The sequence below is a fragment of the Callithrix jacchus genome, chromosome 6, assembly GCF_049354715.1.
Source record: "Callithrix jacchus isolate 240 chromosome 6, calJac240_pri, whole genome shotgun sequence".
Lineage (NCBI taxonomy): Eukaryota > Metazoa > Chordata > Mammalia > Primates > Cebidae > Callithrix > Callithrix jacchus.
Window position 1 is genome coordinate 152,161,149 of NC_133507.1, and position 265,880 is coordinate 152,427,028.

General features: G+C 45.3%; 3 protein-coding genes, 1 long non-coding RNA gene and 2 other non-coding genes across 15 annotated transcripts; 4 read left to right on the forward strand and 2 right to left on the reverse strand.

Moving 5' to 3' along the window:
* Nucleotides 1-22,442: 22,442 nt before the first annotated feature.
* CAB39 (calcium binding protein 39) lies at nt 22,443-125,599 on the forward strand. Of its 7 annotated transcripts, XM_078328801.1 has the most exons (12): nt 22,443-22,828; nt 34,072-34,215; nt 34,651-35,052; nt 35,282-35,403; nt 69,000-69,156; nt 100,291-100,455; nt 102,513-102,631; nt 108,095-108,263; nt 115,035-115,094; nt 118,685-118,750; nt 122,239-122,382; nt 122,984-125,599. In XM_078328801.1, exons 5-12 carry the CDS (start codon nt 69,043-69,045, stop codon nt 123,170-123,172), a joined length of 1,026 nt encoding a protein of 341 aa, XP_078184927.1. In that variant the 5' UTR covers nt 22,443-22,828; nt 34,072-34,215; nt 34,651-35,052; nt 35,282-35,403; nt 69,000-69,042; the 3' UTR covers nt 123,173-125,599. The 7 variants fall into 7 exon arrangements, with proteins under 7 accessions (XP_078184927.1, XP_078184926.1, XP_078184923.1 ...); XM_078328800.1 differs by lacking the exon at nt 34,651-35,052; XM_078328797.1 differs by lacking the exons at nt 34,651-35,052; nt 35,282-35,403 and adding an exon at nt 46,936-47,051.
* LOC118154915 (U6 spliceosomal RNA) lies at nt 60,941-61,048 on the forward strand. The gene has a single exon (XR_004745169.1). It is a non-coding gene; the product is annotated as a U6 spliceosomal RNA (small nuclear RNA).
* A 15,062-nt stretch (nt 125,600-140,661) lies between the features above and the next one.
* Nucleotides 140,662-140,768, forward strand: LOC118154908 (U6 spliceosomal RNA). Its single transcript, XR_004745161.1, has one exon. It is a non-coding gene; the product is annotated as a U6 spliceosomal RNA (small nuclear RNA).
* Nucleotides 140,769-169,604: 28,836 nt separating this feature from the next.
* ITM2C (integral membrane protein 2C) lies at nt 169,605-184,532 on the forward strand. 3 transcript variants are annotated; one of them, XM_078328803.1, is made up of 6 exons: nt 169,605-169,670; nt 178,990-179,130; nt 181,177-181,365; nt 182,150-182,260; nt 182,687-182,837; nt 183,297-184,532. In XM_078328803.1, the coding sequence occupies exons 1-6, from the start codon at nt 169,611-169,613 to the stop codon at nt 183,386-183,388; spliced, it is 744 nt and encodes a 247-aa protein (XP_078184929.1). In that variant the 5' UTR covers nt 169,605-169,610; the 3' UTR covers nt 183,389-184,532. The 3 variants fall into 3 exon arrangements, with proteins under 3 accessions (XP_078184929.1, XP_017829278.1, XP_002749925.1); XM_017973789.4 differs by lacking the exon at nt 169,605-169,670 and adding an exon at nt 169,834-170,031; XM_002749879.6 differs by lacking the exons at nt 169,605-169,670; nt 178,990-179,130 and adding an exon at nt 169,834-170,031.
* Nucleotides 184,533-208,819: 24,287 nt separating this feature from the next.
* On the reverse strand, nt 208,820-255,076 carry GPR55 (G protein-coupled receptor 55). 2 transcript variants are annotated; one of them, XM_054258026.2, is made up of 3 exons: nt 254,812-255,076; nt 229,344-229,435; nt 208,820-211,998 (listed from the first exon to the last, which is right to left on the reverse strand). In XM_054258026.2, exon 3 carries the CDS (start codon nt 211,860-211,862, stop codon nt 210,912-210,914), a length of 951 nt encoding a protein of 316 aa, XP_054114001.1. In that variant the 5' UTR covers nt 211,863-211,998; nt 229,344-229,435; nt 254,812-255,076; the 3' UTR covers nt 208,820-210,911. The 2 variants fall into 2 exon arrangements, with proteins under 2 accessions (XP_054114001.1, XP_035161917.1); XM_035306026.3 differs by having other exon boundaries at nt 229,344-229,438; nt 254,812-255,027.
* Nucleotides 255,077-255,740: 664 nt separating this feature from the next.
* On the reverse strand, nt 255,741-261,477 carry LOC144576724 (uncharacterized). The gene is made up of 2 exons (XR_013519144.1): nt 261,309-261,477; nt 255,741-256,040 (listed from the first exon to the last, which is right to left on the reverse strand). It is a non-coding gene; the product is annotated as an uncharacterized LOC144576724 (long non-coding RNA).
* Nucleotides 261,478-265,880: the final 4,403 nt, after the last annotated feature.

A 265,880-nucleotide genomic window follows, 5' to 3' on the forward strand; every position in this document is an offset into this window, starting at 1 on the left:
GCATAACCAGATACCAGCTATAAGCCAATGCCTACTGTCAGCCACCTTTAAACAAGGTCCCACACCCATTCTTCAGGGATCCTCAAAGTGCAGAGAATGGGGGAGGCTAGCTCTGCCATTTTGCCCCCTCCAGCATGTTCCCTGGGGGAAAAGCCAGAACATGGGTGTGTATTCTGCCATGACATCAAGGTAGAGGGACCCAGGTGTCAGGTCTTCTAGCAAGACATGCTCAGCTCAAGGTCAGGCCTAGGAAGACCATGAAAGCTCCTTTACTCATTTCTGGTGCTGGAGCCTCTGAAAAACCGGACTCAGTAATACTCTTGGCCCTTGAAATGCTGGTGTTATGGATGACAGCAACAAGACAATGCACACCGTCTCCTGTACCAGAGCCCCACTTCCAGCCATCACAGCCCTGTTCATGAAGGTTGAATCCTAAATCCACGAACTACGCAGTGGCCATAGATTGCATCCCAATTCCAGAGACATAGTACGAAGCCTAATGTAGGTCAATCCATCTCTCGAGCCCCCGTCTTTGTTAAAAGAATAAGTGTGGCCAGATACAGTGACTCACGCCTATAATCCCAGTGCTTTGGTAGGCTGAAGCAGACAGATCACTTGCAGTCAGGAGTGTGAGACCAGTCTGGCCAATAGGGTAAAGCCCTGCCCCTACAAAAACACAAAAATTAGCCCCATGTGGTGGCAGGCACCTACAGTCCCAGCTACTTGGGAGGCTGAGACAGGAGAATCGCTTGAACCCGGGAGGAAGTGAACTGAGATTGCACCACTGCACTCCAGCCTGGGCAACAGAGCAAGAATCGTCTCAAAAAAAAGAAAGTAAGTGGGCCAGTCCTCAGAGGCATCCTACCGTTGCTAGACACAAGACTGATTTTCAGCTGGAATCCATTGTATTTAGTTGGTGCCTGTAGAGTTTGTTTTTTGTTGTTTGTTTTTGAGATGGAGTCTTGCTCTGTCTCCAGGCTGGAGTGCAGTGGTGCAATCTTGGCTCACTGCAACCTCTGCCTCCCAGGTTCTAGTGATTCTGTGATTCTCCTGCCCTAGCCTCCCGAGTACCTGGGACTATAGGCGCATGCCACCACACCCGGCTAATTTTTTTATGTTTTTCGTAGAGATGGAGTTTCACCATGTTGGCAAGGATGGTCTTGATCTCTTGACCTCGTGATCCACCCGCCTCAGCCTCCCAAAGTGCTGGGATTACAGGCATGAGCCACTGCACCCAGCCACTAGTTATACTTACTGAGTAATTTTAATATCACCCCTGGCTACACGCCACACAGTCAGCATAACTCATTCTCCTATCTTGCTTCTGATGAGTTTTTCTACTTTGTCATTTTTTTTTTTTTTTTTTTTTTTGAGACAAAGTCTCACTCTGTCACCCAGGCTGGAATGCCATGGCATGGTCTTGGCTCACTGCAACCTCCACTTCCCAAGTTCAAGCAATTTTCATGCCTCAGCCTCTGAGTAGTTGAGATTACAGGTGTGCACCACCTCAACCAGCTAATTTTTGTATATTTAGTAAAGAGGGCGTTTGGCCATGTTGCCCAGGCTGGTCTTGAACTTCTGGCCTCAAGTGATCCTCTCTCCTAGGCCTCCCAAAGTGCTGGTATTACAGGCATGAGCCACCATGTCTGGCCTACTTTGTTATTCTTTATATGACCCAGGACAGACTTTCTGCAGTAAGTACAGCTTCTCAAGCACCATGAAATGCCTCCTCAGTACAGGCAGAGAATACCCAAAGTCCCTAAGATTTCTCAGGGGCTCCCTGGTTATCACTAGCCCCAGAACCTCGCCAGCAATATACCTGCTTTATCAGACTGAAAGAGATATCTGCCACAACAGAGGAAAATCAACTATGGCTGTCTGGAGTCTCAGGCAGCGAGAGAGATGATTCCGGAATGGAGACATCATGTGGGTCTCCTCACCCTTCTTGTCACATGCCCTTGCTGAAATCAGGAAAGCCACCTTTGGATTCCTGTGAAGTTGCAGAAATGGCAAGCCCTGTCTCTTGCTGCCTTCAAACACCGCTGACTACATACCAACTGGTGGAGACACCGCTGCCTGCCCCCACTACCCCACCAAGAAGGGCAATGAGATGAGGTCAGATTGTGATCCACCCATCTCAGTCCCCCAAAATGCTGGGATCACAGGCACGAGCCCCCGCACCCAGCCTCCCCTTGGCACTTTTAACTTCCAAGCTTACTCTCGGCCTTCATGCTGGTCACTAAGCCAGCTCCAAGACCTGAGTGGCACCTGCTCTGGCCCAGCTCTGCCTTGGCCTGCCTTCTGTCCAATTCCTGTCCAGGGTGGGACTTAAGCTGCCTGGATATTATTTCCTCCTTCTGACAAAGGCATACCTGGGTGTGTTTACCACTGTCTCAGCTCAGAAACATCTCAGACCAATTCCTTTCTATTTCACTCAAGACAGAATGTGGGAGTTTCCCCTCCACAACTGCACCTGAGGTATCTAGGGTCAAACTTCCTTCTCTGAACTTGCTCATGGCCTGAGATGTTGAAAGGGTGGCTGTCCACAGGGGTAAGCCCCAGGAGGACTGCAAAGAGCCTCAACATGGATGGTTGTCACTCCAGCAGGACAGTCAGGGGTGATGTGCTGGCTGCCCTCGGGAGTTCGTCGCTGGCACTGTGACAGACGAAATTCACTTGATGATTAAGGAGATGGTTTTATTCAAGCTAGTGCCACAAGGAGAAAGCTCATTAATGAGGAACATCTCAAAGAAAAGGAGGGGGGCCTGGGGTTTTACAGAGGAAGGTAGATGAGGGAGGCATCCCAGAGTCTATCAGAGTCATGAGGCAGGATGAAGACCAGTCTTCTGGAAGAAATTGTGAGGGCAGTGTGGCCTTGTGGTCATCTGATTCACTGTTTCTGAAACACACAAAAGTAGAGACATTTCTTTCTTTCTTTTTGAGACAGAGTTTAGCACTGTCACCTGGGCTGGAGTGCAGTGGCTTGACCTCAGCTCACTGCAACCCCCACCTCCCGGGTTCAAGCTTTATCTGAGTCCTGTGCAACCTCAGCAGTGACACGGTGAGGCTGGGCACGGTGGCTCATGCCTGTAATCCCAGCACTTTGAGAGGCCTAGGCAGGTGCATTACTTAAAGCACATCAAGCATTCAAGACCAGCCTGGCCAACATGGTGAAATCCCATCTCTACTAAAAAAAAAAAAAAAAAAAAAAAAAACCAAAAATTAGCCAGGTATGGTGATGCACGCCTGTAGTCCCAGCTACTCAGAAGGCTGAGGCAGGAGAATCATTTGAACCCAGGAGGCAGAGGTTGCAGTGAGCTGAGATTGTGAGATCAAGCCGTTGCACTCCAGTCTGGGCAACAGAGTGAGATTCTGTCTCAAAAAAAAAAAAGTTCAATATTGTCAGTCCCAGTTCTGGTTCAAGATGAATATCCCTCATCACTGAGGAATTCAGAGTAGGCAGGCACCGCCGGTGTGGTGAAGCAGGGCCTAATGAGCAGCCTCTCTTGCATTCTTGTTGGTGGTGTTCCTGTGAAACCAGTTCAACCATCTGTTAAGAGGTGAGTTGTTTTAGGGTCCCAGAGATTAGGCATCTTAAAAGAGGGATGTCTAGCCAGGTGCAGTGGCTCATGCCTGTAATCCCAGCACTTTGAGAAGCCGAGGTAGGTGGATCACAAGGTCAGAAGTTCGAGATCAGCTGGGCGCAGTGTCACATGCCTGTAGTCCCAGCTACTCGGGAGGCTGAGGTGGGAAAATTGCTTGAGCCCAGGAGTTCTGGGCTGTAGTACACTATGCTGATCAGGTGTCTGTATTAAGTTCGGCCTTAATATGGTGACCTCCCGGGATCAGGGGACCACCAGGTTGCCTAAGGAGGGGTGAACCGGCCCAGGTCAGAAACGGAGCAGGTCAAAACTTTCATGCTGATCAGTAGTGGAATTGCGCCTGTGAATAGCCACAACACTTCAGCCTGGGCAACATAGCGAGACCCCGTCTCTTAAAAAAAAAAAAGAAGTTCAAGACCAGCCTGGCCAATATGGTAAAACCCCATCTCTACCAAAAATACAAAAATTAGCTGGGTGTGGTGGTGGGCGCCTGTAGTCTCAGTTACTCTGGAGGCTGAGGCAGGAGAATCACTTGAACCCGGGAGGTGGAGGTTGCAGTGAGCTGAGATCAAGCCACTGCACTCCAGCCTGGGCGACAAAGTAAGACTCTATCTCTAAAAAAAAAAAAGAGGGATGTCTAAGCAGTGAAACCCTGTCTCTACTAAAAATACAAAAATTAGCTGGGCATGGTGGGGAGGGTACCTGTAGTCCCAGCTACTAGGAGGCTGAGAGGCTGAGGCAGAATTGTTTAAGTCCAGGAGGCAGAGGCTACAGTGAGCCAAGATCACGCCACTGCACTCCAGCCTGTGTGACAGAGCAAGACACCATCTCGCTGGGTGCGGTGGCTCATACCTGTAATCCTAGCACTTTGGGAGGCCGAGGTGGGTGGATCACCTGAGGTCAGGAGTTCAAGACCAGCCTGGCCATCATGGTGAAATCCCATCTTTAAAAAAAAAAAAAAGACTCCATCTCAAAAAAATAAATAAAAGAGGGATGTCTAAAATAATTAAGTAATAATATAAAAGTTATATTAAAGTAAAAGCCAGTAGTTGAATCTGAGAATTAGCTGGTTCAGTGAATTCCAAGACATCAGCAGAAGAAAATCTTCCAGCACCACTGTTTGAGTTTCCTAAAGCTGTCAATGTTCTTGTGATATTATCCACAATCTTGGCACCTGTCATACAATGGCATACATGGCCTGAGCATTTTGCTGGGCTTCCTTAGTGGTCCAGACAGCAGCTTCTCCAGGGAGAATTTTTGCCTGTGCATGGCATGTTGAGGGCTGAGTCTTTCAAGGTTTATGTCAAATCACTAAGCCTCAGCTTGTAGAACTCCATCAGATTCTGGAAGACAAGACCAGCTGCAAGGCAACCTAAAGTCCTCATAGGGATTTGGGCAATCAGGTGTTAATTCTTGGTGATGCCAATTCAGGCTTGAGGAAGAAAAAATGTGAAAGTTAGTTTGGAGGCCGGACGCAGTGGCTCATGCCTATAATCCCAGCACTTCAGCAAGCCAAGGCAGGCAGATCATTTGAGGTCAGGAGTTCAAGACCAGCCTGGCCAACCTGGTGAAGCTCCATCTCTATTAAAAATAAAAAAAAAAAAAATTAGCCAAGCATAGCGGCAGGCGCCTGTAATCCCAGCTACTCGGAAGGGCGAGACAGAAGAATCACTAGAACCTGGGAGGCAGAGGTTGCAGTGAGCCAAGATTGCGCCATTGTACTCCAGCCTGGCAGACAAGAGCGAGACCGAGTCTTAAAAAAAAAAAAAAAAAAGAAAAGAAAGTTAGTTTGGGGGACTGTAGTAACATATTGAAGAAAACTGGAGAAATTGAAAACTTGGTAAGGATTGGCAATTTGGGCAAGGCAATGGGAGCTAGTCAAATTTAAAGGAAGGTCCCCAAACTGGTTTTTCTATGCGATATAGGAAAAGGCAGCCAATTAAATCTCATCAGACAAGACATCAGCTTGCAAAGTCATCAGCTACCTGCAGTGTATAAACAGGTGCAAGAAAACTCAAAGGCAATTAACCAGAATGGTGTGCTATATATTGAAACATAACATTTCTCATTTTAGACACCTGTCTTTTGACAAAGATAATCTCAAAGAAAAATTTTCTTCATCACAAAATAAGGCTGGCCTTATTAGATATAGTCTCACTATTTATATAGGAGCAGCAAGAATGGATTTTTTTTTTTAATTTTTAAGACAGAGTCTCTCACTGTTGCCCAGGCTGGAGTAGAGTCACATGATCTCAGCTCATTGCAACCTCTGCCTCCTGGGTTGAAGCAATTCTCGTTCCTCAGCCTCCCGAGTAGCTGGGATTGCAAGTGCCTGCCACCACACCAAGTTAATTTTTTGTATTTTTAGTAGAGACAGGGTTTCACTATGTTGGCCAGGCTGGTCTCAAACTTCTAACTTCACGATCCGTCTGTCTCAGCCTCCCAAAGTACTGGGATTACAGGCGTGAGCCACCACGCCAGGCCAAGAATGGTAATTTAACAGATAGGGCTCCTTACTTGCTTTGCTGGAAGCTTTATAATAAGGTATCTCAGATTAGACGTTTGAAAGGCTCTTAATTAAAGCTAGGAAGCTACACCAAGAACTTGACATCAAAATTACTTCTGATGCCTATACATCTGAGCAAATTCCTCTCTTCTCAAGGACCCCTCCATATCCTACAGTTCATGGGCTTGCCAGGAAGTGACCCTCCTAACTCACCTGTAAGGCTGACAGCTCTGTAAGCCAGAGGGCTGGTAAGGACTGGCTCCATGAAGTCAACCCTAGCTACTTTAACGTGTCAGGCAATTTCTGATTTAATGAGCATCATCCTCAAACATGGTATTTCAGGCAAAGTTTTGGGTGCATAATCAATGTTTCCAATTATGTCCTGTTAACAAGGAAGGCAGATTCTCATTGAACCTATGCAAATAATCATAGTTTGCATTCTCATTGAACCTATGCAAATAATCTGCCATGAAATGTAGAATAGTCCATGAGAGTTTCTGAATTTTGGAGAGATCAGGGAGACAGAATAAGATATTTAAAAATGGTTTGTTTCTGGTTACCGAAGTCTACCAAACTGAGTCATAAACAGCTTAAAAGAAAAGAAAGCCAGGCGCAGTGGCTCACACCTGTAATCCCAGAGCTTTGGGAGGCTGAGGCAGGTGGATCACAAGGTCAGGAGTTCGAGACCAGCCTGGCTAACATAGTGAAATCCCCTCTCTACTAAAAATACAAAAATTAGCCTGGTATGGTGTCACATGCCTGTAGTCCCAGCTATTCTGGAGGCTGAGTCAGGAGAATTGCTTGAACCTGCAAGGCAGAGGTTGCAGTGAGCTGAGACCATGCCATTGCCCTCCAGCCTGGGTAACAGAGTGAGACTCCTCAAAACAAAAAAAAAAGAGAGAAAAGAGAAAAAGGTTCCTTATATATATAGAAAAATAGAACATTAAAACCACATCTAAAACATTGCAAACAAAACCCACCATCATTTCTTATCGGTTCATTTAGTCTTAGGTAATAAATTCTTGTTCCACTGGATTCTGGGTTAGTCATCTCATCAGCCGCTTAACTGGAGTTCTAGAAATCCTGACTCAGTCCACTGGTGTGGTCTCCAAGTTGTTTATATGATGCTGCCAGAAGCTTGCACTTAAAGTACCTCGCATAGACCTTTACCACGTGTCTCTGAGACAGTCCTTTGCTGAAGATGAAGCACTGTGGTCTGTAGCTGATTACAAGAGCTTTCAGAGAAGCACCAGAGTGGCTGTGCCTGTCGTCCCAGCTACTTGGGAGACTGAGGTGGGAGGAACGCTTGAGCCCAGGAGTTCTGGACTGTAGCGTGCTATGTTGATCGGGTGTCCACACTAAATTCGGCATCAATATGGTGACCTCCCAGGAGTGGGGAACCACCAGTTTGCCTAAGGAGGGGTGAACCGGCCCAGGTCAGAAACAGAGGAGGTCGACACTCTAGTGCTGATCACTAGTGGAATCACACCTCTGAACAGCCACTGCACTCCAGCCTGGGCAACATAGCGAGACCCCATCTCTAAAAAGAAAATAAAAATTTTTAAATTAAAAAAAAAAAACAGAAAAGCACCAGAGTAAAAACAAACAAACAAGCAAAAACGCTATCCATAGATGACAAAATAAAAATGTCTGTGCTTAACTTACTATTGACAATTTTCAGAAGTAAAAGATCTGTTGGGAGTTTAGAACAATAGTGAAACTGACAGGGACATTGATTGTTTCACTGGTATGCAAACCAAAATAATAAAGTTAATTTAAAAACTGTTTTGGATGAAATATTTACAAACATAATGAGTAACCCTATTTGCCAAGAAGAGTGAATGCTATCTCCAAGTTATAAAAACAGAGGAACATAATCTTTACAGAGAAAAAATCTTTAGGTGTAAGATATAATAATACCAACATAATATACCACTAATATACTAAACATATTGTTAGAATATACTAAGAATATTATATAAAGATCATAAAGTGAAGAGATTCTGTAAATACGGAATACATCCTAAACATCTGCATACTAATAAACCTTCACAGGTAGGTGATGTGAGTCCCTAGGTGAAAACCCTTGGCAGGGCCAGGCACAGTGGCTCATGCTTATAATCCCAGCACTTTGGGAGGCTGAGGTGGGCAAGATCTCTTGAGGAGTTTGAGACCAGCCTGGCCAACATGGTGAAACCCTGTCTCTATTAAAAATATGAAAATTAGCCAGGCATGGTAGCAGATGCCTATAATCCCAGCTACTCGGAAGGCTTAGGCATAAGAATCACTTGAACCCAGGAGGTAGAGGTTGCAGTGAGCTAAGGGCACGCCACTGTACTTCCAGCCTGGGTGACAGAGTGAGACAAGAATGAGGGGAGGGAGAAAGGGAGGGAAGGAGGGAAAGAGGGAGATGAGAGGAAGGGAGGGAAAACTGCTGGTCTAGGAGATGCAAGATTCAAATTAAAGAAGTTTTGGCTGGGTGCAGTGGCTCATGCCTGTAATACCAGCATTTTGGGAGTCTGAGGTGGGAGGATTGCTTTAGTCCAAGAGTTTAGGACCAGATTGGGCAACATAGCAAATCCCTGTCGCTACAAAAAATACAAAAATTACCCAGGTGTGGTGGTGCACACCTGTAGTTCCAGCTACTTGGGAGGCTGAGGTAGGAGGACCGCTTGAACCCAGGAAGCAGAGGTAGCAGTGAGCTGAGATCGAGCAACTGCACTCCAGGCTGGGTAAGAGAGCAAGACCCTGTCTCAAAAATATAAAAATAAATAAAAAATTTTTTTAAATTACAGAAGTTACGATTGAGTTACCACCTTAAGAGACAGTTGAAGTTGTGACTGATAACAACGTTGTGCGGTTGTTTAACACCAGGTAAAGCAGCACCAAGAAACATATCACGGACAATAAGGACATTGATGCATCTCTAGGAATTTTCCGCACAGCACACAATTCCTGAAATATCTGCATTTAATAACACTTTGCAATACAAAGTTAACCTGGACAAGACTAAGTATGTCTTCTGATTTGAAAACTCTTTCCACGAAACTCATCAACAATATATCAAATAAACCTAATTATTTCTAGCACTTCTTTTCTTAAAAGGTGAAAAAAACAAATCATTTAGAGTCTTTTTCTCCGAAAAACCTCAAAGATAGTTTTGGGTGCAGAAGATATTATTTACGATTAATTTAGGGAAGGCAAAATAGTAAAAGTTACCAGGAGATTTGAACACCTCATTAAGGTAGGATGAGCTACTGTGAAACAAATCTTGACTGCTTCAGTGACAATAAAATATTTTTTAAAATAAACATGGGAGGTAACATGATTATAAAGAATCTTACGTTTTCTTTCTCTTAAATAATCAAGAACACGAGCCTGACTAACATGGCAAAACCCTGTCTCTACTAAAAATACAAAATTATCCAGGTGTGCAGTGAGCTGAAACCACACCATGGCACGCCAGCCTGGGTGACAGAGCAAGACTCAGTCTCAAAAAAATAAAAAATATAAATAAATAGAAATCGAGGACATCTTTCATTTATTTATTTATTTTATTTTATTTTATTTTAATTTTTTATTGGATTTTAGGTTTTGGGTACATGAGCAGAGCATGCAAGACAGTTGCATAGGTACACACATGGCAGTGTGCTTTGCTTTTCTTCTCCCCTTCACCCACATTTGGCATTTCTCTATTTATTTATTTATTTTGAGACAGAGTCTCACTCCGTCACCAGGTGCCCGGCTAGAATGCAATGGCGCAAACTCGGCTCACCGCAACCTCTGCTTCTTGGGTTCAAGCAATTCTCCTGCCTCAGCCTCCCAAGTAGCTGGAATTACAGGCACACACCCCCACACCCAGCTATTTTTTTTTTTGTATTTTTAGTAGAGATGGGGTTTCACCATGTTGGCCAGGATGGTCTTGATCTCTTGACCTTATGATCCACCTGCCTCTGCCTCCCAAAGTGCTGGGATTACAGGGGTGAGCCACCACGCCCAGTCTTTTTTTTTTTTTTTTTTTTTTTTAAGACAGAGTCTTGCTCTGTCGCCAGGCCAGAGGACAGTGATTAGATCTTGGCTCACTGCAACCTCCGCCTCCCGTGTTCAAACTGTTCTCCTGTCTCAGCCTCCCGAGTAGCTGGGACTACAGGCACGCGCCATCATGGCCAGCTAATTTTTGTATTTTTAGTAGAGACAGTGTTTCACCATGTTGGCCAAGATGGTCTCAATCTCTTGACCTCATGATCCACCTGCCTCGGCCTCCCAAAGTGCTGGGATTACAGGCATCAGCCACTGCTCCAGGCCCCTCAAGAATATCTTACAGTCAACATAAACCAGAGACGTTTCTTCTGGTAAAACACAGAACCTTTATTCCCTAGGCAAACTACACAGAAAGTGAAGAATACTCTTTCACAATCTTGTATTCATTTCTTTTTGCTGTGCCAATACATTACCATACACTTAAGGGGTTAAATAACACACATTTATTGTCTTACAGTTCTGGAGGTCAGAAGTCCCAAATCAGTCTTACTGGTCTAAAAGTTAGGGTGTCAGCAAAACTGGCTCCTTCTGGAGACTTTAGGAAGAGAACCCATTTCCCTGCCATTTTTAGCTTTTAGGGCGCCTTTCATTCCTGGCTCATGGCCCCTCTTCTATCTCAAAGCCAGCAGCACAGGATCTTCCAATCTCTTTCCCACCACATCCCTTCCCACATCACCTGTTCCTCATTCTGACTCTCCTGCCTCCTCCTTATAAGCACTGTTCTGATTACACTGAGCCCACCAGAGGATCCTGGGTAATTTCCCCACCTCAAGGATCTTAATTTTATCTACAAAGTTCCCTTTACCATGTAAGGTCACATATTCACAGGTTCCAGAGATTAGGATGTGGACCTCTTGGGGGTGGATGAGGGATATTGTTCAGTCCACCACACACTACTTAATAAGGACAGACCAATACTTTTCTCATTTTAACAGAGAGAAAAATTCTAGTTTTGTATCAGTATATTTAATAGTCAAGCTCTTCTAAAAAATCTTATAACTGGGCACGGTGGCTCATGCCTGTAATCCCAGCACTTTGGGACGCTAAGGTGGGCGGATCACCTGAGGTTAGGAGTTCGAGACCAGTCTGGCCAACATGGTGAAACCCTGTCTTCCAAAAAAAATTTTTGTTTAATCTTATAAATAAATCTATCAAATCTTAGTAAACGTTGACCATGACAAAACTCTCTTTTCTAGAACCTTCTGTAGCTTTCTGATGTAGGTGTTTATAGCTATAAACTTGCCTCTTAGTATTGTCTTTGCTATATCCCTTAAGTTTTTTACGTTGTGTTTCCATTTTCATTTGTTTCAAGAAATTTTTCACTTTCCTTCTGAATTTCTTCATTCACTCACTGGTCACTCAGTAGTATACTGTTTAATTTCCATGTATTTATATAGTTTCCAAAATTCCTGTTATGTTGATTTCTAGTTTTATTCCATATGGTTAGAGAGGATACTTAACATTATTTCAATGCTTTTAAGTTTTATTTTTTTGAGACAAAAGTTTCGCTCTGTCACTCAGGCTGGAGTGCAGTGGCATGATCTTGGCTCACTGCGCCCTCTGCCTCCCAGGTTCAAGCGATTCTCCTGCCTCAGTCTCCCAAGTAACTGGGACTGCAGGCGTGTGCCACCATGCCCAGCTAATTATTGTATTTTTAGTAGAGACAGGGTTTCACCATGTTGGCCAGGCTGGTCTCGAACTCCTGACCTCGTGATCCACCTGCCTAGGCCTCCCAAAGTGCTGGAATTACAGGTGTGAGCCACCGGGCTTGGCAGGAGTTTTATTATTAAATGTCTTGAGGTAGTTTTATTTGGGTTAAATCTACTTGGTGTTCTATAACCAACTTGTACTGAAACGTTATATCTTTCTCTACATCTGAGAGGTTCGCTGTTATTGTCCCTCTCAATAAACTTTCTATGTTTAGCTCTCTCTCTCTCTCTCCCTCTTCTTTAAGGCTAATAACTTTTAGATTTGTCCTTTTGTGGCTATTTTCTAGATCTTGTAGGCATGCTTCATTCTTTTTTATTCTTTTTTGTCTATTTTCGAATAGCTTATCTTCAAGCTCACTAATTCTTTCTTCTGCTTGATGAATTCTGCTGGTAGGCAACTCTGATATATTCTTCAGCACATCAATTGTGTTTTTTAACTCCAGAATTTCTGCTTGATCTTTTTAATGATTTCGATCTCTTTGTTAAATGTATCTGATAGTATTCTGAATTCCTTCTCTATGTTATCTTGAATTTTACTGCGTTTCCTCAAAATTGCTACTTTGAATTGTCTGTCTGAAAGTTCCCGTATCTCTGTCTCTCCAGGACTGGTTCCTGGTGCCTTATTTAGTTTGTTTGGTAAGATGTTTTCCTGAATGGTCCTGATGCTTCTGAGTGTTTTCTGGTTTCTGGGCATTGAAGAATTCGATATGTATTGTAGTCTTTGCAGTCTGGGTTTGTTTATACCCATTCTTTTTGGGAAAAGTTCCAGATATTCAAAGGGACTTGGGTGTTGTCATCTAAGTTTTCCGTCACTGCTACTATGTCTGTATTAGGGGGCACGCCAAACCCAGTAATGCTGCAACTTGTGTAGATTCATAGATGTACCACCTTGGTGGTCTTGGATAAGATCTGGAAGAATTCTCTGAATTACCAGGCAGAAAATCTTCTCTTCTTCTCTTTTCTTTGTTTTCTTTTCTTTTCTTTTTTTGGAATTTCACTCTGTCACTCAGGCCGGAGTGCAGTGGCATGATCTCGGCTCACTGCGACCTCCACCTCCCGGGTTCAAGCAATTCTCATGCCTCAGCCTCTCGAGCAGGTGGGATTACAAGCATGTGCCACCACACCAGGCTAATTTTTGTGTTTTGTAGAGATGGGGTTTTGCTATGGTGCCTAGGCTAGTCTTGAACTCCTGGACTCAAGCAATCCTCTCTCCTCAGACTCCCAAAGTTCTGTGATTACAGGCATGAGCCACTGTGCCCAGCCCCTTTACTTTCTTTCAAACAGAGTCTCTCTCTCTGTGCTGAGCTGCTTGGAACTGGGGGAGGGGTGACACAAAGCGCCACTGTAGCCACCACCACTGGGACCATGCTGGGTCAGACTTAGAGCCTGCACAGCACTGGGGCATGCCCAAGACCCACAGTTACCACTGACTGGCTACCACCTGTGTTCCCTCAAGGCTCTAGGGTTCTACAATCATCAGGTGGTAAAGCCAGCCAGGCATCTATTCTTCCCTTGAGGGCAACGAGATCCCCCTGGTCCCAGAGAGGTCAGAGAGGCCATCCAGGAGGCAGGGCCTGGAATAGGAAACCTCAGGCATCTATCTGGTGCTCTATTTTACCGTGGCCCACAGTAAGTACTGGCTGGCCACTGCCACTGTTCATTCATGGCCCAAGGGCTCTTCGGTCAGCTTATGGTGACTGCCGCCAGGTTTAGGACTCACCCTTCAGGGCAGTAGACTCCCCTCTGGTCCAGGACAAGTCCAAAAATGCCATCTAAGAGCCATGGCCTGGAATCAGGGACTCTAAGAGTCTGTTTGCTGCTCTGCTCCCCTGAGGCTGAGCTGATACCTAAGCTGCAAGACAAAGGCTCCTTTACTCTTCTCTCTCCTTTCCTCAAGCAGACGCATTCTCTCCCCACAGCCATCACAGCTGAAGATGCAAGATCCCGCAGTAACTGTGCTCTCCCTCCCCCAAAACAGATTCTCTTTGCGCCCCATGGTTACTCCCGGGGGATGGGGCATGGGGGACATCAGCAATTCAGGAATGCCTTTCCTACCCTCTTCAGTGTCTCTTTCAGGGATATGAAGTTAAAACCAGGTGCTATGATCACTCACCTGATTTTTGGTTCTTAGGAACGTGCTTTTTGTGTGATAGTTGTTCAATTTGGTATTTCTGCATGGAGGACGATCACGGGATGCTTCTTCTACTTTTTTTTTTTTTTTTTTTTGAGGAGTCTCACTCTGTCACCAGGCTGGAGTGCAGTGGCGCGATCTCGGCTCACTACAACCTCCGCCTCCTAGGTTCAGGCGATCCTCCCACCTCAGCCTTCGAAGTAGCTGGGATCACAGGCACCTGCCACCACATCCAGCTAATTTTTGTATTTTTAGTAGAGATGGGGTTTCACCATGTTGGTTGGCCAGGCTGGTTTCAAACTCCTGACCTCACATCCCAGACTTCTACATCCATCAGAACACCAAGTACTACCTCCTAAATATTGTTTTTTCTAATGGATTCACTTTTACCTATGCCCATTGCTGCAATCCTAGCTCAGGCCCTCATTATCCCTTCCCAGAATGAGAACAACCCCCTACTGGTCTCAGGGCCTTTAATCTGGCTTCCTCTCAACCACAGCACTCACCAGGATCAGAGTACCAAATCTACAGTACACATTTGAGTGTGTCACTCAGTGGCTTAAAGTTTCAACACCCACCTACCCAACCCACCCCCCCATCTTCATGTTGAAACCCAATCTTAATATGGATGGCATGGCTCTTCAAGACTGGCCCTTTGCTTATCTCTCCAACTGTATCTGGTGCTAATTCCCTTCCTCAAACTCTAAGCTCTATATAATTAACTACTCATATGAAGTTCCCTAAATTCACCATGCTTTTGGTGCTGTTTGCATGATTTTCCTTGAACATTTTCCCCCATCCTCACTTAACTAAGTCTTTTTTTTAAAGATGGGGCTTCACCATGTTGGTCAGGGTGGTCTTGAACTCCCTACCTCAGGCGATCCGCCCGCCTTGGCCTCCAAAGTGCTTGGATTACAGGCATAAGCCACCACGCCCGGCCTTCACTTGACTAAGTCTTATTCATGTTTCACGTCTCACTCTTCCGTAGTTGTCTTGTTTTTTTGTGTGTCTTTCCAGGACTGTAAACTCACTGACAGCAAGGACTACAGATTATTCAATGTCTCATTCCCACTGTTTGTGCTCAGTAATCATTTACTCTCGATAAGTATTTATTGAATAAATAAAGTTTCCTTGAGATTTAGAGCAGGTTGGGTGAGTCTGAGGGTGTGGGCTGGGTGGGCGGATAGGAGGGAGAAACAGATAACTAGAGTTCAAGCTTCAAAGGTGGAGTCCTCCAGTTGCAGTATCCAGGGTGGGGCTAAACAAGTGGCTTTGGAAGAGGAATAGAAGTGAAGGTCACTGGGGCAGAGAATACAAGGGAACTATGACCCCATAGATGGGATAAGTGGCAGTTGTGTTGCCCAGGAGAAGTCAGGTCAGGCACCAGGTGGGGTGGGGAGGGAAGCTGTGAGTCAGATTCCAAAGTCCTTTCAGAGATAGTCTGATTAAGGCAGGGAGGTTCCTCCATCCTACCTCCAAGCTTCACAGGGGATAGGAAGGGAAGTGAAAGTGATGGAAGAGTCACAGGGAGCCAGGGCCGACTCAAGAATGAAGACACTGCCTTATAACCCTGAGATCTGCGGGCCCTCATTGGAGAATGAAGCGCCTCTGTTCAAAAGCATTTCTTGATGAACAGGTGGGAGAATTTGCTAGAAAATGGTTGTGGCTACAGACATGTTTTTTTTGTTGTTGTTTTTTGTTTTTTGTTGTTTTTTTTTGAGAAGTTTCACTATTCTTGCCCAAGCTGGAGCGCAACGGCACCATCTTGGCTCACTGCAACCTCTGCCTCCCGGGTTCAAGCAATTCTCCTGCCTCAGCCTCCCACATAGCTGGGACTACAGGCACACGATGCCCAGCTAATTTTTGTATTTTTAGTAGAGACCAGGTTTCACCACGTCAGTCAGGCTGGTTTCGAACTCCTGACTTCAGGTGATCCGCCCATCTCTGCCTCCCAAAGTGCTGGGATTACAGGCATGAGCCACCCCGCCCAGCCTACAGAAAAGTATTTTAATAGATGAACAGGTGGAAGAATTTTCTAGAAAGTGGTTGTGCCTACAGAGAAGTATTTTAATAGAAAGTTATTCCCAAAGAGCCCAATGGAAGGGTTTAGAAGATATCTCCAAGTGTAAATTCAAGTGATGAAATGACATGCTTTCTTCCAGTTTGGTTTTGGAATTTGTTACAAACCCCTGTATCAGAAATTTCTACTGTCTTGCTGCTATAATTCTCACCTGTTTCTCCCAGTTAAGACACTGATCTAGACTCTTCCTCTCACCCTTAAACAAAGCAATCAAAGCCCTACATATGGGATTACCCACCCCTAGGGATTCTTTTATTCCATGGGAAACTGAGTCCACATTTGTTTTTGTGGAATGTCAGCACAATAAAAGCCTCTCTTTGGGACTACGGTTACAAAGAATTCTCATCTTAAAAAAAAAAAAAAAAAAGAAGGCCAGGAACAATGGCTCACACCTGTAATCCCAGCACTTTTTGAGGCCGAGGTGGGCGGATCACCTGAGGTGGGGAGTTCATGATCAGCCTGACCAACATGGAGAAACCCCAACTCTACTACAAATACAAAATTAGCTGGGTGTGGTGGCACACACCTGTAATCCCAGCTACTCAGGAGGCTGAGGCAGGAGAATCGCTTGAACCCAAGAGGTGGCGGTTGCGGTGAGCTGAGACAGTGCCATTGCACTCCAGCCTGGGCAACAAGAGCAAAACTCCAACTCAGAAAAGAAAAGGTGGGGGGAAGCTGTGTTGGGAAAGTCCTAATGGACAAAGTTCCAAAATGTGGCATCACTTGCGGTCTCACCTGTGAGGGCTGGTCACCTTCCTGCCGCCCTTCCTCGGTTAGCAAAGAGGAACTGATGGATGATGGCAAGCTTGCTCCTCCTCATTTCCAGGGCTGCGGGATGTTTCCTTGGCTGGTTTCTCTCTGAGTCCAGCCCCACAAGGCCCGTGAGCCTCCTTCTCAGTGAGTACAGCTGGTTTTCTAACAGCATCCAATATGCTTGAGATAGACTGCACTTGGTTGGGGTGGACTTTACTTTTAACGTGCTGGCATTTTACTTATATTTTATATTTTGTAGTGAGGTTTTCCATCTATCTGCCTATCTAGGTTAGTGAGCAAGGTTAGTCTAGTTTTCTTTTTTTGTGTTGCATTTGTTGAGGTTGTGGTATCATGCCAATAATCAGAATAACATCAGTATCTGGCTGGGCAAGGTGTAATCCCAGCACTTTGGGAGGCCGGGGTGGGTGTTTCACCTGAGGTCAAGAGTTCGAGACCAGCCTGGCCAACATGGTGAAACTCCATTTCTACTAAAAATACAAAACTTAGCCGGATGTGGTGGTGGGCACCTGTAATCCCAGCTACTTGGGAGACTGAGGCAGGAGAATTACTTCTACCTGGGAGGCAGAGGTTGCAGTGAGCCTAGTTGGTGCCATTGCACTCCAGCCTGGGTGACAGATTGAGACGCCATCTCAAAACAAACAAACAAAAATCAGTATCTTCCTCCATACCTCCCTATCTCAGCTTGTTAGAAATGCAGAATTAGGGGTCCACTCCAGACCACTAAAACCATTATCTACATTTCCACAAGATCCCCTGGAAAATCGCATTACAAATTCACATAGTTCGAGAAGCTGCCCCAGGCCTTATTCCTGAAAAACACTCCTTCCATCATCTCAGGAGCAAGCGACCTGGCTCTCCAGCCGGCCGGTTCTTCTTTCCAGCTCACTCCCTTACCGTGCTGATCCCAACTGTACCTTGATCCTGCCACCTCACATGGACCGCTCTCCTCCCACCGCCCACAACCCCTCCTCCTGGACAGGTGTGGATTCAATATTCCACCGTAATTATTACTACCTTATTGTACCCTTACCTTCCTGTCCTCTGCCTCCCTCCATGGAGCTATCTAGCAAAAACAACCCTGGTGGAGTCGAATTCATCACCTTCCCAGCAAAATGTGGCTGCTGAAAAACATGGAATAAGCCAGCTGACTGGTCCTTTACACCTGCTCCTCCCAACTCGAACTTCCAACACCTCCTCCCTCTCTGTACTGAGCAAATAAATGAATGACTGTTCTTCCTGTTTCCCTGAGAAAATGGAAGCCCTCAGAAGGGACTGTCTGCAAGTTCCAGGAATCTCATCTGCCTGGCTCCCTGCCTCATGCCCACATTCTCTGCCTGGCCTCCTGGTACCGTGACCTCACCTGCCTTGCTCCTATCCAAGGTCACACCTTCCAGTGCACCCTGTCTTTCCCTTCTCACTCTTCTCACTCACTCAGGGACAGCTCTCCAGAAAACACCCCACGACCCGCATCATCACATTTTCCCTCTCTACTGAATCATTCCCACCACATTTAAGCACACTGGAAGAGCTTCCAATCCAAAACCAAAACAAAATGAAATAAAACCAAACATTTGCTTGGACCCCACATTCCCTCCAGCCACCACGCCATTTCTCTGCTCCTCATTAGAAACAAAACTTTATGAAAATGCTGTCTACACCAACGGTCTCTCTTTCTAGAGCCCCATTCTTTCTAGCGACTTTCTAGGTCTTGTCTGTCCATCTTTCTTTCCTTCTTTCCTTCCTTCCTTTCTCTCCTCTCGCTCTCCTCCTCTTTCTTTTTTTGAGACAGAGCTGTGCTCTGTAGCTCAGGCTGGAGTATAATGGCACAATCTCAGCTCACTGCAACCTCTGCCTCCCGGGTTCAAGTGATTCTCCTGCCTCAGCTTCCCAAGTAGCTGGGATAAGAGGTGCATACTACCATGGCTGGCTACTTTTTTGTATTTGGTAGAGACAGGGTTTCGCAATGTTGGTCAGTCGGTCTCGAACGCCTGACCTCAGGTGATCCACCTGCCTCCGCCTCCCAAAGTGCTGGGAGTAGAGACATGAGCGACCATGTCCAGCCAGTCTTATTCTTTCTAAAGACCACTCCAATCAGGTCTTGCCACTTACCTCTCCACCAAAACAGCTCTTACCAAGGAGTGGCCTCGCTGGAGCTGAGACCAATGACCAATAGTAACCTTACTTAACTATAAGCCGCATTTGGCAGCAGAGATCCATCCTCCCCACTGAAAGGTGTCCCCAGTCTTCCAGCAGATGGCTTCCTTCCTGCCTGCCTGCCTTCCTTCCTTATTTTTTTTATTTTTTGAGACATAGTCTCAATCTGTCACCCAGGCTGGAGGGCAGTGGTGTGATCTTGGCTCACTGCAATTCCACCTCCCTCGTTCAAGTGATTCTCTGCCTCAGCCTCCTGAGTAGCTGGGATTACAGGTGTGCACAACCATGCCCCACTAATTTTTGCATTTTTAGTGTTGATGAGGTTTCACCACATTGGACAGGCTGGTCTCAACCTCCTGGCCTCAAGTGATCCACCTGCCTCTGCCTCTCAAGGTGCTGGGATTTTAGGCATGAGCCACCACTCCTGGCCGGATTTTCCTGGATATCTTCCTACCACACTGACTCCTCCTTCTCAGGGTTCTTTGCTGGTTCCTAATCATTCCCTGACCTGTCACTGTTGGGGAACTGGACTTAGCACGAACACTCACTTCCTAAAGAATCTCACTGTCCAGAGGTTTTACCTACTCTGAGAACTGCCAAAATTCTGTCTCTGGCCCAGACTTCTCCTCTGAACTTTCTTTCTTTCTTTCTTTCTTTCTTTTTTTTTTTTTTTTTGAGACAGTGTCTTGCTCTGTCGCCCAGGCCTGAGGGCAATGGCAAGCTCTCCACTCAACGCAACCTCCACCTGCCGGGTTCAAGCAATTCTCCTGCCTCAGCCTCCCAAGTAGCTGGGATTACAGTGCACACCACCATGGCTGGTTAATTTTTGTATTTTTAAGTAGAGACGGGGTGTCACCATGTTGGTCAAGCTGGTCTCGAACCCCTGACCTCATGATCTGCCCGCCTCAGCCTCCCAAAGTGCTGGGATTACAGGCGTGAGCCACTGCACCCAGCTTCCTCTGAACTTGGGTGTCCAACAGGCAGCTCAAACTTTATATGTCTCTAAATAAATTCCTAAATTCCTTCCTTCACATCTGTTTCTGCTTAAATTTTCCCCATATCACCAAATTGTATCTTCCAGTTGCTTGAGGAAAAAAAAAAAAATTAGAAATCAGGAAAATCCTTTTAGCTTTTTTTGTTGTTGTTCCTTGAGTCAGGGTCTTACTCTGTGGCCCAGGCTGGAGTGACAGTGGCACAGTCACAGCTCACTGGAGCCTTGACTCTCCAGACTTAAGTGATCCTCCCACCTCGGACTCTTAAGTAGTTGGGACTACAGGCACATGCCACCATGCCTGGCTAATTTTTATTTTTTCCAAAGATAGGGGTCTCACTATGTTGCCCAGACTAGTCTCCAACTCCTGGCCTCAAGTGATCCTCCCGCCTTGGCCTCCCAAAGTGTTGGTGAGCCACTTTTATTATTATTATTAATTATTATTGAGACTGAGTCTCGCTCTATTGCCCAGCTTGGAGTGCAGTGGTGCAATCTCAGCTCACTGCAATCTCTGCCTCCGAAGTTCAAGCAATTCTCATGACTCAGTCTCCTGAGTAGCTGGGATTACAGGTGCCCTCCACCATGCCCGGCTAGGTTTTGTATTTTTAGTAGAGACAGTGTTTCACTATGTTGGCCGGGTTGATGGGGAACTCCTGACCTCAAATGATCCTCCCACCTCTGCCTCCCAAAGTGTTGGGATTACAGACATAAGCCACCTTTTAAATGTGTCTAGAGGTGACCCATTTTACTCTTCTACTGCCACCACCCAGAACCGAGCGTTATCTTCTGGCTGGCTGATTTCAGTAGCCTTCTCGCTGGTCCCCCTGCTGAAACCCCCAGGCCTTTCCGACTGGTCCTCATACCACAGCCACAGGGATCCTTCTGAAATGTCAGTCGATGTCCATTCTCTGCTCAAAACCCTTCAAATTGCTTCCCAACTCCTTGAGAGTAAAAACAGGAAGGCCTAACTTTGGTCTCTAGGGCCCCACTCCTTCCTTATCTCCTGCCCTCTCTGGGTCCTCAAGACAGCACATTCTGGCTTCAGGGCCTTGGTCCTTCGGGTCCCTCTGCCGTTCCATACAGAAAGCTCCCAGGCCCTCTCTCTCCAGGAAGCCGATCCCTGGAGGAGCACTGCAAATAACAACAGGCTGCCTTCTCTCTTCACTTCATCCAGTGGTGTTTTTCTCCAGGGCACTTAAAACTGTCCAGTATTGGGCCAGGCACAGTGGCTCACGCCCGTAATCCCAGCACATTGGGAGGTCGAGACAGGCGGATCGCCTGAGGTCAGGAGTTCGAGACCAGCCTGACCAACACGAAGAAACCCCGTCTCTACTAAAAATACAAAAAATTAGCTGGGCACGGTGGCGTGTGCCTGTAATCCCAGCTACTCGGGAGGCTGAGGCAGGAGAATTGCCTGAACCCAGGAGGTGGAGGTTGCAGTGAGCCGAGATCGCGCCATTGCACTCCAGCCTGGGTAACAAGAGCGAAACTCCGTCTCAAAAAAAAAAAAAAAAATACAAAAATTAGCAGAGCGTAGTGACAGGTGCCTGTAATACCAGCTACCGGGGAGGCGGAGGCAGGAGAATCGCTTCAACTCGGCAGGCGGAGGTTGCAGTGAGCACTCCAGCATGGGCAACAGAGCGAGCCTCTGTCTCAAAAAACAAAACAAAACAAAACCCACAAAAAAACCTGTCCAGTATTATAGATATTAAGGTTTATTAGTCAATTATTTGTCAACTGTTTGTGCCAGGAGCAGAGACTGTTTCGATCACTGCCCCACCCCCTAGCATACAGGAGGTGCTTAAAAAAATAGCTCAATTACACATTAATAACAAAGAAACAAAAGTACACACATAAGGCATTTGTATGTGCCAGTTTTCACTGTCAGAGCTTTGTAATGCACTGTCCCGTTCATTCTCAGGTGCCCGTGGGAGGAACCACTATATTATTACACTTTTTTTTTAATGTGTGAGGAAATCCAGGCATAGGGACGTGAAACAGCCCACAGATAGCAAATGGTGGAGAATAATTTAAATCCAGGTTGCTGATTTAAATAGGAACGTTCCCATTAATCTGGAACGTTCCGGCACTTTCTATGCTGTGTCCCCCTAGATGCTAAAATGATCTGATCGCAAATAAGACAGAATCGGTCTACACAAAGTGGGCTGCGGGCCTTTCGCAGAAATAAGCTTGAAGAGTTGAGGAAGCGGTCGTTGAAAGTGAGCGTGCGATTCCCGTAGGAAGCGCGCTCAGGCGGAGAAGGGGCTGAGCCCCGCCTTGGAAGCCGCAGCTGAGGAAGAGGAACTGCGGACTCGGCTTCTGCTTTTCTCTGCGGCCCCTCCCGCTGGGGCCTGGTGTCAACTCTCAGCGCACTGAGTCCGCCGGCCGCTCGGGGGCGCCCGAGGCGGAAGGGGGCGTTGCGGCGCCGCCCGACGTCGCGTCCTCGGCGGCTGCGCAGTGCGCACGTCAAAGCCGGGCTCGGGCCGCGAGTGGGGCGCGGGGATCGGGGAGCGGCGCGGCCTGGGAGACACAGAACCTTCAGGCGCCGGGGCGGGGGCATAGGCGAAGACTAAGGCGGCGTCGAGTCCCGCAGCAGCAGCCGCAGCCCGAGTGAGAGCAGCACCGCGGCAGCCGCCGCGGGAGCCCCTGGGCCGCCGTCCGCCCGTGCAGCCGCCGCCGCGGGAGCCCGTCGCCTGAAGCAGGAGCGGGCGGAAGACAACGGAGGGGCCCAGCGTCCGAGCCACGCCGCGGGGACTGAACGAGCAGCCCGAGGCGGCGGCAGCCGAGGACGGGGACGGCGACGACGCGGAGGCAGAGAAGGGAACGCCCAGCCCAGCCCCGTGAGTGACCCCCGGCCCGGCCCTGCTCGTGGCGCGGACGCCCGCCCAGCTTCCGCCTGCCCCGCCGGGCCCTCACCGGCTCCGGGGCTGCCTCCATTTTCTCTGGTGGCGGCGGCCTCAGCCCGGCTTGGCCCCGGAGCCCGCGGGAGCAGCCGGGCTCGGCCTGCCCTCCCCGCCCGCCTCAGCCCGGGTCCCTCGCTGAGACGCTCCCCTTGCTTTCGCCGGCGCGGGGCGCCCGGGGGCCTGCGGTCCAGGCGCTCCTGCCGCCCCCTCTGTGGTTCTCAGGCCGGGTTGGCGGCGCGGGGCGGCCCGGGCCGGAGTCGGGAGGGCGGGGAAGTGCGGGCCGGGCCAACTGTCACCGGCAGCACCCAGGCTCCAGCGTCTCGCTCCCGCCCCTGGTAAACTTCCTGTTGTCGGGAGGCGGATACCAGCTTTGTGATCAGTTCAGGGAAATGCCTAACTGATTTCTCGTTAGGATTTGTGCGGTCGGAGCGTTCTCGAGTGCAATGGAACCATCCCGAGCGCGGACTGCGTGCAGACGCAGTAGTCGGCCCGCGCCGGAGGGATTCAAAGGTGAAGCCAGCCCCTGTCCCCTCCCCCGAGGAGCTGAGGCTCTGGTGTGGGAGATAAGACGCGTACACAAATAACTGCGATACCGGGAAGGAGGTGATAAGTCCTGTGAAAGAAGGACAGAGAGCTAGAAGGGCACCCGGCGGAACCGAACCGATCACTTCTGCCTAGCAGAAACCTGGAAGGCTTCCTAGGCGGGGGGTGCCGAGTAGGGTCTTGAAGGCCTGATGAGATTTAGGAAAGGAGGGTTGCAGAAGAGTGTGGAAGGGCAGCAAAAACGAGAAGACAAAGCCTAGAAATCATGGATCATTCCGTTTGTTTGCATAGTGCAGGGGCGGGGGGTATTGGGCTAAAGAGGTATTTTGGGGCCAGATCCTTGAATGCTGTAGAGGAGCTATTTGAGCAGCATTCTAAGAGAAACTTAGAGCTCATTTCTCAGTGACTCATAAGCCCGGAAATGTAGGCTAGGGGATATTAAAGGCGCTCTTGTGAAAGAAGAGAGAAGGAAGCCCAGTCAGGAGTTGACATTCTGTGCCTTGAATGTAATGCAGTTGAGATCGATTTTGACAGCTTCCCAGATATTCCCATGCCCAGGCTAAGCAAAGTACTTTTGCAGAAAGCCTCATTAGATGTCAGGCTCTGAAGAGATAATGGAAAGGTGTATATAAAATAAGCTCATTTCATACAGAAGGTTTTTTTGTGCGTTCGCTAACGCTAAAATGCATAAAAACTTCTTGCACTTTGTATTAAGTGTCTGCTCTTTGGAATTACCAAACTAAACCTACATTCTTTGAGGTGGCTTTTGTGTAAAATAACATAAATTGATGATTTTTTAAAAAATCAAATGGTTATTAATATTCTGATACAGAAAGCGGGACAAAGACCTTTTTGTAGAAAGGGTAAGGCTTTCTTTATTCGTTTTTATTTTTTATTAATTATGAACTCTTTATAGTAGAGGCAGAAGTGAAAGTATTTAGACCTATTTTGTGCTTTCTTCAAATTGCTAGCAAGTAATTAGCAGTTGTATTTGAAATCTAGACTCTGTGATCTGTGAAAGCAGCTTAGGGCCTGTGTTTTGTAAGCATGCGTTTGTTGTTTGCCTGTATGACAAGTGAATGCCACCTTTTTTGCAGTTTAAAAATTTTCCGCTTTTCGAAATAATACCTGATCTTTGTCAAAGCTTGCAAAATTCAGGGAGTACTAGAAAATCTTTAAAACATTGTCTTTAATCTTACCACTCAGATTTGGTTACTGTGAACATTTTTGCATGTTTCCTTTCCAGTCTTTTTCTGTGTATTTTTTCTCTGCATAATGAAATACATTGTATGCATATAATACACATCTCTTATTAAGCTTTTCTTGTCATTAAATACCTTTATATAAAAATATTTTTACTCAACAATGGAAGTCTTCTAAGTGTGTTATGTTTTTCTGACAAAGTTGTATTTTTTTTTTTTTTTACCTCAGATGAAGTGCAGTAGTTACACTTAATAACTACTGCTGTGGACAGAACTTTTTTCTAAAGGCTACTTATTTGATATTTATTTAGAGACCGTCTTGCTCTGTCACCCAGGCTGGAGGGCAGTGGCACAATCTCAGCTCACTACACCCTCCGCCTCCTGGATTCAGGCAGTTCTCCTGCCTCAGCCTCCTGAGTAGCTGGGATTACAGGCATGCGCCACCACACGCGAGCAATTTTTGTATTTTTAGTAGAGATGGGGTTTCTCCATGTTGGCCATTCTGATCTCAAACTCCTGACCTTGCGATCTGCCCACCCTGGCCTCCCAAAGTGCTGGGATTACAGACATGAGCCACTGTGCCCGGCCCTTGAAGTATGTTTATTACTTTCTCTGTAAGATTTGGTTCCTCTTGCTTGTTGAATAAAGTTTTTATTACTTGGCAGGATGTGTGTTATCATACTGTCTCCCACAGACGGTGATGAGCGCCTCCTCCCACCCCCCACTTCACTCCTGAAAAATAGTCTCTATACTAGGCCCATTCGCATAGGTTAACTATTTTTTGAACGTAACATCACAAAGATTCAGGCTGGATAGAAGTATAGAATATTTCATGAAATGATTTGCTACTGTAACAAATGGGTAGTATTTGCTTTTTTGGTTTGTTTTCTTTTTCTTTTTTATTTTTTTAGAGATGGGGTTTCTCCATGTTGGTCAGGCTGATCTCAAATTGCCTACCTCAGGTGATCCACCTCCTCAATCTCCCAAAGTGTGTTTTGTATTTTGAGACAGGTTCTTGCTCTCTCACTCAGGCTGGAGTGCAGTGGTGTGAACATGGCTCACTGCAACCTCAACCTCCTGGGATCAAGCCGTCCTCCCACCTCAGCCTCCCCTGTAGATGGGACCACAGGCTCCCACCACTACATCTGGCTCAGCTAATTTTTATATTTTTTGTAGAGACAGGGTCTTGCCATGTTGCCCAAGCTGGGCTTAAGTAATCCTACTGTCTTGGCGTCCCAAAGTGCAGGGATTACAGGTGGGAGCCACCACACCTGCCTGGCTGTTTGTTTTTTAATTTCAAGGCAGCTTACTTTCCTTCATTAACATTTTAGACTTCAGGTTCTTGCATTAAGTCAGTTTTTTCCCATGTATTTTACGTTCTAAGGTGTATTAAGAAGATTTCTGTTTCATCATATATAAAGTGAGATGCTGAGTAAGGCTGTGTACATTTCCTAAAGTTAATATCAAAGAATTGCTGAGAAAGTCCAGTGTAAGTATGGGGTTGGGTAACTTGATTTTATTTGAATATTTGTATATTGCAAATGTGTATGTCACACAGGGTCTTTATTACTTTGGAATATTTACTAAAGTTTTCTGTTTTGATCAACTTTTGTAGGATTGTAGGTTTCTTTAATTAACTGCCGTACTTTCCCAAGAGGCTTTTTCCCAGATTGATGACTAATCTCTCACAGTTTAGCCATTTGCCAGGAAAATACACAAATCCAACCTCCCCAACCCCACCCTCCAAAAATAAAATTCAGCAGTAGGACAGAATTTTATTTCAGGTATTGTCTTTTGGTTATCTTTCTGGTGTTTCTATTCCAGCTGTATTTTATTTTTTAATTAAAAAAAATTTTAAATTAGATGGCGTCTTGCTCTGTTGCCCATGCTGGTCTTGAACTCCTGGGCTTATGCCATCCTCCTGTCCCAGCCTTCTAAAGCAACTGAGATTATAGACGTGAGCCACTACACCAGACTCCAACTCTATTTTAAAAGTTCAGGGCAAGCAGGGTAGCCCATTCCTATAATCCCAGTGCTTTGGGAGGCCAAGGTGGGAGGTTTGCTTGAGACCAAGAGTTGGAGGCCAACCTGAGCAACATTGCAAGACCCCATATCTACAAAAATAAATTAACTGGGCATGGTGGAGTGTGCCTGTAGTCCTAGCTACTCAAGAGGCTGAGGAGGGATTGCCTAAGCCTAGGAATTTGCAGCTGCAGTGAGCTATGATCCCTGCATTCCAGCCTGAGTGACAGAGCGATTCTGTGTCTCAGAAAATGTCTGTATAAAATAAAAATAATAAAAATAAAAATTTTCCTCTTTTTCATTGTTCCTTTTAATTGGGCATTTGATGTTATGAGTGTCTTCATGTGTTACAGAAATAGGACTATGGAAGATGGATTAATATGGATAACAGAAAAACTTTGGTAAACTTTTTTTTTTTTTTTGGCAAACTTTGTTGTGTGATAGAATTGTGGGAAAAACAGATCAAATCTCTGAATCTCTAGGTTAAATTACTTGGAACTTGTTATTTAATTATTGAGGTGTAAAGATCTGGCACTATGAGAGCAAGTAACTAAAATTGCATCGAGATTTAGTCACCAGTCTATCTTTTGGCCATACTGTGAGAAGACTTGTATTAGAGCCACCTTTAATTAAAGAAGGGATTGAGCTGTGTGAGAGTTCTTACATTGTGTGCTCTTAATAACTATCCGACCAGACCCTAACCACCACTATTTAAAAAATTCTCCTGCAAGGGGGTCTTGCAGTGAAAGAGATTGGGCTCGACACCACTAATCTCTGCTTTTATCAGTCCAGAGTATGGGGATGGAGCATAGAGAAGCAATTATTTCTGCCATCACCATTTGTAGAGTGGACCAGTCTGTGAATAAAAAATGATGAGTGTTCTGCTTGTTTCTCCGGCCCTCCAAGGATTATGCGAAGAGTTACTGCGGGCCTAGGTGGCAGATCATAGACTGGTGGCAATGAAGTCAGGTTAACAGCTTGTCGCCATCTGTATTTTTCGGGGTGTGTGTTGTAGTCCTTAGTTGTGCCATTTCTGTCTCACTGAGCTTCCCAGTCCCACTGTGCTTTTAACTTTTAAAACAGAAGGGGTGAGGGGACAGCAGAATTGTGGTTTATAGCAGCTGTGATGTTAAGCCTGCAGAGGAAGGAAGAATGGCATGCAGAGAATTGCAAGCGGTCATTCGGGTGTGAAGTGGCTCCAAAGAAGGGAGGTAAATCCTGCCTTGGCCATTTATGTTGACCATATCCAGTGCATACCTATGTGTATGATCTTTAATAGCTTTTGCCTTGGTACTTAGTATATAGTGTTATAAGTTATAGATTGTGTTTGCTTGTTTATGTGTGTGTTTGTATGCATATTTTTAAAGGCTGAGAAAATCTAGTTAGCCATTATTTGGTGGTAGTTTGGTTTTATATAGTAATTGTTCTTTGGGAGCATTATCCAGCAAAAATTGTTGAGGACCAAGGAAGTATGATACTGTTAAAAACATCACACACTTTATTTTGATAATATGTTTGTCTGAGAAACAAAATACACCTTGTGTAGTTTGATCTTAAGTTCCTACTTTGTGACCTTGTCTAATGAACTGTAGCTTGCTCTTTACAGGGGCCATGGGCTCTATAACCTTAAATAAGCAAGTTCCTTCTGTCTGGCTTGGATTCCTTGGATGATAATAATAATAGACCATATCTGAGACGGTTGTCAGATGATTAAATGAGTCGCTACATCTGACATGCTGCCGTGTATCAAATGCCTAGACATAATAAGTTTTGTGATGCTGGTGATAGGTTTTTCCAAGTGGAAGAAACTTTAGAATTTCAGAAACAATCTAAGCAGAATGGTTCTTTCTGCAGGTGGGAACACAGGCAGAGTTTAGTTCACTTTGAGCTGTAACAGGTGGAGCTTTCTGCAAAGTGAATTCTCTTTCCTAGGGCTATACGGCTTATTAGCCACAGGACTAAAGCTGCTTCTGTTCATTCTTTGTCCAGTTTACTTGGATTAAGTTTCATACTTTATGCAGTAATGTCTTCTTCAGACCTTTTCACTAACATTTACAAATGTTGTATTTAAAATATATTAAATGTTCTTAGGCATATATTTCTTTTTTTAAGGTTTAATATACTAATATAATATTTGTGATGTAGCTGGCAAGTTTTTTGGGAGGAGTGTATGAAATAGAAATAGACAAACGAGAGATGAACCAAATTAGTTAGGTTGGGGGAACAAATTACCATTTAGGTCTAAATGTTGGGGAAACCTCTTAGTATTGTCCCCAGCATCATTATTGATGGGAAATCAAAGGAGGGGTTTGTCCAGGATCACACAAACATTGCATAGTTGAGCCAGGATTTGAACCCAGATCTGCCTCACTTCAAAATATGTGCTCCCTGAAACAGAATATGAATCCCTCATATTAAGTAATTTTATTTTCCTTGCTGAGCCTTTTTATATTCGTATTTTGGAATGAAAGTTTATAAATAGATCCTAATTCAGATTTTAATAGATTTTCAAACAGTAATCACATGTTATAATCTAAAAGAGATGGTTTATTATAAATGCTTTAGTTGTATAGTCATAATTTGATAGGTGGCTTATAGTTTAGTTAGGCAGGTAGATAGTATTTAATTTCCACATTATTTTTGTAGGGAAGATGGGAGGCCTGTGTTACAGTGGGAAACACAAAAGCCTGGCAATCAAAAGATCTGGGCTGGGTCCTGACTCCAGGACTAATTATGACTAATTATGTTGTCACTCTGGACAAATAACTCCATCTCTCTGGGCTTCAGTCATCCCATTATTGTATCAAGGGACCCAGGTTGAAAACCCCTGCAGATCTCTTGCACTTATTTTTGGTGATTTGTATGTGGGCTTCTGACTTGCCTTTTTCTCCTGCACTAGTTCCCTCCCCTTTTGCTGGTGGTCTTGGAGTCTGTCTGAGCACTTGATAGCATGTGACTGTGCTTTAACCTTTTTCTCCCAGTTGGTCAGATGCCTAGTGTTCTTTCACAGTACCAAAGTTCTCTGCTTAGGATAATGAGAATAACATCAAAATGTGTATTTTCAAATTTTCTACCTTTGTGCTTATGAATAAATAACTAAATGTTTTATGGTCGTAAAAGTACGAGCTTAGTAAGTCAGGCTATTGATTAACAAATTCTCAAACCTGACATCATTTTCATTGTCACAACTGTTGTAAAGTTCTGTGAGCTATGTGTTTTAGGGGAAGGAACAACATTAACCAAAGGCAATGAGTGGGAAAGAAAGGACCAAAAATGTAGAATTAAATTTGGGTATGTAAAGAACATGCTTTGGCTGTAGTTGGCGTTAATCCCCTACCTATGTAAATGTGGCTTGCTGGCTTGGTTCACAGGGTTCTTTGCAGCTTAGGATTCTATCACTAGTAAGAGATGAGGGTGATATTCAGCACCCATTAGCATTCATATGGCCTCAAATGTCTATTTCTAATTTGGTCCACAAGCAGGTTTTTTTTTTTTTTCTTTTCTTTTCAAAGTGGAGTCTTGCTGTCTTGCCTGGACTGGAGTGCAGTGGTGCGATCTCAGCTCACTTCAACCTCCACCTCCCAGGTTCAAGCAATTCTCCCACCTCAGCCTCCCAAGTAGCTAGGATTACAGGCACACACCACCACACGCAGCTAATTTTTTGTATTTTTAGTAGGGACAGGGTTTCACCATGTTGGCCAGGCTGGTCTCAAACTCCTGACCTCGTGATCCACCTGCCTAGGCCTCCCAGTGTGCTGGGATTACAGGCATGAGTCACCACGTCCGGCTTAAGCAGTTTTTAATGCCCATTCTTCTGGGTACTATTCTAAAGGCTGGGCCTCAAGGAATTCAGTAAACAGGTTTTTTCCTGCTTTGATGGCATGTTATTAGCCAGTGGGTTCATTTACTTTTGGATTCTATAGCAGAGAGACAGAAACTCAGGCCATTAACATGATCCATTTAGATGCGTTTTGGCTCCCCCTCTCTAGTTTTCAGTGTGGTTTCATTGCTGTTTAATATTGGTGGGTTATAAGTTTTTTTTATATGTATGTAAGTTTTCTCTCTCTAAATTGTAATTTATTTGAATAGGTAATTTTTGTTTTTTGCCTTTTAAAATTTATCTTTTCTCCTCTCTTCCCCACCTCATGTTTTCAGAGTATAGTAATAAATTCTTTCTATAAATATTAAATGATACAGCTATATGGTAGTGTGAGAAAACTTTTGCAGCTGGCATGGTGGCTCATGCCTGTAACCCCAGCACTTTGGGAGGCCAAGGTAGGCAGATCACCTAAGGTCAGGATTTCAAGACCAGGCTGGCCAATGTGGCGAAATCCCATCTCTACTAAAAATACAAAATTTAGCTGGGCATAGTGGCAGATACCTGTAATCCCAGCTACTTAGAAGGCTTCAGCAGGAGAATTGCTAGCACCGGGATAGCAGAGGTTACAGTGAGCCAAGATTGTGCCACTGCACTCCAGCCTGGGAAACAGAGGGAAACTCCATCTCAAAAAGAAAAGAAAAAGAAAATTTACTTAACAGAGATGAAATGCTTAACCAAAATATAATTTTTTTCTATTTATTTTTTAATCTCAGCTGTATTTGTGCTTATTTGAAGGTGATTAAGTATGATCATTGAAGGTTATGAGGATCCCCTTTTCCCAGATGAGTTCCACATTAAGTGATGTTTCCCAAATTGCGTTTTGTAGAATGCCGGTCTTAGAGAGATTAGTTGTTGGTAGGAGAGGTTCCAGAGCGAGATTATAACTTGGGGAAACTGGGTTAACATAGTCAAACAGATTTTTATTTTTGTTGGTGATTGTGTTACTGTTTTTCTGCAGAGCTCCTCAGAGTTTTAGTAGTGTGTGTTGGCAAATTGAGAAATGCTGCACATTATATTTCCTTCCTTCAAGTTTATTTGGTCAAAAGAATTCTCCTCCCCCCCCAGGGAGGTACCCACACACATCTTGAAGAAAGGTTCTAGTGGAACACAGTTTGAGAAACCCTTGTATTTGCATACTTATTAGTATGGCATTCAAAGCATTTAGTTACTGATTGGGATGATGCTTTTTTTTATCAGAGTTGGAATTCAGCTAAGATTGTAGTGGCTTTTGAGCCTTTTTTGTTTTTTTTTTTATACTGCAGCCTGCAGTGAGAAATTATATTTTTGATCAGTGACCCAACGTATACACTCTCAAAACTGAAAAAGAAATTTCATGTAACAGTACTTAGGTCATATTTCTTATGACGCATTCTAGTACTCTCTATTTTATCTCTTAATGCTTTTTATGAACTACTAAAATAATTCATGCAATATGAGAGACACTACAAGGTTACATGAATTTATAAACTTATGTTAGAATGAGAATATACCATACAAACTGTTTCACTTTTCTATTTAAAAAAATATTTTTTGTAGAGATGGGGTCTCACTATGTTGCCCAGGCTGATCTCAGACTCCTGGGCTCAAGTGATCCTCCTTCCTCAGCCTCCCAGAATGCTGGAATTACAGGCGTAAGCCACCTTGCCCAGCCCCAAACTGCTTTATAGGTGAGAAAACTAAAGCTCAGTATAGAGATGAGATGGAAGGGGCTCTGGCCATAAATTCTGGATTTAAATCCTGGTTGTGTGTTGTTGAGCAGGGTGTTTAATGCCCATTTTTCCTCAGCTTTCTCATTTGTAACGTAGCAGTAGAACCTATGCATAAAGTAGTCGTGAGGATGCAGTAAGAATGCCATGCATAGTGTGCTCTAAGTGCCCAATACATTTTAGCTTTTATGATGGCTGAAGTCTCAAATTCTTTCTGCTGTACTATACGTACTTTCAAAAATATTTTAAGACTTTAGAAGTTTTTAAGCAACCTCCAAGTAAAGCTAGACTCTTGATCTGTAGTTGGATGTATCATTTGTTGTGATATCAGCCTTCTGAAATAGTAAGTTTTAAAAATAGCGAAAAGGAGCCACTTAAAGTTGTTTTGTGTCAGTTGCAAATTGACTCTCAGATTGCTGAGCTTTATGCTATATTATTCTTTAACTTTCTTAAATTTCAGTTTTGTTAAAGAAAAGAATGAATAGTTGGCTTTTCAAGCCTTTTTTTTTTAGTAGTCTTTATAAGCATGTAATTAAATACAAATATGTTGATACTTGTAGCCTATTAATTCAGCTTTTTTGTAGTTTCAATTCATTAAAAGACAAAGACCAAAGTTACCATTTCCTGTTTTGTCCACGTTTCTGCAGGTTTGGTGAGTTTGCCCATCCTCAATATTTTATATTACCATTAGGGGGTTTAATTTTGTGTCCTGACCTAAGAAAAGGGACATTTACAGAAGATTTACGGTAGTGGGAGCCTGATTTCCCATTATCTTTTTCTTTCTTTCATTCTGGTTTAGACACTTTATTTTCGTTTCTCCACTTTGGGCTTCCTGAACCCACCCCACTTAAATTTTAAGGTTGAACCTTTGCCAAACACAGGAAGACAAGTCTCTGATTTAACATTCTTGGAGGAGTAAGTTCTACTCTTCAAAGCCACGTCAGAGAAATCTTGCTGCCCCTTCACCAGCAGGTGTGTCCTCATCTGTACGTTCCTGAAATGTGTTGTCTTTGAGCTGATCCTCCAGTTGTCTGACCTCCCAGACCTTTCTCCTCCTTTTAGTGCCGCACGGTCTTTGGAGGACTACGCTATCACCATGGCACCCAGAACCCCCTGCCTGCTGGTTGGGCTTTGGTTGGGTTTAGCCAGTGGAAGCCCTGGGCGGGAGATTAGAGGGTAGGAGGAGAAAGAACTTGGTCTGGTTGCAGTGGCTCATGCCTGCAAACCCAGCACTTTGGGAGGCCAATGTAAGTGGATCACCTGAGGTCAAGAGTTCAAGACCAGCCTGGCTAATATGGCAAAACACTGTCTCTACTAAAAATACAAAAAATTAGCCAGACACAGTGGTGGGTGCCTGTATTCCCAGGTACTCGGGAGACTGAGGCAGTAGTATCGCTTGAACCCAGGAGGCGGAGGTTGTGGTGAGCCGAGATAATGTCGAACCAGGATTGCGCCATTGCACTCCAGCCTGGCAAAACTCCATCTCAAAAAAAAAAAAAAAAAAAATTAGCCTGACATGGTGCTGTGTGCCTGTAATCCCAGCTACTAGGGAGGCTGAGGAACTGGGGAGGTGAAGATTGCAGTAAGCCGAGATCATGCCATTGCACTCCAGCTTGGGCAACAAGAATGACACTCCATCTCACAAAAAAAAAAAGTAACTCAGCGTATGTCTTGCCCTGCCCTCTCCATGCCCTGGTGACATTGTTTGGCCAAGGGTTCCCATTATCTTAAACATAGCTGGCTACTTTATATTTTGTCACTACTGAGGCATTTGAGTTTTCTAGCCATGGATTAAGTGTTTCTCAATTTGTTTCTTTTATCCCCCAGAGTGTCTTCATTGTGAGCTGAAGTTGCTGAAATAAGAGGTTCCAATCAGCGTCACTGCCACATACCAATTCATTATGAAAATAGCATAAAGAGAGCCTGGTGTGGTGGCTCACTCCTGTAATACCAGCACTTTGGGAGGCTGAGGTGGGTGGATCCCTTGAGGCTTTTAGGAATTTGAGACCAGCGTGGGCAACATGGCAAAACCTGTCTCTGCTAAAAATACAAAAATTAGCCAAGTGTGGTGACACACACCTGTAATCCCAGCTACTTGGGAGGCTGAGGCACAAGAATCGCTTGAACTGAGGAGGTGGAGGTTGCAGTGAGCTGAGATCATGCTACTGCACTCCAGCCTGGGAGACAGAGCGAGACTGTCTCAAAAAGAAAAAAGAAAGAAAATAGCATAAAGGCATAAAGATTCTCTACTTGTGTGAGCAGGAGGAATGTGGTAAAAACAGTAAATAATTGCTGACATAGCATATGTATTTATCTGCTGATATGTTAAGACCTCTATAAATAGTTTACCTCATGTAATATTGTAACAACCCTATTTAATATCAAATTTTGTCCTCATATTTTTAGGTGAGTAATGGAGAAAAACAAGCAAATTATGTAATTGGCCTGAACCTAGAAAGGGGTCCTAGATTTGAAACCCAGGTCACAGAGCTTGAACTTGCAACCTGCCAAGCTGCCTCTACCACAAGATACTGGAATGTAGAATCGTCTTGGAACATAGGACATTTCTGATATGGAAACAGATGAGGTCAAGTCTCCCGGTCAGGATGTTTGATATCTCAGGACACAGAGAACTTTCATTTCATATAACCGAGTCGCTGTCAATGATCTTTGAGGAGTTGTGATGGAATGGAGCCATGCAAGAAAATTAGAAAAGTTAAAAGTACTGCTTTTCCATAAAAGGAAGAGGTGAAATCTACAAATCATGAGACTACTACACTTGATGTTGATTGCCAGACAGAGTCCTTAGTTAAGTGTTGACTTCTAGAAGCTACCATCCATTTATTAACTATGTCCTTTTTTAGTAGGATTCTATTAAATGTCTTGGATAAGGATGGGGCAGGATTCATAGTTCTGTCCATATTTGAGATTATCTGAAAAATGTTAAATCACACAATTTAAAATGGAATATTTTCTGGGACTTGAAAGTCATTTTGGTGTTTTTGCTTTTTGATTTAATTAATTTTTTTTTTTTTAGGTGGAGTCTCACTTTGTTACCCAGGCTGGAGTGCAGTGGCGTGATCTCAGCTCCCTGTAACCTCTGCCTCCTGGATTCAAGCGATTCTCTTGCCTCAGCCTCTGGAGTAGCTGGGATTACAGGTGCATGCTACCATGCCTTTTTTTTTTTTTTTTTTTTTTTTAAAGTAGCTATGAGGTTTCACTGTGTTGGCCCGGCTGCTCTCGAACTCCTGGCCTCAAGTGATCTGCCCACCCCTGACTACCAAAGTACTGGAATTACAGGTGTGAGTCACTGTGCCCGGCCTTATTTTGATGTTTTTGTAAGATCCTTTTACTTGTGTTCTTTATACCTATCTAATAATACTTTTCCCAAGCAGCTTATGGACACAATAGTCACAGATAAGGTGGCCTGCATCCCTATGCCTCAACCTTTTCATGTAGGCAAAAAGGAACTAGGAACTGTTAGCATCTTCCTGTACATACACACAGCAAAGTAAATATTTACACTCTTAAAATCATCCATTTCTGTTCTTGAAGATTGTTACTAACCTATTTGTTTACTCAAAAGCTAGTCGTGGACTTGTTCACATAGTGACTGGAAACTGAATTGATGGAAAGAGGGCAGCCCTTCCCCACAGAAGCTAAAAGGGAGGGGAAGGGAATGTTTTTTAATTTTTTAATCTTATGGAAGCTTCCCCACTTCTTAAATATAATGAAAGGAAGACAGAAGGAATCAGTCTGTATGTTGATGCCCCTTGGTGTTTGAAAAGGTCAAAAACTGTCTTTTATGGAGGTTTTTGTTATTATCATTGAGAAGAGGAAGGAATAATAAATACAGAGAGGAAAGAGGAACAAGACATAGGAGTATATCCAGAAGAAAGTAAGCAAGTAACACTAGGTCTAAATTTGTGTGTCATGCATGACTTTGAAAGAGCCAATAATGAAGGTGGAACTGATTGCTTTTCAGAATTGTCTTAAGTAGAGCACTTGAATAGATTGTCAACCATATTTAATAATATATTTAAATATATATAAATGGGAAGAGGGCAGTCCTTCCTCATGGAAGCTGAAAGAGAGAGGTGGGGAATATTTTAAATATATGTACATATTTAAATATGTATTTAAGAAGTAGAGCACTTGAATAGATTGTTAACTGTGTGTGTGTGTGTGTGTGTGTGTGTGTGTGTGTGTGTGTGTGTATTTTTGAAACAGGGTCACACTCTGTCACCCAGGCTGGAGTGCAGTGGTGTAGACTTGGCTCACTGTAGCCACAGCTTCCTGGGCTCAAGTGATCCTCCCATCTCAGCCTCCTGAATGACTGGGACCATTGGTGCATACCACCATGCCCAGCTAATCTTTTTATATTTTTTGTAGAGATGGGGTTTTGCTGTGTTGCCCAGGCTTGTCTAGAACTGGGCTCCAGTGATTCATTTGCCTTGGCCTCCCCAAAGTGCTGGTATTACAAGCGTAAGGCACTTTGCCTGGCCTTAACTCATGGAATATATTAAGTATATATTAAAAGCGTGGCCTTCTAACCAGATAGGGGAAGGAGTGTTCTTCACCCAGTTAGTATAGAAACTATATACTCTTATATAATGATACACCTAATATATATACCCATATAGAAATTAAATGTTCTCTTTAAAATTTGATAAAACATAAACTCTATTTATTCTAGGCCCTAGAATACCAAAAGGTACCAGATCATATTACAAAACTAGCCTAGGCCAGGTGCGGTGGCTCACACCTGTAACCTAAGCAGTTTGGGAGGCCAAAGCAGGAGGAACACCTGAGATTAGGAGTTCGAGACCATTCTGGCCAACATGGTAAAACCTCGTCTATGATAAAGATACAAAAATTAGCTGGGCATGGTGGCATGCGTGTCTGTAGTCCCAGCTCCTCAGGAGGCTGAGGCAGGAGAATTGCTTGAACCCGGGAGCTGGAGGTTGCAGTGAGCCAAGATCACACCACTGTACTCCAGCCTGGGCAACAAAGCGAGACTCCATCTCAGAAAATAAATAAATAAATAAATAAAAACTAGCCTAAATTCTTAAAAACCTAATAAAATATAAGAACAGCAACCTGATAAGACATTAAAAAGGATGAAAGCTACATTCCAGTTTATCTTTTGTTTGTTTTGTTTTTTGAGACAAGGTCTCCAGTCTGTCTCCCACACTGGAGTCCAGTGGCATGATCTCTGCTCACTGCAACCTCTGCCACCCAATCTCAAGTGATTCTCCAGCCTCAGCCTCCAGAGTAGCTGGGATTATAGGGGTGAGCCACCATGACCAGCTAATTTTTGTAGAAATGGTGTTTCGCCATGTTGCCCAGGCTGGTCTTGAACTCCTGAGCTCAGAGCAGTCCACCTGCCTCTACTTTCCAAAGTGCTGGGATTACAGGTGTGAGCCACCTCACACTGCCCCAATTTATCTTTTATATGTTTTTTTAAGACAGGGTCTTGCTTTATCACCCAGTCTGGAGTATAGTGGCACAGTTGTAGTTTACCATAGACCCAAACCCCTAGGCATAACCAATCCTCCTGCGTCAGCCTCCTGAGTAGCTAGGACTGCAGGCATGTATCACCACACCCAGCTAATTTTTGGTGGAGATGGGATCTCACTTTGTTTTCTAGGTTGGTCTTGAACTCCTGGGTTCAAGCAATCCTCCTGCCTTGGCCTCCCAAAGTGCTAGAGCTACAGGCATGAACCATTGCACCTGGCCGCAGTTTCACACACAGAAGCCACGAGCATTCTAAGTAAAACACCGGCAAAACTAATTAAACATGAAATTAACAAAGAAGGCAAAACTTGGTATTTACTGGGTGCCAAGTGTTTTAAGCACTTACATTATCTCAGTTAATTCCCACAGCCCAAAGAAAGAGGTTATTATTATTATCCTTATTTTACACATTATGAAATATAGGCCAGGAGGTTAAATCGTCTGCCCAAAGATTAATTGCAAATAAGCCACAGTGTCAGATTTTGAACCCTTGGGAGGTTTGCATTAGCTAATATTTAACCTCAGACTTTATCATCCCAATATGTGCCAGGATAGCAGTGTTAAACAGTTCTTCTTGTTTTGTGAACTCTTGAAATTAGAAAACAAAACAAGGATGCCCAGTAACACTGATGATGTGTGATCATATCTTGGCTGGTGAAAGAATATATCAAATAAAAGGCTTAACTATTGCAAAAAAAAATGGTGGAATATAGCAGTATTTGCAGGTGGTCACAAATAAAATAAATATCAAGGATTTTTTTTTTTTTTTGGAGACAGAATCTCGCTGCGTCACCCAGGCTGGAGTGCAGTGGTGCAATCTCGGCTGACTGCAACCTCTCCCCGGGTTCAAACGATTCTCCTGCCTCAGCCTCCTGAGTAGTTGGGATTACAGGCACCTGCCACTATGCCTGGCTGATTTTTTTAGTAGAGATAGGGTTTCACCATGTTGACTAGGCTGTTCTCAAACTCCTGGCCTCAGGTGATCCTCCTGCTTCAGCCTTCCGAAGTGCTGGGATTACAGGTGTGAACCACCACGCCTGGCACAGATGGTCACAATTTTAAACCTGGGAAAACCAAGAGAATCAAATCAAGAGTTAAAAATAAGAGTTTAGTAAGGTGTTTTGTTTTTGTTTTTGTTTTTTTTCTTTTTGCGGCAGAGTCTCGCTCTGTCACCCAGGCTGGAGTGCAGTGGCACAGTCTCAGCTCATTTCAACCTCCGCCTCCTGGGTTCAGGTGATTCTCGTGCCTCAGCCTCCCCAGTAGCTGGTATTACAGGTATGCTCCACCACAGCTGGATAATTTGTATTTTTAGTAGAGATTGGATTTCACCATGTTGGTCAGGTTGGTCTCGAACTCCTGACCTTGTGATCTGCCCACCTCAGCCCCAAAAAGTGCTGGGATTACAGGAGTGAGCCACTGCGCCTGGCTAGTAAGATGGTTTTATACCACAATAAGATACTTAATAATTGGTATCATTTATTTATGAAAAATCTTGAGTGAAAACCTCATTCATTATAGCAATTAAAAAAAAATGAAATGCCCAAGGTGAGGGAATCTATTAATGTTTGAGATTTTTACAAAGGAAACTATAAATTTAATTAAGTGAAAAAACAAATAAGAGAGAAAATTTTTCCAAGTTAAATCACTGTAGTATTGGCCAGAGAATACTGTTAGTTTTTTTTTTTTTTTTTTTTTTTAAGTTGACTTACGGAACTCAGTAAAAGATATAAGAGCCTACTACATAAGCAACTGGAACTCAGTAAAAGATATAAGAGCCTACTACATAAGCAACATCACATATTAGTGGAGAAAAATAATTATTTAGAAAAAAAAATTATTTCTTAGAATTTTTGAGACAGGATCTTGCTGTGTCACCCAGGCTAGAGTGCGGTGGTATGATCACTGTACAATGCAGCTTTGACCTGGTTTCGAGTGATCACCCACCTCAGCCTCCTGAGTAGCTGGGACTACAGGTGCACACCACCACGCTCAGTTAGTTTTTGTAGTTTTTGCAGTGTTTCACCATGTTGCCCAGGCTAGAGCAAAATACTTTTCAATGATTGGTTATTCTTTGGGAAAATCAGTTGTGATAATTAAGCTACCCTTTATATGAAAATGTATCAGATGAGAGAATGAATAAAAACCATACATTAGGAGAAAACTTATATGGATATCAGGCCATTGGATGAAAAAGCAGGCTATTTTCATTGCTGTCGAGTGATAGAAGAAAAGAATGAAGAAAAATGTGAAAAAAATTTGCACGATGCTGGCCAGAGTGTTGACATTTACCTCAGTAGAGTAAAAGCTAATAGAAATTGGTAACTGCTGTTTATTAGTAAGCTCCTTTTATGTTTTAAATGCTGCCCTAGGCATTTTATTTATCTTACAATTTTAACAGTTATTTTATAACTGAGACACAGAAGGTCAATGTTTTACCCCCAGGTTTTGGGTCATACCTCTACTGAACGAAAGAGCTGGGATTTAAACTGGGGTTTGACAAGAGATGCTCGTAACCTTAAAGCATGCTGCCTTTCAAGCAAGTTAAAGGCTAAAACACTGGACAAATGAGCAGCCACATCAGGTGGTGGCTAAATAAGATAAATGAAACTAAAACAATGGGGGTGCTATTAGAGATTTTAACAAGTGGTAATCTTTAATGCAAGTACAGTTACATTGAGGTACATAAGACGACTATCTCATATACTGCTGGTAGGGCCTTTCTGGGAGTTTGGTCCAGTATGTAGCCAGATTGTAAAGATATTCATTTTATGTAAACCAGGAAAAAATAAAATTTCTTTTTCATCCTTACTACAGGTGGTCTTTGGTGTTTTTAAAAAAATCTAGCTGTTTTACTGATTATGGCGGTGGTTGCTTAACTCTGAATATACTGAAAACTATTGGATTTTATGCTTGAAAATTCTTTTTTTAAGACAAAGTCTCACTCTGTCATTGAGGCTGAGTGCAATAGTGTGGTCATACCTTACTCTAGCCTCAAGCTTCAGGGTTCAAGTAATCTTCCCTCCTCAGCCTCTCAAGTAGCTAGGACTACAGACCAGAACCGCCACACCTGACTAATTTTTAAATTTCTTGTAGAGATAAGGTCTTGCTATGGTGCCTAGCCTAGTCTTAAACTGGCCTCCCTCCTAGGCCTCCCAAAGTGCTGGGATTATAGATGTGGGCCACCATGCCCAGCTGAATTGTATGCTTTAAGTAGGTAAATTGTATGGCGTGTGAATCGTTATCTCAGTAAAGTTAATATTTAAAATATCTAGCCATGTTAGCTATTTAGTGGAAGAAGAAAATAATTTGCTTCTTCGAATTTTGCATTGTTAAAAATGTTCCAACATGTTGTCTTCCAGTTTATCCTGCACTGTTATTGGTATACCCCATTAAACGCAGTATCATCAATCTATAGACAGTAGAATTAGTGCTGAGACTGTCTTAATGAATGCGTAAAGGAAAGGGCTGAGAGTGTGGTGAAGTTATCTCTTCACAGGAGAACTCAGTTTCAGGTTTATCAAAGTCAGTTTTAAGACAGCATACTTGGGTTTAAGGAGACATCTTCCACCTCATCTTTATTTAAAACTAACGTGTGCATACAAACACAATCTCTGTTGATTTTCAGTTGTATCCCACCTTGTGAGGAGTACATGAAGATGGCCCTTGCTGTCTAGGGGCATGCATGTAAATGTATTTATTGTTAATTTTCAAATTCAGGGGTGCATAAACCAGGGAAAATTTCCTCAAAGATTGAGTGGGGAGAAAAAAAACTCATGTTGAGATGCTGGCTGTTGGGTGAATGAGATCAGTTAGATCAGCCTGTTCTGATTCTGGGAGCAGGATGGTATGAATGATGCTGATAATGAAGTGTTTGCCTGTAGGAGAAATGCCAACTAGTTGCCCATCTGGCCTGGGTGGTTAGTGGGAGGTTGAGGAGTTATTTCATGACATAGACATATTACCCAATAAATCTAGTGAATTGTAGATATTTACTGATTTGAAGTATTGAATAGTGCCAAGAGAGACTTGTTTGCATCATCACTGACAATTTTTAAAAAATATATTTTTAAATGTGGAATTTTTTTCAACCAGGACTAACAAATATGTATGTGCAGGTTACCATGCTGCACCTTACTGTAAGTGGAGGGTGCCCTGTCTTTGCTAGATTGAGAAATGGGTATAAACAGAAAAGTTGGCTAGTCATAGGGGAATCCAAATAGTCACAGATTAGTAGGGGTGACCAAATGTCCTGACTTCCCAGGGACAGCACACGTTTATGCCTGTTGTCTTCATGTAATTATTCATTGTGCCCTGCTCCATTCTCCACCTTGCCCTGGTTTGGATGATGAATTGTCATCTTACCATTCACCAGTTGCAAGACTAGCTGTTTCTTGACCCCTCCTCTCATTTTTTTGCTGTTAAGGATGTAAGGCTGTCTTAATCAGGTCCTCGGGTGACCCCCCACACACATCCCCAGTGTAGTTTGATTTTGGGTGTTCCTTCTGGAGTTGTAGCATTCCTTCCTTGAAACCAAAAGGGTTTTCAGTAGATTGCCTTGACTTTCTTCTGAATGAGAGAGCTATATGCTGTTAGCACTTCTGCCTCTAAAGTATTCGACTTTGCTTGAAAGGAGATTCTAAATGTAAACACTTTGTTTTTGCCCAAATTCCCTCTTCCTTTATTCTCCCATAAGTAGCTTCTCAGGAACTACTGAAAGAGAAGTTGGGGAGTTGTGGATTTTAAATGGTTGTTACTGGATGCCTTATAACTCTTAAAAAGGACTGTTAAGGAGACAGAGTACCAGTATTCCTATACTTACATATTTATATATTTGATTCTTGATTTTAGAGCAGATGTTTCCAAGGGAAATGCCAAGAGTTTCACAAGATCATTTTGGGAGTTGAGTTTAGGATGGCCAGGGGAAAAAAATTGCATTTAATTTTCATTTGCTTATATAATCTTGAACTTTATTCTCAATTTGTGAAAATAAACAGACATACTGTTTTTACACTTTAGTTTTTTCTTTATTTCTTCCCATTTCTTTATGACACATTTCAGATCTCCATCCCCCAAAGTAGATTACATGTAGAGTATGTGGAAGAATAAAAGACAGTGCCGCTCTCAGGCTGCACTAGGCCAGTTTGGCCCTCTAAAAGGTGAAGAGGAGAAAGACCTGACCCCTGCCCTTTGAGGTAGCCCTTTGTATTACTGGAACTCTCTCATTTCTTCTAACAAAACAGGGGTTTAGTAAAATTTTATTTTGGAGAAAAGGAAGAGGTACGTCTGGGTCTCAGAAACAGCTGGAACCAGGAATACAGGCACCTTTAAGACTGTCCATTTCCTACTGCATTTCCCTGCTTATTTGCCCTGTGATCTCTATGCAGACCAGTTTTTTCCACCTGTTAGAAAACCTGGCCACCTGCATTTCATAAGTATGTATCATGGAACTTCAGCCCCTGGATAGACTGACTTCCTGTTCAGTGTCTAGCTTACCCTCCTCTAGGTTAGGTCAGGCCGGCAGGGGTGTGTCATGTAAGACCATAGCACCACCCGCTCCAGCTATGTGAGTGGTAGGGGAGTAAGGGAGTTGCCAGAAGGAAATGGTACTGGGGATGATGAAGAATGACCCTGTGACCTTTCTGAGGATTGGTGAAGTGGATCATCTTCCCCTCCCATTTGTTTAGGTGTCCAAGATAAAAGTTCCATAGATTTCTTGGTTATTTGACCCAGACCACATCTTCATTCCTGTTATTTTGTCCTTTATCTCTCATGTTAAACGTAGGCCCAGTTTTAGGACTTTTGGCCACAGATATCCTGAAGGCACAAGGGAGTCTAAAGGGCTGGCCCCGAGGATCCCAGAGGCATTCCATCTCCGACTAAAAAGCCACTTGAACCTATATTCGCTCAGCTGCGGAGGGAGGAACTGGAATGTGTGCCCCACCCCCCCGGGTGGAACGCTGTTCTGCATTCTTCGTCTTCTGGTCTAAACCACCAATATTTTTTTGGTTGTGTTTTTTGTTTAATCATAGGAAGACATCAAATGACCAATGGTCACTTGTTGATTGGGTAGCATTTTGGTTTATCTCGTCTGCCTGTCTTCCATTTACATTGTGCTCTTTGCTGGTCACCTCCCCTGATACCCCTCGAATTCTTGTTGTTTTCCTTAGTTTCCTTGGAGAGGTTGGAGTAGAATGTGGAATTGCTGTTTGCAAGTACAGCTCAGCCATTATTTTATTTATATTTTATTTTTTTTTATTTTTGAGGGAGAGTCTTGATCTGACACCCAGGCTGGAATGCAGTGGTATGATCTCAGCTCACTGCAACCTCTGCCTCCCGGGTTCAGGCAGTTCTCCTGCTTCAGCCTCCTGAGCAGCTGGAATTACAGGCAACTGCCACCACGCCCAGCTAATTTTTGTATTTTTAGTAGAGATGGGGTTTCACCATGTTGGCCAGGCTGGTCTCGAACTCCTGGCCTCAACTGATCCACCCACCTCAGCCTCTCAAAGTGGTGGGATTACAGGCATGAGCCACTACCCCCAGCTCAGTCATTGTTTTAATTTATGAATGGTTTATATACCTGGTTAAAAATAATTTTGAGGGGAGTGAGAGTGGGGAGACAGCCTGTCATTCAGGCTGGAGTACAGTGGCGCAGTCATGGCTCACTGCAGCCCCTACCTCCCAGCTCAAGCAGTCCTCCTACCTCAACCTCTCAAGTAGCTGGAACCCTAGGTGTGTACTACCACACTCAGCTAAGTTTTAAAATTTTTGTATAGAGCCCAGGTCTCACTATGGTGCCCAGACCACTCTTGAACTCCTGTGCTCAACCCATCCACCTGCCTCAGCCTCCCAAAGTGCTGGGATTTCAGGCATAAGCTACCATGTTCAACAACAAAATAAATTTTTTTTTTTTTTTTTTAGATGGAGTCTTGTTCTGTCACCCAGGCTAGAGTGCAGTGGCACGATCTCTGCTCACTGCAACCTTTGCCTCCCAGGTTCAAGCAGTTCTCCTGCCTCAGCCTCTCAAATAGCTGGGATTACAGGCACCTACCACTGCACCTGGCTAATATTTATATTTTTAGTAGAGACAAGGTTTCCCCATATTGGCCAGACTGGTCTCAAACTTCTGACCTCAGGTGATCCACCCACCTCAGCCTCCCAGAGTGCTGGGATTACAGGCATGAGCCACCATGCCTGGCCCCCCAAAATTTTTTTCTATAAACACCATTTAGACTTTAATATCTATAATGGCTTGCATTTAACAGGGGCTTGAAAAACTTGGAAGTTGTTCCCTGTTGAATAACTTGGAAGTATTTTTCTTCATCTTTATTTACCAGAAAGGAGAACAATAGGAACTAAACATTTGTTGCACACTGCATAGCGGCTCTTCGAGAGGTGGAGGAGTTATGCGACCATCTCTCATGTTCAAGGGGCTGGCATGCTGTTGGTCATGGATAGAAAGTATTTGACTCTCAAGAAGAATGATGGAAGTCCCTGCTTTTGCTGCACATTGTGCATGTTGATTGCTTTGACACATTTTCCCTGTTTTACTTAATGTAGTACTCTTCCCAGACAGGATGTCCCCCATACCATTGTTACCTATTTCTACCACAGTGAGAATATTGTGATCTTACAGTATTTAACACATTTATCATGGTGGTAAAGTTAAAAGCTACATCATCATACTAAAATTAGATTTTTTCATGTTCTTTGCCTGCCATTTTAGGGAAATGGAGAAAATTAGGGGTATGTTTCCTTCCCTTTTTTCTCCCCTTCTGTCCCATCTTCTACTTCACCCCAAAGAATAGATAAGAAGCAATGGAAAAATAAGGAGAGACAAAATTACTCTCAGGGCAAGGTTAGTATCAAATGCATGTGTTTTACACTAGCTGGATGAAGCCTACACATTTGGCTCTGAGTTTGAGTAGCCAGAACAAAGAAAGAGCAAATCCAAGATAGTTTATGAGATTAAAAAAAGAAAGCCAGTCACTTAGGAGAAGCAAAATTTTCTGTATTTGAGACCCTGTGGATCCTTTATTAATGTGAGCTCTGAGTCTTAATATATTTCTCAAATCTCAGTCAGGAGGAGGGGAAGGAGGGGAGTCAAAAAATCTCAAAAATTTGATACTTCTCAATCTCAACAGTGTCTGTAAAAATGAAGTACCTGAGTTCAAGTTTAAGGTACCCTAGTACAAGACATAAAAGACATAGTATTAGGCTGGAGTGCAGTTAAATCATTTTTCTGATCCTCTTCCACTCTGGAGCTGTGGAAGCAGCCCTCTATAATAATTTATGCTGCTGACCTTTTAATTAAAATTGAGTACCATAGAGGTCCAAGTTTATAGTGTCTGGTAGCTGCTCTGGCTTTAACAATTGGCTGAAATGGCAACCAACACCAGTACCTGCCTTAGAAAACTTAACCAGGACTTGATTTCTAATGTAGTTAGTTAAGTTGACTTGGAAGCCAGGTTAGTGTTTTCCTCAGAAACTAGTTCTGTGCCCAACATGCAGACATTTTTAATGGACATTGTTTTATGTCATAAAATTTTTAGAAAAAAATTCTTTAATCGATGACACTGTTAAGAGTGAGGTTTTGGGGCTGGAGAGGAGATAGACCCTCACCTGCTTCAGATCTTAGAACAAGGTTTAAAAGTCACTTCAGAAGAATGGCTACTACAGTCATTTTAGTCTGAAAAACTTCAATGCCTTGATTGCTGTTCTCCCACTGTTATGGAATAAGCTCACCCTATCTCCCCTCTACCCTCTTAGGATATCTGCCAAAAATCTAATTTTAAACACTATAACTTCCTTTTCAAGCCAGTCTGGGAGATTGGCGAGAGGGTTAACAGTAACCCCAGCATTTGGGAAGACAGAAAAATCAAGAGGATGGATTTTTGAGGCCTGCATGGAAATGATCATCTTAGTTTGTTAGAGATTGCAGAGCGCTGTCACAAATATTTTGTCTAGTCCTCGTATTCACTTGAGTTAGTAGTATTCTTTTGCTGAAATAGTAAAGGAAAAGTGAAATCCCATGTTGAGAATTTTTGTAGAGGAAAATAAGGTTTTAATGTAAGTAAATGTATCCCTTGTAGCTCTTCCTGAATGGTTTTAGATCTCTCACTAAAACTTAAATTTTTATGTCCCTTGGATATAAGATGCTTTTGTTGTACATTTTAGATACTGCTTTGAGATTAAAAAGCAAGTTTCCCAGATTGACTGTATTCTGATGTCAACACTTACCTGGAAAGCACCACTCCATAAAGTGTGGAATGTTCTTTGAGCAATAAAAGAAGGTATGTGGTTATTGTGTAAACAGCACTTGGGTTTTTCACCTTCTGCCTGCCTTTTCACCCGTTACTTCATTACCCACCAGAGCTCGACGAAATTACAAAGTAATTTTTCTTTCCTTATCGTAGTTCAGACCGTTGCATAAAGTCTTCCAGTCAAACATTTTCTGACCCTTATCCAATTTTTCATTCTACAAAATGCGGTTCAAGAAACATCTCCCCTGAAGTCTGGGACCTTCAGCACACAGTGCCCTGTCTGTGTGTATCAGTCTTCCACAGATTTAAGTCTTCTGTATTTTGTGCCTTTCCCCAGCTGGGTTCTAAGTCCTGGAACAGCTAATCAATATGTGCCACTTACTATACATGTCATTTAGTTCTCATCTTTTGGTTCATGAGCTGAATTTAGGCTGTATGATTGGGAACTTTTTTCCTCAAAAACACAAGCAAGAGCTTTTATATTTGATCATGCCAGTCAGTTGACAAATGAGGTTTGGTTACTTCCTCTGAAGCTCAGTGTTGTTTAGCCTCATTATTTCATCAGGATCAAGCCTTCATATGCCAGTTTGTGTGTTGATGTGGAGGAGTGGAGTGGAAAGAGTATGTTGATTGGTTAGGAAATTCTCATCAGAAATTATCCTTGGGTAGAATGTTCTGTGTGATCATCTATAGGGGCTGTGCACTTGTGCATTCTGTGACTCTAAATGCTGCTGCTGGAAAAAGCCTGTTCACACTAAATACCACCAGACAGCAGCCTTTGAGCAGTTAAAAAGAAGCCTTCCAGTCTCCTGCCATGGTGGTTCAGCTCAGGCTGGTTTTGTGGCATGTTTGTGCTTTTGTGGGCATTTGGCCAGAACAGAAATAGCCCTGCTTAGACCTTGAAGGGGAGTGATTTTCCAGGTTTATATCTGATGCTGTAGAAATAAGTTTAAGGTTAGAAATTTTGCAAAGAAAACTTTTTTTTTGAAAATTCAGTTTTTCATTGGAATGACTAAAAGGAAAAAATTAAAATCTTCAATGATTCTCATTCTCAGGTGTGACTTTCTAATCTACCTTAATTCTTTGACACAAAAATAATTTTCTGGAAGGTCTTTTCCCCATACTTGAACTTTTAACTTTTCTCTTTTGTTTAGGTATTCTTTTAAAGGAATTATCTTTATAAAAGAGCAGGATTGGCTGTTTGCTTTTCTTATTTACCAAAACGTGGGTGAGGCTCTGATGTTTGCTCCTGATCATATGGACTATGTTTACACAGCCTTGTAGCCAGAGAGAGTAAATTTAACCAGAAGGAAAATAGATACTTTAAATATCTGGTTTAAAAAAAAAAGTAGACACTGATTAACCTTTTTTATCTTAAAATACAGTGCTAATTTGTCTGGAAAGAGCTGAAGTTCACATATTCTGAAACTAGTTCTACAAATATGATAACTCTTAATTTCTTAGGTGTCTGAATAAATCATCGTAGATAAAACTAAAGATGGCAGATCTATATTAATAAAAGACCTTTAATATATTCATAGAAGTCAGTCATGTATTACAGATGTTTCTAAATAATGCTTTGTAATATGAAACTATAAATTTGAAGTCTTTTTTTGAGACGGAGTTTCGCGTTTGTTGCCCAGGCTAGAAGGCAATGGGGCAATCTCAGCTCACCACAACCTCTGCCTCCCGGGTTCAAGTGATTCTCCTGCCTCAGCCTCCTGAGTAGCTAGGATTATAGGCATGTGCCACCAAGCCCAGCTAATTTTGTATTTTTAGTAGAGACGGGGTCTCGAACTCCTGACCTCAGTTTATCCTCCTGCTTCCCAAAGTGCTGGGATTACAGGCGTGAACCACCAAGCCTGGCCTTTTTTTTTTTTTTTGGACACAGTCTTATTCTGTTGCCCAAGCTAGACTTCAGTGGCATGATCTCAGCTCTCAGCTCAATGCAACCTCCACTTCCCACATTCAAGTGATTCTCCTGCTTCAGCCTCCCTAGTAGCTTGGATTACAGGTGCCTGCCACCACACCTGGCTAATTTTTGTATTTTTAGTAGGGATGGGATTTCACCATGTTGGCCAGGCTGGTCTCAAACTCCTGGCTTCAAGTGGTCTGTCCACCTCGGGCTCCCAAAGTGCTGGGATTACAGGCATGAGTCACCATGCCCACCCTCTAATTTGAAGTCTCAAATCATGATAAAGTCTTTGTGCTTTGCCATAACTTGGAAAGTTCAGCATTGTGAATACGATTGCTATCATTAGTATAAAAGGGCTATTCATATTGATCTTAAATCTAACTGCAGGTTCTGTCTTATCAGTTTGTTATAAAATCAACTTAGTGGGTTATGACTGATATTTATTAGGAAGGGAAGGAGTAGAGGGTTAGAACAAAATAGAATAAAGAATGTTAGTATCATTTTACATAGTATAAGTGCTATTTGGTGACAGTTGTTTTCTTTGTACGAATATATGTGCATCATGAGTCATGAGGTCAAAGAAGTCTATATGCCACCAGCAATGCTATAATGCAGTTAGGTGGCCTGGTGGCCTCATGGTTAATGACTGTACACAAAATACGCATTGATGATAGGCTTTATTGGAAGACTCCGGTACTGTCTTCCCTGACCTATTCATACTTGTACTGGGAAGTAAAGGAAAACCTGTGTGACTTGCTAATCAGATTTGTAGTTGACTCGAATCTGGTAGGGGAAGCTAATGCATACTGGATAACAGCATTAAGGTCCAAGAAAAAAATTTAAATGCCATCCTGTGTACTGAGTCTAAATCATAAGGCACTGAATAGGTATAGTGGTTCAGTCCCGCTGGCATGTCACAAAATGCAGTAATACAGCAGTCCTCAACCTTTTTGGCATGAGAGACCAGTTTCATGGAAGACAAGTTTTCCATGGACTAGTGCTGGTTGGGTGTGCAGCGCAGCATGGTTTCAGGATGAATCTGTGCCACCTCGGATCATCAGGCATTAGATTCTCATAAGGAGCGTACAACCTAGATCCCTTGAATGTGCAGTTCACAGTAGGGTTCACACTCCTATGAGATCTGATGCTGTTACTGATCTGACAGGAGGCAGAGCTCAGGCGGTAATGCTCTCTTGCCCACTGCTCCCCTCCTGCCGTTACTAGCAGGCCCCTGGGCGCGTACCAGTCTGCACCCCAGGGGTTGGGGACCCCTGCAGTAGTAGACAATGTATGAAGATGGGGCTTCCTATGCAACATTACAAAAGACTTGGGTCAGTTAAATTGCTCAGTAGAAAACGTTTTAGCTGTGTTGTGCCATTATTAAAACTGTTAATGTAAGTGAAGATCACATTTATGAAATATATGGAAAGATGGTCTTGCCTGGTCAGCTGACATATGGGGAATATGGGATCCCATTTGGAGCACCACAATCTGAGAGGAGCAGTGACAAACAGGAATGCATGGAGAGTGATTCTGGCTGCCCCCTGATCAAGTTAATTCCCCCAAGGTTCATCTCCCTCTGTAGCAAAACCACAGATGGATAAATTTTATAGGAATTTGGTTGCTGACTATGCTAATTGTGGTGCAGATTCAAGGTGAATATATGGCTCTCTTTCCCAGACGGCTCACAGGCTAGTGCAGAGGTGGTTATTTGTATATTAAACATTTCTGATTAGACAGTTCAAAATGCTTTCAGCTCTTTTTTTAAAGCATCTCTTCCTTTCATTTTATCCCAATCCTGGATGCTGTCTCCATGCTTAAGACACAGAGGATACTGGTCAGCTTCAGAATATTCCTTCCTGACACCCATGAAAATGATTGCTCAGATTTGGTAGTATATTTTGTCAGACTTCTAGTATTTACCCCTGGCTTGGCTAGGACTGGGATAAGGTCCCAGTCTGGTCTCTAATTCCTGACCTCAAGCAGTCCTCCTGCCTCAGCCTCCTGAGTAGCCAGGATTACAGGCATCCATGCCCAACTCTAGGAATGGGAATTTGATCACATCATAAATAAGCTGGAATCTAATTTTAAAGGCATGTTTATAAATTCAGTTTTTAAAAAATCCTTAAATCATAGAGCTGTAATTTTGAACAATGTATCAAATTTAATTAAGTTTATTTAATGTTATATTTATTGAACATGTATTTAGATATGGCTACCATATAAAGAATATATTATGCCTCCCCCAAAATAACTATTTGCTGGTTAACTGGAGAAAAGTCACAGATACTTACAATAGATTTCTTCATTGAGTTTTTTTGTCTGCAACTAAGCAGGGCCATAATGAAAGCAGTCATTCTTTCTCAAACTGGATAGAATAGTGAGATTCATTAAATGAAATTCTACTAGAATGGCTTATTTCAGAAAGATACCATTGTTTAACTATAAATGTTTGATGTCTATGAATGTGAAATTTTGGATTCACATTCAGCATGCAGTTGCAAGCCTAGTAGAAAATCCAAAATTTGTAAATAAAAACATTTACAGATGAAGCTTATAAGAAAATGAAAACTTTTCATATTAAGTGACAAACTTTAGAAATGCAAGTGGCAAACTAGAACATATTTACAAAACAAATAGCCAAAGGGATAATATTCATAATTATTCAATATTCTACAAGTCAATAAGAAAAGGACTCTAAATCCAGTTGACTAATGGGCAGTAGAGATGTCACTACTGCCCATTAGTCAGTAGTGACAGTTTCACTAAGATGGCATTTTCACTAAGAAAATACAAATGGAAGTATGTTCATTGTCATTAATGATTAGCAATTCAAAGAATGGATCAGAGGGATGGAAAGAGGAAGTCAAGAAGACAGCATTTTTAATCTGGCAAATCAAAAAGATTAATAAGGTTCTAGTGTTGATTAGCTGGCAAAGAAATGGCTACCCTTATGGACTTTTGATGACTGTGTAAATTGGCATAAGGTTTTGGTATGAGTTAAGAATCTTTGTGTTTTGACTCTCAGACTGCTGCCTTACCTGAGTCACTCAGAATCTTCCGTGGCCGTATTTTACTCTCATATCTGGTATACATAACTGCACAGACCATTGTGTGGTCTCTTTGTGGCCAGGTCAGCCCTTTGTTTATTCCTTATCCAAGGTGGGCAGGACAGGTATAATTACTTCAAGTTTTATAAAGACGAGGAAACTGGCCTTTACGTCCAGTGACTGTCCTAAGTCTGGGTTAGTAGAGAGGAGGACAAGGAGTTGCAGTTTCTTTTCCTTTGCTCCCTCTATGGCTTCCACAGACAACTAGGCTGGGACTGTAATACAAAGTAAGGCTGGCTACATCTGCACAGAAAGGAAGGGACAGATATAGTAACTCATTAAAAATAAGACCCCCCCAAAGACTTGAGTCTTTTTACTGAAATGTTACAGAGCAATCTGTCTTTTGGAAAAATGCTGTGATGACACCCTGCTGACTTCAGAAAGAGTTGTGTTTGTCCAACAGTTTGAAGAAAATCTGTATTTGCTTTTATAATTAATCTAAAGGACATTATTAAAGATAGTTTTTTGTGGAGTTGTTAGTAAAAATATTGAAAGTTTTGCCAAGCTATGTTAATATAGAAAATTTAAATACAAGGGTATTGACCTTTTAAACTTGACTTTATTTATGATGTTATTAAGGTAATTCAGAACTTGATATTCATTTAGTCAAAACTAGAAGAAACTCATTTAGAAGAGTATTCACTGTGATGGCAGCTTGTTTCAGTACTAAGCAAACCACCTTTCTTGTAAACAACAAAAGACATTTGAAAACTGCTAATTGGGGCCAATATTTAATTACGGCAAACCCCAACTATTAATGTATAAAAAGAAACCTTTTGTCTGCAGAAATCAGGTAGCTATATGTATGTGTGTATAGTATGTATGGTCATTAGAACTTAGAAGAATAAAGTTACAGAGCTCTGATACGTGATATTTGGTGGTGGTGGTGGTGGTGGTGGTGGTGGTGGTGGTGGTGTTGGTGTTGGTGTTGGTGTTGGTGTTGCCGTTGCCCAGGCTGGAATGGAATGCCTCAATCTCAGCTCACTGCAAACTTCTCCTCTCGGGTTCAAGCAATTCTCCTGCCTTTAGCCTCCCTAGCTAGTAGCTGGAATTGCAGGCATCTGCCACCATGCCCAGCTAATGTTTTTATTTTCAGTAGAGACAGGATTCACCATGTTGGCCAGGCTGGTCTAGAACTCCTAACCGCAAGTGATCTGCCCACCTTAGCATCCCAAAGTGCTGGGATTGCAGGCGTGAGCCACCACACTCAGCCCCATGATATATTCTTAACTCTGAAGAGTTAATTAGTTGTGGTCAGTTTGGCTAAAAGACTTCCAACCATATGTATAAATACATACACACACACACACACACACACACACATATTTTTTTTGGGGGGGGGGTGGAGACAGAGTCTCACTTTTTTGCCCAGGCTAGAGTGCAGTGGCGTGATCTCAGCTCACTGCAACCTCTGCCTCCCAGGTTCAAGCGATCCTCCTGTCGCAGCCTCCTGAGTACCTGAGACTACAAGCACGTGTCACCCTGCCAGGCTAATTTTTGTATTTTTAGTAGAGACAGGGTTTCACCATGTTGGCCAGGCTGGTCTTGAACTCTTGACCTCGTGATCCACCCACCCCAGCCTCCCAAAGTGCTGGGATTACAGGTGTGAGCCACCGCACCCGGCTTCCAACCATATTTTTAAGTATATTCTATAACTGCGTTTAGATGTTGTAGTGAATGTTTATACATGTCCTGCCTTGTTCCAGAAAAAATTTAAGGGAGCATGATCCTAAAGCTAGATATACCAATTATATATGTTAAATAGACCATTAATTCCAAAATTTATATATGTATATAATAATAGGTATTTCTGGCTTTAGGATCGTGGAGAACGTTCCACTAACAATGATCTAACTTTACCCTTGCTTCTATATTCTGCAAAGGTTAAAAAAATTTGAAATCTGCCAGGCACGTTGGCTCACACCTGTAATCCCAGCACTTTGGGGGGCCGAAGTGGGTGGATCACAAGGTCAGGAGTTCGAGACCAGCCTGTCCAATATGGTGAAACTGCATCTCCACTAAAAATACAAAAATTAGCTGGGCATGGTGGCATATGCCTGTAGCCCCGGGAGGCTGAGGCAGGAGAGTTGCTTGAACCTAGGAGGCGGAGGTTGCAGTGAGGCAAGATCGTACCACTGCACTCTAGCCTGGGTGACAGTGAGACTCAGTCTCAAAAAAAAAAAAAAAAATTGAAGTCTTTGAAAAATCTATTTTTTTTAAGTGTTCTGAGAAAAATGTAGGCATGTGCCTAAAAGAACTTTGTTTTAGTTAAGATGTTGTTTTTCCAAAGGTTGATGAGTATGTAGAGAAGCTCATGGTCTTCAGACCTGTGCTTGCACTCTGGAGACTTGGTTGTACTAGAAGGTCATATATAGTACTCATAACCTAGCTTTCTATGCAGCATGTGTCAGAAATTTAATAGAAGAGGAACTTTATCAATGATGAGCAATAATCTTGAAAGCAGATGAAGCTGCGGTATAGGCCAAGCTTTTTAAAAATCTTTTAAAAAATTTTAAAGGATAGGGGCATTCAGGGTTATCCTTTTCATATTTATTTGACTCATAATCTTAGGAATTACCCTTTGTCTATTCGGTCAGGATTTAACAAAATCACTCAGCAAACATTTATTTGTGATTACTGTGTTTAAAATTATATTTTTATGTATTACTTTTTTTTGTAATACTTGATTTGTGTGTAAGATGACAGAACAAGTAAGTACAAAAAGTAGAATTTGGAATCAGGAGACTTGCCTTGAATCCTGACACCTACAGTTATTGTGTAATACCATGGCCAGCCTTTTATGAGACTTTGAAGATATACAGGAATTACTTACCATGGGAGCTAGAGAAAGGTACAGGGTGGATTCATGGAGGGAAAGTGTTCATAGACCTTGTGGTCAGGAATACGCATCACAGTATATAGCATGCCTTAATCAGTTATTTATTCCAGTTTAACACTGTTAAGAACAGCCAATTCAGAAAAGCTGTGAAGCTCCACAATAGGATGGCTCTATAAATAGTGTTACACTCTTAGGAACCCAGATCAGCCCTTTCAGTATTCTGTCTTGGGTATTAATTAAGTGGTCACAGTTTAGTCACAGTATTGCCAGGTTTATATTCATGGCATAAACAATATTCAGACAGACAAATTAGACTTGCTCAGCAAAGGTGTGTGAGTCCAGCTTTGTGTTTAGCAATAGGGAAATTATAGGCACTTTGCTTGAGTTCCTGCTCACTTACCCTCCAAGAGCATCTTGGTTCTGGCCTCTAGCTCCTTTCTGCATGTTTTTCAGGTGAAAATTTTCTAGTTAACTCTTGATTATGTATCATCTCTGTGAGTTTTTTTTATTGGTGTGATTTTTGTTTTGAGAAATGTTCTTCAGTTCTACTCAGGAAATGTATCTGGGGTGTTATGCAAAGCAGTATGCCAAATGTTATAAGAATATAAAATGACTGTTAATAGACAGCTTTGCTATCAAGAGGCTTCCAGATTAGTTGGAAGTGATACATAGGTACATAATAACACATTATAATTAAGATTTTTAAAATCTTAGGAGTGTAAGGAGGGCCTTACACTTTTACTGTGGAGATCTTTATGGAGAAGCTGGTGTTTGAAAGTGGTCTAGAGGCCAGGCGTGGTGGCTCATGCCTGTACTCCCAGCACTGTGGGGAGGCCAAGGTAGGTGCAGGAGAATCACTTAAACCTGGGAGGCAGAGGTTGCAGTGAGCTGAGATCACGCCACTGCCCTGGGCCTGGTGACAGAGTGTCTCAAGAAAAAGAAAAACGTGGCCTAGAGATGGGCAGCATTTTGGACAAGTAGAGTGAGAAGGGGTTACCCACATTGGCATTGCTGTAGTTTCCAAAAATTATTTCACAGAGAGAAGGGGAGGGACACTATGAACCAGTTGTTGAAGGCATTGCATTGCCCATGGAACTATTTCGTCTGTAGTTATTCTTCCTCTTACCTGCCATCAATAAAGTGAGTTTAATTGAATTGCTGCGGGCAAAATGAAAACACATGTAGATTGGAACAGTTAAGTAAGAGAGCTCTGAGACCCTGTAGAAGGAAAGGATAGTGTTTATATCTGAAACATGAATTACAGTGGTCATTTTGCAGTTTTACATAAATCTAACTTTGAACTTCTTGGCAAATAAGGGGAGAATTAAAGCAAAATTCAATGGATTATATAGTTTACCTTTCAGTGATTTATTTAAGGAGACATACCAGTTCTTCAAATAGAAACTTTTCTCTATTACTACTTTTTAAATTATGAAATATGTAAGTTTATACAAATAGGCCATAATACAATGAATTTCCAGCTTCAACAGTTAATACTTTGCTAGCCGTTTCATCTGTCCCCCACCTTGTTCTCTGAGAGAGGTGGAACTAAAGTATTTTAAAGAAAATCCCAAATCACTCATACTTCCATATATATGTCCAACTGATAAGGATATTTATTATATACATACGAAATTAACAGTCATTCCTTAATTGTCATACCCAGTATATAATTTTCCTGATTGCCAACATATGTTTTTTTTGGTTGGTTTATTTAATCAGGATCCAGAGAGGGCCCATGGATTGCATTTGACTATATCGTGAGTCTTCTATTATTTCAGTCTCTGCTGTCTCCCCCTTCTGCCACAACCTTCTTCTCATGTTTGGTTTTTTGGAGAAACCCAACATCTGTCCTGTGAAGTGTCCCATTTTCTGGGTTTGACTTACTGCTTCCCTGTGGTGTTGTTAAACTTGTTCCTCTCTCCTGATGCCTGTATGTAGACTGACCACTAGATCTAGAAGCTTGATTTGATTCAGAATTGTCATGGAAGTGGGGGGGGAGGGGGAGGGGGTGTTGGAGAGTCAAATTTTGATAGATGATGCTTTGTACTTCCTATTGTGTTGTATCATGAGTCACACTGGTGTGTGGTTGTCTTAATAGATTAGTGTTGTCCATGTAGTTAGCCTGCGTATCCTCTATGAAATTCCCCATCAGCCTTTCACCTAATAGTTAAAGCCACTGGTGATTGTTGCCTAGTTCCATTACTTCATCAAGAATTACAAAATGGGCCAGGCATGGTGGCTCACACCTGTAATCCCAGCAGTTTGGGAGGCCAAGGCAGGTCAATCACTTGAGGCCAGGATATCAAGACCAGCCTGGCCAACGTGGCCAAACCTCGTCTCTACTAAAAATACAAAAATTAGCTGGGCACAAGCCTGTAGTCCCAGCTACATAGGGAGGCTGAGGCACAAGAGTCGTTTGAACCTGGGAGGCAGAGTTTGCAGTGAGCTGAGATCATACCACTGCACTCCAGCCTGGGTAATAGAGTAAGACTCTGTTTCAAAAAAAAAAAAAAAAAAGGATTACAATATGGTCATTTTTTTCTTTCCACATTTATTAGCTGTGAATATTCTATAAAGAACTTTCCCTTGTCACTTATTTGATTATCCTGAAATATAGTCTGTTAAGAAAAAGGCAGGATAAATGTTCATTTCCTTTTTATTTCTTTTTTTTACCAATTTTTGGTGTATTGCATTGTTGTCTTCACAACCTCCAAGGTAAACCAATGAAAATTTGTTTTGCTAGTATTATAATTTGAATGGTCCCTATTGTGTTACATATATTATTATATATACATGTTACTATTAAATATACAGTAATTTAATGTATGCAGATGTTTGATTTCCATGTTAATGCATTGTCGTCATTTTTTGTGCTCAAACTCTGCCATCTTAGGTTTGTGCAGCACTTTTCAGCTTAGCTCCTGTGTCTTTTTTAGCATGCATGACCTCGTAAGTGCAATATTTGCTTTCTGGAGTAACATGTCCCTGGTTCATCTTGGGTATTTCCTACTCTTTCATGAAGTCTTGGTTTCTTTTTGTAGGAAATGATCATGTATTGATTTTTTTTTTTTTTTTTTTTTTTGAGATGGTGTCTTGCTTTGTCTCCAGGCTGGAGTGCAGTGTCGGCATCTCAGCTCACTACAGCCTCCGCCTCCCGGGTTCAAGTGATTCTCCTGCCTCAACATCTTGAGTAGCTGGGACTACAGGAGCACCCCACCATGCCCAGCTAATTTTTGTATTTTTAGTAGAGACAGGGTTTCATTATGTTGGCCAGGATGGTCTTGATCTCTGGACCTTGTGATCCACCTGCCTTGGCCTCCCAAAGTGCTGGGATTACAGGAGTGAGCCATCATGCCCAGCCTCACATTTTGAATTTTTAAAAGTACACTTTTTATATTTAGAAGAAAAGTATTGCATGCACATGGTAAATATTTAACCTTATGAAAAATGTAAATGTCAAGTCGTGTTCTCACTACCCATTATTAACCTTTACTATTTTTTCTCAGCATATCCTTCTGCATATATAGATCATAGACGGGATTATATGAATGCAAGTTTGTATTCAAGGTGTTTTCACTTAAGAGGAGTTGTAGACATTTTTTGATGTCAGTAAAAATCTTCAGAAGCATTGATTTTTAAATCACTTCTCAGTGTTCATTTCTACATGCTGAGGATTCTGGTTGATTTTCCTTTTCCTGCTGTATTAAATAACTATTCAGTGGCCATATTTGTATATAAATCTTAGCAAAGCAATAGATGATGAGGATACATTTATAGAATTGGAATTGCGGGCTTAAAGAGAAACATTTTTAAGGTTACTGATACATACGAATGTATTGACTGTAGTATGAAAGATGCTGGATAACCTGACAGACACTGTATAAGAGTTGGTCAAAACCTGCTTTGAAGTTCCAGGTTTTTCACTTTACTAACTAGCTTCATGATATTTGAACAAATTAGCCATTAATTTTGAGCCTTAATTTACTCATCTATAGAACAGAAATAATAAACTTCTTGTAGGAATGAACGGAGAATCCCACTGTTTCTTTGAGGATAAAAATAAATATTTAATAGGTCATTCTACAAATATTCTACCAATATGTGCCTACTGTGGTTTGAATGTTGTTTGCTTCCATCAAAACTTACTTTGAGGCTTGGTCCCTAATGTGGCAGTGTTGGGAGGAGATATCTTTAAGAGGTGATTAAGTCATTAAGAGGGATTAATGCCTTTCTCCTGGGATTGAGTTCTCACTGTTTTGGGGGACTAGATTAGTTAACGCCAAAGCAGGTTTTTATAAAATGAGGCCCTCTGCTGTTTGGTCTCTTCACACGTGTCCATTTCCCCTTCTGCTTCTCCACCATGTTTTGATACAGCACAAAACCCTCACTAGAAGCTTACCAGATGCTACCACCTGACCTTGTACCTCTCAGCCTCCAGTATCGTGAGCTAAATCAACCTCTACTTTATAAATTACCCAGTTTCATCTGCTTTTTAAAGCTGCTCTTGATTTATTTTAATGGAACCTAAGTTACCACATCTTTTATTTTTTTACTTCTCCATATGTAGTTTTCAATTTTATTTTTAATTTTTAGTTATCACAATTTATTTGCAGCTAAGAAAGGCTTGTGTCCCATCAGAAGCTAAATCAAGACTTTTAGATGTAGGCTTATAGAACAATAACTTCATTCATTTTATTCCATTTTATGTTGCTATCCAGTTGATATAATAGATACCATATATCGATACAATGCTAAGCACTTTTTAATTTGTATATCATATTGTGAAGTAGCTCTTGCTTTTCCCATTTTAGAGATAAGGAAAAGGGGGCTTAGAAATGCCTAAGTTAGTTAAGACATAACGAAGTCAGGATTTGAACCCAGGCTATCTTTAAAGGCCGTATAATTAACTACTGTGCTTTAAATAATTGTTCTGCACTACCGAATACAGTCTAGCACCTAATACAGTATCTGTAAATAGTTATTGTTTGAATTAAGTAACAATAATGCTGGAAGCAAGGGATTAAGTCTTAGATCCAGCTATCTAAAAAGAATACACATTGATGCATGTACTACACTTCACAATCTATGATGGTTTAGGAAGCTTTATAATTCTTGTAAGCAACTATCTTATGGTGTGTGGGTTTTTTTCTTTCTTTGTGCTTTTTGTATTTGACCACGAAGTTCGTGGTCTAACACATATGTTAGTGTAGTCTTATGAGCTCAGCTGTCTAGGAATGTGTTGTCATTCAGCAGCTTTTCATTATTGTCTCGCAACACATACACCCACATCCATACACACCAGAATGTGTCTTGAGAGGAGGCACTCTTGTTGCCTTAAGTTTGAGGCATATAGTAAATACACAGTTAGTATTGGAGTTAATGAATGTTCTGCTGACTGGCTTGTGGACCTTTTGAGTTCTTTTCAGTATTTGTCAATACATGGATGAATAGGAGTGTGTCGCATAAGCCAAAAGCAGTCAGATTGCCAAAGATGGGCAGTACCTAACAGGCCTAACTTTAATGGTGTGGGCTTTTATTTTCCCAATGGGTATTCTGTATATTCTCCAGCACTTTCCTGGGATGTTTCTTTGTACTCTTGAAAATATTCTTGAGAATATTAATGTGGTAGAGCAGTAATTTGATGTCTTCGTGCTTTGTAAGATAGAAGTGGCCATTTCTAGTGTTGTCTGGTTTGGAGAAGAGAGTAGACTTCCAGTACCAAAAACCCCACAAATAAAAAGCAAGTAATAAAAAGGAGAATATATTCCAAACTATTAATAATGACCATCTTACAGGCTTTGCAGGTGACTTTCACTTTCTACCTTATGTAATTCTTTAATGTTTGAATTTTGCATAATTAGTATAATCATTTTTTAAAAGCTAGAGGTTTAGCTCTCAGTGATGGACTTAGATGCAGGAATAGATGGAAAGATTTTGTATTCTGATCCCCCCACGCACCGTCAACCTCAGAGGATATGGAAACTAGCAGAAAGATATGCTTATGTGAACAACAGCATGGAGAAGCAGTGTCTTTTTAAAAATGATGATTTCGATGCTCACTTTGGCAGCACATACCCTAAAAATTGGAATGATACCAAGAAGATTAGCATGGCCCCTGCACAGGGATGACACACAAATTTGTGAAACATTCCATATTAACAACAAAAAAAATTATTTAGATGGTCAGTAAATGTCCCAATCATTGACAGCCAGATTTCCCACAGCATCTCTGTCTTATTCCATTTGTACTGCTGTACAAATGGAATCTGAGTCTGGGTAATTTATAAGAACAGAGAGATACTTCTCACAGTTCTGAGGACTAAGTCCAAGATCAAGGTGCTGGCATTCAGAGTCTGGGGAGGGCTGCAATCTCACATAGTGAAAGCTGGAAGGTCAAAATAGGGACAAATGCTGTGTCTTCACAATGGCAGAAGAGAGCAGTCCACTCCTGTAAGCCTTTGTTACAGTGACTGGAGGGAAGAGTCCTCATGACCTAAACACCTCCCATTGGGAATTAAATTTCCAACCCATAGATTTTGAGGTATATTCAGACCATTGTAATCCCCTAGAGGTGATATTGACCTCACTGACAACTCCTGGCTTTTGTGGAGAATGGTGAGGGTCTAGCCTTGATGTCTGTAGAGACAGACTTAGAAAACAGAATTGACTAAATTCATGAGCTGAATATATGTGGAAGAGTTGAGTAGAGTTTGCTGTGACAATCAAGTTTAGTGATGGGGTGAACAGTGGATCCATTCACTGGGAAGGGGAACACTAAAAAAGAAGCAGGACTTAGAGGAGATTTGGATTGCCTGGAAGACATCTATAGGAAGCAGAGTTGGAAAGGTGGGTCATTGGTCAGGCTCGAAATGGGTTTCAGATTGTTGAAAACATAGATGAGATCACCCAGAGGGAATATAGGGAGACAGCCAAGAGTGGAACCTTGAAAGGACATCAACATTGGAGTAGAGATGAGTCATTGAATTAAATTCAGAAAGGAAAATAAAGAAATAAATAGATGCAGGAAAGGAAAGGGCATTGGGAGAGAGCGGAAAACAACTAGTGGAGAGCAGTGCATGAAAGCGAAAGGGGAAAACTAAATGTCCATGCAGATTCAGCTTGTCGTAAGTGTTCATTTCATATGAAAGTAATCTGTTAACACCCCTCAACACCACCACTTTGGGATTCAAACATACACCAAAAATTATCATCAGAAGCAAGTCTATCCGTAGTAGGTATGGATTGCCACAGCCCATTAGAATCCTGTCAGCATCTGGCTTTGTCCCAGTGGACCTTGTGGACCTTTTGAGTTCTTTTCAGTATTTGTCAATACATAGATGAATAGGAGTGTGTCACATAAGCCAAAAGCAATCAGATTGCCAAAGATGGACAGTACCTAACAGGCCTAACTTTAATGGTGTGGGCTTTTATTTTCCCAATGGGTATTCTGTATATTCTCCAGCACTTTCTTGGGATGTTGCTGAGGTTTATTATAAACTATTTTTGGCCAAGCGCAGTGGCTCACGCCTGTAATACCACCACTTTGGGAGGCTGAGGTGGGCGGATCATGAGGTCAGGAGTTTGAGACCAGCCTGGCCAACCTGGTGAAACCCCATCTCTACTAAAAACATAAACGTTAGCTGGGCATGTTGGCAGGCACCTGTAGTCCCAGCTGCTCAGGAGGCTGAGGCAGGAGAATTGCTTGAACGTGAGAGGCAGAGGTTACAGTGAGCCGAGATTGTGCCACTGCACTCCAGTCTGGGCGACTGAGCATGACTCCATCTCAGAAAAAAAAAAAAAAAAAAGAAACCCATTTTTTAAGAGACAAGGGAATTGTATTTGGAAGCCAAATGAGTTTTTTAATTGAAATATCTATTTCTGTTCATTATCTTTGTGAACTTCAGTTATGTCTAAAACATAGTTAAGGCTGTTTTAAAACAATGTTAAGAAAAAGTTAGGACATAACAGAAAAATTCAGTAACAAAACCCATACGCCCATATCTAAATTTTAAAATTATTATTTTACCATATATGTAAATGTGATATTCTAGCTTAGAATTAGTTTGGGGAGCAGAAAGGACACCAGTGTCTCTGAACATCTAGGATCAAGGCCAGTGGCTGGGCTGTGAGTTGGGGATAGGTAAAACCTAGAGGGCCATGGTAAGGAATTAGGATTTTATTTATTTATTTTTAATTTTTTCCCCATAGGTTATTGGGGTACAGGTGGTATTTGGTGACAGGTTCTTTAGTGGTGACTTGTGAGGTTTCAGCACACCCATCACCCAAGCAGTTTAGATTGCACCATATTTGTAGTCTTTTTTTTTTCCCCCTTGAGACAGTCTCGCTCTGTTGCCCAGGCTGGAGTACAGTGGCGTAATCTTAGCTTACTAAAACCTCCACCTCCCAGGTTCAAGCCATCCTCCTGCCTCAGCCCCCCCGGTAGCTGGGATTATAGGCACGCGCCACCATGCCCAGCTAATTTTTGTATTTTTAGTAGAGACAGGTTTCCTCATGTTGGCCAGGCAGGACTCAAACTCCTGACCTCAGGTGATCCATCTGCCTCGGCTTCCCAAAGTGTTGGGATTACAGGCGTAAGCCACTGCACCTGGCCTGTTTGTACTCTTCTATCCCTCACCCCCTTCCCCCAGTTCTCCCCACGTCCCCAAAATCCGTTTTACCATTCTTAGGCCTTTGCGTCCTCAAAGCTTAGCTCCCACATATCAGTGAGAACATATGATGTTTGGTTTTCTATTTTTGAGTTACCTAACTTAGAATAATAGTCACCAGTCTCATCCAGTTTCTGCAAATGCTGTTAATTCATTCCTTTTTATGGCTGAGTAGTAGTCCAACACACACACACACACACACACACACACACACACACACACACCCCTACACACCACCGTTTCTTTATTCACTTGTTGATTGATGGGCATTTGGATTGGTTCCATGATTTTCCTCTAGGTAGATACCCAGCAGTGGGATTGCTGGATCAAATGGTAGTTCTACTTTTAGTTCTTTAAGGAATCTCCACACTGTTTTCCATAGTGGCTGTACTAGTTTACATTCCCACCAGCAGTGTAGAAGTGTTCCCTGATCACCACATCCACACCAACATCTATTTTTTGATTTCTTGATTATGGCCATTCTTGCAGCAAGAAGGTGGTATCACATTGTGGCTTTGGTGTGCATTTCCCTGATCATTAGTGATGTTGAGCATTTTTTCTTACATTCGTTGGCCATTTGTATATCTTCTTTTGAGAATTGTCTATTCATGTCATTAGCTCACTTTTGGATGGGATTGTTTGTTTTTTTCTTACTGATTTGTGTGAGTTTGTTGTAGATTCTGAATATTAGTCCTTTGTCAGATGTATAGATTGTGAAGATTTTCTTCCACTCTGTGTGTTCTCTGTTTACTCTGCTGACTGTTTCCTTTTGCTATGCAAAAGCACTTTAGTTTAATTAAGCTCCACGTATTTATCTTTGCTTTTATTGCATTTGTTTTTGGGGTTTTGGTCAAGGAATTTGGATTTTATTCTAAGGGAAGTGAAAAGCTATTGAAGATCTTAACCAGTGGATTCTTGTTACATTCCCTTAAATTCTTCTAAATATGTATAAAAGGAAATACTGCTGATGATCAAGGGGAGATGAGAAAGGCAGGTGGATTGTTACGGTGAAATATATCTTTATACCACTGTAACCCTTCTAGAACCATTGCTGCTTCCAACTTGGACATCTCCATACTCTAGGGATTGTCAGTTTCAAAACTCAGATATGTGCCCATGTGCTTCACATCCTTCAAGGTAACAGAGTATTCGGAATGGCTTGATGGTGGACCAGGCCCTTTGGAAGGCAATGTTCCCACCCTGGGAGAAATCAGTACCAGCTGAAGAGTTCACTCTTAAAGGTGCCTTTGGTATCATTTGAGCATTGACTGAAGGTCACGCATTATCCTGTGAAGGAATTAACTCCTGTGTTGCTTAACAGCTGGGATACATTCTGAGAAATGCACCAGGCAATTTTGTCATTGTGCAAACATCATGGAGTGTACAGTACTAACACAAACCTAGATAGTGTAGGCAACTACATAGTAATCTATGTGATATAGCTTGTCTAGGCTGTAAACCTGTATAGCATGTTACTGTGTTGAATACTGTAGGTATTTGTAACACAAAGCACTAAATGATAGGAATTTTTCAGCTCCACTATAATCTTATGGGACCACTGTCATATAATGCAGTCAATCATTGACTGAAACCATATCAGGCAGCTGCATGACTGTGTAAGACATTTAAGCTTAATACTTAGCAAACCTGAACATAAGAAACAAATGTTGTCATGCAGAAAATCATGCAGAAGTATCACCAATCTGCATGACACCAATCATGTCATGCAGAAATAAACACTTTTGGGGAGTGATATTTCCTTGTTTGTGCCTACCAAAAATCTTGGGTAACTGTTTTAAGAGTTGATGAGCCTGAGGACATAAATGATTGTTGAGAATTATTACACTCATACTTTAAAAATAAATAAGTTTTTTTTTTTTTTTTGAGACAGAGTCTCACTCTGTCACCCATGCTAGAGTGCTGTGGTGGGATCTCAGCTCACTATAACCTCCGCCTCCTGAGTTCAAGCAATTCTCCTGCCTCAGCCTCCTGAGTAGCTGGGATTACAGGCACATGCCACCTTGCCCAGCTAATTTTTGTATTTTTAGTAGAGACGGGGGTTTCACCATGTTGGTCAGGCCGGTCTCAGACTCCCGACCTTGTGATCCTCCCACTTCAGCCTCCCAAAGTGCTGGGATCCTCCCACCTTGGCCTCCCAAAATGCTGAGATTACTGGTATGAGCCACCGCGCCCAGCCTTTAACTGTATTTTTAAAACTAAGTCATGAAAAATGATTTATTAACTTTACCAGTGTGATTGGATTCTGCTGAGGAATGTCACTTCTTGTTTTGGGTAGTTTACTGTGTTTCTTTTCCTTCTTATTTAAATTTTTTAAGGCAGGGTCTCACTCTGTCACTCAGGCTGGATTGCAGTGGCACATTCACCACCTCTTGAGCTCAAGTGATTCTCCAGCCAGCCTCCCGAGTAGCTAGCTGGGATCACAGGCATGCACCACCAGGTCCAGTTAATTTTTAAATTTTTTGTAGAGACAGGGTCTCACTGTGTTGCTGAGGCTGATCTCAAACTCCTGACCTCAAGCAATCCCCCAATCTCAGACTCCCAAAATGCTGAGATTACAGATGTAAGCCACATCGCCTGGCCTGTATTTCTTCCAAATACGTTCTTACTAGTTCATATATTCTGTAAAATCTTAGCTGCCTGGTATATTAACAGAAATGATTATGTCATGCCTCCCCTTGCCCACTATTTATGTGTTCTCTTTGGTGGCTGTACTCTTTCTGCTATAACCGGCATTTGGTGTGTGATAGGACTTTTAACACCTCTGTTACCCTGGAAAGTCACATCCCTTTCACCATTGAGCCAGAGCCGAAAATATCTCTGTTGCATAGCACCATAACACTTCCTGCAAAATACTGCTAAACATTCCCACCCTCCACATCACTGCTATTATTTGCAGAGTTACAGATAGGAAAGATAATATTTTCAGAAGACATACTGAGAGTGTGATCCACTGTTTTTGGAGAAGCAACATTCATGCCCCCCTGCCCAAAGGAAAAAGTAATGGAAAAGAATGATCCAGGCTTTGTGTCCCATCTAGGTTGTAGAGCAATCATATGATAGCTAGTTGAGAGTGACTCCCCTAATGTCAGTTCAAACTTCTAGGAATAGAAAAGTTATTTAGAAGTGGACTTAAACATCCTTGGATTTTATGGCTGGGCATGGTGGCTCACACCTGTAATCCCAGCACTTTGAGAGGCTGAGGTGGGTGGATCCTTTGAGGCCAAGAATTGAGACCAGCCTAGCTAACATGGTGAAAACCTATCTCTACTAAAAATATAAAAAATTAGCTGGGTGTGGTGGCACACACCTATAGTCCCAGCTACTTGGGAGGCTAATGCTGAGGCATGAGAATCACGTGAACCTGGGAGGTGGAGGTTACAGTGAGCCAAGATCACACTACTGCACCCAAACATGGCTGACACAGCAAGACTGTCTTCAAAACAAAACCAAAAATCCTTGGATATTTAAGAACCTAAGACAAAGGACATGCATTAGACTGTTTTTCTTTGGTTAATTAAAATGTAGTTTTAATTTTATCTAAAAAGGATTTACAAGGTGACAAGGTGAGGTAGGCAATATTTGGGGGTTAGAGATTGGTCAGAACAGTTCACATCAGAACATGTTGAGAAATAACATACTTGTTTATGATTTAGTTGTAGGCTTAACATTGCATTCATTTGCATGTTTTAAACATTTATTCTTTATAAACAAATATGTAAGTCACTATTTCAAACTTAAGGGAAAAGAACACTCCAGTTTTTTCATCAAATGAAATCTTAAGCAAAGCTTATAAGCAGTGTTACGATACTATGCCATGGAGGTATTTTTGTGTTTCTGTAGAAGGAAAACAGTAGGGTTGGTGTCTGAGAGCCACCTCTTCTTACTTGGGTGTTTGTGGGGAGCACCTGGGCAGTTAAGTAAAGCGTGTTGAAACAGTCTGAAAACCAGCGATCTAAGTGATGCATAAGGTTTTTCTGAGAAGTATCATCTTTTGGTGTCTGATATGAGACTGTTTAGTGCCTGTGAGTTTAACTTCTCATAGTTTTTCTACTGAAAAATGGTAACTTCCAGCATGTTCCCAAGTCACTTCCATTGTTTGTCTTGTTAACTTTGTTTCTTCATAGTGCCTTTTTGGAACAGTTGCATGTCCTCCTTTTAGATGATGTCATACTGTGGTTTATGTGGTTGAAATGTTGTTTTCTACTGCCCTCAAAAAATTAAGAACTTCCAGAAGTTCATCATCCAGAGTTTTATTCAGTGAGTTCTTTCTTCTTGTTTTTTTGTTTTTTTGGGGTTTTTTTTTGAGACGGAGTTTTGCTCTTGTTACCCAGGCTGGAGTGCAATGGTGCGATCTCGGCTACCACAACCTCCGCCTCCTGGGTTCAGGCAATTCTCCTCCCTCAGCCTCCTGAGTAGCTGGGATTACAGGCACATGCCACCATGCCCAGCTAATTTTTTTGTATTTTTAGTAGAGACGGGGTTTCACCATGTTGACCAGGATGGTCTCAATCTCTTGACCTCGTGATCCACCCGCCTCGGCCTCCCAAAGTGCTGGGATTACAGGTGTTAGCCACCACACCCGGCCCAGTGAGTTCTTTCATAGGAGGTGGTCAAATCCAGGCAAAGAGAGTACGTGTTGACAACTGTCACATAGGAAATTAGAGAATCTAACAAGAGGTTTTTGCCACCATCCAGGCTTCTCTCTAGCTCTGAGACCCTATGACTGCCTGAATAAGAGGATGGGTGTGCTGAGGAAGTATGTGCCATATTCGGGGCACCCCCCTGGGGTGCTTAGGAGGAGCAGCGTGAACACCAGGAAAAGAGCATCTGGAGAGATGTAGATAGTAGGCTGTTGCCAGTGGTGTTTGGCTAAACACCTTACCTAACTTTTTGCCTCAGTTGCCTCAGCTATATAATAGATACCTGTCAATTCGAGGTAAAGTGTGGTGATGGAGACAGACCTAAGCTTGTTTGACCACTTAGTACCTTAAGCCTGACTCTCAACCTTGCTAGACTTCACCGGTAGTGAGGAGCAGGAGAGTGTTAGAAAGGGTTCCATGAGATGATGAATTCTAGTAGTCAGCATCAGGCCTGGCAGTAGCAGTTGCCCTGTGAGTGGGAGCCACTGCTCCCTACCTCAGCAGCGGCAGTCAGCATGTTTGTCCTCATTTTGGTGGTTAGGAGAGGAGTTGATTCGAATGAAAGGAAAAATAAAATTGTTTTGAAAAATACAGTGTTCTATAATTCTGAGCGATCTGTATTATCATTTCTTGCATATATTCGTGGATTTCCCTATTCCTACTTATTTTGAAAATTATGTAAAATGACTTTCCCAAACAGGTTTTCTTCCCAGATGAGGATTTACAAAGTCTATCTTCTCTTGATTCCAGTGTTTGCTCACATGAGTCTTGTGCTGTGTTCCAGGTAGCACAGGCGGAGTGCAGCGGAGGCCCCTGCCCCTGCCGTCATGCCGTTCCCGTTCGGGAAGTCTCACAAATCTCCAGCAGACATTGTGAAGAATCTGAAGGAAAGCATGGCCATTCTGGAAAAGCAAGACATTTCTGACAAAAAAGCAGAAAAGGTATGGATTTGGCTTTATTTATATTTGAAATCTCTTAATTAGCAAGTGTAAGACAGTTTATATGAGAAATCAGTAAGTCCCAATTTGGGTTTATTTTGAGTTTTAAAAATAACATCTAAAAAAGTGGCATATGCTGCTGTCGCAACACGTTTTTTCTTCTGTACTTTCATCTAACAAGTAGATTTGTAACTTTTCTCAGGTTTTGAGTTTATTTAAATTGAGTTTATTTCTTCTTGAAGTGCTTTACCTGATTCTTATTTATTATTAATTATTTTTGTAGAGACAAGTTTGTGCTATGTTACCCAGGCTGGTCTCAAATGCCTAACCTCAAGCGATCTTCCTGCCTCAGCCTCCCAGAGTGCTAGGATTATAGTTACCAGTTATCTGTTTGGTTGGTTGGTTGGCTGAGAGCAGGACTGAAAGTTTATTAAAATGTTTCAGAGCAAGAACAAAAGGAAGTAAAGTATACTTGAAAGAAGGCCAGGCAGGCAGCTTGAGAGATAGATACAAGTGTCACAGTTACCTGATTCTTGAAATCAGTGCTTCCCCCACAATCTTGCAGGCAGGATACCCCTCCTGGTTTTCTTTCTGTGTTCTCTGTATTCATGCCAAGTATCTCCATCTACCCAGTCACCACAGTCCAAAACCTGACTTTCATCCCACTGTGTCTTGCCCTCTCTTCCCTAAACCATCATTTTCCACTAAATCTTGTTCAACTCCTTAAATTGTTTATGAATCAGTTCTGATTTCCATTCTTTCTTGAAGAAGTTGGTCATAGTCTTTGTGATTTTTAGTCTTCGTAATTTTAGCAGTAGCCTTACTGTACTTTTTAAACATCATCTCTACTTTACATCTTCAGTGTAGTCTCTTCTTGTAACACATAGGACATTCGTGATCTGGTCTTTGTTTCTCTAAGTAAATTGTAGAGGTTTAGAATCATTACCCAAAATGTTTGGAATATGAAGTGTTTCAGAGTTTGGATTTTTTTTTTTTAATTTTGGAATATTCACATGTACATAATGAGATATCTTGGGGATGGGACTCATGTCTAAATATGAAATTAATTTATGTTTTATATACACCATATATATGTGGATATATAGACTGAAGGTAATTTTATACAATATTTTAAATTTGTGCATTGAATGAAATTTGTGTACATTGAACTGTCAGAAGGCAAAGATGTTGCTGTCTTAGCCACCAATGGCACAGTCTGTGGTTCTTTGGCATCATCATCATTCCTGACTCTGAATTTATATGCTAACAGTAAGCAGCCATTTTTTTACACTTACACACATGTAAGGACTTAACAGTAAAACGTATGACATACCGGGCCGGGCGTGGTGGCTCACACGTGTAATCCCGGCACTTTGGGAGGCCGAGGCGGGTAGATCACAAGGTCAGGAGTTTGAGATCAGCCTGCCCAACATGGTGAAATGCTGTCTCTACTAAAAAATACAAAAATAAGCTGGGCGGGTGGCAGGCACCTATAATCCCAGCTACTCGGGTGGCTGAGGCAGGAGAATTGCTTTGAACCCAGGAGGCAGAGGTTGCAGTGAGCTGAGACCATGCCATTGCACTCCAGCCTGGGCAACAGAGTGAGACTCCATCTCAAAAAAATATGTACATATGACATACCATTAATAATACCAAAACAGAGATACAGACCAATGGAACAGAACAGAGGCCTCGGAGGCAACACCACATGTCTACAACCATCTGATCTTCGACAAACCTGACAAAAACAAGCAATGAGGGGAGTCCCTCGTTAATAAATGGTGTTGGGAAAACTGGCTAGCCATGTGCAGAAAGCAAAAACTGGACCCCTTCCTGACACCTTACACTAAAATTAACTCCAGATGGATTAAAGACTTAAACATAAGACCTAACACCATAAAAACCCTAGAAGAAAACCTAGGCAAAACCATTCAGGACACAGGCGTAGGCAAGGACTTCATGACCAAAACACCAAAAGCACTGGCAACAAAAGCCAAAATAGACAAATGGGAACTAATCAAACTCCACAGCTTCTGCACAGCAAAAGAAACAGTCATTAGAGTGAATCGGCAACCAACAGAATGGGAAAAGATTTTTGCAATCTACCCATCTGACAAAGGGCTGATAAGAACTAAAACAGATTTACAAGAAAAAAAAAAGCCCATTCAAACATGGGTGAAGGGTATGAACAGACATTTTACAAAAGACATATATGAGGATGTGGAGAAATAGGAACACTTTACACTATTGGTGGAAGTGTAAATTATTTCAACCATTGTGGAAAACAGTGTGGCGATTCCTCAAGGACCTAGAAATAGAAATTCCATTTGACCTATCAATCCCATTACTGGGTATATATCCAAAGGATTATAAATCGTTCTACTATAAGGACACATGCACATGAATGTTCATTGCAGCACTGTTTACAATAGCAAAGACTCGGAACCAACCCAAATGCCCATCGATGATAGACTGGACAGGGAAAATGTGGCACATATACACCATGGAATGCTATGCAGCCATAAAAAACAATGAGTTTGTGTCCTTTGTAGGGACATGGATGAACCTGGAAACCATCATTCTCAGCAAACTGACACAAGAACAGAAAATCAAACACCGCATGTTCTCACTCATAGGCGGGTGTTGAACAATGAGAACACATGGACACAGGGAGGGGAGCATCACACACGGGTCTGTGGGGGGTGAAGTAGGGGAGGGACAGTGGGGGGATGGGGAATTGGGGAGTTATAATATGGGGAGAAATGCCAGATACATGTGATGGGGAGGAAGGCAGCAAACCACACTGCCATGTGTATACCTATGCAGCAATCTTACATGTTCTTCACATGTTCCCCAAAACCTAAAATGCAATTTAAAATAATGGATAATAATACCAGGCTGGAACTAAGGTGGTACCTCAGTTCAGGGTAACTAAGCAGCATAGTTATTGTTATCATCTGTATCTGTTGTTACCTCTTAGATAGAATATAATATCATAATCATTTGATTTTGGATTTCTATTTTTATTATTATTTTTTTTGAGATGGAGTTTTGTTCTGTCACCCTGACTAGAGTGCAGTGGCGCACTGTCAGCTCACTGCAACCTCCCCCTCCCAGGTTTAAGCAGTTCTCTGCCTCAGCCTCCTGAATAGCTGGGATTACAGGCACCTGTCACCACGCCCAGCTTATTTTTAGTAGAGATGGGGTTTCCCCATCTTGGCCAGGCTGATCTTGAACTCCTGACCTAGTGATCCACCCGCCTTGGTGTCCCAAACTGTTGGGATTACAGGCGTGAGCCAGTGCACCCAGCCAGGATTTCTCTTATAAGTATTATCATACTGCAGTGTAGTATGGATGCTTTCAGGTGAGTTGGAGGAGTATATAACTAACTATTCCTACTCTAAATGGTCCTAGCTTCGGTGCCTATGAGCTATCATTTCTGCTCTGTCTGTATTTTCTTTTATTGCTTGTTGTAATCTTTTGATATGTGCTGTTAACTGATGTTAAGCTTAACCCAGCTTCCTTTCGTTTTCTCATTCTTTTCAATGTTTCTAATGCCCTTTGGACTGGGAAACTAGATTAATTGAAACAATTTTAATAAGAGAATATAGATTCTAAGAGAATTTCCTTAGGTAAGGTAAGTGGTACTGTAAACACAGGATTCAAGTACATTTTTCATTTTATTGGTCAATGGGATATAAAAATATGAAAAGTTTAGCTCCAGAAACTAGAAACAAAGTGACCTCAAGAAGTTTGACTGAACCACATTAACATCTACTAATTCAGAGGGTAATAGCACTTAAGTTGGCCTCCCTGTCACTGCTGGACATCTTCAACTTTAGGAAACATGCAGAAGTCCTGATAGCCTACGGGGCTTCCATGAGGTGGAGGTGGCTACAGCCCGCTAGAGGCCGTCGGGAGAGAGCAGACCCCACAGAGTAGACGTGATACTTGCCTGCTGGAACTTCCCTCAGTGGTATTATTTTATTCTTATCCTAAAACTGCAAATTGATGAAAGGATAATATGTATGTCCCATAAATTAAAACTGGTTCACCTGGGCACGGTGGCTCACACCTGTAATTCCAGCACTTTGGGAGGCTGAGATGGGCGGATCATGAGGTAGGGAGTTCGAGACCAGCCTGACCAACATGGTGAAACTATCTCTATTAAAAATATAAAAATTAGCCAGGTGTAGTGGCTCATACCTGTAATCCCAGCTACTCAGGAGTCTGAGGCCACTTGAACTTGGGAGGCAGAGGTTGCAGTGAGCCAAGACTGTGCCACTGTACTCCAGCCTGGGTGACAGGGCAAGACTCTGTCTCAAAAAAAAAAAAAAAAAAAAATTGGCTGGGCATGGTAGCTCACGCCTGTAATCCAAGCACTTTGGAGGCCAAGGCAGGCGCATCACCTGAGGCCAGGAGTTCCGGACTAGCCTGACCAACATGGTGAAACCCCGTCTTGAAAAAAAAATGTTAAATGGTTCATCTTTTGTCTGTGGCTAAATATGTTGTGTACTCATTACATTCATTCTATTCATCAGAATCATACTGAACACCTACTAAATGCTCAGTCAGATTTTAGGCACTGGGGACGTAATAGTAAGATGGACAAGGTTGCTGTTCTTTCTGAGCTTCTGTTCTAATTAAGCTGGACAGTAAATAAGTAAACATAACTGAGTAAGAATTTCTGATGGCAGCAAGTGCCACAAAAGCAATAGAATGTACTGATGTGATGATAGAGCACATTTCTTAAGCTTTTAGGTCTCAAAATCTGATTTATTATTGAGGACCCAAAAGAGATTCGTCTAAGTATAGATGCTTCATCTATTGATGCTACCTTATTAAAAATTAAAACAAAATTTTGAAAATATGTGTTAATACATTTAAAAGTAATAAGCTCATTACAAGTTACAAATAATGTGGTTTTTATGAAAAATAACCATATTGTCCAAAACAAAAAATTTAGTGAGAAGTGTAGCATTGTTTTAAGTTTTGAAAATCTCAGTGTCTAGCTTACAGAAAACAGTTGGATTCTCATATCTATGTTTATATTCAAACTGCTCAAACATTATTTTGCTTTAAGTATATAAAGAAAATGTATACTTAAAGTTGGGCACAGTGGCTCATACCTGTAATTCTAACACCTTGGGAAGCTGAGGTGGGTAAATCACTTGAAGCCAGGAGTTCAAGACCAGCCTGGACAACATGGCAAAACCCTGTCTCTACTAGAAATACAAAAATTAGCCAGGCATGGTGGTGCACGCCTGTAGTCCCAGCTACTTGAAAGGCTAAGCCATGAGAATGTCTTAAATCTGGGAGGCAGAGGTTGCAGTGAGCTGGATCACACCACTGCATTCCAGCCTGGGTGACAAGCAAGATTCTCTCTCAAAAAAAAAACAAATTAAAAAAAAAAAACAAAAATAATCTGGCCTCATATATGTGTAGTTAGAACAGAGACCAGTATTTTAATAGCCTTTCAGATAATTTAAAATATTTAATACCACACAGTTGGTGATTTCTTTGTTGCATTACAGAGCATGAAACTCTATGAATGTACTTTTTATATTCTGTACTTTGAAAGGAACTTTTACCAGTACACGATTTTATAACATGTTTTGGTCATTTAGAAAGTACAGATGGTGGCTGGGCATGGTGGCTCATGCCTGTAATCCCAGCACTTTGGGAGCCCGAGTCAGATGGATCATTTGAGCTCAGGATTAGAGATTAGCATGACCAACATAGTGAAACCCCATCTCTACTAAAAATACAAAAATTAGCCTGGCGTTGTGGCACGCACCTGTAGTTCCTGCTACTCAGGAGGCTGAGGCAGGAGAATTGCTTGAATGGGGGAGGCAGAGGTTGCAGTGAGCCAAGATTGTGCCACTGCACTCCAGCCTGGGTGACAGAGTAAAACTTTGTCTCAAAAATAAGAGTACAAATGGTCCCTGACAAGAATTTTCAACTTTACAATGTTGCAAAATAAATATACATTCAATGGAAACCACGCTTTGAGTACCCATATGGCCATTCTGTTTTTCACTTTCATTACAATATTCAGCAAATTACGGGAGATATTCCACACTTTATTATAAAATAGGCTTTGTGTAAGAGGATTTTGCCCAATGGTAGGTTATTGTGTTCCAAGCACATTTTAGCTAAGCCATGCTAAGCTCTGATGTTTTGTGGGGTAGGTGTATATATAGTAAATGCACTTCTGACTTACAATATTTTCAACTCTTGATGGTTATATCTGCAGGTAGCTCCGTCATCAGTTGATGAGGAGCGTCTGTACTGGATCACTGACACACTGATTTCCCAAATGTTGACACATACAGATTATGAAGATAAACTTTTTAAAATAACACCACTGATCTCATTAGAGGAGTCTTAAGTATTGGGATGTGGTCAACCTTATCCATGAGGTATTTAAATTTCAGAATTCAGCTTTGGCCACAAATACAGTTTGTCGTTTTCCTTCAAGTGACAGGTTCATTTCAGTCATTTTGGAGAAAACATCTGCCAAATAATTCAAGTCTGAATAATTTATCAATCTTCCAATAACAAAAGCAGTTAGTTCAACTTATAGCTGAAATAATGATCCAAGTACTTTCCTTTAAGATAACCAGTCATTCTATAAGGAGCCAAAGGCACTTTATATGTACATCCCATTTGTTTTCTAAAGAGCAGTCCATGCAAATTACTTATGCTGAAATAGTTTAAGACTAGTAGAGAAAAACCCTGGAATTTCCTATTCACTTTCTTATCAGGGTTCAGAAGGAAGTAGCAACTAATACAAATGGTGAAGAGGGTACTGAGACCTGAAAACAATGGAAAGATGAAAATTGAATCACTAAATTAGAAACAGTGAAAAACAATTGATGTCATACTGAAAATCTAATGACATTAAACCCAGGTGCTTGCAACCTATTTAGCATTGTTCTAGAAATTCTAATCAATACATAAAGAAGTGGTTTTGAAATAAAAAATATACCTATTGCAAATAAAGAGGGAAAATTAATGTAGAGATACATATAAACATTTACAAAATACAAGATAATTAATGGGAAAATAAGAGTTTATTAAGGTGGTTATATGAATAGAATATTCATAGCTTTCCTAAACACTGTGTTATACTGTTTTTGCATTGCTCTAAAGGAATACCTGAGACTGGGTAATTTATAAAGAAAAGAGGTTTAATTGGCTTACAGTTCTGTAGGCTTTACAGAAAGCATGGTGCTGGCATCTGCCTCTGATGAGGCCTCAGGAAGCTTACAGTCACGGTGGAAGACCATAGAGAACCAGCATGTCATATGGCAACAGCAGGGGAGAGATGGGGGTAGTGAGAGAGAGGAGAATGACTAGGAAGTGCGATGCTCTTTAAAACAACCAGATTTCACATGAGCTGGAGAGAGAGAGAGAGAGTGACTAGGAAGTGCTACACTCAAAAACAGCCAGATCTCACATGAGCTGGAGAAAGAGAGTGACTAGGAAGTGCTACACTCTTTAAAACAGCCAGATCTCACACGAGCTGGAGAGAGAGAGTGACTGGGAAGTGCTACACTCTTTAAAGTGCTACACTCTTTAAAAGAGCCAGATCTCGCAGGACCCCACAGTGAGAAGGCTGTCATTACCATGGGGAGGGCACCAAGCCATTCATGAGGGATCCACCTCCATGATCCAAACACCTCCCATCAGGCCCCACCTCCAGCACTGGGGTTATGTGGTGTTTTTTTGGGGGACAGGGTTTCACTCTGTCACTTAGGCTGGAGTGCAGTGGCACGGTCATAGCTTGCTGCAGCCTCTACCTTCCGGCTTAATCGATCTTCAGTCTCCCAGGTAGCTGGGACTAAGAGCAGATGCCACCATGCTTGGCAGTTGTTTCTATTTTTTTGTAGAGACCGAGTCTCACAGTGTTACTTACCCAGGCTGTTCTCAAACTCCTGGGCTTAAGCAGTCCACCCAAATTGGCCTTCCAAATTGCTGGGATTATAGGTATGAGCTGCCGTGCCTGGCCTGGGGATTACATTTCAGCATGAGATTTAGAGGGGACAGATATCCCAATCATCTGACCAACCATATCTAGAAAATGTAATTTTACAAAGAAGTAACAAATTCACTATAGCAACAAAAAAAACAGTATGAGATGTCCGAGAACACTTTCATCGGGAAGCACACTGAACCTCTATGAAGAAATCTTTAGGACTTCTTTCAGAGGTATAAGAATTACCTGGTCTGTATTATCAGATGTAAATATGGAATATAGTTAAAATGCCATTTCTTCCCACATCATGCTTGCTGTTCACAGCAAGATCATTTTGAAACTTTACAGATAGAAGTTCTACTCCTCGTTTTGAAGCAAAATGCATACTTCAAAACCTGTTCCACCCACATTCTTCACTCTCATCATTAGCAGAACTCTGTCCTTCCAGTTTTTCAGGTCAAAAGTCTTAAAGGTCACCCATGACTACTTTCTCACTCCCCAAATCTATCCACTTTATCTGGAAAAAGAAAAGAGTCCAGAATCTAATCACTTCTCCCCATTTTTTTGTTCCCACTGAGCTGTCATTTTCTCTGCCCTGGATTACTGCAATGGCCTGCTCACTGGTCTCCCTTGGTTTTTCTACAACCATAGTGATTGTTTCAAAACATGAGTCAAATAATATATTCCTTAGAGTAAAAGTCAAAGTCCTAACAGGGGCCTAAAATAAGTTCTGCAGGCAAATCTTGTACGGTCTATTTTTATCAATCTCGTGAGCTAAGAATGGTTTTTACATTTACAGAGTTGGTTAAAAAAGCAAAGAAGTATATGAGGCAGAGACCTTATTTGGCCTGCAAAGCCTAAAATATTTGCTGTCTGCTCTTTTACATAAATGCCAACTCCTGCCCTGAACAATGAGGCCCATGACCTTAGTGGTCTTGTCTCCTAGTATTCTTCATCACGTGGGTCTCCTTTCCTCACGCACTCCAGTCATACTCCTGCCTGCAGACCTTTGCATTTGGCTTTTTCCTTAGCCTGAAAGATTCTTTGCCTCGTGCTCTATTTGGCTTACTGCCTGTCTTTTTCAAGTCTTTGCTCAAATGGTTTATGTTCATCATCTTTTATTAAGGATGATCGGGGATATTTTTCCTGATTAGATAAATAATCATACCTAATGGGTGTGGTGATTGAATCACTGTGAGCTTGTTGACAGGGTTTTAGTGATTTATAGGATAACAGTTCTCAAGTCTAAGCTGACGTTCATTGTGATTGACTTATATGAAGAGACTTAAAGGATTTAATTAGCCAACTTTGTGAATGACAAAAATTGGAGGAGAATAGGAAATTCTGTGAGTGCCTGAATTAGGCACCAAAAAAGGGTTAATTAGCTGGAGGTGGTGGGTCAGTGGTTAGAGGGAGTGTATAATATTAATTGATAAAACACAGTGCAAATAAAAGTAGGGCTCTTTTCTCTATCTAAAAAACAGACCATATGTTAACAAAGAAAATAAAATCATTAAAAACGCTTGATTAATTTAAAAGAAGGCAGAAAATGGAGGAAGGGATTTAAATAACAGATGGGATATAGAAAACAAATAGTAAGATTATGATGGATTCAGATGTACTGTTTCAATCACATTAAATATCAATGGTCTGAATAACCCATTTAAAAAGCAGAGATTGTCAGATTGGATGAAAAAATCCCTACTGTATGGTGCCTATTAAAAAATGGACTTTACAGGTAGCAACACAAATAGGTTAAAAGTAAAAATAATGGAAAAAGATAAACAAACATTGTTAACACTCATCAGAAGAAAACTGGAGTGGCTCTACTAATAGCAGGCAAAATAGACTTTGGAGCAATGACTATTACCAGGGATAAAGAAAGTCATTTTGTAGGGTTCAAATGTTCCAACAGATACAGTAATTCTAAACATTTATGCACTTAATAACAGAGCTTCAAAATAAAGCAAAATAAAATCTGATAGAACTGCAAGAAGTAGTCAAAGTCACAATTAATAGTTGGAGGTTTCAGTACCCACTCTCAAGAATTGATAGCACAAGCAGGCAGAAAATCAGCAAGGATTTTCTAGGTGGACCAGAATGATACTGTCAACCAACTTGACCTGATTGACATATATAGAACACTCAACAACTGTGAAACACACCTACACATTCTTTTGAAGTTCACATGGAAGATCTACCAAGGTAGATTATATTCTGGGTCAAAGAAAAAGGTCTCAGTACATTTTAAAGGATAAAGTCATACAGTGGATGTTCCATGACTGCAGTAGTATTCAATTAGAAATGAATTAACAGAAAAATCCTTGGAAAAGTCCCCAAATATTTAGGAACTAAATATCATACTTCTAGATAATTCATGGATCAAAGAAGATACTAGAAAGTAGTTTGAGGCCAGACACAGTGGCTCATGCCTGGAATCCCAGCACTTTGGGAGACTGAGGTGGGCAAATCAGTTAAGCTCAGAAGTTCGACACCAGCCTGGCCAACATGGCGAAACCCCTTCTCTACTAAAAATACAAAAAAATTGGATGGGGTAGCATGTGCCTGTAGTCCCAACTACTCTGGAGGCTGAGGTGGGAGGATTGCTTGAGCCCAGGGATGGAGGCTGCAGTGAGCTGAGAGGTCGTACCACTGCACTCTAGCCTGACAGACAGAGTGAGACCCTGTCTCAAGAAAAAAGAAAGTAGTTTGAGTGAAATAAAAGCAAAAACACATTTCAGAATTAGTGGGATGCTGCTAGGCTTTACTCAGGGAAATTTCTAGCACTCAATATCTATGTTAAAATATTTAACAAGAAGAAAGTTCTGAATTTCTACCTGAAAAACTAGAGAAAGAAGCACAAATTAAATACAAAGGAAGCAGGAGAAAGGAAATAGCTATCAAAACAGAAATGAGTTAACTTAAAAGAATAGTAAAATTGATCAACTCTAGCTAAGATTGACTAGGAGAAAGAAAACACAAATTCCCATTATCCGGACTGAGAGATTTCTGTAGTGATATTACCAGATTCCACAAGTTAATAGGGAATATATGAACAACTTCATGCCATTAAACTTGACAGCTTAGATGAAATGGACAAACTTCAAAGACACAAATTGCCAAAGCTAACTCAAGAAAAAAATAGATAACCTGATAGCCCTACATAGTTAGTTCCCTTACCACTGTGAAAACTCTAGGCCCAGATGGCTTGGTTAGAGATTCCTACCAAATGTTTAAGGAAGAAATAATACAATTTCTATGTAAACCTTTCCAAAAAATTTAAGAGAAAGAAATCATTCTTAACTCATTCCATGAGGTCAGCATTATAATTAACAGACAAAGATATTACAATAAAATAAAACCTACAGACTAGTATGCCTCACAAACATAAATGCAGAATTTCTCTATTTTAGCAAATTGACTCTACCTATAGGATAATAGAGCAAGTGAGGTTTATTCTTAGAATGCAGAACTAGTATAATATTACAAAGCTAATCAATATAATTCACTGTATTGAAAAAGTACATGTCAGTTGATGAAAAGGAGAAGAAAAACCCAGCATCTATTCCTGATTAAAAAAAAAAAAAGAATCTCAGCAAACTAGGAATAAAGGAAGGAAACTTTCTCAAGCTGAGAAAGGGCATCTGCAAAAATACTGCAGCTGGCATTATTTCTATTGGTGAAAGGCTAAATCATGTTACCTCTGAGATGGAGAAGATGACAGGGATATCAGCTTTCACCACAGCTATTCAGCTCTGTACTTGGAGATTCTAGCCTATAGCAGTCAGGCATTAAAAAGAAATTAAAGTCATTCAGATTGGAAAGAAAGCAGTGAAACTTTTAATTTGTAAATTACATGATAATCTACATAGAAAAACTGAAGGAATCTACAAAATTAATAGACTAGTAAATGAGTTTAGCAAGTCACAGGTTACGAGGTTGATGTACAAAAATCAATTATATTTCTGAATAGCAGCAATGAACAGTCCAAAATTGAAATTTAAAAATACCCTGTATTCAAGAATGTTAGGTATAATTGGGAAAAAACAATGGAAGAAAAAAGGGAAAAATAACATTTAGAATAGCATTACAAAAATATGAAATGCTAGAAATATAATTTAGAATAGCATTAAAAACATGAAATACTTAGGGATAAATCTGACAAAGGAAGTGAAAGAGTTGTACACTGAAACCTGCAAAATACTGCTAAGAGAAATTGACCTAAATAAGCAGGAGATACATGTTGTTCATGGGCTGGAAAACTCAATATTGTTAAAGTATCACTTCTCTCCAGGTGTATCTAGAGATTCTGTGCAATTCCAGCAGGATTTTTAAATCAGAGTTTATTCTAAAATTTGAATGGAAGTACAAAAGACCTGGAGTAATCAAAGTAACTCACTAAAACAAAGTTGGAGGGCTCGCACTGTCTTATTTCAAGACTAAAAAAGCTACAGTTGTTAAAACAGTGTGGTGTTAGTGTAAAGATAGACAGATATACTAACGGAACAGATTGCAGAGTACAGAAATAGACCTACACATGTGTGGAACATTGATTTTTGACAAAGGCATAAATGCATTTGTGCAGAAAGAAGGTAGTTGTTTTCAACAATTGGTGCTGAAACTATTTAATAGGCAGAAAGTTAGGACTCAGACCTCATACATACCATATGTAAAAATTAACTCAAAATGGATCCATAGCCAAATGTAAGACCTAAAATTATAAAGTTGCCAAAAAAAAATCTTTGTGACCTTGGGTTAGGCAAATAATTTTTGGATGTTCTGCCAAAAACACACTTCATTAAAAGCAAAAATTGAAAAATTGAAATTCATCAAAATTAAAACCTCTTCAGAAGACACTGTTAGAAGAATGAAAACGACAAACCACAAACTGGGAGAAAGTCTGCAAAGCATATATCTGATAAAAGACTGCATCTAGAATATATAAAGAATGCTTAAAATTTAACAGTAAGAAACTAGTAAAGAGTGGGCAAGGTATTTGTAGATGCATTTCACTAAAGGAGATAGGCAGATGTCAAATAAGCACTTGCAAAGATGTTAATCATTAGAAAATTGTAAAGTAAAACCATAAGGAGATTCCATCACACAGCTGTTAGAGTGGCTAAAATTGAAAATTTTGACTATACCAAATGTTGACAAGGATACATAGCAGTTGAAACTGTTGTTGGGAATATAAGATGGTACAACCACTTTGGAAAACAGTTTGCCAGCTTCTTAAACTAAACTCGAACCAGCCATTTGATCTAGCCATCCCACTCCTAAGTATTTACCCAAGAGAACAAAAAATACATGTTCATGAAAAGACTTTTGCCTAAATGTTCATAGCAGCTTTATTTGTAAATAGCCCAGATGCATGGATAAACCAATTGTAGTACATCCATGTAACAGAATACTACTCAGCAATTAAAAAAAAAAAACTGCTATACACACAGCACGGATGAACCTCAAAGTGATTATGTTGAGCAAAAGAAGCCAGACTCAAAAGAGCACACAGTATATAATTCTATTTGCACAAAACTCTAGAAAACAAAGCTAATCCATAATTACAGAAAGCAGATCAGTGGTTGCTTTAGAGTTGGTAAAGATGCATAGGTGGAAGCGGGGGGTGAGGTAGGGGAAGGGTAGCGGGGTAAAGGGAGCAGACCACAAAGGGGCATAAAGAAGCTTTTGGTGGTTACAGATACGTTCAATATTGTAATGGTTTCATGAGTGTGTGAATATGTGTCACATTACCTACTTTAAATATGTGGACTTCATTGTATATCATTTGTAACTCAATAGTGAATAAGAAAAGAATCTTCATGTACCAACTGGGGCAAATGTGGCTTAGAAACTATAGAGCACCCAGAAAGGCCATTGGAAGGCTAGATTGCAATACTTCAAATACACAATTGAAATTCAGTGATTATTCTACTCTGTGTGGGCAAGTCCGCACTTGAGGATGTAGAGAAACTGCAGTGTGCTGAGAGAGGAGTGACCAGGCTGACATAGAAACTCAAAACTCTACTGTGAGGAACAGTTGAATGACCTGAAAATGTGAGATGCAGCCTAGGGAGAAGAGTTGAGCAGAGTAAGGTTGTAGGGCGGAGGGAGTCACTGTAGCTCTTAGTAATATGTATTTGGGAGACCATATCATATGACAGAAGGATTAGAACTGACGGTGGCAGGAGGTAGAATTCAGACCCATGAGTGGAAATAAAGCAGGAAGCCCAGTTTTGTCTTGATATTAGGAAAAACAGTAAGTGGAAGTTGGCTTTTTCAGAAGATAGCAAGTTTTTTGTTTCTTCAACAAAACAAAAACCTTGGAGAGGTATTGGCATGGGCTAGTGACCACTTAGTTACGTGTACTAGAAGGAATTCAAGCTTTGCATCTTTGACACATCCTTATGTTGATATTCCACCATACTTTGCAAGGTGCCTTTTTATAGAGTCCCCCAGCTTATTTTGAGATAAAATTGGTTCCCGTTTCTTGTGATCCAGATGAAGAAAGCTGTTATTTACTAGGTAACCTGTTATATTAGAGTCAAAGAGAATTCACACCTAACTCTGCCAAACCCATGGTAAAATTATGCCTTTTTCCACTTCATTCATTATATCTCTGGGCTTTTTCTATTCATTTCTTGTGATCTTATAGACAGAATGATAAATATGACATTTAAGCATTTATTCCTTTATTTGTAATGTGTTTGTATTTGTTTTCTATGAACCACATTAAGAATCATGTGTGATACAAATAGATTAGTCTTTTAGGAACTATGCCACAGCTTTTAAAAATTCACACAAAACTAATTTTCTTACATTTTAAAAAAGCAGTTAATCTTACCATCCTTATTTTTAGGTGACTAGGGGACAGCGGTAGGGTGGGACGTAGTCTTTCACTGCCAACAACCTAACAGATGTGGTATATGTGATGACTATTTACACACTTCTTGCCCACCACATGCTATATAAAGGAGGTATGGCTGCTTCGCTCAGCTTATAGGTGGTTCCCTTCCTCACGATGAATGCTTGTGTTCACAGGGTTGAATAGCTATATTCACTCATTTCATGAGAGGATTAAGTTTGCTGACATATTTAAGGGGGGAAAGGGAGTAACCTTTTCATAGCGTGGCCATTTAGCAGTGACTCATGGTTACTAAACTTGTTTAGAGTAATCTTGGACACCAGAAGGTTATTAATAGACTTTTCTTGGTCCATAATCGTTCAGCTTAGAATACTCACACATTTCCTTTAGTGAAGAGGTGGGAGTAGGGGAGGTAAAAAGCATTTATCCCTGGAATTAATGTGATAATAAAAATTGTGCTTATTATCAAATACTTGGCACCAACAGTATCTGTCAGTTCACTTTTAGATTCCATTTCACATCTGCATCTTCATTGACTTTGATATAGAACTTTTCTTTTTTCAACAAGGTCATTTAATCTCTTCTTTTAGAATGAATTGATATTTCAGGCAGTAAATATAAATTGGTAAATATTTAGGGGCTCTTGTTTAAAATGATTATTTTGCTAAAGATTGGGTTTAAAGAAACTCAAAAAAAAAAAAAAAAATTTAAGCCTCCCTATTCCTCCCAAATCTGAGCTCTTTGAGTCATTTCTTTTTCTTTCTTGTTTTTTTTTTTTGGGAGGGGGGACAGAGTCTATTTCTGTCTCCAGGCTGTAGTGCGTGGTGTGATCTTGGCTCACTGTAACCTCCACCTCCCAGGTTCAAGTGATTCTCCTGCCTCAGCCTCCCAAGTAGCTGGGATTACAGGCATACACTGCCACACCTGGCTAATTTTTTTTTTTTTTAGTAGAGACAAAGTTTCAACATGTTGGCTAGGATGGTCTCAATCTCTGACCTTGTGATCCACGCACCTTGGCCTCCCAAAGTGCTGGGATTACAGGGGTAAGACACAGTGCCTGGCCTCTTTGAGGCCCCTGGCTGGCCTGCCTGCCTGCCCGCCTGCCTTCCTCCCTTCCTCTCCTCTTCCCCTCCCTCCTTCCCTCCCTCTTGTTGCCCAGGCTGGAGTGCAATGGTGTGACCCCGGCTCATTGCAACTTCTGCTCCCCCGGGTTGAAGCTGTTCTCCTGCCTCAGCCTCCTGAGTGGCAGGAATTACAGGCGCCTGCCACCACACTTGGCTAATTTTTATATTTTTAGTAGAGATGGGTTTTCAACATGTTGGCCAAGCTGGTCTCGAATTCCTGACCTCAGATGATCTACCCACCTCGCCCTCCCAAAGTGCTGGGATTACAGGCATCAGCCACCACATCCAGCCTCTTTGAGGCCTTTCTTAACAATAACTAGTTACGTGTAAGTTAGAATCAATTCAGTTACGTAAACTAAGGAACACAGGCATAGAAAATTTTGCTACATAGATCCCTTCAAAATTTTTCTAAAAAGATGACTTTATCAACATTGGTGCACATTGGAGTTAACGTGTTTTTCATGCATAAGTGCCTGTTGTCTTAGTCTACTATACTTACTTGCATCAGCATCTCTTGCAAGAGATCCCCAGTTTGATTGAATCCACAGACATTTTAGTGCCTCTCTGTGTGGGCAGATAGGCAGAGGAGTCAAACCTTGTCTCTGTTTTTAAAGAGTTTATAATCTAGTAGAAGAAGTACACATGTGAATAATGTAATATAGAGGGACTTGGATACATGGGTAAAATTCTGTGGGAATCAGGAGGATGAAGCAGTTACGTCCGTCAGAGACAGGTATAGAGATGAGATTAGGTTTGAAGTGACATTTAAGCTGGTTTTTAAGGTTTTGGGCAGCAAAGAGTGAAAGGGAACAGAATTTGAAACACCCCAAACTATGGCATGTTCAGAAAACAGTGACAAGTTCAGTGTGACTTAAGGGGTGGAGATAAAAAGGAATGATTAAGAAGTAAGGCTAGAGATACAAGCTTTGGTAGAATGAATAGACAACCTCGGGGTATACTGGGAGGGAGCACAAGAGGTCTTACTCTATAGAAGTTTTCTTATGTTGCTTTGCTTTGTTTATTTTGAAATTAATTAATTCACAGGAAGTCACGGAAATGAGTACAGGAGAACCCATGTACCCTTCACCCATGTCCCCATGGTAACCTCTCACATAACTATATACAATATCAAATCCAGAGCATTGGCACTGGTACAGTACACAGACCTTGTTCAGGTTTCACCAGTTTTACAATTTGTGTGGGTGTGTGTATAGCTCTATGCAATTGTATCACACTTCTGTAGCCACTGTTACACTCATAATATAGAACTGTTTTATCACCATCTCTCTTGCTACCCCTTTATAGCCAGACCCGTCTCCCCTATCCCTAACCCCTGCTGGCAACCACTAATCTGTTCTCCAAGCCTATATATTTTATTACTTCAAGAATGTTATATAAATAGAATCATATAGTGTGTAAACTTTTAAGATGGGCTTTCTTCCACTCAGCATCATTCCCATGAGATCCATGCAAGTGATTGTGAGTGTCAATAGTTCATTGCTCTGGAGAAACAAGTAGGTTGTGGTTCCATGTGCTCTTTCTCCCTTCATCCAATTTTTTTTGTTTTTAAGATAGCATTTTGCTATTGTTGCCTAGACTGGAGTGCAATGGCGTGGTCTCGGCTTACTATAACCTCTGCCTCCCTGTTTCAAGCAATTCTCCTGCTTCAGTTTCCCAAGTAGCAGGGATTACAGGCATGTGCCACCACCCGCTGGCTAATTTTGTATTTTTAATAGAGATAGGGTTTCTCTATGTTGGTCGGTTTGGTCTCGACTTCCTGACCTCAGGTGATCTGCCCATCTGGGCCTCCCAAAGTGCTGGGATTACAAGTGTGAGCCACCGCGCCTGGCCCCTTCATCCACTTTTTTAGTTTTACTTTATACTAACTAGTATATTGGAATTCTGCATTGGGTAGTGGGGAAGTGTGTGTGTGTGAGAAATATCTTTGTTTCCTTCATAGATGCTAATTTATTTCTACATCTATACAAAGTCATGTTCTAATATATATGTTTATTCCCAAAAAAAGCAGAAAATACAAGACTATAAAGAAAAAAGCTCATCCTTAATTCAGAACCATATGAAATGACTCCTGTTAACATGGTGGGAATTCTCATTCCTATTCTGTCTTGCGCTCTCTCTCTCTCTCTCTCTCTCTCTCTCTCTCTCTCTGGGGGAAAGAAGTAAATGAGTATGGGGTCATGCTGTCCTGTAACCTGTTTTTTTCTTTTTAAAGATTTTGGATTTATTAATCTTTGATGGTGTCTTTTATCAATTTCAGAATCAACTTTCTACAAATAGTGGTAAAATTTAACTTGAAAGTCATTGTAACCTGTTTGAGTTATTGTTTTTTAACGTCTTTTCATGTTTATATAGATCTCAACTTTTGTTTTGAGATGGAATCCCACTCTGTCACCTAGGCTGGAGTGCAGTGGCATAATCTCAGTTCACTGCAACCTCTACCTCCCAGGTTTAAGTAATTCTTGTGCCTCAGCTTCTCAAGTAGCTGGGATTACAGGTGGTCAGCTGATTTTTGTATTCTTAGTAGAGATGGAATTTCACCATGTTGGCCAGGCTGGTCTCAAACTCCTGACCTCAAGTGATCTGCCATCTTGACCTCCCAAAGTGCTGGGATTACAGGTATGAGCCACCACAGGCCGCCCTCAATTATTTTTAAAGCCTACCATGGTTTTTCCATTTTATGGGTATATCATGATTAAACTAGTTCAGTGGATAACTTTTACTTATAATTCTTTGCTATTGTAAATAATACTGCATGTACTTACCTTTATGTACTTGTCTGTTTCCATAGAGTAAATTCCTAAAAGTATAATTCACAGGAAGTTGCAGAAATGAGTCAGAGGGCTTATAGCTTTTAAAGCTCTTCGGTAACATTTTGCCAGATTACCCTCCAGTAAAATTGTACCAATTTATTTTCCTACCAACAGTGTATCTAAAGGCCTTTGCCTCTGATAAGAGGGAAGAATATTTTATCCTTTTAAGATTATTACTATTACTATGAAATAGAATCTTGTGTAAGGTTTTAATGTCTGACTTAGCCATTTCTATACTTAACCATGTTACTACATTTGTCTTTAAGTGTGCTTTCTATATTGAGGTTAGTCTTCCTACTAACTACTAAAAATTGGGGACAATGAAGCAGGCAGCCCAGCCTTGTATCTCACCAAGTATAGTCCTGTCCCTCCATCTGGGAGTAGCCTTCTTGTCACCTTAAGTTTCCTAATGTAAGGCCAGTTTAGATCTACTGAGTGCTTGGGTCCAGGGGAGGAATGTTGGGACAGGCTGTGAGTACTTCAGGGACATGATATAGAAGCACTAATGGATATGTGAGCTGCCTTCTTGAGTCTTCTGAAACTGTACTTTTGTATCACTATTTTTTATCAACAGTTGCGTCTAGTGACAATAAAATAGTGCACTGATAGGTACTGTGGAAATACTGGATTTAAGTCAAGAGAGTTTAAACGAAACATCCAGAGCTTTTGGTGATCTCTAAAAAGGCCATTCTTACTAATGTTTGGCTTGCTAATTGCTTGTTTCCCCACCCTCTTTTATTTTTTAATGGGAAAGCAGGTAGTGGAAAGTCTCATAGTCTTAGTGCTACTTGAAGAGGTTATTATGGACTCTAACCTTAGAAACTTGAAGTCCTGTTACATATTACTTAACAACAGGGATACATTCCGAAAAATGCATCATTAGGCGATTTCCTCCAGCCTGTCGCTCCTGGGCTACCAATCTATATAACATGTTACCTACAGTGAATGCTGTAGGCAGTTGGAACACAATGGCAAGTATTTGTTTATTTAAACATAGAAAAGGTACAGCAAAAATATGGTATTATATCTGTGGGCCCACTGTTGTCTCTGTGGTCTGCTATTGACGAGGTATTAGGTGGCATGTGACTCTAGTTACCTGTGTCCTCATCCTGGGAGGGAAAGCAGTTTAGTTCTGATATTGTTGCTAGTGAGGTGAGCATTAGGTGTGAACTTTGGGGTATTGGTTTCTATATAAGTTGATCCTATAACTTAAATATTTTATGTTTTAAAATGTATTAAGTGTAATTAAAAATGAAGTTGTTATCATTTGATTATATGTGAAAGTCAAGCTCCATAGTTTAAAATGAATATGCCTGGCCCCATGGGACATAGGGACTTCACCTCTCAACTCAGAGCCTTGATCTGAGAGGCTCTGCCGCGCCCAGACGCTTTCCTCTGTGTGCTGTGCTCTTTTGGGCCTCCACACTCCCACCACATATGGCTGCTATGGCTGCTCTGTGCAGCCACACAGGGTGAAGCACTTCTCAGAAGCCTACTAATGTCCTTCCTTTATCTGAACCAAAATCGAATTCAGGATCACACATTACTGAAGAAACAACTAGGAACTGAAACAAAACTTTATACCTCTCTCCCAGACAAGTCAGCAGTAAGGGATGAATCGTATCACTTTCCAGGCATGTGAGTGGGTTTGTTGTAAGGGGGCCTGTTCTGTCATGTCTTTCTTTTTCACTATGTGTTTATAAAACAATTGCCTGCTGTTGATAAAGCAGTCTGCCTGTGAAACGCAATGTGAGGCTCACTGATCCATAGAAATGTGGCATCTCTCGGAACACCATATTCAACTGAGGAAACTTCCCAGACAATTCAGTCAGTTAACAAAATCATCAAGTCATTCCATGTGTAAATCTCCATCTTAAGTGCTTTCCAAAGCCCTTGAATATGTGAGGGAGATGAGAGGTACATGTGAGAGGTTATAGCACTACCAGGTCAGTGACTGAAATAAGGTCACAGCTGCTGGAGGCATCAGAGGAGGAGAGAGTCGTGGGAGAGAGAAGAGTCTGGATGCAGGAGCTGTAAAAGTAGAGAGAAGGAGGTGGGTGGAGCGCTCAAGCTTTTAGGTTAGCTTGAGTAGAAACAGAAATGCCCAGGGTGAGGATAGGAATGTAGATGACCGGGCAAAAGAGAATTGAAGACTTTTATTTGGAATTTAAGATCTTAACAAAATGGAATGGGTCTCAGGGGTCATCTGGTCCAGCTCTCTTAATTATCAGATGGTCCAGTAAGACCCGACAGGTTTACATGAGGCCACACAACTGGTACAATTGCAAAGGGGGTGCTGAGTCAAAGCCAACCTCCATTTTGCCCTTTCTCTACTGCATAGAGAGAGAGCCATCAGCCTTGGAACTAAGTAGAATGCCCCTTACCTGTGAAGAAAAGGCAAAAAGAGGACTGATGAACTTCTCAGACTTACAAAATGGTTTCGAAGAAGAGCTTTCACCCAGCCTCCCTAAATGTTAACATCTTTTATAACCACTGGAGAATGATAAAAATACAGAAAATAACATTGGTATAATACTGTTAACTAATGCACAGGTCTTCCTCAAGTTTCATCAGTTGTCCTACTAATGTCATTTTTCTGAACCAAAATCCAATTCAGGATCACACATTACATTTAAGGAGTCATAACATCTCCCTAGGGCTCCTTAGATCTGGAACAGTTCCTCGGTTTCTCTTATGACTTTTATGACCCTGGTACTTCTGAGAAATACTAGCCAGCTATTTTATAGTGTCCCTTGATTTAGGTTTGGCTGATGTTTCTTCATGATTCAGTGTCAATTATGCATTTGTAAGAATACCACAGAAGTGAAGTACCCTTTTCAGTGCATCATTTTAGGAGGCAGAGATGTCAATACTCTCATTACTGATGATGTTCAGTCACATCAACTTGGTTAAGGTGGTGTCTACTGGAAAATTACTCTTTTTCCTTTTGTCATTAATTAGTATCTTGGGGCCAGGCTCAGTGGCTCATACCTGTAATCCCAACACTTTGAGAGGCTGAGGTGGGTGGATAACTTGAACTCAGGCATTTGAGACTAGCCTGGCCAACATGGCGAGGCTCTGTTGCTACAGAAAATTTCAAACTTGGCCAGACGTGGTGGTGCATACCTGTAGTCCTAGCTACTCAGGAGTCTGAGGTGAGAGGATCACTTGAGCCTGGGAGGTCAAGGCTGCAGTGAGACATGATTGCACCACTGCATTCCACCTGAGTAAAAGAGCAGAACCCAGTCTCAAGAAAAGTAAGTGGGGATCTTGTGGGAATGGGTCATCTCCTCTAAAAGTTTCTCAAGTGATTGTGAGTGTGTTGCCAGGTTTGAGAGAGGATGCAGAAATACATCAAGATGGAGTAAGGAAGTCTAAAATGATTTGGTTAGAAAGTCTTATGTTGATATAGAAGGAGTGAAGCTAGATGTTCAAATAAAGGAGTAAAGAGAGACTGACGGCTCTTGAGAAAAGTGGAGCAGTTTTGAAATATGTGCTCCTGGGAGTTACTGGTTGGAAATCAACCCAGTTTAAAGGAATGCTTCTGAGCTACTTTGAAGTTGAATGCCATGGTGTATTGTTGAACCAAATGTGCACAAGTTCTGTCACTTTTTCTACAATGCTCAGAAATTTGGGAGCTCAAGTAGAGAAGGTTTTGAATAAAGCACATTCAAGATTGTATAGGGGAACCAGGAGACATGAGCTGCTAGCATGAGTGGCCCTGAAATGTGCAGTCTTGGCAGGACAGAGAACGTGGTCGTAAGGGGTCAGTGGATTAGGTGATGTGATGATTCAGCAGCTTGGAAAGGATACAGTGTTTGGAGGAGCTGTAAGTGTGAATACCTTACTCAGTAGGGGTGAGGGCACAGATGGAGGTGGGAGATGAGGAGGATGTGGTTAGAAGGCAGGTAACATTGACATCATGCCTGCAAGCCAGAGTTGGGGCCCCAGGCCTAGTCACTAATGCAAGCTCCCATGGAGGGAACCAAGTCAAAACTAAACAAGGACAACCAAGGTTTTGTTTTTGTTTTTTTGAGACAGAGTCTCGCTCTGTCACCCAGGCTGGAGTGCAGTGGCACAAACTTGTCTTGCTGCAACCTCTCCTTCCCAGGTTCAAGAGATTATTGTCACTCAGCCTCCCGAGAAGCTGGGACTATAGGCGCGTGCCACTGCACCTGGCTAATTTTTGCATTTTTTAGTAGAGATGGAGTTTTGCCATGTTGGCCAGGTTGGTCTCAAACTCCTGACCTCAGGTGATCTGCCTGCCTCGGCCTCCGAAAGTGCTAGGATTACAGTCATGAGCCACCACACCCGGCCACAACCAAGTTTATTTGTTCTGTGTGTGGCATCTTCAGTTAGTAAATACTTGCTAAATTGCCTTCTCTTGCAAAACACTTATTAAAATTTTCTGATCATTTTTTGCTAATATTTGGGTATTTTTTAAAGCTTTTTGTTTAATCAACTTATAATTTTCCGTGGTTATTTGTCAGAAATAAATCTTTAAAATGTGGGAGGGGGGATGTCTTGTGGGGAGGGATGAAAAAGGAGAAATGGAGGAAGAAATCAATGAGTACAAACATAACGATCATTTTGATCTATATAATTTACCTCATCTTTTTCTTCTTTACATAAAAATAGAATGTGAATTGTAAGAAAAAATATTCAAACAAGTCTGAAATGGAGCAAGAGAAAATATTCTTAACTCTGCCTCACTGGTAGACAACCATACTGAGTTTGGTATGTATTCTCCCAGAGTATTTTCTCTGTGAGACCACAAGGAGTTAGTTAAATTGAGCACAAGGCAAATCACAACGAAACTTACCTTTGAAAACCCCTTAATTGTCCATACAGAGCAGTAAACAGTGTGGGCGTACTATGACTCAAGATTTCCAACACCGCGAGTGTTTCCTCCAGCATTGAAACAGACTGCTCTTCTTCAGTGGAGCACCAGATGCAGCTGTTGGCTTTCACTGAGCTCATCTTGAGGACATGTCCACACTATGAGCTGTGGGTGCACACCGAGACCCAAGCTCGGGGCATATGCTCATTAAGTAAAATGGCTAGCATTGAATCACTCAGCCAGTCTCTTTCCTTGCTCACCGCTGTCACTCTTTTTAGGAAGACATTTGCTTGTAATTATTTAGCTGGCTCCCTTCCTTTAAACTGCAGTTATGTTTTCACATCTCTGGTGATTTATTTCTTTGCCCATTCTTAGAGGAAAGTCTGTTCTTGTCTAGTATTTTTTTTTTTTTTTTGAGACAGGGTCTCGCTGTCACTCTGCCACCCAATGGCACCATCTTGGCTCACTGCAGAATCCGCACTGCCCCATACCCCTGCCCCTCAGGCTCAAGCAGTCCTCCTACCTCAGCCTCCCAAGTAGCTGGGACCGTAGGTGTGCACCACCATCCTGGCTAATTTTTTGTATTTTTAGTAGAGATGAGGTCTCACCATGTTTTCCAGGCTGGTCTTGAACTCCCAAGTTCAAGCCATCCACCCACCTTGGCCTCCCAATGTGCTGGGATTACAGGTGTGAGCCAGTATACCCACTGTTGTCCAGTATTGAACAGAGATTCTGATTTTCAGTTCTAATATTTTTCCTTTTCTGTCAATGGCTGAAAGATTTGCTCAGTTATGATCTTGCCTTGCCTGTTCAATGATCCAGCAGCAGCCTGGAGGAAGTTAAGAGGTGGGAGTCCAAGTCGAGTCCCTTCCTTCCCGCATATTTCCAGGCATAAACCAGGTAGGCTGTGCCCTGCTCTTTTTCTGGCCAGAGTTAAGTGTATTGCACAGTCTCTGCTTGGTGTAGCAATGTTTCTTTCCGGGTTCTGCTGAGGAGATCTCTTCCCTTAGCTTTCTTAGTGAGATGTTAAAGGTTGTGCTTCCTTTAGGTCTGTGTATCAACTCAATATTCTACTTTATTTCTTGAGACAGGGCCTGGCTCTGTCACCCAGGCTGGAGTGCAGTGTGCAATCTTGGCTCACTGCAGCCTCCACCACCCTGGCTCAAGCGATCCTCCTACCTCAGCCTCCGGAGTAGCTAGGATTACAGGCACATGCCACAGTGGCTGGCTAATTTTTGTAATTTTTCTAGAGACAGGGTTTCACCATGTTGGCCAGGCTGGTCTCTTAACTTCTGGACTCAAGCCGTCTTCCGCCTCGGCCTCCCAAAGTGCTGGGATTGCAGGTGTTGAGCCACCATGGCCTGCCTTTAATTAAACATAGGAAGCCTTTGACTTTATGGTATGATAACATCACATTTCCCTACATCCAGTTGTATTCTGGATTTTATATCCCTGTGATCAAGAATGCTGATGTTTAGTCATTCATCAATAATTTATGAAGCATTTTAAGCAACAGCAATGTCTTAATCATATTTATGTTATGAAAAGATAATTCTGGGTGTGATGTGGAGAATGCATCCCCTTTAGGCCCCCTACAATCCAAAGAAACCAATTAGTACACTATGTATTAATCTAGGCAAGAGTCATGGGAACTTTGATTTGGGTGGTGATGGTAGAGAGGAGGATAAATGGTTGGATTTGGGAGTCAATGAAGAATTAGATATTGGGGCAAGGTGAAGAAGAGGGGAGAGTTGAATATGACTCCTAAGTTTCTGACGTGTAATAACATCAATAGTGGTATCATTACTTGAAACAGGGAACAAGGAGGGATACCAGGCACTCGGGCAAGATCTTGGGTTCTATTTTAGATGTATTCGATTTGAGGTACTCTGAGACATTACAAGTGGAGACATTTGAGAGATTTTGAGAAGGCTGCACAAAGGTACTGATAAGTCCTGGAAGAAAAGAACTGGATTAAAGATAGGAATCTATGAGCCATCTGCATTTAACTGTTAATTAAAGCAGTGGGTGTGGATGAGATCACCAAAGAAGAGTCTAGAGAATGAGAAGGAGGCCTAGTACCCTGCCTCGAGGGATTCCCTTTGTTTAAATGGCCTGGGGTGAATGAGGCAAAAAGGAGACAGAGAAGGAGCACAGTCAGGAGGGAACATAAGGATGGTGGTGAGTCACAGAGGACTGGAAGAATGGCTTCTAGAAGAGGGTGTAATCAGCAATTTCGAATCCTGTGGAAAGTTCAGGTGTAATAAAGACAAAAATTGTATTTAATGGCATGCATGTCATTGACTAAAGCCAAAAGAATTGGGCTGAAGAGTGAATGAGGAAAAAACAGGCACCATCATAAATACAGGCAAATGTTTTGAGAGATTTAATTATGAGGTGTGGGTGGTAGCTGGGAAAGGGTGGTAGAATCTAGGGAGGGCTTATGTGATTTTTGTCAAGTGGAATCTTGATCCAGTTTAAAACTGATAGGAAGAAATTAGGTGGGGTAAGATTGACTCTATGAGGAGATGAGGTAACAGGCAGGGTGAGTTCCTAAGAAAGCATGGGGATGGGGAGATCCAAAAGTAGGTGAGGATTAATGTAGTTGGTGGGTACTGTGTCAGCTCGTGAGGGAATTCCAGTCCATGACAGCATTCAACTCAGAAGTACAATAAAAATCTTTTTTTTTTTTTTTTTTTTTTTGAGACAGGGTCTCTCTGTCTCCCAGGCTGGAGTGCAGTGGTGCAATCATAGCTTACTGCAGCCTCAACCTCCTGGCCTCAGCCTCAGCCTTAGCCTCCTGAGTAGCTGAGACTATAGGCTTGTGCCACCACACTCAGCTAACTAACTTTTGTGGTTTTTTTAGAGATGGAGTCTCGCCATGTTGCCCAGGCTGGTCTCGAACTACTGGGCTCAGGTGATCCATATGCTGCAGCCTCCCAGAGGGCTAGGCTCCCAGGCATGAGCCACCACACCCAGCCATAAATAGCTTTCTAATTATATTCCTGCCTCTCTCTTTCCTTCCCTTTTTTTCTTGAAAAGTAAAAAGGTCAGAAAACAGCTTTATTGAGATATAATTCATATGCCGTCTAGTTTTCCCATTTGAAGGGTACAATTCAGTGGTTTTTAGTTTATTCACAAATATCCATAACCACATGGTTATTTGGAATAACCATTTTAGGACATTTTGTTACCTCACAAAGAAATCCAAATATACTCTTTAGCTATTCACCCACCTTCTTTCTTACTCATCTTTTGCTGCCAGAATAGAATATGGTCTGAATTCACACTTAAAATCATATAATGATTTCAAAGAAAAGTATAAACTTAGGTATGTGAAGAGTCATTAACAGCTTTGATCTAACTAGATCTAACTAGAGAAGTGAAGGAAGCCCAGGCCTGCTGCTTAGGGTCACTGGCACAGAATCAGTAGATAATACATTCACAAAACCTATTAGGTATCAGATTCTTCCTGTCAAAGAGAATCATCTGAAGAATAGAGATAGTAAAATGGAGTGGAAAACGCAACACACTCATGCAAACAGGTTCTAAGAGAACACCTACTATTGCTAAATGGTTTTTCTTTTGGCCCAGAAAAATTACATTCTGGGTTACTGAATTTGCATATGGGATGATGAGCTGCCTTCAGAGATCTCTAAGACATTACCAAGAGTAAAGTAGTAACAGCAGACTGGAAAAGGTAGACTCGGCTTAGCATTGATACCAAGTATGGTTTCATAATGGGATTCTTAGGAGGAGGATTTATAAGCATTTAGAAAAGAATGTTGTAGTCAGTAGATATTAGGGTAGGCAATAGTAAAAAGTCAGACCAAATAACTTCGTTTTATTTTCTCATGGTCAGGAAATAGGAAATAAATAGTATAATTTTATCAAAGTATTTGACAAAAGACCTTTTGAACATAACTTGGAAATAGTTGCATATATACATGACTGAGCAGCCTGCCCCAAGATTTGTAGGAGATCATTACTGAAAGGAGCATGATGATTCAAAGGCATGATGATGGGCTCTATTTATGCATCATTTCTTTCCAGGATTTTGGTCATTCATTGAGGCAGGTCATGGGAGGCACACATATGAGATTCTCATATGATACAAATGTGAGAGCAGTAGATAATACATTGGATGGCCATCGGAATCTAGAGTTACCTCCATAATCTTGATTGATGGGCTGATAATGAGATTAAATTAAAGAGAAGAGTTACAGTCTTCATTGCAGTGTCATTCACCCCAGTTTAAGAATAACATTTGGAAAGACCTGTCTTTACTAATCAGTACCTGTGAAAGCCAAAGACTTTTTGTTCACTGTAAGCTCTCCCTGAGTCAGTTATATAGTATAATTGCAAACATTCTTAAAAGGTAGCCTTGGGCTACACTAACATTTGTAATGGAGGAGTGGTGGTCTGGTGTCTTCTGCATTGTACCATTCTGGATAGGGCTGAAATGTTAGCTCTGCCTTTCTTAGGAGGTTAATCAAAGAACCTGTGGGGAGGTTTTCTGAAGAAGATGACAATTTAGGGAATTTAGGCAAGCTGCTTTCAAATACAAGATTTATGTGGAAGAAAAGTTAAAATATTGGCTGATCTGCAGTATAAACCCGGGGACAGTCGACAGTGCAGTGAAGCAATGGTTGTCTGATTATAAATTTGTCAAACACTCTCTTATTCTGAATTCTGCTAATCCTGCATTACTGGAAATATTTAAGGTAAAGCAGTGTGATTTGGTGGAAGGTTAGAAGGTTACATAATTGAGTACCATGAAACTATATGATCTAAGTACTATTAAATGCTGAGGTTTTGTGAATCTGTGCAAAGTAATCTCTCTGACGTATATTTCTGATCATGAATGCTTCAGTTTATATAAGTTTTTATAGCCTTTATGTTACATCTCTTTAATACTCTACTTGGGTCTCCTTCGTTGGTTTATTAGCTATAAATCTTTTGGTTTTTTTTTTTTTTTTTTAAGTGGTTGCTTTTAGGGCTTATAGTATATACCTTTAACTTACTATAGTCCATCTTCAGGAAATATACTACTTCAGTTACTGTAAGGTATACTGACAACAGTATACCTGTATACCTCTGTTACCCGTCTTTGAGCTATTGTTACCATAGTTTTTGTTCTACTTTAACGCCAGAATACATTGTTATTTTTGCTTTAAAGAGCCATTTGTCTTTTAAATAATAGGGAAATTTTTGTTTAATATTTACTCACGTTACTATCTCCATTGCTTTTCATTCCTTTGTGTATTTACAGATTTTTATCTTGAATCATTTTTCTTCAGCCAGTAGGACTCCCTTAAATATTTCATGAAGTATGAGTCTTCTGGTGATCTGTGTCTCAAAAACTTTTTATTCTGCCCTTGTTTTTGAAAGATATTTTTGCTAGGTATAAAAATTCTAAGATGACAATTTGGTTGTGTTTTTCAGTATTTTAACAATGTTCCTCCACTATCTTTTGACTTGCATCATTTCTGTCAAGAAGTCTGTTGTTCTTTGATTCTTTGTCCATAATATTTTTTTCCTCTGGCTACTTTTAAGAATCCTTATCACTGAATTTAAGCAATTTGATTATTTTATACCTTGGTATTGTCTTCCTGTTTCTCATGGTTGGGATTTTTTAATGTTTTGGCTCTATGCAATTACAGTTTTTATTAAATTTGGAAAACATTCATCCATTATGTCTTCAGATATTTTGTCTGCCCTTCCATTTCCTTTGGGGACCGCAGTTACACATCTATGAGATTGCTTTGTGTTTACTAAGAGAGAGCCTACAAACTAAACTTTGTGTTACTATTCTTCTGTACTATCTAATCTGCTATTAATCCTATCTGGTGTAATTTTTATCTTAGACCTTGTAGTTTTGTTTCTAAGTGTTTCATTCAGGTGTTTTTTATGCCTTTTGTTTCTTACTTAACACGTTACATTTTTCTTGAATATATTGAATACAGTAGTAGTAAATACTTTAATGTCCTTGTTGAGTAATTCTGCCTCTCTGCCATTTCTACAGCTGTTTCTGTTGATTAGTTCTCCTCATTATTATTAGTCATGTTTTCCAGTTTTGATCCTTTCCAGGATTGCTGTTAAGCTTTGTTGGGCAGGACCAGAACAGGGTTTGACCTAGGATTAATTTTGTGTAACTACTGAGGCAAAACCCCCTGAGTACTTGCTTGATGACTGATGAATGTGAGGTTTTTCATTAAGCTGGTAGGAAACAAGAGCTATTTCCAGCCCTGTGTGAGCACCAAGGTCCTGATCCCTAGCCTTGGCTACTTTCCTTACACACGTGGTTATCAGTACTCAGTTGAAGACATGAGTGGGCTCTGAAGTCTCTGCCGTGCTCATTCTGTGCAGCTCTCACCTCTCTACCACTCTGCCCTGTAAACTCTAGTCTTCTTGGCCTCCCTGGGTTGCCAGCTCTGCCTCTTCAACTCACGGAGACCACCTCTTCTGGCTGGCTTCCCCCTCCCTGTGCTGTGGCCTAGCAAGAAACTGGGGTAATTATGAAGTTCCCCTCATTTGTTTCCTTCTCTCAGGGATCGCTGTCTTGTGCTGCCTGAAGTCCAGTATTTAAAAGTCATTGTTTTGGCTAGGGACGGTGGCTCACACCTGTAATCCCAGCACAAATTGGGCAGAGTGCTTGGGTCCAGGAGTTTGAGACCAGCCTGAGCAAGATGGCAAAACCCTATCTGTACTGAAAATACAAAAATTGGTCTGACATGGTGGCACACAGCTCTGGTCCCAGGTATCCAGGAGGCTAAGGCAGGAGGATGGCTTAAATCCAGTAAGTGGAGGCTGCAGTAAACTGTGATCACACCACTGCACTCCAGGCCTGAGCGACAGTGCAAAACCCTGTCTCAAAAAAAAAAAAAAAAAAGTCGTTTCATATATCTTACCCTACTTATTAGTCTTTTCCATGGGGAATGGTAAATCTGGCCCTTATTCCTCTGTCTTGAGCAGAAGTAGAAGCTCTTTAATGACTTTTTATCTATCACTAACACCTTAGCTTTGCACTCAAAGCCATTTTCTGCTCACTCTCCCTTATTCCCACCACATCTTTTCTGTGATAGGCTGTGTACTTTCCCTTCTCCCTCATCCCTAGCTCATGCCATCTTCAAGTATTGTCAGAATCTCTTCATTCTTGGGGATTAGCACACTTGCCTCTTTGGTGATGTTTATCTCCCACTTGAGGAACTGAAGCTTTCTCCCTGTTTTGTTTCTGCCGTACATAAATACGGTTTTCAGTGTTTGGCTGTCTGTTGTGCACATGCTGGCCTTCCTGTGGAGTATGCATACCTGGTCCCCATGTGCACGCATGTGTAGCACTGAGCCCCTGAGGGCAAGGATGGAGTTTGCCCACTTTGCTTCTTGTTCATAGGGGTCTATAATATAGAGGGGTGATTTGACAAATGTTGATGTGTTACATGTTTGTTAAAATAAATTGTTTTTTCTTCCTCTTCCCCAATCCCTCTCTCTAAAATTAGGCTACAGAAGAAGTTTCCAAAAATCTGGTTGCCATGAAAGAAATTCTGTATGGCACAAATGAAAAAGAGCCTCAGACAGAAGCAGTGGCCCAGCTTGCTCAAGAACTCTATAATAGTGGGCTTCTTAGCACCCTGGTAGCTGATTTACAGCTCATTGACTTTGAGGTAAGAAATCAGTTTTCTTATTTTTTAAAAACAGTACACTATTTATAATCCTTTTCCATACGTTCTCTATTTTGGAACATCTTAAAATTCCTGTTGGGCTCTTGGCTCAAGGTTACTGACCTCGAATGTCAGAATGCCTGGGCTGCCTGCCTAATTAGCAGAGCAAAGCCAGGAACCCAAGGATGTTTCAGGCTTGGGACAGGGTTCCTCCTCTGTTTCATCACACTGGATGTGGAGTTTCTTAGATAGTCATTATGCCCTTTCATTTAGGTTGTGTTTAATAAACAGCTGCTCTTTAGATCACTGTAGTGTTCTGATAATTCACTGGCCCTTGGCATTCAAGGAATAAACAATCTAAAGACAACTATAGAATATTAGAATTTCAGAGGTAGATACAGTCTTAGAGAACATCCAGTTATGTCTTTTCTTTACCTGCTAATTCATTGTAACCAGAGATCATGTGCATTTCGTTTACTTAGCACTGCTTTTAAATTTTAAATTAATATAATACTTAAGTGGCAGGAGATTTTATACACGGGTCTGCATTTCTGGCTTCTCTTGAAAAATTTGACTCCAGCAATAATGGGTCTGTAGTCCTACTTGGCTCTTCACCTAGACCAGAGTAGCAACACAGGGCATCCGCACTTGTGTTTGCTGTAGATGGCACAGCTTACTTCTGTCTCAGGGCCCATTTGCATCTCCTGCCCAGCCCTGGTAGGCATTTGAGATTGTTGCCCAAGTTAATACAGTTGGATCACGCCATGTTAGATATTTAGTGAATTTGACAGTGAGAATAATGATCCTGGATACCATCTGAGTAGTCAAGACGCATATATGGTCATGAAGCACTGTGGCATGGCCATCCCTCTTTAACTCTTTGTTATCCATGTGCTTTGTTTTAAGCCCCAGTGTTTGTCAGCCTGAGTGAATGGATGTCTGTACAGGTGCTTGAAAGACAGGCACATGTTCCAGGGGAGAAAGTGACAGATGTCAGATTAAATTTTGGAAAAAGATGAGAGGGTATGGTTCATAAGTTGAGTTTAATACTGATAATAAAAGAAAATAAAATTTTATTTCTGTCCTACTGTAGAGCAGATAGAACTGCAATATTTCCATTTATATAGCTGATTTCACGTATTTTTAATAATGTATCAAATTCCAAAAGCAATTTTTATTTCCTCTGCAAAGTTGGGGATGTAGTGGAACATCTAGGTTCCTTCTCCTTTGTCTGCTTCCACCTGACCTGGACACTGAATTTAATATATGTCAACTTAAAAGACAAGTATGCCCTTAAGGCTGGGTCTTAGAGATTTAGAGATTGCCATTACTGCTCCTGAGCTAGTGCGGGATGATCTCTGTGCTTTAGGTATATGCTGGCAAGCTAGCATTTCACTCACTCTCCTAAGGGCTTGTTGGCCTTGTAACAAGTGGCGGTTCAGAAACGCCACTTGAAGTCCAGTTCTCTCCATTTGTTAATTTCTTGTGCAGCTTTCTGATTGTAAGATTCAGTGGATACGTAGTGCCTTCATTATTAATCTATATAAAGTCTTCCCTAAATAGGCCTAGTTTAATTGGGAAATAGATCTACTTGCCATTAGAGCTCAGATTTCTACAGAATTAATATAGAAGCAGAGTATATTTTCCTTTCCTTCCATCACTATAAAAGGAAAGCACATATCGTGTTCCCAATGTAAGCATCTTATTTGAAGCTGCTTGTTCCATTTGGCTGGAATTCAGATCCCTTAGACTGTTAGCATTGCAGGGTTTTGTTTCTCATATCAGAGTCAGCATGATCCTGAGAGTTAGAAATGGTTGAAATTATATGTGGAATATAGTCAACACATTTGTTAACACATTGTTCATGTTACAAGTAGTACGCTAGTAAACTTAGAATTTGGAATTACAAATGAAGGGATGAAATAATGTCTATGAATGTGTTAAAGTCATATTCAGTCATAACAATAAATACAATCGCTTTATTCGAGTTCATTTGGGAGGGTGAATGGGCATTTTGATGTTTAGTCAGGAAAATTTGTTAATGATTGTATTCCTAATAGGGCAAAAAAGACGTGGCTCAAATTTTCAACAATATTCTCAGAAGACAAATTGGTACAAGAACTCCTACTGTTGAATACATCTGCACCCAACAGAATATTTTGTTCATGTTATTGAAAGGGTATGTACAATGTAATAAAATTTGTATTCTTAGTTGAACATAAAGGAAAGGTTGCCTTGAGAAAAAAGCAGGATGCTGAATGTGGGAAGCATTTTCTCTGTAATTGAGTCAGATAATTTTTCCGCAGATTTTGAACACATTTTCCTTGTTGAAATTCAATATGTGAGCTAAATTGAATTTGAAAATACCCTATAGATGGGAGCTTAGAATTAGGTGATTTCTAAGCTTTTAAATTCACAAATCCAGCATGCCTGAAGGGAAAAAAATAATCCTCTGTGGTCTTACTTCTGTTCTCTAGGACTTTAAAAAGTAGGAATTCATTGCAGTATCAGTTAAGTTCTATATTGAAAGACCTCTCCTTTGGACATAATATGCACACCATAAGGCAGTAAAAGCTGCCTCTTAAGTGAAGCATGATTTCTCTATAGCTTTACTTTGTTGAGTCAGCAAAGTACATGTTTATGAATTAGTAGTGCCCTTTGATTTTTACCTCTGTGTGTCCTCTTACTAATCCATATAATTTGGCAATTCACAATGCATCTTCCTGGAATTACTACTGGTCTAAGCAGGCATTAATGTTTGGGTGGTCTTGTCAATTTAAAAGCAGAGAAAAACAGAAAAGCCTAAAGACTGAACCATAGAAACAAATGCCCTTCTCCCTCATCCCTGAGCCTTCTTGACTGGCAAGGTAACCTCTTGTTCTTTCCCACCAGAGTCGTGTGCCAGCCCGAGTATGGTGTGCATCTGTTTGTCCCAGCATTGGTGGGGCCTGTTCTATTAAGATGGTGGGCAGGCATGTTCCTGACATGACCACTGGCATGAATCAGCTTGCTGTCCTCCTCCTCGCTTTATAGCTTGCCTCAGTCTGATTCACATCTCTGCGGTTTAACACTTCCCCCAAGTTCAAACTTGTTTAGACAAAGCATGAGTCAGTGCCTGTGTTGCACGCCAGCATTCTGCTTCCCTCTTTCTCTTTCTAACCATCTGTGTTACTTCTTCAGATGTTGGGCTACAGAACTTTTGGCATCTAACTTTTGTTGTATCAATTCAGAGTTGTATGAGTAAACATGTAGTGGGTAGTGTGAACCTTTAGTGTTCTTAGAGCAGCTTTCAGGTGCCTTCATGTATTTTTAAAGCCCATATTTCCTTTTCCATAGAAACCAGTGATTATTCAAATCAGTATTTTAGTTAGCTGCCGACATTTTCACCTGAGAGTAATCAGAGGCATATGAGTGTTGTTAAATGGCATGTAAAGAAAGACTTTTGAGATACAATTTACAGTTTGGAGCTCTCACCTACGCTCTCCAGGGCAGACACTTCCAGCTAGGAAGTAGGGTGGAGCATGCAACTGGTCAATCAACCAGAAGCCCCACCCACCACCTTTGTTGTGAAAAATGTACATACAACTAGAGGGAATAATGTGACATACCAGTTCCTACCCTCAACCCACTTCAACAGTTACGAATGTTCTGTCGTTCTTGTTCCTTGCCTCCTTTTTCCTCTGACACATGATCACCTCAGTATGTCCCTAGTACACAGTACAAAACACAGTATAACACAGTTAACGATACCATTTGCAAACCTGATGTCTATTGCCCAATTTTCAGATTTCCTCAATTTTCACAAAAAGAGCATTTCACAGTTAGTTTATTTAATATTAGTTCCAGACTGAGCGTGGTGGCTCACACCTGTAATCCCAGCATTTGGGAGGCCAAGGCAGGTGGATAACTTGAGCCCAGGAGTTTGAGACCAGCCTGGGCAACATGGTGAAATGCTGTCTCTACTAAAAATACAAAAATTAGCTGGGCGTGGCGGCGCACACTTGTTATTCCAGCTATTTGAGAGGCTGAGGCACAGGAATCACTTGAACCCACAAGGCAGAGTTGCAGTGAGCCAAGATTGCGCCATTGCAGTCCAGCCTAGGTGACAGAGCAAGACTTGGTCTCAAAAAAAAAAAGGTTCCAAGCAAGGTCCACAAACTGAATTTGGTTAATAGAACTCTGAGCTCTCTTTTCATCTATAATAGTTAATATTATGCCATTTCTTTGTTGAAGCCTGGATTGCTTGTTTTGTAGAAAAATCATACATTTTCTGTTTTAGACTTGCATTTCTGTTGTTTCTTGAACATGTTCCACTATCCGCTATCGATTTAAGTGGTGGATAGTAGATCTGGCTTTTTTATTAGATTCAGATTCACTTTGGTGGGGGGGAAGTTCATGGATGGTGCTGTGTGCTTCATATCAGGTGACACTGGTTATCCCATTTCTGGTGATGTTCGATTGACCAGTGGATGTAGATATTGTCAGTCTGTCATCTGCCCTTTCACTAGTGGTTTTAGTTTCCATTGAGAATCAATCATTGCCTAGATTCAGAATGGCCGTTTCCCAATTGTGTTATTTCTTCTTCATATAATTGTTTATATAAAGAAGAACCCTTCCTTTTTTTGATGACTTAGTTATCTCAAAATATTATCTCATTTTTTAGTATAATCAGTTGGCGACATGGCCACTTCCTTAGATAAGCATTGAGTTGTTTTAAGGGTCATTATAAACTCAAGGTTTTTTGTTTTTTTTTTTTTAAAGACGAGGTTTCACCATGTTGCTCAGGCTGGTCTTGAACTCCCAACCTCAGGTGTCAGCCACCACGCCCAGCCTTAAACTCAAGTTTGTTTTTTTTTTTTTTAATATATTTGATATGTCTCAATCCCTTCCAGTCATTACTTTCTTGTATCCAGATTACCTCATCTTTGGCTATTGGGAGCTCCTTGAAGTTGGCTTCTGTGATGCTTTGGCAAGACCCCATCAGTTTGTGATGGCTTCCTTGCTTTCTGGCATAGGATAACCATCTTGCTCGTTTTGTACGAGTCCTGCCAGACCTGGAAACAGCTGTTCCTTCAGGGAGCCCTGTGAACAGCATTTTAAGATTTTTGTACTTTCGTTGATTGATTTAGACTGCTTCCATATTATGTGATTATCTTCTTAATCTGTAAGTACTTCTGTGCTAGATACTTATTTGGGGGGCTATGCTGCTAATATTAGCATGCATTTGAAGTCTACATTTGGAGGCGATAGGATTTTTTTTACTGGCATTTTACATGTTAATGTGCTGTTCACTCTCATGCTCACAGGTTATACAGCATAACTGTTTGCCTTGGACTTATTGGTTTATGGTTTTATCATTTAGACAAGGTTGACAAGCCTCCATCAAAACCTGCTCAACTTGTTGTACCAAACTATCTCACCCTTGTCCTTCCTGCCTACTAAAGATCAGCAGAGATGACTTGTATGATCAGCCATTTTGTAAGCAGGTATTTCTGTCAAGTAAGAGCCCCGTCAGCACCCTAGCTTCATCCCTCTACTGATGCCAAGGAGTATGTGGTTTATCTTGTTGAGGATCTATGATGAGCATATGTGTAAGAGGATACTACTACTAGATAACAAGTTAGTACCACCAGACTTCTGAGAATAAAATGTGGTTTGGGTTAATAAGGCAAGGGTTGATAAAAGGAATAAGACTTGAGATTGGAGCTCCTAGTAGTTTAGAATTTACATAGGCAGAAAAGAGCGAGAAGGCACCCTAATGGTATAGGACTGGGAACAAAGGTACAGGCGCAGTAATGAATGTAACATGATTGACAGCAATAAGGAGAGAATCGGAAAGTTGTATGGCAGGGTGGGAGGTGGCATTGTGCTAGAACAGGAGATCTGATGAGGGGAAGACTGGACAGTAAGTCCAGAAGTTATTTGATTAGCTAGAAGAAATCATTTTAAGCTTCTGAGCTAGAAATGCTGTTGATACACTTGTGTGTTGGGTAGATTTATTACCACAGAGCTTGAACAAGGATGCTGACTAGGAAGCATTTGTAGTTGTCCAGGTATGAATTAGTGTAACAGTGGGAATGGATAAAAGGAAATGAAACTAAGATAATCAGAGAAATATTTTTAAGAGCCTTTAAAGGCTTTTAAAACCTGACATTGAAGGTGAGAAGATTTGGAGTAAAGAAAAACTGGGCTGTGCAATATAGTAGCTACTAACCAGATTAATTAATTTAAATTAAATAATAGTTAAGATTCAGCCCCACAGTCACACTAGACAAACTTCAGGTGCTTAGTAGCTGTATGTGGCCAGTATTACCACAGTGAACAGCACAGATACGGAAATTTCTGTAGACCTGGTTTAGAACTGTAGAACTGAAACAAAATAATGACACCAAATTATAGAAATGAGGAAGCAGGGGGGTTGAGGGGGTGATTTTTTGGAGGGGGATGAGATTTTATTTGAGACACGTTGAGTTTATAGTAGCCCTTTAACTGAAATTGTCCAGAGGCAACAGAAAATGCCTAACTGTATTTCACGGGTAGACACGGACATGGGGTTAGTAGTCGTCGTGGGAGCCATGAGAGTGTATGGGCTTTCGTTAGCAGGTTGTCAGCTACAGGTAAAGACCTCAGCCAGGCAAGAAATAGGAACAGTCAGAGAGATAAAAAGAAGAACCATGAAAGGTTTTGGTTTGGTTTGGTTTGGTTTGGTTTTTACAGCACTGTCAGGACACTTAAGTAGAAGAATCTGTTTAGCCAAGAGGGAATCTTTGCTGGGTGGTTGGTTATTTCACTAGCATGTTGGGAAATGGAATGTGACTACAAGAAACTAGAGGAGAATGTGAGGTGGAAAGAGCCAATGTGTGCAGCTGGAGAGGAAGTAGAAGAGAGTGACGTGTTTGAGGGGGCGGCAGAGTCCAGTCAGAGGGCTTGTGCATGTCTGAAGGGGAAAGGGCTCTCTTGCTTGGCTGAGAGGTATTCTCACTAATGGCAGGGGAATAAGAAGCAAGAGACGCAGGGATGAGCACAGAGAAGGCTGTGTGCAGAGAGCTGACAAGGGGGCCGCCTGCTCCATGGCCCCTAGGCTCTCTGATGGGGACACTTTGTGAAGTCCTCAGGAGGAGGCTTATCAGCTTGGTAGTGTTCACATGTGGCAGAGAGTCTCTAAGTACTATCTTGAGTATTGAATTGAAACAACAAGGTATAAATTCTATACATTTATAGACCTATTTAGTTACTCTTGAATTTGGGGAAATATTTTATTTTCTGTTTTTTGATTTAGCTTTTGGTTTTTCTGAGTGTGAGGAGTATGGTACTCCTGTAATAGCTAACCCCCCTGTATGGAGTGGTATGACCCGAAATACTTCTCCTGAAATCTTTTTGCTTAAATAATGAACATGTGGTCACACAGTCACTCGTATGGCTATTTTTCTTTGATTTAAGGCAGTCACCACCAAGCAGTGTGTGTGCGTGCTCTGGAGTCAGTTTACCTGAGTACATGTGCTGCTCTGAGAGAAATACCTTCTGTAATCTGCGATGGTCGTTTAGTTAAGACACTTGTCTGAAAGCTTCCTGTCCTAAAAGTTTGAACGGTTCAGTGTTGGAGTTTTGAAAGAGCAATCATGTGGGTTTTTTGTTTTTGCAGGTATGAATCTCCAGAAATAGCTTTAAATTGTGGAATAATGTTAAGAGAATGCATCAGACATGAACCACTTGCAAAAATCATTTTGTGGTCAGAACAGTTTTATGATTTCTTCAGATATGTCGAAATGTCAACATTTGACATAGCTTCAGATGCATTTGCCACATTCAAGGTAACGTAAAAACTAGAATTCTAAATATGCTTGAAAGATTAACAGGTGTGCTGGTTTTCTAAACCTTCATTACCCTTCTAAATCTACACGTGACTGCCCTCTAGTGGGAAGAGAAAGATACATTTTATATGTGTTTGTGTGATGCAGGTATGTGCAGTAAAGTCACAGCTTTAAAAGGGTGGAAAAGTTAGATTCTAAAGTCTGTCTAAAAGACAGAAGTCCTGTATACTCAAAATTTTACTTTGCTGTTAAATTATGATTAAGTATGGCATACTGTACAACGTGTGTAACAACCAACTTTTCTCCTGTGTTGAAACATTGTGTAGCAGTTTTTTTTTTTTGGTTAAGCACCAGATGAAGTAGTTGGCTTCTGTTCAGGGTTATGTTAATTTGGAATATACATGTCATGAAATATTAGGACCACATTCAGGAGAGAAATACTCATATTGTGGACAGGCCCGAGGAAACAGTGGATTCACCTCTCCCATCTCCTGCCCACACTGGATCGTGTCTATTGCATGTAGTGCGTGGACAGAATCACCTGCACTATTCAAACCATAATGGATCCTCCCCGCTCCCCCGTCTCCCTTCCCTCCATTGGTGGGTATCTGTATAAATTACATACATACATGATGTGACAGCATGGTATAGGATGCAGATTCTTGTTTTGAGTTGCAAGGCTCTGTGCTGTGTACAGTATATGAATGAAGGAGGAGTCTGTTTTTTACAGTGAGAGCAAGCCTTTATAGATTACTTTCCCTTACGTAAGTTGCCTAACCTTATCAGTAAATATGTAGAACTATTTTAATGTAAACCCGTGTTTAGCATACTGATATGCAGACAACCATGCTCAGAAACCATGAACACTGTCACAATGAGAAGTGGCCACCTTTCTTGGGAGGGTCCAGTTTTATGATTATGAAGAGCCCACGAGATAATGAGCACACACTTTGGTGCCTGGGTGAAATAAGTCCCACTTCAGGGTGAATAAATGCCCTAAAGATAGGATGACACCTGGGGACCTGATCATTAGGGTTTTACATTGAATGAGAATCAGGTCACAGTGTGAGAGGCCCCCAGGGATTTATTGCCCAAACATCTTAAAGAGGGAATCGGAAGCCTCGGGTGAGGGCCCAGATATTTGTATGTCAGTGTACAAAGCAAAACAAAATGAATTTGAGATTATAACATAGAGTGGTCAGTATAATGTCTTAGTTGTCACTGCAGGTGGTGGGCTAGGACTCATGCTTATAATGCATCGGTGGAAGAGTGTGCCCCATTCAGAAGCAGCAGACGAACCATGAAGGGAGGTGTAGCAGCACCTGTGTCAAGGAGAGATTCCCCTGTGTTGAAGGACAGCCAGGAGCCCCAGGGTGGCAGCACTCTGGGCACATGAGGGTGAGGGAAGAGGACTGAGCAGCCGCAGTGGTGTGGGAGAATGCAGCAAGACCCCTGACCCTGTGGAGGATGTGGATGACATGCTTCTGGCACAGATGGTAAAGGTGGCCCAGAGGTGAGAGAGATTATGCTGACTACATGCTGAAAATGGCCTTTGCAGTGAGTCCTGTCTGGCCTTGCTGATAGTTTTCATTTCCGTTAGGGTTGCTTCTTTGGATAATTCTCACCAAGGAAAAAATGGCAGTGATGGATCGCTATGGGTAAAGCGGCCCTATCAAGTCATGGCCAGAGAGGGGGACTGAGCAGCCAGGCAGGTCACCCCTAATTGATAAAGGGGAAGCTTCATAAAACAAGGTAGTGTCCTAAGGGTGAACTCTGGAGGAGAGAGCACTGGGGAGCTGGCCTGGACTGTGCATCTCAGGTGCTCATGATTGCATGCAAAGGAAGGAGCTAGTAAAGAGGAGAGGCCCCCAGACAGAGGGTTCTCCCAGAAACAAAAGTCACCAGAGTCTACGCCGAGACAGTACATGAAAGAGAGGACAGACCTCCCATCAGAATCTCAGGGTGGCTAAACTACCAGACAGGTGGAAGTCACCCTCTTACTCCTCCCTGAAGGAAACTCCAGTCAGGGGAGGAAGGAAGACCAGCAGGAACAGTCTCCCAGCTGCACACCAGAGGTGCCGACAAGGAGGGACACAGAGCTACTCCTCTCCTGCCTTGCTGCTAGTCTCCTCTTTGCAGAGAATAATTTTATAATGGAAAGGGAGAATAGATCTGTGGTTCATGCTCTACACACAGAAGTTTTCAAACACATGGTGGCTCATCCATAGCCTTGGAACAGGTGTTAAGTCTTAAAAGGAAATTAAAACTGCTCTAGGCCAGGTGCCATGGCTCAAACCTGTAATCCTGGCATTTTGGGAGGCCGAGGTGGGTGGATTACCTGAGGTCAGGAGTTCGAGACCAGCCTGCCCAACCCTGTCTCTACTAAAAAATACAAAAGCCAGTCAAGGTGGCATATGCCCATCCATAGTCCTAACTACTCAGGAGGCTGAGGCACAAGAATCCCTTGAACCTGGGAGGCAGAGATTGCAGTGAGCCGAGATCATGCCATTGCGCTCCAGCCTGGCGACAGAGTGAGACTCTGTTTAAAAAAAAAAAAAAAAAAAAAAAAACAACTGCTCTAAATATGTCCAAAATTCAGATGGCCATATATTCGTTAATTTTTTTCCTTTTTTCTGAGGAATTAAGGAGATGGGAGGGGCATTAGAAGGCCAAAAACATGTTTCCAGTGTTCTAGATTGAAAGAAGGTAGATTCCCCAGAAGGCTGATGGAATTTGCAGCTTGATACTATACCTGCATAAGCTTCTAGAAAGTATTTCTAAAGAGATGGTTTCTGAGCATTTTGAAAAGGAGACTGTGCCACACCCATTATGCATTCACTAAGAGGAAGTTCAGTCATACTGATCTCATGGTGCTGGTGGATTGGGGGTTTAAAGGGTGTGACTGCCTGGGTTCATACCAGCTCTGCTGCTGATGTCACCTCAGTCTTTTCATGTGTTCCGATGCAGGTAATACGAGCATATCAGTTATTATGGCTTCACACAGTATCTGTGCAGTAAACATTAGCCGTTAGAATTATTCCTTCATTATAAGGATATGTAAATGTATACTTCTACAAATCTGTTTTCATGGAAACTGTGAAATAGCTGTGCTGGATGGAGTTTCAGTATAGTGATTCACAACGAGTTGTATGTCATATCCGTATGCTATTGGCAAGTAAATTGCCGTCACCCTACAGAGGACCTTCCAGTGAATCTCCATGGGGCTTTGCCCACCCAGCACAGCTGAATGTTTTTATTAATGACTGAAATAAAGGGTGACGAGGCACCCTAAATGTATAGATGTTAGCCATGAAGGGAAGGACAGCAGATAACAGAGGATCCTAAAACTTAGAAAGATTCAGAGACCAGCAGGATGACATGTGACCATGTAGTATGTAGCCTAAGGAGCTTGATAGTTTCAGTCCACTATGAGCTTATTAGGTAACAACACATGAATGTGTTCCATTCAAGGTGCTATACTTTAAGAGGCACACAGACAAATAGATGACTTTCACAAGACAGTAGATGGTGAGAGGGACTCAGAACCCTGTCACTGGAGGAGTGGTTAAAGGAACTGGACTTATTTAGCCTGGAGAAGAGAAGACTCGGTAGGGGCCTGCCATGCAATTACTACTTGTATTTGAAACAAGACCCATAGAAACTGGACTAGCATGTGTCTGTCGGCTCCATGGTTCCTGGAAAGAACTTGGGGGTAGGTTTGACCCTAGCACAGGAAGAACTTTCTCACTATAAAAGCTCCAGAGGTGAACCACAGCTGGAAGAATTTCTTGTCCTTAGACACAATCAAACATCAAGTAGGAAATAGGGCCAAATGGTTTGTCAAAGTGTGAAAATAAGCCCCCAGGTTAGCAGGATTTCTTCAGGGATTCAGGGCTGTCTTAGTTACGTGATGTTTTGGCCTAAACTCAAGCTTTTAGAAAGCTTTTAAATTCAGCCCACCCTAAAAGTTGGCTGCTTAGTCTTCTGGACTTGGGAAATGATTCGTAGTCTTTCTTCTGTTATATGAGGTCCTGGAATAGACTGGAATTCAGAGAGATGGAAGATCAGGAATCCTCTTCCTCCATCTGCTGACTGACTGAGCAACTCTGCTGGTCTGGGTCACATGCACCCTAAACTTTGCAGGTCCACATGCTCTTTGCCCTTTATATTCTATTCTGTTGGTTTCCACACACACTCCACGCTCACCAGTTTGAGCTGTCCAGAGTTTTTGGCTGCAGTCACTAGGCTAAGGTTCCACTGCCAACGTCCTCATCTCCTCCTTTTCCCGGCTTAGTATTCACCTTTTTCTCTGTGCTTGCTCTTAGCAGTTGCTCTTTTTCTACTGGTGTTTTACCCCCCAGCCCCTCTCCAGGCTTTTGAATGACCCTTCTTAACAAAGGGTTTTCATCCTGTTATGCCCTGGGTCCAGCTCTTCCTTAAGCAGACTCTGAGGGCCCCATTCAATCTCTCCCACCCAAAGGCCATTGAGAGTTGATTTCTGGTTGGCAGCAGTTTCTTGAGTTTCCAGATGATAACGCATAGAATCTCCCCTACATGGGAAGATCCTCAGTGCCTGCTCTGTGCCAGGCACTTTTTTTTTTTTTTTTTTTTTGATGCGGAGTTTTGCTCTTGTTGCCCAGGCTAGAGTACAGTGGTGTTCAGTTCACTGCAGCCTCCATCTCCCGGGTTCAAGGGTTCTCCTGCCTCAGCCTCTGGAGTAGCTGGGATTATAGGCATGCGCTTACCACGCCCAGCTAATTTTTTGTATTCAGTAGAGACAGGATTTCACCATGTTAGTCAGGCTGGTCTTGAACTCCTGACCTCAGGTGATCCACTTCAGCAAGGCACTATTCTTTAGGTGTGGAGGATTTAGCAGTGAACCTTAAGACAAACCTTGCCATTGTGGCACCTCCACAGCAAGACACCAGCCATAAACACACCACAATAGCATGTTAAATGGTTCTGTCCGTATGTGATACATTCCCCTTCAGGTCCTCATGTTCCTAGCTCCTTTGCATCTGTGACCCCATGGACCAAGGTACGACTATAATAGAAATTCTCTTACCACTTTCCTCTTCTCCTTCCCCTGAGGGGAAACGTTGTAGCACTTCTTGCCAACCTCTTGAGGGTACTCAAAATAAACTCTAGGTTTTCTAATTTTGTCTGTTCAATCCTCCATGAGGATTTGGGAAAAATTGGGTAGGTCATTCCTGGGCATCCCTGCTACAATCAGGAAATAACAGCACATTCCCTATCCAGCAGTTTGAACAACTATCTTTGGGGTGGGGTTAGAAACCTTCACAAAAGCACACTTTGGAGATTGCCGAATGTGGTGTTTTCCCAAACATGTTCCCTGATTGTATTGGTTCATTCACTGATTTATTAAATATTAAGCTCTTACTATGCACTTGGCACTACATAGGTGCTGGGGATTCAAAGGTTAATAAAAAGAGACATGATCCTTGTATTTATGGAACTTACAGTGTAGTATAAGAGAGGCTTGAATCAAGTAATCCCACTAACCAGTGTAAAGTCACAGCTGTGTCCAATGCTTTCGTGAGGTGCCCAGAAAGGAGGAGTGGTGGTCCGAAGGGTGAGCAGTAGATAACCAGGCAGCAGGGAAAGCCTGTACAGAGGCCTTTTCAGGAAGGATGTTAACAGAAAGTAGTTGACAAAAGAGCTCCCTGGTAGAGTCTGGGACCCGACATCGAGTGAGCTGTGGCACTTGCCTCGTTTGTTTTACCATGGGACATTTCTTAAAGCATTTCTCAGAACCAGTATTTCATGTCGGCCTACTTCAGGAAACACCAGTTCTTGGTAACCTGGGCAATCTTCAAACATAAACAGGAAAGAAGACTAGGAAAGTTGGTTGGGAGAAAGGCGGTGATTGGCACTATCCTCTTTAGCAGTGGTGCAAAGGACGTTGATCCATTAGTTTAGCAGTTGCTGGCCAGGCACTCCTGCTGTCACCTGTTCCCTTTCTCTTCCCACCCAGTGAGACCAAGTCTAGTCCATTGCTAACTTCCAGGGATCCCATCTTTTTGTCTTTGAAGCCCTAGCACCTAGAACTTTACCTGTCACATAGTAAATATTTCTGAATGATTGATCCTTGGGAAAGTTATGGGGTGAGGCATAGGTTCTGTTTCATGATAATAGAAAATCAGACCGGAGGTCACACTCATTGTTAATTCTACGTTATCACACCAGCATTCTGCTTAAGCTAATGTTCATAATATGATGGGGCTTTTGAAACACGTTCTACCTTTAAAAAAAAATTCTCATTCACTATGAAACTGAATGTGATTGAATTTAGGAGGAAAAAAACAGAGCCTCTAATACTTATTCTAATAAAATTTCCTCTTTCTCCACAGGAGTGCTAAGTGGGTGTAGAATTCTGTTTGACAATTTAGCACTACTATTAGCTTTGGTGGTGGTTTTGTTTTTAAATAACCAGCTCACTTGGGGAGTGTTAACTTTAATTTCACTACAATTCCTTATTCTTTTCTTTTAGTTTATATTTCCATTGCCTTTATAATTTTTCCTTCGAAGAGCTGTAGATCCATGACTCATCATAATCATTAAAATTGCAGTTTCAAATAATGATTGTATTTTGCTTTTATGGAATCAAAATTTTTAATACAATTCATGAACAAATGTTAAGTATGTTGATTTTTAACAACAGTTTTTATCAGGTAAAATGGTGTGAAATGTTTTAAGATTCTTTGAAAACTTGGAGAACAACTGTAAAAAAATTGTTTTTTCTTTTTCTAGGATTTACTTACAAGACATAAATTGCTCAGTGCAGAATTTTTGGAACAGCATTATGATAGAGTAAGTATATGAAATATTTTTAAATAATAAATTATAACTTCTGTTACCAGAAATGAAAACCTTAAATTAGGTTTTATACTAGAATATTTATTTTGTATATGTAATATTAATAAATGGTGCTGTAGCTTGTAGAATATTACTTGGTCAGAAGTAGATCTTTCTGATTGACATACTGCCCTTTGAAGCTTTTATTGCTTTAAAAGAGGAAAATAGAGCATTTTGCTGCTAAAATGATAGTAGGAAAATTATCTGACTTTTTAACTTTTCCTTCCTTTTCCATCAGTTGCCCCACATTTCTGCTGCATACAAATAGAGAGAAAGGGAGGCAGCAGCTGATAGGATGAGAGCAGCACTGGCCAGAGGGGATGGGAGCCCGGCTCTGCTCCTGCTCTACTGCTAACTCCTTTGTGGCCATGGCCAAGGCAGTTAACCGCTTGGGGACTTAGAAGTCCGTCCTTATTGTAAAATGAGGACATTGGACTAGCCTGTCGGTAAGGTCCCTTCCAGCACTGAGTCAATGTCAGATGTTCCTGGTAATAGTGTCCCCCAGAGATTTGTAAATGATTCCCAGAGTGCTTGATAACTTGATTTCCCTAGACCCACACAGCCGCCTCTAGGGCTGCAGATCTCTTCCACCACTGCCAGTTCTGCAGCCTCAGGAGGATCTTCCAGGATACCCACAAACACACTATTGTGATGCACTGTTTAACTACACGTCCTGGAAGATTCTGATAGGTACCCTTAGAGAAGTTAGAAGAATGACAATCCACTTAAAATTCCTATCTATCCTGCAAGATTTGGTTTAGATTTTAATTTTCCTACTACTTGTTTAAATTTTTGAAATCCTAAGTATTATGAATACTTCATTATTCACTTTGCTGTTCAAATACATTATGAGATTCTTAGAGGCAAAAATCAATGTTTCCTCGTTCTTTTGTGTTCTTTTTTTTTCCTGTCTTTTCCCCCTGCCCTCCACTCCCAGTAAGATCATAACACAACACTGAGCACCTAAGTCCCTCAGAAGTAGCCTCAAAAATGGCTTACAAATTGCTGGTGTTTTATTTGAGCTCATGTATGTTTGGATATGGGTGTGTTTCTTCTTACATGTTCGTTGCTTTAAAATGGTAGCCTTGTCATCATCAGGGCCTTTTTACAGTAGATAGAAGCATGGACTTGAGCCTTCGATTGCTGGAGTCTGGCTGCAAGTCCCATCCCTGCCTTGGGCTGGGAAGACTTCAGCCACTGCCTTCACGTACCCTCTGTGCCTTCAGGGTCTTCCACCCTGAACAAGGCTGTTTATAATACCTGCCTATTAGGGTCATCGTGAGGATTAGAATGTTTATGTGATGAACATGGCACAGTGCCAGAACACAGAAAGCATTTAATAAATGTTAGCTCATTTATCATCATGATATTTTAACATACCAGTAATTTAAGGCCTACCAGAGTCACAGACTAGCTAATTTCCAGGACATTTGCTACAGTGAAATCTGTTTACTCTTTAGTAAAGTAGCTTCCTGCATGTTATTAATAGATGACATCAGTTAACAGGATTTTAGAAAAATGTATGTGAGGCAACTAATAAATATATGGAGAGTAGCCAGGTCTTATGGAGGGAGAAGCAGTGGGGGAATGTGGGTAATTTACAGCCACAGGTGAGGTTATTACACCAAAATGCACGCTCTAAATTCTGGTACACTTTGGCTCTGAGCTTTCTAATAACCAAAGCATAGAAAGAAAAGCAGTTAAAAGGTGACAGTATTTGTCGAGTAAAATATATGCTGGCTGCCCAAAAGAAAAGTAGCCTTTCCTACCACTGGGACCTGAGACAAATTTCTCCCCCTGGCATTCCTAAAGGAGAGTCAAGTTACAGTGTCATGTAGTGGACAGTCATTGCCGTGGCGCTGCGGTGGTGCAGTTCCCTGGAAGCAGTCTTTGAGGAACCCAGAAGTGGGCGGGAGGGCAGGGCCTAGGTTTGTTACTTATCCTTTGTCCTAACTCAGAGGAAAAATCTAATGTAACCGGAAGGAAACAGGGACTACATACGTACTCTCCAGGCAGTTCTCCATGAAAAACTTCTTGCAGCCAAGCTTGTTCAAAGAATTATGCAGCAGGAAATCTTAACTTGCATTTTCTGTCAAGAACTTGAGGTGTATGTATTTCGTTCCTGATTAAAAGCAGGTCCCATGGTTGTGATCATCAGTTTGATGATCATTTGAGAAGGTGGACTTCACAGCTCTTTCTGAAAAGAGAGAAGTCTAACTGAAATACTTACTAAATAGATGGCCAACTATTACAGACTGCCAAGAAGCAGGCAAAAGAAATAATGTATAATTCTGTGTTAGCTCTAAACCAATAAAGCAAATATTCGAGGCTTTGTGGTCTCTGTTAACTCTCCTGTCTGTTGTTCTGTGAAAGCAGTGGTGAATAATACATAAACATATCAGTGAACTCATGTTCAATAAACAAATGAGCATGGATGTGTTCCAGAAAAACTTTCTACAAACAGGCAGAAGGTCATAGTTTGCCATCCCCTGCTCTAGACCACAGATGAATGGCTAATGAGGACCCATCATAAATCCTGGGCACCAATAGTTTTCCCACAGACAGATGACAAAGCAGGCATTCCCTGGCACTCACTCGCTATGACCAAAGGAAAGTCTCAGGAAAGCACCAAGATCCAGCAGCCATCCTAGTGCTGCAGACTTTTAGAATGTCTTAAACCTATCTGTGGTTTACACAGACAGACAAAAAATAAAATCTTAAGGCCAACTGGCCTTATCTTCTAGGTTTTTGGAGGAGAGCCTTGGCCCCGAGTGCCCATCATTTCAGTATTCTAACTCTGCTTTACTGGGCCTCTAGCTTTCACCATTACAGCAGTGCCACTCTTGCCAGGGACCACTGTTTTGAAGATTCAGTAGACCTGTCAGTTCTTCAGTCTGTGGCATTTGTTCTCTCCAGGGCTTCATTCGTGCTCTGCCCTTCCTTTTTTATCCCCCAGGAATCTCCTTTCTCTCCTCCATTTCTGAGCGAAATTCTTCCCATCCATCAGATCTGAGCGTAAGCCCCACCTTCTGTGGGCCCTCTGCCTAGTTAACATAGTGCTGAATTTCTCCTCTCTAAATTTCTATTCTAAATTATTTTCTCTGTTTGCCTGATACATTGAAAGAGCAGGTAACTTTTCTCTTTGTGGTTGTGCTTTGAGCAAATTGAGTTCTTATTTATAAAAAATACGAATTTTTCAATCTAACACCAAGATATGAGAGCAGACTCAACAAGCAGAAGTGTGGGGTCAGGGAGTTAGGCTTTGTGCATATGGAGTTTGGGGTGACAGGCCTGGATTTAAGCTCTCTCTATGGGCCTGGCTAGAACTGGGAGGAGCCCTCTTTATGGAGGGGATTGGTGGGATCACCTGAGGGTCTCAGAGCAATCACATCAGAGGAAGACATGAAACAGAATGGCAGGGGAGCTAGGGAAGCCATCGGCCTTCATGGTATGAGAAGTGTGTCCTTAAGCTGATTTACAATATTACCTACCAGTCTTTTTTTTTTCCTTGCAATAATCCTGATATATTTTTTCTTATCTCTTAGTTTTTCAGTGAATATGAGAAGTTACTTCATTCAGAAAATTACGTGACAAAAAGACAGTCACTCAAGGTATGACCATTTCATATAGCTTATTTTTCTGCACTCTGTGTTTGAAATTTGGATCTGGGGAAAGGGAGATGTCCTGGATGGGTCGTAGACCTTTGGGAGAAATAAATACCCTTGCCCACAGTTAGGATTTTTCAGAAACAAATGGAGTTGGACAGTGATCCATGCAGGCACTTTCCTGCCTCCTTGTAAGGTGGAGATACGCAAAGGGAATGAACAGGAGTTTGAAGAAGACTTCTGTCTCGTAGCGATGCATTATTTGAGATTCTGAGCCGTAGTCCTGTCAGCTACATGGAGGCACTGCAGGTGCTGTGCTCCTGGGTGGCAGGCAGGTGTGTGAGGGTGGGGAGAGGCGATGTGCGAGTGAGGCTATGGACCGTAGACAGGCTTGGCCGCTTTGTATCAAATGTCAAATTTAAGATGTAAACTCTAGAACAAGGCAAACTACAACCCATGGGCTAACTTCAGCCAACTACCTATTTTGTAAGCGAAATTTTACTGGAGTAAAGACGTGCTCATTTATTTACATATTGTCTGTGGCTATTTTGAGCTCCAGCAGCAGTATTAAAGAGATGCCCGAGACCCTATGGCCTGCAAATCTAAAATATTTACCATTTGGCCCTTGATAGTTTGCTGACCCCGCTGTAGAAAATTCTAAAGCAGTTGAGAAATGGTACCCTCCATTCTGTCAGTAAGCAGTCCTGACAGCCACTATAGATAAAATCACAGAGGATTTGAGGGGAAGTCATCATTTCATTCCGTTTTTGGCCAGGTCTGTTTAAAATTTGACTCTGCCCACAGTTCTTCCCCTTATAGGTGTCTGGACCGATAGACCAAGACTCCATCCCCTCATCCCCTTCCTACCGTGGGGAAATCTCCCTTGAAGACCTTGTCTTTCTGTGGAAAAACTAAAGGACACCAGGAGCATCTGGAACACTGTGTCCTTTGATAGGAGCGCTCTACCATCCACATTTTCAGTCAATCCTTTCTTTCAGATAAGGCTGTAATTCCTGCAGCAGGGGATCGTGACAGCCACAGGTGGGGCACGGGCACAGTCCAGCCAGGCCCCGTGCTCTCCATTCATTGCTCTTGCTTGGGCCCAGCCTCCTAGCCATCCTCTTCGTCTAGTGTTGGGGATCCCTAAAGATTTTTTTCCCTGCCTCCCTGGCTAGAGGATCATCTGCTGTCCTTTCATCTTTGGGGGTTGGATAGAACTTCTGGCAGCTGTGGGCGGAGTTTCTCCCCCCTGCACATCTGTGTGATAGAGCGGAAGTTCCTGGGATCTCTCCTGCTCTGTGATCCTCAAAGAGCTGAGGTGCACTACTCTTGCCAGTGGTTACACGAATGCACACAGTTCACTGGAGTCAGTATCTTCTAAGGCCACAAAGGCAGGATAGTCTTAGGCAGTATAGTCTAGGATAGTAGCTTCTAGGGCCATTATAGAAGGAAGTGAGGAGGGGGTTACTGGCAACTTTGACCAAATGTTGGATTCTTGGGCTGTTTGGATAAGGAGAAAGGCCTTCAAGACCCTTCTGCCATTCAGAGTTACCAACATGAAAAGAAAGGCTGAGACCACCATTTGCAAGCCCTTAGGAGTGGATATAAAGCAAGTCGCTGGCTCCTGCAGTTCATGTTAGTGGTGGGCCTGTGAGTGCCTCATGAGCACACAGAGTGGCTTCCGCACCACTCTTACTTTAAAGATGGATTTTAATTTGCACTCTCTTTTTTGTAGCCACATTGGCATTTATTTATTCCCATATTTATTTTGCCAGAAAATTCATATTTCCTATGCAGGACTTCAAGTTTTTTAGTAAAGGATTACATGTTTGGGCTGAGCACAGTGGCTCACACCTGTAATCCTAGCACTTTGGGAGGCCGAGGCAGGTGGGATCACCTGAGGTCAGGAGTTCAAGACCAACCTGGCCAACATGGTGAAACCCTGTCTCTACTAAAAATATCCCCAAAAATTAATTAGCCAGGTGTGGTGGCACAAGCCTGTAGTCCCAACTACTTGGGAGGCTGAGGCATGAGAATTGCTTGAGCCTGGGAGGTGGAGGTTGCAGTGAGCCAGGATTGTGCTACTGCACTACAGCCTGGGTGACAGAGTGAGACTGTCTCAAACAATTAAAAATTATGTGTTTAAAGCCATCTTCCTTCAGATAACTGAAATGATCCATTTTCAGATTTTTTTTGGTTTCTGTGATAGAAAAAGAATACCATGAAAGCTATAAGTCACATAATACTAACTTCTGAGTCTTCCTAAGAGTAGATACTGGTTGCTTCTCACCGTAAGAATAGATTTTGTAATTCACGTTGATATGAAGCCTGTCTAAGCTTTTGAGTTCTTCCTATGAAGAAGTTATAAAGTTCCTTATAAAACTTTCTTATAACTTTTCCTTCCTATAAAGTTCCTTATAAAGCCTAAGCAAAATCGATCTGTTTTCTTGCACATCAGCTTATTTTTTATTTATTATGATGACCAGTTACTTACCCAGAGATCGGTTGTCTGGAGACTTCAGCTATCTGGAACATAGCCAGAAACCCAGATAGGAAGCAACAGTGCAGTAAAGCAACGACACAGCGGTGCTATTCGCACCTTTTCTTCCCTTAGCCCTCACAAGAAGTAGGGAGCCAGGACTGGAACCCAGGCATTCTGGCACCAGGGACCAAGCTCTCCACTGCTCTGCCTCTGCCCACAAGGACCGCAGCTTGGCACCTGCCCCACTGCCTGCAACCTGAAGAAGTGACTGCTGGTTTTAGGAAAAGGAAAATCTAGAGTGTGCAGTGACACTTTAAAAGCTAGGAGTTTATATGGTATAACCAGCTCTCCAGAAATTAGTAAACCCTGAAGTAAACAGATGTTTTTTAGCATAATTGGTATCATTAGTGATGATGAAGGGTCAGTAAGAAAACACTGGATTATCTTCAGGATACTTGAGGAGGAGCAGAAAAATACTCAGGTGTAAATCTTTCTGAATTAGCGGTAATAAAAATGGAACCTGTGGCATGTGCAGTGTACACATACGGAAAACTTCAGACAGAAAACACTTTATCCTGGGAAGTCCTGCTAAATAAAATTTAAAAATTGTTTTAAATTAAGCTAAGGTTTGTGGTTAGTTAACAGGAATAATCGATAACTTTGCTTTTGACCATTTTCTTGAATAGTTTCTTTTTAGTGAGCCAACATAGATGCACGCGTAAGTGATAGGCTGTGACGGTCTCCCACCCTGGGCCGAAGGGGCATCTTGAACATCCCCTGCAGAGAGCAGTGCCAGGCCTGCCCTAGATGTCATCTCCTCGAGGAAAGGTGGCAGAGAGTAGGCCCTTGATAGCTTTTGGGTCATAATTCAGTTCAGTTCTTCAAGCTTTTGAGTACTTGCTAATATTCTATACTTAATGATGATTATAAAATAACACTGGTTTTTTTGAACTTTGATTTTTCTTTAAATCTTAATGACAGTGTAAGAGTAATTGTTTAAATGTCTTTTCAGCTTCTCGGTGAACTACTACTAGACAGACACAACTTCACAATTATGACAAAATACATCAGTAAACCTGAGAACCTCAAGTTAATGATGAACCTGCTGCGAGACAAAAGTCGCAACATCCAGTTTGAGGCCTTTCACGTTTTTAAGGTAAGAGTCATAAAGTCATCAGTGACGCTTTCCACCCAAACTGTTCGTCTTCCATTCACAAGTAACTGAAATTATTAGCCTCGTTTTTGGTAATCCAGGCGGCATAATTAAGTTCAGTCACCTTTCATATTTGTGTGCTGACTTTTAAACAGAAAGGTAGACCTGGAAACAGGGGTTACTATTTGGATTTAGGAACACCAAAGTTCACACCTTTGGCGTAGAAGATTATTAACTGCAAACAAAAGCAATTCTGCATGCTTTCTGTAGAGGCTTCATTCTTAAAATCCAGTCTGACCTCTTGTGCTGAGAAATAATTTCTGCCCATTTTATTCTAAAATCAAAGTTTGTATTTAATACTAGACACTGTGTTTCAGGGCCGGCAGAGTGAATTTATCAGCTGTATTTGTGTTAAAACATGTCATTATTAGGATTTTTTTCTCCAAATTGTAAAATAAGGCTTAAAGCAAAACCCGACTACCTCGACTTCACCACCAGCCCCGGAGAGCATAGACGCGTGCTTTTCTGTCCTGTGGCTGCAGCTCACGTGTGTCTCTGCATTTTGTTCTCTCTTTGTGCCTGATGTGCATTTCTCTCCATGCAGGTGTTTGTAGCCAATCCTAACAAGACACAGCCCATCCTAGACATCCTCCTCAAGAACCAGACCAAACTCATAGAGTTCCTCAGCAAGTTTCAGAATGACAGGACGGAGGATGAGCAGTTTAATGACGAGAAGACCTATTTAGTTAAACAGATCAGGGATTTGAAGAGACCAGCTCAGCAAGAAGCTTAATCTCCAGTAAACATCTATATTAAATCCAAATTCAGCGTTTGCTGTTAGCTATTCAGCATCAGGCACTCTTATTGATTCATGAGGAACATTACTGCTAATCTACTGTTAAGTGAACGGTTTTTCATTTTACCCTTTTGTTTTTCAGTCCAGGTTGGAGATCGTAGCTGCTGCTGCTTGCACACTAGGGCACATGTGGGCTTTCTCTTGATCTTTGTGTCATTTCAGAATTCAAAGACTCCGTGTGCTGCGGGAGTTCTGAACATGGCTGGGTTCATGAAGGCAAATGTATGGATGAGAGTGTGGTTTAGGGAAGAGGGCATTGATACGATCAGATTAGACCTATGTGTTTGCACCCATCTTTGCTGGCGATCTGAGTGCAGTGTGGCATGCGCACACCTGGCATCCCTGCGTCAGATCGCGCGCCTTCACTGAAGGATGATCACGCAGAGCTTTATCTGAAATCAGAGGGGAACTGTATCCAAAAATGGGAGTTTCGGGGCAGATAAAGTTGACATGCGAATAAATTGATACTGAAACTTAGCAACTTCTTAAAAGTGTGAAGAAGCCTCATAAGGTCATAAGGAAAATGTATATATGCTTTTCACAGCTTTCTAGAATTTTTGACATTTGATTTTCTTGAGACTTGTAAACCTGGATATGTTGAAGAGTATTTGTTAATTTTACTTTTTGAAGATATTTTAAAACAGTAGAGCTAGCAATGACACCTTGCATTTCATTTCAACACTGCTTACAGGTTTCTTTTGTATATAATTCTTAGAATGCTCTTTTCTTTTCAATGGTTTAATTTGTACAGCAGAGGAATGTTACTGTAGTAGTATGTAACTATACCTAATACTGAGTTTTTGCAAAAAACAATGAATGCTCATATGTAATTGAAATACTTCAGATCACATGAAAATGCTGATTTAACATTTAAGTATCACAGCATTAAAAGGAAAAAAAAGTAAACCAATCCTTTGTATTCAGTTACCTAATGGGGTGCCATCAATAAGCCTAGATCCAGCCCTGGAGCTCAGTCAGCCACACTTTCCTGCATCCTATTGGCCTTATTCATTTAAAGTGAGTTAACGAATCCGCCAGATCTGTGAATGATAGAGATTATGCTAAATTAATGCTGATTCTGTGTGTGTGTGTGTGTGTGTGTGTGTGTGTGTGTGTGTGTGTGTGTGAAACCTCTGTAGAGCACCTTTCCTTTCTTAGACTAAGTAACCCAGTACAGTAGTTGTGAAACTGAATAATGAAAACTTCTGCTTCTCTTAGAAAAAGAAGAGCTCCTAGTCATAGGTGTCCTCTGGGGAAATTTATTTTTTTTAATGTCCTGTTCCTTAATGCTGCAAATTATCAGTATTTATAAAGTAACTGATTTTGCACCACTTTTTTGTTACTGTGACCATGGCAGAACAATGTCTTCTAGACTCTATCTATGTAAAGTTATTAGAATGGTCTCTGTTCATTTTAGTAATACAAAGATCACAACTAACAACTTACAAATCAGAGTTTGCCAGTTCAAATTCAGCATGGCTGCAGCTGATTAAGAAATTGATACGATTATTCTTTGCTAGCCTCTCTAACTAATGGAATTATATATTGGCCAGTAAAATGGGCCTCCCAATTGCTGTTTCAGCAGGCTTTTAAACCTTCAAGGAACACCAGCGAGGAAGATGGTTCCAGAGCATAGAGATAGATTTTATTTTTATTAAAACGGCAGTCTGTATCCTAATTGGCTCTTCCTGAGACTGTCTGTACCAGAATCTGTGTGAGTTAATTCATGTTTTTCTAGGGAAAGTAGGAAAGGCAATCTGGCCTCCTTGAAAAGAAACTCTTGGATGTTTAGGAAGGCAGACTTGGCGGTGATGTGGTGTCCTGGCTATTGTGGTGTCGTGCTGTGTGTATGGAGTTAGTGTAAAAACATGGATTACACCAACTGGGAAAAATGTCTCCCTGCCAGGCTCATTCTTAGAACCTAAACAGTAGAAAGCTTCCGCTTTGGCAGTGGTGTCGTAGCCTCGGTGGAAGACAGTAGGGGAGGGGTGCAGCGTGGCAGATGCATTCGTGTGTTACTCTCGCATTGGAATCTGAAGGTAGTAAAGACTTCCTGGGTTTTGTTTTTAAGCAAAACAATGTGAAAACATTTAAAGATGAAATGTTGCATTTGAAGTTATGATCGTTTAATATATTCATATTACCAAGACTATGATACTGAATGGTTTCTTTTTGTGTTATAAAGGTTTAATTTTACCTAAGGCAGTGACTTAATGTGATTTTTAACCCTTAAAAAAGTGGAGATGTATACATTTGTTACCAATGCCGTGAAAGCATTTTCTTTCTCCTGAGGAAAAGTGAATTTCCTATCAGAATATCTGGCTGGCCCTGTAATTTAAATTAAAATAAAACTTTGGAGAAACAGCACCGTCTGTCTTTATGATGTATTATAGACGGCTATGTTTGTGTTGTGAACAGCTGCATCAGGAGACACACAAGCACGAATTCGTCACCAGCTGAAAGCAGAGAGACAGTTAACACCCGTTGCTGTCCACCTGTCCTATTCAGGGCTCCACTTGACTCTCCCCCACCCATGTTTTCCTTACCTTTCCTAAGTTAAACTAAATGGCACCATTTCTTAGACCTAACATTGGAGGAGTAGCTCCTCGGTCTTTGGTTCTATGCTTCTTTGTTGTCAACACTGCAAGGCTGAACGAGAGCTCTCAGCCTGGAGTATATGCAGGTTACTAGAGTGAAATGATCGTGAAGGCGAGAGGACCATGGAAGCAGAAACAAGAACTCTGCCAGCATAAAGAATGTCCCTCAACTGTCTTCCAGGGTGCCTTGTAATCCTTAATTACAGATTTAACCCATCAGTAAATGAAGTCTTTATTCTCGGGAATGAAGGCACGGGATGCGCTCTTGCCAAAAACACTTCATCCGGGTAACAAGGTCCTATTTGTTATTTCTGCCAAGTAGTTCAATCTCCTTGTATGCTGTAGTTCCCCGAAGACGACAAAGGCCCATTAAGTCATAACTTGTGACTTTGCCACTCACTAGGATTTCCAGGCTGAGGACTGGATTCACGCTTCAGCTCAAATTCCGCTTCCTACACAATTACCAATCAAATGCCCTCCTCCCCTTGCCAAGAAAGCCCCAGAACATTGCACTTCAGGCAGCTCAGGAGTAGCGCAGTTCTCACCCCGCCTTCCCAGTCAGGGTCCAACAAGGTCCCCCAACCCCCACAGTCGGGAAAGTGCTCCAAGGCTGCAGTCAGTTCCCAATACCATGTTCATTCTGGAGGCTAGAGCCACTCGAGGTCATGAGAAAGCCAACCTGCGGATATGCCAAAGTCCTTTAGAGGGCAGCCAGGACTCGCCAACCTTCAGGTGCTCCCAGGCCATTGTTGTGTCCTCACCACATTTTTCAGGGCCGAATGCTCACTGACCATCTGATTTCCAGAAGACGTGAAGGACAGGGTAAGATCCTCCTCGCTCAGCAGTCTCAGTCCTGCTGGCTGCCAAAAACCAAGTCTGCAGAAAGCCTCAGGAACGGTCTGAACATACGCCACTGGAGCTTTTCGTTACGAAACCATCAGCTTCTACCTGCTAGCATTCTGCTCACTGTCAGCCAGCACACCCGCTACCAAGCACTTAAGACCAAGAAGTGCCTAATAAGGACCATAAGCTTTCGAGCCTCCAGGACCTCTGCCACTGGCATTCACGCTGACTGAAGAGGATGGTGGTGGTTGCACAAGGCTGGCTCTCGCTGTCACGCTGTGTGTGCCCTTAGTGTCCTCTAAAGCCTTACTCATGTCTGCGAGAACTGGCAGCCAAGTGCCTGTCCCCACCCTGGCTGGAAGGTGGGGCATGTTCCACCTGAGGGGACGTTCCCCAGGAGCTAAGTCTCCAAGGATGGTGACCCCCTGGTTTCTATGCAGGAGACTTCATCCTCTGCAGTTTTTTAACTTTTTTCTAGGTAGCACTTCAGTGGTAAGACCCCAGGGATTTCAGGAAAAGATTGACATTTTTTTCAACATTCTGCACAAGATTGACAGGTTTTACAGATGAGCTTTAGCTCCTAAAAGCCCCTTTCCTTTGGTAACAATTTATTATCACCTAAATCTTGGTATTCCGTGGCATCAGCATGGTCTGGCTCTAAGTTTTGGTAGCTGAGTCTTGTTTCGTTGAGATGCAACTGGTGTGCAAAGGCAGGAAGAGCCACAAGTCATCTGGGAAGGCTTCTGCCCAGAGGAAGTTTCTAGGCAAGATTGCACCCCAGTGGCTCCCTCTTTCTTTTCCATGGGCTTCGGCTTGAAGACCTGAAGTCCCGTTCAGCCCAAACCAGTCCCAGGGAGCAAAGATCCTGCTCCAGAAACTGCTCACACACATTCATGGGGACCTTTGCATATATCCCTGTCATGTTAAAGTCCTCGCCTGTGTGGAGAAAAAGGAAGTGAGAGGCCCACTGCACCAAGCCCCCTCCTAATCTCAGGGGCACCTTCTCACACTTAGCTGAATCTCCCCCCCCCCCCCGAAACGGAGTTTCACTCTTGTTGCCCAGGCTGGAAGGCAATGGCGCAATCTCGCTCATTACATTCTCTGCCTCCCGGGTTCAAGTGATTTCCCGTCTCAGCCTCCCAAGTAGCTGGGATTACAGGCACGCGCCACCATGCACAGCTAATTTTGTATTTTGTAGTAGAGACGGGTTTCTCCATGTTGGTCAGGCAGCTGGTCTCAAACTCCTGACCTCAGGTGATCTGCCTACCTCACCCTCTCAAAGTGCTGGGATTACAGGCATGAGCCACTGTGTCCAGCCCTCCCTTAGCTGAATCTATGTGGTCCTGGGCTCTCCCTAAAGCTTTTGGGATCTCGCTCCTTTGAAGATTCAGGGCATGAGGTAGGGTTGGGTGCCAACCTGTGTCATCTGAACCCTGTCAGTTCCCACACCCTGTCCTTGACACCCACTTCTGCTAATTGAACACCTGTGACTCTGCCTCAGCGCTCCCCTCTGGCCCCAAATGCAGGAATGACTGTCTCCAGAAGCAGCCCTCAGCTGATGAAGATGATGATGGCTGGTGGGCAAATACCCCAGTGTGCTTGGCCCTCAGCTGGGACAGCTGCACTCCCACCTTCCAGAGCCCACAGCAGGGCTGAGCTCCAATGCCCACTGCATTAACCAGCTTGCTAGAAACCTTTTGTGAGATTCTTTCCATCCCTGGCTCACATCCCCCTCTGTCCTGTCACCTGGGATCAAGTCCCAAATAACCCAACATTGGGACCCTTACCTGAGGGTGTGCTTCTGGGGTAACCCAAACTAAGACATGCTCATTTTGTTTCTTCTAACTCACAGCCATGCCCGTGGTCAGCCAGGTGAGAGTCCTCTCTCCTTAAAAAGGAGGCCAGTGGGGCAGCTAATAGTGCTGCCTGCCCTTCTGGAAGCATCCTTTCTGTCTCTTGCCTCAGTGTTTAAGAGAGGCTGGCCCCCAAGTATACATCAAAGCCTGACACCAGGTACAGAGAAGCCCAGCTCAGCAGAGCCGCTGTTGACCACAGCTTCTGCTGCCCAAATCTCATCTTAAATTGTAGCTCCCACAATTCCCTGTGTTCTGAGACCCCAGACACAGGCTCTCTGTCCCCGAGTCAGCCAATGCCTCCTGACTCTTACCTTTCAAAAGCAGCTGGATAGGACACACTATCTGCAACCAAACAGTTCTTCATGGCCATCAAACATGCTAACAAAACTGGAAAACTCCAGATTTTCTCATGTTCTGCCCCCTTTTAAAAAGACTTGAGAGGTATACTCCAGCCCAACAAAATGATTGCGCAATTGGGAATTGGAGCCAGAATTCAGGAAACGTCCAGGTTGAGGTAAGAATTGGGTTGGGGACAGTGGAGAGAGGGCTAGGGTCCATGTGGAGGCAGAGCCAACCCAATGGTGCTGGGGCAGCTCAAAGATGCCTGAAGGGGCTCCTCTGCCTTTCCGGTCCCCATGAGCTTTCCCTGCAGTCAACTTGCTTTCATTTTTTAAAAATGTCCACTGGGTGGCAGTAGAGCTCCTTGTTTTTAGCAGGCGCTGAGCTGGAGGAAATGGAGCATTCTTAGGGCAAACCCGAGCAACAACAGAGACCCTGGGATGTCATGACCCAACTGCCCTGAGCTTCCTGGACACCATTTTGAGCAAAAAGTCAGGGACAGTCTAAGGGGGCTGTGAAAAGAATGACAGAGGGCGAGACAGATGCATGAGAGTAACATGTGAAAGGTAGAATTTAGGTGGTAGGTACCTGGTTGCTTTGTTTGCTAATGAACCTTATTTTTTGGAACAGTTTCAGATTCACAGAAAACACTGCAAAGATGATACAGAGAGATCCCATATACTATGCACCCCATCCTGCCTGTTATTAGCATCTCACATGACTGTGGTATGTTTGCTAAAATTAAGAAACCAATATGGATGCACTATTATTAAGTGAAGTCCATACTTTATTCCGAGTTCCTTATGTTTTCCCCAATGTTCTTTTCTGTTCCCAGATTCCATCCAGGACCCTATGTTCTATTTGGTGGAGAGTTTCTCAGACTTTGGTTATTGCTGACAGTTTTGAAAAGTACTAGTCAGTTATTTGTGGAATCTCCCTCAACTGGGATTTGTCTGCTGCTTTTCTTTTGAGGAGATGAGAGCATGGGGTTCTGGAGGAAACTGACATACAGATAAGTGCTTTTTTTTTTTTTTTTTTCTGAGATGGGACCTCACTGTCACAAAGGCTGGAGTGCAGTGGTTCTATCTCAGCTCACTGCAGCCTTGAAAGGGGCTCAAGCAATCCTCCCACCTCAGTCTCTCGAGTAGCTGGGACCACAGGCATGTGTCACCACACCAGGCTATGTTTTGTACTTTTGGTAGAGACAGAGTTTCGCCATGTTGCCTAGGCTGGTCTCAAACTCCTGAGCTCAAGCGATCTGCCCGCCTCTGTTTCCCAAAGTGCTGGGATTACAGGCATGAGCCACGGCGCCCAGTGTAAAATGCTGTTTTCATCATGTCATATCAAGGGTGCACACTATGGACCTGACTTCTCCCTGTTGATGTTGACCTTGATCACCTGGCTGAGGTTGTGTTTGTCAGGTTTCTCCACAATCCCTTTTTATTTTCCCTCTTTCAGTTCTGTACTCTGAGGAAGGAAGTCACTATGTGAAGCCCACACCTACCAAGTGGGGAATTATGCTTCACCTTCTTGAGAACAGAGTATCTACATAAATTACTTAAAATTTTTCTGCATGAAGATTTGTATCTTTTCCGTTATATGTTTTTTTTCCTGTAAAATTATTTCAATTTTCTGTATGCTTCAAATGTTTCATAATGAAAAGGTGGGAGAAAAAAATAAACGATTTTTAAAAATGGCTGGGGTGGGGGTGATGATATACACCCGGCACGTGCTACCAAATTCAAGGGCATGGGGGCTTCAGGGTCATCTGGGGATACAGCAGCACACGCAGCACCTTCTCCAGAATTCACTTCCCAACTGTTATGGTTTGGCTGTGTCCTCATCCAAATCTCATCTTGAATTATAGCTCCCATAATTCCCACATGTTGTGGGAGGGAACTTATGGGAGGTAATTGAATCATGGGGGTGGGTCTTTCCCATGCTGTTCTCCTGATAGTGACTAAGTCTCACGAGATATGATGGTTTTATCCATAAAAAGGAGTTCCCCTACACAAGTTCTCTCTCTTGTCTGCCACCATGTAAGATGTGCCTTTCACCTTTGGCCATGTGAGGCCTCCCCAGCCATGTGGAACCGTGAGTCCATTAAACCTCTTTCCTTTGTAAATTACCCAGTCTCGGGTATGTCTTTATTAGCAGCATGAGAACTGACTGATACACCAACTGCCCACCTGCCGCAGCACACAGATGTCAACAACAGTCTCAACTGCACTGTGTCCAAAACAGAACTAGACAGAGACGCACCCATCAGGACCCTCAAACTCAGGGCACCAATGTCCCCTGGGTTCTTAAGCCACCAATGTGGGAATCACAGTTCATTCCTCCCCCATTCAACCGAAAGCAAATTACATTCTACCTTAAAACGCTTTAGTTTCAAGGCTGCAAGTCAAACATCCTTGAAATTATTAGAGCAAGCCTTCTAAAGTTACAAGAAAGCTTGTTTCCCTTCTTAGGAAACAGAAATGCAGTTTTATGAGGAAGCCATGCAGAATACATGTACATTTCATTTAAGTGTTTTGGTAACTGATAGGTAAATCTTTGCTAACCTTGTCTTGATTCATCTGAGAAATCCAAGTACATCTTCCTAAAGCACCATGACAGGAGATTCCCCATTCATTAAGTTCTTCCTTCACAGCCAACAATCCTCCTTAATGTTTGCTGAGTGATTGCCAAGGGCTTCGCAAGGGCTACTTCACTCAAGCCTCAGGACACTCAGAAGCATGGCTACTCTATTCTGATTTTAAGAGGAGGAAACAGCACAGAGAGGTTGAGCCAAGACCACACAGCAGCAAGTGGCAGGCAGGTGGGTGCGACATCTTTTCTTCAGTTCGGCAGTCTGCGCCCTCTTACAAATGCCTGGCTTCCTCCAGAACCTCCAGTGCACGTTGCTGGGGCCTGAGGAGCAGTGTCAAGGGTCCTGGAATCCCATCTGCTCTGATCCACAGTCACAGGACCGCGCGGCCAGGAAAGGCGATTTGCCACAGTCCCCTGACAGGCTAGAACGCGAATGTCCCGCCCCCCTGAGCCACTGCCAGGGCCAGGCTCGCAGCAGGCTTCAAAAACTATAGGGTCCACGCCACCCGCCGGGGGTCCAGCGGTCTGGGGTGGGGACAGAGACTCCAGACACTGCTGCCGCGAGGACCACACGGGGTGGGGGAGGGGCGTCGTGGGGGGGTGGGCAACCCCAGCCGCGGGGGTGGAGAAGGCCCCCCCGCGTGCACTCCAGTGGGTGGTGGGGCAGGGGCACACAGCCCAGCCCGGACTAGTGCCCGTGCCGAGGGGGGCATCTCCGGGGCGCACCTGGGCGGACGGCGGCGTCGCTGGGATATCGGATCTCCCGGAGCTCAGCGAGGCCGCGCCGATGGCCACCCGCACAGAGCCTGGGCTGTGGGCTTCGCCACGCGTCCCCGTACCCCGAGCCAGAGCGTGGCCAGGTCGGAAGCCGGCGTCCCGCGCCTTTCACCCCGACCCCACCCAGGGCTCAGCGCAGCGCCGTGGCGAGCCCTGGTCTGAGGCTTTCGTGTGGCCGCGTCCCGGCAGAAGGTCCCGATAGCTGGGGAGGAGGCCGCCCTCTCCTTCCACCTGGGTTGGCCCTACCCAGGGAGACCTCCAGTGTCTCAGATCCTCAGACTCCCCGGAGCCAGGTGGCAGCGCCCCGGGGCTGGGGCCTTGGAGCCTGGGAAAGCAACCGGCCGGTCCCTGGGGAGTCCTGAATGCAGGCGCCTGCCCAGGCCAGGATCGTGGCCAAGCCTGCCTCAGACCTGCCAAGGGAGTCTGTCCCTGCGCCCGAGAGCCTGTCCTTGAGGCTCAGAGAACCTGCCCCTGCTGTGTCGAAGGCCTGTGCCAGACTCGAGGCCCTGTCTCCCACTCAGAGGGCCTGTCCCCGCCCAGGGCCTAGGCCTAGAAAGTGTATACACTCAAGAGTCCCCAGGTGATGTTTGGCGGCAGCCGTTCTGTTCCTATGGCGGTGGCAGCCTCTGCCTCCCCCACTGAGTGCAGGACTCAGGTCTTCCAGGCCTGGCAGTGACCCTCAACGGCCTAGTTCTTCCTAAGGGTGGCAGTTTGTTGGGGTGCAGTGGGAAGTGCGAGAGACACTTCTGCAAGAGGCAGCTGCTGTTGAGCCTGGCGCCCAGAGAGGTAGTGACGAGGAGGCACTCCTCCTAGTTCACTGGGTGACTCTAAGGGACACCAATCCCGGGATTGATAGGTCGGCCCCACCAAGAGTCCAGGAAAGAAGCAATACACATGGCATCACCCTGCTCAGTATGCCCCAGACCACCACCAGCCAGGCATGGAAAACAGGACCCTGAGGACGACTGCTGGGCTCTGGAGGGCTGGGCGGGGGTGAAAACGTCCTAAAGGCTTGGTGCGGACCTGGACCTGACCCAGGTGTAGACTGCCTACTTGGTAGCGTTTGTGGAGTGAGGAGAACCCCATGCCACTGCCACATGGCTTCTGTCACCTGCATCCAGTCACAGTTCCTGAGGAAAGCGTCCCCAAGACCCCTGTTGGCAACGCTAGGTGCGAGGGAAGAAGCCTGGGTAAGCAACTGTCCCCATGGACACCACAGGGTTTCTCCCTGACATACATGGGAATGTCAGTGAGGTCAGAAAGACAGCAAATCCTTTATTCCTCATGTAAGAGGTGGACCTTTGACCCAGACCTGCAGTTGTGAGGGACAAAGTTTTAATAACTGTCTCAGTGAAAAAACCTGCCAGGTTAAATATTACTACATTTTGCAAATGTGAGAGACGAAATGTCAAGTTCATGCAGGCACTGAAGTGAAGTGCAATGGCAGGGCATGCATTTCCCCTCTCCCCAGCCTGCTTTCCTCGTGGAGGTCAGAGAGAGTAAGAGCTACCTCCTAGGTCTTCTGTGAGCACTAAATAAGCCAGGGTTTGTGAGGACCTCGGAGAGTGCCCAGCTTGACACATGCTTGCTTGGAAAAATCACTGGGTGTCATGTGTGTAGCCATGACCTTTAGGATACTGCTTGCCTTGACTCATCACCCCTGTTTGATGGACGAAAGCACAGCCACTCACTGGCATTTACTGGGCTAGAAACATCCTATTTGGGCCACTGTGCCTTGTAGTCGCTGAGCCCTGCTGCCAGCCAGCATGGTGCTGAGTGTGGCTGTGCCTCGGTCCTTCTACTCTCACACAGTGAGGTCAGGACTACCAGGACAGTGAATCACAGTGGGTAAGAGCCCAGCAGGTTCACCCTGCCTGCTGCCTAGACAGAGCCAATATGTCAAGACAGGGGAATTGCAACAGAGAAGAGTAATTCTCACAAAGCCAGTTTTATTATTACTCAAATCGGTATCCCTGAGCATTCTGGGATCAGAGTTTTTAAGGATAATTTGGTAGGTGGGGAGTTAGTGAGTCAGGAATAGATTGGTTGGGTAGGAGAGGAATTCATAGTGAGTCGATGCCATCCTCTTGCCCTGAGTTAGTTCCTGGGTGGTGGCCACAAGATAAGACAAGCCAATTTATTGATCTGTGTGGTGCCAGCTGATCCATCAAGTGCAGGATCTGCAAAGTACCTCAAGCACTGATCTTAGGTTTTGCAATAGTGATGTTATTCCCAGGAGCGATGTGGGGAGGGTCAGAATCTTGTAGCCTCCAGCGGCATGACTCCTAAACCATAACTTCTATTTTTTTGGCTAATGTGTTAGTCCTATAGAAGCTGTCTAGTCCCCAGGTAAGAAAGGGGTTTGTTTTGGGAAAGGGCTGTTATTATCTTTGTTTTAATCTATACACTAAATTTCTCCCAGTCTGTTCCACCAACACCCAGGAATTAACAAGGACAGCTTGGAGGTTAGAAGCAAGATGGAATTGGTTAGGTCAGATTTATTTCAATGTCTCGGTTATAATTTTGCAATGGTGATTTCAAGAGCAGTCACTCTGAAGTTCAGGACACCCAAGAAAGCACTCCTGATCTGGCCTCTGCTTCCAGCTCGGATTTAGGTCACAAGACACAGCAGTCTTGTAGTAATAGGAAGAAAATAAGCAAAATAAGAACAAGCATTCTTCTTATGAAGCTAGCAAACAGTGGTAGCAACAAGGAACCTGGAAGAAGTAAATTCCAGAGCATTCTGAGGCTTTTGTAGGTGAATGGGAAGCTGAGGCAGCTTCCATACCTGGAGGTGATGCCTCATCTGGATGAGAGCAATCCTGCCGAGGATGGAGACTTTGCCAGGATAGGGCAAGTCAGTAAGATCTTGGAAAACAGGGCTTGTGGGACAGACTGGAGTCTGGACAAGTCTCAAACACAAGAACAGATCACTTGGCCCAGAAATAACCTCCTCTGAGTTTTGCTAAGAAAATAGTAATAGGGCAGAGGATGGTAGCTAGGAAAGAAACTGTGTAATCCAAAACATTCTTGCAGTGATTGGATTCTGGGGCTCTGCCAGAGTTGAATCAAAAGGTGAACCAAAAATAGCTGAAATTGAAACCAATTGGCTCCCAGTCTATAAGATCAAAAGGCAGTGGCTCGGAAGATTGGGGACTGGGCTCCCCACAGAGAATGCACCTGATTAAAGCCACAACCCAGTCAAACCTTGTTCTAAAAGGAATCTGAAAGGTCTACCCTTGCACCAGATGATGGGAAAGGCTTACCATCAAAAACATGATCATATGTGAAATAACTATCCCACGCATTCAAGAAACTCAGCAAACCCCGAGTACGATCGGTGCAAAGAGACCCACATGGTAGGTCCTCAAATATGTTGAACATGCAGAGAGGTGTTAAAGCAAACAAAATATGGCCTGAGAAGGACTCCATACTTCTATGTTTGAGCCCCTGTGGACAAACTGCAACCTAACTTAATAGGTAGACAAGATTGAAAACCTAACTTAGGAGTAAGCACCTGTAACAATAGCTGAGTCTTGGCCAATCCCAGTGGCCCTCCTTCAACCACTCATACACTACTGAGTGTTCAGACTGTGTTGAAATAAGGCAAATGCTGAGCTGGAACCAATCCAGTTGTTTCTGCACCTAACTTCCGATATCTATAGGTCACTTTACTTTTTTTTTTTTTGGTCTATAAATTTGTTCTGACCATGAGGCACCCCTGGGGTCTCTCTGAATCTGCTGTGACTCAGGGCTGCCTGATGCATGAATTATTCATTGTTCAATTACATTACACTCCTCTACATTTAATTCTACCAAAGTTTTTCTTTTAACAGAGGAAATCTTGAAAGCAGCAAGAGAAAAACCACCCATCCGTCAGGGAAACAACAGTACAATTAATGGCTGGCTTCTCTCATCTGCATCTACAGAAGCCAGAAGGCAGTGGAATGGCATATTCGGAGTGCTTAAGGAAAAAACCGTCAATCAACTATTCTATATCCAGCAAAACTGTACTTCAGAAATGAAGGCTGAATGAAGATATTTTCAGATAAATGAAGACTGAAAGACTTGATTGCTAGTTCGACTGCCTCAAAAGAAATACTACAGAGCCTGGCACGGTGGCTCACACCTGTAATCCCAGCACTTTGGGAAGCCAAAGCAGGAGGATCACAGGTCAGGAAATCGAGACCATCCTAGCTAACATGGTGAAACCCCATCTCTACTAAAAATACAAAAATTAGTTGGGCCTGGTGGCACATGCCTGTAATCCCAGGTACTCGGGAGGCTGAGGCAGGAGAATCGCTTGAACCCAGGAGTTGGATGTTGCAGTGAGCCGAGATCATGCCACTGGACTCCAGCCTGGAGACAGAACGAGACTCCGTCTCAATAAAAGAAAAGAAAAGAAATACTAGAGAAAGTCTTTTAGGGTGAAAGGAAGAGATTCACATGTTAAGCTGAATCCGAAGGGTAAATCCAAGTAAATAGTACCAGAAATCATACATATGTACATTTATATAACAGATAAATATGTTTTACTCTTATTTCTTCTTTTAACTTCCAAAAGACTCAAGTTTGTATAAAGCGGTAAGTATAGCTGTAGTGTTATGTCCACAAGATGTAGATCTGCTATCTATGATAAAAACAGCATAAAGGAGAGAGGAGGGATGGACTGAATCACACGAGGCAAAGTTTCTATATAGTAGCAGAATTGAGTTACTATTGATCTGCAGTGAACTGCGGTGAGTTAAGGTGCATATTGTGATGCCTAAAGCAACCACTAAGAAAAAAAACCTCAAAATGTTGTTTACAAATCAACAAAAGGTCAGATACAGTGGCTAAAGCCTGTAATCCCAGCACTTTGGGAGGCCGAGGTGGGTGGATCATGAGGTCAAGAGATCGAGACCATCCTGGTCAACATGATGAAACCCCGTCTCTACTAAAAATGCAAAAAATTAGCTGGGCATGGTGGCGCGTGCCTGTAATCCCAGCTACTCAGGAGGCTGGGGCAGGAGAATTGCCTGAACCCAGGAGGCGGAGGTTGCGGTGAGCCGAGATTGCGCCATTGCACTCCAGCCTGGGTAACAAGAGCGAAACTCCGTCTCAAAACATAAATAAATAAATAAAAATACAAAAATTAACTGGGCATGACGGTGTGTCATGCCTACTAGTAGTCCTAGCTACTCAGGAGGTAAGGTGGATCACCTAAATTCAGGGAGGTAGAGGCCACAGTGACCCGTGATCACACCACTACACTCCAGCCTGGGTGACAGAGTGAGACACTGTGTCAAGAAAAAAAGTTAAAATATGTTAAAATGACACACCGAAAATATGTATTCAACACAAAAGAAGGCAGTAATGAGAAACAGGGTAAAAAAGTGGTAGGAGACATTCAGAAAACAAATAGCAAAATGGCAACTGTAAATTCAAACATGGCAATACTTACATTAAGTGTGACTAGTCTAAACATTCTATCAAGGCAGTTACAGTCTAAGTGGGTAAAAAGCCAAATCTAGCTATTTTCTGTCTAGAGGAGACATCTTAGATTCAAAGACACAGATCGGTGGGAAATGAAGGATGGAGAAAGATAAACCTTGCAAACAGTTAAACAACAACTTCCCATATGACCTAGCAATTCCATTCTAAGGAATCTTCCCAAGAAAAGTGAACACTTCTGCCACACAGAGCCAGTACCTGAAGTTCAGGGCAGTGCTATTCATAATAACTATACCTGCAAACAGTCCGAATGCCCAACAGCTAATAAGTGTAGAAGCAAAGTCTGATGGAGTCACACGATGGAATTCCAGTCAACAATTAAGGGAAGATGCCGGTACACGCTACAACAGAATGCTCAAAAACATTACGTCAACTGAAAGAATCCATATACTATATGACCCCATTTATATGAACTGTCCCAAGTTTATGAGAACAAAAAGCAGATCTGTGGTTGTTTAGGGCTGAGGATGAGGCAAAAACTAATTGCAAATGGACATAAGGACACACTCTGGGGTGATTAAAATGTTCTAAGGCCGGGCGTGGTGGCTCACGCCTGTAATCCCAGCAGTTTGGGGATCACCTGAGGTTGGAAGTTCAAGACCAGCCTGGCCAACATGGAGAAACCCCATCTCTACTAAAAATACAAAATTAGCAGGGCATGGTGGCACACACCTGTGATCCCAGCTACTCGGGAAGCTGAGGCAGGAGAATCGCTTGAACCTGGGAGGCAGAGGTTACAGTGGTCCAAGATGGCACCATTGCACTTCAGCCAAGAGCAAAACTCTCTCAAAAAAAAAAAAAAAAGTTTTAACACTGGATTATATAGTTGCTCAATTCCATAAATTTACTAAAAATCATTGAATTGAAAAAAGTAGCAATTAACCAAAATAATGAAAAAGTAGCAGTTAACCAAAATAATGAAAAAAAGTATCATTTAACAAAAAATGATATTTGATAATATTTTGTTTCTATCCCGCTATCTTAAAGTTTAGAAACACTTTATTATTAGAAAAAAAAACAATAAAAGAACACTATTATTTTAAAAAGTTTGTATTTTTTTATTGACTAAACAATCTATTGAGAAATAAAATAATAATTGAAAATACATTTTTCTTAGCATAAAGTAGTGGTAAGATACTATTGTAATATAGAAATAAATAATAATTTCCAGGCTGGACACGGTGGCCCATTCCTGTAATCCCAGCACTTTGGGAGGCTGAAGCAGGTAGATTCTTTGAGCCTAGGAATGTGAGACCAGCCTAGGTAACATGGCAAAAGCCCATCTCTGCTAAAAATACAAAAAGCTGGGCGTGGTGGCACGCATCGATAGTCCAGCTACTTGGGTGGCTGAGGTGGTAGAATCACCACTTGAGCCTGGGAGGTTGAGGCTGCAGTGAGCCGTGACCGCACCGCACCACTGGAGTCTGTCCTGAGCCATGGGAATGAGATGCCGCCTCAAAAAAAAAAAAAAAAAAAAGAATAATTTCTGTTGTATCAAACTTTAAAATAAATTTTCAATTGAAGGTGAAATAAAGACATTTCTGAAGAAATTACAGCTGAGAGTATTCATAGCCTGCAGACTCACCAGATAAGAGATGCTATCGGGAGCTCATTAGCTGAAGAGAAATGATCCAGATGAGAACAGGAAGGAAGGCATCGAGACAGCCAGAAATACGAATCTATGGGTAATTATAAAAGATGATTTTATCTCTTTTCTTCATTTCTTTAAAAGGCAAAAACACTAATAATATATTATGGAGTTTATAACATGTGAAGCAAAGTCTATGACATGGATAGATCAAAGATAACATGGGAATAATTACACTAATGTAATGTAAACCGTTATACAGAAGCGGTTTAATATTAATTTAATGTAGATTGTGATAAATTAAGGATAAATGCTTTATTACCTCCCTGAAGCAACCACTTTAAAAAAATCAAATAAAAGGAAACAGATGTATATCTGAAAAACTAACAGGGAAGGTAAGATAAAATACCATACCATACCGGATTAATCCTCAAAGACAGAAAAACAGAAGCCGCAAATAACAGATAGGATAAATCAGAAACAGGTAGCAAAACTGAACCATAAAACTCAACCATATCAATACTTCCACTAAATGGAAACAGGGCAGCCACCCCATTTAAAAGACAACAATGGTTAAGATGATGGCAAGAATGAGAGGAAGAAACAAACAAAAACAATTGGACTGGATTAAAAAAAAAAAACAACAAGCCCCAACTACATACTGTTTACAATAGATGTACTTTTGGCCCAGGCACGGTGTAATCCCAGCACTTTGGGAGGCTGAGGCAGGTGGATCATGAGGTCAGGAGTTCGAGACCAGCCTGACAAAACTGGTGAAACCCCATCTCTACTAAAAATACAAAAATCAGCCGGGCACGGTAATACAAGCCTGTAATCCCAGCTACTCAGGAGGCTGAGGCAGGAGAATCGCTTGAACCTGGGAGGCACTCCAGCCTGGGTGACAGAGAGAGACTTCGTCTAAAAAAAAAAAAAAAAAAAAAGATGTACTTTAAAGATACAGTAATCAGTAATCACACTAATCACAAGAAAGCTGGCAACCATACTAATATCAATAGGCTTTGAGGCAAGAAGCATTACCAAAGATAAAGAGAGATGGTTCTTTTTTTTTTTTTTTTAAATGGAGTCTTGCTCCGCTAATTTTTGTATTTTTAGTAGAGATGGAGTTTCCCTGTGTTGGCCAGGATGACCAACAGAGCAAAAGGTCAAACTCCTGACCTCAGGTGATCCACCTGCCTCAGCCTCCCAAAGTGCTGTGATTACAGGCATGAGCCACCACGCCTGGTGAGAGATACTTCTTAATGATGATCAAATCAATGTATCAAGAAGACAACAATCCTAAATATGCCTGTTCCTAATGACAGTTTGAAAATACATGAAACAGTGTTGGCTTCGGCAGCGCATGGACTAAAATTGGAACGATACAGAGAAGATTAGCACAGCCCCTGCGCAAGGATGACAGGCAAATTCGTGAAGTGTTCCGTAACAAAAAAGAAAGAAAATACATGAAACAAAACTTGACAGAACTAAGTGGAGAAATAGATGAATTTGTAATCATCGTCACGTTGTCTCCAAAGATGGCCACCAGCAGTGCCACCATCATCCAACCACGTAGCACACCTCCCAACAAGAGATGGAGTCATTTTCCTCCTCTTTTAAAATTTTTACTATTTTGTTTTTGAGACAGTCTCGCTCTGTCATCCAGGCTAGAGTGAAGTGGCGGGATCTTGGTTCACTGCAACCTCCGCCTCCTGGGTTTAAGCAGTTCTCCTGCTGTGACCCCCGAGTAGCTGGTACTACAGGTGTGCGCCACTACACTTGGCTAATTTCTATATTTTTAGTAGAGACGGGTTTTGCTACGTTGGCCAGGGTGGTCTTGAACTCCTGACCGCAAGTGATCCACCCATCTTGGCCTCCCAAAGTGCTAGGATTACAGGCAGGAGCCACCGCACCTGACCATATTTTCCTATTCTTTAGATCAGCAAGGTCCTTATGACTTGCTTTGACTAACAGAATGTAGCAGAAATGATTCTGGGCCACTTCTAGCCTGGCCCTTAAGAGGCTGGAAGATTCTCTTTCACTCTGTTGAAAGCCAGCTGCCATGCAGAATACCTTGGACTAGACTATTGAAAATTGAGACATTCCATGGAGACAGAGAAGACACATGGACTAGAACTGATACATCCTTGCCAAGGTCCCAGCACGTAAGTGAAGTTAGCAGTAGCTGAGCTTCCAGATGATTCCAGCTGTCCAAATGACACCAGCAGGCCGCATGACCCAGTGGACCCACAGAATCATGGGGAATAATGAATTATCTGAAGCCATGAGATTTTGGGGTGGTTTGCTATGCAGCAGTCTATCAATGAAACATGGTTTTCTCTGTCATTGATGGGATAAGCAGACAAAAGCCAGTGAAGACAGCAGCTTCCTCTGGATGACCCCTTCACTTTGCTGCCACTGCCCAGCCCAAGGGAGTCAGTCATGGAAGCCCCCAAGGAGCAAGATGGCCAGCAGTCCCAGAGGTGGAAATGAGAGACGATGAGTAAAATGCTAAGTTGACTGAGGTTCTGGAGCTCTTGGTTGCAGTTGTTCTTCCAGACCAATAATTAAAAGCTCACGGGCTTTGAACAAGGCCAGAGGAGAAATGACTTAGTGCATGCATACAATGCGGGCGCTGGCTTCCTCTTTCATGAAAACCCTGCAGAGGTCAAAAGCTAGCTCCATCAGCTCTGCCAAGTATGCATTGTCCACACTGGACGGGGCCCTCCCAGACTTAAGATTTTTTCCATACGTTTTCTATTATTCAGTGGCTGGTGAAGTGAAGGGGGCTGTACAAACAGAGGAAGAAATGGATGGCTACATCTGCTCCTATTCTATATCCTGGTTTTGGAAACTCACAGCTTTCCTAACAAGGATGACTTCAGAAAGAGAAAAGAAAAGGTCATCAAAACAATCACTGATATCTCCAAGGAGGATGAAAGACACTCATGGGGCAGGACGGAACACCCCACTAAGCCCAGCCTACATCAACAGACCACACCCAGCCAACCCTGAGACACATGAGCACACCCAGCCAAGACCACCGAAGTCCTCCACAGTCCAGTCTCAGAATGGGCCAATCCCCAGCAGCACCTGAGACATCTGAGCGAGTCAGGCAGAGGACTGTCAAGCTCAGCCAACCTTCAGCTGACCCTGAGACGCCAGAGTGAGCTCAGCTGAGGTCAGCAGAACTTTTCAGGCATGCCCAGCCCAAATCAGCCAACCTCCAGCTGACTCGCAGCCTCATCAACACCACCCAGCTGCTCGTTAAGCTAGTCAAGGCTGGGCTCCCCATAACCTAAGGAGCAGATTCTACACTGCAGAGGCGCCCACGTGGCCCAAACCTCCTGCCACATGTTCCATCCAGGATCTAATACCTTCTAAGAGCTTCTACCTCATCAAATGCTTCAATCCTGGAAGAAGAGGTGAATGTCATGTCTTCCTGGCTCATGCTGGCCGGCCTATTTCTTGAACTACTGAATCCACCTTTGCAAAATTATGACTGAGGCAGTGAAAGAGATCTAATTCACTGATTCCATCTTGCTTCCAACCTCCAAGCTGTCCTTGTTCATTCCTCGGCGTAGGCTGAGCTAACTTTGGGAGAAACTTAATTTATAGCTTATAGATTAAAACAAAGACGATAACAGCCTTTCCCAAAGCAGACCTCTTTCTTGTCTGGGAATAAATTACCTTGGAGGACTCACATTAGCCACAAGGTTAGGAATTATGGTCTAGGAGTCTTGCAGCTGGAGGCCACAAGATTCTGACCCTCCTTAAACCGCTCCTAAGATCAGTACTTGAGATATTTTGCACACCCTGCACTTGATGGATCAGCTGGCCCCACCCAGACTGATAAACTGGCTCATCTGATCTTGCAGCCCCCACCCAGGAACTGACTCAGTGCAACAAGACAGCTTCAACTTCCCTTGATTTCATCTCTGACCAGTCAGCACTACTGGCTCACTGGCTTCCCCCCACCCACCAAGTTGTCCTTAAAAACTTTGCTCCCCGAGACCATCCTGGCCAACATGGCGAAACCCCGTCTCTACTAAAAATACAAAAATTAGCTGGGCGTGGTGGCGCGTGCCTGTAATCCCAGCTACTCAGGAGGCTGAGGCAGGAGAATTGCTTGAACCCAGGAGGCGGAGGTTGCAGTGAGCCGAGATCATGCTACTGCACTCCAGTCTGGCGATTGGTGACGGAGTGAGACTCTGTCTCAAAAAAAAAAAAAAAAAAAAAAAAAACCTTGCTCCCCGAATGCTGGAGGAGACTGATTTGAGTAATGATAAAAATCTCGTCTCCTGCACAGCCAGCTCTATGTGAATTACCCTTTCTCTGCTACAGTTCCCCTGTCTTGATAAACTTGCTCTGTCTATGCGCGGGCAAGGTGAACCCCTTGGGTGCTTGTACTATTGACGACAAATTCCACTTTCTTCCTCCTCATTGTTTAAGGATGAAGTTAGTGAAGCCAAACCCCAATGTAGGACCCACAATAACCTCTCCTCCCTACATGCATTCAAGGCTGGCAGACCCAAACCAAGGAGGGGCTGAGCATCAGGAGTTTTGTGTAACTTTTTATGAAGTTTACTCATGAGAAGAACGAACTTCAGCCAGGTCTGCTGCACCTGTTCCCTGCCCCACCTCCACTGGAGTCTGCCCTGGTTACCAAGACTCATTTGGTTCAGTCTCTGTGTTTTTCTCAGTCCGTTGTCACTGGCAGTGTCCTAGCAACTGAGAGACTTCACAGTGGTGTCAGGGCCATGTAGGGTCTGCTATGGCCATGATGCTCTGTGTCATGCTGGTCCTAGAGATGCCACGCCAGGTGGTGGGAGCAGTGCAGGGACTTGGACCAGGCCCAGCTCCCCAAGGACTTCTGGGCAAGAGGGTGGTTTTGGTCATAGGCGGAGTTTAGTTGAGAGCCTACTTTATGCAAGTAGAGACAGATTGGCCATTTCTATCCCTCTAGGGGGACAACATCACATTTTTGGAAACTCAGCCACATGGAAATGTAAAAACTGGAGGCCATTAATACAAAGTTGGAAACTGCCAACTCTTTATTTGGGCTTAAAATAGGGCTTTTAGAAGAGGACATAAAGAGAAAGCTAAACGTTCAGAACAAGTTGAGTTGATGGCTGGCATTGCAAGAAACGTTCAGTCTTTAGAAGATGCAGCACAATGTATCTGACATCAAGAATCTGCAACCAGAACAGCCTTCAAAATACATCAGAGGAAACAGAGCACCTTTAGACAGCATGAAATCATCCCTGGATGACCATGATGGTCTTCAGGGATGCATGAGGCTGCTTTCGCAAGAAGCCAGAGAAGAGAAGGAAGAGTGGGTGAACATGGTAAGCAGAATGAAATATAGAACACTCTACAGGCGATCAGACCAAGCCTCTGGGTGGCCACTCGCTTAAAGAGGAGTGTTTGGGGGCCTTCCTGGGAGAAGACAACATGGATGGTGGGAGCTCGCAACTGGGTGGAACAACTGCATTAGAAAGCCAGCGGCTCCTAGATTCTTCAAAAGGAGTTTGAAGAAGTGGATGCCACTCAAAGAGTTCTTAGCCAGGTGCAGTGGCTCACGCCTATAATCCCAGCACTTTGGGAGGCTAAGGCACGTGGATCGCCTGAGGTCAGGAGTTCGAGACCAGCCTGGCCAACATAGTGAAACCCTGTCTCTACTAAAAATACAATTAGCTGGATGTGGTGGCAGGTGCCGATAATCCCAGCTACTAGGGAAGGCTGAGGCAGGAGAATCATTTGAACCCAGGAGGCAGAGGTTGCATCACTGCACTCCAGCCCTCCAGCCTGGACAACAAGAGTAAAATTCCATCTCAAAACAAACAAACAAACAAACAAAAAACAGTTCTCGTAAGACACTATTTATTTATTTAATTTTAGACAGGGCTTGCTCTGTAGCCCAGGCTGCAGTGCAGTGGCACAAACATGGCTTGCTGTAGCTTGGACCTCCTGGGCTCAATCGGTCCTCCCACCTAGGCCTCCCAAGTAGCTGGAACTACAGGTGCACACCAGCACACGCCGCTAATTTTGGCATATTTTGTAGAGACAGGGACTTTGTATGTTGCTCATGTTGATCTCCAACTCCCCGGCTCAAGTAATCCACCCGTCTCAGCCTCCCCAAGTGTGGGGATTACAGCGGTGAGTCCCTGAGCCCAGCTAAAACACCTTAAAAGAAATCAAATGTCCACTAAATTAGCTGAAGGAGAGGAAATGATTGATGGCCTCATACTTAAAGTCTACAAACTGAGACAGCCTCACTGAAGTCAGACAAACACAGACAGGGGAGGCCGCAGCTCCAGCAGGAACTCCGAGTCCTTCCTGAATTGCATCAAGGAAAAGAAATCAGTGTGCACCAAATCGCCAATTGAGAGAGAATTTGCCCTTTAATGATAGAGGAGACTGTTTCTGAAGCAGATGGCAAGACCAGGCGTGCTGGAGACTTGTAAAGTACCAGCCCAAATTCTGTCAGGAAAATGCAGAAGAATCACAAGCTATCACTCAAGCTAGCTTATTTCCTGTAAGAGAAAAAAACCCACGATAATGGGCTCAGAGCTCTGCTGGCTGAAAAAAAAAAGACCTTAAAAACTTAAGAAAAATTATACATTAGTAAAAATGACTGGAGAAGAATGTTAATGCTTTCAAGAATATCCCTAATATTCCAAATGGGCATTTGGCCAAGGCCAAGAGAATCACCAGGCAGGGCTGCCACAGTAAACGTATGATGCCCAGCTAAATTTGATAGGCTCATACTACACAAATTATCATTATTATTCTATTTTGTGAGACAAGGTCTCATTCTGTCACCCAGGCTGGAGTGCTGTGGTGCAATCACAGCTCACTGCAGCCTCAACTTCCTGGGCTCAAGCAATCCTCCTGCCTCAGCCTCCTGAGCAGCAGGGATTACAGGCGGGCACCACCATGCCCCGCTAATTTTTAAATGTTTTTTTGTAGAGATGGGGGTCTCACTTTGTTGCACAGGCTGGTATCCAGCTCCTGGGCTCAAGCGATCCTCCTGCCTCAGCCTCCTAAAGTGCGGGGGTTACCGGTGTGAGCCCCTGCACTGGGCTATTTCTGATCTTTATTGAACAAATCTAACTATCTTTTTCAGCTGTCTTTAAAGACTTATCCATATTCGGATTTTCATTGTCTCTGCCCAACTCTCTCCTCCCTTCATTCTAATTGTCCTCCACAGCTCCTTTCCCACCATCCTCACCTGCTCATTCGTTATAGCCCAGTGAGAGCTCCAGGCTATACATCCAGCCAGCCTCAGCCCAAACTCTGCCTCAGCCATCGACTAAATGTGTGACCTCGAAAAAGTACGTGTGTGTGTGTGTGTGTGTGTGTGACACAGTTTCACTCTGTCACCCAGGTTAGACTGCAATGGTGTGATCTCAGCTCCACACAACCTCCACCTCCCAGGTTCTAACAATTCTCCTGCCTCAGCCTCCTGAGTAGCTGGAACTAGAGGTGCACAACACCATGCCTGGATAATTTTTATATTTTTAGTAGAGATGGGGTTTCACCATGTTGGCCAGGCTGGTCTCGAACTCCTGACCTAAGGTGATCCACCCACCTCGGCCTCCCAAAGTGCTGGGATTATAGGCATGAGCCACCACACCCGGCCACCTTAATGTTTTGTACATCAGTTTCCTTGTCTGTAAAACCAGGATAAAAGTGGTACCTTTACATAAGGGATATGTTCAAATTAAGGGAAATAATATGTCAAACACTTGGAAGTATTATCCAACGGAATTCAGTAAGCACTAAAGGCGATAAAGCACATAACCTGCCATCAGCAGTTCCTGAACAACCATGTCTTGAGGTAGACATTGTAACAGCTCCTGGGTGTCTGAAAGTAATGAAGACGAAGTTGCTGTCACTCGGTCTCTTCGTGCAGAAAGGAAGAAAGGTGAGAAAACAACAAGCAATGTGATGGAATGGAACGTCGTATCATAAAGTAAGAGTTCACCAGTCACTGCTTTCCCTGGGGTCCAGTAAGAGACCCTGACCCAGTCATTCACGAAGAGAAGGAGGGAATTCTGGGAACAGAGGAAGGATAGGCTCAGTTTTCCAACAAGCCAGATGCTCATCAACTAAAGCTTGAGAAACTTCCATTTTGCACAGTGAGTCACACCTGCTGCCTGATGACCAGCGCCTCTTCCTCCGCCCTCCCTAATTTGTTTTCCTGCACGTGGTTACTAGACTGACACTAGACCCCTCATCCGACCACCTGCTGCTGCCTGTTGAGCAACTGTTCTTCCTTGCCCCACCTGTTTCCCTTCTCCCGTTTTAATATAAACACCTAACTTTTTTTCTTTTTGAGACAGAGTTTTGCTCTTGTTGCCCAGTCTGGAGGGCAATGGCACGATCTCAGCTCACTGCAACCTCCGCCTCCTAGGTTCAAGCAATTCTCCTGCCTCAGCCTCCTGAGTATGTGGGATTACAGGCACCCACCACCACACCCAGCTAATTTCTTGTGTTTTTAGTAGAGATGGGGTTTCACACTCTTAGACAGGCTCGTCTCGAACTTCCTGACCTCAGGTGATGAGCCCACCTCAGCCTCCCAAAGTGCTGGGATTACAAGCAGGAGCCACCGCACCCAGCCTAAATCCCTAACTTTAGTGGGCGAGGGAAAGACATATCTGGGGCTTCCTCCCACCCCTCCAGCTGACACCACCTCTAATAAAGCCATGTGCCATGGCAATACTCTTTGTCTCAGTGACTGGCTTTCTGTGTGGCAAGCGGCGGGACCTAGGCTGAACCCCTAGCAATCAGTTAACAGGCATTACTGTTTTGAAGGCTCCAAGTCACTAAAGGAGAGGAGGGGTGGGCGGGAAAAAAAAGGACAGGAGGTTGAGAATAACAGACAGCAGGACAGACAAATCATTAACGATGCTGATGGCAGACAGTATAGATTCTGCAGGTGGCCTGCATGGGTTCAAATCCTGGTTCTACCGCTTAGCAGCTTTGTGACTTTGGGAAAATTAAATACTTTCAATGCCTCAGTTTCCAGGTCTATAAAATGGGGACAGTAGTAATGGTAGTAATAATGACCTCATAGAAATGGGAGAAATTGGCCGGGGGCGGTGGCTCACGCCTGTAATCCCAGCATTTTGGAAGGCCAAGGCGGGCAGATCACGAGGTCAAGAGATTGAGACCATTCTGGCCAACATGGTGAAACCCCGTCTCTACAAAATTATCTGGGCACAGTGGCAGGTACCTGAAATCCCAGCTACTCAGGAGGCTGAGGCAGGAGAATAGCTTGAATCAGGGAGTCAAGGGTTGCGGTGAGCTGAGATTGCACCACTGCACTCCAGCCTGTCGACAGAGCAAGACTCCATCTCAAAAAAAAGAAAGAAAGAAATGGGAGAAATTAAGTAATGGACATAAAGCGCTTAGCACTATGTGTGTACTGAAGGTAGTAAATGCTCAGTACATGTTAGCTGCTGCTGCTTTTAACATAGGGCTAGATCTCTGTCTTCTAGGACAATGTAGGTACAGATATTTGAATAGCTGTAGGTACCTCAGGGAACCGCCTTCCTCACCGTGTCCACCCTGTTTTCTGCCGGGACTGAATCATCCTGTCATTTCCCGGTAGGCTTTGTTTGCAACAGTTCTGTCCTGGCTGCTGAGAGGAAAGCATGAGATTTTCTGTGCCTACGCTGTTCCCACCCACTCATTATTCTGGACTCCTCAAGCCTCCTTTCCAGATACCTGCCCCTGCCCAATCTCCTTTTTAAGTGACTAAGTCAGTTAATGCATAAAGGTTTAGCACTGAGGAACTGCCAGGAGCAGAGGCTCTCCGGTGGCCAAGCAGCCTGCATTCTACCTCCCAGGTTTCCTCCTCCTTCCCTTGGAGGGTTTCTAGTTTCTATTGCCCTTGTCATCCCTCCCTCCATCCATCCATCCATCCATCATCCATCCAGCCATTGATTCAACCATCCATGTGGCCATGCAAACATCTATCAACCAGGGGCAGCTTTGCAAGGAACTTCCAGCAATGCCTAGAGATAGATATTCTTGGTTATCACAATTGGTGGCGGGGGACAGGGTGCTTCTGGCTTCCAGTAGTTAGAGACGGGGATGTTACTAATGCAGAGGACAGCCCACACAACTGGGAGTTCATCAGCCTAAAATACCATTGGTCCCAAGGTTGTGAAACTATATGCAGCCAGCCATCTGACCACCCAAGCACACCTTTATCTATTCATTCATTCTGTATTTACCTTAACAACTGTGCGGCTCATCCTGGAAAGACTGCAGGTGAGGCTTGGTCATAGGCCCACATCCCAATCTCTAGTGGTGTCTTATACCTTCCCATTCATGTCTGAGAAGAGAATTTAGTTTTTCAAAGGCAGCAAATACCTTCACAATGTCCTTTGGTCTTTGGATACATCTACTGGCATTGCCAGTTGGGGGACTGTCTAGACAGACACCCGGAAACATTCCCCGCTTCTTGAGCAGGACTCCCGATGGCCAGGGACTGACCTACACTAGGGAATCTCACGAGGTCATCGGTTTGCAGAGAGAGTGGCACCATCCTTGTGGATTTTCCCCTGTGGCCACCAGGCAGGACACCCAAGCCTTGCAGTCTCTGACCTCGTCTTACCCCACCTCTCTGCAGCACTGATCCAGCCGACCACATCCTCCCTGTTAGGGCATGATCCTCTCTTGGCTTCTGTGCTCCTGATGGAAGGAGGCCTCCTCTCCGTGCTGGTTTCTTCCCCTCTTCTGCTCAACCTCTAAATGTGCACCTGCCCCAAGGCTTCCTCCTGGCCTTTGGCTGCTCCTCATGACTTTCAATTCCCTGTAAGCTGAAACCCAAATCTGTATTTCCAGCCCAGCCTCCTCCCAGGATCCACGTATTAAACCGCTACTTGATGTCTCCTGGATGCTCAAAGGACGTCTCAAACGCAACACTACTGAGACAATTCTCCCCCACTCCCCTCTCCACGGGCTTCCATTTCACAACCATCTACCCTGTTCCTTGGGCCAAAAACGTGGGAGTCATCCTCTCTTTCCTTCCTACCTCCCCACACATCCAATTCTTCTCTGAGTTCTTCTGACTCTATTTAAAAAGGTAATTTCACCCAATGCTCTCTGTATCCCAGAATATAAAGCCTCCCTAAAAGCGGGCACCTGCTCAGTCCCTCACTGTGTATCTCCAGCACCTGACACACAGTAGGCGTTCATTAAATGAAACTTCAGATGGGTAGTGAACACCCTTCTTCTAGATCAAGCGAAATTAGAAACCAAGAGGTTTTTTTTTAAGACAGGGTTTCTGTCTTTTTTTTTTTCTAGACCATGTTGGTCAGGCTGGTCTTGAACTCCCGACCTCAGGTGATCCACCTGCCTTGGCCTCCACAGTGCTTGGATTACACGCATGAGCCACTATGCCCGGCCGAAACCAAACGGTTTTCTAGTGAGCATCTGACAGGGCAGCAGGCAGGACAGTGGTGGAGATGACTCCAGGAAGACCTATAGACTTGACTTGTTTAGTTCACTCAGAACTTCACATGTCCCTTCCTGAGGCTTGATTCACATCCATCCCTTAGCAAGCAGCTGGTGCTTATTCAGTGTTAGTTGAATGAATGAGTTTTTGAAAGCTTTCAAGTTCGTACCCTTTGGGCTCCCTGTTCCACCTTCTATGAACACATTCTTTCTTTCCTCACACCAGGTACAGCATGACTAGACCTCGGCTTGCCTAAGACCTATTTACAAATAATTTCTTAGAGTGGGTCATTCCTTTCAACTGTTATACTTTGATTTTTCTTCTTCATTCTAAAGATCACATTATCTAGTTTGCTAAGGTTGCCATAACAAAATGCCAAGGACTGGGTGGCTGGAAGTCCAAGGCCAAGGTGTCTGCAGGATTGGTTTTTCTAGAGGCCTCTCTCCTTGGCTTGTAGACGCCATCTTCTCCCAAGGGGCCTCATGGTCCCCCTCTTGTGTGTCTGTGTCCGAATCTCCTCTTCTTAGAAGGACAGTGATGTAAGAGGAATGAAGGGTGCGGGTGGCCAGCACTGGATTGGAACCCACTCAAATGACCTCATTTTAATTTAATTACCTCTTTAAAGACCCTGTTTTCAAATATAGTCTCATTCTGAGATACTGGAGATTAAGACTTCAACAGATGAATTGAGGACAGGGGTACAATTTAGCCCATCACACTGTCACCAATTCCTAGACTTGCACTTTTGTGTTGACAGCAATAATTGCAAAGGAAGAAATGTGCTTGAGCATAGGCCAAAAGACAGCTCAAGTTCTAAAGAGAAATGCCTCCCACACCCAGCCCAAAGACGTCCACACTCCCTAAACAAGCACAAATTGCTAGGGGGACCCACAAACCCTTATCCCTGTGGATGAACCTGAACTTTACTCTGGTCTTGTGGGTGAAACACAACTGCATTGTGAAACATGAGTACGATAGAATGAACAAGGCAGCCAGATGCACATGCTACACATTTTACTGATTGCATTTCCTCTTCTACAACAAATGGACTCTGGATTTGACAAGAGCAGGCAATCTCTAGTAGACCCGTCTTACCCCAGCTGACTCCTGTTCATCAGCCCTTCACTTCAGTGATGCCTCCCAAGAAAAACCCATCCTGACCATCCTAGCCAACGCTGGCACCCCCACCCTTCATTTCTGTTACATCACTGTGTTATTTTTTTTTCAAAGCACTTACTCTTGGAAATAATCACAGTTATTTACTTTATTGCCTGTCTCCTTTCACTAGAACACATAGATGAAAGGGAACAGTAGGGCCCTTGTCTTCCTTGGTTCAAGTCTGAATCCCCACAGCCCAGTACCTAAGACACCTTGCTCAATCAACATGCATCAAATGAATGAATAAGACACTGCTGTACTTTTTAAGAGGTGTTTTGACTGGCTGGGTGTGGTGGCTCACGCCTGTAATCCCAACACTTTAGGAAGCCAGGCGGGCAGATCACAAGGTCAGGAGTTCAAAACCAGCCCGGTCAACATGATGAAACCCCGTCTCTACTAAAAATACAAAAAAATTAGCTTGGCGGAGTGGTGCACTCCTGTAATCCCAGCTACTCAGGGGGCTGAGGCAGGAGAATCACTTGAACTTGGGAGGCAGACGTTGTAGAGCTGAGATTGTGCCACTGCAGAGCGAGATTCTGTCGAAAGAGAGAGGAAGGAAGGAAGGAAGGAAGGAAGGAAGGAAGGAAGGAAGGAAGGGAGGGAGGGAGGGAGGGAGGGAGGGAGGAAGGAAGGAAGGAAGGAAGGAAGGAAGGAAGGAAGGAAGGAAGGAAGGAAGGAAGGAAGGAAGGAAAGATTTGACTGTCTTTTTTTTTCCTTTGAGACAGGGTCTCACTCTGCCACCCAGATTGGAGTGCAGTGGCAGGATCTCAGCTCACTGTAACTTCCACCTTCTGGGTTCAAGTGATCCTCTCACCTCAGCCTCCTGAGTAGCTGGGATTACAGGCATAAGCCACCACACCTGGCTAATTTTCGTATTTTTAGTAGAGACGGTGTTTCACCATTTGGCCAGGCTGGTGTCAAACTCCTGAGTGATCTGCCCACCTCAACCTCCCAGAGTGTTGGGATTACCTCCCAGAGTGCTGAGCCACCGCACCTGGCCTCAAGTGGCTTTTTCATATTTGCCTTCCAAACTGTATTTGTATTTTTGTGAGTCTAAAGTGGTTAAAAATCATTTGCCTTCCTTCTGGGCGGTGACTCAAACTTCTGGCCAGGAAGGAACACCAGGGAGGGGAGGTCAGAGTGGAACTGAATATCCGCAGAAGCGCAGCCCTGCGGGCGACGACAAGGGGGCGCCGCCGGAACCCAGTTTCTCTCTGGTCTCAGCCCCAAGAGAGGCCTGGCGGGGACTCCCGGAGGCCGCAGCGGCCCCCACCTGGGCGCCATCACCTCCAGGCCCGCGGTCCCCGAACGTGCCTCTCGCCCTCTGCAGGTCCCCCAACCGCGGAAAGAGGCCCGGCCCGCGACTGCGTTCCCAAGATGAAGGCTGACTGTAAAAGCATTCCCTTCGCAGCAACTACAAATTCCACATTCCCAGGAAGAAATTTATGATCTACCTAAAGAAAGGCACAAAGGGCCGGGCGCGGTGGCTCAAGCCTGTAATCCCAGCACTTTGGGAGGCCAAGGCGGGTGGATCACGAGGTCAAGAGATCGAGACCATCCCGGTCAACATGGTGAAACCCCGTCTCTACTAAAAATACAAAAATTAGCTGGGCATGGTGGCGCGTGCCTGTAATCCCAGATACTCAGGAGCCTGAGGCAGGAGAATTGTCTGAACCCAGGAGGCGGAGGTTGCGGTGAGCCGAGATCGCGCCATTGCACTCCAGCCTGGGTAACAAGAGCGAAACTCCGTCTCAAAAAGAAAAAAAAAAAAAAAAAGAAAGAAAGGCACAAAGCTTTACTACGGACCATAACGCTTAAAGTAAAGGGAGAGACAAACCATATTCCTGGATGGGAAGATCATGAAAACGCCGATTCTCCCCGAAATTACAGCAAATCCAATCTAAATCCCAACAGGTTTTGGCAAACAAGAAGCCAAATTTGTCTTGAAAAGCCAACACATTACGTTAGTCAAGATCATTAAACAAAAAATAGTAATGATAACTACCAATTTTGGTGTTTGTATCAGTAAGAAAAAGTGGGGAATACACAAGGAGGAGAGGAATTTTCTGCGTGCACAAGCAAGGAAGCAACCATAACAGAAAAGTTTGATAGATTTACGTATCAAAAGAGCCCATTTATGCAATAAAGAGGCAGATGTCAATGGAAAAAGACACAGGTAATATTCTTAATATACAGAGGGGTCTTCTCTGTTTTTCATGAAGATCAACAACAAATAGAAAACTGGAAGAGAATACAGGCTGGCTATTCAGAAAGAACTATTTGACCAATAAACACATGGGAAAATATTCCAGACCCCCCCAGTAATCAGATAAGTGCCTATTAAAACCACATGATGGCTGGCGCAGGGGATCACGCCTGTAATCTCAGCACTCAGGGAGGCCGGAGTGGAAGGATCACTTAAGGCCAGGAATTCGAGACCAGCCTGGGCAACATGGAGAAACCCTGTTTCTACAAAAAATACAAAAAAGGCCAGGCGTGGTGGCTCATGCCTGTAATCCCAGCACTTTGAGAGGCTGAGGTGGGCGGATCACTTGAGGTCAGGAGTTTGAGACCAGCCTGGCCAACATGGCGAAACCCTATCTCTACTAAAAATACAAAAATTAGCTGGGCGTGGTGGCAGGCAACTGTAATCCCAGTTACCCTGGAGGCTGAGGGAGGAGAATCGCTTGAACTCGGGAGGTGGAGGTTGCAGTGAGCGGAGAGAGTGCCAGTGCACTCCAGCCTGGGCAACACAGGGAGACTCCGTCTTAAAAAACAAAAATTAGCCGGGCCTGGTGGCGTGCTCCTGTAGTCCCAGCTATTCAGGAGGCTGGAGTGGGAGGATTGATTGAGCCCAGGAGGTCGAGGATGCAGTGAGCCAAGGTTGCACCACTGCACTCGAGCCTGGGCCACAGAGCGAAACCCTGTCTCAAAAATAAACAAAACAAACCTCCTTTCAAAAGCCCATGACGCTCTCTTGCCTGCCTAACAGGCAAATGTTAAATAAAAAGATGGCCCCTGGCCCCAGAACCTGGGAGATCCCTTCTTCCAGCCAGTGTCTACCGCGCATCTCCAGTGGCCCGGCTCCCTCCCGGGCGCGGGCTTTTCACAGTGAAAACGCTGATTGCTCCTGCTGTCCTGGGGCCCACACTCCAGGGACAGAGGCGGGAACGCGGAGATGCGCACAAAACAGATCGTGCGTCACACACTAGCGGGCAACGCGTGCTATACAGAAAATTCACGCGGCAGGGACAGAGAGTGGGGGGGTGCCATTCGATGGGGAGGCGGGGGAGGGCAGGGGTGCCGAGGGGTCCCCAGACCTGGATGACGTCAGACAACCACATACAGGTGCGGGAAAGGATGCTCCCAGCTGCAGAGACCAACGGCCTGCAGGAGCGGGGCCTGTGTATTCAAGAGAGGGAAGGAGAGGTGGCGGGGCGGGGGTGCTGGGGAGAGTAGGGTCTGCAACCCCCTGACCAGGCTCGGGGTTAATTCTGAATGACAGAGAAAGCCGGGGTGTTCTGCAGGGGCCTGGCAGGATTACGTTACGTTCTCAGTGCGCCCACTGGCGGCTGCGGGAAGAACAGCCTGGGCGGGGGCGGTGGAGGCACCAGGTGAGAGAATCCCAACGAAAGGATGATGTGGACCCAGGTGGGAGAAACGGTCCCATGTGGACAGACTTTGGAGGCAGAGCCTGAGGACTTACTGATAGATTCGGTGTAGGGTGTGAAGCAAAGTGGGGAGGCGAGGATGGCTTCAAGGTTTTGGCCTTGGCTGCTGGGACAGAGTTGTCCTGGCAGGAATGGAGAAGGCCGGAGGGGAGCAGGTGTGGAAGAGAACGTACTGGGATGGTGGGAGTGTGAAGAGTCACAGCTTTTTAGAAGAGCGGATTGTCAATATCCGTCAAATATTTTGCCAGGTGCTGGCCATTTAAACCAGCTAACCCGCTTGTAGCAATTTATCTTAGGAAAACAGCAGGCTAGGAAACAAGGAAGGGCAGGGGGCATATAAATATCTTCAAGGCTGCTTTGCTTGTAAGAGCAAATATTTGGAAAAACATAAATACTTTCAATCAAATAAAATACAGTGCATCAAAAGATAAAACCCTCTACATCCATTAAAATATAATCTTCCCTGGATGACATGGGGAGGTGATCAGAAAATTTGAGGTGAGGAAGAGCCGATCAGAAAATTATACAATCTCACTTTTCACAAAGTCAGCTTTGTAGGTGTGCATTTGTGGGTAGAGAAAATCTGGAAGAATATACACTGATTGCACATTGAGATGGATATCAGCAGTTATCCTAGGAAAGTGTAATTACGGTCAAGGCATTGGTATGAGTTGAACTGTGTTCCACCCCACCTGTAATCCCAGCACTTTCAGAGGCCGAGGCAGATCACTTGAGGTCAGGAGTTTGAGACCAGCTTGGCCAACATGGTGAAACCCCAACTCTATTAAAAATACAAAAATTACCCAGGCATGGTGGTGCATACCTGTAATCCCAGCTACTTGGGAGGCTGAGGCATGAGAATCACTTGAACCCAAGAGGCAGGCAGAAATTGCAATGAGCCGAGATCTTGCCACTGCACTCCAGCCTGGGCAACAGGGCAAGACTTCATCTCAAAAAAAGAAAAAAAAGTAATATGTTGGAAATAAGTTACAGATGTCACTGGTTAAGGTGAGGTCCTTAGGATGGGCCCTATTTCAGGATGACTGACATCCTCATTAAAAGGGGAAATTTGGATACAGACACACAGGGAGAACGTAGTGATAAAAGAAAGGCAGAAATGAGGGCAATACTTCCACACACCAAAGAACGCCAAAGATTGCCAGTAAGCCAACAGAAGCTGGGAGAAAGATATGCAGCCAATTCTTCGTCACAGCCCCCAGAAGGAACTGACCCAGCTGGCGCTTGGATCTTGCACTTCGAGCCTCCAGAGCTGTGAGACAATAAATGTCTGTTGTTTGAGCCGCTCTCTTGGGGCATTGATTACGGTAGCCTTAGCAAACTAATACAGCTGACTTGCTATCTCTGAGATTTCTACACTATGCAATATGTTTATCTTCAGAAAACCTAAGTATTTTCATTTTAAATACAAAATTCAATTAACAATTAAGTTATCTGGTGAACTTTTTTGAGTAGAAACAACTTTCAAATTTCTATTCCTGTTGATGCCTTTTCATTTTCTAAGCAGTATTCTAAAAAGTTCAGGTAAAACAATGGAACTGTTTTAAAAAATGTTTTAAATTAAAAAAAAATCAACACCCTGTTGGGGAAGCTGTCAGAAGGAGGTGACAGTAGTGGCAGTGCTGGTTGGTTTCACCGAGGAGCCCTTTGTGAAGAGAAAAAAAGATATCCATTGCAGTGTTGTTTATAACAGTGAAAAACTGGTTGCAATCAAACAACCAGCAGCTGAAAGTTCTCTGGGTTACAGTACTTCCCAGCTCTGCGCCATTTATCTCATTTAACCCTAATATTATCATTTAGCCATGATTACCTATGAAATAGATAGTACTTTCCCCAATTTGTGGACAGAAACATAATAAATATGAGAAAAGGAGTTCATCCTCACTAGCAATTTTTTAAAGTAAGAAAAAGAAGAACAGAACAATATGAATAAAGGGGAATTATTGCCATTGTTTTAAATACAGAATTAAGGTAATTAGAAAACAGAACAAAATATGATTGATACATCCAAAAGCTGGTTCTTTCGAAAAGAAACTCATAATCAGCAAATATCTGACACTTCAAGTTTTTCGAATTGAAACAAAACAAATCATTACAACAATGAAGTGTATGTTCTTAGCAAATTAAAGGACATGTTTTAAATGACTTCACTGTTGATAAGAGCAAGGTATCACCAGTTCTCGTAAGTATGGCTGATGATGAATAGAAAAAAAGAATCCTGGAGAGGAACTTAGCAATGTTTATAAAAAAGCCTATTACATGGGGATGAAGATTTGTATACAAAGATGTTTACGCAGGCTGGAATTCTTGAGCTCAAGTGCTCCTCCTACCTCAACCTCCCAATTATGGGACTACAGACATGTGCCACCATAGCCAGCTAATTTTTTTAGTGTTTTATATTTGTAGAGATGAGCATCTCACTATGTTGCCCAAGCTTGTCTCCAACTCCTGGCCTCAAGCAATCCTCCCACCGCAACCTCCCAACAGTGCTGGGATTACAGGCAGAAGCCACCTCGATTGGCCCGCTCAGCTCTTCAAGGGCACCTGCCTTCCTGGCACAGAGCCTCCTCCTGCATCTTGAAACCAGCAACACTTCATGGAGTCTTGCACTGAGTCCTTCCTATGTTTTGTTTTTATTATTTTATTTTTTTGAGACGGAGTCTCGCTCTGTCACCCAGGCTGGAGTGCAGTCGCAGAATCCCTGCTCACTGCAACCTCCATCTCCGCCTCGGGATTCAAGCGATTCTCCTGCCTCAGCCTCCCAGGGAACTGGGATTACTGGCACCCGCCACCATGCCAGGCTAAATTTTGTATTTTTAGTAGAGGTGGGGTCATAAACTTAATTACATCTGCAAAGTTCTTTTCATCATGTAAGGTAACAGGTTCACAGGTTCCAGAGATTCAGATATGGATATCCTTAAGAGGAGGAGGAGGCGTTCTGCCTTCCACAGGAGAAAATGTTGACATTATCTTCAAGAGAAAAAAAAGCAGGATAGTAACCAGGGTTTCTCAGCCTTGGAGCTGTTGACATTTTAGACTGGATAATTCTTCGTCATGGGGACTGTCCTGTGGGTAGAGCAGCAGCCATGGCCTCCACCCACTAGAGCCCAGGGACACACACAACCCTCCAATTGTGACAACTGAAAATATGTCTAAATGTCCCTGTTGAGGGAGGTCAAAATCTCCCCCAACTGGGAATACACACCCACACACACACAGTGGTCCTAATTCTGTGAAAAACACAGCACACACACCTACATGCATGCGTGCTCATATATATGTAGAGTACAAACTATTGAAGAAAAATAACGTATTAATAGTGGTTATCATGGGTTTTGTCGTACAGTTGTTTTTTGTTCTTTATGCTTTTCTCTGCCTTTCAAGTTGGAATAGCTCTTACTTTTAAGCATTATTTTACAAAGCAATTTTGCCCCAACTAGATTTTTGAACATGAAATTTGTGTTTTTATTCCTAGGAGAAGTGCTACGTGATAGCACTTTGCTGTTCTAATGTACTGTTGGATTTTTAAAGTCTCTATTCATAACTTAAGTGATGTTTTTCTTTTATTTGTCAGATCTTTGTGCCAGAATATATATAATCTATGCTAAAATTTATTGAAGCATCAGTAGGCTTGGCAGTGCCTTTTGTCTGAAAGAACTATCCAGCTAAATGGTTGGGCTGCTTACAACGGTTTTTTGGAGATAATTGCTTGAGAACTTTTCTCAGTTGTTTTCTTGATTATAGGGTATTATCATTTTCTACTTCTTCTTGAGTCCATTTTGGCCATTTATGCTTTTTCGTAAAATCGCCCCCATCAGGGCATTTCTATTCATTAGATAGGATTGTATAGAAAAATAACTCATGATTTGTCATATCCACTGTATCTGTAGTTTTCGCTCTTATTTATTCATTATGTTTTCCCAAGATTTGTCTCTCTCTTTTTTTTTAGATGGGGTTTCACCATGATGGCCAGGCTGGTTTAGAACTCCTAACCTCGGGTGATTCACCCACCTCAGCCTCCCAAAGTGCTAGGATTACAGGCAATTTGTCTCTTTTTATTGATTTTTTTTTTTTTTTTTCAGAAGGACTGCCTCTTCAATATGCTTATCAGTTCTTTGGATTTTCTATTTTCTCATTAATTTATTTTCTTTCTTCTGGGAGGTTTTTTTTGAGATGGAGTCTCACTCTCTCGCCCAGGCTGGAATGCAATGGCGGGATCTTGGCTCACTGCAACCTCTGCCTCCCAGGTACAAGCCATTCTCCTACCGAAGCCTCCCAAGGAGTTGGTCTCTAATTTTTGTATTTTTATTAGAGACAAAGTTTCACTGTGTTGGCCAGGCTTGTCTCGAATCTTCTGGGTTATTTTTGGTTTTCGTTTTTTGTTTTGTTGTTTTTTGAGATGGAATCTCGCTCTGTCGCCCAGACTGGAGTGCAATGGCTCAATCTCGGCTCACTGCAACCTCCGCCTCCCGGGTTCAAGCAATTCTCCTGCCTCAGCCTCCCCAGTAGCTGGGACTACAGGCACCCACCACCACGCCCAGCTAATTTTTGTATTTTTAGTAGTGGTGAGTTTCACCGTATTGGCCAGGCTGGTCTCAAACTCCTAACCTTGTGATCCATCCGCCTCGGCCTCCCAAAGTGCTGGGATTACAGGAGTGAGCCACCGCCTGGCTGAATCTTCTGTCTTCTTTAGGTTTGTTTAGTTGTTCCCTCCTTGGATTCTTGGCTGGCAATTTCCAGTTTGACATCTGCCTCTTTCTTTCTTTGTCCTTTTTTTTTTTTGGCAGAGTCTCACTCTGTCAGCCAGGCTGCAGGACAGTGGCACAATCATGACTCACTGCAGCCTCATCCTCCCCCGGCTCAAGTGATCCTCCCACTTCAGCCTCCCAAGTAGCTGGGACTACAGGTGCACACCACCATGCCCAGCCAATTTTTGTACTTTTTGTAGAGATGGGGTTTTGCCACATTGCCCAGGCTGGTCTTGAAATCCTGGGCTCTGACCCTTCTGCCTCAGCCTCCCAAAGTGTTGGGATTACATGTATGAGCCACCGCACTAGACCCGCCTCTTTATTTCATTCATGACATATTCAGATATATAAATATATCAAATTTTCCATCATGATTTCTTGCCCATAGAAAGTGCCTACTTTATATTCACCAGTGTTTTCTTCTAGCACTGTTATTTCCATTACAGTGAAATCTTCAGTCATCACTACAATTTTTATTTTAAAATTCTTGGCAACTACATGGTATTGGCTTTTCAAGATAAATTTTAGCATGATTTTTTTTACTTGTCCCCAAAAGTGTATTAGGACTTTGATTGGATTTACTTTAATTTGAGCAAGAATTGACATTTTCATAATCTTCCCATCTAGAAGTGTGGTTTGTCTTTCCTCTTACTTAGTTTCTTCCCCTCAGCAGATTTTGTGCCTTCATTTATATCATTTATAAAATTTCTGCCCGGGCATGGTGACTCAGACCTGTAATCTCAGCACTTCGGGAGGCCAAGGCAGGCAGATCACTCGAGGTCAGGAGTTCAAGACCAGCCTGGCCAACACGGAGAGACCCTGTCTCTACTCAAAATACAAAATTAGCCAGGCATGGTGGCACACACCTGTAATCCCAGCTATTCAGGTGGCTGAGGCACAAGAATAGCTTGAACCTGGGAAGCAGAGGTTGCTGTGAGCTGAGATGGCACCACTGCACTTTAGCCGGGGTGACAGAGTGAGACTTGATCTAAGAAAAAACAAAAAATTAGATTTTGAAAACCAGGTATGGTGGTTCATGTCTGTAGTCTCAGTACTTTGGGAGGCTGAGGCAGGCAGATCAGTTGAGCCCAGGGGTTTGAGACCGGCCTGGGCAACATGACAAAACTCTATCTCTAAAAAATGAAAACAAATGAGACTCAGTTCCTAGATAGCGATGTACTTAGCAGTGAGGTGCACATACATTCACTGAGTACAGGTGCCAGAGCATTTGTAGCAGCACTGTTCGTTGTAGCCCAAAATGGAAACAATCCAAATATCTATCCACAGTGGAATGGATAAGAAAATTGTAGTACAATAAAGAATACCCACAATCTTGGGAATGAACCAACTGCCAGTATACCCAGCACAGACTCTCACAACCATAGCGTTAAGGATGACAGGCAGAAGACAGCACATAGTGTGAGATTCATGAATATGAAGCTTTAAAAAGCAGGGAAAGCGCCTCAATGTGCAGGAAATCAGGACTGATTATTCATGGGTAAGAAGTGGTGATGAGAAGAGGAATGAGGGGCTGTCAGTGGATCTGTTAATGTTCTGGCTCCTGACCTGGGTACCTTGTTACATCAACCCTAGGAAACTAATACAAAAGGCACCTATGAAAAACCTGCCACTAAATTACATTTCTAGTGAAACAGCAGACACTTTCTCTCTAGGATCAGAAATAAGGTGAGGATATTCGCCATCACCACAGCTATACCACATTGTACTGGAGCCCTTACTTTTAAGCCACGAGGAAGAAAAGGCATAAAGATTGAGGAAAAAAGGTAAAACTGTATTTGTTTTCAAATGATGTGATTATGTATATAGAAAACCCAAGGAATCTATTTAAAATACCATGACTAAAAATGAATATAAACGGCTTATACAGAATAAAAGGTCCACTTTCCAAATTCCATTGTATGTCTATATATTACCAATAAAAAATTGTAAAATGAAATAAATATAATAACATCAAAAACATAAAATACTTGTACATAAATTGAACAAAAGATGTTCAAGACCTCTATACTAAAAAGTACACAACATCAGCAAGAGGAATTAAGCAAATGGAGAAATATACCATGTTCATGGATTTGAAATAAAAATTGTTGAGATAGGCCAGGCGCAGTGGCTCACACCTATAATCCCAGCACTTTGGGAGGCCAAGGCAGGTGGATCATGAGGTCAAGAGATCGAGACCATCCTGGTCAACAAAGTGAAACCCTGTCTCTACTAAAAATACAAAAATTAGCTGGGCATGGCGGCACACGCCTGTAGTCCCAGCTACTCGGGAGGCTGAGGCAGGAGAATTGCTTGAATCCAGGAGGTGGAGGTTTCAGTGAGCTGAGATCATGCCATTGCACTCCAGTCTGGATAACAATAGCGAAACTCCGTCTCAAAAAAAAAAAAAATTGTCGAAATATCATTTCCCCCAAAATTGGTTTATAGATTTAACATAAGCCCAATTCATACCAACAGGTTTTCTTTTATAGAAATTGACAAACCAATTCAGTTATTTGGTTATTCAAAGGATCTAGAAAAGCCAAACAGTCTTTAAAAATTCAGAGTACTCATATTATCTGATTTTAATACTTATTAGAAATCTAAAGCAATCAAGATAGTGTGAAGTTGGCATAAGCATAGAAAAAAATAATGTAACAGAAAAAAGAGTCTAGAAATAAACCCATATATACATCGTCAATTGGTTTTTGACCAAGATGCCAAAATAATTCAATGAGAAAAACAAAATTTCTTTTCTTTTTCTTTTGTTTTTTTTTTTTAAGACAGGGCTTCCCATGTTGGTCAGGCTGGTCTTGAACTCCTGACCTCAGGTGATCCGCCCACCTTGGCCTCCAAAGTGCTTGGATTACAGGTGTGAGCCACCACACCCAGCCACAAAATTTCTTAAACACATGGTGTTGGGACACCTGTATAACCATATGGAAAAGTAATAATCCTCAACCCTACCTCACACCACACATTGAAAAATCAATTAAAAATGGACCATAGACCTATATATAAAGCTGAAAATTATAAAGCTTCTGAAAGAAAGAATTTGAGAATGTCTTCAAAGTTTGGACATGGGTATTTAAAGAATTTTTACACAGGACATTAAAAGCACTAACAATAACATTAAAATTGATACGTTGAACTTTATCAAAATTATAAATTTCTACTCATGAACAGGCAAAGTTTAAAAAGTGAAATATCACAGTCTAAAAGAACATATTCACAATAAATATATATGACAAAAGACTGGTATTTACAATATAAAATGAATTCCTAGAAATCAATAATTAAAAGACAATCTAAATGACCAAAAGACTTGAACAGACACTTCACAAAAGAAGATATACAAATGGCCAATACCACATAAAAAGATGTTCAACATCATTAGTCATCAGAAAAATACAAATCAAAACAATGAAATAGGCTGGGCGTGGTGGCTCATACCTGTAATCCCAGCACTTTGGGAGGTGGAGGTGGGCAGATCACCAGTTCAAGACCAGTCTGGCCAACATGGCAAAACTCCATTGCATGTCTATATATTACAAATAAAAAAAAATTGTAAAATGAAATAATTAAATGCAATAACATCAAAAACATAAAATACTTGTACAAATTGAACAAAAGATGTTCAAGACCTCTATACTAAAAAGTACACAACATCAATGAGAGGAATTAATTTTTGTAAAAATACAAAAATTAGCCAGGCATGGTGGCAGTTGCCCGTAATCCCAGCTACTCGAGAGGCTGAGGCAGGAGAATCGCTTGGACCCGGGAGGCATAGGTTGTGGTCAGCCAAGATCACACCACTGCACTCTAGCCTGGGCAACAAGAGCAGAACTCCATCTCAGTGAAATGAAATTTTACCAACTAGAATTGCGAAAATTAAAATGACTGATGGCATCAAATATTGGTAAGGTTGTGTAGCAACTGGAACTCTCATACATTGCCAGTGGGAGTGTAAATAGCACAGACATGTCGGCAGAGCTGTACTGAGAGGGGGAGAGCATCATGTGATGCTTAAATGCTTTAAATAAAGGGAAATATTAGGAGACGACGTCTGCTAAGATAGGAGGTTAATTTTTACACGGTGAGTGGGTCACAGCGACAAGACATCAGTCGTCTGTGAGCAGCGAGAGAGACACTTTAAGTTGCCCGAGAGTACAATTCCCATCTATGACAGAGCGGGGCTGGCTTCTTAAAATAAAAAGTAAAACAAATTAAAAAGAAGAGCTTTAGAGGTTCAGACATTAAAACAAATGTGGCCAGAGATGCCGCAGAGCCCTTGAGAAGGGAAAGGCCTCACTGCCAGCTCGGTAGTAATGTCAACCCAGGTCTGCCCAGATTAGGCAATAAGGGAGCGCAACTTCTACACAGAATTTAAAAATGAGAATAAAACAAACTAAAAATGGATCTGCTTTACATTATTGCAATGCACTCACACTGCTAAACAATGTCAGTGATAAAATACGTCTATCTTGCAGGGTGGGTCATGTCTACCTCATCCTCACTGGTGTTATTTACCGAAGAGAAATTAAAACAAAAATACATGTAAAGGAATGTCTGTAGCAATTTTTTAGTGAAAGACTGAAGGCAACCCAAATGTCCATGCCAGGAGAATGGCAGACAAGTTGCAGTATATTAACCAAATGGAATAGGACTCAGCAAGCAAAAAGAACGAACTATTGTGGATGAACTTCATAAACATTATATTGAGTGAAACTAGACACAGAAGAACACATATTGTACGGTATATGAAATTCAAGAACATGATCAGGTGTGGTGGCTCACACTTGTAATACCAGCACTTTAGGAGGCTCATCTGAGGTCAGGAGTTTGAGACCAGCCTGACCAACATATGAAACCCTGTCTGTACTAGAAACACGGTTTAAAAAAATTAGCTGGGCATGGTGGCGCACACCTGTAGTCCCAGCTACTTGGGAGACTGAGGCAGGAGAATCGCTTGCACCTGGGAGGCGGAGGTTGCAGTGGTGAGCCAAGATGGTGCCACTGCATTCCAGCAACAGAGCAACACTCTGACTCAAATAAAAAGAAAGAGATTCAAGAACAGATGAAACTTAATCTGCAGTGATGGAAGCAGAACAGTGGTTGCCAGTGGTGGCAGAGATTCACTGGAAAATAATAGGAAGAAGCTTTCGGGGATTATGGAAATGTTCTATATCTTGATTGGTACGTTGGATACATGGATCTATATCTTTGCCAAAATAGTTTTTAATTTTACCTAAATTTTTTGTTTAAAAAGTACCTTCAACAGTTAGCTCTCAGCTAGCTCCTCAGTGGAAAAGAGGGGCCTCGGAGGGCGCAGGTGGGGGTAGGGGAGATGGAGCTGAAGATAGCTGCTGCCCTTGTCAGAAGAACAGGGTCTCAAACTCATCCACTCCTTTATTCAGAGCACATGATTAATGAAGCACACTTCTCCTTGGGAAGAATTCTGAGGGCAATAGGCACACCCTTGTCTGAGCACGTTACATTTCCAGAAAGCTAATCTACTGACCCTCTATGGATTCACTACAACCATAAGTCTTAAATAACCAGTGCTTTAAATTGTAATAAACTGGGTATCTTTGCAAACAACATTCAACTTCTCGATTTGGAGAAAGAGACAAATACATGCTAACATCTCCGATTTCATTTTAACTAAAGATGGGGATCTCGCTATGTTGCCCAGGATGGTCTCAAACTCCTGGGCTCAAACAATCCGCCCACCTCAGCCTCCCAAAGTGCTAGGATTACAGGCAGGAGCCACCATGCACAGCCTGAGATTTTATTTTCAAAGTGAACTGTTGTAGGACTGATGCTAACAGCCCTTCCCACTGAGCCAATCATACCTGAGTTGTTGGGGGAAGGAAGGGTTAGTGGAGAGGGCTCAGCCAAGAGGCTTAAAGTCAACCCAAGGAAGATGAGAACTGAGAAACAGCTTCGAGATTTCAGCCAGGTGGAGGTGGAGGAAAAGAAGCCAGATTGAGCTCAATGAGTGTGGGGAGTGATAAGGAAATGGAAACAGAATTTTCAGGAAGTTTGGCTAAGAAGAAAATGAGAAAAATAGTGAATCAAGTGGAGGGGAACGTGGGGTCAAACAAGGACTTTGTTTTTGTTTTAAGGCTAATATGAGCGTGTTTCAGAGCTGATAGGAAAAGCTGGCAGGTTAGGGGATGGGAGCTGAAGGACGTCTCAGGTATCTGAGATGAGGGAGGGGTGGAATCCTCACCTAGAGGCTGGCTGGATCTGAGAGGAGAGAAGACATACGCCTCTTCCAGGGGAGGGGTGGGAGGAGCATGTGGGCAGAAGGGCAGCTGCGGGTGGGGGCGGATGTGCTGGCAGGCAGGAGGGCATTTTCCCAGAATGCCTTCCAGATTCTCGGTGAAGAAACTCGAATTCAACCGCTGAGAGGTGGGCGGCAGTCTGGAGAGGGCAGGAGGTAGCCCTCGAGCGTGTGCACGGAGTGACAGAGCAGCAGTTCCCAAACCTGAGTGTGTGTCAGAATCACTAAGGGCTTGGTAGACACAGAACGTGCCCTGCGTTTCTGAATAGAAATAAAAGGGTTTGCCTTTCTAACAAGTTCCCAGGTGCCACCAGGACTGCTTGCCGGGGTCCTTGCTTGGAGAACGGCTGGCCAAAGAAGCCACACCTGTCCCACCCCATAGCTCCAAGGGGCCTGCTTTACACAGCGGCCACGGTGCCCCCAAGGGGAGGTAGCATGGTGGTCCCAAGAGGCATGATGGCATCACTTTCACCAACAAAACTTAGCAGTCCCTCAGCAGAACCTGGAACCAGAGAGGGGGCAGGAGAAACTCTGCCAGTTGGGTAAGATGAAGGAAGAAGAAAGAGGGTTCCGGTGCTGGTGAGAATGGCTGTCGGAATGAGCCAAGGGCCCCGGCCCAGAGTCACTCTCACTCCAGTGCGGACTCTCATTTCCCTGCCACTTGTCCACACCCTGGGTCTTTCCAGTTCCCACCCAAATCTCCTGCCTTACATGGAACCTGGGCTACACCACGACCCCACTGGCCCTGCTGTCCTTCCCTGAGTCCACAAAACTCCGTATGCGACATGGACCTCCCACTGCCTCCAGGGGTGCCCCTAGGGTTATTGACTGGCTGTACTGTACTCCAGAAAATCTAAGATGCTATCACTTGTAAGAGACGATACTGAATCACTGCCAATCATCATTGTAAGAGAGATCTTGATTCCAAGATGTTGAAATGGGAAGAAATGTGTTTCTTAGAACCCATGGAATATGGATTCTTGAGCATCTGCCACAGCAGCATCTCTGAACAGGTGATCTGAAGACCATGGTGGTCCCCAAGACCCAATCAGGGGGTCTGCAAGGTCAAAACTATTTTCCTCAACGAGATAAGACGTTATTTGCCCTTTTCACTCTCATTCTCTCATTGGCATAGAATGGAGTTTTCCAGAGGCTACCCGTGTGATGACATCGCTTTGATGGTCAATGGAATATGTGTATTCTGTGTCTTAAAATTCTCTGAGTTTTAATTTCTAATATGGTAAATGTTGATAGACGTAAGCCACCTAAACAAAAGCTCTTGGGGTCCTGAAACCAAAACATGTAGGAATCAGTGCCCTAGGTTTTACTCCTGGCACTTGGCCGGCACTAAGCCCACGGTCAAGGGTAAGGAGAGGCATGAGGGGACGTACACAGTGCTGAAGGTGCGCAGGAAAGGGACTTAGGCCGGCCAATAGGGAAGGTTTTCCAAGGGAAGTGGGGCACTCTCCTGCCAATCTCAGGCATGTGGATGCTTCCCCCAGGTGACCCTGTCTTGCTGACCAGAGATGTGTGCCACACCAGCTCTGCGACCCTGGGTTTAGTCATGCTACTTTCTGTCACTATTAACATGAGGCTAACGTAGGTCACAGAGGCTGTGACAAAAATGAAACAACCCAACGCATGTGAAAGAACCCAACACAAAGAAGGTTGCACGTGATCACATCCTTGCTTGCTGGGGTGCATCTTGGGCGTTTCTGTTTTCTGCCGCAGAGCTTAACACAATGCTTGGCACGCAGGGGTGCTTGCAAAAATACTGAGGGAAGGAATGCATGTCGGGGGTGTGGCCTAAGCGAGGCGTGGAGCTTGCCTTCTCCAAAGCCCAGGACTCACGTCGGATCTGAGCAGGTGGTGAACACTAGTCCACACCACCTTCTCTCGGCTTCGGGCCAAACAGATTCCTCCTTGGCTCCTCTAAACCATCTGTCTTCTTCCACCTCCGCATTCCCTCCCCCAGTTCCCCAGGCTGGTGCCCTTAGCATCAATTAGACTTTCTTCTTTCTGCACCTGTCCGTCCTCACCGCCGCTAGGTTCATCCAAGATCCGAGCCAAGATGTTCAGGTCTGGGACGTGGGCGCTAAGGGCCCAAGGCAGCTTCAAAAGACCTGACAGGTAAGAAGAGAGATCAATGGAGGACTCTGGACTGTTCCCCTCAAGCTGTCGGACACCCCTGCCCTCACTGTCAGCCCAACAGCAGAACCAAGGCGGACCATTCAGCACCTGTGTGTGTGGCTGGGCGCTGTCCCCGGACCAGGGTCAAAGAGGAAAGATTAGGGGTGTTAGTGCCAAGAACAACCGTCCCAGCAACAGAAGCCCCTGCCTCCCCAGTACCCGTGATACTTTGCAGGAGCGGAGTCTTGAGTGGAACCCGAGCCTCTGACATCTGCCCTAGGGGTCTTGCCACCACTCTCACCAGGGTTCTCCTGGATGGGTGAGACAACGGCAGTTCAGCCGGTCACCCTGTAGTAACTGAGGCTGGGGCCAACACAAAGGAGCCAGGGAGCAAGAGCGGCCTGCCCTTCTCCACTGCTGGCGGCTCCAGCCTGCACCCCAGGGCCCCCCAGGGCCCCCCAGGAAGGTCTTGCAGGAAGGAAGAATGAAGGCAGAAGCAAGATGGAGAATGAAGGAGGCGTGGATGGATTCAGAAGGCAGGACCGAGGCAGCAGTTATGCGTCTGCCTCGAAGCCTCCTCCCCCGCCAAGGCCAGGTCGGAGGAGGGGGGCGTGAGGGCAGCTACAGCGGAGGCTCCTTCGTTGCTAAAGGGGAGGATCTGAAGAGGGGGCAGGAGAGACGGGTGGGGGGTGTTGCCTGGAAGCTGCATTTACCTGGCAAACACTGGGTTAACAAAGCCTTGCGCTGCGGGGATGCTGGCCGCGGATGGGGAATGGGAGAACGGATCCGAGCGACAGGCTGAATGAATGAGTGAGCGAGTGAGTGACTGTGCGAGCGGACGGCGGAGGGAACTCCGACCAGCCCAGGTGCGGAGCGGCGCGCCCGGCAGGGGTCACTGCGGGCTAGGCGGGCAGGAAGGGGGCGCAGGCGCGGCGGGAGCCGGGGCCCTCCCGCGGGGACGGGGCGGGGAGGGCTGGGGGTGGGGCTAGAGAGAGGGACGCGAGCTGGATCCAAACTTCCGGTGCCTGCAGAGCTCGGAGCGGCGGAGGCACCGACCGAGGCTGCACCGGCGGAGGCTGCGGAACGGACGTGCGGGCTGGCGCAGCCATGGTGAAGATCAGCTTCCAGCCCGCCGTGGCCGGCATCAAGGGCAACAAGGCCGACAAGGCGTCGGCGTCGGTCGCGGCGCCGGCCCCGGCCACCGAGATCCTGCTGACGCCGGCAAGGGTGAGGGGCCAGGGCTCAGGCGGGGGCGGGGGACCCAGGCGCGAGAACCAGGCGCGCCCCGTCGGCCCTGGGGACTGCCCGAGGCGCATCAGGCAGTCGCGCGCGGAACAGTGTCGGGAACTCTGGATGGTCGCTTATCCCAGACTGAGGAGGGGGCTTGAGTCCCGTCCTAAAGCAGCAGCCAACAGCCGAAGTCCGAAGAGTGGGAGGGGGCCTGGCGCTGGTCTTCAGGTGGGGAAGTGCTCAAGGTCTCTTCCAAAAGTGGGGGGCCCCTCGCCGCCTGGCCCCCAAATAGGGGGAGGGGGCTGGTCCGAAGAGGTTCGAGGAATGTTGGTGGTGGGTACGCGTCTGGTTCCAATCAACCGGGAAAGCCGCGAATCCGTTCCCCAGGTGGGGGATGGGAGGAGGGTTAGAGGTAGTTTTTCCAAAGTAGGGCGATGGGACCTGATTGGCTGGGGAATTGGGGGGGGTGGTCTGGTACCAAGGAAGAGGGAGGAGCTGTTGGTTTCCTCCCACCTTGGGGGCTGCGGGGAATAGAGGATGTGCTGCTGGCCTGTACCGGAATTGACAGACCAGAAAGTGATGAAATGGAAATCAGCCAGAACCGACGGGGCTGCGCCTCTGGACGTCGGGGTTCCGAGGCCGGGCGCCCTCATCCCACCCCACGCCCTGCCGTCTGGGCCTCCCTGCTCCTCTCTCCTTTCTCCCAGCCTCTCGCTGGGCTATACCCCGTCCCCGCGGGGAAGGCTCCCAACTGCCCTAGTGCCCTGGCATCCTGGGTCCCCGGGCTCTGTGCGCCCCGCCCCCTGGCTTCCTCCGCCTTCCCTCTGGCCTGGGGGAGAGAAGGCATTTCCGCCGTGGAAGACTGAGCTGCTTGCCTTGTGTCTGGGGAGGGCTCGCAGGGGGTAGAACGCGTGGCGGGCAGGGACAGGGAGGGAGGGACAGCTGGCCTAGCCAGGTTTTATTGTGCCCCGCAAAGGTGTCTACGTGGGCGCCGCCCTCAGAGGTCTTGTGGTGCACCAAGCCCTAGTCCTCCCCGCCTCCCACCGCAGGACTGAGAAAGTCTTTGTCCGCTGCTTCCCCCCTCCCTCTGCAGGCTTCTGAAGTCTTCCGGAAAGCCTAGCCCCCTCCCCAGGTTTTGTGGCTCAGATGCAGCCTTGCCTGGGGCATTAAGGGGCCTGCAGAGGATGACCTCGACCGTGGAAGAGGGGACGCTGGAGAGGCCCATCAGAGTTGGGTGTCAGCCTGGGCAGAGACTGTGAGTGAGGAATGCCAAGAGACTGAGAACTCACCTGCCCTTGTATGGGGCTTCCTGCAGCAAGCAGTGGCCCAGAGCCACAAAGGTTCAACAATCTCCTAGGCCAGGTTGGGGGGTTGCTGTGCACCCCATCAGAGCAGCTGCTCGCTTCATCTGAAGCTTAGGTGGGTGGGGCGAGCTCCATGTTTGCAGAAGGCGGTTCTTCAGCTTTAAAAGTCTGCAAGGGGCTCCTGAAGACCCCTTTTCTAGGGAAGGGAAGCTGCCCTCCATTCAGCCTGGGGAGGGGCAGCGATGGGGCAGGAGGCAGCATTCTTGCCCATGTCTTTTCCTAGCCACCTCTTCCTGGAGGTATTTGAGAAGGTGGGAGGATCGGGTCAGACAGTGGGAGAGTGTCATTCCAACTCTATCAGAAAGTCCCCCAAATTTTGCAGGAGCGGCACATTCTCCGGCCACAGCCTGCTGATGCCATGGGGTTGGGCAGGGTGACAGAGCCCTGCATCTCAGGGCATAACTGACATCCCAGCTTCTGGCTGCTCCTCAGGCTCTGAAATTGAGCGTCCTTTCTTCCCCCTCACCCAGCATGAAATGGAAATATCAACATCTTCTTCTGCATGCTGTTTGTAATGGCCTTGAGCCGGCTGAGTACCTCCTCCCCCAAAACTTTTGTTAGTGGGGCAGGGTCCCCTCCCTCTCTAATTGGCAAGGGAGAGCTTAGGAGTGTGCGATCTGGGGAAAATTAAAATCCTGGCACCGTTAGGACAGAACTGCCTGGTAGTAAACTTTCACAGCTTCCCCAGGCCCTGGTGTGCTGCACGGGGACTTCAGGTGTTACAGGTTGCCCATCACCTGCTGGATTTGGAGCCTTGGAGACAGTTCACTTCTGCCGGCCTCCTGTGGCCCCACTTGGCCAACGGGCACATTTCCTTCTCAGCCAGTCTCTGGCAAGGGGCCAGCCCTCCTCTCCTGCTCCCAGCAGTGAGCAGGCAGGAGGCCCATTTCCCAGCTGCAGCTCAGTGCACTGGAAGAGATGGCAGCCAGGAGCTGCTTTCTCAGGGCCGGGCGTGTAGATTTTTTTCCCATACCATTGGGGATGCCCAGGAAAGCTTATTAAAATGTTTCTTCAGGCTGGCGGTGACCCCAGAACCCTCCTTGGTGTCTCAATTTGGACTCTAAAACAAGATTTATTTTATATTTTATCTATTATTATTATTTTTTTTTTTTTTTTGAAGCAGAGTCTCTGTCACCCAGGCTGGAGTACAGTGGCACGATCTTGGCTCACTGCAACCTTCACTTCCCAGGTTTAAGTGATTCTCCTGCCTCAGCCTCCCAAGTAGCTGGGATTACAAGCACCTGCCACCATGCCCAGCTAGCTTTTGTATTTTTGGTAGAGACAGGGTTTCACCATGTTGTTCAGGCTGGTCTCAAACTCCTGACCTCAGGTGATCCTCCCACCTTAGCCTCCCAAAGCACTGGAATTACAGGCATGAGCCACCAAGCCCGGCCCAAAACAAGATTTAAAAAGTGATTCCTGGGAGGAGCACTCAGTGAGTGAGCAGATGATTGTCCGTTGGGGCAGTTCTTGCCCTGTGTCCAGGCCAGGAGTGAGGTCGGGGTGGGGCTGGTTGAAGTGGCTGGAGCGCCCTCTCAGTGGGCACTGCCCCTGCTTCTGAGAAAAAACTGCAACACAAGGAGGATTTTGTCTGCGGACCTGAGGCTGGAAGGAAGTGCCTCAGTGGGCCAGGGAGGGATGGGGGTGGGGGCCAGCTGGGCTTCCAGCTGCCCAGCCTCCCCACATGGTGTTTTAACCCTGAGATAATGAGGAGCCTGCGCTGATGGGCCGCTGGGGCACTGCCAGCTTGGGAAGTAGGCTGGACCAGAATCACCCCCTGGGGCAGCAAGGTGCCCCCTTCACAGCGCCAACTGGATCCCTCTTCCCCTTTGGGGGCCCACTGGCTGGCCCTGCCCCTCTTAGCCCACCCCTTCTCCCCACATCCTGCCTGTGCCAGCATGCGCACACGTGCGCACACACACGAACACACAGATGTGAGCATGTGGGGGCTGCAGGGGAGAGAAACAAGTCAAATGCAATCATCTTCTTACCTCTGCAATTTTCTCCTTGGCATTTGCCTTTGATTAATGGCCCTGTGTCACCCCCTCCCCAGCCTGCATACCTGGGGATCAGATTTCACTTTCCTTGTGTGTCCTGGCCTCAGGCCCTTGGCAGGAGGAGCTGGGTCTCCTGGAGCCGTTGGGGGAGGGTCCGCTGCCAGCCAGGGGGGTGAATCTGGCCAGCCTGGAGTCCTACCCCAGTGTCCGCTGACTGTGAGGGCCTGCCCTAAAAGGAACTTGTGAAGCGGCGGCCCTGCTCCATCCAGGTCCTTCCCTGTGGCAGCATGGGGACTTTTAGGACTGTTGTCCATTCCTGGGATTCGGCGTCCGGGCAGGCCCCACGGTGGCTTCTCTGCTGCCCGCTTCCCTCTCCATTCCCTCATTTCTGTTCGCTCCTCTCAGCAGTCCTTGGATGTTTCAAGACCGTCAGCAGATTGCCAGTGAGGATGAGTTTCTCTTAGCGCAGGAAAAAAATGTTTATGGTGAAATCACGGAAGCACAACCTGGCTGCCCGCTCTGTCCCCCACCCCACGCTCTCCAAGTTCCCTCTCTCAACAGGGCTCCTCTAGCAGTGAGCTCTTGTTCTCTGCAGATGCCTTGACTTTCAGGGGTGCTAGAGAAGAGGGAATTCTCCTGGCCCAGCCAAGCCGAGAGCACAGCTGCACAGATGCTGCCCACGGGGCCCGCAGTCTGGAAGGGAGGACAGGAGGGTGATGGGAAACGCTGATCCTGTTGGCAGGTGGCATCTGTGCTTGTGGACCATTGGGCTCTGTGTGCTCAGTGGGTGTTTGCCCACTCCCCTGTCCCCCAGCTAGGCTCTGTCTTGAACAAATACAAGACACACACACTCGATGGATTCCCCGGCCTCTGTGGTCTGGAGCCTGGAGAAGAAAGCTGCTGAGGACCAGGAGAGATGTGGGGGGGTGAGATGAGACCTCCAACCCCGTCTTCCCCGTTCTCAGCCTTGGCCTCAGCAGTTCGATTCTGGCTGCTGAACCCCTCCAAGCAGGCTGCAATCTGCAATCATAGTTTGATCGCTTGCAGTGAATTAAGTTAATTTGGACGTTGTTACTGGAGGACCAGAGCTGGGGAGCACTCCCCTCCAGCTGTGGGGGTCTGCTGAGCTAATGCCATAGTTGGCCGGTTTCCCCTGACCATTTTGGCCCTGGCTTTGGTAATCATATAATGAGTGCCACTGTGGGTCTCAGTTTAAGTTGGCAGGGAGAGGCCCAGGCCTCTCTCCAGTCCCTGGATGTCCAGCTCACGTGCCCTTTGCTCAGAGAGCTCTGTTGCCTTGGAAACAGTATGGAATATTTTTCTACTTTCTACATGGGAGCCCCCCAGACCTCTGTCAGTAACTTCTCCCTGCTGGCAGCAACATTTTTCTGGGTCTCCAGCATGATTGGTGGAGCAGCTGGGGTCTCAGGAAGGCGGGCCAGTCAGCCATCTTTCAAGTGAGCTGGGCACCTGGGATCCCGAGGGGCCAGGGCTGTGGGTTGAGCACAGGCTCCCTGATGCCCAGCTGTCCCCAGACAGGTGTAAATAGCCCAAGATCACAGGCTGCTTCAAGGGTCAAAGGGACAGTGAGGGTTCCAGGGCTTTGGAATTTGAGCCTGGGTGGTTTTGGTTTCTTGTGTGTGTGTTTTGAGATGGAATCTCACTCTGTCACCAGGCTGGAGTGCAGTGGCAAGATCTCAGCTCACTGCAACCTCTGCCTTCTGGGTTCAAGCAATTCTCCTGCCTCAGCCTCCAGAGTAGCTGGGACTACAGGCGCCTGACTAATTTTTGTATTTGTAGTAGAGATGGAGTTTCGCCATGTTGGCCAGGCTCGTCTCAACCTCCTGATCTCAGGTGATCCACCCACCTTGACCTCCCAAGATGCTGGGATCACAGGAGTGAGCCATCACGCCCTGCCGCCTTGGTGTTGATGGGTTGGGCACCATAGGCAGAGGCAGCACTGGGGCGGGATTTGGGGGTTCTCCCTCTGTGTGGGGCTTTATGGAGGAAGAAATGCCTTTGCCTCCACACGGGGACATCGGTGCCTTCCTGTCTACTTCCTGGTAGCCTCTAATTCTGCCTTCTGCGCTTCTGCTCTTAATGGTGTCTCCGAGGGTTTGGCTTTGCCAGCTGGAGGGGAGCTGGGAGGGTGGCAGGGTGGCTGAGCCCGAGTGCGTGCTGGGGGGCATCAGCAGGGCCAAGAGAGGGAAGTGCCCACCATCAGCCTAGGTAAGGTGGGGGTCCCCAGCCTTCACAGTGAGGGGTCTTGGCAGGAGCCACGCCCTTCTCAGCCACACCTGCCACACTGCTCTTCAGCGGGGGCCACAGAAGCCCCACCTTCTCCCTGCTCTGTCTTCTCCAACCTTCCTCTGTGGGGCCTGCAAGCCCAGCCCCTCCCGCAGGACAGCGAGATGCTGGACCAACCCAATGGAAAGGCGAGGCCGCCCTTTGCCATAAAGCTAGCAGGCTGCCCCTTGTCGGTGAATTTAATTCTGGAGCAGCCCCTCAGGCTCTCCCAGGTAGTGCTTTGACTTTTTTTTTTTCACCTTTTCTGTCTTTCTGGTTGTTAGCGATCTCACAAGCTAGTGTCTCTGGTTTTCCAGAACACAGGAGCAGAAGTCTGGCCACAATGCAGCCTCAACAGCTGTCCACAGAGGCAGCCCTAAAAAGGAAAGGCTCGGCTGATAAAGATCTGCTATTTTTATCTAGCACTTTATCCTTCACAAAGGGCTTTTAGGTTCTTTGTCTTGTTTAATCCCAGCAAAACCCCTGTCACACAGCGTCTGTTCACATTTTGCCTGGGAGACCCAAGAAGGGGGAGGTTGCAGTGCCCCGCTAGGGCCGCAGCCCCATTTGACCCCTAAATACAATCTGAGCCTTGGGGTATGTCGTACCCTCGGCGGGATTTGCAGCTGCTGTGGGCAGCCTGTCCTGTCCTGGAGTCAGCCACCTTTCCTTAAGACCTCAGCAGCACCAGAAGAGCAGGAGGGTGTCACTGGCCACCTGGTTTGCAAGAGCTCCTGGGTGGCTCGATCCCTGGGAGATGCCAGCAGAATGTGTCACTGGTCTCTGTCTGCTCCCAGGAGTCCATTGGAAAATCAAAGCCATTTAGTCCCCACCCCTCCAGTCAGCCGCTGTCCCTGAGGGCCCTGTGCACTGTGGCCATGCACATCACTTGCTGGTGACCTTGGTTGGTGCCCCTGGCTGCTGAGGGCACGGTGGGGAGAGGCCCCAGGCCTGCTCATGGGAGGTGGTGAGGGCAGCAGATGCATCTCCCACACCCACCAGGCAGGCTCCCTGGGGGCAGACTTGAGTGTCAGGGTGCTGGACAGGTAACGGCACCCCATGATGAGGACGCTGGAGGCCGGCTGACCTGCTCATAAATGTCCCCTGAGAGGGGAGTGTCCTCCAGACATTTTCTGTCCTTTTCCTAAGCAGGGCGGGTCAGACCCTCAGCTTCCCAAGGCACAGGCTCCACACTCTCCTGTGCTGTAAAAGGGTTGGGGGTGAAACCCGAGGAGCTCAGCAGGCCTCGGGCAGGACCCCTGTGCTGTGCTGAGAGATAGGGTCTGTCCTGGATCACTTAGGCCAGAACCATGCCCTCCGGGGGAAGGGAGAAAGGAAATGTGTTCCAATCCCAGAACGTCTGGCCATAAGGGGCCCGAGAAGTCACTTAGTCTGACCTGCTCATTTTGAACTTGGGGAAGCCGAGGTCCAGAGAGTGCTAAGCAGGCAGGTAGTGGCAGAGCCGGAATGAGAAGCTTCAGGCTCTTGGACTGGATCCCCTGCCCTCCCCCATACCGTGGCCGTCCACAGGGACTGACATCAAACTTCACACTTGGCTGTGACTGGACACCATGGAGGAGGGTTAAATGGTGGACACTGGAAGCAGAGACTGGCCTGGGGCTTTTGCAATATGTCCAAGGGTGAGCAAGGGCCTGGGGCAAGGCATAGAACAGACAGAAAACGGACCACGCTCACCTGCCTGGCTCTCGGCCAGTGCTCTGGGTAAAGCCGTTTTGGTGGTTTTCTTTTTTTGAGACGGAGTCTCACTCTGTTGCCCAGGCTGGAGTGCAGTGGCACAGTCTCGGCTCACTGCAACCTCTGCTTCCCAGGTTCAAGAGATTCTCCTGCCTCAGCCTCCCGAGTAGCTGGGACTACATGTGTGCGCCACCACGCCTGGCTAATTTTTTGTATTTTTAGTAGAGACAGGATTTCACCATGTTGGCCAGGCTGGTCTCAAACTCCTGATCTTGTGAACCACCCACCTCGGCCTCTCAAAGTGCTGGGATTATAGGTGTGAGCCACCATGCCCAGCTATAAAGCAGTTTTATTGGATTTTACATTCACACACCTACGTCCACCAGCCCACACACGTGTGGCCTGGAGTTGGGTTAGGTTGGCTCCTTGGCAGCCCTGCAGCTGTGATCTTGAGCCCAATTCTGGCTCCAGAGCAGGTTTTACCAGGCACCTGCTAGCCTGACCCTCCCGGCAGCCACCCTTCCCCTAGCAGGAGCTCCCTGGCGCGTGGAAGCTTCCAGGCTTCATCCTGTAGCTGTTACCCCACTTGTAACCGCCTGCTGGACCCCTGGCTGGGGACAAGCACTCATGCTCACACCCTGCGTGGCTTCTGGAGCCTCTGCCCCCATCAGTCAGGTGCTCCCTGCACGGCCTCCTTGGTGGAGTCCAGCAGCCTTACACAGCCTGCCCACCTCCCATTGCCCACATTTTAGTCTACCCTCTGCACCTCAGTTTCAGAGTGGAGATGGTCACTCCCCAGCTCAGAAGCCTTCCGGGGCTCCCCATCACCCAGACCAGCAGCTCCCAGCCTGCCTTGTGCATCCCGATTCCTATAGAGATTTCTTTTTTTTTTTGAGACAGAGTTTCACCCTGTCGCCCAGGCTGGAGTGAGTGCAGTGGCACGATCTCAGCTCACCGCAACCTCTGCCTCCCAGGTTCAAGCAATTCTCCTGCCTCAACCTCCCAAGTAGCCCAGATTACAGGCACCCGCCACGATGCCTGGCTAATTTTTTGTATCGTTAGTAGAGACAGGGTTTCACCATGTTGGCCAGGTTGGTCTCAAACTCCTGACCTCGTGATCTGCCCACCTCAGCCTCCCAAAGTGCTGGGATTACAGGCATGAGCCACCGTGCCTGGCCCTCTATAGAGACTTCTTTCTTCTTTTTTTTTTTTTTTTGAGACGGAGTTTCACTGTTGGTCCCATGAAGTCACCAAGGCCAGGTTGGTGCATCCCCCATCTTATATTTGACAGAATATACCATGGTCATGGCTGATATAAGCAAGGGGACTAGGCTTAGCTAACTCAAAATGCACCTGCTGAACCCCGTGGGTCCCTTTCGGTGGCTTTGAGGTGTGTCTCGGTTTCTCTTTCGAGGCGTGTCTCAGTTTCTCTTTAGCCGGGAGGAGTCTGGACCACCCTGGCGGGCCTCCCTTGCCTTCCAGTTGTCAACTCATTCCTCCCCTTTCCCCCAAGACTCCCTCTGGATCCAGCCAGTGTCGAAACCTCACTTACGGAGGGGGTGATTTCCAGGGAGGGGCCCCGGCCCCCGCTGACCCAGCATTGCTATCCACAGGAGGAGCAGCCCCCACAACGTCGCTCCAAAAGGGGGGGCTCGGTTGGCGGCGTGTGCTACCTGTCGATGGGCATGGTCGTTCTGCTCATGGGCCTGGTGTTCGCCTCTGTCTACATCTACAGATACTTCTTCCTTGCGCAGGTGAGGGGCCGGGCAGAGGGCGGCAAGGCCTGGAGAAGGGTCACGTCTAGAGAGGTGTGGAGGGAAGTGTTGGCCGGGGGTGGGGCAAGGAAGACCCGGACATGGCCTCAAGTGGCAGTGAATGCCCAGCCAGCCCACAAGACTGGGGTGCTCTTCCTCCTTGGGGCCTCCTTGGACTCAGGCCAGTACTATCTTTAGCCCCTTGTCCTGGGGAGCCAAGCATGAATCCAGGTGACAGCACCAGGCCCGCCCCACAGGGCCTCCCTGGGGAGTTCTCACCGGAACCCAGATCTGGCAGAAACTGGAACTAGAACTGCAGTTGCCCTCAGAGCTCAGACCCTGCACCTGCAGGTCACGCTTTAAGGCTGAGCTAATTCTGCTCAGGCATGGACATTTGGGTCACCAAACAAAAAAGGGATTGGGGTGGGTAGAGACAGTCTCCACCACCTCCTTCCAGAAGCAGGAGGGTGGCCTTGCTGCCACCTCTCACCCCTGTCCCCAGGGTGCCTGGGCACAAAGCTGGGCCAACCCAGCCCTGGAAGGGAGGGAGTGTCGCTGTGTGACTGGAAATGAAGGTAGGTATATTAAAAGGATAAACCTAAATACAACTCACAGGCAATCTCAGGGTGACAAAAGGCTGAGACTTGCCAGTCATTTATGACCCAAGTGACTTCCCATTCCTAAGCATTTAACTTTGTTTTCCTCCAGTTTTTCCACGATGGAAATTGCTGAAGAGTTTGCATTTGATGTGGCTTTCCCCTTGAAAGCTCGACTCCCACACACTTGCCAGCTTCCCTTTTTGTCCCCCGCCTGCTCCCACCAGGGCCTGCTTCCCCCTTGTTCCAGGGTTATGTGGGAGCCTCCCCCAGCCTCTTCCTGTTGTGGCCCTACCCTAGGACCTGGTCTAGCACTTCCCGGTCTCTGTTCCCCCCAACTCACACCCTTGCCCTCCCACCTCAGTTCCCCGGGCGTGTGACACCTCTGAGCGGGCGTATGACACCTCTGAGCGGCCCCTGGGTCTGTGCCCTGGGAAGGTATTCGAGGTGTCCAGCCACAGTGGGATGCAGCCCCAGAGCCTCGCCTTCCCTGGGCTCTCATCGATGCACAGCCCATAGGAGTCCCTCATGCTGTGATGAGTCATCCTCCCTGGAGAGTTTGCACTGAATAAAAGACGGTGGAACCCTGCCGATACCAGGCCAGGCAATCCCCAGTATGTATCTACAACCCTCTCCAGGAGCCCCCCCAGAAGTAAGAGTGGGCAAACTGGCCCGCCCGGCTGTTCATCTAATGGGATTGCACCAGGCGCCCTGTCCCCCTTACTGACGGAGTGACTGGACTGGCCCACCAGACACAGTGTCTGTCAGGGTTTCCCCCAGACAAGGATTGGGGATGTCCAGGAAGGGTGATGGCACTTGTCCGAGGCCGGGCGTGGAGGTAACCATGGTAGGGGCATGAGAATCTAATGGTGTCGCCTCCAGGTCCACCTCCCCACCCCAGATATTGGGCACCTCCAGGTCTGTGGAGAGCAAGTGACAGGAAAGGCAGGCGTGTACAGGCCTAAATGCCGAACTCTTAGGTTTGTCCCTGAGGAGCCACTGCCAACCCCAGGCTTTTTCTCCAGTGTCTGTACCTCTGTGGAGGGCACGGAGGTGGCTGGGTCCTTTTCCTACTCGTCAACCCCATTTCCCAGTCAAGACTCATGGACTTGGAGGCCAAGAGACCTTAGGGCTCATCACGCTTTGCAGATGCGGAAACTGCGGCCTAGAGAGGTCTGCTCCCTAGGACCTGGCAGACACAGCTCATCCCCCCTCCCATTTGTGAAGCTGGGCCTCAGCTTATCTCCTCACTGGCATCCCCAGACTCTGACCGGATGCCCCACAGTCTCAGTTTCTCCATCTGTGAAATGGGTCACACAGTCCCCACTCTTCTTGCTTCCCCAGGCTTTTGGGGCATGCAGTAGATGGGTAGGCAGAGAGGGCCTCACAGAGTGCACTGTGTGACCAGCCTCTCTGTCTGCCTGTCTGTCTCTCTGTCTGCCTTACTCAGCTGGCCCGAGATAACTTCTTCCGCTGCGGTGTGCTGTATGAGGATGCCCTGTCCTCCCAGGCCCGGACTCAGATGGAGCTGGAAGAGGATGTGAAAATCTACCTCGATGAGAACTACGAGCGCATCAATGTGCCTGTGCCGCAGTTCGGCGGCGGTGACCCCGCAGACATCATCCATGATTTCCAGCGGGTGAGGCTGGTCAGGACCTGGGCGGGGGGGGCAGTCCCAGGGACCCAGGGCAAGGGGACAGGTGTGAAGGAGAACCCTCGGAGTACAGCAGATGTCTATGGTTAGGCTTACCAGGGTCTTCAAGACGCTGCTTTTCTCCCGTTGGCAGCAGTGGTTCTCGCTGAGTGTAAACTAGCTGAGGCTGATGTGTGTGCTCCTCGGCCTCCTGCCAGCTGCATGCAGGCTGTCGTGGCAGGGCTGCTGTTCCCTTTTCTGTTGACATCGTATTGAGGGGTAGCACATACACCATTGAGTACGCTGCGTGTACAGCTCAGTGGGTATCTGCAGCAGGGTCTCTGCAGAGTGGGTCTCATATAACATATGAAGTTACATATTCATATAACCCTCATGGGGCCTGGGATGGGGCATCTCTCGCTGAGGTCCAGGCTGCGCCCAGGCATGGCTGGCCCTCACAGGCTTCAGAAATGCACAGCTGGGATGTTCCCATGTTCCCCAAACCTCAGCTCTGTAAACACAAGAAGCATCTTTGTAACAACAGAGGCGTTTAGCAAACAGCTGCTATTCTCCTCTGTCATGTGGCACCTTCCACAAACAGGCTAAGAGAAGAGCAGGAAAAGGGAGCGCCTACCCAGTGTTCTGGAATCTGGGGTGCCCTGCTCCTGAAGGCCCAGGGCCCCGGGAAGGCATGGTGGGATCCCTGCCCCTGCTGGCCAAAGTTTCTTGCCACCCTGCCTGGGTTAGCTGTCACCTCCTGCAGAGACTGACCAGGCCCCTTCCCTGCCAGGGTCTGACCGCCTACCATGACATCTCCCTGGACAAGTGCTACGTCATTGAGCTCAACACCACCATCGTGCTGCCCCCTCGCAACTTCTGGGAGCTCCTCATGAACGTGAAGGTGCGCAGGGAGTTGGGGGGGTCTCTGCAGCATCCTATCTCTGTCCCCTGTCTCACAGAGGCTAGGTCTAGGGTCCAGGAAGTTCCCATGTCAGGGGTTGGGGGAGCAAGAGATGTTGCTGGCAGCTGGGCCCCGTACCCAGATTGGTCTCGCCTCTGCCATCACCCACTTCCACATCTCCAGAGTCAATGCCCCGACACCAGCTTCCTTAGTGTTCAAGGCCGTACCCTGAGCACAGACTCATGCACACGCCATAGCTCCTGGCAGCACAGGCACAGACACCAGGCACAAGCAGGAAGTCCCTGGGGACATCAGAAGGGCCAGCCCAGGGGCCTCTGGAGGAGGGAAATGGGCTGGCATTGCAGACGAGGGGTTGGAGGAGATCCTGAGGGGCTGACTCACCGCCGCGGCCGCCTCGCTTTGCAGAGAGGGACCTACCTCCCACAGACGTACATCATCCAGGAGGAGATGGTGGTCACGGAGCATGTCAGTGACAAGGAGGCCCTGGGGTCCTTCATCTACCACTTGTGCAACGGGAAAGACACCTACCGGCTCCGGCGCCGGGCAACGCGGAGGCGTGAGTGGCTGGCTTCACCCACTGTGGCCCCGTCCTGCGCTCCAGACCACAGTTATCTTCAGGCAGTGCCTGGCCCCGCTGTCAGAGAGCTCAGATAGCAGCAGCAATGACAGCTAGTGTTACCTGAGCACTTCTATGTGCCTGCAGTGCTGTCTGCTCTTTTTGACCTTTTAAGAGTGTAAGTCATCCTCATCCTCATTATTACTTTTGCTGCCCATATGAAAGGTGAGGAAACCGGTACAGAGAGGTTAACTAACACCCCTGAGGTCACACAGCAGGGAGGTGGCAGACATGGGCAGGCTGGCTCCAGCTCTTGAACTCTCCCTGTTTGTCACTGTGCTCTTTGGGTGAATTTGGGCCTGCTGTCACTTCTGCCTCCTGGGGCTCAGGCTGAGGCTGGTGGTCTTTGTGACTCAGCCAGGATGCAGGCCTCACTGGGGTTTTTCTGTTTCCTCCCAGGGATCAACAAGCGTGGGGCCAAGAACTGCAACGCCATCCGCCACTTCGAGAACACCTTTGTGGTGGAGACACTCATCTGTGGGGTGGTGTGAGGCCCTCTGCCCCAGCCCCGCTGCCGTCTTCCTCTTCTTTTTTCCAGCCGCTCTCTCCTCCTTCCCACTGCTTAGCTTGTACTTTGGACGTGTATCTATAGAGGTGACATGTCTCTCTGTTTCTCCCCAACCCTTCCCACCTCCCTGTACCAGAGCCGTGACCTCTCGGGGGCCCCCATCTCTGCTGGCCCCCCACCCCGGGTGTGGTGGAGGGAGAGGGGACACCACAAAACGGTTTCTGTGTCCCACTGTCTTGAAGCCGGGCCTGCCAAGGCCTGGGCCCAGAGTCACACTGGGAGCCCCAGGGGAAGGATGAGTTGGGGGAACTGGGTATTGGAGCCCTTGGCAAGGGGATAGGGTTGGAGGGCTGGCACAGGCTTCAGAAGTATCTGCACAATTAGAAAAGTCCCCAGAAGCTTTTTCCTTGGAGGGTACACTTCCTTCACGGTCCCTATTGCTAGGCCTGGGGCTTGAGCTGAGGATGGGACGGTGTGCCCAGGGACGGACCCACCAGAGCACAAGGGAAGGTGGCTGCCTGGGGGCGTCCCCAGGACTCCCCTCAGTGCCTTCAGTCCACCAGCAGGACCTGGAGTTTGGGGAGTAGGGATGAGTTCGTCAAGCACAATTTGTTCTCTGAGTGGAACCAAAGAAGCAAGGAGCTGGGCCCCCCAGCCCTGGCCCCCCAGGAGCACAAGCAGGGTCCCCACAGCCAAGGCAGCAGGGTGGGCTGTTGAGGAATGGGCAGACAAGGTCACCGCTCAGTCCTGTCCATGGGCAGTGAGCTGTGGGTTCTGCTGAGTAGGTGGAGCTCACTGCTTTCTCCCAGCTCTCTCCCAGGAGCCATTTTGAAAGCTAATGCGGAGGGAAAAGGAGGGCCACCTGGTACTTGTCCACCCTGCCTCCTCTGTTCTGAAACTCCATCCCCCTCAGCTTGGGGGAATGCACCTTTTTCCTTCTTCTCACTTTTGCATGTTTTTACTGATCGTTCAATATGCTAACCATTCTCAGCCCTGAGCCTTGGAGAGGAGGGCTGTGAGCCTTCGGTCAGTCTCTGGGGATGAAACTCTTACATGCTTTGTATATTTTCTCAATTAGATCTCTTTTCAGAAGTGTCTGTAGAACAATAAAAATCTTTTACTTCTGACCTTGACTTGAGCATGGCTGGAGGGGAGGTGGGAGTAGGAGGGGTGCTCTAGGCAGAGTAAGGAGCTGGGCCTCAGGGGCAGCAGGCAGGGGGAAGTCTGCAGACCTTGACATCTGGCCTCTAAAGGGCTGGGCTTCCTGGGCTCAGCCAAGGAGTGTGGGATATTCCCCTTCATAGCACCCCGGTTCCCATGACCACTCTCTGAGCCAGGTAGAGTTCACACTTTCTGGGTGAGGAGCGGAAAGGGCTGGGAGAGCTTACCAACTCATCCAAGGTCATGCTGCTTTAAGTGCCTATAAACTACCCCGTAATGGTGTACATGGCAAATGACATAATTATTGCATGTCCTTAAGCACAAGGGCGGTGTCATATTCTCCACGACATCTGGACAACTTGTAACCATTCCTGGAGGATCTGAACTGAGGTTTGGTGTGATAATCACAGGGTCACATTCTCCAGAGAATTCTGGAAGCAGTAGGAGAGCTGGCCAGAGCCACAGCTAAATGGACCCCAGAGGTGGGACCTGGACCCTGCTCTGGGGACCAGATTGGGTACCTACCCACTTGGTGCTGTTCAGTCTCAGTACCCAGTGAGGGCCATAAAATACTCAAGTTAGTAGAGACACACCTTGTTCTTGGATCCAAAGGCAATCGTGCAGAGACATCAGGTTCTTTTCACATTTGCTCATTGAAATGCAATGCAATCACAATTAGAATGTCAACTGAATTTACTTTTTAACTTGACACAATAAATTCTTTGAGGAAAGTAAACATGGAATAGTCAGGTAAATCCTGTAAAGGGTAAAGAGCAGCCCTCCAGATGCAAAGCGTTATACACCACAATCATTAAGGAATTTGGTGTAGCAAAGGCAGAGCCCGATGCAGCCCAACGGAGGGGCCAGACACTGACTTAAATTACATGGAAATTTACTATGTGATTATGGCGGCATTTCCAGTTAGTGGGAGACATGGGGTTTTTGTTTTTTTGTGATGGAGTCTTGCTCTTGTGACCCAGGCTGGAATGCAGTGGGGCAATTCAAGCAATTCTCCTGCCTCAGACCCCCTGAGTAGCTGGGACTGCAGGCACACGCCACCATGCCTGGCTAATTTTTCTATTTTTTGTAGAGACGGGGTTTCATCATGTTGGCCAGGATGGTCTTGATCTCCTTGACCTTGTGATCCGCCCGCCTTAGCCTCCCAAAGTGCTGGGATTACAGGCGGGAGCTACCATGCCCTGCCTTGTGCTTTCTATATCAGCAATTCTGCTGATTATGTGTAAATTTTGTTTCTTCCATTCAAGTAATTAAAACTTTTGTGTATTTTTCTTGTACCGTCTTACTGGGTAGGAGCTCTGGCACCATGGTGATAGCCACAAATCTTGTTTTGTTCTTGATTTTAAAGGAAATTCACCTTGAATATAGTTTAGCTGTAAATATTAGAAGAATACTCTTTGAGATTTAAGTTCTCTATTCTTAGTTTTCAAAGTGTTTTTATTGTTAATCGGGATTGATGTCACGTTATTTTATCAAATGTTTTTTCTGCACCTATTCGTATGTTTGCATATCGGTTAACGTGGCAAACATTACTCACTGGTTCAGCCGTGTATTTCCTTATGTCTATGCTACTGGATTCCATTTGCTAACATTTTGTTTAGGAATTTTAGATAAATGTTTTTCTGTACCACTGGCCTGTAATGGGAGTAAATTCGTTTGACAATATCAAATTTTAAAGTACAATGTCTTTTTTACCCACAAATGTCACTGCTCTGAATGGGACCTCTGGATGTATTCCACCAAGTGTGCAAAAGTATTTAAACAAGGATATTTATCGTTATAGTAGCAAGAAACTGAAGACAAATGTCCTTTAGGTGGAGACTTGATTTTTTTTTAAAGTACAAAATTTTGTTGCCATTACAAAGAATGAGGTTGATCTATTTATGCTGTTGCATAAAGTTCTCCAGAATCTGTAATTAGGGTAAAGCAGGTGGCAAGAGCAAGAGTATACATTAATCTCCATCCCATTTGTGAGTTTTTAAAGTGATAGCACTGTGGATGTGCATATACTATCTCTGGAAGCGCACTCAAAGCCTTGTCACGCCAGTTCCCTCTAGAAAGCAGGGCTGGCTCTAGGCCTCTGTCTCTGTTCACACCTTTTTATAATTCATAAGCGCGTGCATGTCTTGGTCCCTGTTCACCTGCCCTTGAGCTGGAGCAGGACCTGCTGGCTGCGATGTCTCACTTTCACCTAACTGCAGAGTCTCAGCCACTTCCCTCCAACCCTTGAGGACTGTCACCCAGCCTAGAAGGGAGGCCTGGCATTAGGCCTGGGTTTGGCCAGAAGAATAGAGCAGTTGGAAATGTTAAATTGACATAAATAGGAAGCTCTGTAACCTCGTGCAAGTGTTGTCTTGGAAACCAGAGCCTGGGCGGTCTCCATGGAAACCGGGCTCAGCCTTCTGCCTGAAGCAGTCACCACCCACTGCTGCTGGAGTCTCTTGCTTACCAGGGACCTCAGAGCTCCAATAAATGCTTTGGGAATGATTATGGAACGGCCCCTGCCCAGCCTGGCCATGTCAGGTGTGCGGCTCTGGGCATCTCCAACCCCTGTGAAAGAAAGAGCCCATTCCTGTGGGACGTACCCTTCATGGGGAGGCACCACAGCAGACCACCCAAGGCAGTACATGCAGGGCTATGAATGTGCATATACTAGTTCTGGAAATACTATACTATGCTCAGAGTGAGGAGGGAGACCTGTGTCTGGTGGTCACAGGTGAATTTCCTTTGAATAACCTTTAAAGGTGAACTTCCTTTAAAATCAAGAACAATACAAGATTTGTGGCTATCACCATGGTGCCAGAGCACCTAGCCAGTAAGATAGGACATGAAAAATACATAAAAGTTTTAATTATTTGAATGAAAAAAAAACAATATAATACACCATGCCCAGAGTGAGAAGGGGGACCTGTGTCCGGAGGTCTGGGGGATCTGGACTCTGCCATTGTCCCCTGGTGCAGCTGCACAGCTGTGACTGGCTGGCACCATCTCTGCGCTCCAACTTGCCCCTCTGTAAGATGGGAAGTTTGGACAAAGTCATTCTGAAGGTCTTTTCCAGCTCTAATGACAAGTGTTTTGCATGTGGTATGGCAAAACGCCGACGGGGTTCAGAGGAGAGAGAGATTAAAGAGGGACTAGTGTGGGCTTCCTGGGGAACCATTTGAGCTTTGAAGGTGGGGAGGAGGAAAGTCAGGGAGTGGGCACAATACAACAGAAAAAGGGAAGTTCACCCTCTGAGGGCCAGTGGGCGCGGGGCAGCCTATGATCCTCCAGGGGCCCAGTTCCCTGCAGGGGCTGGAAGGGAGACCTTGAGTCTAGGGCCTGGGGCAGCAAGGATTGAGTGGGGTGCAGTCACAGCTGCCTACCATGGCACCTCCTTATCCTTGCTGCATGCTGCACCCACTCCAGCTGCCAGAGCACAGAGGCAGAGACGTGGGAGCCTATGAAGGTCGAATGCCAGCCTCCCACCTGTGAGACAAAGGGCCCTGTCACTGGAAGCCATGTCGGGCCTTGCCCTGCAGGAGCCAGGGCTCTGTGCCTAACGAGGATTGATGGGAAGGGGAAGACTGGCGGCAGTGAGATCATGGGGTTGGGGTGGAGGATGGGAGGCAGGGGGAGGTGGGGAGGACAGGGACAGGAGGGAGGGGACTGGAGGGACTTTAGCCAGCACCCTTGTCCCACACTTATGGAGTGAGTGCCCACAGTGTTCAAGCAGTAAGCCAGCAACTTTTTATTGGTTAATTTCGTTCATTTCTTGCATTATCTCTGGGGTGAGTATGAACTTCATAGCTACAAACTCAGGTGTCCAAAGCATCTTCATTTTTCTCTAATAGTATGTTTTGTGTAAGCACCTAGTTTTCAAATCTCCCTTTCAAGATTACAATGTGTAATCTTGAAAATTTCTGGGTAAACTCAGTCATTACTTCAACTTACCCTTTTTCAAGATATTAATTTTGGGCCTCCCTTCTCCCCAGGGCCCATCATCTGAATGATGGTCCTGTATTTGGAATTTGCTCTTCCAAAAGAGTTTTGATGGGAGACACCAACCCTGACTATTACTCGGCCATGTGCCACATAACAGCGTTTCAGACAACATAGTGACGTCATACCCATTGTAAGGTCGGTATAAACAAACCTACTGTGCTACCAGTCATATAAAAGCACAGCACAGCAAGTTGCGGTGGTGCACGCCTGTAATCCTAGCAATTTGGGAGGCTGAGGCGGGCGGATCTCCTGAGGTCAGGAGTTCAAGACCAGCCTGACCAACATGGAAAACCCCTGACTCTATTAAAAATTCAAAATTAGCCAGGCGTGGTGGCGCATGCCTGTAATCCCAGCTACTCGGGAGGCTGAGGCAGGAAAATCGCTTGAACTCGGGAAGTGGAGGTTGCGGTGAGCCAAGATCTCACCATTGCACTCCAGCCTGGGCAACAAGAGCGAAACTCCTCCATCAAAACAAAACAAAAGTATAGCACATACAATAATGTATAGGACATAATACTTGATAATAATAATAAAAACCTATGTTACTGGTTTACGTATTTACTACACTGTGTTTTTAAATGTTAATAAGAATGTACTCTTTTTACTTATTAGAAAAAAAGTTAACTGTAAACAGACTCAGCAGATCCTTCAGGAGGCACTACAGAAGAAGGCACTGTCATCATAGGAGGTGACAGCTCCAAGCATGCATTGCCTCTGAAGACCTTCCAGTGGGACAGGATGTGGCAGTTAAGATGGTCATACTGATGGCTCTGACCCTGGGTAGGCCTAGGCTCATGTGTGTCTGGTTTTTAACTAAAAAGCTTAAAAGTAAAAAAAATAAATAAATAAATTTTAAAAATAGGAAAAAAGAGGCTGGGCGTGGTGGCTCATGCCTGCAATCCCAGCACTTTGGGAGGCTGAGGTGGGCAGATCACCTGAGGTCAGGAGTTCGAGCCCGGCCTGGCCACCATGATGAAATCCCATCTCTACTAAAAATAAAAAAATTAGCTAAGCATGGTGGCATGCACCTGTAATTCCAGCTACTCAGGAGGCTGAGGCAGGAGAATTGCTTGAACCCAAGAGGCAGAGGTTGCAGTGAGCTGAGACACACCATCGCACTCCAGCCTGGGTGACAAGAGGGAAGCTCTGTCTTAAAAAAGAAAAGAAAAAAAGCTAATAGAATAAGGGTGCAAAGAAATACTTTGTGCAGCTCTGTGTGTTGGTCTTTTATACTAAGTATTACTACAAAAAGTCCAAAAGTTCTTAAAAATTGAAAAGTTTATAAAGTAAAAAAAGTATAGTAAACTAAGGTTAGGTTATTATTGAGGAAGAAAAGATTTTTTTTAAATGTGGTGTAGCCTAAATGTGCAGGGTTTATAAAGTCTACAGCAGTGGTTGGTAATGCCCAGGCCTTCCCATTCACTCACCACCCACTAGCTGACTCACCAGCAACCTCCGGTCCTCAAGCTCCATTCATGGTAAGTGCCTTATACAGGTGGACCATATTTTTATTTTTCCTATCACATTTTGAACAGTGCTTCTCTATGTTTAAATACACAAATACTTATCCTTGTGTTGTAATTGCCTATAGTATTCAGTACAGACACACGCTGCACAGGCTTGTGGCCCAGGAGCAATAGGCTGAACTGTACAGCCCAGGTGTGCAATTGGCTATGCCATGTAGGTTTGTGTAAGTGCACCCTATGAGGTTCACACAATGAAACTGCCTGACGATGTATTTCTCAGGACGTATCCCTGTTAAGCTGCATCTGGCTTTCCCAGTGCACCTCGCGGCTGGAGTCAAGCATGTGACCAGGCTCAGCCAATCAGATGTTTCCTCTCTGTATGAGTCCGTTTTCACACTGCAATAAAGATTCTACCCAAGGCTGGGCAATTTAAAAGAAAAGAGGTTTAATTGACTCAGGGTTCCACGTGGCTGGGGAAGCCTCAGGAAACTTATCATCATGGCCGAAGGCAAAGGGGAAGCAAGGCGTGTATTAGTCTTATATGGTGGCAGGAGAGAGAGAGAGAGCACAGCGGGAAGTGCCAGACACTTATCAAACAACCAGATCTCGTGAGAACTGAGAGCTCATGAGCGACAACTCATGGGGGAAACTGCCCCCTGATCCAATCACCTCCCACCATGTTCCTCCCTTAACATGAGGATTACAATTCAAGATGAGATTTGGGTGGGGACAAAGAGCCAGACTATATCTGGCTATAGGAACCATACCATAGAGTCAAGGACATGCCTTAGGAACCCCAGACCATGCCATAATGACAAGGGACTCAGGAAGGGGGACAGTAAAGAATGCATCCTGGTAGAGGGGACACAGCAACACAGAGTCCTATGGGCATCAGGGAGGTGGTGGCATCCTCTCCACCTCCTGGAGCCAGTGGTTCCCTTTGTGGCCTCCCAATTGCTGACGTGTTTTTTCCAGCCCACGCTGTGAGTCTGAGACATCCCGTGTCCTCTCAATCAATTCCTTTCTTCCTAAATTCACCAGATTTGTTCCCAGTGTTTGTGTCACAGGTTCATTGAACAAGAGAGCCTTGTAAGGTATAATCAGAAAACAATTCTTTCTTCCCCACTATCTTTTCAAACCTGTTTAGTGGTGTGGGTTCTCCTCTGACCTTGGATGACATTGAAGGTAAGTTTCTTGGTTTTTCTGGTCCATTGTGGGAAGTAGAAAAGTTCCTTTTTTAAAGTTTCCTTTCTTATTAAAGAATAAATCATAAGTGTGCTAATAACTCTGTTAAGCCCTATCCTATGTAGCTGTTAGACACGCCATGCTTACAGGCACGTAGTACATTCTATGTCCTTGTACTTTAACCAAGATATCTGTGCTGGACGTGCTCACAGTCATGCCCCAGCTCTCCATTGCTTTTACCTGTTTAGAAAAGTTTTAAGTTATTAGCCTATCAGGTTTTAGTTTAGATCGTGAGATCTGGCTCCAGCCAACAGAGAGCAGACACAGCAGTAAGGACAACCCCAAATGGGTAAGGAATAAATTTGTCTGTTTTCCTTTATTCATTGTACTCTCGTGGCAAGATGGCTAGTGAGAGTACCCTTCCTGCAGTCCAGGAAGTGAAAATTGTGTTGCTGAAAGATCCTTTGTCTCAGTGCTGATTTTTCTTTGCAGCACCAAGCATCTATTTCCAACATCCATCCAAAATAATAAAAATCCCTTGGGTAAATTTTACTCACACAAATCCAGTTTCAGTAATTACAACATCTAACTATAAAAGCAGTCGGGACTCCAGATGGCATTTGAAGTTAAAACTGCTCCCTTGCCCCATCCCAGACCTGCCCACGTCGGAAGCCTACAGGGGGTGAGGGGAGCTTGGCCAGCTTCTCCTCCTGCCCCTGTGCCCTGTTTCTACCCTTCCTCCCTTCTCTAGGCTCCTCAGGCACCTCCAAGTTTGGGACAGTAGGGTGAGGGCTTGGCGTCGCACGTCGAGCAGGAGAGGTCACACTAGTTGTCTTAGTCAGCTTGTGTTGCTGTAAAGGAACACCTGAGACTAGGTAATGTATTCTAAAAAAAAGGGGGCTAATTTGGCTCACGATTCTGCTGGCTGGAAGATTGGGCATCTCGGGCTGCTTCCACTTGTGGCAGATGGTGAACAGAGCTGGCGCGAGATCGCATGCAGAGATCACGTGAAGAGAGAGGAAGCAAGAGAGACAGGGGAGGGTCTTTTTAACAACCAGCTCTCATGGGAACTAATGGAGTGAAACACTCGCCTCTGTAGGAAGGCATTCATCTATCCATGAGGGATCCAGCCTAAGACCAGAACACCTCCCATTAGGCCCCACCACCAACACTGAGGAGTAAATGTCAACATGAGATTTGAGGGGACAAAGATCCAAACCGTTCCACTAGCGTCACCTGGCACCAGTTCACCCTCCCTCAGGTGGCTCTTCCATGGGACGGAGGTCCTGTCCTCACCACTAGCTGTACCTCAATGCAGGCGAACTCTCCCTCAGCTTCATTTTCGTGGACTGGATCTAAATAACTCAGACCAGCTTCTGGAACATTCACACACTCTTTGATGCTACAGAATCCAGCAGAGCAAGTCATTTGCTGGCATGCACCTCCTCTTGTCCTGTGCTCCAAGCAACAAGCAGGCCACTCCAACCACAGCCTCTCACTACTTGCTTCCCCCAGGGCTTGGTCCCCACCCAGTCCACAGGGCCCCCTCCCAAATTATTCCCAGGCCCCATGTCCAGGTCTCCCGGCAGTCCCAGTGAAGCCCCTCTCACTAGGGCATAAGGCAGAGGGGTGGTGCACAGAACGCTGTGATCATTCTTTCCTTAGAAATATGCTCTCTGGCTGAGCATGGTGGCTTACCCCTGTAATCCCAGCACTTGGGGAGGCCAAGGCAGGAGGATCACTTGAGGCCAGGAGTTCAGGAACAGCCTGGAAAACACATGCTGTTTAAATTTTTTGTCTCTACAAAAAATTTAAAATTCAGTTGGGCATGGTGATAATGTGCTCGTAGTCCCAGCTACTTGGGAGGACTGCTTGAGCCTGGGAGGTCAAGGCTGCAGTGAGCCATGATCTCACCACTGCACTCCAGCCTGGATGACAGAGTGAAACCCTGTCTCTAAAAAAGAAAAAAACGAGTGTTCTCTCTAATTGACCCTCAGTTAGACAGCCAGGAGCAGAGGATGGGCAAGAGTTGCACAGTTGGTTTGAGGTCACCTCCTTTGCCTGTTCTTTATTTTGGAATGTCTGACTCATGGGTGCAATCCCCCTCTTTTCTCAGATCCCTGAGGGGCTGACAAGTTTCCTCCTTGGAGCTAACCGCCAGGATCCCCCCATTCGTGCAGCCTCATCGGCATCTGATTTCTTTTTCCTTGGACTTGTGGAGTCTTTATCTAGATATGGAGGAGGAGAAGTGGAGAAAGGCAAAAGGGGAGGAAAACCTCATTAGGTCTACAGATGATTTAGACCTTGCAGGCCCCCCAGTGGGCATCTGCGGCAGCTGGTTCTAAACAAAAGACGGGCTGCCATGGGGAGTCTGACCCTGAGGCCAGTTGCACCTCCTAACCCTCAGCTGAGCTGGGAGTTGAGGGAGCAGGACATGAAAGGAAGTTGAGCAGCCTCAACTTGGGGTGAAAGCTCAGAACTTTGGATGACACCTTATGCGTCAGTGGTGGCAGAGCAGCCCTGGGGCTTGGTGGCAAGACAGTGGGCTCTGGACTACCAGACCTGAGCTTGAATCCCATTTCTGCCCTTTACTGGCTGGATGACTGTTTTGGTTATCTATTTCTGCATAACAAATACCTCCAAACCTCGTGGCTTAAAAGAGGAATCATGTGCTCAAGATTTTCCAGTTTGGAAGGGCCGAGCAGGGATGACTTGTTTGTGCCCTGTGTGTCATTATCTGAGCTGTCTTTAGGGAGGCAAGAAGATCTACTTCAACGACAGCTTCCTATCAATTCAGAGCCCAGCTGGGACTGTCAGCTGAGAGCCTCAATTCTCCTCGAAATAGTCCTCTTCTCTGAATAGTCCCCTCCTTGTGCCTGCTTGGGCTTCCCCACAACATGGAGGCTGGGTCCCAAAAGGGAGGAGGAAGCTGTCAAGCCTTCTTAATGTCTGGGCTCTGAAGTCCCAGAACATCATTTCCCCTGCATTCTGTTGAGCAAAGAAGTTGTGTGCCCATCCTAGATTCAAGATGAGGGGACATAAGCACCACCTTTTGAGGGGAGAAGAGGTGTGTGTGTACAGGGAGGGCAAGATTGTCTGTGGCCATCTTTGGATACTAGCTACCATAGCAAGCATGAGCAAGTTATTCAATCTCTCCAAGTCTCAGTTTCCCACTCTATAAATCAGAAATAAGAATAGCTATCTCACGTGGTTGTTGATAGCATTAGAGAAGTTCTCAGTGGAGCCCACAACAGTCGGAAGCATGTGTCTGTACCGCCCACGGCTCAAAAGAAATTCACTCTCACTTAGACAATCCTGAGCACACACAGCGTCCAGACGATGGTGGAAAACTTCTCCCACAAGTCTTTCAGCACCTGCTGCTGCCACCTCCTCTGTCTCTGCCCCCTCCCTGCCCCTAGTATCCTCACCCGCCAAATCCCCTCAGGCTTTTCTCCCCTTCTTCCTTTGAGTCACCCTGGAGATGCAGCAAGTGTAGAGGAATCTGGTCTTGGCTCTGGGTGGGTGTTTAGGCGGTGAGTCTCCCAGGTTGGGACCCATTGCTCCCTCCTACAGAACAATGCTCGCTGCACCTCTAGCTGCTCCTCAGGTGAATGCCCCTAGCTTCATTTTCTTGGATGCTCTGGAGGGCTCCCCATTGTTGTAGAAGTAGGGAAAAGGAGAAGGCTTCTAAGAGGAGGCCAGTCCCTGGCCCAGCCCCAGCCCCAGCCTGGGCAGCAGCTGAATCTGCTGCAGTTTCCGTGTACAGCAGCCTCCTCTCGAGCATGGGGCCCATCTGCAAGCTCCCAGCCCATGACCTGACCATGCAGTTTCAGTGGCAAGTCAGGGGGCAGGGCTGACCCATTCTGGGGGAGTTCCCGGACCTCTCTGGATTCAGGCAGTTAGAAGCAGTAGCTGCAGCAATTGGATGGAGCCCTGTGTAATTTGGGAAATGGGGAGGCTCTAGCCGGTCTGGAAAGCAAAAGCCCATTCTTTCTATTTTAAAATAGAAAACTTTTATTTTCTATCTCTGGTGTTCAGAGATGCCTGGTTAATGGGGGCCTGGGCTGCCTAGAGAGCTGTGGAGATGGGGGGGCCTTACAGCAGGAGGGCGGGAGGGGATAACATGCATCCTGTTTCAGGAGTGCCCCTTTCTCTAGGCCTCATGGAGGGTATCCAGGCTCCCTGACCACCCAAGGGACCCAGGCCTGCAATCCCAGGTTGAAACCCAGGCCCACCCAGGTTGTTTCTCCCTTAGGTGACCCCTCGAAGCAGAGCTGTCCCTGAACTCCTGATTCTGGTCCACTGTTACCCGGGAGACCACTGTCCCCAGGCATCCCCAGGCCAGGCTGTGCTGAGCAGAGGCTGTGCCTCCAAACCCAGGAAGGCTTCCAGTTGGATCGCCTCCGACTTTGTCTTCTTCTTGCTGCTGGTAATAAAACTCACATTTACCAGAATTGAGGCAAACAGAGTGGAAAGAACAGCATTTCAGTGACTTGCACCAAGTCCCAGGGCTTTAGTGGCCCCAGTTGGGCAGCCAAGAGCCTGGGAAATTAGATGCCCTGGCTCAGGAGGGCTATGTTCCACCAGTTTCACACATTGTCGCCCCTCCTTGGGGTCTCGGGTGCACGGCAGGTGCACGGCAGGCGCAAACACCACGTTCCCTGAGTCCGGGAGCTGTGAGGACACCCCCACCACTTCCACTTCCATTTCTGCACAGAGGTGTTGTCACAGTTTTCCAAATTGTGACGAGAATTTCCTTTGTGCATGCCATCATTCAGCTCACCCAGGCTGCAGACTGGGATGGAACCAAAACAGAATTGAGGAAGGAGAAGGGTCAGTCACGCATTCAACACCTATTCTTGAGCCTTGTTATATGCTGAGCCCTGTTGGGGACTGGGGACAGAGATGAGCAGCATGCTGGCCCTGTCCTCTAGGATTTCACAGACCTAGTGTCCCCAAGACAGCCCAGACTCTCCTGCCTCTTTACCTGGGTAGACCTGTTGTCTAGACCAAGTCATAAATCGGGCTTTTGGAGCATCACTGAGGAGCCTGCGGGGCGGTGGGCCCCGGGGCGTGTGCTGAGCATGGAAAGCTGAGCAAGAAATGAGCCCTCCTCTCCCCAGGAGGGCGGTCTAGAGGGGCAGAAGAAACTGGAAGTTTTGGACGGTGTGCTAAGTGTCGGGATGGGGGGATTCCAGGGCTCTGTGAGGACAGGTATGCCCACCCAAGCAAACCAGGGGACCCACGTGTTTGAGTCGTATTAAGTGGTATACTGTGTCATCAAGGACAATGTCTTCACAGGTTATTTAACCTTGGCAATGTTCCCGTCAGACTTCCTGTTCAGATAGAAGATGACTGGCCCCATACACAGCCGCTGAGGGTCACCCTCTCCCTCCCCAGCCCTGGGGGCCAAGAAATGGGACTAAGCTCCTTGGATTTATGACCTTCTGGCTCCTGCAGAGAGAGGAAGGTTGGGGCTTGACCAGGACACAGTGAGCTGGACAGATGCCTGTACCGTGTAGGCTTGAGACCACATTCTTCTTCTCTGGCTGTGGGCTGGGGCCGGGTGGACATGGTTCTCCTATGATGTTCTGCCACCCAGGTGTTTGCCACCCTCTCCAGGTCCTTTGGCAAAATTTCAAACCAAGCTGTTTGACCTTGAAGCTCCACCCACATCCACACCCTCAGCTGTGTCAGAAACTGTCCACTACAGGCAAGACGACAGGGGAACTGGAGCTTATGACTTCTGTTCAGCTTTATTAAATATTTGCTGAGCAAGTTTTAGAAGAGCTTTCAGGATTCCACAGAGGGGACTAATTCCACCTTTTCCTTTTAGGAGGGGCTAAGGACTGTCTCACTAGAGATGGCTGACCTTCCCTCCACCCAATGATGGCTCCAGTCTGATGGTGCCTGGCCGCCTGATAATCTCTTTGTGCAAACATCAGGAAGCCCTAGTCTCAGCTTTAGAGGCGTGTTCTCGATGAGGGCAGTGATGACTCAGTTTATATGACCCCATGCTCTCAGGTTCCCTTTCTGTCAGACACTTCTAATGTGCTCCTTTAGACCCTCTCACTTATCTGTGAGCCATTGGCCACTGGCCCCAGCCACGGCTGAGACTACCATGGACTCAGACAGGCTTCACTCAGGCATACCCAGTAGCCCCTGCCTCAGGTCCCAGCTGTGCACCCCTTAGGCTTGCCCAGACATTAGGATGGGAGACGCTGAACCCACCCATGCATGGCCAGCAAGTAGGCGCAATCAACACCCTTCAGGTGATCCAGTGCAAGCTGGGAGCCTATGCACAAATTCTCCCTTTCTCCCAAAAGGATGGCTCTGAGAAACATTTGTGCAGCTTCCCAGGGGATGATCCTCAGGATTGAGCAACTAGTTATGTTTGTTACCAACCCATAACACATGCTGGAGTTGGCTCCCCTTCCTTCTCAGCTACATTCCCCTCTCTCACGCCTGCTCCCCGGGGCCACCTCCCTACCAAAGGAGTGGCACAGAAGCCTTTGCTTCCCACTCTGCTTCCCAGGAAACCCAAACCAAGCCACTTTGAGTTCTGTCCAGAGCTCCACTTCCACTCCACGGGTCCTCTCAGAACCACAGTCAGCACTCAACGTGCCTCTAAGATGGGCGTGTGATCCTGGCTGGCCACTCCCGAGGGTGTGGATGTGGGTGGAGCTCCAAGGTCAAACCAGGCATGTGATCCCGGCTGGCCAGTTCCTCTGGCCACAGAACTTGGCTCAGGAACTGACAGGTGACCAATCTGAGTTTTCCCTGGGGGCTAATACATAGACACCAGGGATCTCATGCACCAAGAAGGCCACTGCCTTCCTCCTGTGCCAGAGATGATTCTGTCTCATCCAACCAATGGACTCCAGCTCCCCAGAAAGCCTTTCTCCATCATCCCAGCTCCCCAGGATCTTAGCTGCTTCACTGGTAACACCCAGAATCCTCAGCACAACTGCTTCAACCAGGTACTGCCTTGCTCCTTTGCACGGTTGTTAGGTTGTTTGAATCTGTTATGCAGCCGGTTATGTGTGTGCCTATTTCTACTAGGCACACACGGTTCTACCTGACAAACCACAGTGGATTCATTGTGCAATGAGGCAGGCAGGTGCCACTACATATAGCGAGGCACAGTATACAATATAAGGAACCACATTGCCCCAGTTTGCCTGGAGCTTTCCAAACTTTAACACTAAATAGACTTGGACCCCCTCAGTCCTAGACAGACTGGGACATTTGGTCACCCAGTTCCCTGGGGAGGAGCAGGAGGAGAGTGCTGTCTCAGAGCAGCCTCTTTTTATTCATCTTGAGACGGGGTCTCACTCTGTCACCCAGATTGGGGTTCAGTGGCACAATCACAGCTCACTGCAGCCTCAACTTCCTGGGCTCCCTACCACCTCAGCCCCCCAAGTAGCTGGGATGACAAGCACCCAGTTATCGTTATTATTTTTTTAACAGAGACAAGGCCTCACTATGTTGCCCAGGCTGGTCGCAAACTCCTGAGTTCACGCAATCCTACACACCTTAGCCTCCCAAAGTGCTAGGATTACAGGTGTGAGTCACTACACCTGGCCAGGAAGCCTCCTTTTAAAGCAAGGGTCATAGACTGCACAGGTTCAGCCCAGACTCCATCTATTTATCTGTTTAATGGAGCTCCTACAACTTGTTGAGCTTCTACTATGTGTCTGTTGCTCTGCTAAGTTTTGAAGCTCCAGTAATAAACAAGACTTAGTTCCTTCCCTAAGGAGCTTATAGTTCAGAGCAGGGATTAGGGAAATTTTTTTGCAAAGGGCTAGATCACAAATGTTTGAGTTTTACAAACTGTACAGTCTCTGTCATAACTACCCTGGTCTGCTGTGGCTCCAAAGCAGCTGCAGACAGTGTGAATAGACATGACTGTGTCCTCACGAGACTTGAAGGGCAGTAGCCCTTGGCTCAGAGGTGGAGACAAATACACAAAGCCTCAGAGCACCTGTCAGGCCCCTGCCAAAGGCAGCAGCTCCCACATGGCCCCACCTCTTCCGCCATGTTTAATCGAACCAGGGAGGAGCACGTGACCCACAGGTAGCCCATCTGCCAGTGATGGACACGGGTGGACAGGCCAGCAGAGATAGTGGCCGCCAGCTGGGACAATGGTGGTAGGAGATAGAGGCTGAAAAGTGGGAAGGATGGAGCAGAGCCAGTAGGCTTCCTAGGACCCTCGAGCCCTTCCAAATCTGAGCCGCGTTCCCGGCTTCATGGGGCCCTGCAGGGAAGTCTTGCTGTGAGGCTGTCCTGGGGATCCCGGCAGCCTTGCAAAGAGCTGAGAGTCCTGTCTTCTTTATTGCTATCTACGTCCTTAAAACAAAACAGCATTTGTTTCCTTCTTTCTTAACAATTCAGCAATTTTTAGTAAATTTATACAGTTGTGCAACCATCATTGTCACCCAGCCTTCACAATAAACCTGCATGAGTTCCCTGCACCCGAGAGACCCTCACTCGCCCCAGATCCTTGTGGAAAGTCAGAGTGCCATGGGATTACAGAATAGGGACCCCTAACTGGGGCTGGGGGGTCAGAGCAGTCTTCCCAGAGAGTCCCAGGGCAGGTGAGAATTCCTGGAGTGATGTCGGGAAGCGGGGGTCCCATCACCTCTTTGATCTAGCAGGCAGCAAGGGCCAACATCTGACCAGGTTCCTCCTGTGGCAGGCATGGTGTAGACAGAACACTTTGTCAGATGTGGGTGAATCTGGCAGCTTCCCTGTTTCCTCCATCCCCTCCATGCACTCCTGTGGCAGCCTCAGTTCACCCTGGTATCTGCAGATACCAGGGCCTTGGAGGCCAGGCCACTCTGCAGGAAAGGGAAGAATCTGCGCCTGCCTCCCTGGGGCAGTCAATGATGGGCTTTGCTGCCTGCATCACTCGAGTTTTCATCCAAGAAAAGACCCTAACCTGGTATTTCCCAAGGAATTCAGGAGAGATTGTCAAAAGGGCTTACAGCCCTGTTGTAAGGCTGCCGGAGAGGTCTGGCCACACAACCTCCCTCTCCCTTTCCCCCTCCACCCCCAGGAAAGAGAGAATCTCCAAGCACCCATACCCAGGCCCTCTGTTCTTCCTTTTTCCTTCTCCCCATAAGGAGCCTTTCTCATGCTGAAGCAGGAAACTTCATTTTGCTAACAGGAAGTTTCTATGTTGCCGGCAAGAGAAACCAGCTCCAGCGAATTCAAGCAAATAGAAGGCTCTTTGCAGGGATGTGGAGCAGCTCACAGTTGCAAAGAGGTTGCTGAGCAACATGCACTGCCTGGAGGTGACTCCAGCGGCCCTGGGCTTCCCTGGGCTCCCCTCCTGGGACAGAGAGCCCCACGGCACAGTTTGGTGCATGGGCCCCTGGCCTTGGGCCTTTGGACCACTCAGTGACGTAACAGGGGCCGATCTGCTTCCCTATGCCATTAGAAGGATCTGGATTTGCTCCATTCACCCAGACCTGTATTTCCCCAGGAACTAGGGGTGTACGTCAGCTATGTCCAAACCCAGGGCAACCCTGAGTATATGGCAGCATCTCCCATTGGGCCATTAAGAAGATGATCATTTTTCCAAATGAGAAGATCCAGCTTGAATATACAAACTATTAGGGATGTGCGTGCAGTTGCTTGAATGTCTCCTGCAGGAGTTAATGCATTTGGTTTTAAAGGCATCTTTTAGTTCCACCGACGGTATGGAATTAAAAGCTGCCTTTCCTCCTTTCCACTTTCTCATTTCATGGAACATTTTTTATCTCAACCTGTCACCAGCATCTTGAGTGTCTGTCTCCTTGTCACCCCTGAGCCACAGTGTGAGTCACCAGTGACTTTCAGGGCACATCGCCTCTCTCTCATCTCAGTTATGGAGATTCAGCACCTTTTAAATTCCTGTATGATGCCATCATTGTAAATTTCATCCTAAGCCATAAGTGCTCCTTCTCATAATGTTAGAGGGCTTAAAGTTGTCATTTGAACCTTAAAAGAAATATGAGAATCTTATTAACTGGTGGTTGGGGCACACCAGGCATTCTGGCCTTATCATCAGTCCTACCAGAGGGCTCCTGCACATAGCCAGGTATAAGGGGCTTGGAGCAAGCCTCTGGGTCTCTGTTATCATTAGCTGGTCCTATGAGGCCAGGACTCAGGGTCTTCGAGCCTCCAGTTGCCTTCTGGTCTGAAGCAAGCGGTGGAGCAGTGGTGATGACTGCAGCTGCCAATTACCTGGTATTTATCAACTCTGCTCTGCACCCAGCCTGTGCCAGGCACACAGCGTGGACGGGAGCCATGAGCTCTTGCTGTGAGAGATGATTAAGAAGGAGCATTTCTACTTAGGACACCAGTGCAAGGGAGGAGCAAATGAGGCGTTACAGACGAGGAGAGAAGAAACCTGTTCTCGACCGGGTGCAATTGAATAGCGGAAGCCAGTGAATGGGCTTGTGCCAGCCTCTGCGGGGAGCAGATGGGGCGCCCCTTGATGGTTCAGAGTTTTTGAAGAGCCCCAAGAGGATTTTGGAGTGGGGATGGTGGGCCAGGTCACAGAGACCCAGAGTGGGGGTTAGCATGGTATGCCATGCAAAATTCACTTACAAGAGCATCAGAGAGCTGGTGCTGCTCACGTCCTCACAGGCCTCAGCTTCCACGTCTATACAACAGTCCCCTGCACACCAAGGTCTTGTTGCATACCTGTTCCTAGCCCCAATTCCTCCAGCTTTATGGGGCCACACCCCTTTTAAAATCCCCAAGTAGAAGGCTTGTGATTTTATCCCACATTCAGTGGGAACTCTAACATTCCCCCATCACACTCCTGGAAGCTGCCAAATTCTCTGAGCCCTGGGTCCTACAGGATCTTCCCTCTGTATGCATCTGACCCCACAGGGAGCACCTTCCCCCTTCCTTTCTCCAATAAAGGACAACTGACACAGGGTAGAACTTGTGGGAGACTTTCCTGAAGGCCAACAGTAATGGAGACAGATGGTAATGCACAGCAACTGGAAATGCCCCCAGCCCCATCCTGCCAAGGTGCTCCTTCCCTTGTGCCGCCCCCTCACGGGGTTTGGTTGGTTTCAGATGCAGCACAGCCTTGGGAAGTCGGAATGCACCTCACCTGTGCAGTCTGTTTCTGCAATTTCAGAGTCATTGAAGATACAGTATTTATAGAAGCGTTTCTCTCTTGGTTTGAACTACAGCTTTGCTCCCAGTTTCAATCTGTATAGTCCTTGGAAGAACAGCCCTGGTCAAGAAGTTATATCAGAGGCAACTGACTCCTAAGAGCAGGTGATGAAGAGCAGGAAAAGACAGATGGCTGCAAGCTGAAGGAAGCGTGGGAGCTTGCAGTGGTGGGGAGAGGGGATGCCACAGGAGGGGATTAGGAGTTGGGAAATGGAATTCACAATCGTGTCCAGGGCAGAATCTGCTGAGAGTGGTTGGGCGTTGGAGATGCTTTACGGGGTGACAATTAGGGGACCCTGAGAACTTTCACAGGAACTTTTATAACATAAGGTTGGGGGCTGGGCACAGTGGCTCATGCCTGTAATACCAGCACTTTGGAAGGCTGAGGTTGAAAGATCACTTGAGCCCAGGAGTTCGAGAACAGCTTGGCCAACACGGTGGAACCCTGTTTCTACTAAAAATACAAAAAATTAGCCAGGCATGGTGGCAGATGCCTATAATCTCAACTACTCAGGAGGCAGAGGCAGGAAAATCACTTGAACCCAAGAGGCAGAGGTTGCAGTGAGCCGAGATCGCACCACTGCTCTCCAGCCTGGGCAACAGAGCAAGACTCTGTCTCAAACAAACAAACAGAACCCATAAAGGTAGGTAAGGTCATCCTCTGATAGCGGAACTTACTACCTCGACACATGCTAGGAGACAGTAATAGCAATAAAATGTCATATAAGATGATGATGATGATGATGAAGAAACTGGTGTGACCTACTTCACCAATTTAGATTACAAAAACTGTCACATTTATTTTATTGCCTCATTTATTTTGCCCCTTGTGTCTTTTAGGCAGAAGACTTGCCCCCAAATTATTCAAAGACTCCAGGGACCTCCTTGGTCTAAAGGGAAGTCCATTTTGCTTCCTCACACCTGAAGGAGAGCCAGGTTTCCGTGAGCCTGTGCTGCTGTTTCTCCAAGCTGTCACAAGATGTCACTGTTGCAGCTTGGTGTCTCAAGGAAGGACGCTGCTGCCCCAGAGGCTGGGATGCCCCTGGTGGTCGAGGTTCAGGCTTACGCCTCCTTTTAGTCCTCATTTCACATTCGGCCCTTCTTTCCAAAGCGTGGCTCCTGGGGCAGACTGGCTGGGTTTGAACAGGTGTCCAGCATCAGCCACATTCCATGCTGGCCAGAACAGTGTTATCAGCTGAAATCTCCCTTAATTCAAGGTGATTTATATTGGGGGCCTCACTGCTTGCCCCTGCCACTACTTCTTAGATTGCTCTAGAGCTCCTGGACAGGCACCCCAACTGCATCTCTGAGACTGCGGACTGGGATATGGGTGTCTGCTTTCAGAGAGCCCTGGGACTCCACTTCCTCTAGTGCAGCACGCAAAGGGGGCCGGCCAGCTTCTCTAAGCCCCACAGGTAAAAATTCTGGGTCAGCCCAAACCCCAAGAGGAAAAGGACAGGACCCTGGTGGTCCACATCTGCATAACAAAGAGGGCACACAAATGATCCTTCGCCAGAGGAAGAACACCTGTGCCCAGGTTCCTTAAGTCTCTGCCTAAACCAGAAGTCCTCAACCTGGGGATCAGGAGTGGAATTCAGGGGTATCATGAACTTGTTGGGGGGAAATATTACATGCCATTTTCACTAATCAATAACTGAAAGTAACATTTTATTCCATGATGCATGTAGACATCACAAGACGGTGGGATAGATGGTTTGGTTTCTGGGACTTGTCACCAACAGATATCACAGATGCTCTCATATCCCATGACAGTTGCTGCAGATAATTCAAAATAAATTTACAGCTCATCATGAATTCAAAATTCTGAGAATCATTAAAGCTGTCACTAGACCTTGTTACCCAGTGCCTAAAGAAACATGTATATTACATTTTCATCTATCTGCTTTCCTCTCTCATTCCATGCATTTTACCTGATGCATGTGAAACCGCCCTTCTTGGGAAGGTCTGCAGACTTCTTCCCAACTGCAGGAGGATCCATGGCACGAGATGAATCAAGACCAAGTGGCCTGCTGGGCGCGGTGGCTCACGCCTGTAATCCCAGCACTTTGGAGGCCAAAGCAGGCAGATTACTTGAGCGCAGGAGTTCAAGACCAGCCTGCGCAACATGGCAAGATCCTGTCTTTACAAAAAAATACAAAAATTAGCCAGGCAGGGTGGCGTGCACCTGCAGTCCCAGCTACTCAGGGGGCTGAAGCAGGAGAATCCCTTGAACCCAGGAGGTCGAGGCTGCAGTGAGCTGTGATCAGGCCACTGCACTCCAGCCTGGGGAACATGAGGGAGACCTTGTCTTAAAACAAAACAAAAGACCTAGTGCCGGAGCTTTCACTACTCTCAGGGAGGCTGCCTGTGGGAAGTAGAAAAGCTCCTTTTTAAAGTTTCCTTTCTTGTTAAAGAATAAATAATAAGTGTGCTAATAACTTTGTTAAGCCCTATGCTATGTAGCTGTTAGACACGCCATGCTTACAGGCACATAGTACGTTCTATGTCCTTGTACTTTAACCAAGATATCAGTGCTGGAAGTGCTCACAAGCATGTCCCAGCTCTTCACTGCTTTTACCTGTTTAGAAAAGTTTTAAGTTATTAGCCAATCAGGTTTTAGTTTAAATTGTGAGATTTGGCTCCAGCCAATAGAGATCAGACACAGCAGTAAGGACGACCCCAAATGCATAAGAGATAAATGTGTGTGTTTTCCTTTGTTCACTGTACTCTTGTGGCAAGATGGCTGGTGAGAGTACCCTTCCTGCAGTCCAGGAAGTAAAAGTTGCATTGCCGAAAGACCTTTGTCTCAGTGCTGATTTTTCTTTGTGGCACCAAGCATCTATTTCCAACACTGCCTAAAGCCCTACCTGAAAAGGATGCGAGGTTTGTGTGTCCAAGGGTCAGCCTGGGAAGGGGCAGGGCTATTGTGGTTCCCAAGGAGAGCCCAGACAAGCACTCGGCTGAAGGAGCCTCAGGAGTGAAGGTGGAAGACCACTTAACACAGAGTGCTTGGGGCCTGCAGGAAGGAGCTGCGTGCCCAAGTGTCATTCGCATGCCTCTATTGAAGGGCCCAGTTCTTGATGGCCACTGTGGCTGTGACCAGTGTGGACTGAAACACAGGGTTCTCTGCAAAGAGTACAGCCATCTAGAGAGGCCCCGGGTAGGACCTGTGCAGGATCTTGGGAGCAGAAGGGATCCAGTGACAATAGAGCTGGAGCTTCCTCCAGTAAACCTTGGAGAATTAGGGCAAGTTACATTCAATTTGAAAAAATGAAAGAAGTGCAACTTCTACTCCAGGTCAGAATAGAAGCCATTCCAGTGAACTGAAGTGTCCCTCCTAAAATTCACACGCTGGAGCCCTAACCCCCAATGTAACTGTATTTGGAGATGCAGCTTTTAGGCGGTAACTAAGGTAACATGAACTAAGGGTGGGGCCTGATCCCACAGGATTAGTGTCTTTAGAAGAAGAGACACGGAGAGTTTGTTTCCTTTCTCTCTGACTCTGAGGACACGGTGAGAAGGTGGTCATTGGCAAGCCAGGAAGAGCGGCCTCACCAGAAACTGACCCTGCCAGACCTCGATCTGAGATTTCTAGCCTCCAGCACTGTGAGACATAAATTCCTGTTGTTCGAGGCACCCAGCCTGCAGTGTTCTATTATGGCAGCTCAAGTAGACTGACAACATAATTGCCATATATGGGTGTTTTTTGCAGTGTAAAGTCCCAGGGAAGAAATACCAATAGCTTACAGATCTCTTAACCCTCAATTTCATCCCACCTTATTCACATAATCGAAATAGTTCTGCCTCTGATGTCACATTTATTTTAATACTCGGAGAATAATAACTTTGCTCCCCACCCTCCACTAATGTGGGAAGTCCTTTTTGCCATGGGTGCCCCTCCCCAGACATCTCTGAGTCTCATGCTCCGCTCTAAAGCTCACACTGATTCCCCTCGGTGAAAGCTGTGTCCCAGCTGCCACCTGAAGTGGGTACTGAAGATTTAGGAAACTGAAGGAAACCACAGCAAAGAGGCTGGTATCTGCTGCCAAAGGAGGCCATGCCCACCGGAGCCTGGTCCATCTTGGGGAGGGAGCGTTCTCTCCACCTACCTAATCCTGCCTGCAGACCCACCTCACAAACACGTCCTACCCTGAGCGGGTGGTCTAGAGCCCTCCTTAACCACTCCGGACTCACTGGCCTCAAAGTTTCTCCACTGCCCTCAGGGAAACCCCTCCACCTATGCTGCTTTTAGATCCTTAATGTAAAGGGTGAGCGTGTCATTTGAGGAAGGGGTGGAAGAAAGAGACTGATGGTTCCCAGGACAGGATCAGGACTTGGGGAATTGGCTATTTGGAAAATCTGGGCTCTAGCACAACTTTCCTAAATTCTGTGTGGCCTCCACTGGCAAGCTGCTCTGAGACACTGCTTGAATGAGAAACACACACATGTCCACACACCGTCATCTGCACAACGCACAGCCCAAAGCCAGTACCTAGAAGAGAGGCTTCGGAGGCAGCCTGTCAGTGCACGCTAAGCAGCCTTTGCGAGACTGCGCTGCCCCCGGTGGAGATGCAGGCCTCCCTTGCAGGCAGCGTCTTGGTTACCCTCACTCGCTTGTTGTGGCGTGGGGCTCCGGAGTAAAGCTGCCATCTGAAGCCTTGAAGGGGAGCCAGAGCCGCATCTGGCTTTGAAGTGACAGTGCTTCTGATCCTACCTCCCAAGACTTCAAAGCATAAGGGGCCACATTTCTGTCGTGACTCATGATTGAGGTGCCACGTGGCCTTTTCTGCAACAGCTTCGCAAGGAGGGCACATCTCGCCAGCTCTGGGCCCAGGAGGGAGTGCTCAGAGCTGAAGTGTGGGCAGAGGGACATCTGTTTTGTCCTTCCACTTCAAACTCCTGGAGTCCCTCTTGACCTGCTCTCTGCACTTCCTCAAATGGCCGTTCATGGCCTGTGCCCTGAGAAGCCAGAAAAGCCAGCTCTGGGTGGAAAAAGCCAGTGGGGCCTGTGATGGTAGTTTCGGGGGAGTGGCCACCCCAGAAAAGGCACTATTTTGTGTGCCTTTAGGTCCTCTGTCAAAGGACTCAAAGCTAACTTCACTGTGAAGCTGAGAAGAACCTAGGAGAATCCACCCTGGGAGGGTTGTCAAGTGGTCCCAGCCAGGCTTTATTTGGCCCTGGAAAGTCGCTGTCTGCAATACAACTGACCCTCAAGGACAGACAAAGGGTGGCCTGGCGTGGGCATCCCCACACAGCTCCTTCTCCTATGGGGATGTCCGCATCCCCACCTCTTTGTGTTCTGCATGACAGCCTCTTCTCACACCAACACAGGGGCTGTGGCTCTGCCCAATTTCTTTCCACACTGGTCTATTAACCAAATCCTTTCTGACCCCTAGGAATCTCTACAACTGTTGCCAGGCCTAAGTCATTTCAAGCACCCGTGCAACCATCATTCCTTTGTGGTCACTTGCTAGAAGCATGTCATCTTACTCTTCCAGGCATCTTTAGTATCCCTTGGCAGTTACATAGTATTAGCATCATGACTTTCAGCATCTGAGGGTCCCCAGAGAGGTAACTGTCTTTCTCTGTTCTCCTCAGTGGCGGGGTTGGACATACAGTTGACAAATGCATCTTGTGGACTGACATTTTCCAAGTCAGATCCTCTTTGGGGGCTGAGGGGAGGTGGTCACTACTCTGAGGGGGTGTGGCCTATATGGGGGGGTGGCTCCTAGTTGAGCAGGATATGGTTCAATACAGCAAAGATGTCTCCCTTGGCCCTCAGCCCCCAGGCCATGAGCAGCTGCACTCAGGATTGTAGGGAACAGCTGAGGCCAGAGCCTAGCAGTTCACGGCTGCCAGGAGCTCCCCAGAGGTCCGCAGACTTCACTGTGAAGCACCAAGAAGAACCCAGGAGAATCCACCCTGGGAGAGTCACAGTCCCTCCACCGGAGGTCAGAGAAGGGAGGGAAGGGCCACCCGTGGAGGACCTCTAGAGACTGGCCCTGTGTCTTCAGCCCCTCAGTGGTCAGCAGGCCTCGTGCTGGGCCCCCCACCCACATGTATGCACAGGAGCCAGGGCCTATGGAAGCTGCTGCAGTGTCACAGGGCCGTGGGACAAGGTAGCAGGGGCAGGGTGGGGTTGGCTGCAGCTGGGTATGTGGGGTCTGTGCAGCCTGGCTGCTGCTACGGAGAACCCACATGGATGCAGGGGAGTGGGAACTAGACCCCGAAGGTCTGGCTCCTGATCACCTGGACAGGCCCAGCTGTGCTCCTGAGCAGCAAGGGCCACTCCCTACAGCCCACACTTGGTGGCCAGGTGGCTGCTGAGGAGATCAAGATTGCTGGGTGACCTGGCAGGGGCCATCTGAGGTCTGCTTTTCTCTGAGGCCAGTAAGCGTAGTCCAAGACAAGGTCACACAGCATCACATGAATCTATTTATTTGGCGAATCAGGTTAATGAAGTCGTTTTTTTCCAGTGCTAACCCTCCGCCCCTCCTGTGCCGCCGGGCGCCGCTGCCGGTCATGGGGCGGAATGGGTTGCAGCTGCGTGGGTCCAGACTCTCAGCCCTCCTGCCGAGCAGCCATAGTGGTCTGCAGCGTGGATCTGCACCCGCTCCCACAGATACGTGGGACAGTTTGGGTCCCCAAGGAGAAGAGGCCCTTCTTCCCACCATGTTTCGGGATGCGTCAGGGTCCCCAGGGCCCACCCACAGGTCCATAGTTGTCACATCACACTGAGACTGCTGATGCCCTCCAAGGACCTACCCCTTACGGTGGTACAGCTCATGGGTCCTGGCTCCCCTCCCTGACCCACCCTACATGATCAGTTCCACCTAGGAGGAGGTGCTCAGAGTGCCACCTGAGCACACAGCAGCGGGGGCTGCTCCTGAGAAGGCGGCTCCTGCTGGTCCATGGCTCTTAGGCCAGCCAGGAAAGGCTCTCAGGTGGAAAGCAGCTCAGCCAGTTTCCCCCTTCATCCTGCACTCCCTGCGGGCTTCAGACCTAGGGTCATTGCTCGGCTTCCCTCCTTCTCCTCTTCCTTTTCCTCCTCCTCCTCTGCAGGTCCACGTTTATCCAAATCCCTCTCTTCTCCCCGTCCTGCCGCCACCCCTCCCGAGCCCTTCCCACCTCCCCACATGGGTCCAGATCCTACGGTAGACAGCAGTTGCTTTTCCTCCGAAAGACCTTGCTCACACAAAGTCTCATCAGTCACTCATCATCCCACTCACTTGGTCGTGCAAACCACCCCACAACTGATCCTTCTCATCATTTCATTCTCCGGGGCAGCTGAGTCATCAGAAGTCTTCCGCTGTCACTGCGCACTCCTCCTCCAGGTCCTTAGAGAAGACATCCAGGCGTGACTCAGTTGTTTACAGTTTCCTGGGGACTGCAGGGACTCCCCACCCTGCCTTCTTTCTCAAGCCTCCCCAACCTCCCTCCCAACCACCGCTTGTGCCTAGCTGCCTCATCTTCTCCCTCCCAGCTGCTGGGGAGGGAATGGCTCGACGGGCAGTGCCACAGGTGCCAGCTGCCCAGCCAGGATGCAGGTGAGCAAGACAGCACCTCCTCCACCTTCATATGGTGGAACCAAGGCAGGCCTGATTCTCTGCCATTGTTTTCAAGGAAACGTGTAATGTGCAACTTCACAGCCTGTTCAAGATAAAAAGCGAGTCAGGGGTCTCCCCTCTCCCGGGGCCGTCTCCCACTGCCTCTCCTCGCCCTGGGCTGGCACCAACACCCTATCCTGTGGCCATCCCGATGGCAATGGGGGAGGGGCTGTCTGCTTCCTTCCCCAGGAGTGTCCTGTCCCTTCACGGCTCTTGGATGTCATCAACACCACACTCGGTCATTCTGCAGCCTTCTCACGGGCACAGAAAGGTCCGGCTGGCTTCCTTCACCTTTCTGAGGCCCACTGGAAACTTGGGTGATCCACACACGCTTGCCCAGCCCCAAACACTACCCCATTGGCTGTCATCTCAGTGAGGCTTTTGGCAACACAGAAGGCACTGGAACACGCAAGTCTGCTTCATCCTGGGACACCCAGACTAAAAAGGGGCTTCATTCATCCCTGCCACCCTAGCTGTGCCCAGGACCCTCTCCCCCATAACTGACTCTCTTAGTTCCCTCCTCTACTTCCTCTCTCTTTTTCTCTCTTCTTTCCAGAACCTCCCAGTCTAACAGAAAAATGGGAAGAGTTGGAAAGACCTTGTCCACATAGTCTCATTCTTTCTTAATTCTTCTGCTCTATAGTTTCTGGACTTAGAAATCAATAATTCACCTAGTTTGGGGTTCTTCAGAGACCCCTGAACATTGGGTGGTACATGTGGAGCTGTCCGGACACTGGAAAAAAGGTCTTGGGGGTATAATGAGCAAAGCTGGCACTCAATGGACATCAAAGAGAAGCATATCAGTGAAGACAGCATGGATCATTCCGCCACATCAAACCCTGGAACTCAATATCCGTTTCCAGAATTCGGGGTCAGGACTTCCTTCCCTGAGCAGGGTGTCCTTCCCTTAGCCCCGGGAGATCGTGGTGTCCAGCTGGACCCTGGAAGGCCGGTGGGCTTTGATGTTCATGCGGAATTCCTTGATGACAAAGTAGTAGCAGAAAACATCCAGGCAGCAGTTGATGTTGGAGAAACACATGGACAGTTGCAAGAAGAAGCTGATCCTCTGCTTGGCTCTGCACTCTACGATAAAGCCGTTCCTCACCAGGAACTGCAGGAAGAACCCCAGGTGGACTGGGAGGAAGGAGACCACAAAGACGGCCAGGCTGACTGCAATGGTGTAGATGCAGGCTCTCTGCTGCACCCAGTCCTGGGTGTGGTCGCGGCGGCCCAGCAGGATGTGGATGCTCCTGGAGGAGCAGAAGCCCATGATGCCCATGGGAAGGAGGAAACCAAACACCTCCAGCGGGAAGACCACCTTCGCACTCCAGGTACTGTCAGACATGTTGTGGAAGCACATGTAATTCTCCACTGTCCCATGGAAACTATAGACAGGGATGCTCCCGGTCCACACCAGGACCCAGATGGTGCAGCAGATCCCAAAGGTCTTCCTGGGGGACCGGAGGTGGTTGACCAGGAGTGGGTACCGGATGGCCAAGAACCGGTCAATGCTGATGAAGCAGATGGTGAAGACACTTCCGTACATGCTGATGAAATAGAGGCACTCCACCAGGGTGCACAGGGACGGGAAGGGGGGCCGCACATTGGACAGGACCATCTTGAACGGGAGGGAGAGCACCAGCAGCAGGTCAAAGACCGCCAGGTTGATCATGTAGATGGAGGTGGCAGCGTAATCGGGCCACCTCTTCTTCAGGAAGGAGCTGAAGCCGAAGATGGCCAGCAGGTTGAGAAGCAGGCCCAGGAGGAAGGTGGGGATGTGGACTGTCAGCTGCAGGGTTTTCATCAGCTCGTTCACGCCCTCGAAGGAGCAGTTCCCGCTGGTGTTTGGCTGGCTCATGTTTCTTCCTACGACACCAACAACAGATCAGATGGGACTTCTTTCACTCTCTTGAAGTGTCGGATTCAAATGACTTTGTCAAGAATAACAAACACCTCCCGGCATCACACAGCAATTCATGCCCACTGAGTCACAACTAGAACACAGAAAAGCAAAATGCCCTTGAATCCCGCTGGCCAGACACAACCACTGCTACTTTTCATGTGTATCAATCCAGACTCCCTTTCTCACTCTTTCAACCATATGCACATTTTTCTTTTACAAATATGGAACCCTGCTGTGCATGGACAGCTGTCTTTTAAACCAGAACTCCTTTTGTTGAAAGAAGTAACAACATGTATCCCGACCCAACAGGCTTTGGCAAAGAGAATTTCACACAATGGAAACCATGAAAACTAGTTCAGGGCTGACTTCAGGAACAGCTGGATCAGGGATTCAAATGCTGTTTCCAGGGTTCAGCTCCTCTTGTCCCTTCTGTCTTCCCCCACCCACTTTCCTGATGGTTGGTAGAGTTGACCTGCAATGAGGGGTGACTGACACCAGAGCATCACATTCCCCTGGACACAGTAGTTGGTTAGTTCATTGGTTCAGGGGCAGACGCTTGACTCTCCGAGAGGCCATGATAAGCAACACAACTTTTGCTTGGGCTTGCAGGCAGAGGGTTGGAGTCTCATCGGGGATTCTGAGGCCTAGAGCTGCTGCTGCCCCATGTACTCCAAAGAGAAAACGGAGGTGTGGGAGAAAGAGGATTCCCAGGGGGAGTGAAGCATGGGCCTGAGGTCTCCACATGGTAAGGAAAGGCCTGTAGTCAGGCAGAAAATTACAAGTGGCCTCAGAGACAGGAGGACCAAGGCTGCAGATGTGGTTGCACACGGGTGTGGTCGCACACGGGTGTGGTCTGAGCCTGGGCAATTTGGGATAAGGGGGTGAATGCCTTTTGGTGTTCTGTATCAAAGTATGGAGTTCTGGAGCAAGACAGAACCAAGTGTTCAACCCAGGCGTCCAGAACAGAGGCTGCTAGAAAGAGGATTCAAATATGACCCAACTTCCACCCTCTCCCAACTCGCCCACCTCTGCCCCCCTCCCCACTCCCTCCTTTCTCACCCACTCTTCCCTCTTCCCTCACCACGCTGCTGGTGTACTCGACTTTGACTGGTCTTAGACACGGAACGTGCCACATTCACTAGTGCACAGGACCACGGCATTGGCCTGGCGTCTTCCTTAACTGCTTCAGCAGCAAGCAGCTGGCTGAGCAAGTACAGCCAGGTCCTGCCATGAGACCTGCCTTCCTGTGCTGCTCTCACCTTCCATGACTTCTTGCCTAGCAGGGGCTGAGATCCCAAGATGTCGATGCAGCAGGGAGGAGACATCAGCATGGACTCCTACCAGAGAATCCTGTACGAGTGACCACGGCAGCTATTATTATTTTGTATGATTATTATTATTTTGAGATGGAGTCTCCCTTTGTCGCCCAGGCTGGAGTGCAATGGGGCGATCTCAGCTCACTGCAACCTCTGCCTCCTGAGTTCAAGTGCTTCTCCTGCCTCAGCCTCCTGTGTAGCTGGGATTACAGGCATGCACCATCACATCTGGCTAATGTTTTGTATTTTTAGTAGAGATGAGGTTTCACCATGTTAGCCAGGCTGGTCTCAAACTCCTGACCTCAGGTAATCTGCACACCTCGGTCTCCCAAAGTGCTGGGATCACAGGCAGGAGCCACCACAGCTGGTCCTGCAACTTCCGTTATTAATAAATGCTTCCATGATTCATTATTTTTCACAGCTCCTGTTATTAATTTTAAAAGTAGTCCATGCACTCAATAAGATATTCAAAGAGAACAAAAGAACATACATAAGGAAGTCGGCCTCCATTGTATCCTAAGGCCTCAACCGTCCTTTCCCAAGGCAGTCGTGGCTTCCAGCTTCTTGCATAATCCTCCCAGGCAGTTTCTAAATATAGGCCTATATGCAAATACATGCTTGCATACATATACACGTATGGCTTCTTTAAAATTTGGAAATAATATGCCTACAGCTCCTATCTCTGGCTTTTTCACTCAACAATGTTTCTTGGACATTGGTCTATGTCAGCATATGTGAATGTCTTGTTTGCCTCCCACGGTGTAGGTATACCAAAACTCATTTAGCCAGCAGCCTATTGATAAACATTTAGGTTTCTAGTGTTTTACCAGGAAACAATGAATTCCACAATAAGCATTCCTGTGACTTATTTCTTTGCTGTGCAGCTATTGCTAACAGAATTCTCATTCTGTTATTGTTTCTCATTCACTACTGGGAGTCTGTGAGCGGAAAAAATTGGGGTATTTTTGAAGATCTTACATGGAATACCATTCCCAAGCCCTCTCTGATCCCTAATGAAAAAGAAAACAGACAGACAGATAGATAGATAGATAATTTATTTATTTTTGAGACGGAGTCTCACTCTGTCACCCAGACTGGAGTGCAGTGGCATGATTTTGTCTCACTGTAACCTCTGCCTCCCAGGTTCAAGCAATTCTCCTGTCTCAACCTCCCAAGTAGCTGGAACTACAGGCATCCATCACCACACCTGGCTAATTTTTGTATTTTCAGTAGAGATAGGGTTTCACCATATTGGTCAGGCTGGTCTCGAACTCCTGACCTCAGGTGATCCACCCGCCTATAGATGGACATTTATAGGTACATAGATACTTCATCCATTCAGCACTAGGCACTAAACATTTAATGTACATTACTTGATTTGGTGGCTTTCTGAAGATTCTGTGCTTTCCAAGGTGTTAACTTTTCTCACGGATTTATGTCACGAGAGATCTAGGAAAATGTACTTCCTCATATTCAAAGCCCTGGTTTCCTGTGGTTTGTGGGACGGTTTGTGTAGGAGTAACTGCTCCTACTCAGGATCTGCAAGCTGGGGGTGGCTGCCTCCTCACCAAACAAGCTGAAATGGCCACAGGCCTAGCTCAAAAAATTACTAGAATAGCCTGGAACTCACAAGGTAAATTTCAGAAAGAATGAGGAAGGCAGGCCAAAGGCCAGTTTAGGTCTAAACAGAAAATGCTGCAACACCAAGGGGGAAGATGGAACTGGCTTGGAGAAGTTTCCTTTAAGACCAGAAACAGCAGAAAACCAAAAACCACAAAGATAATAGTGAAAACAAGTTTCTGTTTAAAGAGTTCCAGTAACATTTTGGAAAAGGGACTGAGGGTATCTCTCTTTGTCTGGGTCACACTCACCAATTAAGAAAAAGCAGCCATCAATGACGAAAGCTCAACACTCAGAGGCCCTTCCTGTCAACTGTTACCGGCAAACTCCACAGATGAGTCCACCATATTGCTGGTGGTTCAAAGTGGCCAAGGGAAAAAATCAGTGAGGCTCAAAGTCCAACCCAGACCCAGATGCAATGTGTGGCTGAATTGGGGGAATGAACGAATAACAACAGGAAAAAATGGTCTGGCAGAAAGCACACAACCTAGGGTGCTGGGATGAGTCTACTCTGACAGTGGTAGGTATATGCGTGGAAAATAGACACAATTTGGCCGACAGCATTCCCCAGTAGGATTATTCTGAAGGTCACATTTGAATTACAGACAGACTTCAGACAGAAGCTTCTCGGAGGGTAGTCTTTGAAGCCACAGAAGGCACTCTATGATCTGGCAAGAAATTAGGTTGAAAAAATACGGCCAGCTAATGGCAGAGTGAGCAGAGAATCTGAAAAGTTAATCTAAATTCCCTCTGGAAGTCCAAGGAAACCATCTTTTTGAGTCTTTTTCAAAAAAGCAGGAGCTTCACTGTATAAGATAAAAAGGCATCAATGTACTCCAGACTGCAGCAAGAGATGAAGCAGCGGTCACCCTTCTCAAAGAAGTTTGCTAAGAAAAGTCAGTCTACTCATGGGCAGGGAGGGGAACGAGGGTGGCGACAGCAACTAGCACCATTGACCTGGGACATGGGGCCATTCCATTGGCAGCTCCTGTTCTGGCCAACCCAGTGGTCTACCCCAGTCAATCAATAGTACTGTAGTTGGCTGGGTGGGAGCCTAAGTCCCTTCAGGTCCCCTGAGAAGCAGATGCTAAGGCAGTGTTAGACAACCCAACAGTTGAGCCGGGAAGTGCATGTGAAGGATAGCCGGGAAAGGGAGCAGGAGGAGGTGGGGTGAGCCTTCAGAACACCTGCAAGTCTGATGCTGTGAAAGGAGATGGGGAAAGAAGGCCAAGGTGGGAAGGACTCCAGACAGCAGTGCGGATCTCAGCCTGTCTTGGCCAAGCTGTGGGACATCTCTGAGCAAAGGTTGCCTGTTGGAGGAGCCCCATATTATCAGAAATCATCCCAGGCTAGTGTCTCTGCCTGGCTCAGGCACTGGCTAGGAGCAGCCCAAGGAGAGTGGTGTCAGCATCAATGTCACCATGGACCTGAAGCAGCAGAGCTGCACTGACTGTGGTTGGAGCTCCCAGCAGTCGTTCTCCGAAATTCCAGGGTGGTCTCAGCAACACCCCTGCAGAGATGCCAAGGGGCCATCCCAATGCTGCAACTGATGTTGGGATCTGGTTGGTATCACAGGCAGCAGTGGGGATGTTCCAAGTGTCTATCCCAGAAGTGCCATCTGTGGAGTGCTGACTTTCTACCATCTCCAGCGGATGGGTGAGCGCCTTCACCTCCTAGAGGACTTGAATGGGGCCTCATCCCAGCCTCTCCAGTGGGAAATAGCACTGAGTAAGCAAAGGTCATGGGTCAAGCAAATAGTATCTGTGAATGGAGCAAAAGGACCCAAAACCATGTGAGTCAGCAGCAGCACAGTGGCTGAGAGGCGGGGCTGAATGGAACTGTGGAGTAAATGAGAAAAATACAGGAGGTGAAGTGCCATGTTTCATGCAAAAGCTATGGAGAGGGCCATCCCAGATGCCCTGCTGACACCTCTGAATGTCCCACTGCCATGTTTAAATGTCACTAAGATAGAGCCTCACAAACATCCATGAATAAACAAACCAAGTTCCTTGGAAATCTCTGAAAAAATAATCATGCCAGAAGAGGTTTGAGGGGAAAAAATTGGGGTGCAGGAATTTGGTATCCAACCAGGTGTTCCTGCATAAAGAGTGCAGAAAGCAACTCGCGGGTGGATGGGGCCTCTAGGAAAATAGTCGCCTCAAAACTTTAGGCCTCCGAGATAATGACTAGGAAGAGTATAAGGATGAAAACATCAAGGTAGAAAACTCGGGACTGAGAACTGAATTGAAAGCAGGAAACGACGGAAAGAGACTAAGATGATGCAGATAGTTACAGATTTAAAATTAAAAGAAGAAAAACACAGAAGAGATTATCTGGCTGGACTAGTGGCTGACACCTGTAATCACAGCACTTTAGGAGGCCAAGGTTGAAGGATTACTTGAACCCAGGAGTTTGAGATCAGCCTGGGGAACATAGTGAAACCCCATCTCTACAAAAATATATATATTTTTTAAATTAGTAGGGTGTGGTGGCTCGTGCCTGTGGTCCCAGCTATTTGGAAGGTTGTGTGGGAGGAACACTTGAGCCCAGAAGTTTCAGACCAGCCTGGGCAACATAGTGAAACCCACCTCTACCAAAAAAAAAAAAAAAAAATTAATTAGCAGGGCGTGGTGTCTCATGCCTGTGGTCCCCAGCTATTTGAGTGGCTGTGTGGGAGAATCGCTGGAGCCCAGGAGTTTGAGGCTGCGTGAGCCATGATCATGCCACTGTACTCCGGCCTGGGTGATAGAGTGAGACCCTCTCTCTAGGAAAAAAAAGAGATGATCTTCGTCCCTAGAAAGAGACAAGTTGTAATACTGTGGATAAATTAACAAAGCAGGAAGAACGTTCTTGTGTTGTAGGGGGTGGGGACAATGGCGAGTAATAGTAAGTGCCAGGGGTGAAGCAAATGGCTCTATTGCTAATATTTCTGTTCTATTTTTTTACTTCAATAATTACAGAAATATGCATCAGATAATTGAAAACCTTAAAGTAACCACTATTAAAAATATGATGCCTACCTTCAAAATTCCTAAAGAAGATGAAAAGAAACAAAACCAACTACATAGCAAAGGAGTTAATATAATAGGAAAAGAAACAGCAGAGAAATTACAACAAGTGTGAAAAATTCAAATTTTACTACCATTCTCAGTTCAATTAAAAAGTAAAAGCGTTTGCTCTTATAAAAGGTGCGCTTAAATGATACAGAAATGTTCCACATAAAAGTCCTGTGACAGTCTGGGTGCAGTAGCTCATGCTTGTAATCCCAGCACTTTGGGAGGCTAAGGCAGGTGGATCACCTGAGGTCGGGAGTTCAAGACCACCCTGGCCAACACAGAGAAACCCCATCTCTACTAAAAATAAAAATAAATAGCCAGGCATGGTGGTGCATGCCTGTAATCCCAGCTACTCACAAGGCTGAGGCAGGAGAATTGCTTGAACCCAGGATGTAGAGGTTGCAGTGAGCTGAGATCACGCCATTGCACTCCAGCCTAGGCAACAAGAGCAAAACTCTGTCTCAAAAAAAAAAAAAAAGTCTTGTGATGATAGAACAGACAAATGTAAACAAAAGAAAGAGAGGTAATATTTATAACTAGCATTGTAGAATTGCAGAACAAAATTGCTCATCAGGATCATTACGCTTATTTTTATAGAATAAAATAAAAACTCAATGGTGAGGGCAAATATAGTAATCTTATACACCGAACTGTGTTGTACAAAATTACATCAGGTAAAAATCTTAGCATTCAAGGAGCCATTGGCAAAACCAAATGACAGTGTCAGACTTTTATATACTGTAGATTAGAACAAAACAAATAGGCAAAATATAAATGAGGACACATAATTATATAAATAATATGATTAATATAGTTTAATGAATGGCTCTTGGGTTTGGTTTTAAGGAAATAGATAATCCATTTTTTTTTGCTCAAGCAGCCAAGAAATACTTGGCCAAAAATGAGTTATCTACCTTACAAGAATGAAACCATCCCTTAAAAACAATGCAGAAATTATGTTGGCTATACTATGACCACACACACACAAAAACCTAGAAAATGAAAATACAGCCTGGCCAGGCGCAGTGGCTCATGCCTATAATCCCAGCACTTTGGAAGGCAAAGGAGGTAGGATCGCTCGAGCCCAGGAATTCAAGATCAACCTCATAACATAGTGAAACCTCCATCTCTACAAAATAAATAAATAAATAAATAAATAAATAAATAAATTCTTTTTTAAATTAGCTGAGTGTGGTGGCTTGTGCCTATAGTCCCAGCTACTCAGAGGCAGGCGTTAAGGCAGGAGGATGGCTTGAACCTAGGAAATCGAGGCTGCAGAGGGCTGTGATCATGCCACTGCACTCTAGCCTGGGCAACAAAGTGACACCCTGTTTATATAAACCCTGTCTCAAAATGATAGTAATAACGATGACTATTTAAAAATAAAATGAGAACTACAAAACCAAATACATGAGATGTAATCAAGAATAGCAACGACTTTTTGGATTGGTTGTTTAAAAAAATAATAAGTTGACAGGATACAGCCAAAATCTATTCTCGGAGATAAAAAGATTGCCCTAACTGCTTTAATTTTCTTTAGGGAAACTAAATAAATGAATTAAGCACTTAACTTGAGCATTTAGGAAAAAAATTAAGTCTTAGGGAAGAAAGTATAAAGAGAAAAACAGAAAGAAAGGAATTAGAAAAGAGAAAATATCAGAATCAACAAATTTAATAGGTGACTCCTTCAGAGAAGAAAGAATAAACAAAGCAATACATATATTTCTAACAACTATGATCAAGAAGGTTCAGGTAGTCATAACTAGAAATAAGAAAGAAGACATTAAGCTTAGTCAGAGAGGGGAGAATAGCAAGAAACTGCATTACTTTGTGTCGATCTGTTTAAAAACCTTAATGTAGTTGTTGATTTGGGGGCAAAAACCTAATTTACCACAATCTATACAACGTTTGACACAACAAGAAATAAAAGTATTGACTAGACTAATAACCGTAAAAGAAACTCAGAACATTATCAAATATTAATCTTAAAATAGGCTCTAGCTTATTTCAAATTTTCAAGCAACAGATAATCCCCATACCCTATAAAGCACTTCAGAACATAGTATTAATGAATTTCTATTGAACTAACTTATCCAGATATCAAAACTCAGCACAAAAGGGACAAACTGGCTCAAATACAATAACGAATACATAGGTAGACATCCGAGTTAAAATATTACCAGGTAGAATTCAGTACATTATAATTATAAATCATCATGACAAATCAGATTTACTATAGAAATTTAAGATAGTTTCAGTGTTCGGAAATCAATTAATATTGTGTATCACATCATTAAAGCAAAACTGAAAAGTCATCCAATTTATCAGCAGTTTTTCAGTCATCTAACTAATGGAATAGGAAAGAACTTTTTACAAAGAGCAAATTGCTCACTCACACCAACGGCCACTTTGTATTTCTTGGTAAAATAATAAGAACTTTCTTGTTGAAATCAGACATTTACTAACACCCAGAAATCTCAGACAATGCCCTAACACATTTAACAGGAACAAGAATAAAAGAGCCACTTCCAATAAATCAATAATACAAAGGGAAAGCTTAGTTAAGAAGTTATGTTGAGACCGTCAGTTAACAATTTGGGAATAAAAACCAATTTAGAGTCTCATCCTACACAGCATCTCAAAATAAATTCCAAATTCTATAAGGAATTAAATTTCAAAACAAACCATAGAAAAACTCGATGAAAATTTAATAAACAACTTATAAAATCACTAAAGGGAAAAGCTCTTTGTCAACTTAGCAAAACTGAAAAGAAAAGAAACAGAAAAGAAACAGGGCTGGTCTGGTGGCACAGAAATTTTTTTTTAAAAATTGTTTTAGCTAAAAAATCTTAACATCAAATAATATACTCGAAGAAACAAAACACAACCAATGTTAGACAAACGGTGTACTTTCTCTATGAAGAGCAAATACAAATGAATAATATCAAGACCAAAAACAGACCAACGAGCAATGACAGGCAGTTCCCAGAAGAGGATTTATAAAGAGATAACATCTTTGCTTATCAAATTTAACAAAGAATTTGTCAAGGGTTCTGTGAAACCAGTCACCAATATGCTGGTAAGCATACAAATTAGGACACAGCTTTTGGGATTTGATAACTTCTATTACAAGCCATGAAAACCGTAGGCCTTCCATCCCGTGATTCTGAGAATTCGCCTTAAGCCAATGATGTGAAAGAAGAAAAGTTGTGTACAAAAATATGTCCACCTTGACATTTTTTCTTCTTCTTCTTCTTTGCCTCAATGTATTACCACATCACATTTTTTCTAATAGTAAAAAATACATACACACACTTTAATGCCAACAAGAGGTTAACTTCACTATGGTAAACTTACTCAATGGAAAATTTTTCTGTCTGACTGTTATGTTTATGCTGACTATGTTAAGTAACAAACCCACAAACTACAGGATTAGACATTCAGAATGATTTCAACTGTGATTAAAATTTTAAAAGCCCATGCATGGAAGGGGAAAAGAAACCCCTAAAAAAAGATTTCTGCAGGCCAACCAGTGGTTGCATTCTAGCAGTTAGATGGTGAGTGAATTAAAAATCTTTTATCTTTATATCTCTCTCGTTTTTGGGTGTGTTTTTCTAATTAATTGATGATCATATGAAAACTTGAGATTATATATATATACATATACATACATATATATATATATAAAGTGCTTGGCGGGGGAAAAGGAGACCAGTAGGGATACCTTTCCATTTCTTCCTTCTACATCAAAGAAACAGCTTGTGGTCTGGGTTTGTGTTTGAGGCATGGCAGGTAGAAGGTTAACACAAAATTTAAAGACACGCATTGAATTCACCGAAGCTCAGCTGATGAGGCATGACCTTGCAGGGCCGGAGATGAGCATTTCAAGATGGGACTCGGGATCAAAGCATGAGGTGAGGGAGAGATGTGGAAATGTCAAGTGGGACAGCAAGTCCCACCCAAACGATGAGAGAACAGCAGCAAGAACCCGATTTATGATTTAAATGAAAAAAATTGAAAAATAAACGAGTTTCCTCTGCTCCCAGGTCAGCCATCGCATCATAAAAACGTGTGTTACATATGGAGTAAAGGGCAACCTGAGAGACAAAATGAAGAGTAGGTGAAGGTGAGAAGAGATTTCAAACATAATTCCCGCAAAGCTTGGCAAGCTTTCAATAGAAACAAGAAGTTAAAATGTAAATATTTTCCAAATTGAATATTTAGGTATAATTACTTTCTCTATTTTAACGGGACAAAAGGAAGAGAAAATTCACAGTACAAACCAAAAATCAAAAAAACCGTAATATCTCAACATAGAAGGAGAGGAGCAACCCCATAGATGTTTACTCAAATATTATAAACAACTGTTAATACTCCCTATGTTAATCTATTAAAACCAACCAGCAATTTAAAAAAATTTGATCATCTTTTGTCAAGGAAAAGCACCAAGAAAATGAAAAGACAGAGTAAAATCACAGCATAAGCTTTGGTTTAGCAGGTACATTTTGTGCTAGAAAGGAAGGGAATAGAGCAAAGTAATTTTTTTTTTTTTTTTTTTTAGCAAAAAGCATTGAGAAAGTAACATGGGGACTCCACAAGAGTGAAAGTTACAATAAATAATGAAAACATAAACATTCCATTTCTGTTCCAATTATCATAGCAAACAAGTACATGATGTGACAGTGTCAGAAATGCAACAGAAACAAGGAGAAACAGAAATATAATGTAGCTGGAGCTTCCAGTGCCCCTCTTACAGAACATCCATGACCAAATAGAGGAATTAGAGCTCTGAGCAACCCAATCAATAAGGTGGACTAGCAGATCAGGAAGAAGTACATCGTAAATCAAGGCGCTATGCTCTCTTTAGAAGACCAGAAGGTCTTTCACAAAATTGACCCCATTCCTGAGCCCAGGCAAGTCCTCAACAACAAGGGCGATGTTACACTCCTCATTCTCAGACCGCAGAGAAAAGAGCTGTTTGCTGGTCCTGACCTCTCAGCTGCAGTGCCCTGATATTAATAATTATAAACATTTCTATGCATTCTCTTATGTAGCCTCTTAACCTGCGAGTCAAGAGACAAAATCAGATGTACATTGCTGAAAGAAACAACATTTATACACAAAATGCAAATGCAGTCACCTCTTAAATGGAAGTGGGAATTCCTAAGTGTTCTTTTAAACAGGAAAGAGAGAAATGAGGTGAACCAAGGCTACACTCAGTGATCCTGGAAGTAGAGAGGGAACGGCTGTGGCCAGTGCACAGCTCTGATCACCCTGGGACCCGAGGCTGTCTGTCTGCAGGGCTGAACTCCGAGGGGCTAGGGAACCACAGCATGGGAGAGCACGCAGAAAGGCCTAGAGATATTCCTAAGCCCTTGAAGAAAAGACACAAGGGCCTCCATCCCCCAGAGCTCGTGACATGTTTCACAGTACGACTTCATGGGGTCAGAAGAGGAATGGGTTCCAGGTGCCGCAGAAAGCAGACCGATCTCACAGCCAGAGTGTCTGAGAGCAGACAAAGCAAAGCAGCCTCGTCATGTGGTGAGCTCTCTGTCACCAGCGGTATGCAAGCAAAGGCAAGGAGATGCGCTTATCCAGGATGCTGTAGAGGGAATTCATCCGCCGCTGTGTCTTACTGATGGGTGTTTCTGTTTGTTTTTTAACCTGAAATAGAATCTTCCTTCAATATAATGCTGTTTTCCAGGCTTTGGCAGAAAGGAGAGAAAGCATCTCACGTGCGAAGGGACTGGGTGGAGCGCAGAGGCCTTGCTTCTCCTCCTGCTCCCTCTGCTTGTGGGGCTCCATCTCAGTTCTTCCTTCCCCAAGGCCCCATTTAGCCCTGAGCTGGGAGTCCTGGCGTCACTGTGCTGGTTTTTTTTTTTTTTTTTTTTTTTTTTTTGTATCTAGGGTCTACCCTAGCTTTGTCACCCAGGCTGGAGTGCAGTGGCACAATCAAGTGTCACTGCAGCCTCAACTTCCCAGGCTCAAGCAATCTTCCCACTCAGCCCTCCAAGTAGCTGGGACCACAGGCATGCACCACCACACCCAACTCATTTTTATTTTAAAATTTTATTTATTTATTTATTTGTTTGTTTGTTTAGAAATGGAGTTTTGCTCTTGTTGCCCAGGCTGGAGGGCAATGCCATGATCTCGGCTCACCACAACCTCTGCCTCCCGGGTTCAAGAAGCAATTCTCCTGCCTCAGCCTCGTGAGTAGCTGGGATTACAGGCATGTGCCACTACGTCTGGCTAATTTTGTATTTTAAGTAGAGACAGAGTTTCTCCATGTTGGTCAGGCTGGTCTTGAACTCCCTACCTCAGGTGATTCACCCACTTTGGCCTCCCAAAGTGCTGGGATTACAGGTGTGAGCCACCATGCCTGGCCTAATTTTTTATGTTTTGTAGAGACGAGGTCTCACTATGTTGCCCAGGCTAGTCTCAAACTTCTGGGGTCAAACGATTCTCTCACCTCTGCCTCCCAAAGTGCTGGGATTACAGGAGTGAACCTGAGTGCCCGGTCTGTGCTGGCTCTTAACTACTGACTCTACACATTCTGCAGCTGGGATTCCTGCAGCTGCCAGCGCCTCGTGGTACCCTCATCAGCTCACACTTTTGAGGATCCAGCATCCCACCTGTGGCAGCCCTGAGGTTATGCCTACACAGCTGAGACCTCAAAACCCACCTATGTAGCTCCACACCAGACCTACCTTCCTTCCCTCGGCGGCCTGGATTTTCCAGAGAACACAAGCAACAGGAAGATCACAACCCGACAGAGGTTTGTGGCTGAGAAGGTGGCCCTTCCTGCAGCTGTGGGGCTGTCAACTGCACAGAGCATTGCAGTTCAAGCCACCTCAGAGATGGCAGGGCCAGAGCCTACAAAAGCAGCACTGGCACAGCTGCAGGGTTGGATTCCCGGAGCTCCCCCAAAACTCCACAGTTAGAATACACAGCATATCCACCACGAACAATATAGTGTGAATAAAGTCATCCGCCTGTGCCTGAGCTGGGCTTCTGGAAGTCAGGGTTGGAGGCAAGAAGGAACAGGACACAGAGGGGACAGGGGACATGGCCGCAATCTCCCAATGCCTGCATGTTGCTGGGTCTCGTGTGGGGTTGGAGTGGGCCTGGGAGAGTGGAGGGGCTGGCTTGGGGACATGAGAGGTGGCCAGCCATGTGCTCAGTGCTGTGTGGTGGGAACTCAGGACACTTCTGGGAGGTTGCCTTAATTATCCCCGTTTCACAGATAAGGACAGTGAGGCTCAGAGACTCTAAAGATTTTACCCAAGTTCAAACAGGCCATGAGGGACCAGCTGAAACTCATGCTCTCAGTCTCTCCTCCCTGACACTGGCCCCCGCCAGCAGCTGCCAAGCCCCCTCCTCACTTCTTTGCAAGTTAATGCTTCGCTGTCCCCTTGGACACACCCCTCCACTGTTAAAAATCTCACCCTTTCCTTCAAATGCCCACTTCCCGGCTACACCTGCATCATCCAATGTGGTCTTCCCAGTGCAGTCCCGAGTGGGTGTCATGAAGAGTCCTCTGTGTCCCCCAGGGGGAGCGTGTCCCTGCTGTCCTGCAGCAGCCCCAGGATGAGGACCTCATCCTCTTCACCTTGATCCCTGAGCCTCACATACAGTTTGCCCTTGGGAAGGTTATTGCATGAGAGAGGGAGTGAAGAAATGGCCTGGTCTGCTGCAGCTCCATAGTCACCGGTGCTCCCTTTGGAACTGGGACAGCCACTCAGAACCAAAGGCAAACCCTGACTTCCACAGAGATACAGGCGGCACTTTGCCCAGCCCGGTCCCCTCATCCCCAGCACCTCAGGTAGCACAAAGCCCAGGTGAGGCCAGGCCAGCCAGACATGTCCTGACCTTGGGTTCTCCCTTGCAGGGAAGAATCTAGAATATTCAGTGTTCTAAGTGCTGCTGTGTTCCCTCCCAGCCTCTCCAAGAGACACTTGGCTGGGGTTTGATGAGAACAATGCAGCTATAATATATGATAGTGACAAGGGCACTCCCTTCATTTGCTGCCCTCAAGCGCCCCGTGAGGAAGAAACCGTATATTGCCTCATTCCCCAGAGAGGTAAACAGAGGCTAAAGAAATTACGCAGCTGGAGAGTGGGTGAGCCTGGGCTCCTAGATCTTTCTGGTCCCCATCAAGCACTTGCTCAGAGCTGCAGGATGATCCCTGAGAGTGTGTCATCTCGGGCACCTGGTGGTTTCCCAACAGGATTCGGAGAATGGGCGACTGGCTCGGTGGAGGGAGATGGCACGCGAGCTCCCAGCCCTGGGGAAGGTTCCCAGGCTGCCTATGGGGAGGTTTCCCCACCCGACATGATGCTGCAACCCTGACTCAGATCAGGAGGAAGTTGAGGGTTCGTAGAAAAATGTCACTTGTAATCAGGGACAAACCAGGTCTGCCTGCCGCTGCTGCTGTCACGGAGGCTGCCCGAAGCCTGCCTCTGCCCTGCCACCTGGGACCACTCCCTGAGTCGGGGCAGGTGTGCACAAAACTCTGGCCCACACAAGCCCTACTGATCTTAGGAGAGTTATCTGCAGTCCACAAGAGCAAGGTCAGGTTAGAGGCGCTGTGCCTCCGTTTCTCTAAACGGCCCAGAGGCTGTTACCTGTACATGGTCCGGTGCAGCTGAGAAGGCTGAGAGATGTCATTTCTCCTCCAGGCCTGGCTGCCAGCCTGCTCTGGGGAGAGTCACTTCCCCTCTCTGGGTCTTGACTTCCTTGTGAGTGAAATGAAGGGGAGGGACCAGATGCTCTTTGAGCGGCTTTAGTGTCACCCTCTCTGGCCCAGGGGCTCTGGCTCTGGGGTCCACAGAGGTGCCGAGTGGAACTAGGGTGTGGAGATGGGGAGCAGTTTCCACGAGGGGGGTCTACACTCTGGTGCTCTCTTGGAAGATCTGCACGCCCCCCTCCCCCAGCTGCCAAAAACCAAAAAAAATCACACTGCATGTGTCAAAGCCTGGGCAGCCTCTGGAAGAGAAGGCAGCCTCTCCTGCACCCCAGATGCTCTAACAGGGGCGCCATGCGGGAGCAACAGTTCTCAGCACCAGACAAAGGCCATGGTGGCCTCCAGCACTGCGGGGCTTTAGGATCTGAAACTGCTCTCCACAGAAAGGAAAGGAGGTGGTACTGCTTGCCTTCCAGTTTAGGACTTTCGTGCCCAGCCTCAGAGGAGACCTCAGCCTCTTCACGTGTGTCTGCAAGAATGGTCAGTGGGGCCCCACAGCTCCCTCAGCCTCGGCTTCTCTGTCCCAGGCCTGCACGGAGATTTGGGGCAGCCTTGGCCTGTGGTCTACAAGGGTTCTGCAAGCAGAGATTTCCGTGGCATTGCCCACCGTCAGGGCTGGGAGGGCTGAGACTCACCATGGGCCTGGGTGGCTCTTAGCTGGGGGCCCTCATAGATTCCAGCCCATCTGGAAAGTCTGGGTCGAAACCTCCCCTGGCAGAGGCAGCTCCCGTGCCTGGAGCTGCTGGGAGGCCCTGTCGGAGGACCAGAGCACAAGTACTTTTTCTTTTTGTGTGTGTGTGGTTTTTTTGGAGACAGAGTTTCGCTCTTGTTGCCCAGGCTGGAGTGCAGTGCTGCAAGTGATCTCGGCTCGCTGCAGCCTCCGCCTCCCAGGTTCAAGCAATTCCCATGCCTCAGCCTCCCAAGTAGCTGCCACCATGCCCAGCTAATTTTTTTTTTTTTTTTTTTTTTTTTTTTTTTGGATTTTTAGTAGAGACGGGGTTTCACCATGTTGGCCTGGCTGGCTAGGCTGGTCTTGAACTCCTGAACTCAGGTGATCCACCTGCCTCAGCCTCTCGAAGTGCTGGGATTACAGGCGTGAGCCACTGTGCCCGGCAAACCACAAGCAATTTTTCAAAGCCGTGCATGCAGGGACCTTCAGGTGTCTACAGGAATAGAAACTACTCCTGGGTTCTCTGGATGATTCATCCAGCATGTGAGTCCCCTCTGTAAATAACAGCCTGTAAGTGACTGCAGAGGAACCACCTGGCTCCCCAGAGCCAGGTCTTCCCACTGTCTGGTGAAGAGATTGACGGAACCGCGACAGCCTTTTAAGCTCTCACCTGGGCTTGTGCGATGGGTCGTGCCAAGTCCACTCCCTGCTCCAGGCCACGGAACCCCAAGCTGGCCTGGGTGGCAAGACAGGGCGCTGAGCAGTCCTGCCCCAAGCAAAGACCCCCTGGAGAGCCCCAGTGCAATCTAAGCCAAAGACTGGCTACTGGGAAAGGCAGGGCAGCCAGGCCTGGCACCCCGGGTGCAGGTGGAGGCCAGGAGCCTGTCGGGATAGCAGCAGGGAGGAAACACACCAGTGTCTGACACCCACCTCGATACCCAGAGCCTGCAATGTGAGGGCCCAGGAAGGCGTCCACACTGAGTGGCCTGCAGGGAGCAGTGTCTCTGCTCAGCCCTTCCTCAAAGAAAGCCTCATTTACTTCCCGTTCTGGCTATCTTTTTTTTTTTTTTTTGAAACAGAGTCTCACTGTGTCACCCAGACTGGAGTGCAGTGGCACCATCTCAGCTCACTGCAACCTCCACCTCCCAGGTTTAAGCAATTCTCCTGCCTCAGCCTTCAGAGTAGCTGGGATTACAGGCACAAGCCACCATGCCCAGTTAATTGTTTTTGGATTTTTAGTAGAGACAGGGTTTCACCGTTTCTACAAAACCGTCTCAACTGTTGGTCAGGCTGGTCTCGAACTCCTGACCTCGTGAACTTGCCTCAGCCTCCCAAAGTTAGGGCATTACAGGCGTGAGCCACTGCGCCTGGCCCTGGCTACCTTCTTTTAAGAAATGAATATTTCTACATTATTGCTGTTGCTCATTGTTTAAACTTTTGAAAACATGCACTTGATTCAAATACATATGTAAAAACATATGGGAACATATGTGTCCCACTCTTAAATCCAGCTCTCACCTACCCCTCAGGGTACCGCTGTTAAGTTTCCTTCAGAGTTTCTGTCCCCGCCCGTGCACCTATGAGCTCTTATTTTCTCCCTCTTTTGACACAAAAGCTAGGGCACTGCGTGAGCTGCTCTGCAGTACAAGGCATCGTCCACCTCCCTCTCCTGAAGGGCTTTGCTAACCACCCCCGTCAAAGGGGTGATGGGGGACCCCTTGCCAAGATAATGTCCAGAGAGACTCAAAGGTTTGAGCTCCTGAGTGAGGCTAAGCAGGGACTCTCCGCAGGCCCCACCCTGCAGCTCAGCCCTGTCCATCTGGCTTTCCCCTCCCCTTGCCACAGCTCTGGGGAGTCATACATAGGAAAGATTCTCAGATAATTTCCCTTAAGCCTCCTGAAACCTCTCACCCTAGTCCTGCCCACTATCTCACCCTCCAGAATAAATTGGAGACTTTGGGAGTCTGAGCAGGTCCCTGCCTGCCTTCTAGACCAGGAGCCCCGAGTTGGGAGAGGGGTGGGGACACACACCTCCGACTTCGCCAGTGGGGCAGCTTCGGAGCTTCAGGAGCTTCTTCAGAAATCTTCTTCCAGGAGCTTCCTCCAGAGCTTCTTTGGAGCTTCTTCTAGGGCAAGGAACAAGTGAATCTATGTTTACCAGAGAGTGGGTCTAGGATAGCTGGGCACTCACCACATCCTCCCCTGATGCTGCTGAAATTCGCTCCTTCAGCAATCAGAAGCCGGGCCCTGCCCTCGTGGGGCATTCCTTCCTTCCAGAGGGGAAACCCACCCACCAGGGGCTTTGCAGGGTGACTACGGGCCAGGACTGTGCAGAAACTGCCCCTGAGACTGCCCTGGAGGGCTGGTCAGAGAACAGGAGCAGGGACAGGAGCTGAGCCGCAAGGGACACGGGGAGGGAGGAGGAGGCTCGAGGAGGGCACCCCAGGTGCAGGCTGGCAGAAGGGGCACTGTGTTGGCGACAGCCCAGGCACCCTCTGCACCAGGGTAAGAGGGGAATGGCAGAAGCCAAGGCTGGAAGCTGGCCAGGCAGGAACCAGGAGCAGGGGCTGCCCTGGGGTCCCAGGGAGCACAGGTTTGGCACAGGAGCAGCATGTGACAGACCCACTGGGGCGGAAGGGGTTGGGTTGGGATGAGGGTACCAGCAGCAAAAGGAATGAGGGCAGGAGGAGGGCATCAGGGTGTCTGAAAGAAGAGTCCAGGGCATCCAAGGCAGCCTGACTCTGAAGACACTCTCAGCAGGTATCCGCCCGCCACTCCCCGCTAAGCAGCTCTGTCACCTTGGGCTGGTTGCCTAACCTCTCTGAGCCCATTTCCCCAGCCGGAAATTGAAGTTACACATCCATTCAATCCAAAAATGTCTGTGGATAATCTCCTAGGGACCAGGCAGTGGTGGTGAAGACAGACGACAGTGCCTGCCTCAGAAAACGGTGTTTTAGGAGTTGGCATGGTAACAGGGCTAAGCGCACCCAGGAAGTGCCTGGTGCTCAAGTGGTGACTGAGGCCCCCAGTCCTCGTTGATTCATGCCTGCCTTTGTCTCCCCTACTGGGTCTATTTGAAGAAAAAAGAAAAGGAGTAACATTGATAATGGGACCCTCAGAGGAAGCCCCAACAGAGAAAAGAAGGAAGGAGACGCCAAGGCAGGAGGACGAGCTGAGCACCCGCAGTGCAGCCGCGCCCCCACTCTCTGCTCCAATCCTTCAGGTGTGACCTGGAGACGGACTCAAAGGGTTGAACTCCAAGAGCTGGGCTAGGCAGGGACTTGCCCCAGGCCCCACCCTACGGCTCCCCATCTGACTTCTCCCCTCTCATTCTCTCAGGAACACTTCTGTTCCCGAGTCCCATTTATTTATTTTAATTTTTGTAAAAATAGAGATGGGAGGCCAGGCATGGTGGCTAGTGCCTATAATCCCAGCACTTTGGGAGGCTGAGGTGGGTAGATCATCTGAGGTTGGGAGTTTGTGACCAGCCTGACCAACATAGTGAAACCCTGTCTGGGTGTGAATGATTTTGTTTGTTTGTTTGTTTGTTTTGAGACAGAGTTTCGCTCTTGTTACCCAGCCTGGAGTGCAATGGCACGATCTCGACTCACCGCAACCTCCGCCTCCTGGGTTTAGGCAATTCTCCTGCCTCAGCCTCCTGAGTAGCTGGGATTACAGGCACACGCCACCGTGCCCAGCTAATTTTTTGTATTTTTGGTAGAGACGGGGTTTCACCATGTTGACCAAGATGGTCTCGATCTCTTGACCTCGTGATCCACCCGCCTCGGCCTCCCAAAGTGCTGGGACTACAGGCTTGAGCCACCGCGCGGTGAATGTTTATATGATAAAGGTACAGGGCTGCTTGATTAAAGCGTTGGACGGAAGGACATGTTCATTACAAGGACAGTCTCCACATGGGGCTCGAAACTGGCAGGTCCTGCCTCTTCCAGCTGCCCAGCTGCGTCTGCATGAGGCCCAGTCTCTTGCTTCGTGTCTAGCCATCATCCTAAACCAGGCCTCTCCCCCACTCTCGCACCACCTCCTGGCCTCCTGTGACAAAGCACACCCTGTTCTAGCCCAAGCTCTGCCTGATCTGTCTCTCTCAGGGCCTCAGTTTCCACATCTCTACAGTGGGCACAGTTGTGCTATAGGCAGGACTTCTGCACACTCGCTCGCTCTCTCTCACTGCTCCTGCTCTCGCTCTTGCTCTCTCTAATTCTCTGCATGTGAGGTCACAAGGACAAATCCTAATGGAACAGAAGCAGGACAGAACTCTGACTTCAGAGCCCCAGGGTCGTGCTCTCCTCTGATCACTGGCAACGATGAAGGAAAAACGGATCTGCTTTCACCCAGCTGCCCCAGCCCACTCCTTTCCCTGCCCCTTCCCTGCCTCTTCCCCCACCTTCTGGTCCTGTGCCCAGTCCCCTCCTGCAGGCCCAGCCAAGCCCCCATCTCTCACTGGCTGCCTGCTGGGTTTTGGAACCTGCAAGGCCAGCCGCCTTGCAGCCCCCTGAAGTCCCCTCCCCCACCCAGCCCACCCCTCCACCTTTCCGCCTAGCCTCTCTCTCTGTTCTTCACTCTTCCTGTGCTCTTCACCTCCCTTCTAGCCTTTCTCTGGCCTCCAGCCACCCGGGCAGACCGTTCTACTGCCCCCCTCCCTCCCATACCTTCACTGCCTCCTCCACCTGCCTTCCCTTGGCCCTTCCTGCAAACTGTCCCCTGGGACCAGGGGAAGTCAGGAACCCGATGAACGAAGGACAGCCCACGGAGTGCAGCTGTCAGGCCCTCCAGGAAGCCCCCATCTCCAAGGGAGCTCTCAGCCACCCGGGGACTGGCCTGTGGCAGTGAGTGTCTGTCCCTCTTTGGTTGGTCCAGAGGCCAAAGAAACTAGAGTAACCTCCTTTTGTATCCACCCTTAGGCCCCTCAGGTTTTCAGAGTGGCGTGGAGGTGGCCGCTGGACTCAGGGCACTCAGAGCCTCTTTCCTGACAGGGCTTGCCCCTCATCCAGGAGCAGTGGCTCCCGCGAGGGCAGCATTCCCCACTCCAGAAAGCCAGCGCCTCCAGGAGGGGCTCCCTTGGCAGGGCAAAGGCTGTCTGGGTGGGGGCCGTGTCAGCAGCAGGGGGTGAAGCTGTGGGGGCGTGGAGATGCAGGATGCAGGGGCTGCAACCACCAGGAGAAGCATCACCAGGTCTCCCCCCAGCACTCCGCCTCAGAAGTCCTTTACTTGTAATCCCAGCACTTTGGGAGTCCAAGACAGGCGGATCACGAGATCAGGAGATCGAGATCATCCTGGCCAACATGGTGAAACCCCATCCCTACTGAAAAAAATACAAAAATTAGCAGGACGTGATGGTGCACGCCTGTATTCCCAGCTACTCGGGAGGCTGAGACAGGAGAATCGCTTGAACCCGGGAGGCGGAGGTTGCAGCAAGCTGAGATTGTGCCACTGCAATCCAGCCTGGGAAACAGAGCGAGACTCCATCTCAAAAAAAAAAAAGAAAAAGAAAAAGACTTCCATTTCTGAGGTCACATCTGCGGTCACCCCAAATTTTCCGGTGGTGACCCAGCCTAGAAGTGCTGGGTCAGGCTGTGGTCACTTCCTGTCTCCCTCTCCTTGACACAATTGTCACCTGATCCCTTTGTCCACCTTTTAAACCCTCCTTTCCAGTGCTAACAGACTGAGCCGCCTCCCCTGGGGAGCATCCCTTGTCAGAAATGCTTGGAACCAGAAGTGTTTTAGATTTTGGATTTTTTGAGAATTTGGAATATTTGCCTTAGACCTACTGGCTGAGCATCCTAAAGCCAAAATCTTAAGTGCTCCAATGAGCATTTTCCTCAAGCATTAATTGTTGCACAGAAAGTTTTAGATTTGGAGCATTTTGAATTTTGAATTTTTAAATTTAGGATGCCCAGCTTGTGTAGACTGGGGAGTCATCAGTATCAGGGTGATGACGGAAGCTTGTAAGTTTGTAGGAAAGAACATGCAGTGTGAGAAAATAAAGATAATATTAAAGAGGTTGGCAGAGAGTCTAGAACGCATGAAGGTGGAAAGGAGTTGGTCAGAGGTAGGAGAATTGCAAAAGCCAAGGAAGATTCTAGACAAAGGCTGGTCAGTATGTGAAGGAGCCTTGAAGGTAAGCCGGTGGCCAGTGCCGAATCTTGGCAGAGGAAACCAAGAATGTTGATATGGTTTGGCTGTGTTCGCACCCAAATGTCATCTGGAATTGTAGTTCCCATAATCCCCACATGTCATGGGAGGGACCCGGTGGGAGGTAACTGAATCACGGGGGCTGTTATCCTCATGCTGTTCTTGTGATAGTGAGTGAGTTCTCACAAGATCTGATGGTTTTATAAGGGGTGTTTCCCACATTGCTCAGCACTTTTCCTCTGACGCTATGTGAAGAAGGACTTGTCTGCTTCCCCTTCCACCTGATTATAAGTTTCCTGAGGCCTCCCCAGCCATGCTGAACTGTGAGTCAATTAAACCTCTTTTCTTTGTAAATTATCCAGTCTTGGGTATGTGCTTGTTGGCAGCTGAGAACCGACTAATAGAAACGTCCTGGTTGAATAGCAGCAATGCCCGTGGAGGATCTGCCTGCAGGAGTGGCTCAAAGCAGGCCGAGGAGAGCATCCAATATGTGGATTTCAGCTCATGAAAAGTAGTTGTCTGCCGGGCGCGGTGGCTCAAGCCTGTAATCGCAGCACTTTGGGAGGCCAAGGTGGGTGGATCACGAGGTCAACAGATCAAGACCATCCTGGTCAACATGGTGAAACCCCGTCTCTACTAAAAATACAAAAAATTAGCTGGGCACGGTGGCGCGTGCCTGTAATCCCAGCTACTCAGGAGGCTGAGGCAGGAGAATTGCCTGAACCCAGGGGGCGGAGGTTGCGGTGAGCCGAGATCGCGCCATTGCACTCCAGCCTGGGTAACAAGAGTGAAACTCTGTCTCAAAAAAAAAAAAAAGAAAAGAAAAAGAAAAGTAGTTGTCTATAAAAACCCTTGAGGCCAAGATGATTCCCAGAGAGAAGTCTGGTGACAGTTGTCATAGCACAAAAATGAATTATTAGAATCCTGCTTGAGTCATTACTCAAGTTATCAAAAGCTGACTAAGTCGTTTGCTTGGAGGCTAAGGGGAAACTAATTTATATTTATGATTCTTCTTCTTATGCTTGTATACAAAGGAATGGAAGTCGGGACTCTTGGTCGAACCTGAGCTGGATTTCCCGTCCAAATACTGTTTTCCCCGTCTTCCTCTTACCTCCCTAGTCTCCTAAGTTTGTTAATAAACGTTAAAACACAATAGGTTTTCTTGAATAAGATGATTCTGATTTTCAGTTGGGTTGTAGGACTGGAAACATTAAGTAAAAGTATATTCTAGGCCAAGCACAGTGGCTCACTGGGAACAAGGAGCCCAGGTACAGCCGCATGACGAGACAGTGCAGAAGCTGAACGGCCAGCCGGCATCCCGGGCACGATGGGCAGAGAGAGTCCTTGTTTTGGGAGGAGGGCCAGTGCCACCATCCCTCCCCACCCAGGGGCAAGCAGGCCATGGCAGGGAGAGGCAGCCACAGGCTGAAGAGACATCACGCCCTGGGGGACAGGGGTGTGTTGGGTGGGGGACAGCTACTCACCGCACCCCAGGCAACTCCCTGGCCTGCCACTCCCATCCCCAATAGGCCCAAAGTGTCCTGCCAGGCACCAGAAAGAGCCAGGCCTCCTACCCCTGAGCTGCATGGCCCCCTGGACTCCCGTGATGCTGGGACCTGAGGGGCAGATGCACATGGCCTGGGGCAGCTGCAGCCTCCCAGGAGTAGGCGGGAGGCCCTTCAGCCAGTGCCCAGCCCAGGGCCCAGCAGCCAGATGGGGGAAGCGAGGAAGGGGCTAACCACTCTTTGGGTCCAGTGCGGGACTACGCTTACACTGCCACCTCCCTCCTGGCACCCACCCTTGCCATTAAAATTCAGAGCTGAAGGTTGGGGTTTCCTGATGGGCTGCATTCTCTTCATCATCTGCAGACTCCAGGCTGTCAGTGAGAGGGGTCCAAGCTCTCCAGGCCCAAAACTGCTGGGAATTCTGAAGCAGCCCCTGAAGACAGCGACGGGTGTCTCCAGAGCACCAGCTTGTCCTGCCGGAAGGTGCTTATCAAGACTGAAAAGTCTGCAGGGGCGAAAGCCAGCCTCATTCTGGACCCTGACACACACCAGGCTGTGCTCAGGGAGGAGCCAGTCCACGCTGTGCCCTCCCTGGAGGGGGCAGCGCCCTGTGCCCTGTTTGTGAGCTCTCGGGGGTCGCTGGACCAGGACTCGCGGCACCTGCCTCCCTGGGGGCGCACGCCGCTGCTAGGTGGCCTCCTCGCCCCAGCTGGGCAGGTCGAAGAGTATGAAAGTGGCTGCCTGTGTTTCTGGCCAGTGCAGCCTCTCCTTGCCTGCCCTGGGTGGGAAACTGGAGTATCCCTGGCTGCACTGGGGCCTTTGGGGAAGGGGATGAAGAAGGGGTAGGAGGAACTCAGTCCTGGGTGCCTCCAGGCTCAGAAAGGCCCCTCCAGAGACTCTGTCCCACACCCCACAGGAGCCCACAGCCGCACCTAGGGAGGCCGGAGGAGTGTGGGCCTGACCTGGCTGGCTGCTTCGGGTAGGGTCCCCCTCAATAATCTTTACTCTGTGAGGGTCCCATGTTAGAAGAGTAAACACGGTACCAGGTTCTATTTCAGTGGAACCGCCTCATCTCTAAAGTGAAGAATGGACAATCTGAGTAGCACCCACAATTATTTACCACCTGCTAAATAAGTACCAAGCTGCGCAGTCATTCATGGTGACGGTTATGGTTTTAGGCACAATAAATGGCAAAACATGGATCCTAACCGCACATGCATACGCCAGCTGTAAGTATCTATTAACTGTCTGAATTCAATCATACCATCTATTATTTCACAAAGGACTGACTTGGGACCAGCCTGGGACTGATTGCTGATTGGCTGGTTGGTGACACAGACTGGCAATGCTTTGGGGTACACTGCTGTTACACATACAGATGAGATGCAGATTCCCAGAACATCTCAGGGTCCCCTTATCAGCTCATGTCATGCCTTCAGCTTAAATATTTCAGCTGTCCTCTGAGCATCCAGAGTCCACAGTGAGCGGGGCCCTTTGCAGGAAGAAGGACAAGCTCCAGGAGTGCCGCAGACTGAGCGTAGCATTTGAATCTGAACGCAGGGTGGTATTCCGGGGACCTGCCCCCTCTCCCGGACCCAGGACGCTCCGCCTGGGCTCTCCCATAGCCATATGTGTTTCTGCCTCTCTGCCAGGGCGAGCTGTATACCCACCCCTGCCCACACTCGGCCTCCTGGTCTTCCCTCCCTGTGACCAGCACCTGACCCCTCGTGAGTTTCCTATTCGCGTTGCTCTCACCAAGTAGAGCTGGACTGTGACTAGAGGAAGCTCAGGGACGAATGAGGTCCCGTCTCATCTCCAGCTCTGGGTCACATGCCTGGTGCCTCCGTGTCCTTCAGGTCTCAGGTTGAATGTCACTCCTCCGGGAAGGCCGTCCCTGGCTCATGTCATGCCTTCATCTTCCTCCAAAAGTTGTGCTTTTTAAATATCTTAAACATCTAAACATTTTGAGTATTTGCTTGATACCTATTTGCACCTTACATTGTAAGCTCTAAGGGATCCTGTCTGCTCTGTTAATAAATATTTGATGAGTCATTGACTGACCATTGAGAGATAGCCCTTTATTCCCCAACCCAGGGGTCCTGGACATTCTGAGATCCAGAGCACAGGGGAGCCTGAGGCCCAGGGGAGTGGCCCCCTCTGAGCTACCCTCCCTGTGATGGGGGCTACACTGGGCCTTTTCTTTTCTGAGCAATTTCAGAAAACACTTTGAGATCCAAGTGAATGTGACATGACACAGACCAAAAGAGGCAGGAAGGACACTGTCAGAACCAACAGACAGCAGGACTCCGTTCAGAGGGGCCACCCCACACACACTCACACTCCAGGGCAGGGCAGACCTGAGAATGCTGGAAGATCACAGAAAGGGGACCCAGGACAGAGCGAGGGTCTCCCTCCTTCTCCTGCCTCCTTCTCCTGCCTTAGCCTGGCCTCCTGGCCTTGCCTCCCTCAGGGAGTGCCCCCAGCACAGCAGCTGAAAGAGAGAATTCCTTAGACCTCAGGGGCAGGAGACCCAGGCCAACCCCACAAGGGACCCAGCCGCTGACCTCCTGCCTGTACTCCACACTCAGGCGCCCAGGACGGTTTGCAGGAAGGGCCGAGGGAGGGCAGGTGGACGAGGCAGATGTGGGGGAGTTTGAGGGGGCAGTACAATGTCCGCCCACCAGGGGCGGAGAAAGGCCAGAAGGGAGATCAAGGGCAGAGGCAGAGTGAAGAGCAGAGAGGACAGAGGGAGGATGGGGGCAGGGAAGTCTGAGGGCTGCAGGGTGGCAGGCTCCAAAGACCAGGGGCAGCTAGTGAGAGATGGGAGCTTGGCTGGGAAGAAGGGCCTGTTGGGGGGGGCACCAGAGGGAAGAACCCTCCACTTCTCATGCCCCCAACCCCATCCACAAGAAGGCAGGGGTGGAGGATAGCAGGAAAGCAGGAAGAGGCATGGGAGGGGCAGAGAAGGGGCAGGCTGGGGGCAGCCGGGTGAAAGCAGACCTGTTTTTCCTTCATCGTTGCCAACGAACAGAGTGAGAGCCCACCCCTGGGGCTCTGAAGTCAGAGTTCTGTCCTGCATCTGTTCCCTTAGGATTTCTCCTCGTGACCTCACACATGTAGAGGATTAGAGAAAGAGAGAGAGAGAAGAGAGAGAGCGCTGTCTGTAGCACAGCCGTGCCTGTTGTAGAGATGTGAAACAAGCCCCAGCAGAGGCCGTCCCAGGCACTACTTGGGCTAGAGCCCAGGGCAAAGCCTATCTACCTCTGGAGCCAGCCCGTGTTAATAGGACAGCATCCTGGATGGCTCCCTACCCAGAGACTGTCCGACCAACCGAGAGCTTGGCTGCCTGTTGCCTTCCAGGGCAGCCCCTCCTTCCTGTGCACCTCCTCCCTGATCCCACTAGCCCCTCCACGGAGGGCCAATAAGCCCAGCCAGCCCTGGGCATGGGTGCTAAGAGACATCTGGACTCAGGAATTTCCTGGCAGGAACAGCAGTGCCCACGTTTGTCTCCAGGCATCCCCAGCCAGGGGGCCAAGCAAGAGAGGTAACAGTGGCAGAGCTGGTCACAGAGCAAGAACCTGGAAAGCTGAGAGCCAGCCCCTGGCAGGGGTCTGCTAGAGTTTGGGTGTCATCCCCGCTAAATCTCATCCCAGTGCTGGAGGCAGGGCCTGGTGGAGGGGCTTGGATCATGGGGGTGGATTTCTCAAGAATGGTCTTGGGCTTTCCCCTTGGTGCTCTCCTCGCAGTAGCGAGTTCCTTCTCGTGAGATCTGGCTGTTTGAAAGTGTGTGGCACCTCCCTGCACCCCCATCCCTGCTCCCACTCTTTGCCTTTTGCCAAAATTGCAAGCAAAGTCTCATCGGAAGCAGGGCAGATGCCAGCATCACACTTCATGTAAAGTCTACAGAACTTCCAGCCAATTAAACCTCTTTTCTTTATCAATTATCCAGCCTTGGGTATTTCTTTATAGCAACATAAGAATGGCCTACGTGGTGGCTCACACCTGTAATCCCAGCACTTTGGGAGGCCAAGGCAGGTGGATCACTTGAGGTCAAGAGTTCAAGACCAGCCTGACCAATATGATAAAACCCCATCTCTACTAAAAATACAAAAATTAGCTGGGCATGGTGGCTGGCACCTGTAATCCCAGCTACTTGGGAGGCTGAGGCAGGAGAATCACTTGAACCCGGAGGCAGAGGTTGCAGTGAGCTGAGATTGTGCTATTGCACTGCAGCCTGAGCAACAAGAGCAAAACTCTGTCTCAAAAAAGAAAAAAAAGAATGGCCTAACCTTGGGTCTGTCTTAGGAAGGGGCTGTCTTGGGCTGTCCCTCTTCTCCCTGGCCCTCACCCAGGAGGAGGACCAGCAAGAGGAGTCAGGTGAGAAGCCTGTCCATGAAGATGCCTTCTGCCATTCATTAGGCACACAGCAGCATCCTGGTCCCAGACATTGGGTCCCAGAGAGGACCTCAAGGAGACTTCCTAGGTCAGCGATGGAAATTTCCTGCCACTGGACATCGGATGGGGCAAAGCTGTGGTGTAGAAAAGGGCAAATCCACATCCCTCACATGGGTGCCCACAAGATTGTCCTCCAGGCTTCCACACGCTTAATGACCCAGGAGCTATGGTCCTGCACACCTGAGTCTGTGACTCGACCACTGTGCCGGCTTCACTAGTGTAGAGACTCCGATCCTCTGGCAAACCCCAGAAGTGTGGAAGGGAAGGGGACAAAGCCTGTGGAGGGGAGCTGGAGGAGCCCTGGATTCCAGTAACCATCTCTCATTAGTTCAGAGGGAAATGTCCACAGCAGAGATGACTGTGATGCCTGGCACAAGATTTAATTCTCAGAGTGAAAACAAGAATGGCGTGTCTGTGGGAGCCCCCCGCCCCCCACCCAGGGAATGACTCAACAGTGACATCCTACAGCATGCTTTGCTTTGACTGCAAATGAAGACAATCTTTCAGGAGTGGAAAGAACATAGCTGAATGCTTCGTCACAAATTTCCCTTGATCTCACGTGCCCCATGAATACAGACACGTACTACGCACCAGAAAAATTAAAAATGAAAGTAACAAATTTACATTCTGCTTGTTTGTCCTGATTCTTCAGGCCTGGCCACTGTACCATAGACAACAAGGAAGGCCCATTGCCTGCCCTCATGCTGGCTGTTCAGCCATCCAAGAATCATTCCTGATGCTCTGTAAGTGCCAGGCATTGCGCCAGGCCCTGCAGATGCAATGAGGAGGCCCTTACTGCCCAGGGAAGAATCCAGTGAGGCTCCTGCACACCGCGCTACGTGTGCTGGGGCTATCGGGGCTGGGAGCTGCCTGCCTTCCTCCCACCAACCTCTAGGGGAAGGAAGTGTGCCTGCTGGCCCTCCTTGGTAGTGACAAATCTTGATCATGGACCAAGCAGGTAGAAGACTACAGAAGACAGACAGGCAAAGGTGATCTGCGCAAAAAGATGGTGGTGGGAGAGAGGAAAGGCAAATTCACAGAATGAAGTGGGGACATGGGTGGCAAGTGTGTGGTTGAGTGAGAGAGGATGGAGTTCCAGGAGGCAGCTGCCTCCTGCGTGGAGGACTTTCCAAGGGCAAGTGCTGAGCAGAGGATTTCGACTATTTGCTGTGCATTGAGAATTCGCTCCCAGACATGACCCAGTTTCTCCCACAAATCAATGACATGAAAAGGAAAGGAGAAAAAAGGGGGTGACTCTGAAAGAATGCAACCCTCACCCTCATTTGAGCCCTGATTTGAACAACTTTCTGACGCTCCTGTCACATTGGCCACACCCACAGAGCCACACCCTCTATCCCTTCCTCATGCCCAAGCCAGAAAGAGCCATTAGCTGGCAAATTGCCCCTTTCCACTACAGCGTGGGGAAATCTGCCTGGCTGCCAACAACCCAGCTGTGCATCAGTCCTCGCTTGGTCAGCACCACCGGAGTTTTGTTGGTTATGGGCGATTTTACTGAGGTTGGTTATCTGTGCTGCAGCAGCAAAGCCAGAGCCTGCCAGCTGCGCCTTGGACTTGTACCAGACTGAGCTCCAATGCACGATGAAAGGGCACATTTGGAGTCCTAGAAGACCATATCTAAGTAGTTGGGATCCTGGTTACATTTTTAGTTCAGGGGAATAAAGCCCATCCCATACTCCCTACCCTTTTCCTAATAGAACTGTATCTGTTGGTCAACTTTATGACTTTTTTTTTTTTTGAGACAGGATCTCACTCTGTTTCTCAGGCTTGAGTGCAGTAAGTAGCCCAATCATAGCTTACTGAAGCCTCGACCTCCCAGGCTCAAGCAATCCTCCTGTCTCAGCCTCCCAAGTAGCTGGGACCACCTGGGGTGCACCACCACGCCAGGTTAATCTCTAACTTTTGTAGAGATTAGGTCTTACTATGTTGCCGAGGCTGGTCTTGAACTCCTAGGCTCAAGCAATCCTCCCACCTCGGCCTCCCAAAGTGCTGGGATTACAGGTATCAGTCACCACACCCAGCCTTTTAGTGCTATTTTTTTAAGAACCACTGTGCTCAGCTTCAACTGGTCCCCTCCCCCAACTCCTAACAGCCTGCACCCAGCTACAGCGAGGCTTCCTAAAATACAAATCCGGCCTGGTCCCACCTAAGCCGAAACTCTGCGTCCTGCCTCACCAGGCCCCGGTGGCTGTGGGGCTGTGGTGGTGTCTGTCAAGCTCTCATCAGTGGATGAAGCCTGCAGTGTCAGCCCAGCTCCTTTGTGACATGGGTGTGGCCCCTGGCTTCAGTTCTCTCCAAGAGGTCTTGAATGCCGCAGTTGTGACCGCCGCCCGTCTCCCCCACACTCTCCCTACCCCCAGTGCCTCCCCCGGCCCCCCAACCCCCCAGCTTCCTCCCTTGGTGAGGCAAAGCACAGCCCCCATGCTTGGTCCTCTGTGTCTCCTGCAGGCTCTGACAACGGCTGCTTGGCAGAGCTTTCTCAGTCAGCACTGAAAGGGAACTTAGAACTAGCTGAGCTATCAGCCCCTCCAGGCCTGACTTCCCCAGTCAGAGCCTCCCCACTCCTTTTTCCCTCCCCTCTCCCAACCTCTGAGTCCTGACTTTTGTTTTCATAATTGTAAAATAATAATAATAAAAATAAATAAATAAATGAAAATAAACCAAAAACAGAAGGGAACGTTCTCGCATAGTCCCTACCCTATATATGGAATAGAACCCACTTTCCCGCGTTGCCTTTGAGGCTTTGTCTCCAGGCAGAGTGAGCGTGAAATTGGCAGGTGTGGAGAAGAGTCAGTTACAGAATTCAGAGTTTTTCACTTAGAGTTGTAGATAGTCCTTCCATCCCAGCGCAGAGTCTTCATCATTATCCTTTAAACCACATAATATTCTATTAAATGTATATGCTGGCATTTATTTAACCATTCCCCAATTATAGATCAGTTAGGCCATTTGTCCTTCTTTGGGAATTGTTGTTTTAAAATATATTCCCTGAATGTTGGGTGAGGTGGCTTTACTGCTGTAATACAGCCCTTTGGGAGGCAGTAGCAGGAGGATTGTTTGAGTTCAGGAGTTTCAGACCAGCCTGGACAACATAAGGCAATCCGTTCTTTACAAAAAATAGCCTGGTTTGGTGGTGTGTGCCCGTAGTCCCAGCTACTCAGGGGGTGGGAGGATCATCTGATCCAGGGAGGTCAAGGTTGCAGTGAGCTGGGATGGTGCCACTGCACTCCAGCCTGGGTGACAGACTGAGACCCTGTCTCAAAAAAGAAAATAAATAAATATAAAATATCCCTGAAGGGGAATCACTACGTCAACAGGCCCTAATGCTTTACGGCTGTGACAGCTATTGTAAGATTGCCTTCCTGGGAAGAACGAGGTGGATTCCATCAATTCCTCGGCCTAGATCAGTGGTTCTCAAAGGGTGGCTCAGGCACTCTGCAGGGAACGGTGGTCTTGGGACACTTTCTGGAGATCCACAAGGTTAAACTATTTCATCAAAGTACTTAAATATTGTTAGTGTTTCCTTTTCTACTCTCTTCCTTTCATGAGTGGACAGTGAGTTTTCCAGAGGCTACACGCTGTGTGATACCTCGACAGATTGAGTTGAGATAGGAGAGGCCAACCAGCTTTCATGACGCTTGGCACCACGAGATTTGGGAAATGTAAAAATAATGCTTCTCTTCTCACTAAATTTATTTTGCTTTGAAAAATATCACCTTTCATTAAAATGTTATTTATGTAAATAATAGTTTCTTTCTTTTAATTTCTAACATGGGAAGCACTGATAGATATCTACATAGATAAGAGCTTTTTGAGATCCTTAATAAGTTTTAAAACTGCAAAGGGGTCCTGAAGCCACATGGTTTGGGAACCACTGGCCTGCACGTGATGTGGTAGAGTTCAGGGGGGGCTCAGAGGGCCGTGTTCAGCCCATCGCCCACCTGCCTGTCTCCCAGGCACCGCACCCAGGACAAGACACAGAGCAATTGACTTTTTTGTCTTTTTTTTTTTTTTTTTTTTTTGAGACGGAGTTTCGCTGTTGTTACCCAGGCTGGAGTGCAACGGCACGATCTCGGCTCACCGCAACCTCCGCCTCCTGGGTTCAAGCAATTCTGCCTCAGCCTCCTGAGTAGCTGGGATTACAGGCACGTGCCACCGTGCCCAGCTAATTTTTGTATTTTTAGTAGAGATGGGGTTTCACCTTGTTGACCAGGATGGCCTCTATCTCTTGACCTCATGATCCACCCGCCTCGGCCTCCCAAAGTGCTGGGATTATAGGCGTGAGCCACCGCGCCCGCTGGACTTTTTTGTCTTTTTATCTCTTCTTCTGACTTTTATTTTCTTCTCATCTTCTCTTTCCCCTCTTTTTTGTTTTGTATCTTGTTTTGCTCTTCTAGTCCCTGCTCTGGCCTCAGCTCTCAAAACAAGAGCTGCACAGATAAGGAAACCTTCTCTGCTTCACATAAATCAAAAATTTTTTCTCACGTCTAAATAGATTCGTGACATTTGAAATAGGTTTTTCATTATTACTAACATCATTCACAAGAAGTGACGTGTGGTGTTGTGATAAGTACGCACGTGCTGGCTTTTGGCCACAGTTCCTAGCTCAGAACTCCCATCCCACTTGTTGTAGTCTCGTATGATGACAGTGGCTGCGGTAGCCCTCAGGAAACAGAATCTTTCTGGTCTTCTCCTACCCGCCTTTCACCTGCCACAAGGCAGGGCTCCAATCTTCCTCTGCTTTCTGATTGTGGGTCTTAAGACTCTCTGCAGAGACAGTTCTGTCCTGGGAGAAGGAATGCTGACATCACGAAGCTTCCATAAAAACCCCAAGAGGACAGGGGTCAGAGAACTTCTGGATAGCTGAGCACACAGAGGTTCCTGGAGGGTGTGCACCCAGGGAGGGTATGGAAGCTCCGTGCCCCTTTCCCTACACCTTGCCCTGCACATCGCTTCATCTGTATCCTTTGTAATATCCTGGTGAATGTAAGTAAGTGTTTCCCAGAGTTCTGTGAGCCGCTCCAGCAAATCGATTAAACCCAAAGAGGGGGTTGTGGGAACCCCAACTTGAAGCTGATCGGTCAGAAGTTCTGAAGGGCCAGACTTGTATCTGGGTCAGGGATAGTATTGGGACTGAGCCCTCAACCTGTGGGCTGTAAGACTATCTCCAGGAGATAGTGTTGGAATTGGACTGAAGGACACCCTGCTGCTGTCCACTGTTTGGTGGGACAACACCCCACATATCTGGTCCCAGAAGCCTCCTTCTGTGTTGATGATTGTTGTGATGTGAGAGCTGAGAAAAAAACATGGTTTGAGAGTTTTTACCTGAAACAATATGCATTTTTTTTTTTTTGAGACAGAGTCTCGCTCTGTTGTCCAGGCTGGAGTGCAGTGACACGATCTCAGCTCACTGCAACCTTTGCCTCCTGGGTTCAAGCGATTCTCCTGCCTCAGCCTCCCTAGTATCTTGGATTGGAGGTGTCCACCATCACACCCAGCTAATTTTTGTATTTTTAGTAGAGACAGGGTTTCTCCATGTTGGCCAGGATGGTCTCGATCTCTTGACCTCATGATCCACCCACCTTTGCCTCCAAAAGTGCTGAGATTACCAGAGTGAGCCACCGCACCTGGCCCAATATGCATATTTTTAAAATACCTCTACACATGTAATAAAAAACTAAAAATGAAAATGAGATTTTTTTCATACCAACTTGGCAGAGATTTATTAGATGGCAATGCTTAGTGCTGGCAGATATCTAGGGAGGAGAACAGCCTCATGTGGTTTCTAGAAGGCAACTTGGCAACACATACCAGGTACATTAAAAATAGCCTACCCTTTGGCCCAGAGGAGCACAGAAGGCTGACAGCTCCACTTCGTACAATTCACAACTTGAAGTTGCCTGGGATCTTGAGAACTGAGAGTAAGCAGGGATTTTTTCCCCTTTCAATAGGCCCACAGAAGGTACGTTTGTGGGTTTATAGTTATTTTTGTTGCTTGGTTTTTTTGTGTGTGTGAGACACGATCTTGCTCTGTTTCCCAAGCTGGAGGGCAATGGCACAATCATGGCTCACTGCAACCCTGACCTCCTGGGCTCAAGCAATCCTCTTACCTCAGCCTCCCTAGCAGCTGGGACTACAGGTACACACCACCATGCCCAGCTAATTTTTTTTTTTTTTTTAGATGAAGTCTGACTCTGTTGTCTAGGCTGGAGGGCAGTGGCGTGATCTCAGCTCATTGCAACCTCCGCCTCCCAAATTCAAGTGATTCTCCTGCCTCAGCCTCCTGAGTAGCTGGGACCACAGGTGCGTGCCACCATGCCCAGTTAATTTTGTGTATTTTTAGTAGAGACAGGGTTTCTCCATGTTGGCCAGAAAGGTCTCGATCTCCTGACCTTGTGATCTTCCCACCTCAGCTTCCCGAATAGCTGGGATTACAGGCCTGAGCCACCGCGCCCAGCCAATGTTTTTTATTTTTTGTAGAGGTGGGGGGTCTTGCTATGTTGCCAGGGCTGGTCTCAAACTCCTGAGCTCAAACTATCCTCCTGTCTCAACCTCCCAAGTGCTGGGATTACAGGTGTGAGCTACCCCACCCAGCAAGAGGAGGTCCATTTGGAGAGGGAGGGGGTTACTGGATTTTAGAGACAGAGAGTATATGGTCGCCTGAACTCTCATCAGGATCTGTGGGCAAACCCTCCTGCAGGCAGCAGGCGAAGGCCAACAGGGAGAGGGAAAGCCTGAGGCAGGGCAGCCTGTGTGCCAGGAGCTGACATCCTGGTGAGCACTTTGGAACTCTCAGAGAGCGTTCTGTACTAAAGTGCTCCCTTCTCAAGCCTAAGTCTTTAGTAATAATATTGGATTAAAAGGTACTGCCTGGTCTTAGCAGGTGTGCTCCAGAAGTCAGCTGGAGCCTGGGTGCGCCTGGAACTCTATGTGATGTTAGCTCATCATGAGCCCAGAGGGCTAAGGAAGGCCACAGCCCTCCGTGGAGCATCCTGTTGTGGGATCTGGGGATGGCCAATGCCCTCCCAAGTTTTCTGCACATTCCCAGGGTAGGGCTGCTGACACCTCCCTGGCCTCTGCTTTTCCCATGATGCCACTTGTCAGTTGTCTCCTCTTCCCAGAGGCCTATCGAGACCCCTTGCCCACAAGGTGTCATGGGCATTTCTGAAGCTTGGGGACTGCAGAGAGACAGGGATATTTCACATCACAGAAACTCAGGCTTCCATTGGGCATCTGCACAGCTGAAATGGCCCACGGCTGCCCTGTCCCCACGGGGAACACACTCAGGCCTGCCCCCAAGGGAATCAGCCTCTTGCAGGCAGGCTCCTCTCAGTCCCTGCCTTCCTGGCCCTTCTCTGTCCCCTTCCTCTTTCCTTCCTCACAGCAGTTGAAGCCTCTGCATGGTGGCCCAGGTGCCTGCTGATGTCCTCATCCTCTGCTCCGCCATCTGCCCTAAGAGTTACCGAGGTGTTTCCCCAGCTCTGAGGACCTCTGCTGCCAGTTGTCACAATGATACTGTTTTCCCCTGTTTCAGCTGGGCCTTGGGGAGTTAGAGTGATGCCGTGGGTCCACCCTTGGGTGCAGTGGCTCAGGAAGAATGTGCACCCCAGAAAAGCCAGTTCCCAGGGAGCCAGAAGGAAGGAAAGAGAGGTGGCTGGCTAAAGTGACCAGCAGCAACCAGGGGTGGGGGTTGTGTGGAGCCTGGAGCATCATTCAGGACTTCTGAGGTAGGCAGAATAATCTCCCCCATCTCAATATGTCCAGGTGCAAATCCCAAGAACCAGTGAGTATGTTAAGTTACATGGCAAATTAAGGTTGGCAATGGAATTAAGGCTGCCAATTATCCTGGATTATCCTAGTAGACCCAATGTAATCACAAGAGTTCTTGAAGGTAGAGAGTAGGGCAGAAGGGACAGAGGGATAAGATGTAAGAAAGACTCAATCCACTGTTACTGGGTTTGAAGACGGAAGAAGGGGCCATGAGCCAAAGGCTACAGGCAGAAGTGTCTCTGGAAGCTGGAAAGGCAGAGAAACAGGTTCTCCCCTAGAGCCTCCAGCAGGAGCACAGTCCTGCCAGCACCCTGATTTTAGCCCAGTGAGACTTGTGTTGGACTTCTAATCTAGAGAACTCTAAGGTAATAAATTTGTGTTATTTCAAGACACTTAATATATGGCAATGTGTTACAGCAGGAAGGAGAAATAGACATAGCTTCCCACACACTATCAGGGGACAAGAACCTGGTAAAAACTTTCATATCCTGTGCCCCTCAGCTGACTGTATGAGGGCACTAAACAGCAGGACCTCCTAGGAAGCTGGAGAGGCTGGACGCATCCAGGATACACATCTGTCCAGTGTGGATCTTCTTAAAAACCAAGAGCAGGAGTAGGTGTGCATCTGCACACGGCCAGGAGAAGGCTGGCAGTCCCCCACACCACCCTGGTCTCCTGGGGCCACCTACCTGGGGGGGATTCCCAACGGGGGTCCTCAGCCAGAGAAGCTCCAAGGTCTGATGAGCAGGCCTGTGGAGCCAGCTCATTTTAGCTGAGCTCGTTCTGGAAACCATAGCTTCCCACTGGCTTCTGATCACTGGATTCCCACTTGCCTTGCTCAAGCCAAGAGACCCAGAAAGCCAAATCATAACAGAGGGCTTCTGAGAAAGTTCCAAGACGCAAAGGTTTCACAGCCCTGGCCACACAGCCTGGTAATCTTCCCCCCAACAACTGCCCCTGGCATCAGATGGGCCACATTCATCCTTGCACCTGGTCTCCTTGCCCTCTCCCCTGACACAGTGTAGATGGCACTGCCAATACCCGTCCATGCCAGAACTTTCTGTGTTTCCACAACGGCAGAGCCAAGCCCCTGCTCTGGCCCAGCGGTCAATCTGTGTCCTGAAGGGGACTTGGCTTAACTCTTTTCAAGTTCATTTCCTGTTGGATTTAGAGCCTGGCTTTCAAATCTCTGTCTTAGTTCCCTTCTTTCCATGCCACTGGTAGAAGCCTCCTGGCCTTAAACTTTTATTTTTAATTTTTGTAGGTAATACTCGATGTATATATTTGTGGGGTACATGAGATTTTGATATAGGCATATGATGTGTAATAATTACATCAGGGTAAATGTGGTATCCATCAACTAAAGCATTCATCCTTTGTGTTCCAAATAATCCAGTTACACTCTTTTAGTTATTTTTGAATGTACAATTAAATTATTATTGACTATAGTTACCCTGCTGTGCTAGCAAATACTAGGTCTTATTCATTCTTTCAATTTTTTTTCGTACCCACTAGCCATGCCCAGTGATCATTACTTTAATAAATACCATCTTGAAGGTGTTTTTTAAGCATTCAATTTAGTTTGTGTTTAGAATTTAATGTTAGCAAATATGGCTTCCAGGCCATTTAAACTCTTGCAAAAAAATCATAACAGACATGACTAATCAATTACTGTACTCTTTCTCCCTGAGCTGGAGTGCCCCAGGAATCCTTTATATAGACTTCTAAACAGTCCTCATCCAACCGTTGGAATTGGCAAGTGACGAGAAACTAATGTGTCATCCCTTGATGCAATTACGGTTAGAAACAAATTCATCTTTTGAATTCCTCCCACTATTTTTATCCCTTTACTATGTGACTGTAATCTCTGTCACCAAAAGCTAGCATCCCAACTCACACACCATTTGTGAAATTATAATCTCCATCTGCTTTGAGTGGCAAAGAAAAGAATAATTCACAATCAACTTTAGAACTTTTGTCAGATAATACAAACAACAAATGTTGTTAACCTTTTTTGTGTGTGTTATTTCCTTAAGGAAATTTCTCCTAATTTTTACCCAGTAGAAAGGTCTTGACTTCCTGTTTTCCATGTCTCCTTGATGTGACAGCATATCTGAGTCCTTGTCATGGCCACATGTGACAGGGGATCAGATGTTTTAGGAAAGAAAGTGGCTTTCACACAGATTCCTTCTCACCTTACACAACCGTACATAATTCTCACAACCCAGACCCAGGCGTTTCTCACTGCACATTCTCTTCAACCTGTTAAGACAGCTCCAGTGACTAAATCTAGTAGCACATTAGCAGTATCGCTACTCAAGGGCCTTTAAACAACAGCTCAGTGGAATCTTCTTAGAATTGTAAAGCAAAACCAAATACAATTCAAGTGTAGAGAATGGTTACACTTAACCATGGCAGACCGAAAAGGAGACTTATACAGGAAAACGCAGCCAGAAGAGATGATGCCTTCTCTTTTGTTTGCTTTGTTTTTAGACCGGGTCTTGTTCCATCACCCAGGCTGGAGTGTGCCTGCAATGGCGTGATCACAGCTCACTACAGCCTTCACCTCTTGGGCTCAGGCAATCCTCCCACCTCAGCCCCCTGAGTAGCTGGGACTACAGGCATGGGCCACCACATCTGGCTAATTTAAAAATTTTTTTATACAGTCAGGGTCTCACTATGTTGCCCAGGTTGGTTTCAAGCTCCTGGCCTCAAGTGATCCTCCCTCCTCAGCCTCCCAAAGTGCTGGGATTATATTATAGGCATGAGCCACCACGCCCAACTACACCAGTGACTTCAAACTGGAGGATTCCTAATTCTCCTTAGGAGGGAATCCCAATAGCTAAGACAGTGGGAGGTCTTGTTCTAACATTTACCTGAAAGCAGGATTTTATTCCCAAATGTATTTTATTTACTTTATTATTATCACTTTGAGATGGAGTTTCACTCTGTTATCCAGGCTGGAGTGCAGTGGTGCAATCTCAGCTCACTTCGACCTCTGCCTCCTGGGTTCAATTGATTTTCCTTCTCTACCTTCCTTGTAGCTGCGACTACAGACGTGCACCACCACACCCAGCTAATTTTTTGAATTTTTAGTAGAGACAGAAGTTTCACCACGTTGGCCAGGTTGGTCTCAAACTCCTGACCTCAAGTGATCAGCCCACCTCGGCCTCCCAAAGTGTTGAGATTATAGGTGTGAGCCACCACTCCTAGGCAACTTTTAATTTTTTTAAATATCAAACTTGCAGAAAAGTTGAAAAGCAGTTTAAACACCCATTTACCCTTCACCAATTATATGTAGATACATTTTTGCTGAAGCATTTGGAGTAAGTTGCAGACAGAGGGTCACTTCACCCCTAAACACTTCACCTGCGTCTCCTAAAAGAAGAACATTCTCTTACATAACCCAGTACCATCATCACAATGAAGAAATTTAGCACTTAATATGGATACAATAATATTATCTAATAATCTCTATTTTTAAGAAAATCTTTCTCTTTCATCTTATCAAATTTTTATTTAAATTTGTTCATCCATTTAAAAACACTAAGGTCACAATGACTTAATTGCTTCAGATTTCTAGGTATTTATGTTGCCTCCCACAATGAGACCCCTAAATTAATGATAATATTTATTTGTATATTGTATTTGTATTTGACTATTGAACGCATTTACGTCTAGAGCTGTCTCCACACCTTTTTTTCATCTTTCACGACATTGACATTTTTGGAGAACCTAATGGACTTTTTTGCCTCATGATGTAATTCAGATTAACCTTTTTTTTTTTTCTCAGTTCTAAGATCCCCCTGTGGATGCCTGAAACTGCAGGGAGTACAAGCCTGACTGCCGCCAATCAGAACAAGTTTCTGTTCAGATCTTCCACCCACGAATGTAATGTCTTTTTCATCTTAACTAAGCCCTTATCACGCACTGTGGTCATAACTTTTGCAGTTTGAAGTACAACAGCAAAACCAGCACAAAGTCTTTTTCTTTCTTCACAATTTCACAAACTATAAATTTTATTCTTAACACAGATTTTGGCAATCTCAGCAAATGATTTTGTTTCTTAAGTTCGAACTTTTGCCTTTTCGCTTAAAGGAGGCACGTTAGGGCTCTCTTTGGCATATCCGAATTGCCGGCATCACCGCGCTTGTGCTTTGGGGCCATTTTTTAGTAAAATAAAGGTTCCTTGAACACTGGCACTGCGATACCGGGACAGCCGATCTGATAAGCTAGACGGCGAGTGGGCTAGTGACTAACGGCCGGTGGTGGCTCCAGCATGGATACGCCGGACAAAGGGATGATTCACATCCTGAGCAGGGTGGAGTGGGACAGCGAGAGATGTCATTGCGCTGCTCAGAAGAGCGAGTGATTTAAAATTTGTGAATTGTTGCGGGACGGGGAGGGTCGCGCAGGCTGGGTTTCCGCTCCCATGGCCCGGGTGGTGCAGGGCACGTGGAGGCGCGGAGTCTCCCCATGGCCGCCGAAGGGGAAGCTCTTTAAGTTCCTAGGAATTTTAGGTGTTGAATATATTCCCTGTGCCCAGGATTCAATATTGTATGGTTCATTAGGATCTGTGTGGCTGGCTTTGGACATTTTTTTTTTTATTGTTAACTAGTAGAAGATCATGTGATGTTGGAGGAGGAGGATTTATCTCGGTGTTGTTGGGATGCTGGTTTCGTTGTAGGTATAATTATGCAAAGCAAAGAATTGCCAGAGAAGGAGTGAAAATTATTATATGAAAGTTCCCACCTTGACCTGAAAGAAATTGAACAATCTTGTGCATATATAGAAAACCAGACTCCCTGAAGTCAGTGAGAACAAAGCTAAGATCAACCACATAAAACATTTTATGTACAATAAGCTCTCAAGTAAATAAAGTTTAAGTTGTAAAATAAATAAATAAATAAAACTTATGAGTTGTTTATTTGTGGAATTTTAAATTTATCATTTTCAGGCTATGGCCGACAGCAGTAATTAATACTGAGGACAGTGGGACCACAGATAAGAGGATACCACTGTTATCACTTCAGAAGGCACATAACGAGAGTCTCATTATTTGTAAACCTAATTTTTCAAATATGTTTAAAAATTTTGTGGGTACAAAGTAGGCGTATGTATTTACAGGATATGTGAGATGTTTTGATACAGACATGCAATCATAACATTATGGAGAATGGGGTATCCACCCCCTCAAGCGTTTACCCTCTGTGTTACAAACATTAATACTCTTGGTTAATTTAAAATGTTCAATGAAGTTATTGTTGACTATAGTCAACTTGTTGTGCTATCAAATAGTAGGTCTTATTTATTCTTTCTATTTTTTTGTACCCATTAACCATCCCTAGCTCCCTCTGACAGCCCCGCCCCCCCCCCCCCCCCCGCACCTTGCAACCACCGCCACTACCCTTCCCAAACTCCCATAACCATCCTACTGTGTCTCTCCATGAGTTCAATTGTTTGGATTTTTAGATCCTACAAATAATTGATAACATGAGATGTTTGTCTTTTATTTCATTTGACGTAAACCTAATTTTGATCATTTAGTTCAGGTGATGTCCAAAAGATCTCTCCAGTGTAGTTGATACATAATCTGCAAAATGATAGTTTGGTGCTGTGTAAATATCACATACCCAAGGACCTCTCACCCTATGGTCTTAGCATCCATTGATGATGTTGACTGAATTAGTTATAATGAAGGTCTTTACAAAAATAGTGATTATCTAATTCTATCATTCCTTCTCTCTCTATTAGCTGGCTTTCTTCCAGGAAGGCAAGCTGAAATCTTGGTTTATAACTGCGATAAACTGCATTTCAAGCAGCAGGAACTCTCCAACTGGAAATACAATGAAAAGCACAATGTGCAGGGCAAGGTCACTGCAATTCCAAAAATGGAAATCGACATAGTTTTGGTTCCCACTTCTCTTCCTCCTCCTCATGCTTTTTCTCCTCCAACTGCTCCATTTATCGAATACTTTGCTGCCAGTGTTGTGGTTTAACGGCTTTCAGCAGGCCAGGCACCTGGCTCTTGCCTGTAATCCCAGCACTTTGGGAGGCCAAGGTGGGTGGATCACATGGAGACCAGCCTGGGCAACATGGTGAAACCCTGTCTCTAGAAAAAAATTTTAAAAATTAGCTAGGCACGGTGGTGCACCCCTGTAGTCCCAGCTACTCAGAAAGCTGAGACCTGAGCCCAGGGGAGTCAAGGCTGCAGTGAGCTGTGATTGTGCCACTGCACTCCAGCCTGGACAACAGAGTGAAACCCTATCTCGAAAAAAAGAAAACCACAGTTGCTTTTTATACATAAAATCATTTAGTTGTTCCCAACAATCCTGAGATAGGAGATAGCAGGCCCGATTTTCAGAGGAGGAAATTGCAGCACAGAGAAGCCCAAGTTCATCCAGTGAGCGGCGACCCGGGATTTGAACTCAGATGCATTTGACTTCAAAAGTCATGTTCCCGCCCAGGCACATTCCTAAAGCACTGTATTTTTTTTTTTTTTTTAATGCACAGATAACAATCACAGCAATAGTAATCCTTGATTTTTGTTGATTGCTAAACAACCCTTCAGCCTTCTCTCTGAGTATTAGCGATGCATAGTGAAAAGGCCAGAAGAATTGCATCAAAATAGTGACTATGGTTTCATGGATCACTTTCATTTTTGTCTTTATACACTTACCTGTATTTCCCAATTTACCTACAGTGCACATGCATTGGTTGTGTGAGACAGATATATAAAGTGTTTTTAAAGAGAAATCGGGGTTGGGGCATTTATCTGACATAAATGTCAGACTCAGAAAAGCTCTCCCTGGGGATTGCCTGTCCCTATCAAAGCCTGGATCACAGGGTAGACCCACCAGTACATGGCTGGGCTTAGGTGCCAGCAAGAGGCAATCTAGCAATATATATGACTTATTCTACACCAAACCACTGGAGGAAAGAATATAATTCAACTGATGGCACATTGTCCCAGTGCCTTAGTCACAAACTGGCTTTATGACAAGACTCCAGGCAGCTGCCAAGGTCAGAGAAGCCTGAGCCTTGGACCTCAAATTGCATACAAAGTAAGCTCTAGACAAGGAAACATACGGGAAACAACTTTTGAGACTGATAAGGTAAGAAATGTGCAGTGCCAGTATAAGAGGATTGACCATCAGCCAGGAAGGTAAGATATAGAAGTTACCGGGCCTTCCAGAAATTTCTAAAAGGGAAGTCAGAATCACAGACCAGAAAGTCATTACTCTGAGTTTTTATGATTCTGGGCCTCTGTAACTTTGTTACTTTTGTTACTCAAACGTTTCCCTATAGTCTTCAGCAAAGGAAAAAAATGCCTTGAGAAGAAAAAAAGAATTAGTAGGGAGATAGAATTCCCGTATAAAACCACGAATACTTCTGAATGACAAAAAAAGAAATCACCATAAGACAGATCCAACACTAAAGATCCTGGAAGTCATTACTTCCATCTTTACAAGCAAAACAGTTGAACAAACTGAAAAGCAACAACTTTTCTTAGATCCTGCAGACCATAGCAGTCACAAGGCAAAGCGCCCGCCCTGAAAACAGAAAAGACAGAAGAATAAAGAGAAAGAACCACAACTTACCTTCCAGAAGCAGAAGCCACCCCGGAGCTGGCAACTTGGAGGGGCCCTTACATGGTAGTTGATAAGTTGCTGGAGGCTGAGTGTTTGGAGGAGCTTAAGTGTTATAGACTCCTGGGGTTCCTGTGGTAGGGAAGCCCCACATTTTCCTGGGGTTACCTCCAGGAAGGGCACCAGTTTCTCACTGTGAAGACAGGAGAAAAATCCCCAGGCTTCAGGCTAAAGGAGAGGAAAAGTAACCATTTAAAACCATGCCCAGTGGAAAAGTGGGAAAAGTAACCATTTTGAAAGCCTGGAGCATTCTGTTCTCCCTAAGTGTTCCCATCAAAGGATACTGCCTTATCAGCGCCTTATCAGCCCAAGGGGAAGGGCAATGAGCCTTTTAGTCTCCATCAGGGGAGAAAAAGAGAAAGGCCACAGCTCAGGGATTTAATTGTAAGATTTACACAATGCCTCTCCTCCCCGGTACCTTCTGGTATTAGTTTTCTAGAGCGGCCATAAAATACCACACACTGGGTGGCTGAACCAGCAGAGATGTACTATCTCACAGTTCTGGAGCCTGGAATTTCAAGCCAGTTGCTGTCCAGGCTACGCCCTCTCTGAAGGTGCTGGGAAGGAGCCTTCCTTGCCTACTCCTACTTTCTGGTGGTTGCTGGCAATTCTCAGCATTCTTTGGCTTGGAGCTGCCTCATTCCAACCTCTGCCTCTACCATCACATGGCCTTTTCTCTAGAGGGGAGCCAAAATTTGACCTCTACCTTATTAGGGTTTTCAATGGGGCCTGTGAATTAAACAGACATAAACAGATGAACAGGACTTTGAAGTGTACAAATGTATTTAATAAAAGCTTTATGTGACATGGGAGCCTTCAGAAGAAAACTGTCTTAGTCCAAAATGTGCTGTTATAACAGATTACCACAGACTAGATAATTTATAAAGAACAGAAATTTATTTCTCACAGTTCTGGAGCCTGAGAAGTTCAAGATCAAGGTACCAGCGGATTCATTGTCTTGTAAGAGTCCAGACTCTGATTTCAAGATGGCGCTTTGAATGGTGAGTCCTCCCGAGTGGATAAACGCTGTGTCCTCATGGTAGAAAAGCAGAGTGGGTGAATCCTTTCTATAGCATCACTAATTCATTTGTGAGAGTGGTGTTCTCATGACCTAAACACCTCCCAACACTGTTGCACTGGGAATTACATTTCCAATATATGAGTTTTGGGGGGCAGTAGACCTGAAGACCCAAAAAAATGTAATAGTTAAACATTTATATACTGAGTTGGGCAAAGAATAGTAAAACTGTGAAAATGTGATAAGGCAAAGGGGCTTGTGCTAAGGTGGGTAGAAAAGCGACAAGGAAGACAAGGGTCGTCAGGCTAAGAAAGTTTGTTTGTGCAGATTTCTCTCAGCTTCAGCTTTTTGTCCTTGATGATAAGTATGTTACTTTCCTCCTGGTATAGGGAAGATGTCTTCCATCTTCCTTCCAGGAGGATTTTACCTTACAGGAGGGTTTTGTCTTCGAAGAGGGTTTTATCTCCTGCTTTTAGGGGAAAAAATGTCAGGGGGAGGGCCAGAGTAACCTTCTTGCACCAGCTATTGAAGTGCTTAGTGCAAAATAATCCTTGGGCCAGAGTGACACATTTTGGGGTGAAATGTTCTGAATTCCTTCACCTCTGTGTCTTTGTCTCTGTGTATCCTCTCCTCTTTTTATAAGGCCATGTCATTGGATTTAAGGAGTTCTCTAATCCAGCAAGACCTCATCTTAATTTAAATACTTCCATCTGCAAAGACCCTACTTCCAAATAAACTCATATTCTGAGTTTCCAGGTGAACAGGAATTTGGGGGGTACAGGCACCTACATCAACAGGCTCTAGTATAATGAAAGTAGACTATAACTGAAAGAGTTATATAAAGTAGAGTTCTTGGCTAGGCGCAGTGGCTCACACCTGTAATCTCAACACTTCGGGAGGCCAAGGCAGGTGGATCACCTGAGGGCAGGTGTTCAAGACCAGCCTGGCCAACATGGTGAAACCCTGTCTCTGCTAAAAATACAAAAGTTAGCCAGGTGGGGTGGTGGGCACCTGTAATCCCAGATACTGAGGAAACTGAAGCAGGAGAATTGCTTGACCCTGAGAGGCAGAGATTGCCATAAGCCAAGATAGTGCCACTGCACTGAAGTCTGGGCAACAAGAGCAAAACTCCATTTCAAAAAAAAAAAAGTTCTTAGGAAACCCAAAACAATAGAGAGAAAAAAAAAACACCTGAAATTAGAGGAAACTAAAGCTTCTGGCACCTACAGCTATGAGAAACATTAAACACAGCTCAGCTCCTGGTCAGATTACCATAAAACCTCTCACTATAAATCCAGTTACCTTAGGTCCTATTATCATATACATCATGTCCAGCTTTCAACCAAAAAGTACAAAGCATGCTGAAAGACAGTTAAAAACTGTCAACTTAAATAACAGAGAGAGGCTCTCTAAAAGAAAAGGATATTTACTCAGGAATACAGCATTGCAAGGAGAACGTGTGTGCATAGTAAGCTGTATATTTAAGGAGGAAGAAAGGAGGATTATAAGGTTGTTTTGAAATGATTGTCTTTGGCTACAAGGGCCAATAACAAAGGTGATGCCAGTACAAGCTTGAACAGGCAATTTTACTGAGCAGATTTCCTTGCGCAAGTATTTTTTGTGTAAGGTTACGATGGCTTTTGTGCACGTTTTGGGTTTTGACAGAGTCTTTTGTGATAGTTTCGTTATCACACCAGTCACACAAAGACAAATACCGTATTATTTCACTTCGAAGGTGTCCTAGAGTAGTCATATTCATAGAGACGGAAAGTATAATTGGTTTTTGTTGCATGGGTATAGAATTTCAGTTTGAGCAGACAGAAGAGTTCTGAAGAGCTCTAATATGGATTGGTCTCCAAAATGAACTCACCATGGATGGCGGTGATGGCTGCACAACAAGCCACTGAACTACACACTTAAAAATAGTTAGGACGGTAATTTTTACACTATTTATATTTCACTGCAATAAAAATATTTTACCTTTGAAAAGTAAAGAAGTGAGAGAAGTAACGGGATGCAGCATACCACACAAACTCTAATCAAAGAAAGGTGGAGCAACTGTGTTAATTACAGATAAAGCAGACTTGAAAACAAGGAAAATGACAAGGGAGAAAGAGGAACAGATATAGGGATAAAGGAATCAATTCTCCAAGAAAATAGAATGATATTTGACATACATGTATATAACAATGTCAAAATATGTAAGACGAAAACTAGTAGAACTGCAAGGTGAATTAAAATACCCATTCTTACAGTTGGAGACCTCAGCACCCTTATATCAGTAGCCGACAAATCCAGAAAGGATATAGCTTAACTGAACAGCAGCGTCAATCAACAGGATATAGCAGACATTTATAAAGGAATTCATCCAACAGTAGAATACACATTCTTCTCATGCTTACCAGAAATATTCACCATGGTAGACCACATTCTGTGCCATATATGAAACATAAACAAGTTTAAAAGAATTGAAATCATACGAAGTATATTCTCAGACCACAATGGAATTAAACTAGAAATTAATAACAAAGGCTCGGCGCTGTGGCTCACACCTGTAATCCCAGCACTTTGGGAGGCCGAGGTGGGTGGATCATGAGGTCAAGAGATTGAGACCATCCTGGCCAACAGAGTGAAACCCCATCTCTACTAAAATATAAAAAATAAAATTAGCTGGGCATGGTGATGCACGTCTGTAGTCCCAGCTACTCAGGAGGCTAAGGCAGGAGAATTGCTTGAACCCAGGAGGCAGAGGTTGCAGTGAGCCGAGATCGTGCCACTGCAATCCAACCTGGCACCTGGCGACAGAGTGAGACTCTCTCAAAAAAACAAAAAAACAAAGACAACTGAAAAATTCCAAAATATTTGGAGATTACACAACACACTTCTAAATAATACATGGGTCAAAGAAGTCTCAATAGAAATTTTTTAAAGTTTAAACTAAATGAAAATGAAAATACAACTTACAAAATTTGTGAAGTGTGGCAAAAGAAATGCATAGAGGGAAGTTTATAGCATTAAATTAGCATATTAGAAATCTAAAATTAATAATCTAAGATTCCACCTGAAGAAACTAGAAAAAGAGTAATATAAACACAAAGCAAGCAGAAGAAAAGAAATAGTTAACAGAACAGAAATCAATGAACTTGAAAATAGGAAATTAGTAGAGAAAATCAGCAAAACCAAAAGCTGTTTAAAAAAAAAATCAATAAAATTGACAAACCTCTAGGTAGGCTAACTGAAGAGAGAGGGTACGAATTACTGACGTCAGAAAAGAAAGAGGGACAATCACTACAGATACAATGGACAGTAAGAGAACAACAAAGGACAATGTTAAGCAACTTATGCCCACGAATTTGATAACTTAGGTGAAATGGACCAGTTCCTTGAAATATACAGTCCACCAAAACTTACACAAGAAGAAATCAGTAATCTAAATAGGCCTGTATCTATTACAACCTTTCAAAATAGGAAGTACCCAGGACCAGATGGTTTCATTGGTGAATTCTAGCAACACTTAAGGGAACAGAAAGATACCAGTTCTCTAAAATTGCTTCCAGAAAACAGAAATCCAGAAAACACTTCCTAACTCATTCTGTGAAGCCAGCATTACCCTAATGCCAACACTGGATAAAGACATTGCAAGAAAAGAAAACTACAAACTAATATTATTCATGAACATAAATGCAAAAATCCTCAATGAAAAATTTACAAATCATTCAATAATATTTGTCCAACACTGAGATTTATTTCAGGTATTCAAGTCTGGCTCACATTGTAAAATCAATTTCTGTAATCCATCACATCAACAAGCTTAAAAAGAAAAATCATATGATTGCATCAATAAATACAGAAAAAGCATTTGGCAAAATTCAATACCCATTCATGATTAAAATACAACCCCAAATCCTCCGCAAACTAGGAATAGAGAGGAACTCCCTCAACCTGATGAGGAACAGCTACAAAAATGCCCTACATTTAACATCAGAAACTAGATGAACAAGTCAAGGATGTTCTCTCTCACCAGTCCTTTCTGTATCATACTGGAATTCCTAGCTTAATACACTAAGGAAATAAAAGATACGCAAATAGAGGAGAAAATAAAAATTACCTTTGTTTGCAGATGACACAATTGTCTATGTAGAAAATCCCAAAGAATCAACAAAGGAAGTCCTGAAACTAATTAACTGTAACAAGGTTGCAGGCTACAGGGTTAGTATACAAAAGTATTGCTTTCCTACACACCAGCAATGAATGATTGGAATTTGACATTTAAAATACAATACTATTTACTTCAGCACCAAAAATAATGTAAATGTTTAGGTGTGAATCTACCAAAGTATGTATAGGATCCACATGAAAATAACTATAAAAAGTCTGATGAAAGAAACCAAAGAAGATCTAAACAAAAGGAGAGCTATTTCATGTTCGTGGATAGAAGGACTCCATATTGTTTAAGATGTCAATTCCTCTCAACTTGATCTGTAGAATCAATGTGATCCTAGCAGGTTATTTGATGTATAAAGTTTATATGGAAAGGCAAAAGACTCAAAATAAAACACAATACTGAGAAAGAAGAACAAAGTTAGAGGACAGACACTATCCAAATTTAACTTACCATAAAGTTATTAAAAAAATAAAAGACAAATAGATCAACGCAACAGATTAAAGAGCCCAGAAATGGACCAACACAAATATAGTCAATTGATTGATCTTCATCAAAAAAGAAAAGGCAATTCAATGGAGAATTGAATTCGTCATTCAGCAATGGTACAGGACCAATTGGACATCCATATGCAGAACCAAAACCAAAAAAAGAATCCAGACAAAGACTTAATATCTTTCACAAAAATTAAAGCTAAATATAAAACACAAATTCTAAGGCCAGGTGCGGTGGCTCAAGCCTGTAATCCCAGCACTTTGGGAGGCCGAGGCGGGTGGATCACGAGGTCAAGAGATCCAGACCATCCTGGTCAACATGGTGAAACTCCGTCTCTACTAAAAATACAAAAAATTAGCTGGGCATGGTGGCACGTGCCTGTAATCCCAGCTACTCAGGAGGCTGAGGCAGGAGAATTGCCTGAACCCAGGAGGTGGAGGTTGCGGTGAGCCAAGATCGCGCCATTGCACTCCAGCCTGGGTAACAAGAGCGAAAAACTCTGTCTCAAAAAAAAAAACACAAATTCTAGAGGGTAACATGGGAGAAAACCTAAGTGACTTTGGGTTTGTTAATGTTTTTAGATAACACCAAAATTATAACCCATGAAAGAAAAAAATGATAAGTTGGACTTTATTAAAATTAAAAACTACTCTGTGAAAAACACTGTTACAGTTGAAACGGTCCCCAAGAAAATGTTGTAAAAGGAATTAAGGAGAAAAAGTAAAATTCAACTAGGCTTGCAGGACAAACAACAGTCATCATTAAGCCACTGACCTTTTGCCCACTTCCTCATAGCTGGTCACTGCTCACTACCCAGGATAGCATAGCCCTTGTCGCTCTTCGTTCTGTAGATAAACCTAAGGCAATGTGAGATAGTAAGCTCTCTCTCTGTTTACTCCTCTAGGTTCTGCATACAAACAGAATTACCGACGCCAGCTGGTCTGAAGGGCCTGGTGAGAAGCTGACTCATAGAAGAATGCAGTTTTCACATCCTGATGACTTCATCCCCTTCCCGGACCAATTGGCAATCCCTATTTTCCAGCCACTCACCTTTCACCATCACCCTAAAAACCCTTGCCCAGAACTCCTGACAAAAGAGACTTGAGGCTTGAGAATTCCTCCAGTTTCCTTGTTGGGTGAACTTGCAATTACTAAATTCTTTTTCTGCTGCAAACCTTGCTGTCTCAGTGTATTGGTCTGTTGCTGGCATACAAACCTGGCAGTCTTGTAAAAAAGATCATGAAAAGACAAGCCACACACAGACTGAGAGAAAATAGCGAGAGCACAGGGGATTTTTAACACAGTGAAATTATTCTGTATAATACCTTAATGGTAGATACATGACATTATGCATTTGTCCAAACTCACAGGACAGTACAACACAGAATTAATTTTAATATAAACTACAGACTTTAGAAAGTAAACTAAATCATCTTTAGTTAATAATAATAATATCATTATTTGTTCATTAATTGTAACAAATGTACCACAGTAGTACAAAATGTTAATAATAGGGGAATCTATGTGGGAGGGGGAGGACAGTATACCAGAACTCTCTGTATTACCTGCTCAATTTTCCCATAAAACTAAAACAATTTTTAAGAATCAGGGTTTTTTTTTTTGTTTTTGTTTTTGTTGTTGTTGTTGTTGTTGTTGTTTGAGTTGGAGTCTTTTGCCCATGCTGGAGTGCAGTGTCATGATCTCAGTTCACTGCAACCTCTGCCTGCCAGTTTCGATCAATTCTCCTGCCTCAGCCTCCTGAGCAGCTGGAATTACAGGCACCCGCCACTACACCTGGCTAATTTTTGTATTTTTAGTAGAGACGGGGTTTTGACATTTAAAATATCATACTATTTACTTCATCAAAAAAATTAAATGTTTAGGTGTGACTCTGCCAAAGTATGTATAGGATCCACAAGAAAATAACTATAAAAAGTCTGATGACAGAAATCATGTTGGCCAGTCTGGTCTCGAACTCCTGACCTCGGGTGATCCACCAGCCTTGGCCTCCCAAAGTGCTGGGATTACAGGCGTGAGCCAACGCACCTGGCCAAAAATAAAGTCTTTCTGTAAAGCAAAGTCAAAAGATAATGCCAAACTGAAAGGAAAAAAAAAAAAAATCTCACCACTGATATACAAGAAAATCAGTGAGAAAACGCTAACAAACCAACAGAAAAGGGGGAAGGGGGAGATGAACAGGTGGTTCACAAAAAAGGAAATACAATGATTTTTAAGCAATAGAAAATTGCTCAATCAATGTCACTTTTATTTATTTATTTATTTTTTAGACTGGGTCCTACTCTGTCGCCCAGACTGACGTGGAGTGGTGCCATCACAGCTCACTGCAGACTCTACCTCTTGAGAGGCTCAGGTGATCCTCCTGCCTCAGCCTCCTGAGTTGCTGGGACTAAAAGTGAGTGCCCCCATGCCCAGCTAATTTTTGTGTATTTTGTAGAGACAGAGTTTTACCATGTTGCCCTGGCTGATCTCAACTCCTGAGCTCAAGCAATCTGCCTGCCGCAGCCTCCCAAATTATTACGATTACAGGCGTCAGCCACCATGACCAGTCTCAATGTCACTCTTAATATGAAACATGCAGGATTAAAAGTACACTGAGGTACCAGTTTCCTCTTTCAGATTGGCACCCATTCAAAAGCCTGATAGCACATGACGTGAGTAAGGGGGGAATGGTACTCTGAAGCCTCATCGGTGGAAATGTAAATACGTACAATCCTAGTGGGGAAATTCCTGGTAATGCTAATCAAGATTGTAGCTGTGCAGGCCCTTTGACCCTACAGTTCTACACGAAGGAAGAATGTATCCTAGAGATATGCTCACACATGGAATGAAAAATCCACAGTTATTTACTGCAATATTGTTTATTACAAAAAGAGCAGAAACCACTCAAATGTCCATCGTTAAGAGACTGGTTAAAAAATGATGGGACATCCATGTAACGGAGTACCACGTAGCTGCAAGCAAGAAAAAGGAAACGCTTTATGAGCAAAAGTGGGATAAGCTCCAAAATATACTGTAGGAAAAAAAGCACAGAGAAGGGTGTATGGTGCACAATTGTTTATGAAAAGAAAGAAAGAAAGAAACCAAAGCCTTATTTATTTATTATTTATTCATTTATTTATTTATTGAGATAGAGTCTCGCTCTGTCGCCCAGGCTGGAATACAGTGGTGCAATCTCGGCTCACTGCAACCTCCACCTCCTGTGTTGAAGCGATCCTCCTGTGTCAGCTTCCTGAGTAGCTGGGATTATGGGCACACACCACCACGCCCAGCTAATATTTTTGTATTTTTAGTAGAGACGCAGTTTCACCTTGTTGGTCAGGTTGGTCTCGAACTCCTGACCTTGTGATCCACCCACCTCGGCCTCCCAAAGTGCTGGGATTACAGGTGTGAGCCACCATGCCTGGCACCTTATTTATCCTTATTTGGTTGTAGAGTTACTGTGGAGACAATCTCTAGAAAAATATCTTTGCAAAGACCCATAAGAAGCTGAAAGCCTGGTTGCCTTCAGGGAAAAAGAAAACAGGAACCCTGAGAACAGAATGGGAGGGGCACCTACTTTGAAGGGTATACATTTTTCAGGTCTTTTGGATGTTGCACTGTAGGGTCTGTGGTGGTTCTTTTGTTTGTTTTGGGAGGATTTGGTCTTTTTTTTCTTCTTCTCTTATGAGACGGGGTCTCAGTCTCCCAAGCTGGTGTGCAGTGGTGCAATCATGGCTCACTGTATCTCCCAGTCTCAAGCAATACTCCCATCTCAGCCTCCCAAGTAGCTGAGACTACAGGCACCTGCCATCTGCCCTGGCTTTTTTTTTTTTTTTTTAAGGAGACGGGAGCTCACTGTGTTGCCCAGGCTGGTCTCAACTACTTGGACTCAAGTGATCTGCCCGCCTCAGCCTCCCAAAGTGTTGGGATTACAGACATGAGCCACTGTGCCTGGCCTATATTGGCTCTTTTCTCCTCCGCAATCTGGGGACAGAGGCCAGACCCTGAATGAGGCTGCAGCTGCTGCTGCACTCAGACAAAAAGAGAAATCCTTACAGATGATGGTGGTGGCCTTAGGGCACCTGTCAGCACAGGAGTGCTTTTCATAAGCACTAAGTCATCTTCTCTGGTTTATGAGACAGGGAGTCACAAGAGGGAGAAGATGGCTCCCATGGCATGGGAGAGAGACTAAGTAAAATAGGCCTGTGGGCCCACCCACACCCACCCCCAACCTGGAGAGCCCGCAGTGGTCCTTGCTTTACTACCCAAGGGGTAAAGCTCAAAGCCTCTGCCCGGCATCCTGAGATCCGCTCCCAAGCAGCTTTCCGCTGCTCCCTTCTTCTGTTCCTGTAGGCTGCACAACGCCTATACCAAAATTCAACTCAATCTCAGTATTCAAGGAAGTCTGCTTTTCAGCTACACCTTCTGCCTTGGAAAGGCCCAAGACTCACTGGCCACTTGGAGGCAGGAGAATAGGGTCTGGAGGCAGGAAATCTAAGGCTGATTCATGCTGATTTCCTAGAACTAAATAGAAAGGAAAACCCCAACTTTCATACCTAAGTAACAAAAGGACCAAAGCCTATTCCCTTTGCCAACCACCCCCCTTTTCTGCTGGAAAATGGAAAGTACCTCTGATTGGTTACTTTCTGCAACCAATCAGATGTTTACATACGAGTGTAACTTCATAACTTCACTTTAGCCTCCGATTAGTTGCTTTCCAAAACCAATCAGACTGATTTCCAGCTACTACTTCATTTGCATGGAGTGAACACCATGTGGCCAATGGGAAACCTCTAGGGGATGTTTGGACCCCAAAAGATTCTGCAACTGGGCCCTTAAGACCCTATGATCTGGCCACTCCAACCCTGTGGAGTGTACTTCCGTTTTCAATAAATCTCTGCTTTTGTTGCTTCATTCTTTCCTTGCTTTGTTTGTGCGTTTTGCCAAATTCTTTGTTCAAAATGCCAAGAACATGGACACCCTCCACTGGTAGCAGCTTCGGTGCCTTGAAGCCCATCAGGGACCAGGTGGGCATATAAATGATCGTGATACAGAGCCCGCATGTCATCAGGAGTTACCCCAGCAAGGCAGGCTGTTCTGAGTCAGTGATAAGGCTGCATTTCACTTGCAATTATAGTTGAGCATGCAAGATGTGACAAGGAGTGAGAAAATATTACATGCTTTAGGTTTTGAAGTTCTATCAGTCCATTGAAGTATAAATGCACCATTACTATTGCTGGAGTAAAATGCGGCAATAATTAGTGATGATTGGGAAAGGTATTTATTTTATGTACCAAAACAATTATTAAGAGTGTCTCAACAGATAAATAAGGAAGTAGGTTGAGG

Excerpts from the sequence above, each read along its gene's own strand:
- CAB39 (XM_078328799.1), top strand. The coding sequence starts at position 69,043 with ATGCCGTTCCCGTTCGGGAAGTCTCACAAATCTCCAGCAGACATTGTG. Across the intron at positions 100,456-102,512 it reads TACAGCTCATTGACTTTGAG|GGCAAAAAAGACGTGGCTCA; the intron begins GTAAGAAATCAG and ends TATTCCTAATAG. Across the intron at positions 108,264-115,034 it reads ATGCATTTGCCACATTCAAG|GATTTACTTACAAGACATAA; the intron begins GTAACGTAAAAA and ends TTCTTTTTCTAG.
- ITM2C (XM_017973789.4), top strand. The coding sequence starts at position 169,912 with ATGGTGAAGATCAGCTTCCAGCCCGCCGTGGCCGGCATCAAGGGCAAC. Across the intron at positions 181,366-182,149 it reads TCATCCATGATTTCCAGCGG|GGTCTGACCGCCTACCATGA; the intron begins GTGAGGCTGGTC and ends CTTCCCTGCCAG. Across the intron at positions 182,261-182,686 it reads AGCTCCTCATGAACGTGAAG|AGAGGGACCTACCTCCCACA; the intron begins GTGCGCAGGGAG and ends CTCGCTTTGCAG.
- GPR55 (XM_054258026.2), bottom strand. The coding sequence starts at position 211,862 with ATGAGCCAGCCAAACACCAGCGGGAACTGCTCCTTCGAGGGCGTGAAC.